General features: G+C 43.8%; 8 protein-coding genes, 1 long non-coding RNA gene and 1 other non-coding gene across 25 annotated transcripts; 1 reads left to right on the top strand and 9 right to left on the bottom strand.

Moving 5' to 3' along the window:
- Window positions 1-2,867: 2,867 nt before the first annotated feature.
- trnae-cuc (transfer RNA glutamic acid (anticodon CUC)) lies at window positions 2,868-2,939 on the bottom strand. Its single transcript has one exon. It is a non-coding gene; the product is annotated as a tRNA-Glu (tRNA).
- A 12,787-nt stretch (window positions 2,940-15,726) lies between these two features.
- ipo8 (importin 8) lies at window positions 15,727-40,379 on the bottom strand. 3 transcript variants are annotated; one of them, XM_071502153.1, is made up of 25 exons: window positions 40,151-40,379; window positions 38,378-38,459; window positions 35,094-35,250; window positions 34,767-34,925; window positions 34,237-34,393; window positions 34,072-34,161; window positions 31,842-31,936; window positions 31,677-31,761; window positions 31,461-31,595; window positions 30,772-30,871; window positions 30,403-30,479; window positions 28,266-28,382; window positions 28,089-28,178; window positions 27,251-27,416; window positions 26,225-26,385; window positions 25,962-26,087; window positions 25,802-25,868; window positions 24,277-24,402; window positions 23,708-23,805; window positions 23,493-23,588; window positions 22,146-22,366; window positions 21,355-21,560; window positions 18,968-19,189; window positions 16,750-16,879; window positions 15,727-16,394 (listed from the first exon to the last, which is right to left on the bottom strand). In XM_071502153.1, coding segments are annotated over exons 1-25 (3,048 nt in total). In that variant the 5' UTR covers window positions 40,235-40,379; the 3' UTR covers window positions 15,727-16,393. The 3 variants fall into 3 exon arrangements, with proteins under 3 accessions (XP_071358254.1, XP_071358253.1, XP_071358255.1); XM_071502152.1 differs by having other exon boundaries at window positions 16,253-16,394; window positions 25,793-25,868; XM_071502154.1 differs by lacking the exon at window positions 18,968-19,189 and having other exon boundaries at window positions 16,253-16,394; window positions 25,793-25,868.
- A 2,751-nt stretch (window positions 40,380-43,130) lies between these two features.
- Window positions 43,131-57,502, bottom strand: caprin2 (caprin family member 2). 7 transcript variants are annotated; one of them, XM_071502157.1, is made up of 21 exons: window positions 57,310-57,502; window positions 56,478-56,733; window positions 56,322-56,384; window positions 56,143-56,229; window positions 54,492-54,730; window positions 52,142-52,224; window positions 51,491-51,595; window positions 51,270-51,310; window positions 50,968-51,192; window positions 50,595-50,639; window positions 50,397-50,525; window positions 50,189-50,264; window positions 49,392-49,441; window positions 49,190-49,297; window positions 48,999-49,100; window positions 48,753-48,893; window positions 46,560-46,704; window positions 46,292-46,468; window positions 46,029-46,090; window positions 44,980-45,034; window positions 43,131-44,396 (listed from the first exon to the last, which is right to left on the bottom strand). In XM_071502157.1, exons 2-21 carry the CDS (start codon window positions 56,718-56,720, stop codon window positions 43,822-43,824), a joined length of 2,751 nt encoding a protein of 916 aa, XP_071358258.1. In that variant the 5' UTR covers window positions 56,721-56,733; window positions 57,310-57,502; the 3' UTR covers window positions 43,131-43,821. The 7 variants fall into 7 exon arrangements, with proteins under 7 accessions (XP_071358258.1, XP_071358257.1, XP_071358260.1 ...); XM_071502156.1 differs by lacking the exon at window positions 57,310-57,502 and having other exon boundaries at window positions 43,689-44,396; window positions 56,478-56,878; XM_071502159.1 differs by lacking the exon at window positions 57,310-57,502 and having other exon boundaries at window positions 43,689-44,396; window positions 46,352-46,468; window positions 56,478-56,878.
- Window positions 57,503-59,278: 1,776 nt separating this feature from the next.
- LOC139635560 (SIN3-HDAC complex-associated factor-like) lies at window positions 59,279-67,970 on the bottom strand. The gene is made up of 6 exons (XM_071503015.1): window positions 67,721-67,970; window positions 65,813-65,940; window positions 63,739-63,838; window positions 63,523-63,637; window positions 62,590-62,740; window positions 59,279-61,917 (listed from the first exon to the last, which is right to left on the bottom strand). Exons 2-6 carry the CDS (start codon window positions 65,938-65,940, stop codon window positions 61,692-61,694), a joined length of 720 nt encoding a protein of 239 aa, XP_071359116.1. The 5' UTR covers window positions 67,721-67,970; the 3' UTR covers window positions 59,279-61,691.
- A 3,680-nt stretch (window positions 67,971-71,650) lies between these two features.
- dennd5b (DENN/MADD domain containing 5B) lies at window positions 71,651-113,520 on the bottom strand. Of its 6 annotated transcripts, XM_071503014.1 has the most exons (23): window positions 112,851-113,518; window positions 96,795-96,854; window positions 95,502-95,611; window positions 91,784-92,480; window positions 87,893-88,080; window positions 85,015-85,593; window positions 83,748-83,979; window positions 82,632-82,779; window positions 82,407-82,500; window positions 82,083-82,193; window positions 80,020-80,151; window positions 79,363-79,515; window positions 79,091-79,169; window positions 78,921-79,002; window positions 78,652-78,780; window positions 78,356-78,477; window positions 77,762-77,907; window positions 75,992-76,110; window positions 75,644-75,831; window positions 75,337-75,419; window positions 74,676-74,802; window positions 74,353-74,527; window positions 71,651-73,985 (listed from the first exon to the last, which is right to left on the bottom strand). In XM_071503014.1, exons 1-23 carry the CDS (start codon window positions 113,266-113,268, stop codon window positions 73,802-73,804), a joined length of 4,356 nt encoding a protein of 1,451 aa, XP_071359115.1. In that variant the 5' UTR covers window positions 113,269-113,518; the 3' UTR covers window positions 71,651-73,801. The 6 variants fall into 6 exon arrangements, with proteins under 6 accessions (XP_071359115.1, XP_071359109.1, XP_071359111.1 ...); XM_071503008.1 differs by lacking the exon at window positions 82,083-82,193 and having other exon boundaries at window positions 112,851-113,517; XM_071503010.1 differs by lacking the exons at window positions 82,083-82,193; window positions 96,795-96,854 and having other exon boundaries at window positions 112,851-113,517.
- A 1,451-nt stretch (window positions 113,521-114,971) lies between these two features.
- On the bottom strand, window positions 114,972-129,046 carry LOC139635561 (uncharacterized). Its single transcript, XR_011694251.1, has 5 exons — window positions 128,607-129,046; window positions 119,906-121,143; window positions 116,097-119,519; window positions 115,928-115,990; window positions 114,972-115,787 (listed from the first exon to the last, which is right to left on the bottom strand). It is a non-coding gene; the product is annotated as an uncharacterized lncRNA (long non-coding RNA).
- Window positions 129,047-142,205: 13,159 nt separating this feature from the next.
- Window positions 142,206-156,989, bottom strand: ttll12 (tubulin tyrosine ligase-like family, member 12). Of its 2 annotated transcripts, none has more exons than XM_071501604.1 (14): window positions 156,796-156,989; window positions 156,063-156,229; window positions 155,384-155,582; window positions 154,776-154,935; window positions 154,381-154,514; window positions 153,016-153,092; window positions 150,327-150,443; window positions 149,579-149,773; window positions 149,356-149,467; window positions 146,324-146,475; window positions 145,198-145,279; window positions 144,976-145,044; window positions 144,662-144,800; window positions 142,206-142,490 (listed from the first exon to the last, which is right to left on the bottom strand). In XM_071501604.1, the coding sequence occupies exons 1-14, from the start codon at window positions 156,931-156,933 to the stop codon at window positions 142,339-142,341; spliced, it is 1,893 nt and encodes a 630-aa protein (XP_071357705.1). In that variant the 5' UTR covers window positions 156,934-156,989; the 3' UTR covers window positions 142,206-142,338. The 2 variants fall into 2 exon arrangements, with proteins under 2 accessions (XP_071357705.1, XP_071357707.1); XM_071501606.1 differs by lacking the exon at window positions 156,796-156,989 and adding an exon at window positions 156,313-156,435.
- Window positions 156,990-157,894: 905 nt separating this feature from the next.
- LOC139634891 (sorting nexin-4-like) lies at window positions 157,895-165,739 on the bottom strand. Its single transcript, XM_071501608.1, has 14 exons — window positions 165,603-165,739; window positions 165,166-165,293; window positions 164,928-165,066; window positions 164,124-164,273; window positions 163,993-164,040; window positions 163,851-163,906; window positions 162,632-162,704; window positions 162,468-162,529; window positions 162,084-162,149; window positions 161,906-161,995; window positions 160,143-160,242; window positions 159,853-159,998; window positions 159,649-159,763; window positions 157,895-159,573 (listed from the first exon to the last, which is right to left on the bottom strand). Exons 1-14 carry the CDS (start codon window positions 165,720-165,722, stop codon window positions 159,526-159,528), a joined length of 1,341 nt encoding a protein of 446 aa, XP_071357709.1. The 5' UTR covers window positions 165,723-165,739; the 3' UTR covers window positions 157,895-159,525.
- A 4,091-nt stretch (window positions 165,740-169,830) lies between these two features.
- pnpla3 (patatin-like phospholipase domain containing 3) lies at window positions 169,831-179,694 on the bottom strand. The gene is made up of 9 exons (XM_071501607.1): window positions 179,400-179,694; window positions 178,312-178,544; window positions 178,162-178,227; window positions 174,903-175,112; window positions 173,036-173,096; window positions 172,741-172,917; window positions 172,431-172,563; window positions 172,233-172,334; window positions 169,831-171,291 (listed from the first exon to the last, which is right to left on the bottom strand). Exons 1-9 carry the CDS (start codon window positions 179,584-179,586, stop codon window positions 171,036-171,038), a joined length of 1,425 nt encoding a protein of 474 aa, XP_071357708.1. The 5' UTR covers window positions 179,587-179,694; the 3' UTR covers window positions 169,831-171,035.
- Window positions 179,695-181,688: 1,994 nt separating this feature from the next.
- On the top strand, window positions 181,689-199,405 carry sult4a1 (sulfotransferase family 4A, member 1). Of its 2 annotated transcripts, XM_071501610.1 has the most exons (8): window positions 181,757-182,080; window positions 186,576-186,706; window positions 187,184-187,264; window positions 189,472-189,598; window positions 189,705-189,799; window positions 194,633-194,771; window positions 196,798-196,864; window positions 197,479-197,607. In XM_071501610.1, the coding sequence occupies exons 1-7, from the start codon at window positions 181,912-181,914 to the stop codon at window positions 196,827-196,829; spliced, it is 774 nt and encodes a 257-aa protein (XP_071357711.1). In that variant the 5' UTR covers window positions 181,757-181,911; the 3' UTR covers window positions 196,830-196,864; window positions 197,479-197,607. The 2 variants fall into 2 exon arrangements, with proteins under 2 accessions (XP_071357710.1, XP_071357711.1); XM_071501609.1 differs by lacking the exon at window positions 196,798-196,864 and having other exon boundaries at window positions 181,689-182,080; window positions 197,479-199,405.
- Window positions 199,406-219,377: the final 19,972 nt, after the last annotated feature.

Below are 219,377 nucleotides of genomic sequence, written 5' to 3'. Positions count from 1 at the left end.
CCCGAGGAAGGAACACGGGTCTCTTTATAGACAGTAGAGCTAAGGCTGCAGGGAGGGAAGGGCGGTAAAAGTAATGAGTCCTGGGTTTGGGTGTAACAGAAATAATTGACAGTAAATATTACAGAAAATGTTTAAATTGATAAATAGAAAAATATGATGTATTTACAATCCTCCTCTGAAGCCAGTGCAGCTGGTGCAGACAGTGTAGCACATGGTGCTGCAACTGAAAAAGTCTTGTCAGTCATTTATATTTTGGCAATATACAAAAACTGGTGTTAGTAAAAACAAAGGTCACCCATTAGTTAGTTCACCTGCTTATCTCAGTCTTATACAGTAAAATAATACATAATGTAGTGTTTACAACAATGTGCATTGTAGTGTTTCTTAGATTTACATTTTAATCAATCAATATTCAATTGTCACAGTAATTACAGTTTGGCCTGAGCAGGGGAATCAACATGGCACTCAACAACAACTCATAAACGCATGCATTCAAGTGTTAGTAACCAGCAGTTTTTCCCCATTTCAACCATATAAGAAAATAAAGTTTGATACTTACCCTCATGATGAGTGGTATCAATTCACAGTCACTAGGACATCAAGCAGAACACTAGAACACAAACACGACCAGAACGTGGTCAACATGAGAACAAAAGATTGAAGTCATTTTGGTCGGTCAAGTCGGTTTGGGAAAACAGTTCATGGTCCCAGAGTCGTCAACTGATGCAGGACAGTTTGACAATCACGGTGTTGTAGCAGCAGCTATAACACACATAAAAAATAAAAAAGATCAATTATATTTAATGGAATATGCATTTCGTAGCATTTTTTTAAATGAATTAAAGAACAAAACTTAAAGTCACAGCCACATTGTTTGGTAGGAGAAATACTCAGCATTGGTCTCTCCAGCTCTCCAGACCCACCCATGGCTTCAGCAGGATCATGTGATGTGTCATCAGAGAGGAGTTCTGCTTCTTTTGCAGGTATTGTTGCAGCTTGTGCATCTTCGTGCCTGGAGTGCAGCTTTTCCTCAGTATAAAGGCTGCAAAGGTGCAGTTTACACAAGAGCCAAAACCAACCAGTTGGTCATCCTCTGATACTGCTGCTGTTGTTGCAACTGGCTTTTTTGAGTCAAACTGCATAAGAGATTAGATCTCTTTAAAGCTGAGGGCGTAACTCACAAAGGACAGAAGGCTTTCCTTGCTGTTCCCCTCTGCCACGAAGACTCCTGTAGCCTCTTCTTTCTGCTGGTTCTTGATTTGGTAAATGGTATACCCCATGTCATTCTCAAGAAGCCAGTGAAACGACTTCCCCTTATATTTTCCAAACTGTGAGGGCGCTCTGTCGGACCAGCTCCTCCTTTACAGGTGCAGACCTGTCCTGTAGAGATGGGTTGCTCTTTATCAGTCTGGTTGCATCGGTCAGATCTTGGTGGAGATATCCAAGTGGTCTCTTGCAAAACACAGCACTGATTCTCCCAGGGAAAAAGTCTTGCTTGTACATTTTGCCTGCCATGAAAAAAAAGTTTTGAGTCCTGTATATTTGTCCATCATAGACATGGAGTAGGAAGTTTAAATAAATATCAGCAATTTTTACTGTCAGCATATTCACAGAATCAGAAATATACACAAACTTGTTTATTTATAATTATACTAAAACAAAAATAAAAAAATATAAATAAGAAGTATATAAAATAGATGTGCATTATATCGGCATAGGAATATGTAAAAATATATAAAGATATGTATACATTTGTCTAACAGTATATACAACAGCTGGAACAGTGGTCTAAAAAGTAATGTACAGTATATGTACAGTGTTTACTGAATCTATCTGTTTCCTCCTCCACAATCAGAGAAATGTTCCATTTAAACCATTATTCTGTTTCAAACTCATACAAAATATAATTTATTTGTCGGTCACTTGGTTCTTTTTTACATTCTTCAAACATGACGTACCAATTCTAAATTCAATTCAATTCAATTCAATTTTATTTGTATAGCGCCAAATCATAATATACATTATCTCAAGGCACTTTACAGGGTAAGGTCAAGACCTTACTTTGTTACAGAATAAACCCAACAGTTCCCACAAAGAGCAAGCGCTTGGCGACAGGGGGGAGGAAAAACTCCCTTTTAACAGGAAGAAACCTCCAACAGAACCGGGCTCAGGGTGGGCGGCCGTCTGCCTCGACCGGTTGGGTTTAGGAGAAGATAGAAAGAGGGGGAGGGGGAGGAGAGGGGAGAGAAGAGAGAGAGAGAGAGAGACCAGGAACAGCTGTGTCGGTAATGGTGTTATCAATAACAAATGTCCACAACAGAAGATCAAGCTGGCATTAGTTAATTTGTCGCTGCAAGAATGAAAGGCGGAGACAACAGACAGCTCCCAGAAACGCCATCACGGCACAAGCTAGTGGCCAAAAATATATTACATCCGTAGTGGTTTAGCACTACTATAGAGAATGAATGGGAAACAGTTTAAACAGCCAGCTTATCTCATCTGAGCATTCCCTGACCAGGAACCTTGCCAGTAAACCATCACGGAGACACATGTTGAGAGTCAGAGGAAAATAAAAAAACACAATTGCATAATTTGGAATGTTGTGTCATAAGTACTCCCTACATGTCAGAACATGTACTTTGCCAATGACCATAACAGGATTCAGCGTCCGAGCTGTCATACGAGGGATTCTCACCATATGCTTGTTACCTGTGGTCCATTTTGTATGGGGGCACTGGTCCATCTTGTGTATATGTCCAATTAAGCCTTTTCGTGGAGACTGGGTGAGATTAGTGCCCCGTATTGAATCGTGAAGGAAGAGAAAAGCATTTGGGAGCTCATTCATGTATCACAGTAGAAATTTTGCATTCCCTGACCAGGAATCAAACCTGGGCCGCAGCGGTGAGAGCGCCGAATCCTAGCCACTAGACCATCAGGGAGAGATACCACAGGGGATGATCACAAAGTAGTCAATTGAACAGTTATCATCCTGTTCCGTAATCACCCTTTTTCATTGAATGACTTGCACCTTCCCATAAACAGCCAGCTTATCTCATCTGAGCATTCCCTGACTGGGAATCGGCATTCAAAATCCTTGTCAGTAAACCATCACCGTGACACATGTTGAGAGTCACAGGAAAAGAATAAAAAAACACAATTGCATAATTTGGAATGTTGTGTCATAAGTACTTCCTACATGTCAGAACATGTACTTTGCCAATGACCATAACAGGATTCAACCTTCGAGGCAGCATACTAGAGATTCTCACCATATGCTTGTCACCTGTGGTCCATTTTGTATGGGGGCACTGGTCCATCTTGTGTATATGTTCAGTTAAGCATTTTCGTGGAGACTGGGTGAGATTAGTGCCCTGTATTGAATCAGGAAGGAAGAAAAAAACATTTGGGAGCTCATTCATCTATCACAGTAGAAACTTTGCATTCCCTGACCAGGAATCGAACCCAGGCTGCAGCAGCGAGTGCACCAAATCCTAGCCATTAGACCATCAGGGAGAGATACCATGGTGGACAGTGACAAAGTAGTCAATTGTTTGTTTAGCTGAACAATTCCCAGTGGCTGCGATGGTTGACCCAGGTTTGATTCCCAGCCAATGCACTCTTTGAGAGAGGTTGTCAGAAGTTGCACTTTCCCATAAACAGCCAGTTTATCTCTTTATTTTTTATCTCACATTCCAAACTTGATCTGTTGAATACAAACGTAAAGGAGGCTTACACTACTTAAGCTCTACCAACATTTGGCAGATCAGACCATAATCAGATTTTTCCTCAGCCTTTCTACAAACCGTGTGTACTGAGGCAGGCTGCAACCACCTGCTCCTTCAGGAACTGGACCCCAGAGGCCATTCTCTAATGTACTGTTTCGAGGGCACAGATTGGAATGTAGTGTTGGAGTCACAGGAAAAATGATAATAGCAAGGACGCTGATCCTGATAGAATGGTAGACCACAGCACAGATTACATTAAGCTCTGTATGGAAACTGTAATACCAACAAGGACTGTACACTGCTTTCCAAACAACAAACCCTGGATTACCAGTAACATCAAGACCCTCTTCAACCAAAAAAAGGAGGCCTTCAGGGTCGGAGACAGGGAGAAGTGTAAGTGTGTGCAACATGAGCTAATGAGGAGAGTTAAGCAGGTGAAGGAGGACTATAAAAGTAAAGTAGAGAGGAAGCTGCAGCACAGCAACACTAGAGAGGTGTGAATGGGATGAGGAACATCACTGGCTATAAAGAGAAGAACAGCCAGGTAACATCAGGTGATGTGGACAGGGCCAATGATTTCAACCTGTTCTACAACAGGTTTGACAGAGCCTCGCCTGTTCTCTCTCCCACCACTTCAGCTGCAGCTTCTGCTATGTCTTCTGGCAGGAGACAGGAGTCTCCTGTCCTTTACAGTGGATAAGCAGAGCTCAAGAGGCTATGTCCTGGAGAGGCAAACTGCCCAGATGGTGTGTGCCTGAAGCTGCTTACGGACTGCTCAGCAGCAGCTTGTTAAGTGAGGAATATGTTCTTTGATTTTTCAAGTGCATTTAACACCATCTGACCCCCCATTCTCAAAGATAAGCCAGAAGGGATTGGGTGGATCCCTCCTTCACATCCTGGATTGTGGATTATCTCACAAGACAACCACAGTACAGGCTGTGTCTCAGGGACAGTGGTCAGCAGCACTGGGGCTCCACAGGGGACGGTCCTGGCTCTGGTTTTGTTCACCCTGTATACAGCAGACTTTAAATACAACTCTGAGTCTCCACATCCAGAAATACTTGGATGACACAGCTATTGTGGCATGTATCAGGGATGGGCAGAAAGGAGAGTACAATGATCTGACGATGGCCTTCAGTGAATGGAGTGACAAGAACTGCCTCACTTCACCCAATCAATGTTCAAGGGAAAGACATGGAGGTGGTGCACACTGATAAATACCAGGGTGTGCACCTGGAAAGTAAACTGGACTTGTCTCTGAACACAGATGCCATCTACAGGAAGGGGCAGAGCCGGCTCTTTTTCCTCAGGAAGCTCAGGTGCTTTGACATCTGCAGTGAAATGCTGCAAATGTTTTATCAGTCAGTGGTGGAGAGTGTCGTCCACTCTGCTGTGGTGTGCTGGGGCAGAAGCATGTCAGACCAGAATGCATGGAGACTGGACCAGCTGGTTCAAAACACTGAGTTGGTGACTCTAGGGGTCTGGACTCACTCAGAACTGTTGTGGAGAGACACATGCTCTGTAAGATGCAGACATCTTGGAAAATACCAATTACCCTCTCTATAACATCCTTCAGACCAGAGAGGCAGCTACAGCAGCAGCCAGTGTCTCATCTCTCTTCACTGCAGAACTGAGAGGTTCAGGAAATCCTCTGTTCCCTGTGCAATCAGACTGTTTAACATCTCAGCCAAAGGCAGTGGTCATGACATGGACTTCAGCTATCAGGCTCCTCTCCTGTGGAACCAGCTCCCAGTGTGGGTTCGGGAGGCAGACACCCTCTCTACCTTTAAGATCAGGCTTAAAACTGTCTTGTTTAGTAAAGCTTATAGTTAGGGCTGGCTCGGGTATGTCCTGACCCATCCCTTAGTTATGCTGCTATAGAGCTAGACTGCTGGGGGATTCCCATGATTCACTGGGCGCTCTCTCTCTATTTCTGTCTCTCTCCCTCTCTCTCTCTCAATGACTTCATGCCATTAACTTTGTTTTTTTTTTTCTCTCCCGTAGTTTTGTGCTTCTCCTCTCTCTCCCTCTCTCTGTCCTCATTCTGCAGGTATCTCTGCCTCGGGAGCAGCAGGATCCAGATCCACCACTACTCATCTTTACTATTACTATTACCTGTCTTTATTATTAATAACGCCATTACCGACACAGCTGTTCCTGGTCTCTCTCTCTTCTCTCCCCTCTCCTCCCCCTCCCCCTCTTTCTATCTTCCCCTAAACCCAACCGGTCGAGGCAGACGGCCGCCCACCCTGAGCCCGGTTCTGTTGGAGGTTTCTTCCTGTTAAAAGGGAGTTTTTCCTCCCCCCTGTCGCCAAGCGCTTGCTCGTTGTGGGAACTGTTGGGTTTTTCTCTGTAACAAAGTAAGGTCTTGACCTTACCCTGTAAAGTGCCTTGAGATAATGTATATTATGATTTGGCGCTATACAAATAAATTGAATTGAAATTGAATTGAATTGAATCTTAGCTGAATACAGTAGTGAGCTACTGGAGAATCTGAATTTCCCCAAGGGATTAAAAAAGTATTTTATTTATCTATCTATCTATCTATCTATCTATCTATCTATCTATCTATCTATCTATCTATCTATCTATCTATCTATCTATCTATCTATCAAAATCTTTGACTCATTAGTCAATAACCAATTGAAGTGTTACATAACCAAGTACTCCACTCTAAATCGCTATCAATCTGGGTTTAGAACAGAGCATAGCACAATCTCTGTTGCTAACCTTGTCTTAAATGATATTGGGACCTCTGTAAACAATAAGATGCATTGTGCAGCTCTTTTTGCTGATCTATCAAAAGCCTTTGATAATTTTACACTCTTAGACAGCCTATGAGACCATGAGGCACGGACTCAACCATTTTCAGATGGTTCAGTAATTATCTCTCAGACAGCAGTGTATAAAAGTGGGCAATGTTAAATCTTTCTCTTCCAGTGACTAAGGGCATTCCACAGAGTTTCATCTTAGGTCCTGTATTGTTTACTATCTACATTAATAACATTGGCAGGTCCCTTAACAAGTCATTTTCATTTTTATGCAGATGACACAGTTTATACAGTTCTGCAACATCCATCCAGTCAGCCATTGATAATCTGCAACATTCATGTAATTCAGTATGCAATCCTCAACCTTAAACTCACTTTAAATGCAGATAAAACAAAGTTTATAGTACACTGATTGAGAAAGTTTCTCATTATAAATATCTAGGCATCTGCATTGATGTATTGACATTATATTAACTCACATAGACAACTTGACTCACAAATTAAGGATGTAACTTAGCTTTTTGTTTAGGAATAGGTTCTGTCTCCCACTGTGTCAAAGGAAAAAGATTGTGGAGGCGACCTTTCTCTCTACACTAGATTATGGAGATGTTATTTATTGACATGCTCCCATTTCCAACCATAAACATCTGGATGTTGACTATCAATCAGCTCCAGAAGATCAAATGTCCTACACTTCAACTTAAAAATAATACTGTACAGAGGTGTATTCAGATTTGTTGTATACTGTAGGTCAAAAAATGATATCTGTAGCTGATCAGATTTTTAATCTTCTTTTGTTATTCTTTCATCAGGTAACTAGTGGAGATAATAACAGTGGGTTTAGTCTGCGCACTAGTTTGCTGTTTTGTCACTAGGTCCACCCGTGTGTGTTGGCCAGAACACCACTTAAGGCAGTGTTTTCCAGAGTATTGATAAATAAAGGGCTTAAAGAGGTAGAGATGCTGTTAGCTTGTTTTTTTACTTATTTGTAGCAAAGGTATACATTCCACTACACATGCAGTACAGCTGACTAATGTTGTAGTTGTGGTTTTCTCTAAAAAATGAATAACAGATACACAGCTGAATAAAGGACAAAAAATATGTGTATGCATTAATTTAACTAAATGCCATTAAATTACATTAGTCTTTCCTTGGTCATAAACAAAGCCCAGATCGCTCATTACACAGGTTTCTCAGTCACATTACCACTGTATAAAATTACTGGTGATGTTGGAATAACACACCTGCTATCTATCATCAGAATCAGAATCAGAATCAGAATCAGAATCAGAATCAGTTTTATTGCCAAGTATGTTTTCACATACGAGGAATTTTTTCTGGTGATTGGTGCAATTGAGGATCAGGGGGATCAGCAACAGTGGGGCTCTTTAGCCTTGTTGATGAGGCTAATAGCAGATGGGAAGAAGCTATTTTTGTGGCGAGAGGTTTTGGTCCTGAAGGACAGCAGCCTCCTGCCAGAGGGGAGTGACTCAAAGAGTTTGTGTCCAGGGTGGGAGGAGTCAGCTACAATCTTCCTTGCACGCCTCAAAGTCCTTGAGGCGTACAGGTCCTGGAGGGATGGTAGATTGCAGCCAATCACCTTTTCCGCAGAGTGGATGATACGCTGCAGTCTGTTATTGTCCCTCTCCGTGGCAGCAGCGTACCAGATGGTGATGGAGGAGGTGAGGATGGACTCAATGATGGAGGTGTAGAAGTTCACCATCATAGTCCTTGGCAGGTTGAACTTCTTCAACTGCCTCAGGAACAGAGATGGACAGAGTACTCGACCCCAGTACTTGAGTAAGAGTACAAATACTACCGGTCAGAATTTACTCCGTTACAAGTAAAAGTAGCTCAGTCTAAATGTTACTCGAGTAAGAGTAAAAAAGTACTTGCTTTTAAAGGTACTTAAGTATCCAAAAGTACATGCTTTTAAATTTACTTTAAGTAAAAGTAAGAGTAAGAGTAAACTTCTTATTTTTCACATCAATGAATTACTATAATTTTTTCTAAATGAATTTAAGGACCTTTTAAGTCTTGTTTCTGAGAATTAACTCTTTGAAACCACCTGCACTGATGTGCTTGCTTTTAGAACCACAATGTTTTATAAAGCCTGCAGAAACACCTATAAGAACAAATAAAATGAATGGGAGCGTAAGAGGACAGCAGATGTTGCAGATGCAGTGTTTATTAACAATCATTAAAACTGTAACCAAATGAACCTGCACCGTCCAACTAACTCTCTATCATTTAGCTAAGTTGGGAACTGGAACCCCCTCAAAGACCAATGTTGTCCCCAGACCACTGGTTGAGAACCACTGCTTTACAAAAAACTACATCTCTGCTTTCAATAACTCAATGTTGAAGTCACTTGACTTTCCAGGAAGGACATGTGCAAGTACAATATAGGAGCACAACAAACTCTGGCTCCCCATGTCTGTCTTGTCTTGTCTCTTGTCTCTATTATCTGCTTTTCCGTAGATCCCAGTGGAGAGCGTGCACTGTGATAGGTTTCATTCTTTGACAAACACAGCTTCTGTCCAATAGTATTTTAGAATAAAAAAAAAAAAAAAAAAAGAGCAGACCTGAAAGTAACGAGTACTTTTCAGCCTTCCTAGAAATTTACTCGAGTAAAAGTAAAAATATTTGTCTTGGAAATGTATTCAAGTAAGAGTAATAAGTACCAAAGAAATCTAATACTCAAGTAAAGTACAAATCCTCTGGATATGTACTTAAGTACAGTACTTAAGTAAATTTACTCCGTTACTGTCCACCACTGCTCAGGAAATACATCCTCTGCTGAGCTTTTTTGATGAGGGAGCTGATGTTTAGCTCCCATTTGAGATCCTCTGTGATGGTGGTACCCAAGAAGCGGAAATGCTCCACGGTAGCCACGGCGGAGTCGCACAGGGTGATGGGGGTGGGTGGGGCTGGGCTCTTCCTGAAGTCCACTATCATTTCCACTGTCTTCAGAGCGTTAAGCTCTAGGTTGTTCTGCCTGCACCAGGTCACCAGACGGTCAGTCTCCCACCTGTAGGCAGACTCATCGCCATCAGAGATGAGTCCAATGAGAGTGGTGTCATCTGCAAACTTCAGGAGCTTGACAGACTGATGGCTGGAGGTGTTGGTGTACAGGGAGAAGAGCAGAGGAGAAAGAACGCAGCCTTGCGGGGATCCAGTGCTGATGGTCTGGGAGTCAGACACATGCTTTCCTAGCTTCACGTGCTGCCTCCTGTCAGACAGGAAGTCGGTGATCCACCTGCAGGTGGAGTCAGGCACGCTCAGCTGGGAGAGCTTGTCCTGCAGCAGAGCTGGGATGATGGTGTTGAAGGCAGAGCTGAAGTCCACAAACAGGATCCTGGCATAGGTCCCTGAGGAGTCCAGGTGCTGGAGGATGAAGTGGAGAGCCATGTTGACGGCGTCATCTACAGACCTGTTGGCTCTGTAGGCGAACTGCAGGGGGTCCAGGAGTGGGTCAGTGATGGATTTGAGGTGGGACAGGACAAGGCGCTCAAATGATTTCATGACCACAGAGGTCAGGGCAATGGGTCTGTAGTCATTTAGACCTGTGGGCCTTGGTTTTTTGGGGACAGGGATGATGGTGGAGGATTTGAAGCAGGCTGGCACGTGGCAGGTCTCCAGTGAAGTGTTGAAGTGTTGAAGTGTGAAGATGTCCGTGAACACTGGAGACAGCTGATCAGCACAGTGCTTAAGGGATGATGGAGAGACAGAGTCAGGACCGGCTGCTTTGCGGGGGTTCTGCTTCTTAAAAAGCCTGTTGACATGAGGAGGAGGGGGGTTCTGATGTGGCTCTGATGTGGAGGTTAGTGTCAGGCTTGTCCCATTGTCTTTCAAAGCGGCAGTAGAACTCATTCAGATCGTTGGCCAGACGGAAGTCGTTAATGGAGTGGGGGGGTTTAGGTTTGTAGTTTGTGATCTTTCTGAGCCCTTTCCAGACAGAAGCAGAGTCATTGGCTGAGAACTGGAGCTGAAGTTTCTCAGAGTACAGTCGTTTAGCTTCTCTCACCGCCTTGCTAAACCTGTACTTGGACTCTTTAAACTTGTCCCTGTCCCCACTCCTGAAAGCTTCCTCCTTTTGCCTCCTGAGCTGACTGAGCTTAGCTGTTTGTATATATTATTATATATCATTTGTATAAAAATCCTCATGCTGACAATTTGCTTTTATTTTGAAACCTGCTACATCCATTCACAGAGTTAGTGTAACTTCAACATCAGCACAGATATCAACACTTCATCTGAACTACTTCGTACCTTAATCAAATTATAAAACACCCTTAACAGTATTAACAATAGGTTACAATTGAACACAGCTTCAACTGGAGCTTTAACTTCGCAGACATGAGACTGGCTCGCATTAGCATAGTCATCACACAGCAAGCACATAGACTGACTTGTTCACATGGACTAACAGAAGTTAATCCTCAGCAACAGCTGCATCAACATAAAGTCATTCAAACCAAAATAATGCAATAAGTACTACTCACTCTTTCACTGATACAATGTTAAAGGAGTTACTGCACTGCACAACTAACCGTAAGATATAACTTATTCTTCTGTATGAGGTCATTTACAATATAATGATCACTTGGGCTGGCTCATGCTATACCTTTGGGACTTTTTCTACCTAACTGTTGATTTATATAAAAACATATTGCCCATTTTAGACTTAATTTTATCATTAAAAGTTGTTGTATGGCTGCTTGTGGTAAAAGAACATTTAGCATTTGACATATTTCAAAGATAGGTAGAGATAAGTAAAGCCTAGTGTCAGCTGTTTTCAGTCTAGTGTCAGTCTAATGTCAGCTGGTTTGGATCGAGAGTCAGCTGGTTTTAGTCTGGTGTCTGCTGGTTTCAGTCTAGTGTCAGCTGGTTTCAGACGTGTGTCAGCTGGTTTCAGTCTAGTGTTAGTATAGGGTCAGCTGGTTTCAGTCTGGTATCCGCTGGTTTCAGTCAAGCGTCAGCTGGTTTCAGTCTAGTATCAGCTAGTTTCAGTTGAGTGTCAGCTGGTTTCAGTCTGGTTTCAGCTCTTTATCTGTCCTCTCCTCTCTGTGCTCATATATACAGAATTATCATTCAGCTGAATTCACAATATAGCTGTTTTTCTGTTGTCATAACAACAAAACTGTGATTGAAACATGCCCCATTAAGACATATATAGACATCTTTATGTAAGACATACATAAAGATAAGATAAAGATAAAGATGAAGGTGTTCAGTGGCTTATTCATGTATTCAGTTAAGATTCAAGTCCATGTCATGATCCTCTGTCTTTGGCTGAGGTTAAACAGTCTGATGACAGTGGAACAAAGGATTTCCTGAATCTTTCAGTCATGCAGTGAAGAGAGATGAGATATTGGCTGCTGCTGTAGCTGCCTCTCTGGTCTGAAGGATGTTGTGGAGAGGGTGGTTGGTATTGTCCAAGAAAACTGCATCTCACAGACCATGTGTCTCCACAACAGTTCTGAGTGAGTCCAGACGCCTACAGTCACCAACCCAGCATTTTGAACCAGCTGGTCCAGTCTCCATGCGTTCTGGTCTGACATGCTTCTGCCCCAGCACACCACAGCAGAGTGGACGACACTCTCCACCACTGACTGATAAAACATTTGCAGCATTTCACTGCAGATGTCAAAGCACCTGAGCTTCCTGAGGAAAAAGAGCCGGCTCTGCCCCTTCTTGTAGATGGCATCTGTGTTCAGAGACAAGTACAGTTTACTGTCCAGGTGCACACCAAGGTATTAATAGGTGTGCACCACCTCAATGTCTTTCCCTCTAACTCTGACTGGCTGAAGAGTGGGTCTAGACCTGTGAAAGTCAAAGACCATCACCTTGGTCTTTGAGGTTCAGAAGGAGGGAGTTCTTGTTGCTCCATTCACTGAAGGCCATTGTCAGACCCCTGTTACTCTCCTTCCTGCCCCTTCCTGATACACACTATAATAACTGTTAACCAGCAGTTATTTCAAAACTGCTGCTAAAATCTTGATTTGATGACCACAACCTGGTCTGACAAAATCACCAAACACATCAGTTAAAAACAAAGACTGACCTGTGATTTCAGCTGGCTTCACTTTACAATGATCACTCACAGAGAAAGACAGAAGAGACACAATATCTTTTTTTATTGTGTCTCTCACATAGAGCACAGTGTCTGTCTGGGTAACAAACTGCTGCTCCACCTCTCTCACACTCACTGAATGGAGTAGACAAGGAAAGACAGGGCAGGGCTGGTGACTTTCTTCTATGGAAAGTAGCTAAGGTTTTGTTCAAAAAGTCACCAGGTTTCTTTTGAAAATTGAATGACAAATGCACCAAGTCTGAAACACTGCAGACTTTGAAAGCTCACTAAAGGAAGTCTTGTTGTGCCAGTTCAGTTTGAAAAGAGCAAGAGCCACTGGGGAATTCCAATACTCAGCCTGCCAAATAATGGTATATCTTGATCACTCAGTCATGGACATTCACAGCCAAAATAAAAAGTAATTAGCATTGAAATCTTTCAAATGGTACCCAGTAATAATTATTTGATTTCCCTGAATTTCAATGCTGTATTTTACAGTTCAGCATTGTAAAAAGGGTCTTTCGCAGTTAGGTTAATAGTACTTCACCACTAATGTGGGAAAAAGTGTTACTAGGCAGTGAAAACACTCAGTGAGCATGTAATTAGAAACACCACACTAACACTGGGCATGTCCTCAGTTCTTCGGGTCCTATATCTAGATGTTAAACTTTCCTCTGAGACTCTGCCCCATGTTGACATGACTGCATCACATTCATGCTGCAGCTCTCCTGTTCTACGACAACCCAAAGGGGGTCTACTGGATCAAGGTCTGGAGACTGAACTGAACTCACTGTGATGCTGATGAAACCAGTTTGTGACATGGAGCATTATACTGCAGGAAGTAGCTGTTAGAAGATGGTGAACTGTGGTCATGAAGGATGAACATGGTCAGCAACAAGACTCAGACAGAAAATGTTGTGAGTGAAAATCCAGGAGATCGGCAGTTTGAGAAACACTCAGAACAGCTACCATCGTGTCACAGTCAGAGTCACTGAGTCAACGACTGTATGCGGAGTGTGAAGGACTAATTTTGGTAGTTCTACTTCCACATGCACATCTCATTATCAAACATGAATGACAACTGTGTGTTAGGTTACCTGACTCGGTGGAATTTCTTTCCCTTTTCTTTTTTTTGTTGCAGTGTACAGGAGGCCCTCTGCTCTATCAATATCCCTGTTCACACTTGAATACAGCAGATTTGAACTGAGGGTGAATCCTACTTTTTACAAGTCCACATATCACTCAAACCAATGTGTCAAGAGGCTGGAGTTGAGGCTGTAAATCAATTCAGCCTTTACAGTGATTGCAGTATATGTGCTGATTTTTCCAATTCAGTTAAATTTTATTTGTATAGTGCCAAATCATAATATACATTATCTCAAGGCACTTTACAGGGTCAGGTCAAGACCTTACTTTGTTACAGAGAAAAACCCAACAGTTCCCATAAAGAGCAAGCGCTTGGTGACAGGGGGGAGGAAAAACTCCCTTTTAACAGGAAGAAACCTCCAACAGAACCGGGCTCAGGGTGGGCGGCCGTCTGCCTCAACCAGTTGGGTTTAGGAGAAAAAAGAGGGGGGGTGGGGGAGGATAGAGGAGAAAAGAGAGAGACCAGGAACAGCTGTGTAGGTAATGGTGTCAATATGGTCAATAATAATGACAGATAACAGTGGTTAATATAAAAATAAAGACCAGTGGAATATTTTATTCCACTGGTCTTTATTTTCCCCTCTACAACGCTCTACTTGCAGAGAGAGACACAGTGAGGCAGAGATGGAAAACCAGGAATGGAGCAATAGATTCTACCAGTGCAGAGTGAAAATTGTTGAAGCGAATACAAAAACCAGTGAAGAAACCTGTTAACAACCCAAATCATTTATCATACTGAATGTTAAGTCTGCATTTTTTTTTTTCAATCAAACTTACATTGTTGTGGCATGGTAATAGAAATTCAACAGCAGATTGATATGAAAACTCTACATGTGCATTACCTTGTGACAGAAATCAGGAAAGTTTCTCCTGATCCGCTGCCAGTGTTTAAGATTTGGTCAGGTCAAAACTACTTTGCTGAGTTTGGGGAAAGTGGTGTCATCACCTACCTCCTCCATTACTGTGTATGAGATAAGTTGTGATGGCTTTGCTTGGATTAGGAGGGCTGCCGAAAAATCCAAATTTGTTTAACTTTAACCTGTGCTGCAGCCAATCGCTGCTGACCACTGCTTGAACTGAGAGATGGACTAAAAAATAATTACTCATGTGTCTCAATTTCAGAATAAGGAAAATAAGGAAAGTGGCCTAATATCAGACCAGACAAAAAAGATGTAGAAATGTAGTGATATACTACTAGCAACATTAGCACTGTAGCTAAGGTGGCACTGCACCAGCCACTGATGCCTTTAGATGTTAGCCACATGGCTCCAGGAGTGATAGTATCAGTTGTCCATTTTGAAGACCAGTGTTTATAAAAATGGACAACATGTCTCCACCTCCATCCTCTAAACCGAAATGAAGCCAAAAAGTCTGGGATATGAGCGCTGCCCTCTATCGGTACTGACGTCATCTGGAGCCAGGCTGCTCAGCAGTGATCGGCTGGAGGAACTGTGGTATTGAGGTTTCATTCATCCACTGACCCAATCGAGAGTCAATCATAGCTGTCAATCATGACATCATACCCACTATTTATAGTATCAAATAATTAATAGCAAACTAAATGGAAAAATTAACACTTGAACAAACACCAGCTTGATAAGAACCATCTAAAATGTCTGTAACAAATTATTTGACATATTTTTATTTTTTTTTGTGGTCCATGTACCATCCACTAACATGGAATATAGGTTTATGACCAATACTGCAGCCAGCCACCAGGGGGTGATCCAGATGTTTTGTAGAACTGTCATGTCTTCCATCTTTTTATATATTGTTGGAGATTGAAGTATCTCCACAACTACTGTAAGGATTGTTATGAAATTCTGTACAGACATTAATGTTCCACAGGATGAGTTTCCATCTCAAGCTTCATCAGGTTAAAATATGACATTGGTTGTTTATGATGTATACCTGCAACTAATGATAACCCATCAGTCTCAGCTGTTCTTAATGTTCAGTGGACAGTGAAGGTCAAAGCAGGAAAGAAGGAATAGCAAGAACAACTCTGGAAAATGTTACATGAACTTTTATGATTTTCTTAAATTAGTTCTGAAAACTGTTACAAAAACAATAGCCAGGGACAAACAGAAAGACAAAAAGCTGCTTCTCCCAAGACCCCCTCCCATTTTACATTTCATATGTGTGACGTCATAGTTAGAGGCCACAATTCTGTGACCTCAATGTTCTTGTCCAGTCTGTATACAAGGCACCCTGACAGAAATGGGCTCTTCTTGCTCTGTCGGCCCTCACTTAATGAGATGATAAAAAGTGTTCAGCTATAGAGATGAAGACAAGAGCTTACAGTACGTACAAACACACACTTTGATGTGTTTCTATTTTTACAGTTTCTCTCTCTCTCTCACACACACACACACACACACACACACACACACACACACACACACACACACACACACACACACACACACACAGTCCTGTCCTGGTGATAGTAATATTCCAGTAGGGGCTGTGGATCTATACAGTGCACTAGGTCCCAAACTGATGTAATCCAGCCCCTGCTGCTCCATCCAGTTCTGATGGCACCCTGGGACCTGGTTTTGGTGGGATCCATTAAGATATGGTCTGATCTGGACTGAGATCATTCAGAATAGACTGAAATTCACTTCAGGTCAGACCAGCAGCTCTTCTTCATCCCCCTCCTCAGACTCCATAGCTCTGAAAACACAACCAGATTCATTTTGACTTGACACTGAACAAAAGTGTTTTTCAAGGCTTCTCTGCTCATTCTGGTTCTGCTGCTCATTCTACATGTCTGCTATGGAGATCCAGGAGGGCAAAAAGACTTTAGAGGTGAAGAAACCAGTTTTTCATGATCTCACCAGATATTATATAGTTGTGTTAACTGTCTCATACACAGGACGTTACTAATTACAAACAAGTGTCGGAAAAATATTTAAGGTAATAGATAATGTGAGAATAGGTAATGTTTTGGGGAACACACATATTAGTTCTCTGTATGAGATTGAGCTGTCTGTGTGTTCAGTGCAGTGTGGCTCCGGTGTGTCCTCACCATTGGCCCTTGCCGGCAGTGCTCCTCCTCTGCTGTGAGATGCTGTAGATCTCCTGCAGCTGTTTCTTCTGGTCCTCACTGAGCGGAGCTGTCAGACTCTGGTACCAGGCTGCATCAGTGTTCTGGACCCCTAACACACACACAACACACACAAACACACACACAAACACACACACAGACACACACACACAGACACATGTCTTATGTTAGTTGTGAGGATACTTGTTAACATAATGCCCCTTAAACAACAAAACACACCCTAACAATGATAGAAGTACAAGTACACACACATACAAACACTCACAGGGACAAGGTTATAATGTGAAGGTGACCACTTTGATCCCTCATCCGATTATCATATTTACAGTGGGAGACTGGATCATCAAGGTGGGTCTTAGTCTTTGTAACTGTTGCCTTCTTGACTTTGGATCCTGCAGACTTTACACTCACCACCTCTGCTGTGAATCAAGGCTGGATGATATTTTATCTCCATTATTCTTATCAAATCAGGATTCACAACCATACAAGTGACTGAGAACTGTGTGAGCTGCAAAAGGAAACTCCTCAGTCCTGTCTGAATTCTTAAAAATCTTAAAACTAAACAGTAGCATAAATGATTTATAAACAAGGGAGTCAAATACTGGATTTGATTTTGCACTGGGTGGACAGACCATTAACACCTGCTCCTTCACCAAAACACCTGGGGAGATGCAAACTGCTGCCAGATAACAAGTACAAAGTACTTGTAGTTCTGAAGTTTGGAGTGTATGGAGGTCACCTGAGGGCTGGACTCTGTTGGTTCTGTCGTGGGAGGGGGTCATTAGTACATTTATATTCCCACCCCTGTTGTGGAGATTTGAGAAACACAACTCCTGGGCCCATGGTTCTAAACCAGGATCATGTGGGAGGAAGGAGAGAAGACGTTAGCATAGCTGCTAGAGATGGTCTGGACCAGAGGCATCAGCAGAGGACTCAGAAGGGAAGATGTGTGATTTAATATCCAATAAATTTGTTTTGAGTATTTCTGGGCTTCAAGAAGCAAGAGAGGCTCAGGAAAGGAGAGCAGGGGCTGATGAAGAGAGTGATGTGGAGGAGGAGGAGGAGGAGGAGGAGGTGGGATAGCCAGGTAGGCCAGAGGCAACAGGTGAGACTGACAGCAAACACAGAGACAAAGCTGTAGATATAATTTATCTATCACCAAGTAGCTGGCAACTCAAATATTTGCAGCAGAGCACCTTTACAATATTATTATATAATATTGTTTAATAATCAATCTGATTTTGCTGATGAACCCAAAGAAACAATGAAGGATGGAGGACAGTTACAGCTGGTTCTCCACCCATAGTTCATAAAGACCCTTTTATTTGTGTTTACTCATGTAGCAGAGTCTGTCCAACTAAAACTGAACCCTGAACCCAGCACAGGCTGCATCCTCATCAGCCTCCACTCTGCTCCACCCATCCCTGGGTGAGACAGCCAACAACCGCCAATCACTGCATCTCAGACCAGTTAGACCGGCACCATCTCAACCAGGTTAAACCAGGCTAAACCAGGCTAAACAAGGCTAAACCAGACTAAACCAGATTAAACCCAGCAAAACTTTACTTAAATCCGGGATTAGAGTTGATATCAGCAGTGATTAGATTTCCTGTTTGAAGTCTGATAACTGAATCTCACTCTTTCACCCTTGTCAAACTACACAATCAGTTCATATTCAAATACCAACTTTATTCATCGCTTTGATGATGAATAAAGTTGTAATCTGCTTATTATTAATGTTTCATTTAGTCATCAATGAATCCTCCTCTAACACCAGGTCATGGTCCTGTGAGAGCGTACTAATCCTGGTTATAAAACTGATTGAGGAGTAGGGACTGAGGTGGGAGTAGGAGGTGTTGTAGGGTGCAGTTCTGCTACATCAGCACCATGATTCAATGGATGTGCAGCCTCAGTTGAAACCACAGACATTGCTGTCATTGTGAAGATCTACAGTATGTGTGTGTCCTCTGTTGTCATCTTATCAACACTCAGGATCTCTCTGTTTTATATCGTTGTAATGGATTAATCAAGTCAAGGTTTGATTCTAGGTCTGTTGTTGTCTTGGGGAACCAGAGCTGAGGTGAATCCGTCTTCCTGTCACTTTAACTCCATCTCTTCTGCCTTTGTGCACTTCAGGCTTTTATTTTGAAGGCCATGAGATGTTTGAATGTTGACTTACTGAGCAGGGCGGAGGTGAAGAACTGATACTCGTCTTCTCCATTGTCGTAGTCCAGAGGTGTGCTGTACTCCTCCAGGGGCGTTCCCTCAAAGCCATCATCATCCCAGTAGTCATCTTCATCTTCATCATCATCCTCGCCACCCTGGCCCGTCGGTGTGCTGGTCTGCTGTTGCATGGCATTTCGGTTCTCATTAACCTCATCTTCATCACTGGGAATCTCCTCTGCCAACAGATATCAACAGGTTAGATTAAGTAATGATCACCTGTAACTGGACCAGCACAGAGTCAAAACCTGTACCTGGACCAGCAGAGAGAGCCAGAACCTGTACCTGGACCAGCCAAGAGAGTCAGAATCTGAACCTGGACCAGCACAGAGTCATAACCTGAACCTGGACCAGCAGGGAGAGTCATAACCTGTTCCTGGACCAGCAGGGAGAGCCAGAACCTGTACCTGGACTGGCACACAGAATCAGAACCTGTATCTGAACCAGCAGAGAGAGCCAAAACCTGTACCTGGACCAGCATAGAGAGTCAGAACCTGTACCTGGACCAGCATAGAGAGTCAGAACTTGAAACTGGACCAGCACAGAGTCATAACCTGTTCCTGGACCAGCAGAGAGAGCCAGAACCTGTTCCATGGACCAGCACACTGAGTCAGAATCTGTACCTGGACCGGCACACAGAATCAGAACCTATACCTGGACCAGCAGAGAGAGTCAGAACCTGTACCTGGAACGGCAGAGAGAGCCAGAACCTGTCCTGGGACCAGCACGCAGAGTCAAAACCTGTACCTGGACCAGCAGACAGAGTCAGAACCTGTACCTGTACCAGGATGCAGTGTCAGAACCTGTACCTGAATCAGCACAGAGAGTCAAAACCTGTAACTGGACCAGCACAGAATCAGAGCCTGTACCTGGACCAGCAGAGAGAGCCAGAACCTGTACCTGGACCGGGACGCAGTGTCAGAATCTGTACCTGAACCAGCACAGAGAGCCAGAACCTGTACCTAGACCAGCCAAAAGAGTCAGAACCTGAACCAGCACAGAGTCATAACCTGTACCTGGACCAGAGAGACGACCTCCATCCTTCCAGGAAGACTCACATCTCTTATCAACACTGAGCTGACTCTGGACTCCTGTGAGACTTTCTTATCCTGAGCTGCAGTGAGTCCATCTAACTGTATCCTGGGTTCATACAGTATTCACCTCTATGCCTCAGTATGGTAGTCACCATATGCCTGCTGTCCCTGTGACCAGTGGCCTGCAAGATTGAGATCTAAAGAATTTTGTTGGTGAGAATAAACTTGACCCCAGTTTCTTAAAGCTTGTAGTCAACGTATATTTTAACCTTTCAGTCTGAACTGTTTCAGGTCATATACCTGCTACACATAAAGGTGCTGGAACAGCCGACCCTCACCACTACAGACCATTTCTACATCCTCATGCCCAGCAACACCATTAGTGTCTCGAGTAAACAATCAGCTTTAATCATTTCCCTTAGCACGTCCTTCTGTTTGAAGCTTGACGTACTGTTTGACACCATCATGGCAGCATGTGGAGCTAGTTAGGGGGTGGGATGTGGTAACCACCCCAGATGACTGTGATAGGTTCACAGCCCCTAAAACTTCCTTCTCCCTCAGCCATGAATCTTCTTAACAGAACACTAGGCCACTCCTCAAGAACAGGTGATTTAAGAGAACCTGTTGTACCAGTCAGGTACAGTCTGAGTTTCTTCACACTTCTACTAAACAGAATTATAATTCCTGATCAAATCACAGCTGCTAGCAAGTAAAAAGTTCTAACAAGTAAGTAGGGGAAAGCAGCACCACAACAAAGTTAGACCTTAGTCTAACAATCAATGACGAGATTACAAGAGGAACAACTAGAAGAACAATGGGAATTATACAAGAGTCAAAATGGTGAATCTGAAGTGTGCTGTGAACTGACCTGTCAACAGGAGAGTAAAACATGAATGACTTCCCCAAACAGTTTGGTTTTATATGTTTGTGTTGCTGTGGTTGCCATTTAATGTTGCCATCTTTTGCCAAGAAAGATTTCAGTGAATATTTTTTTAATTGATGATTTGTAATCAAAATAAAAAATAAATGACTAAAATAAACTTATTACCTATATCATCTGCGGACTGACCAGATTACTGATGACAGCACTTTTAAATTTTAGGATTTTTAGTGGGTGAGAAAGTAAATGTGCTGCAGCTGATTTCAGCTTCAGGCTGAAGCAAGATTCAACCAGAGGAAGATCAGATGCAAAAATGGATAAACTCATTTCATTCTTGTCACAAAGCTGATTTCTCTCCTCCTCTCTGCTTCCTCTGTCCTCAATTCCTTCCTAACCTTCTGCATTTTCTCTTTGCTGATCTTTTCTCACCATTCTGGTCTTCATCCTGAGGCCCTGCACGGGCCAGCAGGTCAGGCTTGTTGATGAGACGGGAGGCGTAGAGGTGTTTGAGGCCCAGGAAAAGGAGCAGGATGGAGGGGACAATCTGGGCAGCAATCCCCTCCAGCACTGCCGGTCGGTTGGGCAGCTCCATCAGCACGCTCAGGCCGATGATACACATCTTACGGTCATGGAGCCTGAGGAGAGGAAGGAGGAGGAGACTGGGAATGAGGAAGAATCCACAAAACACTGACTATTTAGTTCAAGGTACAGTATATACTGACAGTAAAAAAGCCAAATTAATCTTCGTAAAGAAACAAAACTGTAAAAGATTCCTACTTCCAAACACCACAGTCTAATACCTTCAGTTTTTAGGAAATGTGATGATCTGCTCCCTGTCTCAGAGTGAGTTGAGAAGACTGTAGATGTGCAGACTGTAGATGTACAGTTTGTAGATATACAGACTGTAGATGTGCAGACATCTCTCACTGGACAACACTGATCCTGAAAGATCTCTTTTTTTTTCTCATTGCATTTCTGGGTGTTTATTCATGATGGACATCAGAGATACTGAGGTTTAAGTCAGATTCAGATCTGACAGATCTGTGCCTGTTGATAAGTGGGACAAACTACATTCTCTAACTTGCTGCTGTTTTTACAACATCAGCTCCTATCTCTTTCACCTCGTGCAGCATCTATTTCTAACATCTCTCCCTCTGTGTCCTCAGTACCTCACCCACCCATTCTGATGATCTACCCTGACCAGTTAAAAACCTCCTCACCCCAAGAAGAACTCTGTGTCATTCATCCACTGGTTGATGAAGTGGGCGGTAATGGGCTGTGGGTTGTGTGGGAAGTGCATGTTGTCCAGAGTATGGATGAGCAGGGCTGGATTGTAGTACAGAGCAGCGATGGCCACCTGCAGGCACATGGTCCTCAGCTCGCTGGACTTCACCCCCCTCATCAAACGCTCCAGCACTGCCTCCACAAACAGAGGGATGCACTGCAGCAGGGAAACACAGAGAAATCAGGCTGCTGTTAGTCCTGCACTGGAAACACTTATCCTCCAGTTTCATCTCTGGTTTTTTCAGGTTCACACTGTTCAGTCACAGGATGGATCACTCCTGCGGGATCGATGCTACGATACTCAGAAGTTACTGGTTTGGTATCGATTCCTCAAAAAAAATAACAATACAAAAATTATATGTGCAGTATTTTTGACAAGAAAGTGCCCATAGAGCCCAAAATATCACAAGGAACCTTGCCATGATTATTGTTGCTGACTTGCAACTGTTTCAGTGGTTGAGGATACAGGTTTCCATCATTTAATGAAGGTGGGCTGTATGATTAACTTAGCCGGAGGCATCCAGAACAGTCCAGAGGAGAGGTGAGTGGTGGCATAGGTGAAAAAACTACAGGGTTAGCAGTAGCCAGTCTGTTACAAAACAAGCTAAAAGTAGAGTGCGATCCGTTGATTGAGTTTTACCTTTTTAAAACATGTAAGTGAAACAACTAGGATCTAAGAGTGTAGTGTAAAAATTAGTCTTAAAAGCAGGATAAAATCAGTTCAGGCGGTTTTCTGAAGGACGTGCAGAACGGCGATGCATGCGCAGTATGCCGATGAATTCTTAAGAAAAAGAAACAAAACCAGTCGCCTTTGCCATATGTGAGAAAAATGTAGAGAGGAGCCCAGGATTTTTTTCAGTTCAGCTGCTTGTAGTTCTTCTTTCCTGTATGCTAAGAGAATGCACCATGTTTCTGTCCAGAGATGAAGACAAAGAGATAGAATGATTCTAATGGCCGCAGCAAAGGCCACATGGCATGTTCATCAGAGCTTATTCAGAGAGGTGATTCCATTTCTCATTAGAGTAACTACTACTAATAATAATAATAATAATAATGTAGGCAAACAATAGTTTCCTTGCACATTCAGTGTCAGGGACTGTTCTGGCCCTGACCCCCTCAGTGCTCGGGCCCTGATAAGTTTAAATGAACACATCTGCAACACGATGGTGATGTCATCAGACAGAAAAGAATGGGAACCATCATGTTAAATGTATGATGATGTTTTCAAACTGGGTGAGGGTCACTCTGGACACTGATGACATGGAAATGAAGGTGTGTCTGACCTGGTCAATGCCTCTGCCTCTGCACTGCAGGATGATGACCTCCAACAGTTTGGCAGCATGACACTCTGCGTCCTCACCTGCATCTATGGTCAGCACCTGCAACAGGTCAAAGGTCAGAAAATAGTGGACAAGTCAAGGCTCAGCAGCAATGAACAGAAACTCTGTTCAGGTCTTATGTAACTATGAGCAGCAGCTGACGACATTTATCGTCTGACCTTTTTGCACATGCTGTAGATGACCTCCAGGTGCTTTGGGTTGGACAAGAGCATGTCTGTATCCACTGTAACGTAGTTGTGCAGAAGGGGCATCATATCTGTATCACAAACACAGACCATCATTAACATTGCTAACATTTTCTTGTTAGCAATGTTAAGTTTGACTGCCTTTATCTTTGGTAAAGGTTTTCATCAGTGATTACAGCTTTAATTCTATCAAGATCGTCACTGTTAAGATATCGGTGAAAATGAGGACCTGTTTGGATTTTACAACTAAAGCTTTGAAAGATGCAGGTAGCTCAGTACTTTTTACAGAATTTACTTCCAGATGATAAACAGTGTCTACAGTCTTCTTTCATAAATAGGACTCATCATTATCCTATTATGGTTATCAAGAAAACAACAAACAATGTTGTCTGACATGTCATTGTTTAGGGGAAGAAACAGAACATTTTGATGGAGTTTACCAAGTTATCAGTAACATAAGTATGAAAAGCAGAAGAGCCAGTGTGGCAGCAGCTGAGTGTTTCTGATGCTGACTAAGGATCAGAACTTGGTGTGTGAGGTACCTGTGAAATAGTCAAAGCAGTCGTGCTGGAAGACCTCGTACAGGACGCCCAGCAGCTGCCACATCTGTGGGGAGATGGTCTGACAGGTGAGGCCGAACGCCAGCGACAGGATCTCCTCATAAAATTCTGCAGAGGATGCGAAAGAACTGTTAGACATATTCTGAAAGACTTCCACTCAAAGGGGATAAGGTTACAGAAAACAGGTAAAGGACTGAATTATGACAGATGAACTAATCTGATTTTGTCTCTTCAATACTGATTCCTGAGTACTGATCCTTTTTCTTTCGCCAATTCACAGTTTGCAGTCATCAGCGTCTGAAACTGTTTGGGATCATTCTTCTGTGTGTAAGGAAACAAGTATACATCACTTCTGAACATAAGCTATGAGTTAGTCTTCAGTCTTCGTCCTTGCTAATACACAGTCCTCTCAATAAGGCCAGCTTCAGCACGGACTCTGATACTCATGAAAACAGACATAATCCAGCTGAAATCAAGAATCACTGAGACACACACACACACACACACACACACACACACACACACACACACACACACACACACACACACACACACACACACACACACACACACACACACACACACACACACTTGTACTTCTATCTTTGTGAGGACACTCATTGACATAATGCATTCCCTAGCCCCTTACCCTAACCTTAACCATCACAACTGAGAGCCTAACCCTAACCCTGACCCTAACCTTAAACTAAACCTAATTCTAACCATAACTCTAAAACCAAGTCTTAACCCTCTACATGTGATTTTAAGGTGTCTCAAAAAGTGAGGACCGGCCAAAATGTCCTCACTTTCCCAAAATGTCCTCACTCTGTTAGTAAAATACTTTTTTTGGTCCTTACTAAGTAGCAAGTACAAGTACACACACACACACACACACACACACACACACACACACTTAACCCTGACCTTTAACCCTGACCTAAATGGGTAGACAAATAATTTTTTAAGTCTGTCTGAAAATAATAGTGAAAACTGAAACAGGTTTAGCTGTTATCACCTCCTATTCATGCTGACCATCTAGAGACAACATTGCAATGTAACATCATCAGTTCATCATCATCAGTTCATTACACAGTTGGTCCACTGTTACAGGCTGTAGAACAATGAGTGTGCTCTAATCCTTTTTGTCCTCTGCAGTCTGCCATCCTTACTCAGGTGCACACTGCTGTGACTGACCTCACACCTGAATCACACGCTGAAGAGAATCAAAGAACACACACACAGCAGGTTGATCCCTGGAGAGTCTCAGACTTCATGTCAGAGAGCTGTGGTACCTTTAGGGAGCACCACAGAATCACAGCTGTTTGTTTTATAAACACACAACAAGGTGAATGTTTTTGTATTTACACAGTGTGAGGAGGCAGAAGGGACGGGGCAGCATGACAAGTGTGTGTGTGTGTGTGTGTGTGTGTGTGTGTGTGTGTGTATGTGAGTGTGAGGGTGTTCATGTAAAAACACTGGAAGGCCTGCGCACACACACCTGCCATACCTATGATGGGCTTCTGTAAGACCAGGCCGATCACCTGCAGACAGATGCCCTCCAGCTGCTGAGTGATCTGAAACCAATAAAGTAAATATTACAAACAATGTGGAGACAGATGTGTGGGTGTGCGCACATGTGTGCGTGTGTGTGTGTGTGTGAGACACACCTCCTTATGGTCCTCCATAACAGTGAGAATGGTGTCGATGGTGCTGAGGATGCCAAGAGCCATGACAGTCTTGTCCTCGTTCTCCTCGTACTCCTCACTCTGCAGGACCCTGGTGAAGATCTCCGCCTGTCTCACACACACACATACACTCAGAGGTTACACATGCTGTGTCTTCTGCAGTAAGTGACACAGAGATACATCCAGATTCAGGCTGAAGGCCCTGTCATCCATGAAAGCATCAAAAACCTGTGTTGTGTTCCTACCAGGTTCTGTGTCATGTCCACGGCAATGGCAGCCACTTCCTGGTTGTACTCGCAGATCATCTTCTGAATGACGTTGGTCAAGTCGTCGTTCTCCGTCTCTTTCACCACATGCAGCAGCTCCTGCATGACCGGCCGGATGTATGGCCGAATGTACAGCTTGGCTGCACAAACACCAACACAGGGCACACATGTAAAATTCTCTATCACAGCACATGTAAAATATATATAACATATACACATTCGATAAATTGCACTCTGGGATGACCCCTGACCCCATAAGGGATGTGGACATTTCTGTGCAGGTCCTGCGTCAGTCCGTACTCTCATTCTCGCTGGAGAGTTGACTTGCCTTTAAATGTTAAACACAACAGCAGGAAGTATAAACTCTGCTCAGATGCAGCTGCAGCACCACAGACTTCATGTTTACATCTGGACATTTATTATTTGGTGCACGATGTTACATAAATATTTATATATGCCATTAATTTAGATTCATTCACACTAGCATGTATATAGGTAATAAGTAAAGGTACCATTGTGATTGTGGAAAAAATGGCATCAGAGCTAAGTGAAAGTGTCAAAGTCAAATTGTTATTAAAGTAAAGGGGGACTCTAAAACGCTTTATCAGAGCAACAGTGACCGCACCATCAGAAGATCAATACACCCACCAGACCTTTAATGACTTCATGCTCAAATAATTAAATAATTAAATACCACTGAATTCATTCCCTACTTCAGATTAACAAAGTGACTTATAGAATATTTATCAGTCAAACTGAATTTGTTCAGCTCAAAGAAAAATAATCAGGTCGCTCTGTTGTTGAATATAAACTGCAAAATTCAACATGAGAAACTGTTTCTGAATTGAACAAGGCAGCTACCAAGAACATGTAACTGAGCCTGAATAGAGTCAATGAGACCTCAGTGTTATGAGATAATGAACTGTCAGTCAAGTGATTAAATGTCTCATCTGCTCAAAATACAACAGACAGAATCCTTCATAGCTGACTTAAATGTTTACAGACCTTGTTCCTGGTTGCTGACCAGCGTCTGCAGAGCGATGGCGGCCTCTACCTTGACGGGCATCTCTTTGTCATCGATCAGATCCTGTTTGACCAACTCGACGGCGTTCCTCAGCACCAGCTCGTCATGGAAACGCAAAGGGCTGAAGCAGTGGAGCACCCAGCAGGACTGCCGAACACAGCAGAGAGCAGCAGGTCACTACAGCAGGTCTCAGTCAGTCCAGTGCCCTACATCTGAGACCAGCATCACAGTGCCCCCTGCTGCACGTCACTACAGCAGGCCTCAGTCTGTCCACAGTGTCCTACATCTGATGTAGGGACCTGCTGTAGTGACCTCCTGCAGCAGCAGGAAGCACTGTGGTGGTGGTCTCTTAAACACCTTCTCTCTGTTGTACCCCCCCACTGCCCCACTAAGGCTCCCTCTGGGTCTCAGACCGTCTGCTGGTCACACGGCTCTTTAATCAAAGTCTTAATTAAGTCAAGTTTATAGAATCCAGGTGAACTTCCTGAGAGAAGTTCCTGGTAAACAGTGAAGCTGTAGAGACAGCTCAAGGTTAAACGTCTGTTTCCCTCATGTCTCACTTTACTATGATCACAATTACTTAATTCCCCAATTAATTAAAACATGGAACAAAGTCCAACTGAACCGAAATCTTTTTTAAAAAGTCAAATCCGCTCCCACAACATGTAATTACAGAATAATTAATTATCATTATTATATATAATTTTATATTATTATATATAATTCTTTAATATTTCACTGCCTCATGTTTAGACAATGATGAACTTGTATTTGTTTTTATTCCACTCAGCTGAGATAGTTTCCACACTGGTCACTCACTCGGGCTCGCAGGTAACCCACAGGAGAGTTGAGCAGAGGGAAGACGTAGTTCTGCAACATTAGCTCCATCTGTTCTCTGTACATTCGCTTCTGTGGAGTCATACACACAGGGTTCAGTACAACAGGCTTCCTCTGATCACCTCTACAGGAAAACTGAACTATCTGTGGACATGTCACCTTCAGCAGGAGCTCGGCCAGAGCACCGATGCAGTGCAGCGCTCCGTCCTTCCTGCGGGGGTCAGCAGAGGGGTCCATCAGTATCTGGTGGCAGAACTCCATCATCTGAGGAAGAACCTGAGTGAAGCCCAGAGGAGACAAGTCGAGAAGACATGAAGCTCAGCATACAGATGTATGTAAGAGACAGTTTAAAGAACTACAGGACAGTGAAGGAAACAGGCCTCAGAAACATATAGTGTTGGTACGATTTTATCAGAGCAGCCCGGTTACCAGTGAACATTCAAACACTATGTCTTCATATGGACCACAATGATGTGTGTTATCAGTTAAGATAGACTGTTTGTTCATAGTTGTAACTTCAGTGAAGATCTGATCATATTTACTAATTTAACTTCAGCTGATCCCAAACCCTTTTCTTTGTGGGATTAATAAAGGACTTTCTTATCTGAACATGAGCTCAGGATGATGAAGGCAGACGAACACGTCAAAGAAACAGTAGATGAGCTAATGTTTACAGAAGCTTGGCCTGGAGTTGGTGTGGTCACATAAATCATAATTTGTAATATCTGGGCTGGTGGAGGATCTGGAGTCAGTCCACGTCAGAGGGCTGAGGTCACCAGTCTCGTAACTGGAGTAGGCTTCCAGTCCAAGTCCACATGTCTACAGTATGAAGTTGGCTAACATGTTAATAAACAGTGACACATCCAGCAGACACAGAGCAACATTTTCATATTCATATGAGTCCAACAGTCATTATGTCTTTATCTGTTAATGTTCACCAGCTGGTCCCATCATGAACTCTGTTCAGCGTGACTGTGTGGAGGTGAGAGGACCTCTGAGGCTTCACCACAGCAGTGACACTGTACAAGGGTCATTGACAAATAAAGCTTTTAAAAATGTTTTTTTAAAAAGTCTTTTTGAAATGGATATCATGCATATTTTTGAAATTAGAATAATGTGTTTCAATAGGCCTTATTTGTGTTACAACATTTCAAAGTTTTAAATTCATTTTTTTACTGTATTTTTAACTTCATCACCTGAAAAATGTCAGGTGGCGCAACCAAATTTATATACTTTCCTTCTATTTATTCTAAGTGAAGCTTTTGGCAAGTATACCTGAGTGTGTCTATAGTGGCTAACACATTGTTACTTTGTGGTTGAGTTTTTTGTTAACTATAATTTAAGATTCTTGCATTTCAGTGGCCAGGTATTTAATATTTTTAATATCCAATTTTACATTTAAATACAGAAAAACTTGTATATAAATATACAAATGAATCTATTTAATACAATAGCTATATACCTTATAGTCTTCAACCATTTGTTCACTTTAACCTATCATTTATTGGTTTAAATAAATATTTTACCTGGTTGCACCACCTGACGATTCAGTTGTGTCACCTGACTTTTGTAGCTAATTTCAAATTAAACAGGCTTCTACTTAGACACCTGTTTAACCTTTAGCCTTTGCTAGCAAGTTCATACATATAGTTTTTTAATAAAATTAAGAGTTTTACCTTGATTGTACCACCTGACATGAAAAGTGTACCAACCCAACTATGAGTTGAAAGTAGCTATTTTTTATCAATATTTGAGAGAGCTCTACAAACCTTCTCACTCATCAATAAAGATCACCTGGGGTCCTCTGGCTGATGGAATATCCTGTTTGATGTTGTAACCATTCACTTCAGAATAAAAGATGCATGTATACAGTTGCAGCACCCTGACATTTGACAATACACAAATTCCCGGACAAAAGTTTTTGAATTATCTTAACACTTTTAAAACTATTAATATTTGTGAATTTAGTTTATTTGAAATGTCTCAAACATGAAATCATGCCACAGTATTTATTTTGATTTTATTATTTTTAAAATGTCATATTTAATACTTTTCTCAGGCTGTTCATTAACTCGGACGGTTGCGCCACCTGACATTTTGGTGGTTTGAGATGCCAAAATATAAAATATATACATTATTATAATGTACTGAAAACATGGTCAAACTACAGCAGTGTTATAGAATAAAATGATGCATGTCATGAATTAATTAAAATTATTTTAAAGGAAAGTAATACACTCGGACACAAAAATATGCACGTCATGTCACTGACCCACAAACAGACTCAGCTCCTCACCTCCTTCCTTTTGCGAGCAGCTTTACACAGGAGGCTCTGAGCCGCCGTGGCCGGGAGGGCATGGTCATCATAGAGGTCTGTGACAGAGACAACATGTTCAAAGACACGGTGGACATCCTCCCTGCAGCACTGAACATAGTGCAATGATGGAGCTGAGGGTCAGTACTACAGACTGTAGATCAGGAACAAGCCGGCTTCCTGTGAGTGAGTTTTTCTCTAACAAGAGACCGTACATGATCCATGGTCTCTGCAGTGAAATACAGTGGTGGTCATGAGATGCTACAAAGACATGGAGAAGATATGATGGGGGTCGGTGAGGTCAGTTAAAAGGTACAGTACATTATTACACCAGGGACTTTGAATACTCACTGAACTTCATGCGGATGTACTCGTAGGGGTCTTCCTGCCACAGCTTCTCATCCTCATCTTTGTAACACATGAGGGGAAAGATGACCTCCTGGCATATGGTCTGAAAGAGAGGAAGGTCCCCGTGACAACGTCAGGAGGAGGATCAACAACAGTCAGTAACAGTGAGAAGAGGACAACAGGCCGGATGGAGGCACCTGCCTCCACCTTTCAGAGAGTATGATGAGGAAACAGGTCTGATCAGGTCTGGGTCTGTGGGTACCACTTAGATGTGAATCTTGTGCATATGTTTGTGAGCCCTGTGGTAGACTGGTGGTGGTTTAGAGAATACTGGGTTTTGTTTTCAGAGTCAGAACAGTTGTATGAGCTTATGTTGCTGCAGATTTTAGTCCCAGGAATTGTAGGACCAGAAAACTGAACTAAACTATGAACTAGTCCACTTTCCTGTTTGTGCTTTCACCACAGAAGAAGAACGGCAAAGATTTGGTAAAATAGACAGAGGATGATGTTGAGGATTAGAACTGTACCTAACCTGAAACCATCAGGTCTGGTCTAACCAGGTCTGGAGTAAGACTCAGAGCTATAGTCATCTCTCTGACTGTGGCCACAGCTGATGGGAAAAGTCTTGTCATGTGACCTTTGAAGTAGAGAAAAGATAAGTGATCTCTGTGACTCCTCTTTGCCCGTCCAACCTGCATGTGAGGCTTCATCTGTTTCCAGGTCAGGGAGTGTGACAGGCCCTGGTTGAGGTAGTTGAGGCACTGCTGCAGGACACGAGGAGTCACGTACTGCTTCTGTCGGTGTTGGTCCACCACCTTCAGCAGGACCTGGGTGTACGACAGAGAGAGAGAGCAACAGTCAAACAGGTATACCTGAAGCAACAGCCTCTGGTCTCAGTGGCTCTTTACCTGCTGTATGCCCACTGCGTACGTCTTCAGGAAAAAGTCTGCAAACTCAAAGTACTCCTTTGTCACATTGCCAGGACTTCCATACCTGTAACTCAAGAGCAGAGGCGTGTGAACAGCTGGTCCCTCTGAAAACTACACATCTGGTTTCTGGTTATCTGGACTCACCGCTCAAACAGTCTGGTGATGATGCGCAGGGACCACTTCTTACACTTCCACCATGCCAGCTCAGGACGGTCGTCCTCATCCACCTCCAGCGTCTCCTGACAGACACACTTTGCGGTCAGTTCAGGAGCTTGTATTACCAGTGTTATGACCACCATGTGTTCATCATGTGTTCATCATAAGTTTATCGCGTGTTCATCATGTAAACAACAGCTGATTCATTAACTCAGGTTATTACCTATTGATCAGATGAGATCATTTTATCAATGTTAAAAGGTCAAATCAAGTTCATATCACTGACTCAAAGCTCAGAGAACATTTACTTTCTGTTAACAGTGTTTCCTCATAATCTACAGTACAGGCCAAAAGTTTGGACACACCTTCTCATTCAATGCGTTTTCTTTATTTTCATGACTATTTACATTGTAGATTCTCACTGAAGGCATCAAAACTATGAATGAACACATATGGAATTATGTACTCAACAAAAAAGTGTGAAATAACTCTTAACTCTTAAATAGGTCTTATATTTTAGATTCCTCAAAGTAGCCACCCTTTGCTTTTTTGATAGCGCTGCAAACCCTTGGTGTTCTGTCAATGAGCTTCATGAGGTAGTCACCTGAAATGGTTTTCACTTTACAGGTGTGCCTTGTCAGGGTTAATTAGTGGAATTTCTTGCCTTATTAATGGGGTTGGGACCATCAGTTGTGTTGTGCAGAAGTCAGGTTGATACACAGCCAACAGCCCTATTGGACAACGGTTAGAATTCATATTATGGCAAGAACCAATGAGCTAAGTAAAGAGAAACAAGTGGCCATCATTACTTTAAGAAATGAAGGTCAGTCAGTCCGGAAAATTGCGAAAACTTTGAATGTGTCCCCAAGTGCAGTCGCAAAAACCATCAAGCGCTACAACGAAACTGGCTCACATGAGGACCGCCCCAGAAAAGGAAGACCAAGAGTCACCTCTGCTGCTGAGGATAAGTTCATCCCAGTCACCAGCCTCAGAAATCGCAAGTTAACAGCAGCTCAGATTAGAGACCAGATGAATGCCACACAGAGTTCTAGCAGCAGACACATCTCGAGAACAACTGTTAAGAGGAGACAGCGTGAATCAGGCCTTCATGGTCAAATAGCTGCTAGAAAACCACTGCTAAGGAGAGGCAACAAGCAAAAGGGATTTGTTTGGGCCAAGAAACACAAGGAATGGACATTAGACCAGTGGAAATCTGTGCTTTGGTCTGATGAGTCCAAATTTGAGATCTTTGGTTCCAACCGCCATGTCTTTGTGAGACGCAGAAAAGGTGAACGGATGGATTCTACATGCCTGGTTCCTACCGTGAAGCATGGAGGAGGAGGTGTGATCATGTGGGGGTGCTTTGCTGCTGACACTGTTGGGGATTTATTCAAAATTGAAGGCATACTGAACCAGCATGGCTACCACAGCATCCTGCAGCGACATGCCATCCCATCCGGTTTGCGTTTAGTTGGACCATCACTTATTTTTCAACAGGACAATGACCCCAAACACACCTCCAGGCTGTGTCAGGGCTATTTGACCAAGAAGGAGAGTGATGGAGTGCTGCGCCAGATGACCTGGCATCCACAGTCACCGGACCTGAACCCAATCGAGATGGTTTGGGGTGAGCTGGACCGCAGAGTGAAGGCAAAAGGGCCAACAAGTGCTAAGCATCTCTGGGAACTCCTTCAAGACTGTTGGAAAACCATTTCAGGTGACTACCTCTTGAAGCTCATCAAGAGAATGCCAAGAGTGTGCAAAGCAGTAATCAGAGCAAAGGGTGGCTACTTTGAAGAAACTAGAATATAAGACATGTTTTCAGTTATTTCACACTTTTTTGTTGAGTACAACACATTCCACATGTGTTCATTCATAGTTTTGATGCCTTCAGTGAGAATCTACAATGTAAATAGTCATGAAAATAAAGGAAACGCATTGAATGAGAAGGTGTGTCCAAACTTTAGGCCTGTACTGTATTTCTATCTGTTTTACACACACACACACATACATCACTGTCACAGTCACGACCCACAAACTGCATGCCAAACATGTATATGAAAAAAATGTATCAACTCATTGTGGAACACTTCTGTCAGCTATTAGACTGGGAAAGTGTGTGTGTGTGTGTGTGTGTGTGTGTGTGTGTGTGTGTGTGTGTGTGTGTGTGTGTGTGTGTGTGTGTGTGTGTGTGTGTGTGTGTGTGTGTGTGTCTTACAGCAGGGACATCTCGGTCCATGATGGCTCGGAGGATTTCCATCCACTGAGTCATTACTGTGTTGTTGATCAGCTGAAGAGGCAGTGAGTACTGCAGGCAACAAGAGGTTAATGCTGTTATCATCATCATCTTCATCATCATCATCATAGTGAAACACACACACACCTGCACGAGAGCATGGAAGATCTTGAGGATCTGTTTCTGGATGAGGACAGAGAAGATGGTGCCATCAGCCAGAAGTTGGCTGATCAGCTGCTGGATCCTCGGCAGGAAGATCTGCATGGCTGCCAGCAACGGCTCCCTCTCATCTGCCTTCCTGTACCTGACACACACACACACACACACAAACAACATGAGTCTCATGAGCCATGAAAAATAAAACACTGTGGTCAAGTCCTGATCAGTCACATCACTGACAGCAGGAAAACACACATTAAGAGATCAGTGAGCCCCTCCTCTCATAATTACAGGGTTTGTTAGTGGAGACTGAAGCTTGATTTTACTGAAATTCATTATTTCTCTAATCCCAGTGATGAAAACTTTCTGTGAAACACTGCAGCTACGTGTTTCTCTTTTTGTTTGTCTAGTTTTTCTTCACTTCTCTCTGACAAACAGTGTCTGTGATTGTTCCAGGTGTACTGAAGGGGACGTCTCCAGGAGGATGTTCAGGAACAGCACAGGAACAGGTTACTCACTCGTAGGTTTTGACCAGCTGGTAGAGAGCCAGCAGGCTGCCGTACCAGCTGCCGCTGCTCTGAGACTGCAGGTACATGCCGATCTTGTCCACAATGGCAGTCCAGCGGCCAGGGAAGTCGTGTTTGATGATGGCTCGCAGACACATGGTCAGCTGGGCGCTGTGGACAGTACAGAGACACATGAAGTCAGCAGCTGCATCAGGAACAAACTTCAGCATGATTCAGTGAGTGTTCATTGTTCAGTAGTCACTAAGGCATGATGCTTTCTATAAAACAAGCATGATAAAGAGAGCGTGTGTGTGTGTGTGTGTGTGTGTGTGTGTGTACCGTATGGACTCTGGACAGCGGATGATCCCCTCCACAATGTGGTCTCTGATCTGCTGTCGGTCATTCTCATGGATGTTAAAGGGAAACACAACTTCACCCAGAGACGGCTCCCGGTCCTGCCAGTACTGACTCACCATGTTCTTCAGGTAGATGGCCGCTACACACACACACACACACACACACACACACACACACACACACACACGTCTGGTAAACACTGATCCATTTAACTGATCTCTTGAAAGTCTCCCACTAACAAGTGTTCTGTGTATCTGAGCCTCAGAGCTCCACTATTCATGAAACTATTAAAACACATCAGTGAGTCTCACTGTTACACACACATTTTCCCTCATCACACGCACACACAGACATGTGCCCTCGTCACACACACACTGACACACACTGACATGTTCCCTCGTCACACACACACACAGACATGTTCCCTCATCACACACACACACAGACATGTTCCCTCGTCACACACACACTGACACACACTGACATGTTCCCTCATCACACACACACAGACATGTTCCCTCGTCACACACACACTGACACACACTGACATGTTCCCTCATCACACACACACAGACATGTTCCCTCGTCACACACACACAGACATGTTCCCTCGTCACACACACACAAACATGTTCTCTCGTCACACACACACAGACATGTTCCCTCATCCCACACACACTGACACACATTGACATTTTCCCTCATCACACGCACACACAGACATGTGCCCTCGTCACACACACACTGACACACACTGACATGTTCCCTTGTCACACACACACAGACATGTTCCCTCATCACACACACACACAGACATGTTCCCTCGTCACACACACACACACACACACACACACACACACACACACACACACACACACACACACGTCTGGTAAACACTCATCCATTTAACTGATCTCTTGAAAGTCTCCCACTAACAAGTGTTCTGTGTATCTGAGCCTCAGAGCTCCACTATTCATTAAACTATTAAAACACATCAGTGAGTCTCACTGTTACACACACATTTTCCCTCATCACACGCACACACAGACATGTGCCCTCGTCACACACACACTGACACACACTGACATGTTCCCTCGTCACACACACACAGACATGTTCCCTCATCACACACACACACAGACATGTTCCCTCGTCACACACACACTGACACACACTGACATGTTCCCTCATCACACACACACAGACATGTTCCCTCGTCACACACACACAGACATGTTCCCTCGTCACACACACACAAACATGTTCTCTCGTCACACACACACAGACATGTTCCCTCATCCCACACACACTGACACACATTGACATTTTCCCTCATCACACGCACACACAGACATGTGCCCTCGTCACACACACACTGACACACACTGACATGTTCCCTCGTCACACACACACAGACATGTTCCCTCATCACACACACACACAGACATGTTCCCTCGTCACACACACACAGACATGTTCCCTCGTCACACACACACAAACATGTTCTCTCGTCACACACACACAGACATGTTCCCTCATCCCACACACACTGACACACATTGACATGTTCCCTCATCACACACACACTGAAAAGTTCCCTCGTCACACACACACTGACACACACTGACACACACTGACATGTTCCCTCATCACACACACACACAGACATGTTCCCTCGTCACACACACACAGACATGTTCCCTCATCCCACACACACTGACACACATTGACATGTTCCCTCATCACACACACACTGACATGTTCCCTTGTCACACACACACTGACACACACTGACACACACTGACATGTTCCCTCATCACACACACACACAGACATGTTCCCTCGTCACACACACACAGACATGTTCCCTCATCCCACACACACTGACACACATTGACATGTTCCCTCATCACACACACACTGACATGTTCCCTCGTCACACACACACTGACACACACTGACACACACTGACATGTTCCCTCATCACACACACACACACAGACATGTTCCCTCGTCACACACACACTGACATGTTCCCTCATCACACACACACTGACATGTTCCCTCGTCACACACACACTGACATGTTCCCTCGTCACACACACACAGACATGTTCTCTCATCACACACACACAGACATGTTCCCTCGTCACACACACACAGACATGTTCTCTCGTCACACACACACAGACATGTTCCCTCATCCCACACACACTGACACACATTGACATGTTCCCTCATCACACACACACATCTTCCCTCATCACACACACAGATGCACACTGACATGTTCCCTCATCACACACAGACTGACATGTTCCCTCACACACACACACACACACTTGTACTTCTATCTTTGTGAGGACACTCATTGACATAATGCATTCCCTAGCCCCTTACCCTAACCTTAACCATCACAACTGAGTGCCTAACCCTTACCCTGACCCTAACCTTAACCTAAACCTAATTCTAACCATAACTCTAAAACCAAGTCTTAACCCTCAACATGTAATTTGAAGGTGTCTCAAAAAGTGAGGACCGGCCAAAATGTCCTCACTTTCCCAAAATGCCCTCACTCTGTTAGTAAAATACTTTTTTTGGTACACACACACACACATATATACACATACACACACAGACATGTTCCCTCACACACACAGACACACACTTACATGTTTCCTAACACACATATAGACACACACTAACATGTGTTTTGGTATAAAGTAAACTAGCTGTGGAAAAACTCCAGTTTTGTAACATCCCAGTAAGCAGGGAGCGGTTCCCTCAGCTAGCTACTGTCATCTTAGCAGCTGTGCGTGTAACCAGAGACGCCTGTCGTTTGTAGTCAGATGTGAGGAAGAGGGATCATTCAGTAATAACACTGTGAGTGAGGGAACTGTAGTTTGTTTTGACTCAGTCCCACACACACCGTCCTGCTGCCCCAAACACTCAATATAAATAAATATATATATATATATATATATGCCTGTGTGACTTTCTCCAGTTCTGCAGATTTATTTATGTATAGTATGTCTGGGGTTTACGCTGAGGTGTACTGTTGATCTCATTTCCCTCAGTTTGTTGACATGCATAAAAAAGTTGAGCTTTATAAAAACCTTATGAGGAGTGAGACATTTCTCAATATGAAAACTACACAGCAGAATGATCTTTTATTTTCATTATTACAACTAACTCAAGGTGGAAATTGTCAAACAGAATTAAAATATAAAGACCAAGAAAAGTAGATTGTCTGGACTGTCTCTTACCTGCCTGGCGAACAGGAAACTCCACTTGCTCCGACACAATGATCTGAAGCAGGGTCGGAGCAAAGTTGATGATCTTGTAGGACTGAAACACACGGAGCAGACTCAGTGAGACACGGCCAGAGGAGGACAGAGGACAGGTGGTTCACTTTTAAATGGAGACATGTAACTAAACTGAAATTCAGACTGTTTAAAGCCTTTAAATGCACAGAATTTAACCGAACACCTGTTTCACCTGTTTCATGGTTTTTCTGCCAAAGTATGAAAATATGATGAAATCAGCAGCTGCTACACAGACCTCACAGTGGTGTATTACAATAATTCCTGATGATGTAATTAAACAAATTTGTCAGAGCAGATCGATGGATTAACTACAACTTCAATGACATTTTTTAATTTTCACTTTTTTATGTATGTTATATTAAACTTGTGAGGCTGCTGGATTTCTTTTTTACTGGCTCTTTGGTTTTCAGTTTGGTTAAATCAAGTAACAAAACTAGCTGGTTAGGTCTGGGTTAAAATAGATTCTTTCATTGTTAACCACGTGTTAAGACAAATTTTTGTTTCGTCTTTGTTGCTCTCTTACTACATCATATAATAGACAGATGGTTCATCCAATCACCTGCCAAGCAGTTTTTGTTTTTAACAGGTGGTTCTGTGTAGCAAACATCTGGTAACATCTGGTGTGTCAGGTGAACAAACAACATAATGATACATTACCATGTGTGCACAAGATAATGACATGTTCAGTCATTCCTTAGTTACAACACCTGGAAAACTGCCTATAATATATTCTGCAACCTGTGATACTAATAATTAATCTACAGAACTACAAACAGGAGATGACAGAGAGATTGACTATCTGTATATAGACTGTCTGTATATACACCGTCAGTATACTCTGTCAGTATATAGATTGTATATAGGCTGTCTGTACAGAGATTGTATATAGACTGTCAGTATATATACTGACAGTATATAAATTGTATACAGATTGTCTGTATAGAGACTGTATAGACTGTCAGTATATACACTGTCAGTATATTGACTGTATATAGACTGACTGCATAGTGACTGTCTGTATAAAGACTGTCTGTATGTACACTGACTGTATAGAGACTGTATATAGACTGTCAGTATATTGACTGTATATAGACTGTGTGTATATACACTGTATAGACTGTATAGACTGTCAGTACAGAGACTGTCAATATATAGACGGCATATATGTGCTTCTGCTTGGACCATTTCAGTTCATGTGTCACTGTACTAGGAATTAGACCTTTCCTTGTATTTGGGGTTTATCTCCCTACTGTTTTATTTACTGACCACTGGCATACAACATCAGGGTGAAGTTTACTGTCAGGTATGAGGAACACTGAACATAAATATGATTCTGACTCACTCACAGTTTTATTAATCAAATATTCAGGAGCCTGATCTGGTTTATTGTATCACAGCAGTAAAGTTCGGGTCCTGGTGGTTCATGATGGCTGTCAGACCTGACTCCCATTGTTCTCCGTCGCAGCTGCCTGAGTCAGTGTTGGGGGGCGGGGGGCGGGGGTCTGTTCAGTCAAACTGCTGATCACAGGCCTGATATAAACTGACAAACTGGGGCTGAAGATTCACCAGGCCGGAGCCGAGCCCGATCACCAAAACACGGCCCGCTCTCCTCCACAAACACCGGCATCATTTCTGGGCCAAAAATCGGTCCTTGATGCTCCCTCTGAAAAAAACAAACAAACAAAAAACAGCCGACTACTTTATCTCACCCACCTGATTGAGCTCATTCTCCGCCGCGACCCTCAGATTCGGGTCGATGGTCCCTTTCAGAGCCTGGATAATCCGGTTGGGATCCATGTGTGTTCAGTTCCACGGTTCCTTCTGTGTTGTTTATAACATACATGTAGCGATAGCTAGCGTTGGAGCCTGAAATCAGGATCTACATCCACTGTGGCTCGGACAGGGTCAAACCTCAGACGCTTACTAACACGGCTTCCGGTCACTGCATTCAAAATAAAAGCCTCATTAGCGGAAGACTAGTTATAAACGTGTTTCGCGCTGTGTTGGCGCGTTTATCTTGATGACAGAATCGCTGTTATTTCTGTGAAACTTCGACTGGCTTTACTGAGAAGGGTGGCCCCGCCCCGCTCTGCCGGAAACCAGCTGTCGGTGGACGTAAAGCAAAGTAAACAGACAACTTACGGTTGTCCGCCTCTTCTTCGTCGTCACAGAGGTACGTTGAAGTGTTGCTGCCACCATGAGTGCTTGTAGTGTTATTGCAACTGGTTTGTCTTTACTAGCTGCCTCTGGTCCCTGTTGTTGAGCTGGTCTCAGCTCAGTGATAAGAAGAGCTACCTCTCGGTGAGGAGGTCTGGGTTCAGACTGACCCAAGTCCAGTCAACGCCCTGGGCCTTCACATGTGGAGCTCTCTTACAACTACACCACTTTACCTTTTACAGTTTTTCAATGTTATTGATTTTGTAAATAGTTGTGAGATAAAGTTACTCCTATGTCCAGTATGAATTTTATGTGCACTGGCGTATACACAGTTTAATAACACAGTTTAGCAATGACAGTGGCATTGCCATGAAATTTGCAAACAGGTCATTTTTATATATAGTCAATGGTGCAGACATTCATGATCCCCAGAGGATGAATTCTATTGACTTGGTGATCTCCCAACCTTTCCTCTAACACAGCAGAACATCCATGGGTTGCCAAAAAAAACTGGTAGAGACAATCATGGTTCCCTTGATGACATTTATCTATTGGAAGGAGGAGAGCGACCGCGGGGACAGAAGGTGTGACCGCCCTGCTGAGCCACATTTTGGCTGGACCACAGTTTGTCCCTGGCTGACACTGAGTAATGAAATGACAACATCCAACATAGCAAAATGAAACCTCTGGCCCAACATACGCTTGGGTCCTCATCCTGAGACTGGCACATGGACTATCCAACCTCACTTTGCTGTGTGTTGAGTGGGACAATGACAAAGTGGTTGGCAGGTTTGCCACCACAAAGGAGAGGAGGAGGAAGGAGGAAGTTTTAAATTAACCTCTGTGTTTGAATAGGCCTTGTAGTGATGTAGCATACTGTTTCATTTTATGTTATTTTTCCAAACTAAGAGGGACATGGTACAGAGACAGTGAACCTTCTCATGGTTTTCTATCAGCAGTGCTGCTAAACCAGTTGCCGTTGATGCACATAGCGTGCCATTTTAATTTGTGAATTTAAAAATGCACCTGATAAGTGATTGAGTGCCAGAGGTTGTCAGGGCTCAAAAAGTTATGATAAGGAATGGGACAGCACTTTGTGATATAATCACCTGGTTACCATGACAACACCAAAACATGTTGAGTGCAACTGTGGCTTAGAGACTTTTGATTTTTAAATTTTTTTATTTCCTCACTTCACTTCCTGTTTCTGAACAAAATAGTAATATTGGATCAGATCTGATGAAATCAGATTTTGAATTTATCATGACATCACAGGACAAATTACTATACACATTTCCGGCTAAACTCTGTGTTTATACATGTAAACTGATTTTTTCTTGTAACGTTAACGTTTGGGTTCCTTCCTTTCACACTTGTTTTCCTTCTACCTCATTGTTTTTTCCGTTTTATGGCGGTTGTTAACCGTTTTTTTCTGCTTCCCTTTGTCCCCTGGTAACCACTGTTACGTATGGTTTAATGTCACAATGCTTTGAACTTTGGGTAATTCTCTCAGGCAAAGTCTGCAGACACGCAGACTTATGGATGGTGTGCATAAAGGGCTCAAAATGTCTGTGAGGGAGCCCCTGATGGTTTTACTATGGGACCGCCCAAAGCCGTCATGGCCTCACTGGGAACGCACCTCAAAGTCTGGGAGGGTGGACATTGGGATTGGGCCTAATCGTTCAAGAGTCCACACGTTATCATCTAGCATCATCAGGTCAAAGTTGAAATTTGTCCAATACAACAATAATCCTGAAATGTCATCAGCGCTAATTAGCATAAACATGCTAAACAGCTCCACTGATTTCCACTACACATGTGAAAAAGGACTATGAAGCCTTTTGTTTGTCTGTGATGTCACTGGAATCATCAGTTGGGTCTAAAGAATACAAGTTGAAAAGTAAAACTTTGAAAAACGTGAGATTACGAGACCTCTGTTATCCACTCCATCTCAGACTGAACTGTCAGTGGTCCAGTTGCATTTTTTTTTTTTTTTTTAAAGATACTTGTCCATCATGAGTTTGACAATATTATAGGAGTGCAACGCTAAATCAGTGCAATACTCTTTACAGAGTCAAAGTGGCCATGTTAGCACTTTACATAAGCATTTAGCTGAAAGCACCCATGTGCCCAACAGCCCCACAGAGCTGCTAGCATGGCTGTGGACCTATGTCTTGTTTCTTGTGACTGGGGAAATGCTAGTCAAAGCTCTATGAGCATTATTGGAGTCTTTTAGGTTGGGGCGAGAAGCTAGGCTAAACCCCAGATCCTGTTCCACAGTGATTCCTCAGAATTGCTTTTCCTATTAAATTGGAGTAGTCATCACAGTTTTAGCTTGTTTCCGTTTAGCTGTGCAGCCCTGTCACAAAAGGGTGAACAAACAAGAGGCCTACAACCGAGTGCCTTGAAAAATTCTAGCCAAATACACTGTGCTAGACTCAGATGAAAGTAACAGATGAATGTCAATGTAAAACCATCATTAGTTACGTCTGTACCTGTAAAAGCAGCACAAATAAAGATGAAGCACCCAAACTTCACTGCTCATCTTTTATTCAATGTTAGGCACATCAAGGGACCACCTCCACGTCTTCACAGTAGTCTGTTAGTGCAACAATTAGGCCTCAAGTGTTTGACACCATACCCACCACCCAGAACACCATCTTTCCTTCCTCAGATTCACATACACATACAGAAAAGTGAGACTGAATGCATAGGAGCCCAGCATCAAGCAAAGTGCTGATAGTCAATTATAATTCATCCAGTAAGTCAGCCATTCGTTCAGTTCGTTAGCCGTTTAACATCGGTCAGACATCCAAAGCCATTCAGAAAACAAAGGCACAAATTCATGACATTGCATCAGAGTTCTCACTGAAATCAGTGACCTGTGGGCTGAACAGCTGATGTGCTACAGGATGATTTACAGCAAGATAATGTGATCGTAGCCCAGTTATACTAGTATCTCACACTGAGCACCACCATCATGAACTACACATTGATGGGGAATCGGGTACATTAGGTTGATGTCAAGTAATCACAATCCCCATTTCAAATAAAGATGATGGCTGTGAATACAGATCACATCCAAGTATGTTATGAATGGGCTTTATGGTGAAAATGACACTTGCATGCAGCCTGACCACAATACTGAAATGTCAGTTTAATCACCATTCAGTGCAAAGCAAACAGTTCACACATTAGGAGAAGAGGGCCACTTGGCTGACAGCAGTTCAGTCCTGGTACAGCAGGAAGCCCGAGAAGGTGCTGTACTTCCAGGTGCTGCCATAGATGGCCCCACGATGCAACCGGAGCCAAACCTGGTCACCTTGAAAGAGAGGCAGGATGGCGTGGTTGCTGGCCGTCTCGTGATCCGGGGCTCCGTCATTGGCATATGCTGAAACCATCACATCTTCATTGCGCATGAGGTTGATGTAAAGTGGGACGTTGATGGCGAGCTTCAGGATGTGGAAGATGAAGACATAGGTTCCATTGACAGGGCAAGTGAAGCGGCCGATATGGGTGTCGTACATCTCCCCCAGGTTGCTGTGCAGCTGGTCAAACACAATGGGCTGGTCCAGATTACCTGGGGCGAAGTTGGCAGTGCGAGAGGCCGTGAAGGCCACTCGCAGAGGCTGGGAGAGCGGGTAGAGCTGCATGGGAAGCAGGGCAGTGTGGTGGTGCCCATGGGGGGTGAGTGGGACCTCCAAGGTGGAGACAGACAGCGAATCGCCATGCCCCGAGTCCACAATTGTGAAGGCTCCCTCCCGGTCTGGGCTACTCACCTGGGAAGAATCACTCCAGCCTGCTGAAGAGTCAAGAGAAAACAAATGTGGGTTGCAGGGTGCAATGATAACTATGGTGCACTATAGGAACCTGTGTCCTTTTGTCCAGTTGAAGCTGACTCTGGTTCATTAGACTTCATGTACTTTCTTAAAAGCTCTTGTTGATAAATGTCAGTACAGTAAAATATCATTTACACACACTCAAGTTCATTCCTACAAACCAGATTTCCACCCCCTGAAATGCAGTCACTCCATTTCCCCAGGCCTTCCACACCCATGTAAATTTTGCAAACGCTTGAATCATGCAACACTGTCCATTTTTACTTTACTTGATAGTACACCAGCCCACTCTCAGAGAGGAAATCTCTTCTCCAACAGATGGCAGGGCTGGGTACTGAAATTCAGACAGATATGCTGAGGTACTACTGAGTATTGAAAAGAACCTATGAGTAGTATCAAACTACCACTCAGGTTAACGGGACTAATAATAGTATCAATATTCTAGCGACAACCATCCCCTCCAGCTTCCGTCCTTTAGTACAGAAAAGGATCTTCTCAGAGGGAGAGATCTCTGTAAGGAACCTTGAGTTAGAGCTGTGTTCTTACCACTGGAGTTGTGTCTTCCTCCTCCACGTCTGTAGCTGTGTTGGTATCCAGAGTCCTGAGAAAACACCAGAGGGACTAATGTGTGCAGACACAGCAGCAAGACAGACTTCACACAGGGCTGCCTTCAAGCATTCTAGTTCGTTGACTTGTGCTTATGCTGCATGGCCTGTTGAGTTGATAGTCATTAGTCATCACTAGCATGCTATGATACACGATACACTAATATCTTAGTCATTAATTACAGTTATGGTAACCTTGTTCTGACCTAAATAACTGCTCAGGTTTAGGGTAAAGGCAACATTCTCATAATGAAGTCCAATGGGTCAACAGAGACAAGTAGTAAACAAACCAGGTTGTAAAACTGAATGCAAGTGTACCACAAATGTCACTGACAATCACTCACAGCACAAGAAAAGTGCAAAAGGTGGATGTTTGTAATAATTTAACTGTTCACCTTATTTTTATATTCAAACAAACCTTTGACTAACCTAGGACTCATCTCATCTTTCATCCTCTACTTCTGTTGGTGACTAGGAGCGCTGCCATATCATACACTCTCAGTACAAGGTCATCATTACTGATGGGAATGTTAATGGTGTTGAAATGTTAAACTACCAAAATGGTTGTTGTAATTCACCAGGATTATCCTTTGATGTGTGAAATATAGAATTATGACCATCTGATGGTTAAACAGGAGTTGGACACCTGCATGACAGACTATAATGATACACTCAGCTCTTGGTGTTTTTTCTTCTGATATGGTTTGGAACTAGGTCTGCACAAAATACCACTTCAAATTGATAATTACTTCAAACCTTCACCTCAATTATGTTTAATAAACAATCACGTTGGTGTTATTGTTAGTGAACAACTTTCACTGGAGTGAATAGGGCACCTTGGAACATGATCTCAATACATCCATATACACTCTAGAAAATTGTCCCATTTGCTTGGCCAGGTCCATTGGTTTACTGAACTGACACAATATGTGTGACAGGATTCTAGTCAGTTAAAACCAGTATAAGACCACTACAAAACGATTTACTTACTCTAGCAGCAAAGAGGAGAGGACCAGAGTCCCTGAGATGAGTCTGGGGGATATAGGATCCTCCTGAAGAACAGAAATCAGTGTTAAGCCTCAGACCAACCTCAACGTGATTAATTTCAGCCCAAGATGCTGCACTAAACTTCAGCCAGGACATGAGAGACTGCCCTGCAACACCTGATCCTGAACAGATATCTACCAAAAAGAGGAGGGAAACACAGGAGTGGTGAAAACCCAAAAAGAAACAGGAAAGCTAAAGATAGATACCTCGATGCCAACCAGTAGAGCGAAAGGTTTGTGCCAGTCCCTTGCCGCCACGTGCCATACCTCTCACAGATCCTCTGGTGTAGTACGAGTGGCCGGGTCGACTCATGCTTCCACCTGACTGGCCAGGGGAAAGGAAGATCTGCCCACCATTTCCCACCGTATAGTCTGACTGGTACACTAGAGAGACGATGCAGTACAAAGTTGGTCTCTGCTGACCATTCAGCCCACCAGGGATGAGAGTTTAAGAACAAAAATTTGTCCAACATACCAGGCTGCGGTTCGTCTTCTGAGGGAGCAAACTCAGGTGGTGTTTGGGTACTGGCAGTACTGTACCTGGGCTCAGAGAAAACTGGGGAGTCTGGCTTGTAGTTCAGTTCCCCGTTCTGGGGTAAGGATGCATTCACCTTGAAGACCTAAGGTGAGAAAAAAAAAAAAAATGGACGTTCTTGGTCAGTATCTTTATTGGATTTTCACACATAAAAATACAAAAAAGCAGGCAGCATCAAAAGGGAAGGGTATGCCATATACCAGAGAAATAGGAGAATATCACATCGCCAATCAAGGTCAAGCAAAAGAAAACATGGGGGAAATCTCCCTCTAGAGACATCCAATTCTTGTATTCCCAAACAGTACAGCATCATTAACACCTAAGCATTTATCCATTATAGTCTGTGACCCCATATCAAATTAATTATGCATTAGTACATTGATTTCTTAGACATGGTTCACCAGACCCCTTAACACAATGGCTGCACATCTCGTGCCAATATAATCTTATAGAATGCCTTAATCATACACTTGGACCTATATATCAAATATTCCACAGGTATCAAAAGTAACCTCACGTCATCTGGCTATTGGCGGCAGATGTCTACAGTCTATCCATTTAAGCAATATAATTTCTTGCACAGAAAGTAAGGAATGTGCATTTTGAAGTTGTGAGTCTGGCAACTCAAACAGTAGACACAGAGTCCTGTCTTGGTTTGATGTCAAGGATTAGATATATTTTTCCAGTATTCATCGATATATTGTCAAGTCCAAACACAATGAATGAAACTCCTAGCTTGTGTTTGTTTTACAAACTGAGATATTATTTGCTGATTTCCATATTTGTATCCAGGTTTCTTCATCAACATCTATATTTAGGTCGTTACTCCAGTCTCTGGTCATGAAAGCAGGTTTGACTTTACCATATTTAGAAAGTGCTCAATATCCAAGCCCCAGAATACCTTTCTTCTAGCCCATAGAGACCATGTTCTCCAGTGGAGAAGGCTGGTGATAAATCTCAGTGTCTCTTTGGTTATTTAAAAACTTTGTATCTGGAGATATCTAAAAAACTCATTTTTTGATATGTCATATTTCTTACGTATTCAATCAAATGAAAGTAGTACATCCTTTTCATATAATATGCCCAATAGTAGAAGTGCCTTTACTATCCCACAACTCAAAGCCCCCATCTGTGGTACCAGAGAGAAATCCATGTTGCGTTGTACTGAAAGAACAGTTGTCCCTCCAGTCCGTCCAGTTTTCTTATATCCCACCAGGCTTAAATAGTTTTATTTATAATCATAGAGTAGTATTAGAGTATCATCAGGGCACTAGTAGTGGATTTAGAGTAGTATTAGAGTATTATCAGGGATTTAGAGTAGTACTAGAGTAATATTAGTGGATTTAGAATATTATTAGAGTACCACCACCACCACTCTGATACTATCAAATTTGTTCCTGGACCAGCAGAGACTCAGGACGTGGCTGAGGTAACAACCTGTTCAACAAGGTTTTAAACCACACCTGGATCTAAATGACAGGTAGGGTTACTGTGCTCTGGAGAGCAATCTCACAAATGTTATTGAGAAGCAAACAGTTCACAATCCAACCAAACAGTAGACCTGCAGCGCTGCACCAGAGGACCCCATTTCTACCAGGTAGCAAACGGTTTCTGATGAAGCAAAAATTGATTAATGAACCACAACTAGTTTCCAGTGACCACCTTCACTTCACTTCCCGCTTCATTTGAAAATAAACAGGTATGTGGTGTTGTTTTTGGCCAATCTGTGAAATCATGATTTATCCATTAGAGACAGTAAAATTTTCAGTTCATTATAAAGCGTGTTGGGACTAATTAGACTGTGTCAGAGGGCATCAGTGGAGGAGGTGGTCCTTCATTGTGGCCAGGTTGCATTCACGTTCACCATGCTTAAAGAACTCAGTCTCTGAATGTGGTCTGAGTGATCGGATCTCAAATGCATCCTCAATGTCCCCTGGGTGTGTTCACACCTGTACTTCGAGCTGAACACTTGTGATCGGATCACCTGGGACAGCTGTTGATACCAGGTCTGAACAGGTCTGAATAGGTCTGAACAGTGACAGACTGCTATAGTGGGAGTCAAGCCTGAAGACTTTTGGGCCTAAATGGCAAAGAACCAAAGAGAGAATGATGCATAGTTCTGGTAGAACTTACTGACTGGATGTTCTGAAACTGTGCAGAGGTCAGAGTTCTCCTGGTGGGGGGTGTAGTGAAAGACTGTCCCTGAGGGGGGGTAGAGGTGCAGGATCCCACCCCGTTACATGGGGACTGTTTCCCTGACTCGGTTACTGGCGTCTGTGGAATACAGAGATGGGTTAAAGGTATTGTCAGTAAACAAATCTATGACATTTGACGGAAGCTGATGTGCGTCATATGTCGTGGTGAAGAATGCCAAATTACACGAGGACGGCTCTTCTCCTCCAGGCTCACAGAGATGGTCGACTCCCTGCGGTACAGTGGCGGCGAGGGAAAGGCCTTTGTTTCAGCCAACTGAAGAGGCTCCTGCAGAGAGGACGCAACTTAAACAGCCACTTGAAGCTGTGGGACTTTTAAAATATGTTGCATCTCATGGTCAGTGTGCTGCATCTTACATGAGGTAGATCCTTTGAGGAAAGCTCCAGGTCGCATGACTCCAGGCACTGATCCCCACTGGTCAGACTGGCTTTACGCTCCATAAGCCTGGTAGGCAGTGGGGTGGACTGAGGGGGGGGGGCGTGGATGAAGTCATGACAAGTCAAGTGATTTCCAGTCAAACTTCAACTGACTTAACACAGATAGAAAAAAAATTCTTACATGCATTGCTTTGGGCAGGACATCGACTGGGCTCCTCAACTCAGTCTGAGCTGAAAAAAAATAAAATAAAATAAAATAAACTTAAAAAATCTGAGAACAAACTAAAAGTAAACACTAAATCAAACAACATTATACAATTTATAAAATTATAAAAATGGCTGAATGTGGAAGTGTGGTTCAGACCTGAGCGGAGTTAAAACTAACTCCAGACGGTGGGTATGATCAGTCAGGGTCAACGTTTCTGACAAACCAGACATCAGTGAGATGAGATGAGGTTATTTCAGTCTTTTCATTTCTGCTGCTGGGATCAGGAAAATTTTCCAGGAGTGCATCTTGTGATTTAATTTATGTTCGTGCTACATTTACACTGATGTAAAGTTTAATCTGTAGCCTCATTTTTCTGATCTTGCTTCACTTGGCTGAAACAAACTGATCAGTTTAAACCACTGACTGATGGTGTGTGACTGAGTTCAGGAACCTGTGCTGTTTGGACAGGGTGTCAGGTCCAGTTTAGCACAGCTGCTTTTTAAACCCTCATGTAGTCCGGTTCAGCTGGACCTGTTCTAAACCAGACCAGTCCGGTGCTCAGCAACAGCAGAATCAATTTTTTAATTTTTTGGAAACTGGTTTGTTTCTATCAGTGTTCATTTCTGACCCGACTCCTTCCTCTGTTGTCATGGAGATTAATCTTAACCACCATTTCACTGAGGAAGACCATGAGTTAAAGCTACAGAAAAAGCTAGTAAGTGGCCCTGGAGTTGGGATGGTTTTGTTTTGCTTGTTGACTTCCACGTTACCCAGAGGAGAGGGAGATCCAGACGACCGTCTCCTCAGTCCTTTAGTGGGGGAGGTCTCACCATCAAGAAGAGAGTCCTGAACAGAATATGGTCACTTTAAAACCACAGCAGATTAAGGACTCAACACCAGACTGGCCCTGAACCGGGTGTCAAGAACAAAAGTTAGCTACTACATCTGATCTTTGGTTTGCAAACAGCCAAATTCCACCTGCATGAAACTGAAGGAGCCGTGGATCTTTGTCATCAGGTCCTCCAGGTGCTGCTTCCTCAGGACTGGGTCTTTGGGTAAGGCTGACAGAGAGTCGAAAACCTCCACAGGCATGTCCATGTCTACTGGCTGGAGAGTCAGAGGATGAACGTGCAGCTCAAACACAGACATTGTTTGATTGAAAGGATCTGCTCTCACCTTGGCGCTTTTGCTCTGCTCTCCTCTGGCTCTCCTCTCTTTCCTCTGGGGAGAAAATCAGGGGTGAGTTATTGTGGAGAGAAATCACAGTTGTGTGAACCTGATCCAGTGAACAGGCCACTGTACAGACTGTGTCCACAAACCTCTGTAAAGTCCTTACACACATCATCACATGTATGTGACATTTAACACATTTCAGACCTGAGGCCTGAGGCAAACTGATGTACAAGTTCAGATCAGCGTCAATTAAACCTTCGAGATGTGAACAGACCCGATAAATAAATATTTGAATCTGGTTCTCGTGAAAACAGAGTCTGTGCAGCTCAGATCTCGACGACAACGACGACAGCTGGTCACCGTGACGACTCCTCACCTGTTTACAGTCGGACTGTTTCTTGGTGGCGACTGGGACTTTGGGGATGAAGGTGGCAGCTCCTCTCCATGGTTTGTGGACTGCAGTGCGGGGTGAGGCAGGTCCATCTGGGAACTCCATGTCCCAGCAGTCAGGAGGCTCCCGCTCCCTCAGGCCCTGGAAGTCCTCCTTCCAGTTCTGAGTGGGAGGAGTCTCCGTGTCAGTCAGGTACAGTCTGTTGAAAAACTGCCAGATCACCACAGAGCATGAGTGGATCCTGCGGCACGCTCACAGTCACACACACACACACACTGTGGACTCACCTCCTCCTGAGGAGCTTCACTGGGTCTGGACTTCGACACATCTGACATGAGACACAGACAGATGTTTAAAGATGTTTTTTTATTTTTTTGGGGGGGGCTTTTTATGCCTTTATTATAGCTTAGTGGAGAATGACAGGAAAGGGGGTAGAGAGAGGGGAATGACATGAATGAAAGAGTCGGACCGGTCGGGAGTCAACCTGAGCTGTGAGTGATGTTCTTACTGAGGCTGGAGGAGGGGAGGAGCTCCGACCTGCTGCATGGAGCCGTAACACAACTGAAGTACTGCGACGACAACAGCCTGGTCAGCTGCTCCTTCAACAACTTAACTGAGGACACACAACAACACAGAGAGGTCACTGTACAGACACACAACTACACAAGGAGAGGTCACTATACAGACACACAACTACACACAGAGAGGTCACTATACAGACACACAACTACACACAGAGAGGTCACTGTACAGACACAACTACACACCGTCATCTCTCAGTAACAGTCAGTTTAAATGCTCTGAACCTGGTACAGTGACATCACTAACATCAAAGGCTTCTGCAGGTTTCTACCTGAAGGTGTTTGTTTCTCAGTCAGCTGCAGTAAACGAGTTTGTCTCTGAACCACAGTCACTGTCAAATTTTAAACTCTGGAGCAGGTATTTCCTGCTCAGAGGAGGGACATGTCCCCAATGAAACATGTTGGTCCAACAGATAAGTTTTGTATTGTTCCCATGCTTTCATCTCCACATGAACATTCACTTTTACCTCTGAACAAAATAAGAGAGACATCTAGAGATGACCACAATGAACAACTCAGTCCACCATCTTCTTTTTAATGCGGTCATCTGAACTGCTGAAAACATTAGACCCACTCACATGTGGATCCAGCCACGGGCTTGTCTTTCCCCTCCAACAGGTCCAAGTAGACAAGAGCCGCCTGCTCCATCTGCTCCGCTAAACTACAAGAGAGGAGAGAGGAGACGTCACCGAGGAGACAAGCAGCTCTGAAGTAGACACCAGGAAACCTGAGTCAGCTGATGTTTTAGTTCAACTAACATTTGTATTCACTGTGGTATTAAAGAGCCTCTGATGAAGATCAGCTGTTTCACCTCGTTAACGTCCACATGATGTTTTTCTATAATAAAGACACATGATGAGTGAAATAATAAGTCAGCACCATGACTGACTGCAGTGAACCAATGACAGTCTCATAAAACAGATTCAGACAGTCAGGGATTCATACGTCATAGAACCTGAGGAACCAATCCTGTCAACTTGTGGGGACGGGGGGCGGGGCTAAACACACCTGAAATCTTGTCAGTACAGAGAGCCAGAGTTAGCATTAGCACAACATCTAACACTGCGTCAGCCACTGCCAGTTACAAGCTAACAAACGACATAAACTAATAAAAGATGCTAACTTTGCTAACTGTTCTGATCCGTCTGCTAGTCTCTGATTCTGGTCTCAACAGACTCCTCATCTGAGTCTGGGTCTGACTGAGGCTCCAACATGAGGCTGAGTCTCTCTGATGTTTCCTCCTCTAACATCTTCATCCTCTCTGCTCTTTCACCTGGACACCTGGAGCCAGCAGGTGGTGGGCGGGGCCAAGGCCTGATCCAGGTGTCTCAGTCAGGACGTCAGAGTAGATGACCTTCAGACCAGTTTCTATGAAAACATGTTCAACTAAATATGAATCAGAGCAGAGGATTCTACTGAGTTTAACACACGTCTGGAGGAAGTTTATGGACTCAGTTCTTATACAAAAACATGTTAAGTCGCATTATAGGGAAACCGCTTGTCATGCTTTTCTGTCGTGTGTCTCTCGAACATCTAACAGGACAGATACACCTTTTAAAATCAGTCCATCTGCTGACACGGGCTATAATTACTCGCACTATACACAGGAAGGAGGAAACACAGGTGACCTACTACTGACTGTACCTGAATGCTTCCTGTGTAGACTGACAGAGAACTGGAGCTGCTGCTGCTGCTGCTGCTGCTGCTGCTGCTCACTGCACACCCTCTGTACGCAGTGCTACACTGCTTTCATTTTTTCACACTATTTTTGGGATGTTTGCTTGGATGACACGCACGCACGCATGCACGCGTACTGTACTTCATTCAGACAAATAACAGTTTGCTCGAATGTAGCAAAGCACACTGATGGAGAAATTAAATGATGGTAACTGGCTCCACCCTCCTCTCCTCTGTGCTGATATGATGAGTTAATGTCAGTAATGTGACAGTAATGAGACATCAGTGCAGAACTGATGTTTACTTTGTCCTGAGATTGAGACTTTTTAGCCTTCACTACTGAAACATGTTGGTTTGATCGTTTACAGCATCAACCTCATTACTGAAGAAATAAAGGGTGGACGGTGTGTGGGTGCTGTTGGTTGATAACAGTGTTAGAGTGGCCCAGAGGAGTAAGAGGGTGTCCACAAAATGCTGAGTCACTGTTCTCATCAATAACCTCATCAACTCACCAAAGATATCATGGACATCGTCCAACAAGGCAAAACCAAACCTCCTGTTTGAGGTCACCACCACTGGTAGCTCATCTTCAAAGACCATGTGACGACGCTACTGAGTGCTGTTGTAATAACTACTGAGTACTAATGTAATAACTACTGAGTACTAATGTAATAACTACTGAGTACTGATTTAATAACTACAGAGTATTAATGTAATAACTGAGTACTAATGTAACAACTACTGAGTGCTGATGTAATAAATACAGAGTACTGATGTAACAACTCCTGAGTGCTAATGTAATAAATACAGAGTACTGATGTAACAACTCCTGAGTGCTAATGTAATAAATACTGAGTACATATATTATAACTGCAGAGTACTAATGTAATAACTACTGAGTACTGATGTAATAACTGCAGAGTACAGATGTAATAACTACTGAGTACAGATGTTATAACTACAGAGTACTGATTTAATGACTACAGAGTATTAATGTAATAACTGAGTACTAATGTAAGAACTATTGAGTACTGATGTAATAACTACAGAGTACTGATGTAATAAATATTGAGTACTGGTGTAATAAATACTGAGTCCTAATGTAATAACTACAGAGTGCTGATGTAATAACTACTCAGTGCTGATGTAATAACTACTGAGTACCAGTGGGTCATGACATCAATGTTGATGGACGTTGAGGCTATTGTCATCCCATCACGAGACAGTCTCTACGCCCCCGATGACACCCACCTCAGTCGGTTGTCCCTCTTGACCCCCAGCAGAGTGGCAAGCTGACTCAGGCTGTGCAGCTGTTGGGCTGGGATGTGGGGTGCCTGGTTGTGTCCGGCCAGCAGGTCTCTCCTAACATGCTCCTGCTGCAGGCTGTGAAGGAGATGCTGTACCTGGAGCACTGTGCTCAGACGCCTCCTCTCCACCTCCACCTTCGCCATCTGTTCCTTTTTCACCACCTTCTTCTGGGCTCTCAACAACTGAGGGATGAAAAAAATGGTCTATCAGGGTGAAGACCAACAACGAGGTTCAGACTATAACTTGTCATTGCAGCATTTGAAGAGGTCAGTATCAACTGAGCAAGTTTCCAAGTCTGTACAGGTTCATTTGTTAATTTGTTAGTATCATTATTTTAATTAAAGAGTACATAAAAAGTATCAATTTAAACCTTTTTTTAGATGAGAAATTTGATTTACGTTCATGTCTCTCTCATGTCTGTTTAGTTTGGAGATTTCAGCTTGTGGTAGCTCATGGCAACATTTTGGATTCCACACAGTCAATGTGATTATACCAGAAAATTATTCTTGAAAAACTAACAAGTTAAACACTGACAGGCAAACTCACTGACTACTTTTTAATCTACAGAAAAAAATCGTCATTTAAAATGACCAGCTGCAAACGTCAGTAGCTCTGACTATGTTGAATGCACCATGTTGAACTGCTATTTGAACAAAACACTACAGAAAACGACACCATGTTATAAAATCAATGGTAAGTAGGTTCAACACTACATTAAATGTGGCTCTGACTTCAGTCTTTCAGTGTTAAATGTAGGATGGTTGTTCCCCATGCACAGAACTATTACTGAGTTATTTCATTAAATTAATATGATCAAAATAATGATGAATTAATGACTGCTCCCAGGACGTCCCTCTTATGGTAAGTTTTAGGAAATTGTTAGTAATAATGTAAAATGCTGTTTAAAAAAAAAAAAAAAAACAAACATTCTACAACAACATTCTGATTTTTTTCAAGCTTACTTTAAAAAAAAAAAAAAAAAAAATTCACTCGCCACGAGTACATGATGAGGTACTGGTCACCAATCACTTCTGCCCATACATGCTGACACAGTAAATGCTCCACTGTCCTCTATGCATTCCAGTTTAGCAGAAGCCAATGAGACCTCTGTTCCCCACTGTTTCCTGCTGAGCCCTGGCACAGGAGCACAGGACACCTGTACATTCTGGTCACTGGGCACCAGAATACAGCTCTTTAAAATCTTAGACCGTGTCTGTCTCTAATGGTTGCCAAAAATTTCAAAATATACAGTTCACCTCCACATACATCAAAGAAAGACCAGCTGATCCTGCCAATCAAGGAGAATTAAGTCCTACACCAACTCTACACAAACTGTTGGAACAGATAATAAACGGCTCACTGCCTCCAAAAACGCTGGATTACAGGTGTGAGACATGAAGTGTTTCCTGTTGGAGACAAATCCAGGTTCATGTTGAGCTTGTTGCCAATTGAGCTAAAGGTCAGATATCTGCTGCTGCTCAGAGGCCTGTTGTGGGAAATAAAAATACCACAGAAGCTCCCAGCTACACCTGACCTGTCATTACAGCCCAGGTACTCTGACTCCATCCAGGACACAGAAACCAAACAGTCTTACATTCTCAGTCAGACCATCCAGGGTTTTGTGTAGCTCTCGAGCAAATTCCAGGTTATGTAACACCTCTTCATACTTCTCCACAGCCGCCTAGAAGACAGAAATATGGACACAGACCTTCAGTGCCGACCCCAAACATATGACAATATTTATGAGGGCATATCTCTATCACCAGGTCTCACCATTTGATCCTTGTTCAGTGCCTCGCCCTGGTTCAGCCTCTTCTTGTAGTCTTCCAGTTTCAGCTGTGGACACACAAGAAATGTCACAAAGCGTCAGGTGCCTCCACCTGTCCAGGTTTCACACCAGTCATTCACTCTGCCCTGCACCCATCCCACCTTCTTTTTCTCCAAGTTGCGGACTTTGTGCTTGAGGCAGATGAGGCCATCTTCTATGTAGGTGTCGTAGCCATGGTAGGCGGTGGAGACCTCCAGGCTGAGCTGCAGGGCACTCAGCCCACCGGGCGAGCCCACCTTCAGGCCACCAGCCGTCACCAGGTCCTCCTGCCTTTTACTGCCCTCTTCTGAGCGCTCGAATGGGGGGGTGACATCCAGGGTAGGGGAAGGAGACAGCTGCACCATGTTGAGCTCCACACTAGAAGGAGAGAGACACATTTCAGAAATGAAAGCAGCAAGCCACGCTGTTCCTGTGCCCTGCAGCTGATGCTGCTGGTGCCAAGCTGAGCTTGAATAGAGATGGAGGTGGACTCAGCCCAGTTTGGGCAGCCGCCAACCCCGTGACACTGCATTTATGCCGGCCACTGACCAGCGTGCTGTCTCTGGATGAATCATGAAAGCAGCAGATGAAAGATCAGCTCACAACACGCACACAACACAAAACCACGAAGGAAGAGAGCAGGTTTTTGTGCACGTTTAGCTCTGGATTAAAGATCCCTGCGTGCATGCCGAGTCCGCTTTATCCTGAGGGCTGGGTGGGGACTGACACCAGCTCACGGCTCGGCTCGGCTCGGGATCATGCTGGCACCAGGTCCTGGAGTCCTGCGGTCCATTAAAACCAAACTTGGCTTCAAACATCCTGCTACAACACAAGACGCTCGGTCACGGAGGCTCCGTCCAAACTTCCGGTCCAGATTTTACAGATTTGAAGTTTAATCAGCAGTTTATTAAAAAAAAAAAAAAATCACACGCCGACAAAAAACAGCTGACCCACCTCGTGTCTTTGGCTCGTGCGCGTTAGGTCCTCACAGAACAGCCGCTGGAGATCCGAAAGCCCCGGAACAAACCGAGCCCTTCCGACCGTGATGTTTCGCTCGCAGAGGCCACGCCGGTGTCAGCCCATACCTTTATATACCCTGTCGGTCACACAGCAGCTCCGCCGGGGGCGACAACAAGCCACCACATCCGGTTCTGGCACCTGTCTCTCTCTCTCCCACACACACACACACACACACACACACACACGCTATAACAATCACTGTGACGTTCCTGTAACAGTCCAGCAGTGATTAAACGTCTGTGTCTCTGAACAGTGATCTTAAATTCATTTGAATGTGTCACTGAGTTTGAAGCTTCATCAACGGGTTTTATTGACTTGTTTATTGTATGAAGATGAGATGCTTGTAAACAATCATGGCTCTCCTTTCAGCTCAGGTCTGGTCTCCACCATCTTCTGAGGGACATGTGGCTCCAGATGCTAAATGCTCCAGTTTTCATTAGCTGCTGTTTTTCCCTCTGTTGTTTGGTTCTCGGTGTGTGGCTCACATTTGGGTTTACAGGAGCTTTTTTTCCTGATACAGGTGGAGATGAGCATTTGTAGGTTCAGAACCAAAACAATGAGCTGAAAGGAGGTAGAAAGCTCCATGGAGCTGCAGAGCTGGTTGTCAGCTCTCTGGCAATGTGAGCAACACCTTTGACATTAAATATGGTCATTATCAGCTGTAATCAGGAGCCAATCATCAATGGAGGATAGAAGTTTCTGTATGTGGTGGTCCAGTAGTAAAGTCATAGTGGAACTTGCCAGGCTTTACCCCAACCCTGGATTTGGAGCTGCAGTGGTTTCAGATAGAACAGTTCCTGTATGTTACCACAGCTGTTCAGTAGTTTCACTACAACCATTGGCAGCACAACTCACTGCACATGACTCTTGTCACAGCCAATCAAAGTTAAGGTTATTATATCAGATCAAATGTACATTTCTATACATCCCTTCAGAGTACAGCCCCCAACACAGAGACGGTCCAGATGAAATCTCCTCAGCTCCTCAGTCCTTACCTTGTATAAGTTACATCCAGGATTTTACAGCAAAGCAAAAGAGTCCACTTTCCAGAGCGGGTCAGAGTCAAGCAGCATCAGAGTATTTTTCCTCAGTGATTACTCTGTGATGTTCCTCTGGTCTCTTCTGGTTTCTTGGGTTTTTTTCCTCTTAAAAGTCATGTTTTGTTTGATCCAACAACAGGACAGTGTCAGAGAACTTATGCATCCACCTGCTGCAACACTTCACTAATCTGATTTGCCAAACCTGAACCAGTGCACAAAAGCTCCATCAGGACAGTGTTTAAAACTCCAGGTCCACTGTGTCAGCTGTTTGACCAGTCTGTGGAAACGTGGCTTTGATGCTGAAGGCCACAGAAATCTGACACACACACACACACACACACACACACACACACACACACACACAGTACCCCAGTCTTTGTAAAGACACTCATTTACAGACCCCTAACCCTAACATCACCATTTCAATTTTCCCACTGAATTTAAATGTAATGAAATAAACAGTTATTATAATAATACTGAACTCCTGACACTGCTATGCCCACAGTTTTCTGTGCTACTGACACAGAGTTTGGCTCACTGTGTCTAAACTCCACAGAACAGAAAAAACAGAACACTGAACATCTCACAACCTGTTCAGGAGTAAATGACCCCACCCTGAGGGCCGTGACCTCTGGCTCCACTCTGTCAGGGGCATCAAATCATTTCCAGTCAATAAAGAGCCCACACAGCTAACACATCACTAATTATGATTATAGAGGCCTCTGCATTTGCTATGATTGGACTAATTTATTCAGGTTTTACCTCTGTCACTGTCTGGTTTACACTGTTTGTACTGATAAACGTATTGAAGCATAAAGGTCAGTGTGAGCTCAGTACATACAAGTACAGATCCTGAACACAGCTGCTGAATCACAGTCAGTAAAGACCGGCATTTATTCAACCAGTAGAAATTACAAGTGTGTGTACAAATACAGACTTTCCCTTTAGAAATGAAAAGTAGAGCATCTGTCTGAAAAATAATCAGAGCAAAAATATCTGCTAGATTCACTGCACATCTACATCACATGCTAACGACAGAAAAAAATTACATCCATGTTGCACCTCAACATTTCAGGAGTCGAGAGTTTTAATAATGAGTCTGAGGCAGCATGAACAACCTGACAGTTCATTCAGATTTTCACACAAACTGACTCCACACCAGACATTTACTTCCTGTAATTAATTTAATAATCACACAGTTGAGTTAACTCTGAGTTAACTCTGAACAATAAGGTGCACCGGCAGCTCACCTGCTACAGCAGTGGTTCCCAAGGTGCGGGCCAGGGCCCACCGGTGGGCTGACAAAACATACAATTTTGGTGGAAAAATATAATTGTAAAAAAGGTTTTTAAATGTTTTTAAATTAAATTATCTTTAAAAACACCCTTTCATTTTTTTCCCCCTTGTATTAAACTAATTACAGGAACTGTTATGTGGCCGGACCACATTTTATACTTGTTAAGAGAAGACATTCTTTGGCCTGTGTACTGTTATGGGCTGGATGCGGGCCAGATGTGGGCCAACATTTTTAAGATTTTGAAGTGGGTCATGAGTTGGATGTAGACCACTGATGTAGACCACGTACTGTTGCTAAGGCTAAGTCCTTACCGCAGCGGCCCGGGGTCAAGTCCAGCCCGGGTCCTGCCCTGCACATCATCCCCTCTGTCTCCTGACTGTACAGGAAACCAAAAATAAAACAGTGAACGATGAGACACAGTTCAGACTTCTCTGGGCAGTTGAGAAGTGCTGTCAGTTTCGCTGAAGATGAACAAAGAAAACATCACATTTATCTGAATGTGTCCAGTATCCCTTAAACCTGATGGGACACACCTGTAAGGTATCACTCTACCTGAAATTATCACATCTGTCACTGGACAGACGCTTGTTTTCATTAATTAATTAATGTACAGAAATATATAATTAACCTCAACATTATAACAATAACAATAAAACACGTTGTGGACAGATGATGAAGTCACTCAGAGCTGAAACAACCAAAAACAGGTTGTTGATGATGAAGGTCAGATCCACCATGATGAATCATTCAACTCATCAGGTTCATTAAACAGTTTCAAACTGCTGCATGTGACCGGAGCTGAGAGCTGGAGGCTGTCTACATACACACAAAATGAATCTCTGTGCAACAATGTGAACACAATGTACAACAGAGAACCATCTGAATGACTGTCTTTACCGACATTACCTGAGGACAGGTGTGAATGAGAGACTTGAAGCCTGGTCACACCTGATAAGGACAGTATCACTTACCTGAATCCCTGCTGTCACTTTCAGAGTGAGAGAGTGAGAGAGTGAGTGAGTGAGTGAGTGAGTGAGTGAGTGAGTGAGTGAGTGAGTGAGTGAGTGAGTGAGTGAGTGAGTGAGTGAGTGAGTGAATGTGAATTGTAGTGTAAAGACTAGAAAAGCTCTGTATGTAAATTCAGTCCGTTTACCTTTGACTAATTAAACTTACATTAACTGAGTTTCACTGTGCAGGTTCATGTAACCCTCCTACTCCTCTTCTTCTTCCTCTTCTACTGTTATCTTATCCACTACAGTGATGAGGTTTGAGTTGTAGAAGATGACACAGTTCATTTATTATCTGATCGTCTGTCACTTTAAATAATATTAAATATTCAGATGTAATAATGTTTAAATGATAAATTCACAGTTTGTCTACAGTTCAACAGACCAGGCCTTGAACTCACACTGTCACTGTTGTCATCTGTCAGTGTCAGACTGTGAGTGAGTTCATGTTGAAGTCACAGCCCTGTACTGACATCATACCTGAGTATTGTACTGGGTTATTGTGGCTGACTGGGGTTAGCGTGTTCACAACAGCAGCCTGCAGAGTTTCCTGCACAAGAGATGTACAAATGAATTGTGCTGTACCACTTCCTGGTCTGACCAGGCTCTTTACCTGCTGAACACCTGAGCCCTACCTCTACTGTACACTGGTGTGGGTCAACATGGTGTGGACATGTGTTAATTATTGAGTGACATATAGTAAACATACTGATCAGATCCCGTCTGCAGGACAAACATCCTCAGAGGTCTCCTGGTCTCTGTGCAGCTGTCACTGATCCAGCATTTCAAATATTTACAGTCATCTCATAGAAAAACCCTGAAACCAGAACCAGTCTAAGGACCAGGTCCCGGTGGTTCTCAGACATATAGAGAGTCCTGGAGGCTGCAGCAGCTTGTAAAACAGTGAGGTCTGGTTTGTGTTAGTGTGTCTGGTGTCACACACATCAGTGTCTCCCAGTGTTTGTGCTGCCATCACCGTGCTCCCTCCTCTTCTTCTTCCTCCTCCTCCTCTTGTTTGGATATGAGGGTTGGTGACCTGCTCAGAGCATCGTTTCCTGTTACCTGCACGTCCACCCCCCCACTTTGCTGTTGCTGGTGCAGTGGTGGTTTCCTCTGACAGCAGGGCTTGTAAAGGTGGGGGTGGATGATGACCTCTCCGTAGCGTCCTCTGTACACAACCCCACAGCACACCTTCTGCCTGACACATCAAACATACTTCAGTCAGTGTGAATCAAGCACAGCAGAGAGCAGTAGTGCAGAGTGACGAGCTCAGTCACATGACACATGACGCACTCTCAGATGACAGTTTGTCAGCTCCACCTGGCTCAAAATGATGTAGTCTAATACAACAGCCCTGCAGTAAATCCTCCTTCATGAAACTCCTAATGTTCAGTTTGTGTTGATTCAGCTTCACGGTTGTTGTGGAGGCTGCAGGTTGTGGTGGCGTGGAACAGGATTGATCTACAGTTCAGCCCAAATATCCCCACGTACGATATTATTAGGATAAATGTATTATTGTATTTACTGTTTCAGGTCTGACACAGGTTTCAGAGTTTGATTTGTCACAGGTCAGAGTTCAATGAACAGGAAGCAGTGCAGTGAAATGAGGCTCAGACTGCAGCAAAAAAAATCAATACAATGAAAGATATTACATATTGTGGAAAATATTTCAATATTACTGTATATCGGCCCAATTATTTTGTCCACCACATCAAGAAGATCAGCTAAAACCAGGTACACCTGACTGTGAAAACCAGAACAGTTCAATAACAGCAGCTTCCCTCACAGACACATTCAGTTCATTCATCAAACCACCAGAGGGAGCTTCACTCTGACATCATCACTGAGGCCAAGGCTGACAGACACTCACCTCCTCCAGTATTTCAGGTCCAAGAAGGAGAAGGCTGGGGAGGGGGCGGAGCCCGGTGAGAGCTCTGTGTCCGAGCCCTCGTCTGATTGGTTGCTGTAGCAGGGAGACTGAGCAGGTGAGGCACTGGAGGTGGTGCTGTGGGCATCTGAGTCTGAGTGACATAGAGCAGAGACTCAGACTGACATCAAGACAAATGTTCACAATAACAGTGAAGCATATGGTTGGACCAGCTGACTGACTGTCTGACTGGTGACTGACTGACGACTGACTGGTGACTGACTGATACTTTTTAACCATTACTCCTCACACAGACATTCTGACAAATTTCATTTGAATTAATATTTTAATCAATATTTATAGGAGGTGATTCTAGTTGTATCATGATATTTTCCTTATTAACTGTTGTACAGGTTTTATCTACAGCCACATCTGGACTGTAGTTAAACACATCTGCTCAGGTAACTCTGAGGTACTTGATTATTTCTCCTGCTCTACATTTTAAAAGGAAGTCTTTCTACAGCACTGCATTAATTAAACAGGTATGATTGACTAGTTGACTATGACTAGTTACTTCACATAACAAAATCTTATAAAACATGATGCATTGTTAAAGATTAATCCTGTGGTTCCTAATCTTTATAATTTGTGACCTCTGACATAAAAACATGTCTATGAGTTCAATAACTGAGACACAAAGAATCAAATCATCCAACATCTATACAAGAACTTTTCTTGTCTGTGTGGTTGGAGCTGCTGGACTAAACTATGGAAAAACAGAACTCACATATAAACTGTGTGAAGTTACATCTGGCTCCACCACCAGACTTTTATTTCTGATCCTTTCAGCACATTCAGCTGATACACCACTACCTGTCATGTATTAAATGTATTGAACACTACAGGTCTACATGTCACACTGAAGAGGCTGCTTACTGTTTCTCTGCTGCTCGCTCTTTACCCGACTCATCTCTCTTGGCCTGAACTTCTCTCTCATCTTCTTCATCCTCACTGTGGCCTTCATGCTCCTCCCAGCTTTTGCATCGACCACCTGAGATCACACAGGAGACAAGGCTTCACAGAGTTACCACAGGATCTCAACAATGTGAATCAGGAGTGTGAGGACTACATAAAGCACCAATGTTTCCTCACATGATTCCAGTTCTTCTTCGATCCAACAGGAAGTTTTTTCCATCTCTTGACCAGGAGGACGCAGGCGTTACAGATGTCCCCACAACGTACCTCAGCCAGCCTGCAGGGAAAGGAGCAGTCAGACCATCAGACCATCACCATGTGCGTTACTACAGAGGAATTATCTAATACCTCAGCATGTTTCAGCCTGACACATCGTGGAGTGTTCACTGTCCACTGGAAATGAAGATAAATGTAATAAACATGGTTGAAGAGCATCTTCTTCAGTAATTTGGATCTGGATCTGTTTGTCTCTTTCCTGTCCAACAGATCCTTCTTTGTTATGTTCTGAGATGCCTCCTCCACCCCCCTCTCTTCTGTGGGGTACCCCAGAGGTCTGATCCAGGTCCCATTTATACCCTACATGCTACCCCTGGGGCAAATCATGTGTAGACATAGTGCTGATTTTCATTGTGGGGTGGATGTATGTCCTATAAAAACCTGGTACAACTGAGGAGACCTTTGTTAGAACAGGAAACCTAAAACGTCTATCACTGAACTCAGATCAGAAATAATCAGAAGCCCATCATGGCCCATTCACAGTGTTATCAAAACTCTCATCTGGCTGAAAAATCAATAATTAAAAAACGAAGCAGCAGCCTCTGTGAAACTCACGACTCATCTTTTGACGACAGACTTGACCGCTGCAACACCAAACATCCATGGACTGCTGATACACAACGCTGCTGTCAGCGACCGCCCCACACTCCTCTGTCACCTGAACTTTTAGATTTTATTATGGGCTGCAGTCCTGACCTTGTCCTGACCCTTTGCCGTTTGAACCCTTGGCTGTCTGGGCCCCTCAGCTGTGCTTGAACCTTGAACTTGATCTCAGGCAAACTCAGAGTCCTGTTTTAAATCCCTTCTCAAAACTGTTTTTTATCTTTCAGCTTTTCTTAACTGATGTTATTTTAATTGTTTTGATCTTTTATGTTTAGGATTTATGTTTAGGATGCACTTTTATTCTTTGTTTTTACTCTAAAATTTAACTTTGGCTTAATTAACTCTTTCTTCTTATTCAAATCTTTTTGGGTGATAATCATGCTCTAAATGTTAGAACTGCAGTTCCCATAATACTTTGGGGGATTTAGATGTATAATGTTGCCGTGGATTCATTGAGTTGTGCTGTATTTCTTATCCTATATTTGTTTGGTGCCACACTCATCCATTCACACCCTCTTCTATCACTCACCCATTCACACACTGCTGTCACATCAGGTTTAGCAGGGAATCGAACCTCTGACCTCCTGATTGGTGGATGACCCCCTTTATAAAAGTAGCTGACTCAGCTCCTGTTTGACAGATCAGTGGATGACTGTGACCCTGAACGTCCTCCTCTGAGGTTAACATTTGGATCTAAACACATCTGTATCACCTCTGTCTGAGTTAGTGTCTCATTGTCTCCATGGGCTGTGTCACGGTTGGAGACCATCCCTTGTCTGTGCTGTGTGTGTGTGTGTGTGTGTGTGTGTGACAGAACACATTGAGCAGTCCTGGTTTCCTGGCAACTGTTGACTCCACCCTAATTACTTCATTCCATGCACCTGCTGTTCTACTCACCTCCCTGTATATATTCCAGGTCTCCTCACCTCTTGTCTCCGCACCATCATCTCGGTGACATTGGTAAAACTAATCTCAGCCTCTGAAGTAACTCGTGTTTGTTTTCCTGTCTGTGATCTTCTCAGTTTTAATTCTGCTCTGGATCTGTCTCAGGTCCAAACTCACTCACCTTGTTGTTCCTGGTTTGCCTGCGTGCTCACCTGAACGCCTTCTCTCCGGTCTCACCTGCCTCGTACACCACCTGGACACGCGGCTGGGCTCTGAAACTCACTCGCCCTCAGTTGGATCAGTTTGGACTCTTCTCAGTATCTTTCCCTGCACCTTTTCTGTCTGTTTTTCTGTATTTGGGTCCAGTGAAAACACATGTTATCCGTCACAGTGTGTACTCTGACTGAATGACAACATGGTGCATCCTGAGCTTCTCCAACGGCAGATCCCTGAGTCACTGCACCTGTGGACAGTGAGGCTGACTCACCCAAAGCAGCTCTTGAAGTCCGTCTCGTAGCGTTTGCTGTCAGTGAAGCGGGAGCTGGACGACTTGGCTCTGCAGATGCAGCAACCGTCTACGCTGCGGTACATCTTCGGCTTGTGGAAACCGAACATCTGCAGCAACACAGACGGAGAAACAGACAAACCATCAGTGTTGGCTCGTAGAGAAAAGGAGGCTACCGCCTCTGATGGGGGGTGGGGCAGTTCAGAGGGAGAATGTAGGACCCTAATGACCCCAGTGCTGGGCCTGACCAAACCCATATGGAAAGGAGAGGCAGGGGCCTGATGGCATCTCATGCATGTTGGATTGACTTTGAACTGTAGCTGCCAGATACACATAGAGGATGAAGACCTATCAGACCTCTCTCCTCCACCTTCTACCTGAGAAGAGGATGCGTTTGTGGAGCATCATCTGTCTCTCCATCTTCCTCTGGTTAACTTTGTGAAAAGTGGTGACTGAGTGATTACACTTTGCTCTTCATCTCCTCATCTCTGAGTTGACCTGCTCCAGCTGATTTCATCTGGTTCCACAGTTTTCATGCTTGCTTGTCAAGTTTCATCAACAGTTCTTGTTTTTAGATCGTGACTGCTGTTGTGCAGGGTCACCATTAGAGAGTGTTGGTGAGGCGGCCCAAGTGCTACAGAGTTAGCATCTGCCGCCATTTTGCTTTGTGCTTGTGGTCTGGGCCTGTCGTGGAAAAACCAGCGACCAACTGAACTGAACTGGTCATTAAAATAATGATGATGAGTAAACTTATTCACAGGATGAACTCACATTAGGTGGTTGAAGGAGCAAAAAAAAGAGAGATCTGTTGTAAGTGATTAATCTCTAATTGATTGCTTTTTCAACTAATTGTTTTGCCCATAAAATGGTGAAATTTGTTCATCACAGGTTCCAGAAGCTCACGGTGATGCTTTGTCTAAAACTCAATATATTCAGTTACCAACTGCAAATCCTGCAAAAGATTTTTCAATTATTATTCAATTATTTTCAATGATCATGAGATGTCAAAACAATTACCGATTATTTCTCTGTTGGTTGATTAATCGTTTCATCTGTGGACAAAATAATAATGCAAGAAGACAGTTCTAGAGAAGGAGGAGGAGGAGAGTGTGTGTGTGTGTGTGTGTGTGTGTGTGTGTGTGTGTGTGTGTGTGTGTGTGTGTGTGTGTGTGTGTGTGCGCGCGCGCGCATCAGAGAGGATCGGCGCTGCCTCTGACGCAGCCGTGGTGCTGATGCAGGGAGGCCTGCCCTGAGTGAGGATGCTGAGCACAGCTGATGAGACCTGTCTCTTTCTGTCTCTTTGATGAGCAGCTGTCACCAGCGCATGTTGCACGAGACAAATGTCGTGTCTGCTTCACGTTTTAAACGTCACGTGCGGTGGTTGCGTAACTCTTCTCTGACGTAAGCCCGGCACATGGCGGGGGGCGGGTGAGGCAGTGACGCAGAAACACACCCACCACTCCGACAACAGAGCTGAGCTCGGCAGCCTTCAGCTGCTCCACTTGTTTCACTAACTTCAGACGTGTCGACGTGACGTAATCACATAACTTTGTGTTTTGAGCGGAAGAATGAGCCGCCGCTGAGACTGAGCTGCAACAGAGAACCCTGTTCAACATGGACGAGGAACACGGAGAACACCGTGAAGTCAGATTGGGACTGAAGTAACCGAGCGACCAGTTAAACATGAACCAGCTAAACAGACCAGCGCATCGACACTGGGAGAGACTTTGAACAAATGGCGGGAAAAGAAACACCAGTGTTCCCAGTGAGATGTTTCCAGCGGTTTGGTTCTGATGAACCAGTCGTATGATTCCTCAGGTCAGAGCTGCAGTTAGTTGGACCGTGGTTACACCACACTAACTTTACGGAAACACAAAAACGCACACTTACCTTGTTTCACCGTGAAAACAGGAGCCTCGCACCTGTGTCCCACGCACTAACACACCTCTCTGGAGAGTGGCTCATCTCTAACAACCATGCAGCTGCGGACCTTCAGTTGGAACGTCGTCAATAAGCGCTAATAACAAAAGCCACTTCCCGCTGGCAATTTCAAATTAAAGCTACCGCCGCCAGCACGCCTTCCCGTCTCGTATTGGTGTAACTACTATTCACTTATTGTGAAAGGGAGGTCAGTGTACTTCCGGCCGTGGAGTGGCTGTGTGCGGGCAGCTTGATGCAGCCACGGTTCCTGTAGTAGAAACGGTCAGGCAGGCGCGGTACGCGGCTCTCGGCTTTCTGATTTTCTTGAATTAGCATTATTTGCATACAGCTGTGACGTCTGCAGGTTGTTGCCATGGAGACGTTGGAGTACAGAGAGGTGGGTCTGTTAGGTCTTTCACTTTAGTTTTATTATTTTCACTCACTATAATGTACTGTACAGACTGTAATTGCTTTGATGGGCTTTTAATCATCTTGTACAGCACTTTTTCAATAACAATGAAAATATCGTAGTATAATGTTTTAAATATTATTTATGTTTATTTAGTTCTTTCCTATCTGTTTTCAGTATTTTCACAGGGTTAAAAATGACAATACACTGACATTTGGGATCCCAGTGAAGCTGGTTGTTAATGTATGATAAACACAACTACAAATATAAACTCATAAGAGTCATATGAGTATGACTGCTACCATGCTTCACTGTGGGATCCAGGTGTGTTATCCAGGTGATGAGCAGTACCTGGTGTTCAGCAGTGTCTCTGTCCAGTCTGTCTACCGTACAGACCTGACTAATGGAGAGCTGCTGAGATGGTCATCCTTCCAGCAGGATCTCCACCCATGCAGAGGACTTCTGAAGTTCTGTTACATGGCTCTCCTCCCTGACCCAGGTCCTTCTTACCTGGCCCCTCAGTTTGTCTGGATACCAACTTGAATGCTCACCAACAAAGATGCATTGCTCAGAACAAAGATCAGGTTGAGCAAAAGCATTGCTGCTTAGCTATAAATAAACACAAACAATCTTACACTGGGAGCGGCAGCAAGAGCAATGTCCTCACTAACAGAATCCTACCAAACACATGCTATAGTTGGCCCGCCATGAGCAACCATTTACCAAAGTCAACTTCTCTGGCTGAGAGTAACAGTGAAAGGACTGACTTCTACACTACCACTGAGCACATTCCCAGAGGGACAGCTCATTGCAGCCTCTTGGAGGGCAAGTGTTCTGCAGCTCAGACCGATGTGGTCACAAGGCTACCTGCGATGAGCTTACTGCAAGGCCCAATTCCAATCCAGTCCCTGCACCCTGGCCCTTAGAGACGGAGTGCAACTCTGTGTAAGTCTTACTCACTGCTGTGGAGGGTCTCTTCAGTAAGGAGGAGTGTACAAATACACCAACCAGCTTTGGAATGCCCTCACCTTTCTCTGATGAAAGCAGGTAATTAATTGTTACCCAAAATATTTCAGAAGGGATATAGTAATAAAATATTTTAATATTTTTTTAATAATATATTTAATAATATTTACACACAGCACTGACAAAGGTGTAGGTTAATTTGCAGTGACATTACATTATATTCATTACATTCACGGCACAGTGAGCTTGTGAAAGGAAAATTAATTAGATAAATAAAAACTCACTCCCATGCTTCTTCGGTTGAACATTTCATTTGCCATCTTAATCTGATTTTAATCTGAATCTTAGTCTGTTTTAAAACTGAAACTTTATCAGATTACATCCCTTATTTTGTCATAGTCCTTGAAATTATCAAGTTAAAAAAAATTCTCAGGTACACAGCAACATTATGAATGCAAACTGATTGAGAGTGGGTATGGTGTAGGGGCTAGATTGGAATTTTGGAATTCAAGATTTAGAGAAGTAGCTTCAGTTGATGCTACCACAGTAGTGAACCTGCAAAGTGAGAAGATAAAAAGGAACAGATTCTTCTCTTCTGTCGTGCTTAATGGTGGCTGGCATCCAAGAAGTTGCATTACTGCCATCTTTCGGTCATTCGACTCCTATATTGTCTAGTTTACTAGATCTTTCCCATCAGACCTGCTTCCCACAAGAAGTTGAAAAAAAATCTTCCTCCCTGTTTACTTGTGACCATCTCCAATATATTCCTCAGCTCTCTTCCTGTCATCCCTGGTCTTTCCATCTCCACCATCCTGTCCTCCCTTTCTGAACTGTACCTATTGCAGTTGGGGATGACATGTTCTACCGTTTCTGGTTCCTGACAGTGCTCACAAAAACCGGTTGGATGTTTCCCTGTCATATGAAGTTTGCTGTGTCATATTCTTCATCCTGATATTATGACACCCTCTCTCCTGTTTCCTACCCTGCATCTTACAGTTCCTACTTTATTTTGAATGTGTGAATTGAATGTAAAGCTACTTTCACGCAGGTTGTGGCAACGGCACCACTGTTTTCTCAAACCCATTATATCCAATAGCTTGCGACGTGCCACGACGGGCACCACAGCGTTCATGCTTGCTGTGGGCTGTGGCGAACACCTGTGCGGCCAATATAAATGAGGCATTCAGACAGGCATGGAAAGAAGACTCTTTGTATATTTTTCTGTCTGATACCCATTTTAGTTGGTGGTTATCCTCTTGACCTTTCAGGTTTATCCAGTAGTTAACCAATATCTGTTTCCTTCATTGGCACAAAGGGGTTTCTCCAGTCTGTTCTTGGAGGGCATACACAGGGGAGGGTTTTACCACACCTTTACAAACTCTAAGGGCTCTGGCTTGAATGACATCCAGTCCTCTCTTCCCCCACATTTCAACTTGCTTTATCCCTTCTCACAGTTTTTTAAGTACATCTTCCACATTTCTTCCTGTTTTCCTATATCCTGGTGACAGATTGAAGATATCATTCATCATGATTGTGAATAATATAGAGTTTATCACACTCCTTCAAACTGCTGTTTTTACTTGAATAGTCCATTAACCAATAAAACATCTTTCCCTTAATTCCCATTGAATGCATGTTAATCAGAAGTCCTTCTTCCACATCATAGGCTTTTTCCACACTGATGTGTTCAAAGAACACTGATGCCACTGATTCCTTATTAATTTGTAATTTCCTTACCTCATCTTCTAGACATAATACTCAATCCTTCTTCACTTGTTTTAACTTAATATAACATATTTCATCCTTTCCTGGAGCAGTTATTCTAGTTTCACCAAGTGTTCTTATTAATCCTCTTACTTTAAATGAGACACTCAGTTCATCTTCAGTATTCTTCTTCTTCCTTAAAAGCATCCATTTTTTTCAGATTTTGTCTCGTCTTCCTCTTCCCCTTCTACCTCCTCTTCCCTCATCAGATAAATTATTAGAACTGTGTATCTTAACAAAAGTGTTAGTCAAAAGCTCAGCTTTCTTTTTGTTAGTTACTGTTGAAAAAGTTCTAAAAGCATGTTATTGATTGTAGAATGATCAGCAGAATCTGCAATTTTATCCATTTAAAATTGAGTTTACACCAAAGTGAAGGGGTCGGAATACTTTCTGAAACTGCTGTAATGAAACTGCTCTTTTAATAAATCATGTGATTAAGTCACATGATTTATTACATTCAGTCATACATGACCATCCTTCACATTTGTCATGTAAAACATCACATGTGAGAATAATAGTTTCACATGATTAATTCAGTGTGTGCAGTTTTTACCTCCAATGATTTACTGTGTTACTGTGTTACAGTCTGATCAGTGGGCTTCAGATTTTAACTTAAAATATGTTTACAATATTTACAATACATAAAAGATAGAAGTTGACTGGATTAAACTCCTCTGTATTTACAGAGTGGTCTCATCAATGCTTCCCTGTAAGATATACAAACAGTACAAACATGAAGTGTAATTGATGGACGCACAACCTTAACACACTGGGTGCTTTTATTGAGACAGTCATAATAAATATCAGAAAAGAGTTGTCAGTCCAACACAGATATGAAACTCTGTCTGTCTGATGATGTCATTTCCTGTTTGAGCAGATTCACTCGACACACTACATGTTCTCGTTACAGTGAGCAAACTGCGTCAGTCCAGAATCTCAGGAGTCCACATCGCACGTCCTCAGTCTGTACAGAGACTAGTCCAGTGAGAGATGGAGGACTCTGTCGTGCTGCAGGAGCAGCCGGAGCACAAAGGGTTAAACAGCTGAATGTGTCCAGTTATCCCACATATCAAACTCTAATCTACCAGAGCTGCTCTCAGCCTATGGTGGACTAATATTAAATTAATAAATACATGAAAGAAAACGAAGACACACCACGTCCTCCCCAGGAAACAGGTGAAACGCCACAAAGAACTGGGGTTATAAAGACGACCACTCACAGCCGAGTCACAATAAACACAGGCCACAAGCACTGAGGACAATATTTACACTGTTCTCAGGGAGGGGCTCATTACATAACGAGCAATAGTGGTTACATCTATGAAGCCCCCCCCCCCCCCCCCCCCCCCCCAAAAAAAAAAACCAGTGGTTAAATCTGTCATGAAGCCCCCCCCCTTTACAAAAAAAAAAAAAAAAAAAAAAAATAGATCTGTTGTTAAATCTACATAAAGCCCCTTCCCCCCCAAAAAACAGTGGTTACTTCTGTCATGAAGTTTGGAGAAGGTGGGGGCTGAAGTCTATAAGGAATAAAAATACCCCTTTCCTTCTAAGGTCATGCTGCATTCATGTACTGTGGGAATTAGCAGCTTTCTTAACAGTATTATTAATATTATTAATAAAAATACTTTTTATTGTCAACATATCTCAAATATAAAGACCAACAATGAAGTGATCCTGCACACTAGTAAAACCACATCATGTCTTTAGTACAGTAAATGCCCTCAGTTAATCACCTGTGTATTAATCCCTTGCTGAAAATAGTCCCAGCAACATGTCCACACTCTGCTGATTGTTCATCCTCCTGACAGCAGCAGAAACATTTCACTGTGCAGCTTTAACAAACTGATGACGTGAGTGAAACAGGAAGATCAATATGAACATGGTGAGGTTAACTGAAGCAACAGTGAGTGAGTGAATGAACCATGATGACTGTCACATACAGTGTTTGATATGAACACTTGTCTAAATCAGCCTCTGCTCAGAATCAAGAGCTGATGTTTCATGTTGCTCTGAAGCTCTGAGTTACATTCACTCAGTGTGTTCCATAAACACACCACCATTCAGCTGTTTCCTGTTTGTGCTGCGAGGTGAGGGTCAAAGGTTGTCCTCAGGGATAATAGTTGACAAAATGATCTTCAGTAAGGTACATTTAGTAGCTTTTTCCAGAGCTTTCAACAGCAAACTCAGTCCCCTGATGAAGAGCAGGAGATGTGGCTGAAAGCTCTGGAAAAAGCTAGTGAGTGGACTTTGAGTTTAGATTATTCAGCTGTTATTGAAATGACAATATTGGCATAGTGACATTATAAATGTATGTGTGAGGCATACAGGAATCTCACACACACACACACACACACACACACACACACACACACACACACACACACACAGTGTTCACTACAGAAACCAGTAGGTAACTTTAAAAACTTTAAGCTGGAAGATATAAAAATAAATGGTGGGCAAACACGCACGCACGCACGCACGCACGCACGCACGCACAGCAGATTTTAAACAGCCAGGTCGATGCCTGTGCTCTGGTAGGAATGTCCTTGCAGCCGCAGGTCGTTGACCTCCTGACACCGAGAGGACAGAGGAGAAGCTCCATCACCATCAGTCACCTTCATCACCCTCCTTCCAGTGCATCAGTGATCACTCAGTCTTTTCCTGAGGTCATCTTGCGAATGCTAATGCTAATGCTACTAATGCTAACAAGCGTGTGAGGACAGTGATAGTTTATCTGCAGTAGGAGAGTGAGGCTACACAGACAAAACCTCATCCCAAACCTCCGGTTGATCCAAAGTGAATTCTCACATGATGCAGTAGAAACATTTTGCTTGGGTATCCAAGTGACAAATATGTTGCCTCACTTCCTCCTCCACTGTTAATCTGTCCAACCAGCTGTCTCCCTCCTGGGGTTAAAGGTCAATGCCTTTGACCAGCGAGGACTCCAGTGTGATGGGGAAGTCATGCAGCGTCTCCAGGACTTCAATGAGGGCATTGACAGTGGTGCGGTCTCTGAGAAGGGCTGTGTCCTCATACATCCGCAGGATCACCGGGCACTCCACCAGCAGGGGGAGCCACTGGGGCAGCAGGCGGTCTCTGCAGGACAAACGGTGGATATGAACTATGACGACAAGACTTCCTGTCAGCTAATCACCACGTAACAGTACGATGGATGAAAAGTACGAACAGCAGCAATTATTATGTACGGTGTAAAAGAAATGGGATCTACAGCTGAAGGAGGTCAGAGTTGAACTGTGGTGGACCCACTGAGGGACTTAAAGACCAGGGTTCACCAGGGTCAAGATTCATTTTCTAAAATGATTATTACAAACAGTTTCTATCCTCTCGTCTTAAAAAATATTTTTCCTCGGTTTTTTCTGGTGCCTGGTATTAAGTCATGTGGTACTTCCACCAGTGGGAGGCAGTAAACCAACATCAGACTGGTACAGAGAAGTCAGCTCACCTGGCTCCGAGGCAGACCAGCAGCTGGAACTTCCCGTCCTTGCCGATGCTCCTAGGGGTGGAGTTGATGGAGTTGATGTAGTGACAGAGTGAATGACAGGTCATCCCCAGGGGCTGCGCAGTCTCCTGAAGGTCCCCCATCTGATCAGCTGACTCCATGTAGGCTACGGCCTTCTCTGCAGGGGGCGGAGTGGAAAGTTACAGAGTGGACATTGGTCTCTGAAAGTCTCAGACTGTAGTTCAACACCCACACTGTTACACTTACAATGGACCAAATGAAACAGTTCTTTATAGCTGCAGATGGCGCTGCAGCTCCACACTCACCCACAAAGTCCCACACAAACACCGTCTTCTGGAAGAGCCGGGCGGACTTGAAACCATGATGGAAGAACTGTTCCAGAGCAGCTACCAGGCTGTTCTCTCCACACAGCAGCACCGTCAGGCTGCCCCTCTGCACAACCAGGGACAAGACAGCAACGCGTCAAAGGCACGGAGAGGAGAGACACAACTGAAAAATACAGACATCTTCCAAAATACATCATCCAAATGTATTTTTAAAAATCAACAAGCTGTGGATTATTTAATGAACTAAATCAGCCGCCGAACAAACTGGAATCTTTGGTTTGATAATTTGTCTGAGATGTTCGTCATCGTCATTGTTGGAGGCAGCAAACATTCATGAATTATTCTCAGACTTGTGTTCACTTAAACTGAGGAGCTGCTTCAGGAACATGATCCAGTTTGAGCTGGTTCACACAGAAAGTCTAAGGAGGTTAAACTGTAGAGACCAGTGTAGTCTGGTTCACGGCCTCCTTCAGGACTCCAGTCTTTATTCTCTTTCCATCACTCCTCTGACAGATGAAGTGTTCAGCCATTAGTACACCATCTCTTTCCTCTGACATTAGAGTCAGAGACCAAAAACTGCTGCACTGAACCATGACGAGCAGAGAACAGCAGTGATTCTTCATGAAGACCAGTCACTGACCTCTTTCTCTGGCTTGTGGAAGTGTTTGACGATGTTGTTCACCGCCTCCCCTACAGCCTCCTGGATCTGGGCCGAAGTTGGTTCTGGAAAGAGAAAAACATGATGACCGTCACCACACAGCGTTTCACTGCTGAGCTGTTTATCATACTGTTAACAGGGCTCAGGTCATGTCTTTGGGACATGGGGGCAGTTAAAACTCTAACACAGCTACCTCAGAGAACTAAAAACCCCAGATGATTAAAACATTTCAGTTCTTCTGTGTGTGTGTGTGTGTGTGTGTGTTTTTTTTTGGGGGGGTGGTACTGACTGGATCCTCGTCCAGACATTGATGTGATGCTGATGCGTCTGGTCTGGGACGGTGAACCCTGCAGTGGGGGCGTCCCGCAGCCTCTCCCAGAGTCCTCCTCACCACAGGGCACCACCAGTTCACCAATCAGAACCCTCTCCAGGCTGCCGTCGTCCACGCCCTTACCAAGCCACCGACCACATGGAAACCTGGACGGGACAGAGATGAGTGGAGTTCTTCTCATCATGTTGGAAAACTTCACATTGAGATCACAGTTGATCACTATGTGTGAATGGATACCTGTGAGGAATGATTACAGGTGAGACACACTGAACTAAAGAGCCAATGAGAGAAGCAGCTTCCGCTCACCTGTACATGTGTCCTGTGATCTCATTCCGCACCATGACACAGTCCACCAGCCACTTAGCCAGGAGACCAGCATTATCATGACCCAGCTGCACTGTGGTCAGCTTCCCCAGGTTCTGACACTACACACACACACGCCCACAAACACACACATAACAGAGAGAAAAGTATTTTAAACTAAATTCCTCCTGCAGCATTAAATCCTGCTTTACAGCACTGTTACTGCTCAGTGTTGAACTGCTGCAGTCCAGCTATAGACTAAACTGTCAAGACTGTATAGACCTGTCTTTACTGGAGTTAATAAAGTTCACTGATTTTTCAGTTAGGTTAATAATTTTATTATTTATTATTTTTATTATTATATTATATTATATTATTGTCCTGCTGAATTAATGGACACAGAAATGAGAATGAGCTGAATTAAGTCATTTTCAAGAAGGCTATCCCAGCATGCACTGCACTGTTCAGATAGTAACTCATAACACTGAGCTACATGAAAGCTATGTCTCTAAAATATAACACAAATGAGTATTTAGAGTCAGGGTGGGGCTGAAGGCGGGGGTCTAACAACTCCTCAAACATCTTTGACCTCAACCAAGCTAAACAAGCTCGACCTCAGGATGACGTGACCTACAGGAGGATGAGGGATGGGGGGGGGTTTCCTCTGACCTTGAACAAAGCAGAGATGTGTGTTTGAGGTCTGAATGCAGACTAGGGGAGATGGAGACACTTGTTAAGACACAATGGATGAACAGTAAAAAAACAAAGAACCAAAACAAGAACATCAACCATCATGCAGACAGAGAAACATCACCAGTGCAAACTCACACTCACACAGGTGTACAGGTACAGGTACAGGTACAGGTACAGGTACGAGAGGACAGGGTGAACACAGACTGTCGTCTATTGTATTGTGTCTCCCTGCTGCTCATGTATTCACCATTAGAACAGTCCTGCAGCTGTTCACTGATGATCCACACAGTCCTGGTACAACTGGATCTGTGTCAGAGAAAAGTGGAACCACAGAAGCCGGAGCACTGATCTGTGGGTCTTTAAGAGCTGCAGTGTGTGGTGATAACTGTTAGTGTGCTGGGTGAACATGTGATGAACAGTGATATGAGGGAAGTCTTATTGTGAAATGTTCTTTTTTTTTGGTTTTTATTATGAGAGCTGCAGGGAGAGAGGAAGAGAGAGAGAGGGGCCTTGAGTCAGACCCAGCCTGGACTGCTGTGACCAGGACCAGGCCACAGTGGTATGTGCTCCACCAGGTGAACCACCGGGTCTTATATCATCATCGCTATCAGAGCTAATGACCACGTCATCACCACAACTACTCCAGTAACATCACTGATTCTCTGTCTGACCAGGGCACCTCATCGTCAACCTGTGTTCCCTCGTTGATGTGTAAAAGCTTGATTTAAAATATTTTCTGTCAAGGATGAAACATTGGACTTTATTATGAGGGCAATCCACAACCATGATCCACATATTTCATCACAAACATAAGATACACATAATTTACTCTGCACAATAAGTTACAAATGTGTGTATCTCTTCCTGACCTCCTGTGTTTGTGATGTCCCTCCTGTTCATGCATTTTTCTTCTGGTCACACCTCAGCTGATCTGAACAATGCAGGTAGGAGCTACACCAGCAGGTGGGTGACACTCCCTTACATGATGAACCACAGTCTGTACTCCACCTGTTCACTGTGCTGTTGTGTACTGAGTCCACATCATTTAGTAAAATAAAAAACACTGAAGTGTCTACTCACATCAAAGGTCATTTCCAGGACGTTCTTGGGGATCTGCATGATCCCTGAGTCTCCCAGCTCTCCTGACACACACACCCAGGGGTTGGAGGTGGTCATGGCGTTGCTCAGCTTCTTGATGGGGATGATGACGACTCGGTACGGGATCACTGCAGGGACAAACAAGTCAGAGCAGAGAGACACACACTGATGATCAGCTGTGTTGAGTTCATGTCTGTGTTCATCGACAGAGCGAGGCTCAGCTGCTGCATCTCACAACAAGACACTACACGACACAACACAACATGACAACACAACTGTCTCTGTTAGTTTGAGACGACACACTTGTCATTTTCCCGCCCTCGTTGTTTTAATAAGAAACACACTATCGACCATCTGAGTGTGTTGGTCTTAAACTGAGGGGTGACAATAGAGACCTGGTCTGAGGTCAGAGGTCAGACCTGGTCTGAGGTCAGGCCATTCCGATCAATATTTTCATTCAGATCCAAACTGAAGATCTCAGGTTCACACCACAGTGTGTGATGTCACTAACATTCAGCCTGTGAGCTGTGATGTCATCACAGTGTGGTGTGAGGTCAGAGGTGAAGCTGGACTCACTGATGGTGGTGAAGACGCTGGTGAAGCAGAAGTAGTCGACGGCGTTGAGTGACAGCAGGTGGAAGAGGAACTGCTCCTTCTCCTCCTCGCAGCGCAGAAAGGCGTAACGCTTGTACAGGTTCCTGTGGGCGGAGCCACAGCTCAGGTCACGTCACAGACAGACACACATTCTCATTTAAATGGAGGGGGGGCAAGAAAAAGGTAGGGGAAACACTGGTGTAGTACCTGGTCATTGGCTCTGGTAACCCCTCCCCCTTTGTGTGTGTGTGTGTATGTGTGTGTGTGTCCACTCTCACTTGGTTAAGGCTTGTCGGGACAACAGCTGTTTAAGGTGCTGGGACAGCAGCTTCTTCTCCAGGGACAGACGGATCCAGGCCCTGGCTCGGCCCACGTCCGTCTTGATCTCAGACATGCTCTGGATGTGCCTGAAGAGACAGAGGACAGTGATGAAGGTCATTCTCCTCATCAGAGGCTTCTTCTCCACAGACATTCATCAGCCAACTTCCTGAGGAGGAGGAGGAGGAGGAGGAGGAGGAGGATTTGTCATGACAACAGCAGCATGTACCTCATGTCCTGTATGAGAGACACACGGAGAGACGGCATCGATATGGAGCTGTCAGACTTCCTCCTCTCAGCAACATGTGGCGCTGTTCAGGAGAACGAAGGGTGTTTTAGAGACACTATGTGTGTGTGTGTGTGTGTGTGTGTGTGTGTGTGTGTGTGTGTGTGCTTTACATGGTGACTCAGGCTGCTGCTCCAGCTTCTCCTCCCGGGCCTGGTAGTGTAGCAAGTGGGACCACAGGGCAGACTTCCCCTGGAGGTCAGAGGTCACAGTAAACACGCAACAACATGACATATTCACTGAACACAGTAACCAGGAAGTGATTTCAGCATGTTCATAAATACCTGATTAACCACAGTGTGTTTATATAACAATACAACAGATTATCATAACTGTGGTGTGTGTGTGTGTGTGTGTGTGTGTGTGTGTGTGTTTGTGTGCTGACCCGTTTGACCTGCAGCCCATGGCTCCAGATCCTCTCCAGCAGGTCACACAGACTGGCGATCAGAGTGTTCTCCTCCAGTCCTGTGATGTTGGCCTCCCCATGACCCAGCTCCACCGCCTCCCGGCCCATCTTCTCCACCAGCATTCGCTTGGTCTGTCTCACACACACACACACACACACACACACACACACACACACACACACACACACACACACACACACACACACACACACACACAGTTCATGGTCTAAAGAGAAGCCTGGGGCTGATATGATCACTGTAACTTATAATTATAATTTATATAATAATAATAATAATAATAATAATAATAATAATAATAATAATAATAATAATAATAATAATAATAATAATCAATAAATATAATTTATATGATGAGCATTAGAATGATAGATTCTGGCTCCAATTAATAATCAACATGTTTTGTATGTTGGTCTGATGAGTCCAGAAAAAAGAACAAAGACCGTCTGAGCCCTGATCAGGGATCAGGTCACGAAGAGTCCCTGACTGATGAAGGTCGGCTCACTGCTGCATTATGTACTTCACCTTCATGTGGTTGTGTACTTCACCTTCATGTGGTTGTGTACTTCACCTTCATGTGGTTGTGTACTTTACCTTCATGTGGTTGTGTACTTTACCTTCATGCGACACTCCTTGAGCAGCCCCTCCACAAACTTCCAGTTGGTCTGTGCGATGACGGCTGGAGACAGATCAGACAGTTTGGGCTGTCTCAGGTTCTTCCCCAGGCTGCGGGCCTCCTGCATGTACTTCTGAACAACACAACACACACTCTGATCAGGCATGAACAACACAACACACACTCTGGTGTTAACCTCAGTGACACACAGAACAACCAGCTGTGTGTTTCCCTGCTGTCACTATAGGCAACACAAATGAAGCTGAGTGATCAAACTGTGACGAGGAAGATTAACCCTCAGTGACCTCATTAACCTTTTAACCTGATTTTTTATTTAAACTGAATTCTCTTCATTTAGGAACAAAACTTCACATCACTGTTCATTTTGAATTAACCAATTAACAGAGCAAACATTCAGAATTCGTAATAGTAATAATAATATTATTAATAATGATGTAATAGTAAAGGTGATAATATTATTAATGATGCAATATGAATTGTGATATTATTATTAATTATGTAAAAAACAACAACGATAATATTACTAATGAGATAATAATAATGGTGTCTTAAGTAATGGTTAAAAAGTGTTTTGAGAAGTAACCATGACCACGACCTTTGACCTTTAGCCACCAAAACCTAATTAGTTTGTCGAAGTGAACGTTTTTACTAAATGTGAAGAAGCTCCATCAAGGCGTTTACTGGAATATCATCTCCATGAGAATATGGCTCTGGACCTGTCTGTCGCTGTTATAAAAAACAACTGTGTTGTAATTGGCTGTAATACAACACAGCCAATCACAGCACTGTGCAGGTGTTCACAGAGAGCAGCTAATAACTCAGTGTAATAATTCAGTAAAACTGCTCTGAATGTGTGAAGAATTATTAAATCAGCTGGGGGCGGCCCGGTAGTCGAGTGTGTGAGTGCAAGACGCTTTTAGCAGGCAGTCACTGGTTCGACTCCCAATCAGTCTGACTCTTTCCTGCATGTCATTCCCCTCTCTCTACCCCCTTCCCTGTCAGTCTCCACTGATCTATCATAAAGGCACAAAAAGCCCCCCCCCAAAAAAAAGATGAAATCTGCTGTTGTCTCTGCTGACTAAAAACATAAACACATTTGTTTTTGCTCCCATGAGTTGAAATTAAAGGGGGGGTGGGGGTGGATCAGAAATCGAGTCAGTACTCTGTGTGACCACCATCGGACTCCTGCAGTGTGACAGAGTTGATATGGTTGTTGATTGTTGGTCTGCTCCTCTTCGGTGTGAAGCTGCAGGATATTGGCAGGAAGTGGTTCGCGCTGCCCTACGCACAGATCCAGATCATCTCACACATGCTCAGTGGATCACATGTCAGGTGACGACACGGGTCATCAAACAACTGGGATGTTTTCAGCTTCCAGGAACTGTGAACATGATGCTGCAACATCAGGCAATGGCAGCAGGTGTGTGTGTGTGTGTGTGTGTGTATCTTTTGTGCTTATATAAAAAGTCTTAGATCTTTTATTTCAACTCATGAGAACGTGGGACAAAAACTAAAGTGTCTTTGTTTGTGTTTGTGCCACCATCTCTGATTCACAGGAAACAGCAGTAGCAGTAGCAGTTTATCTCCTTGTTCACTGCTCATTCCCTTTCCACCATATCAGAGCTGGGTTTGTATCCAAGTTACTGTTAATACAAACATAACACTTCCTACAGCTGCCTTTCACATTAAGTGTATAACTGGTGAAACATGGGGTGGCTTTTATTGTGAAGCAGCCACAGGAAACACGACAAACTTTTCACAATAAGGCATTTTTTCCATCAGCAGCTCAGTTTTAAATTTGCACAGGTGTAACACAACAGACACACACACACACACACACACACACACACACACACACACTGCAGTGACACACTTGCTGCACAGGGAATACACTGCACAGACCCGTTCAGTGAACCAGGTTAGGGACAGGTGGGAACCCCGGCTAAGAGTGTGAGGAGTGGATTTGGGGGTGGAATTGGGGGTCAAGCTGGGGGTTGAGGGGGTCTGTGAGGGGGAGTCCACACTTGCAGTTCCTCCACATACCAGGCAGGACGCAGAGGCAGATTTTTTAGGCGGTTTGAGAGGTGGAGGGGAAGCATTGTCCCACTCCCAAAAAGCCATGGAGTTCTGCAGGACCACACAGCCCTCCACCTGCTGAGGGGGAGGAGGGGCACGACCGGCACGGGGCGCACGAGCAGACGGCAGATGAGAGAAACAAAAGGAAAGAACGGAAAAGAAAGCAGAGAAGGCAGCATGCACATGAAGAAAGAAGAACTGAAATCAACAGGAGTTCAGGGGCAGAACAAAGACAAACAGAAATATGATGAATACACAGAACCGGAGGGGGTGGGGGGTGGGGTGGGCTACCTCTTTCAGACCGTTGTCCAGGTTCAGATGCTCTGTCTGCTGTCTGTGGCGGTCTTTCCTTCGCTGAGCTGTCGCCGTTCTGTGATGAGACCACCTGCAGATCAAGAATCAGATGACTGTAAAACCTCCACAAAAAGCTGCATCACTGCATCGCTGGATCACTGCATCACTGCATCGCTGGATCACTGGATCACTGGATCACTTGTTTGACAGAAGACGACTCACTTGTTGGTCGGCCCTGCGTTGAGCACGTCGGCCTGCAGTTTGGGGAAGAATCCCTGCTCGTATTTGCCCTGACCGATCTTCATGTCCAGCAGATGAGGATGGATAGCCGTGTGGTCGATCTTCATCAGCCGCTGCTCGATGGCCTGAGCTGCAGGACGACAAAACATGAAACCACTCAGACTAGAAAACTTCAACTGAAATGTGGTCATAGAATAAACACAAGTCAATTTAGAGTTATAGTGTTGGAGGTAATATAAAATATATAAATATAAATATGAAAATATCAATATAAAGAGAGAATACAAACCAAATACATGAATAAAAGACATATAAATATAAAAATACAAAGAGAGACTATAAACTAAATATAAAAACATAAGAATATAAATGTAAAGAAGGACTATAGCCCAAACATATAAATAGAAAATAAAAATGGCAATTTAAACAAAATATAATTTTTATATTTATTTATATAAAAATCTCTCTCTCTCTCTCTCTCCCCCCCCCCCACAGAGAGAACACATAGACTGACTCCTCCCTCTGTATCCTTCACATGTCTTATCTTCTCTCATGACAGCAAACGCACCACATCCTCATCTGTGTTTGATTGTTGTTGGACTGTCTGTGTGTCAGACTGGAGTTGTGTGACAGCAGCTGCAGTGTTACTGTGTTGTGTTGTGAGCAGTGAGAGGGCAGGTGGAGGGAAAGGTTGTCTGTACCCGCACACACCATCAACCCCAACATGACCTCACCTTTAGCAGTCTGACCTCACTCTCACCTCAGTCTGACCTCACTCTTACCTCACTTTGACCTCACTCTGACCTCACTCTGACCTCACTGACCTCACTGACCTCAGTCTGACCAAAGAGAGAGAGAAAAACAGTCTGAACAAACACTCCTGCTGCAGGACGGTGTCAGGAGTGTGTGTGTGTGTGTCACTGAGCTGATCTGTGGAGGGAGTGACGGAGGAGGATGCTGATGATTTAAACTCTGATAACAGCTGATGACTGATGCTGTGAAGGTCGGGCTGACTTATAACCACGACCTTACGTCTCCCCCTCCCCCGTGGACAAACCTCTCCTCTGACATGAACTGCTCACACCCTGCTGAGCTCACCAGACTCCTTGAGGATGGAGCACCTCTGGTAGCTGGAGGACCGGAGGCTGGGGGCACGGACGTTGTAGAGGCGGGCCTTGTCGATGCGAGCATCAAAGACGCGGAGCAGCGGCTCCTTCTCCTCCCACTGAGACATGATTTTGTTATCGATGAAGGTGGCAAACATCTGCGTCTCGATGAAGTGTGAGAGGAAGGGCAGGTAGGGCTCCGGCTGGTCCGACAGGAACGAGGCCTGGGAGATGCACAAACACACATTCTGTCAAACATGCGACAAAACGTGGGTGAAGAAGAGCTGCTCCACCTGTCATCAGCTCCTTACTGCTCCTTCATTAACACAGAAGAACATCAGTTACCTCCACTGAACCACAACCTCCACAGTGACACAGAAAGTCACACACATATTCATCCATGATGGACAATTCTAAAAGCAGCAGTGAAGATGTAAACGTTGTTCACCACAGACGACAGTGTCCACAGTGAGCAGGAGGACAGGCAGTGTGACACTGAGCGCAGCTCATGGTTCATCACAACAGACACACAACACAAGTCAAACAACGCACATAATTCACTTATACCCAGAATATTTATGTTTTAATTTTATATTAGGGCTGTCAGCATTAAGAGATTAAGGACCGAGCATAACGTTTTGGTTTTTTTTATCGTGTTAATCACATGCAGCCAAAGATTCTTTATTTTACACCATCACTGTTGCTGTTAACAAAGATTCTAGAGTGCTATGTTCTATAATCAATAGCTGCTACTATTTTGACCCTTTGACCAACCCTTACTTGTTGTCAAGCTGCCACAGACACTTCCCACAAAGATTTTACATGGCGGAGCAACATACTTCATGGTAAGTCACGTTTACGGGAGCAAAAGGGGACGGTCCTGTCTGCATAAAGGGGCGTGCCGGGAGTCCATAAGTGTTTAAATCCAATGTCTGAATTGTCATTGGTGAAGATCAAATGAGTTGGAAAATAAAAATATAACTTACCCAGAGCTTGTCTACGGATAAATAAATGATCAGACATCTTCATAATTACACATCAGACAATGTTAGCTTCTAGCTCAGACAGAGTGACGGTTATGTGTTGTCAAGAAAGAGAAAACAGTTCTGAAAAAAATCAATTCATTCATTTGACAGCTCGATTTTATATATTATAACATTTGTATTTTAATATTTCCTCTCTGTGCAGTCAGAAGACACACACACACACACACACACACACACACACACATTTCCTGTGTTTGTATTTGAGTTCATCACCTTGTCGAAGTTGTGCATCTGCTCCCTGTTGGTGAGCCAGGACTCCAGGTCTGGGGCACTCTGGATCACAAAAGCTTCATAGTCAGCAAACATGGTGGTGAAGCGGCTGGCGAACACCTCCCTCAGCTGGACGTTCAGCTTGGCGTTCCTTAGCTCCTCCTCCTCAGTTGCTGTCCTGCCCCCCTGCCTGTCAGTCACCTGAGCTTTGACTCCAGCCCTCAGGGCGTCCACGCGGGCCACGGTCACGCCGGTGCGTTTGGTCAGCGCCTGCAGTCTCTCCAGGGTGGCATTTCTCTGCAACAGCTCCAGCACAGCGAGCTCCTCTCCAGCCAGGTTGCCATTACGCCCGTCGTCCTCCAGCTGCTGGAGGGCGGCAGCCTTACGCTCTCTGCTTGGTGTGGAGGGGTTGCTGCCGGGACTGCTGCGGGTCCGTGGCGGGGCCCCCGTGTTGGCAGGAATGCCGAAGCTGACCAGTACCTCGCTGAGCTCCTGGATGAACTCAGTCCTGTTGGGGAACTGGGGGAAGTCCTCTGGAAGCTCAATGCAGTGGTTGTCGATATCCACAAAACACAGGTTGGCCTGGGGCAAGGGAACACTTTAATGTTACAACAATACAGCTCAGGAACAGACAATAACAATAATCTAAAAAAAAAAAAAAAACACATCACAAACAGAAGATAAAAACCTGTTGGAGGTAAAAACAGGAGCTGGGTCAGGGAGCTAGGACCAGTACTAACAGGAGACATGAAGAGGACAGATGGTTTCAGGAGGAACGAAGACGGTGTGATGACAGAGATCAACCTCAATCTGACATGATGGAGTTAGCATCACACCCTCACAGGGAATTAAAGCCAAACCTCTGATCTGCAGGGCCTCACTGAACCATGCAGACGGGACTGACTGTGCACATGACAGACATACTGCAAATTCTAGTGGACTGAGGTCAGACACCGGTGTGTGGTGTGTTCACGCTCTGGAGAGGAGTTCGACATCCGACTGTCGGCTCCCAAACACACTGCGAAGCACCAGCTGTGAAGATCAGAGCTAGGATCAAATGATGATCAAATGTGGAACAGATAAAGGACCAGATGAAGCAGGAAGCTCCCACAGGACAGGAAACACCTCAACACAACGACAGGTTTCAGCTGGTGGACATTATCAGACAGGACAGTCTGAAGAGGAGCAGTTCAGTCTGGAGACACAGGTCAAGACAGCAGGATCATCTATCAGATGCCTGGAAGAAATCAACCACTGGGTGGCAGCAGAACATCTTTAAAATGTTGAAATGTGGTGATGGGTTCTAAGGCCCAGAGGAGCTGGTCTGTGAGTACCTGGAGTCCAGATCACTATAAACTAGTGAATAGATTTAAAGCCTAGTAATGGTGAACTTTAGCATTGTGGTAATAAACTGACAACTGCACATACAGGTAGAAAAGTGGTAACAGTGCCATGTTATCTTGTCTGCAGTGCAAACATGACTGATGTTATCTGACATCAAATGTAGAAGAAGGCCAGGGTTCATAAGGACAAACCTTGTCCCACATTAATTCACCAGTTACATTCATAGTTCTCTGATTCACTCCACTTTCATCATCAGCTGATTTCTAGGCCACCATCACTTCAAAGGATCAAAGCCGGGGGGGGGGGGGCAGCAGCTTCCTGAGCTGGAGGGGACAATTACAGTCCATATGTAATGTGCTGGATTAACAAGCACTGGGAGTCGGGGATGTCAGCAAAGCCGGACGCCAGAAAGCCTGATGTTCTGCTTTGTTAGGGCCTTATCTCACCTTAACACATGAATACACACCCACACCCACACACACCCACACCCACACACACACACACACACACACAATGCTGAATACTGACTGAAATCCTCACTGTCTGACTGCTGGAGCTGAAATAAAAAGAAAATCCACCTCAGAGTCTGATTCCAGGTGAAAAATAAGTGATTCCCTGTCCAATTGCATGGTCTGTGTGTGTGTGTGTGTGTGTGTGTGTGTGTGTGTGTGTGTGTGTGTGTGTGTGTGTGTGTGCTACTTTCATACTTTTATCCAAGGTGCTTGGAGGCTGCACTACTGTTGCACCTGCTGTTACTAAGCAACCAAAACCTTTCAACTGGATGTTGAAAGTCACTGGATGGAAAGAGTGAAACAAGTCCTGTGGAGGTGATTAGTTAATTCTGGTAACGCGACCTGCTGCGTTTAAAAGTTACGATTTTTCCATCATGTGCACATGGACAGGTGCATCGCACACTGGTCGTGAGTGCGCCGTATCTCCTGCTCTTCCTTCGGTGTTGGTCTTGAACAGGTTGTGTTGTCAGCAGCTCTGAGTCCTGACTGTGCTGAACACAACCACAGGACTTAAACACTGCATTTCCACACTGCAGCACTAATTAAGTCTCATCTTCTCTTATGTTGTTTCACTATAGTTGTGGGAACCCTCTGAACCTTCTCCTAACTCAGCACACCTTGACCATCAAATCCAGAGTCTCAGCTCAGGGACCTGGTCTGTGGTCTGACCTGGACACCAGAGAAAGTCCGGGGCTACCGTCCCTTGTTCACAGAATATGTTTAGCTTAGCTTAGCATAAAGACATTTAGCAGGAGGAAAAACCTTTAAACCTCATGTGTTTCCCGCCTTTATGCTAATGTTATGAATTTTTTCATGTAAAGAAAGCAAATTAGCTGTGAGGCCCGAGCTAACAGCAGTTTGAACCCAGGAGACAAGTTCAGATACGACTTCTATCCCAGGTTAAATAAAAATTTTAAAAATCTCCTTATACTTTCATTAGGGTAAAAATAACTTTAAATATCTGTGGACCAGATACTCGTGTTAAACATTTATAACTACCAACAACAAGTCGGGTGGCTGCGTACCTCCTGAGGAAGCTCTAGCTTGGAGCGGTCAGTGCCCTCCTTGGACTGCAGGCCCATGAGGTAGGGAACAGGAGCATCCAGGAAGTGGAGGAGGGAGGCTGGCAGGATGGGAACATAGACGTGCTGCCACTGAAAGGGGAAGAGCAGGGTGGTGATGCCCTCTGCCACCGTCATCAACCGTTGGTAGTCTGAGAGTGAGAGAGAAATGATGAGGACACAGATCTGAAGTGTCTCTCTAGGTTCAGGAAGAAGAAACACTTTTTTTTTTATCTGATGAACCTGATGAAGAGGAGCCTGAGGAGCTCTTTTCCACGGGTGTCTGACATCAGTCTGACTTCATCACAGTCAAAGAGGAAACAGTTCAGATTAAAGGTCACAACAGCTACATTTGATCACACAGGTGAGTAAGAACCTGCTCTGAATGAGCCTGATGATAAAGGTCAGACTTATTTCATCATCAACAGTCATTGGACCAAGTTTCATGTCTCTGACTCATTGCAGCAAATTGAGCATAGACATAAGATGGCAGATAATGATGAACAGGCCACGCCCACATGCGTCAGTTAATATGTCACTTCAGATTTTGGTAAGTACCCGCCCCCAGGCCATCTTCACCTAAGGTACCAGGGTTTGAGGTACACGTTCTTGGTATTTGTGGCGTCCCCTACGGGTCAGGCTCAAAATGTTTTGTTTACCAAGAGAATATCTACCAAGATTTAGGATGATTGGACAAATCGTTAATGAGTTATGGCCAATCTCCTGCTAAGCCCTGCCCCCTTGTGAAGTTTATTGGTTGATAGCTTGAAAACTTTGTGTAGTTCATGTGCAAAAGCTGACAACTTTTTCTCAGTAGCTTCAGAACTACACCGGTTCTCAGCTTCTCCCACTGTGAAGAAACCACTGTGAAGAAACTGGCAGCGGATGAAGCTGTTTTCATGGCAGCTGATGTTAGCATAGCAGGCTGCCTTTAGCACTGAGCTCAGAGTGTCAGATGAGTTAGTGTTAGAGCCTCACAGATCTGTAGCTGTTCATCCATCAGGTCTGAACAGGCTGAGGCTTCACACACACACACACACACACACACACACACACACACACACACACACACACACACACACACACACACAGAAAGTCTGACTCAAACACTCCTGTTTTCATGTCGCAGCACATCCCTCCAAACCTGTTCCCTTCACACTCACCCACCAGGATCAGTCTCAGTGTCTCAGCTTGGCTCAAACAGACACACACACACACCCCTCTCCTCACACAGTGTGGCCTCATGGGTAATCGTAACCACGATGAGAGGTTTTATCTTTTCTCCAACTAATTCATCAGTTTCATGACAGACAGATGAAAACAGGACTGACTCATCTTGATCTTTGACATTTGCTGCGTTGTCAAACAAACATGACAAGTACAAACGCCTGTGATCAGTGAGCAGGAACTCCTTTAAACCCTGATCTGATATGGTAAAGCCTGGCGCTGCTGAGCGCTGCTGCACGCTGCAGCAGCAGGATGGGACGCGTCGAGTCATTGTGAAACTGTAACAGTTCATCAGGTACTGATAAAGACTGCAGCTCCCATTCAGAGGGGAAGAGCAGCTGACATCAGCTGATCTTCAGATGCAAAGACGGCAGAGAGCCGCTCCGTGATAATGTTGTAGCATCACAGATCAGATACTGAGTCTGAATATTACTGTGGAAGGAAGATTAAAAAACACACAATGACTTAAAGGAAACCAACCAGGACATGAGGCTGGACCTGGCAGCCTCCACCTGCTCCCTCTACTGATAAAACCCTGGTCTGGTCTCAGGTACTCCAATGATGCTAGACCTGGCCTTCTGCATGTTTCCTTGTTCTTCTTTATAATACAAGGTTCTGTGTTTTTACAGAGGTGGGTTCTGGGCGTTGCCCAGACCATGAAAAACATATACACATCATGGTGGAGTGACCCAGTGGTAACAGGTAAGTGTTTCCAACACGTGAAGTGAAAGGTGTTGATGAAAAAACCTCTTCCTGTTCACTGAACCTCAGTATGTGACAAATAATCAGTCACAGCTTCATTTACACTGTAACATAATATACAACAATATATACTGATATCAGACCCCCCCATGATGATATCATATATGGTGGTATTTGGGCTGGACTGTACCAGGTTAATAAATTTGGGTATTACCCAGGCTCAGAGCCAGGGCTGAAAGAACTGCACTGAAGCCTCATGTTCTCCTACATGTTGACAGCCCATCAGGTGTGAGGAGAACACGTAGGAGTGGGGTAGGGGGTGGGGGTGTGGATGACTGCATGTTGACTGATCATGAGGAGCGTGGGAATAAGTGGCAGCTCAGCATCTCAGCACCTCCATCAGCAATAATCAGTCACCACATCACAGCAGCTTTTTATTTCATGCTCAAAGTGTCACTGAGAAGAGACACACATGACACCACACTGAGGACGACACCACACTGAGGACGACACCACACTGAGGACGACACCACACTGAGGACGACACCACACAGAGGACGACACCACACATAGACAATAATTCAGGGGAACCCACTAACACAGCAGAACCCACTTGTACAGGTGAACCCAGTAATATAGGAAAACCCACTAATACAGCAGAACCCAGTGATATAGGAGAACCCACTAATACACGTTCACTGTCCAGATGTTGTTCCTGTGTCCCTCACACCACAGCCTGTCTCTAAATTTGATGTGACAAGTTAAACACTGAGCCTTTATGCTAACCATGTTCTCACTCCACCCACTAATAAAGGAGAACCCAGTAATACAGGAGAACCCACTACAGTCAAACAGTGTCACCTTTGGCCGACTGACAGCCCAGAATCACTCCCTCTACAGAGTAGCCAATAAGATTACAGCATCTAATCTACAAAGCCGCGGGTCCAGAGACACACAAGCTCACAATGTGTTGTGAGGACACAACACAGAAAACACAACATGAATGTGTAACCTGGACACCCAGAATCTGCTCAGACCTGGCAGCACCTTGTGAGTCTGTGTGTGTGTCTCAGATGTGAGCGTGACGACACACAGACACACACCATGTGCTACAGTGAACATGTTGGTTCAGTATCAGCCAGGAGCTCAGTGAGGAGGGAGCAGCGTTCTCTGGTTCTCTCCAGGAGCAGCACCTCTTACACAACATGCTGCAGACACAGGGTTTTATTTTGGGGTTGTGGGTCTGTGTGGGTCTCTGTGCGTCTGTGTGTGAACATGACTCATCCTGCTCAGAAGATAAACAGGCTGCAGAGAGAGTGTGTGTGTGTGACAGAGGCAGAGGAAGGTGATCTCAGTCCATACAGTGGTTCAAAGGTAACACAACCAACACACACACACACACACACAGACTGCAACAGTCTCACTGCAGCTGTGAATAATGGATGAAGGGAAACAGAAGGAGGAAGATCTGATCACATGGAGCTGAGGCTTCAGAGTCTTCATCATCATTTGACACCATGTCTCCATTTTTAGAGGGAAGAACAAAACAAGTACAAAACCTTTAATCTGAAGAAACAACAATGACAACACCATATTTAATATATATTAAAATCAACTGTGGAGGAAGACTGCTCTGAAGGTGGAGGTACTGTGACTAACAGGTGTCATTGGCTGATATATTGTGTCATCAGAGGTTTGTGTTGTGGTCTGACTGAAATAAAGGTCTGTACAGATGTTCAGACACTCCTGTCAGTCTGCGTGACTTCATGTTTGCACCAGATGTGAGTTTTGTTTTACTCTCTCGGTCCAGATCAAAATAGAAAATAGTTTGAAAGCAACTCTGAACTAATTTAAATACCATTTAAACTTTTGAGAAGCTGCAGCGCCATCAACTGGAAACAACCCATCATGTGGAGGTGGACTTACCCTGCGAGTACAGGAGGATCTGCATCTCCAGCAGGGTGCAGGTGAACACCTGGACCAGGTTTTCCACTCCCAACAGACTGAAGGCCTCAGCCAGGGGGAAGTCGGCCAGGGGCAGCTCCCCCAGCCCGGGCCTCTGGGTCACGATGGGCTCGTACACACCATGGAACTTGAGCGTGCGGCCCGGGGCGGGCAGCGGCACCTCGTACAGGATGTTGTAAATGTAGCTCTCCAGTGGCAGCGGGGGGGCAGTGGCTACTGTGACAGCTCTGTGCACCTGTGACAGGAAGTGGCGGCAGGCGTGCATGAACGGCATGGGGGTGATCAGACACAGTGCTTTGGACACGTAGAGGGTGTCCCGCGATGAGTCGTAGCCGCCCGCCGCACGGGATGAAGCTGAGGCAGATGAGGAGGTGGGGGAGTCGGCCTCGTCTAAACTGCTGGCCAGAGAGTCCATGCTGGAGGAGGAGGAGGAGGAGGAGGAGGAGGAAGGGGGGTTGGGGGAGGCGTGCTCTGCATTGTGCATCTGGTAGAGGGTCTGCATGGCAGAGCAGATCTGTGGGCTGGTCACCTCCTCGTAGAAGGTGTGCACGAAACCGTAGGTCCGAGAGCCGTCCTCCTTGGTGATGATGAAGGAGTGAAACCGAGGAAGACGCTGGTCCGCCTGCGTCCGGAAAGACAGGCCTTTCGGCATACACAGCTGCAGGGAGAGGAGCAGAGACAGGTTTCAGCTCGTCCTCAGTGTCACTGGTCTGTGGGGCGGGTCGCAGCGCGCACTTTCTGATTCTGCCATTGGGAGGCGCAACAGCTGGACATATTCTAACGCTACACACACACTGGCTTTAAACTACAAACAAGGGAAACAAGTGAAAAGACAAAGAGAAAAATCTAAACTGGTTTATTTTTCCTCAGGATCATCCACTGATTCTTCTTCTAATTTCTCACCACATGGTGGCGCTGTTGCTAACACTTCTGAGTAAATGAGGCAGTGACGTATGGAGAAGCTGTTCACCTTTGTAGTTTTTGAGATATTGATGTTTTGTCATGTTCAGCTCATTCCTCAGCTGTGACAGATATCTGAACACCTCACCTGCTCAGCATCCAGCTCTGCAACCAGGTTTCACTCTGCAGGTGAGAAGTGACCGGTCAAGGAACATTATTGTGTGACTGCTGTCAACAATCGCACAATAAACTCATTGAATAAGAAACATGTTGACTTGTGATGGGGACTGGCACATTGTTTACCGTTTCCTGACATGGTTCAGACCAAGGGACTGATTATTAAAAAATGATCGGAACAGATTAAAGGTTCTGTCTGTGAGTTTTCTCTGCTGCTGGTTGTGGTTTCTGGTCTGTTAGCATGCTAACTTCAGTAGAACAACAGACGTGACAGAGACAAGAGTTAACGTTGGTGTTTGTCTCCACCTCTGGAGACAGATGTTAATGAGTAAAGAATGAAGTTTTCTTCTAGACTGGTGAGTAAACCGCTGCTAATGCTAACGTTAGCTATGTAGCTGTAGAAAAAATAGCTATATGTGGGGAAACACACACACACACACACACACACACACACACACACAATGTTGATGTAAACACACAGTCAGCAGCAGTCTGCAATAAATCTCACTGCTTAGCCTCATTATGTTGATCAGGCCGCTGAACAGGAAGTGAGCCGCTCTGTGCCAACAACACACACAAACAAGTGTGTCAGGGCGCACTCTTCCACAGACACATACTCAGCAAACAGGATACACATGTATGAGAGTGAAAGTCAGACACACACACACACACACACACACACACAGGCCTGAGGACCTGATTGTATTATGAGTCATGTATCTCACTGATCAGCACTGACAGATCCTCTCTCCTCCTCAGCCCCCATCTGACATCAGTCATCAACACCACATCTTTTATTTTTTATCTGTTGTAGGAGCCGGGGCGCATTCAGGATCGTTGAGCAACATTAATGTGACAGAGAAGAAGACATGATGTTCCTGTGTGAACAAACACACATCTGACCTCTAGAGTCACAGCCTAAAGTGATTCAGCTGTTTAATGAGGAGCAGAGGAGGAGCGCATGGTTTATAGTTTATAGAGCAGGGAAACATACAGAAGACAGAAGAGATTTTATCTGTTGGTTAACTGGAGGTTAACTTGATGTTAACTGCTGGTTAACTGGAGTCAACTGGAGCTCTCAGTAGACATATGGTTCAACTGGACACAGTAAGAAAAACTGACATTCAGCTTTTCATCAATGCACACGGTGGTGGTGATGGAGACCTGAGTGAAGTGATTCTCAGTGAGGTGTCTCAGGTGTAACAGCACCTGAACAGGTGACAGGTGTGTTTACAGTGTGTGTGTAAAGACATCAAAGGTGCAGAACAGAGCCGGAGCTGATAAATCTTCTACAGAGTCATGTGACCTGAGATTGAATGCTGATTGGACCCTTTTCCATTGCTGACAAAAGTCTGATGTTGGTGTTTTTGAGCAGTGGAAGAGGAGCTTCAGGTGTCAGGTGTCACTGCTGTCTGTCTCCATCCTGACGAAGACGAGAACCAGCTGAATTATTGAACAGAGCTGACACCAGGGCAGGAGGAAGAGGAGGCAGTGACCTTCAACACACACACACAAACACTGTACATACATATATTATTATTATATTCTTATCTATTATTTATGCTTTTCTTAAGTATCTGTTACTGACATTTGCAGTTTTTTTTCTCTTGCACTGTCACTTTACTGCTGTAACACTGCACATTTCCCCACTGTGGGATTAATAAAGGCTCTCTTTGTCTTTGTCTTAATCTTAATCTTACATCGACATGGATGTTGTTCCTGTCACTGCACTGACAGAGCCTCATTAAACAATCACACTTTCTAAAAACAAATTCAAGGATTTTTCAATAACTCTCAAGGTCATATTTTGGGAAATAGAAGGACTGAACTTTGACTTGAGGTAAAAAAAATAAATAAATAATCCCTGTCATTTCTGTAATGTCATCTTCATCGTCCTCCTCTTCATCATGTGAGACAGTGATGGATCCAGACAGATCTTTGATTTTTCACCACTTCTTAAAACATGAAGCTCGTTCTTTCATCTCAGTCGGCTCCAGAGGTTTTGTTCATGTTCCTGTCTTTTATATGAAGCTGTTCACAGGCCCATAACCCATAATCCACCAGGGTGTGTGAGTAACTGTGTTGGATTCTTGTTCTGTTGATATAAATATGACACTGGGAGCAGGAACAGTTCAGACGGCATTGTTCTGTCTATTTTACACTAATCAGCTATACTCAATTAATCAAGAACTGAAGTCTGACCTGATTTAACCCCCACCTCAAAAAAACAAACAGGTCAAAGTCTAAATTAAACTTAATGATCCTGATGAGTTTATGGACGACGTTTCCTCACTGACTGATCTGTGTAGGGGAGTAGGGAGGGGCTTCATCACCTTACCCATGATCCCTTTAAAAGTCCTTAATCCAGGGCCTTGTAGCAGACACAGCAGCTCGTCATTAACGAGCTGACATAGGGACAGTCTGGTGTTTATGGAGACAGGACATTTAAAGGAGCCTGGTGGGAGGGGCTGACTGCTGACAGGTGGGGGGGCTGACAGCTCAGGCTCACCCTGGCTGCGTGGCAGTGTTACAGAAGAGTAGCCTGATGGTTTGCGGTTGTGTGATTATTGTGCGACCCATCATCTCTACAGGGGACACCTACCATGTTGACAGCATCCTGGTCGAAAGGGTTCCACTCCACGTTCTCAGGGTAACGCGCCAGAACTTTGGACTTAAACGTCCTCTTCAGGGGACTCTGCTCAAAGTTTTCACCTGGAGAGACGAGAACACAGAGGAGTCAGTGGCTGATGATGATGACGATGATGATGATGATGATGATGATGATGAATCTGTGTGGTGAGATGATCAGGGAGGTGTCAGACAGAAAATATATTAATGTGAAGCATGAGAGTCTGAATCTGAGTGAGGAAGACAGGTCCTCATCACCCAACCAGTCCTGGTCTGGTGTCACAGTCTGAGTATCAACCACCTTCATCCTCTGTCTTCTGAAGACTTCCCGCAGGCTAATGATCCACGTCACAAAGCTGGAGATCACACAGGAGGTAGTGTCTCAACCTGAGGACACTACTGAACCAAAGCAAGCAGAACCACAGACCAGGATCAGGACCATAAGGACGTTTTCAGGACAGAGGACAGACACCAGCATTCAGACTGAAGACTAAAGCACTGACAGCACCTCATCATCAGAGGAGCACTCTGTCTCTGTTTCCTGTTTCCTGTCTCCTGTCTGTCTCGGTCTCCGTTTCCTGTCACCTCTCTCCTGTCTCTGACTCTCTCTCTCTGTCCCTGTCTCCTCTCTCTGACCCCAATTTACAAAACTATTTTCAGTTTTTAATTCATTTGTAAAAACAAGTTTTCACTGTCGTTATTGAATACTGAGTTTATACTGAGTGAAACAGTGATTTTATCCATTTAAAATGAAATCTACAACACAAAGTGACTGAGGTAAAACACAAGCTGTGAGGTTTTCATATGTTCAGTGTATCAGTTCCTCATTAGCACAGTCTCTTCACTAAGTTTTCACACCCACTTCACTTCTAATGATGACGTCACGCCTGGATCATCAGCTGATTATTGATTTGATTAACCAATTAATCAATTGATTAAATGTCTAATGTAACTGATCACATGAGCTGAGTCACTTATATTTGATGCTGTTCTAACAGGTTCTGTCACTAAACCCTCTGAGAACAGATGAAGTTCCTCTTAACATTCCTTACAGCTGTTGAGCCTCAGTGAGGATCAGACTGGATAAACTGAGATCAAAACCAGTTCATTTCACTGGTCTGATGCAGCTGTCAGTGACCTGTGGAGGTGAGAGGCAATGCCACCTGGGCGACTCTGAACTGGAGCACAGGTGAGTTTCTCAGGTGTGTGGAGCAGCTGACAGAGTCAAAGCAGACAGACAGACAGTGTGAGGTGTAGCGCTCTTTACCTGTGGCTGCAGCACCTGGATCCCTGCCCTGGCGGTCTGCTTCCAGCCACTGGTACAGAGCTACGGACGAGCAGCATGCAGAGAAACATGGAGCACAAAACAAAGAACAAGGCAGTGTCAAACTGATGCACAGAGAAGCACATTAACAAATGACTGACACACACGACTAAACTGTGGAGAGACAGAGCAGTGATGGAGGTCACATGACCTGAGACATGAGCACCTGATGAGACTGTTGGTGAGTGACAGGTGTGTCAGTGATGGAGTGATGAGGTGGAGGTGGAGCTGATGGTTCAGAGTTAGTGAGCAGCTCTTCATAGTCAAACCAAGCAGAGCGTTTACACAGCAACAAACAGACCACATTTACATCACAGCTCCAGACGGTTTCTAGCCAATCAGAGACCACGTTATGACAGTTCACCTCCAGGTGGAGGTAGTTCTATTACTGACTGTTCATCGATCTGGTTCTTTACTCTGATTGGTTCTTTTTATTACCTTAAGACAAACAGGAAACATTGCTTTGTTCTCAGATATATTCCGTACATAAATGAACCCTGTTCAAACTACTAGTTACTTTTAAGCATGTTGGTGAAGGTTAGTTCACTCTGTGGCTCCAGCTGTGAGCACACTACACACAGCTGGAGCAACGACAGATGAGGTAGATGAGGTAAGATAAGATTCTTTATTGTCAGTGTACAAAAAACATACAACAAAACTCAGGTGCACTCGAGTACTGGACTCATAATATAAAGTACAAGCTAGGTGGTCGAAAGATGTTCATATCTCCACCTCTACGTGATCGACTTTCAGCAGATGTTTCAGGAGATGTTTCCACGGACATTTCAGCAGATGCTTCCAGATGCTTGTGTTTCTGCCTCACATACAAGTCTTGTTGCATTTGTGGTAACCAGCGTTGTGTAGCAATAACAAAGAGGAAATCTGTTTTCTCAATTTCTTCAGGCCCAGGAACATTGGTGTTTAACGGTGCTATGATCTTCAATGATTCAGCTGCAGGGTCCGTTTAATACCAGTTTTCAGTTTCAGGTTTCAGAAACATCTGAACTTGGTGTAAAAGATCCAGGAGATGTCTCAGATGTTCTGATTTGATGGAGCGATGCGGCCGGATAGAGACTGAGGAGACTCAACAGGCTTCTCTAATGCTGGACTAATAAGAACTGAACCAGCAGAGGCCAGAAACCATGTGGGTCTACACTGAGCTCCGCTTCCTCTGCCTTCCTCTGTCTGCTCTGACATCCAGGTGCTGTGGTCTGTTCCTCCACCTGAACCTGCAGCCGTCGGCACTCAGACACCACCCACCTTAACCTTCAGTTTGATTGGACATTTAAGAGCAGCAGAATCTGCTCTTCACCAATCAGTGAACAGGAAGTTATCAGCGTGTAGGACTTTGATGGACTCATGTATTATCAAATGTATGTGAATGTGAACCAGGCTAGATTTCCACAACTTAATATCTTGATACGGCCCGGACCAAAAATCACAAAATAAGATATTATCGAATATCGGCCCAAACCTAATGTTAACATAATATATAATTATTATTTATATATGACTTTTTTCAAATAGAACTTCCTGCCATAGAAATTAAGTCATTGGTTTTATTTCTTGAAGTGTAAACATCTTCATTCATCATGTGGCTTCATGGTGCTGCAGGTCAAACTGCACTGCGACTGTTCTGACAAGAAAAAAGACGTTTGGATGAAGTTATTAGATCTGAGCAGTCAGTGTGTGAACTGAGGTGTCACAGAGTCTGAGGAGAGGGAACAGGAAAACCACACACACACGGTGCTGCTGGCAATATCTGTTCATCAGTGTCATCTCACAGCTCACATCACACACAGACACACACTGGACAAACTGTTTTCCTCTGACTGTGGAGGAGTCACTCATCCTCCTGCTTCAGATGAGTCTGAACACACACACTCGACACTGAGATCATCAGAAATGACAGATCAGTGGTGTTAGTAATAACCTGATCAGGCACTGATCAAACACTTCAGATGATTGATTCACTATTGATGAATTCTGATGACATTGACCTGACAGTTCAACCCTGATGATTAAATGTAATTTCAGTCATAATATTATTATTATCATGTGTAGCCACTGTTACACACCTGTTCCTTCACCACCATCAACAACACACACTGGAGTTCACTCTGACTCTGTCCCACATCAACGTCCCACCAAGTGTGGATTCATCCACCACTGAAAATAGTCCCCATCACATGCACTTTTTCTTCTTGTTTGAGTAATGAGTGTTAAAAACAGAACGAGCAGCTGTTTCACAAAATTAATGAACCTTTGTTTCAATTAAATTATTTATTTACATCCTCAGTAGAAACCAATGGGTTTGAGCTGAGAGCCACAGGCCAAGGGGGGGTGGTCAACACACTGATGGGTTTATAACTACAGAACACTACCAGTTCATTCTTTGACTTCAGGTTAGTGTTTGGTTAATTTAGATTCACACCACCAGACTACGACTAAATTCTTCTGAACCAAAGTCACACTAACAAGTTTCTGTTGTGACTCTGACTCGTATGATGAAAGTATGATGACTTTCTTACCTGTCTCATACCCATAAACCCTTGTGTTTTGGGGTCATGGCAGACACAGTTATCTAAAGCTAAGAGCAGCCACAGGGTTTCATACACCCACATCCAAACAGCATCAGAACGCAGACGACTCCATGTGTGATGAACAGGCTGATGAATAACACAGACAGTGATGAATGAACTAAACCTCCACCGAGGCCAAACACTGTCTTACAGATTATTTTCTGGATCTGGACCAAAGTGTACAAACACATGATCAACACCATGAATGTGTGAGATTTTTACATCAAGATCCAAATATTACAATGTTGAAGAAACTTCTGTTTCACAGTGTTTAATAAAGTGATAATAAATCCCTGTATCAGCTCCTTTAACCAGATCAGCATCTCTGGAGCTCTAGTAACAATCAGGCTCAGAGCCTCTCTTCTGATTGGCTCACTGTTTTCTGAGTGATCCAATAAAAATATAGCAGATTTCAGGTAAACACTCAGAGAAACCAAATCCTGCAAGGTTGGATGGTGGGTCCAGGTGGGTGGGGCATGGCTGAGGGCTGTGACTGCTTTGTTGTGACATCACAAAGTCCTGATGGCTGGTTTTAAGGCTCAGTTTCTGAATACAGGCTGTGTGCATTTCTCTGTGGACTGAGGCTTTGATACTTTCACAGTATTAATATAGAACCTAGACCTGCTTTATAATCAAAACACATCATGGATATCTACCTTTAGACTGGATGGACCTTTAATCTGAGAAGATAAAAACATGATAGAATTAAACCAGCATTTGGCTACAGTACTTCAATAATCCTTCCACTCTCCTCCTCTGTGCTCCAGTGATGATCATTGAAATAATGAGGTCATTTCCATCAATAGAAAACCACAGCTCTGCAGGGGGGTGTCCCACCCCGACTCTCAGGGGTGTGGTATCATGTGACACACACTGCATCATTAGAGCCACAAATCACTTAATGCACCTCTAATTACACTCAATCGGCCCCAGGAGATGTTCAGACACACACACACACACACACACACACACACACACACACACACACACACACAAATTTATGTAAAAACAATGATGACAGGGTGAGGCAGCTTCTCATTAGATTCACACCACAGGAAAAATGCCCAATTACAGCGCTCACGCACACACACACACACACGCACACACACACAGAGATAAATGCATGAAACTCAGAGGAACTAATCATATGCTGTCCCCAGACACTAATGCATAATGCATGTAGAGCCTGTTGCCCTGCTTGACTGATCAGACGCCCTGCTCGCTCTCCCTCTCTCTCTCTGTGTGTGTGTGTGTGGATTCCGCAGTCAGGGAACATGACTGACTGACAGGCTTGGTTGCCTCACTTCAAGGCTGCAGATTCACATCATTGTGTGTGTAGATGCAGACTAAGCAGACGAACAGAAAAGCAGACTTGTAGACATCCAGCCGACTGTGGGCCGACAGCGTCAGAGCTTCACCTGCAGTGTGAAGGTACAGACTGAGGTCGTGACTCCGTGCTCATCCTGAACATCTGCCGAGGACCCTCAATGTGAGTCAGTCTTGTAAAAACAACAATGACAACTGGGCACAAAGAGGACACCATGTAGTGGACACACACACACACACACACACACACACACTAGAGGAGATATGAGCTCACAACAAACTAACAGCCACAACTTTAGTTGGAAACTTAGAGGAAGAATCACATCTGTCAGAGGAAAGAAACCTGTCTGTCACACATCTGTATCATCATCATCATCATCATCATCATCATCATCATCATCATCATCATCACCTTTAATTCACTGTACACATTACTGATCATCACGACCTCAAGTCCCCCAGTCTGATGGAGAGGGACTCAGTGAGGTTGTTTTGTATCTCAATGAGGTTGTTGTGTGTCTCAGTGAGGTTGTTGTGTGTCTCAGTGAGGTTGTTAAAGCTCCCAAAACTCACAAATAAAATGTGAAACATCTGAAAGAGGTTTGATCTGAAACCACTCAGCACAGTGGTTGAAACCACATGATCCAGTTGATGGGAAAAGGTGCAGAACAGCATCTTGCACTCGTAATTTAAAGGCAGGATGTCCACACAGGTCAGCTGTTTCACCAGTACATTCCACCACCCAGTGCCACACCAGTAGCACCTGCTACAACTGGGCACTGAGCCTGACCCCCCCCCCACACACACACACACACACACACACACCCTTCTCACTCTCCCTAAATGGAGCCAGCACCTGCTGCGCTGAACTCTACTGACACTGGCTGTGGGAGAGCAGCACCCCATCTGTCTCCTTGGCAACAAGACAACTGGAGTTGAAGGCTGTTGTTACTGGGGGGTGGGGGTGGGGGTAGGGGGGGTTGCCAACACTTTCTAATCTTTTAATCTTTATGAATTATCCTTACATGATAAGGATCGAAGCTGCAGGGAGCCAGGCTCAGTCAGTGTGTGTGTGTGTGCGTGTGCGCATGGGTGCGTGTGTTACAATGGTCCAGTGTCCCAGAGCTGAGCTGTTCTAGCTGTTCAAACTGGGCTCTCTATTGGCCAGTCACTGGAAGCTACTGTGGTGATGTCATCACTCTGTCATCCTGTCAAGGCTGCTTTGTTCTTTTATTCACTTTAAGATGGTGAGGAGAGAGGATGGAGAGAGGAGGAGGGAGGATAGGATGGAGAGAGGAGGAGGGAGGAGGAGGAGGGAGGCCAACTTGTTTTCATTCAGGCTCGTGCTCTGGCTGCTCCCTGAGGGTTTCTATCATTGGAGGCTTTTGTGTCTCAGGTGACTCAGTGTCACCTGACTCAGTGTCACCTGACTCAGTGTCACCTGAGTGCATCATCAGATCAGCAACTGCTGCTCAGCTGCAGCTTGACTGATGAAACTTCACAACGTGTTTTCATGTGCGGTGACACAGGACGAAAACGCAGCATCACGTCTGTGCACAGGGACTCTGGAGGGAAAATGCATCCCCACAAGTCCTTTTGTCCCCATTAAACCGCAGTTGCCACAGTGGCACAAGTCCAGCATTCTTTACCCATGATACAACAGTGTCAGCAGCTGCCAATGGAGTGGCGCTCTGCTGCAGCTGAAGCACTGTGTCACCTGGTGAGGCTCTGAGTAACTCCAGACACATCTCCTCAGTCTACCATCACATCCATACAAGGGTGACAACAACACAACTGACCATCCAGACTCGTCAGTAGACAACATGTGGTGTGTGGGCCTTGTGCTCAGCAGTGCAGCCTCTGTGGATGAAGCTAATTAATAAACTTTCACTTGTGTTGATCCTTGATGTGTTTCAGTGAATGAGTTCATCTGCTCAGACACCTGATCCTGTAGAAACACAGGTTCAACACTGTGGTTTAATGAAGCAGCAGCTGCTTCAGAAAATAGACACAGTGAACACACACAATTCATCTTATTGTGAAGAATAACAACGTCAAACAGACAGGAAGCAGCTGTCTGAGCTGTGTGCGCGTGCGCGTGTTCTCACAGCAGCTGCAGGACTATGAAGAGGTGTTGAAGGTAATGAGGGAGGAGCATGTACATGATCTGTATGAAGGCAGGTGTGTGTGTGTGTGTGTGTGTGTGTGTGTGTGTGTGTGTTGGCTCAGGTCTCTGGCTCCACTGCATCATCCACATATTGACAGAGGACAGTGGAGACAGACTGAGACTAAACTGCTCCCTCATTGTTTTCTTGTTTGTCTGTAAACTGTAAAATACTGGAAATATACATCACTACACTGCCCCTGTCCACAGGGTTCAGTTCCCCTTCAGTCCTGGTTCGGATCTCATTCAATTCTGGTTCAGTCCTCCTTCAGTGTTGGTTCAGTTCTCCTTCAGTCCTGGTTCAGGTCTCCTTCAGTCCTGGTTCAGTTCTCATTAACTCCTGGTTCAGCCCTGGTTCAGTTCTCCTTCAGGTCTGGTTCATAATCTGCAGTGTTTCCACTGTCATTATCCTGGGGGGCAGCTTGCTCCCTACATGTTAACCTGTGTAATATAATTCAGTTTAAACCTGCAGCTGTGAATCCAGGACAGTCACATCACTCTCATAACTGCACTTCTAGTTCGACGTTTTTTTCTATCAGTGTTAAACTGCTCGTCAGTGAAACTCAACACTTCCTGCAGATGTTTCATATTAAAAGCACCCACCCTTTCCCAGGAGGTTTTAAACCCAACACATCTGCAGGACGTGTTGAGTTTCACTCTGAAATGTGTTGAGTTTCATTAACAGCAGTCTGACAGACTCTCACATGATGTATCATTACTGGATTACTGCCTTTTATTGGACAATTAAGGAATTCTGACATGTTGGACTTTCCTAATGGTACATGAATGTTGCATTATGGCTAAAATTTAGTAATATCTAGATCCTCAATAACTTTCTGAGACATGTAGTGAACAGAGACAGGGATGAAAAACATGATCTTCGTTGGCAGCATGAACCCAGCTCATGGTCGTCTGAGTGGGGGGTGGGATAGCCTCGCCATGATGCTGAAAAACAACAAGATGGGCAACAGCGAGGTGTGGAAGACGAGCACGAAGGACAGGGCACCACAGAAATGGGTGTGAGAGAGAGAGAGAGAGAGAACAAGAGACAGGAAGCAAACAGCTGCAGTCGGCCAAGCCAACGCTTCAGGACAGGAACAATGCTGCTCTTCAAAGCTCACATGACAACACAACAACACAACTCTACAGAGTGAACCTACAGTCACAGAATTCACACACCATCTGCACAATTCATCAAATATAACTGAAATCACAGCATGGCCAACTGCAACATCCAAACCACAGGAGCTGAGATTTTAACAACATTGTCGGCACCGTCAGCATCATAAGTGTGTCGGCCTGCAAATCATTTTTAGGGAACATGTTTGGTACAAGTCCCAACAAAAACCACCTCATCATCACTTCTACAAACCTCCAGTGAAAAGATCAACTGAAATCATGACTCATACCAGAACATCATATGAGGGAGAGAGAGAGAGAGAGAGAGAGAGAGAGAGAGAGAGAGAGAGAGAGAGAGAGAGAGAGAGAGAGAGAGGAGAAGAGGAGAAGAGGAGAAAGGGGGGGTGGAGGTGACAGAATGAGGCCCAGAGCAGGAGAGAGAGAGAGGGACTAGTTTATCTGAGAGCAGTGATATTTTATTTACTCTACCTTATCACAGGGAGCAGAGGTCAGGATGAGCTGGAACTCAATCAGAGGGAGGTCAAAGTCCAGATACACACACACACACACACACACACACACACACATCAGTGGTGAGGTTTTTGTGGTCTCTGGTTGTTAACATCTTGACAACTGAGCTGTCGTGTGCAGACATAATCATCATCATCATCATCATCATCGTCATCGTCATGGTCTACTGAAGTAACAAGTCCATGCTGACCAATGCTGTCATTTGATTGGTTAATTCAAGTGTGAGCAGTGATGACATCAGAGTGTTAAATCAGGTGGACAAACAAAGATGAGCTCAAAGAAAATGAAATCACACTTTACAGTTTTACCTCCTGTACTATATAAACTGATCAGATGATCAGGAACTGGTCACTCTGATCAAACTGATCACTGCTGATCACTGATCAACTGTTGTGACATTCAGACTGTTGTGATGCTCAGACTGTTGTGACATTCAGACTGTTGTTATGCTCAGACTGTTGTGACATTCAGACTGTTGTTATGCTCAGACTGTTGTGACATTCAGACTGTTGTGATGCTCAGACTGTTATGAAGTATAATCCAGTCTGTGTCCACCACGTCTCACTCTGAGGACACAGTCTCTCAGTGGACAGCTGGGCCCCTACAGCACGCAGGCTCTAATCTGCATAATGGGTCTTAGTTACCACTGTGTGTCCTGTCAGTTATATAAGGAGGTTTATGGTCTGTCTGACATAACACCGCACTGAGTCTGAGCTATCCTATTATTATTATTATTATTATTACTACATTGAGCTCAGTGAGAAGTGAATTCAGGCTCATTAATGACAGAGGTTTGATCTGTGGTCAGACAGTCAGTCCAGTCCAGATATCACATGCCATTTTATTTTATAACATTATATTGTTGTATTTTACGTTTCCACTGTAAGTGAAGCTGCCACTAAACAGCAGCTCAAAGTTTTATTTGAAAATTTTTTTTAGACATTATGAAAAATATCATATGTGGGAAACATGATGATGAAACATATGATATTTGTTATTTGTATACACTCAAAAAACATTTGATATTATCATTACCCAAGTCAGTGTCTACCTGTGTCTCTATTTGACCTGCATCTCTCTCTACCTCACATTCAAATTCAGAAGTGCTTTACTGACCTGAACGTTTCAAAGACAACGCAGCCAAAGCATCAAAATACAATTGAGCCAGGTAGGCTACACAATATCACAACACAAAGATCCTTATACATATATACAGAACACCACTTTCCCACTCAAGTGAACTGCCCTTACCACTCATTCCTAACTTTATCCAGACATGTTTGAAGTAGCCCTTTTTTTTGGCTTTGTTAGAGGTTATAACATGTCCTCTGAGCAGCTACGTCTTCAGGACAGAGGAGGCTACAGTGAGTTGTTATCAGAAAGTGACAAGACAGTCAGACTGGGCCAGAGCTAGCTGTTTAGCATGCCAACTCCAGTCAAAGAAAAGACGTGATAGAGACAACAGTTAACACTGGTGTTTGTCTCCACCTCTGGAGACAGATGTTGGTGAGTAAATGATGAAATTTGATGCTGATCTCACAACGTTTCTTTTAGATCGGTGAGCTGCTAATGCTAACGTTAGCTATGCAGGAATATCTTACATATACATTGATGTAACTCGTACAAAATGTTAGCACCAGCTGATGACCTGTCACACTTCACAGCATGAGCACAGGATCAGATTCTGATCAGGTTTATTGTGACAGTATTGATCCACTGAAATTCACATCCATTGGCCCCAGTTCTGATGGTCCAGGACAAACATATTCTATTTTATATCATGTGAGGGTTAGAGGAGGAGCTGGAACAAGTGGATGTTTGATAGTTTTGACTGAGGAATTAATCGATTATCAAAACAGTGAAAGTTTATTTTCTTGTTAATCCTGTTTAATCATTTCAGCCTCATTGCCCACAATAAACAAGTGTATTAGTGGTCTCAGGTAGACCAGATGCTGACTGAGTATAACACAGGGCCTGAGACTGATGTACAAACACTGGAACAGTACAGTCTGAGACTGAGGACTGTGTCCTCACAGAGCAGTGTGTTGCTTTCTCTCAGAGGAAACACATGAATCTTTGTTGTGTGTCCTGGTTACAGAAAGTTACGGAGCTGATTTCTCTGTTTCAGCTGAGAAACAAACAGGAAAAGACATTTACACATGAACCTGGAGGACATGATGTGACATTCACCACAGACTGATCTAAGATTGAACAACTTGCAGCTTAGAGCCCTGCACACAACAGAACACCAGGACAGATGTGCATGCGGTTCTATACATGCACACTGAGTATCTGCAGCTGACAGAACCGACATTATCCAGACTCCATTGGAGACCTGCAGGTTCTGATCCTACATGACTAGATGAAGGGCAGCTCGATCCACCCTGCCCCACGCTGTTCTGAATAAACACTTTTCTTTTAACTTCCTGAAACCAACCATTAAAATAGCCCAGCCCACTTCACGTGATTGGCCAGGTGTGCAGGGGGGAGATAGTCCAACTGTGACAAGAAGCTAAAACATCAGCCCCCAGCCTCCCTCTGGTCCCTTTGTCCTCCCTTTCCCACAGAGACAGAACATATGGAGCTCAAGGTCAGAGGTCAGTCTGAGGGAGGGGTGTGAAACGTCTGAACACACCTCCCAAGATCAACAGCTGTCTTTGCTGTTGGACACAGAGTCATCTGCAAAGAGATGTGACCAGTCAGCAACAGCTTGCAGCACCCTGAGGTCACAGACCGACCATCCATCATCATCATCATCATCATCATCATCATAACTGCCCCCTCACCCCTGTTGGAGCAGACTGCATCTCGACAGACAGATGACTTTTGTCAGGTCAGTCACTGTTGTTAGTTCGACCCTCAAAAAAACAGAACCGCTCCAGACTGTGGGCAACTGCTGCTGTGATGACAGAAATCTATTTCAGCACCAGGCTGTGCACTGACTGCAGAGACTGTTAGGGTCTGTGATTCAATGTCAACATCATTAAAGTCCAATAATCATCCTCAGGTGGAGGAGGATGTTATAACTGAGTGTGAGACTGTCAGTCTGATTCTGGGAGATTAAAAAAAGAAAACCAGATTATCTAAATAATCTGTCTGCCCAGATATTACTGCTGATGGGCTACCAGTTGCCAGTCCCTGCATTAAGTGTAAGGATTAGATGTAATGACCCTGAAGTGGTCCAGGTTCGGGTCAGGAATGTGTAGAAGTGGTTAATGTTAGGGTGAGATGATCGACAGGTGCTCCTTCTTCCTACTGGGAGCCAAGTCACACTTGTCTTAAAGGAACATAACCAAATGACAAGAACATTCATAAATACTAATACATAGGAAAAATGTACATGAGAGAGTGAGTAGTGTAATAAAAGGAAAAAGCCTCCTCCTGTCAGATCCAGCTGGGGGGGAGGGTCAGGGTCAGGTGTTCAGTGGGAATGCATTATCTCAACGATGGGTCCCACAGAGACAGTAAGACGAGGATGTGTGTGTGTGTGTGTGTGTGCAGTGTGTGACATTACGGCAGTATGTTCAGTGTAGCTTGGAGGAACTGTCCACATGGATTACACTAACAGGCTTAACAGCAGCCTGGTTGGACTAACAGGACACAGAGAGATGGATGAAACCACTTCAGGGAGGAGAGGAGGACGGGAAAGAGTGAAGGAGAAAAAAGCAAACAGGAAAAAAAGCAAACAGGACAACAGTGAGCGCATCGTCTCGAAAAACAACAAGAAACCAGATGTTACAGACAGAGGTGCTGATGTCATCAGTATCATCACAGTTCATCCTTCACAGTAAAACACTTGTACAGAGGTTTGCTCTGTGTCTCACTGAGCTGTTAGCTGCGTCCTCATTACCCAGGCACTCTGTTGTTCGCTGAGTCAACAGGGGCATGTGTCAGTGCTGGTAGCCTCTACATCACTGGGCAGTGTCAGCATGCTGCCTTTGTGCTGCCTGACTCCAGGCTGGTCTGTGTGCAGACAGATGGTCCAGGCCAGAGGGAGCTTTAGCTGCTCCAATCCCTTTGTGTCCTGCTGCAGCCTGAAGCCACTCCCACACACCTCCAAGCTCCACCCACATTGACAGCCACATTGAGAAACTTCCCGCCTCCCAGCAGCAGCAATGGAGCACACATAGTCACAAATATACAATAATCACTTATGTATAATAATGGCCAATAATGACCAATGTACAATAACTACTAATAAGGACCAATATAACACAAGCCACAGCAGTTAACAGCCAAACAAACAGGTGCAAAATGACAGCAGAAAAAGGCTGCGTCCACATGACCATTCAGGTGTAAACAGGAAGCAGACTGCCTACTCTAAAGTTGGGCAGATGTAGAAAATACTACAAACGAGGAACAGCAGTGGTGAAAAGTCAGACCTGCGAGTTCTTCACTTGGACTCACAAAACAAAGGCAACAACTCGTGTGAGGAGTGGGAGGTGTGAAAGGTGGACATGAGAGGACAAGAGAGGGAAGGAAGAGGAGGAAGATGGTGAAGAGGAGGATGGGAGGTGTGTGAAGTCCCAGGAGAAGTCAGTTTGTGCTGATTGTACGTCTGTGATGACATAAACGCACACAAGCATGAACACTAAGCTCCACACCACACAATGTGTGTTGTCACTGGAGACTCCACAGTGTGTCTGAGTGAAGACAGATCACCAGGTGGATACTCTGTAACGTTGTGTATCACAGCTCTATAATGTTGTGTATCACAGCTCTGTGACGTTGTGTATCACAGCTCTATAATGTTGTGTATCACAGCTCTGTGACGTTGTGTGTCACAGCTCTGGGATGTTGTGTATCACAGCTCTGTGACGTTGTGTATCACAGCTCTGGGACGTTGTGTATCACAGCTCTATAGTGTTGTGTATCAGAGTTCTGGGACTTGCAACAGACCAGTTACTAAAAACATGCTCACATGGTATCCTGAGTTTGGTCAGTTTCCAAAAAGACTGGAACTACACTTCCCATAATTCAATGGGATAATTTCTTTATGATTCAAACACCTCAAGACAGTTGTGTTACAGAGTTGGTTGTGTATTAGTGTGTAGTGACAACAATAGGTTAGACCATATTCATTAAATTAGAGCTGTGACAATTTGTTGATTAATCAATTATTAACTGAAAGAAAATTAATCAGAAACGATTATGATAATTGATCAATTGTTTAGAGTCATTCTTGGAGACAAGCTGACTTCATGTTGCTTTCTGAATGGAAGCTCCAGGATCCAGGTAGTAGTACACCTGTCGTACCTGTTAAACCTGGATCCTGGAGCTTCCATTCAGAAAGCAACATATATCCAGACATTTACAGTAGCTTGTACAAAAAAAAACATTTCTGCTACTACTATTTATTTGTAATCATTGTTGGCTGACTAATTGATTAGCTGACTGACTGATAATTAGCGATCAACCTTTGGGTTTGGACTGTAGATAAAAGACAATGTGAAGATGTGTGACGAGTGTTTTTCACTACTCTGAAATAATCAATAAACAATAGATAATCAACAATCAGTGGTTTAATTAATACATAAGACATGTTTTAGCTGTGGCCCAACAAAATGTAGAAGTCCAGACAACAGTAGTGAGCTGATGCTAACATCATTAGTACTGACTGACATCATGCTAACATCATGAGTATTGACTGACATCATGCTGGCATCATTAGTATTGACTGATATTATGCTAACATCATTAGTATTGACTAACATCATGCTAACATCATCATCACCTCTGCAGCATAGATAGAGGATGGAAAACTAGTACATGTCATATTGTAGTAGCACTGACCTCATGTCTCCATCACTGACATGCCAACCCCCCCCCCCCCCCAATATTAGCTCTTCACTCCTCTCATCTTTCAGCTCCACAATGCTGCTGACCCAGAATACATGTGGTGTTAGAATGCAGGGGGTATTTCAGGCTCTGCCTGTGAGCCAGGGGGTATTTATATCTCTGAGGGCATCATATGGGCTGAGTGCCTGACTGACAAAGTGGCTATTTATGGGGGAATTAAACCAGCTAATTAGCATTCCAGTCTGGACCTGAGAGCTGAGGATGTAGACCGAGCGAGCACTTTATTAGGAACCCCATACTAACACTGGGCAGGGTCTCAGTTCTTTGTGAAGTAAATTCTACAACATGTTGGAAACGTTCAGCTCCGTGCTAACAGTGCTGGGCCATGAAGTGAAGCAGGACACTGTAGTGTGTTTCAAGGGTGAATCAAGAGCGGGGGGGGGGGGCTCGCAGCCTTAAAGGTTGAGAACAGACAGACAAAGACACAACACTGTAAACCCTGATGGAGCCCAGGTCTACAGGAAGTCTGGCCCTCTGAGTAGAACAATGGGCTGAGGGAAGGGAAGGGATGGGGGGGGGGGGCACAGCCTACAATAAGAAAAGGCAGAGAACACTGCTTAATGTGGGTCACTGCAATAACTACCCACCTCAGGGTACTAAGATATATGTGTATGTTCAGTGTAGCTTGGATATATGTGTATATATACAAAGAAAAAACCCAACTCTCTTCTGATTGGCTGACTGTTTTCTGAGTGGTCCAATAAAAGTAAAGCAGCATTTTTGGGGCGGCCTGATGGCGGAGTGGTTAGGGCGTGTACCACATGAGCTGATGCTCTCAGCAGGCGAGTTTGACTCCCAATCGGCCCGACTCTTTCCTGCGTGTCATTCCCCCTCTCTCTCTGCCCCTTTCCTCTCTACAGTCCCTCTCTACTGACCTGTCAAATAAAGGCCAAAAAATATCTTTAAAAAAAATAAATAAATAAAGCAGATTTTAGGTAAACACTCAGAGAAACCAAATTCTGCAAGGTTGGATGGTGGGTCCAGGTGGGCAGGGCGTTGGGCGTGGCTGAGGGCGGTGACTACTTTGTTGTGACATCACAAAGTTACAGAAGTTCTGACGGCTGGTTTCAAGGCTCAGTTTCTGAATACAGGCTGTGTGCATTCCTCTGTGGACTGAGGCTTTGATACTTTCACAGTATTAATATAGAACCTAGACCTGCTTTATAATCACAAACACATGGACATCTACCTTTAGACTGTTGCATCTCTAATTTCCTGTTAACCACTCTGCTCTTGTTAATTGCCAAGAACCTCCAGAACAATAATTCTGATCATTTCTCTTCAAACTCCTGCAAAACTTCACATCATGAAGGTATGTGGTCTCAAATGTATTTATCTCTGGATTCATTCAATCAAAAGCTCCAGGACAAACACACTGACCTCCTTCTAGTTTCACCACCAAAAGCAGCAAGGATACTGTGAGTTGAGCAAACAATCAAAAACACTGAGGACACGTCAGGATGCAGGAACTATGTGGATGACCGGTTTATTGTCGAGTCACTTTGTCAGAGAAAATTCTCTGGTCCCTGTTTCTCCAGTGTGAAGAGGTCACCTTTACCTGAGGTTGTTTTAAACATTACAAAGATCAATGAAGGAAATAATTAAGATTAATAGTTAATGAAACACACACAATAACCAACTCTCACAAACTCGCAAATGTGTCATTAACAGAAACAAGCCTCACGTGTTTTCAGCTCTGTCGCAGCTCAACACACACATGGACTTTACTGTGGTGAACTTTGGTCCAGAGCCTCAGTTACACACACAGAGCTACCAGTACCTCTGTGATGTAACACCCCAGCAACACAAGGTGCATGCCACATACAACCCCCCCCCCCCCCCCCCCGCAACACTGCAACACCATAGCTGACATCAGGAGTGAGGAGGATCAACAACAACAGCCCTTCGAACAAATACACAGGTTTTAAGGTCCAAGCAGAGGAGGAGCAACACACTGCTCTGAGTGAGGCAGCCACCCTCCTGTGAGCCTTGGGGCTGTACACCCTGACCCCACAGACTCTGTACACCCTGACCCTACAGACTCTGTACACCCTGACCCCACAGACTCTGTACACCCTGACCCTACAGACTCTGTACACCCTGACCCTGTGGATCCGACCCCTCCATGCTGCTGCAGCCCTGTATTCTGGTTATTAACCGTAAAGCTGACTCTGTGAATGAGACTATGATCTATTCGTTGTGTTTATGGGTTTAAATTAAGGGTCACTGTGCTGTCTGACCTGCTGTGACTTGTGGTTTCATCTTCATCTGAACTCACTGAGCTTCATGACGGTGGAGGGTTAGTGGGTCCAGCTCACTGCTGCGGGCTTCATTTTAAACAGTTTCAGACCCGGAGAGTCAGGCGCAGCGTTAGACCTAGACCCAGAGAGACATCAGAGAATCAAAGAAAGCTCCTACCTGCCAGTTCGTCCGGTTCCAGTCCAGTTTCTGTGTCTATCCCACAAATAACGAAGTAGTGGGCGAAGCGGCAGGGCGCCGCGCAGGACGCCGCGGAGCTCCCACTCATCCCGGCTTGGTGTGCAGCGCAGTCCGCTCCTACTCCTCCCAGCGACACATCTCCAGGGAAAACGCAGGAAAGTGGATGAAACGCTCGACTCAGCGAAACTTCGTCGACTCCTGCTGTAATAGAAAAAGGCTGCGTGATGAACCGAAGTTTCCTCGGGCCGTTGTTCCGGAGAGAGTTGTCTTCTGGTGGGACCCTGTCCACGGAGCTTCCCGACACTCTGCTGACGGAGCTGCAGCGGAGACGAGTCCCCGCCTCGGCGCAGCTCAGAGGAGCCGCCTGGCGGGGCGGGATATTCAAATCCAGCGTCATCTCTTCAGTCCGACACAGCGGACCACAGGTCGTTTGTGTCCGTGATGACTCAGTTCAACAAAGGGTTGTTTCCCTCCCTAAGTGTCTGACCGAGTCACGTGTTTGTAAGAGCCGCTGCAGCCACAGTTTAATGACGTAGATACGACCAGGTGCTGCCTCCCAGGTCGGGCCGTGAACACAACCTGCAGCAGTAGCTGCCTACAAAAGTGCAAATGATCAGGGACCATGTTGTGTTGACATCTGTTTCTCCTACACCCCCCGAACCCCAAACCCACCAACAACCCCCACCTCCTCTGTGATGTCACAGGCAGCTATCAGATATAAATCCAGATTGGCTCCAGCTGTGCTCCATTAAAACACTGCTGCCTATGGCACATCACAGTGAACGAGGCAGGTGTGCTTCAATACGAACATGTGAAAGTGACAGACTGTGATGTGGAGGCATCAGAATCACACACATAAATAACCAGGTTATGTTCTGTATCATATCCTGAATATGGTTAAAACCTCAGACATCAGAGAGTAGATAGAGTAGACAGTAGTGTTGTGGAGGTCAGTGATGCAGCGGCTTCCTCTGTGGTCTCCATGGCAACAGGACTCCATGATGTGTGTGGTGGACTCATGAACAGAGATATGAACCAGTCCCAATGAGCTTTAAGCCAGTGGTTCTCAACCCTTCTCAACTTGTGGCCTACCTGATAATCTTAAAAACGCTGGCAGCCAACGTCTGACCCTGCAACAACACGAAGGCCAAATAAGGCTAATACAGTGACAGGCCGTAATAATAGAAAAAAAAAACAATGAAAGGCGTTTTTAAATGTTTTTAAAGATAATTTCTCCTTAAAACTTTTATAACTTCTATTTATGTTTTTTTTTGTTTTTTTGTTTTTTTAACATCCTCTCACCAAAATTGAATTGTTTTGCAAATGATTTGGCAGCCCACATGTAATACCTTTGTGGCCCACCAGTGGGCCCCAGCCCACAGGTTGGGAACCACTGCTTTAAGCCTTCAGTTGTGACTCTAAGCTCTGACCCTTTCAGCTTCATCAGCTCTTCTTCGTCTCTGAGATCTTTGTTGTGAGGCCTGGTTCACATCAGCTGATGTTTCTATTCATGAGTCAAAGTGTCTTTGACCCACAACCTCCAGTCTCTCAGTCTGGTCTCGCTGAGTCCAGGTCTGATAATGACTCCTGAGTCCAGGTCTGACGACTCCTGAGTCCAGTCAGCTTCTGCTCATGTCATTAGTGGAGGATTAACAGTCTCAGACACACTGTGAATGGTTGAACCAGAACAGTGATGTGTTGTTGATTAAAACATTGTGTTTATAGCTGTAAGTTAGATGAAGATACAAATGAAAGCAGCAAAGCATACTTTTAAATCACTATATTTACCTTAATTTTCCTATTACACTTATAACCTTTTTAACCACATTATTAATTTACCAGTAATAATGATGGTATATTAAGGGGACAGCTAAGGGCTTAACATATTAAAGTGCCTTTAATAGGTTTTCTATTGACATACATACACATAATCAATTTATCCATGATTTACAGATTCTGTGACAAAGCCACCCTCAGATTTACACTTTAAAGGAAACAACAGAGCACTTTTGAGGGACTCATTCAAGGATATTTCATGGTATTAGGTACATTTCAAGTGTTTACCCTTTAATCCAGATAAAAACATCCCATTAATAACCATTGATAGGTGAGGTTTCAGTGCTTTATTGATAAGAGACTTTCAAGAACATGGAGCCACAGTTTATTTTCCAGCTGCCATTTAACATGGAAACATGGTGAAGGCAGCAATGAAGCTAGTCACTTTTGTTTCTACTCAGATGACAGATAACAATACACAGTGTGGTTTCATACATGCACTGGAGGGTACCATCTGCAATGGAGAACATCAGAAGTGCAATCTGTACCACAATGTCTCCCTCTAGTGGTGAAATAGAAGAACACACAAACCAAACAAACGGCCATTGAAGTTTTTTATGACATTAACATTTTATAGAGACAACTCTGTTAAATTCTGATTACTGTGAATCACAGCTTAGAACAAAAACAAACATTTTAAAAGTGATGAAAAGTGATTGCATACTCTGTATCATAAACTGTGGATCTAGCTCTGGTTTTTTTTATATAAAGGACAGAAACATTTAAAATATCTGACACATTTCAATTTCAGTATTCAGAGCATGTGAGTGAAAAATCTGTTTTCATTCTGAGGTAGCTGGTTTAAAAAAAAAAAATAAAATAAATAAATAAATAAAAAAAAATTAAAAAAAAAAAACACAGCTCACACACTCTCAGACACACACACAGTTAAGATACAAAATACAGGTTATGAAGTTTTATAATATTGGTATAACACAACCATACAGAAATGCTTTGGAAAATGAGACGGAATCTGATACAACAACAAATCTTCCGTTGGAACATGTAGGCTCTGGCACTTCCTTCCTCACCAGTGGGATCTTTGAGGGGATCTCCACCTCCTCCTCTTCCAGATGGAACCTGTTATGAAGAACAGCAGTGAACAAGAGAAAAGGTTGCACCTCTATGTCAAAAACACAGAACATTTGGTGACACTGCACAGTGCATCAGGCAGCTGTAAATAGTAAGAAAACCTTGTCAGGGGAAATGGAGAGTGTCACCTTGAGCAGGCTGTGATGCTCTTGGCTTCTCTGACCACTTGTAACCTTCACTTGTGAAGTGTCCTATGGTAAGAATGAGGGTTGGGAAAATGTGTTCAGAACACACTGTCAAATAAAAACTTATTTTCAATCAACAGAAACACATATTAAAGACTTGAAAAGAACACACTTTGTTCCCTTATGACATCTCGATTTCTCGCCTTCGTCATCTCTCTGGCTTCAAACCTGCACCTTTTGAGCAGGGGAAGTGCAGACTGATGGGAGTTGTGCTTTTGCCTGTCAGAGAGACTAGGTCCGGGCCTCACTTCGCTCAATGATTCATGATTTGTGGATCTCAAAGCCTTCTCTGTCCCCATGCTAGTTCTTCTGGCTGCGAAATTGCGCTTGTTCCAGTCTTTGCGCACTCGCTCCCTTGCTGACATGGGTGCACGGGATGACGGGCCTTTTGTGCATGTGCTAGGATGACCTAACATTGAGGGGCTGCTATAAGAGTGAGAAAGCTTTAGTTTGGATGCAGACAGACCGTGCCTTGGATCAGATGTGTTCTGCATAGTCTTAGAAGGACTAGAGAAGGTAGAGGTCTCTCCAGACTGTGACGGCTCTGAGATTCGTCTGGCTTCAGGACGTTGTCCACTTGTGGAAATTGAGCTGCTAGTGGAGGTGGATGGGCCCTCCAGGCAAGGTAACAACATTTGTCTTGAAACAAGTCTGGGTTTGGCTTGAACCTTAGTCTTTGCTGCACAGTGTCTATCATTTGCAGGTTTTGGTTTGTGCATAAATTTTCCTTGTTCATCTCTGTGTAAAAGCTGCATGTTCTTTTCACAGGAGTCTGTCTTTTTGCTGGCTGCTGTGGAGATCTTTGGAGACCTTTGGGAGTTTTTGGTCCTTGGAGTTTCATCTGCATCACGCCTGTGGACATAAGGTTCCTTTAGAATTTTCAAGTCATTGCTGGATTGATATGACTTCTTAACAAAGAAGTGAGAAATCACAGGTTTAGGACCTGGAGTGGAGTGTGCCTCTTCGTCCACAGACTGCGGCTGCTTCTCTGGTGAGTCATCAGATGAAAACACCCTTTTTTGAAGCTTTTTCTTGGCAGGTTGACAAAGACTGTTCACAGTTTCAATTGAAGGTCTTTTCTTCTTTTGTACAACAAATAAGGCATCACCACTGTGTTTTGAAACTGGTGAGAATGTTCTCTCTGTTGTTTTCTTCTTTTTGCTGATCTGACTATCTTTTCTGACCATGTCAGGATCATGGAGAACTGTCTTTTGTGAGGTTGGTTGTCTGTTGGACTGATGCTGACCACGCTCAGAGGCACCTTTAGCTTTGATCTTTTTTATACTGAGAGACAGGTCACATGTATCCTGCCTCACCTCTTTAAACTGTGCAGCATGAGGTTTGGACTGGTGCTGCAGAGCTGATGAGTCTGCAGGAGACAATCTGGTTTCTTGGAGCTTTTCTTTAGCAGTTCCTAGCTCACTGTCAACAGTCTCAGGTGAATGTCCGTTTTGTTGAACACATGGCGTTCTGTCACTGTCCACTACACCTGGAGAGAATGACCTCCCTATGCTTGCCTGTGTGTAGTTTTGGGCACTGTCATCCTCTGTGTCAGAATCAAGGATTATTATATCTTCTGTTTTTGTTATAGTCTCATGTTGCACATGCTCAGAGCAGGCTTTGGTTTCACTCAGCTGCCCACTGGTTTCTGTACTGTTCGACAGGGCAGGTCCATCATGTACCACTTCTTCATGATGCTGTGATGCTGGTGAGGCTGCAGATGGTAGTCTGTTTTTGTGAAATAACCTCTTCCCTTTTACTTCTGTGTAGTTTTGGTCACTTTCATCCTCTGTGTCAGAATCAAGAATTATTACATCTTCCTTTTCTGAGGTCTTTTGTCTGTTGGTCTCTGGTTTGACGTGCTTTGAGCCAGCTTTGGCTTCCATCAACTCTCTCAGTTTTTGCTTATAGCCCGACTTGTCCGAGCTCCTGGTTTGACCTTTTTGCATGTTCGTCGCCTCATCATGTTCACTCTCTTTTTCAGATTTAGATTCAGACTCATCAGTCTCTGGAGGTGCTAACCTCTTTTTTAACAGTTGTGCAGACACCGTCATGTAGTTGTGTTCTAAAGCAGATGAGTAATCACAACTGTCTTCGGTTTCACAGCTGTCTTCAGAATCAGAGATGGACTCTCTAATGTTCTGAGGTGTATGAGGTTCTCTCTCAGAGTCCATTTCATGTCCAGGTATGCCTGTGCCTGATAACGCCAAACTTGTCCCATACTGTTCAGCTTTTCTTTGTAGAAAGATCTGAATTGTGGGAAACTCCTCCAGTACAGAAGACGGAGAAGCTGGTACTGGTTCGGGAACTGGACAATGCAACTCAAGGTGTGTTGCATTTGTGTCACTGTGTCGGTATTTGTCTCCAGTTTCACCATCATCTAGGACAACTGTTTCTGGTACATCCTGGGCATCTGGTACAAATTTAATGTCTGACATTTTAACAGGTATGACTATGTAGTCATCTTCTACCTCATCGTCAGTCTCATCTCCCTCTTTCAGAAGAGATGAGGGACTACATGAAACAGAGTGGTTTGTTTCCCATCCCAGATGTCTCTCACTGTCACATTCAGGACATAACAAATCATCAGTTTCACCAGAACATGGACAAGAGCATCGTTGTGCTGTATCAAGTTGTCCCGTCTCCATCTGAGCCTGACCCTGCACACGTCCATAGTCTTCATTTTTAAATGTAGGGTCAGGTACTTGTGTAAGTGAGGATGTCTCTACAGCCAAACTCTCAACCTGTGGATTGTCATCCTCACTTATATCTTCATACTGGGGCTCTTCAAAACATGGTGGTAAGCTTAATTCCTCATGCTCTGTCTTTGGGAAGGATGCCAATGGCTGTGATGTGTCTTCATCATCTGAAATGTCTTCGAATCGTGGATCTTTCAAAATCTGTGCCCCCTCCCTCTTGCTTTCAGGTAACAGGGGTGATTGATGGAATTTGTTTTCAGAGAGTATTAGGTTTAAATCAGTTTGGGAACATACAGAACCTGCATCCTTCATCACACCTCCACCACTTGTTTGGTTCCAGAGCCATTCACTTTGGTCTGTAGGAAGTGATATTACGCTATCAATCTGAATTTGATTTGGCTTGGAGTGTGTAATTACCTCCTGACAGGTGACATGATGATGTTGATCTTCAGTGTTTTTCTTTTTGTTTGTATATTTGTCCTGATTCTTGTTGGGCGATATGAGTACAAATGTTTCGTTTCCAAGTACTACTGAACCCTGCACAGGGTCCAACCCTATTGCCCCTATTGGTTTTAGGCCTGTATCTTCTTTCTCCTTTTCCATCGTGTGTTTGAGAGTCAGAGAAACACTGGGCATTTTGTCCATTTCATCCAAGTTCTTGTTGCTATTAAACCAAAGGGACTTATCTTCTTTTGATGAGCTGCAGTTGAGCAGTAAACTGGGGTCCTTCTCAGTCAGCCCATCCAAAGTCATTTCAGACACCACCAGGACCAGCGGGCTTTTATCTCCATTCTTTGTGCAAGTGGCAGCAACTTTGGCCATAATCTGTGGATATTCTGTGGATGTAAAGAGACGAATGTTATCTATATCCCCATTTCAATACTGTTGCAAAATGACATTAGAAAAGATGTCCATCTCTTCAATGGCCTATACTTTCCCAAGACTAGCAACCAGTTCATTCAGTACAGTTAAAGAACAATGAAGAGTGGCCATGCCATTCTTGCAAGTATTTATCACACAATTTGCTCTGCAGTCTTTCATCATTGTTTTCCATTACCATTTGTAGGCATAATTACATCCAAGTGCATTTTTACTCGGTTATCAAATTCTACAGAAGCACCATTATCAACAGATTCATATTTAGGAGCGTGTTTTGAGTTTCCTTTAGCAGAGACTTGTGTACCTGTTGAGTATTTCTCTGATGCAACTGTAATACAATCACCTGTGTCTTTAGACTTGGCAGCATTTGCTTTCCCGCCCTTTAAACTGTCTTGAAGTGCTCGTCCAACTGCAGCAGTGTACTGCTCAGCACAGCTGGCTCTTGGTCTCTCTTCTTCGTCAGAGGCAGAGGTTGTGGAGTGGTGGCTGCTGGACTTTGGAGTGTTGCCGTCAGACTGGAGAGTGGAGGTCCTGTCAGTTGTGTAAAAACTTGTCTGTCCAACTTTTCCTTCTTCCTGAGATGAAACCATTGTAAAATATTTGACCTTTTCTCTAAACATGAACTTTATTTGGTCATCCGGAGGTGGTTCTGTTTCTCCAACTTCCAATAAGTTTTGCATTCTAGTCCGTCCATAGTTTACAGTATATGGTGAACTTTTCACCTGCTGACTCTTGTAGTATCTTTCACATGAAAAACTAGCACTAGTATTTAGTTCAACATTGGTATTGCTTTGCTCTGAAAAAAAATATGGGGTGGTATTGAAATGTCCATAACTTCCTGTCAGTGAGGCATGTAGCAGCAGGCTAGATGTCTGCTGTTTGTTGTTAGGTGCCGAAGAACGATGATCTTGAACAGGAAATGTCTGTGCTGTGTCTCTCATAAGTGCTACAGAACTGGTACCAGCTGAAAAGGCACTATTTAAATGTTGTCTTTGCTGCAGATTAGTATTATCGTTCAGATTTGACCCTTTCAGGACATGTCCAGAAAAATGTTCCTTTTGTTGTCCACTATTATAATCAGTATATTGTCTCATTGAGTTTTCATTAGCAGATGGGTCAAAATAACTGCTGCGTTGCGCAGCGGTATGTGGCGCTGAATGAAAGTCAGCATTAGCTTTTCGGCTTGGATGGTGGCCTCTATTGTGAGGAGTATGTGCACTGTCACAGGACCTTGGGTGCTGGAATCCAGTCCTTGCTATGCTTGCCTGTGACTTCTGCTGGTGGTGGAGTCCTTGGAAGTTTTGATATGGCTGTGCGTTGCCTCGCTGCCTCTGAGCTGGACTATGAACCACCCTAATCCCCTCAGGGTACTCAGAAGCTACCTGGTTGATTTGCACTCCATTTGCAGGGTGACCCACTGGTGCAGGTGTAACATTGTTGTCCCAGTGTGATGTAGGAGCATAAACATTACTCTTGTGTTGGACTGCAGGGTAGGCTCCTCCTTGGCTGTGTGGATATCCACAGTACATTGCATGAAGAACAGTCTTTCAAGGGATAATTTCAGTCAAGGGTTCCTCAGGTCTAAGAGAAAAAAAAGAAAAAATTAGGAGGTGGACAAGAATGTCATGCAGTCCTTTACCAATTAATCTTGTGAATCCATGTTGAGAGCAAATGGCTTGTTCAATGTGACATGTAAGGCCCTCTCAACCACATGAGCTGTGAATTAAATGTCTGTATTATAAAACACACACAGGCACACACACACACACACACAACTGAAACATAAAAAACTACAATACAATTGTATTAAGACTCCCCACGCAATAACATCATGAACCACAATATTTGGGCTGGACTGTATTCCACTAGCAGATAAAAAGCCAGATATTTAGATATTTTCCTCAGAGGTTGGTGGAGACCAGCGGAGATGAACAGCTCCAGGGCAGATCGCTGATGGATGATTTTTCAGGCTGGTGGAGGAGCAGTTCTCTGCACAGCCTACACCAGAATCCTGAACTGATGTGAGAGCATTATCCATTCTATTTAGGAATTCTAGGAATTCAGGAATTTCAGGAACAGGAATTCTAAAGGCCCTGTTCAGACCACAAGTGGACAGCTTACAGCACATAGGTGTAAACGCACCCAAGATGCATTGACAACTCGTGAGATCTGATCACTCAGACCACAACCAAAGGTGGTCACATTCTGTTAGCAGTGTGAAGGCAAATGTGTGCCCTGCCACAGAGGGACCACCTACACTACTGACATCCTCTGCTATAGTCAACTTTGGTCCGCCACACTTTCACGAACTTACATATTTCACTATTTCAAATGGCTAAAACCTTATTTCATCGTAGAGCTGTGAGTAGCACCATGATTCACTCAACTCTGTCTCTTTCTTTCTCTGTAGCCCCTTTTCCACTGGTCCAAAAACCCAATAACATTGGGCTTTTGTTGGCAATGGAAAAGGGAACATCTACATTCACACTCGTGACTCTGCAGTGGACATGGGTATTTATCAGCTCCAGCTCAAAACACATAACACCCAGGTGAACCCGCTATTTTTCACCCACTTGTTGCTGTAACGTCTTTCAGAGCACAGTCACTGTAGACACACCTGTCACCTGTCTAGCACAGTGCTTTTACATCAGAAACACCACAACTACTCCGCACACAGGGATGAAAGACTGAGCACAGCTTCAAAATAAGTTTTAAAAACACATGATCACCAACTGGTGTGTCTCACACAGAGGCCCTGACATTTTTACAGGAACAACCCAAAGATGAGATGTGACAGATCTTTCTAAAGTCTAAATACCATCATACCAACTCCATTTTATATGACTGGAGGAATTCAAAACTTCTATCTTTACAGAAATCCATACATGGTAAACCTTTTTCAGTTCAAAACACAGAGGCAACAGTTTTTAATTTAAAAATGTTTCCTTCATATATTTTGTTAGCTTCAGCAGAAAGTAACATTCAGCACACACTGGGATGGTTTGCAGCTGAGTGTGAAGCGACCGGCTTGAGCGTTGGTGCCTCCAAGCTTTAGGCCATGGTTCTCTGCTAGAAAACAGTGGATTACTCCCTCTTGGTTGGGGGTGAGTTGTTGCCCCAAGTGAAGGAGTTCCAGTATCTCACAGTGTTGTTCATGAGTGAGCGTAGGATGGAGCAGGAATATGGACATTGCCCCGGACCATTACAGTGAAGAGGGAGGTGAGCTGGAAGGAAGAGCTCTCGATTCACCAATCGATGTACGTTCCAACCTCACCTATCGTCACGAGCTCTGGCTAGTGACTGAAAGAATGAGATAACAGTTACAAGTAACTGAAATGGATTTCCTCCATAGTGTGTGTGGGCTCAGCCTTAAAGATAGGGTGAGGACCTTGGATATCTGGTGGAGGCTTGGAGTAGAGTCCCTGCTTCATCGAGGTGGTTCGGACATCTGATGAGAATGCCTCTTGGACACCTTCCTTTGGAGGTTTTCCAGGAATGTCCAACTGTGAGGAGACCCCAGGGTAGACCCTGAAGTCACTGGAAGGATTACATATCCCCTCTCAACTGGGAATGGCTTGGGTTCCCCCAGGAAGACCTGGAAAGCATTGCTGAGGAGAGGGAACTCTGGAGTACCCTGCTGCAACCTAACCTAACCCCTGGGTGGGTGGGGTGGGGGCAATGATGTCTGTCCCATCTCTCACATGCAACAATTTCAACAACTCTCAATGGTCCCTTCAGTTTATGGGGTAAAGCAGTTTTCCTTCCTTTCTTTTGCTCTCCTTGCACCTTATCTTGGGGATGGAGCATGGATAGAATTCACCCTCGACCTGTGCTCTCTCTTACCAATATGAAATGACCTACATTGGGATATGAGATTTTAGTCATATTGCACAGCCCTATCTCCAGCACACTCTTAAATAATTGTAATGGATTCTAATGCAAAGTTGGGCTCTGCCTAGGAGCCTAGGTCACTGTCCAATGAAGTCCTGTTCCTATCGGTTTGGTGCTATTTCACCTTTCACAAGTACAGCGGTACTGCTTGACCTACTCAGAGCACCCCGCTACCTCCTGCCTATCAGTTAGGTTGTCAGGTTTTGTCAAGCTACTCCTAACCCTCTGTGGTATACATTTCGACTTCAAGACCTCAGTGCTCCAAAGCACCTAACTGGTTGTACTGACAGCATCTATGCATCATAAAGCTTGTCATTAGATTCTATAAAGGGCTGTTTGTGGAAAAGGGTGCCAAAAATTTTGCACAACAGGGCTAGACACTTTTCCCCAGAGAGTACATGTACTCCTGAGCTGAAAAATGTAGGAATGCATTAAACAACTTTAGGGATGCAATGAAAATGTATCAAATCATGCGTTTTTCCTTAACAATGGAATATGATGAGTACATCAAGCATTTGAAATTATTTAATTTATTTGATTTATTTATTTAAAATGCTTTAAATTAAACAGTATGAATGATGTGAACTATGCGTGAGCAATTAATTTTATTTTCGATTATGATTTTGGATTCCAACACTTATGAAAACAAGATGTGCCACAGGGCTTGAGCTTAATGCCATCCCGTCGTCCCGGGAACGATAGAAAATGCGTTCGGGAAGAACAGAGATCTGAGCCAGGATATAGCCTATGATTTGTCATTAACTTACTTAGCAAATAAAGAGCCAAGCTCTGAGCTGAAGAGCGTGTTCCCATTATTATAAAAGCTCGGCATGAGAGCTGAAATGTTCCGGTGCTGAACTCCTCACACTGGTCCACCTAACCCCTCAGTCATAGCTCGTTAGCAGGACCTCACTTACATGTTGTGCCGGTTCAACAGAACACAGAGTGAGCACCGAGAGGTCCTCAAACCTGAGTCCGAGCTAACTGATGGACACATTTTAATGGATGTATTTTTTATTAGCCATTGACTTACAGTCAATGTCAAGTCACCAGCTGCTTGGTAACATTACTTCTTGGCAAACTTTACAGCGGGTAAAGGTGGTGCACACCTCACTGGTGTTACAAGCAAACAGAAATCTCAACTGAAGGATCCACCGTCAGTAGTTTAGCATTTAGTCTTTACCCAGACCAAGCATCCACTTGTTGGTCACACAATGTGACAGGTGTGTTTGATTTAGACTAGAATCTAATCTAAAAATAAGACAGCTCACTCTGCATGAACTGAAGATAAACTGAGTTCATTTGAAGTTGTTCAATGGTGTTTCAGAGTGGAGCTTCTTCCCTCACAAATTATCTTTGACAAGTACAGACAACAGTGTGCAGAGTGTGCACAAAGCCCTGCCCTTAAGTTATTGACTGAACCACATTGATTAGTGACTCTACACAAGTGATACAACATACCGCCGGTAATGGTTGTTATTGCAACTCAACAGTGACACTCAGCACCGGCTAAAATGAAGCTGAGGATGAATGTCTTCTATTCTTCATAACGACAATTGGGGTCAGAGTTTAGAGAACCTCAATGTCTAAACTCACCACCACTTAATTAATATGCAGAAATCCCACAAAAGCATCAGTCTGCAGTCTAAAATACAAAGTCACACCCACTCCCTGTTATGTTGAACTGCTACACCAGTTAAGCATGGCACATCTAAAGTAAGCTGCTGCGCAGGCCCACTGAATATATTTTTTTTTTTAAATTTTTAAAAACACATTTACCAACCAAAGCATCTCACATGGAGGCTCGGACACAACAGGAGCACCAACACATTTTCATCTAAAAAGGCTTCAGACAAATAAAGATGAGACCAGAGCACACACTGCCTGCTCAGATCCTGGACCGTCAAAACATAGATGAAGTTTTGACCAGCTCTGTCAGTGCCTCCTCCATCCACTCTCCTCCAGAGTCTTCAGCTACTAAAACAGAGACTTTCAGAGACAATGTTGGACCCGTTTTAGTCTAAAACTCCAGAGTTGCGTTGTAGTCTGGACCGGTGGTGAAAGTGCTCACAGCTGCTCACAGCTTTACAGTGAAATAAGGTTTATCCATTGGAAATAATAAAATATTTCCAGTCCATTATGACAATGTTGGGACTAATCAGAATGTGTCAGAGGACATCAGTAGAGTAGGTGGTCTATCAGAGGACGTCAGTAGAGGAGGCGGTCTACCAGATGACATCAGTTGAGGAGGCGGTCCTTCAGATGACATCAGTTGAGGAGGCGGTCCTTCAGAGGACATCAGTAGAGGAGGCGCTCCTTCAATGTGACCAGGATGTATTCATATTCACACTGCTAAAAGATCCACATGTGGACTAGATCACTTCTGAAAGTGGTCTGAGTGATCAGATTTCAAATGTGTCCTGGGTGCTGCACCTGGTGTAGGCCTACAGGGCGTTCACACCTAAAGCTGTCCACTGGTCTGATACTGATTGTATCACTCATGATGGATGATAGTACCAGCACAGTTTAACCATGACAATATTTTACTATTTCTAATGGTTAAATCTGATTTCACTCTGTGGGCAAAGCAATGTTCACTCAACCCCTCCGTATATCTCTCTCTCTCTCTCCATCACCACCCACTCCAGCAACAGCATCATCAAGTTCGCTGATGATACTACCATGGTGGGGCTCATCTCTGTGGGGGATGAGTCAGCATACCGGGATGAGGTGGAACAGCTGTCAGCTGTACAGAAATAAATCCAGGTCTTTAACACTACTAAGACTAAAGAGCTGATCCTAGACTTCAGGAGGAAGGAAACGGACATTCAGCCCCTGTTCATCAGAGGGGATTTTGTCTTTGAACTGCTGCCCAAAGGCAGATGTTTCAGGACACTGAAAGCTATGAAAACCAGATTAAAGAACAGATTTTATGCCAGTGCCATAAACGCAATAAAAAAAAAAGCACACAAAAAATCCTGAACATTCTGTAATTTCACTGTGCATTACCAACTTGATCGTGCAACATCCACCAACTGCAGAATGTGAATGTTTGTGGGTGGCGTGTGTTTTATAAGCTTGATTATTTATTGTTTATTTATTCTTTTTTTCTCTTCGCACCAAGGACTGCATTCCAATTTCGTTGTATTTATACAATGACAATAAAGATATATTCTATTCTAGACCTGCTCACACAGCGGGAGCAGGTCGTCTCTTAGCTTAGTCAGCGGTCCACAGCAGGACTGTGTTTACGAGTAGATCATGATCGCAGGCCCTGTTCAGACTTGGTATTAACATCCATTAACATCCAATAAGTTTGTCTGTTCACACCTGGCTTTACACCTGGTTTCCAGTGACCACTTGTGATTAGATCTCACTTCCTGGTTTCGTATGCAAATAAACATGTATGTGGTGTTGTTTTTAGGGAGTCTGACAGATGTCTGACAGATATCAATGTGCTTCTGTGTGTGTGTGTGTGTGTGTGTGAGCGAGAGAGCAAGTGGTTATGAGGGGTTGAGCAAATCAATGCACTGTGCACAGCTCTACAGTGTAATAAAGGTTTATCCATTAAAAATAGTAAAGTATTTTTGGTTCATGATGAAACTGTGTTGGGACGAATTAGACTGTGTCAGAGGACGTCAGTAGAGGAGGCGGTTCTTCAGAGGACATCAGTGGAGGAGGCCGTTATTCACAGAACGTCAGTAGAGTAGGTGGTTATTCAGAGGACGTCAGTAGAGGAGGCGGTTCTTCAGAGGACATCAGTGGAGGAGGCCGTTATTCACAGAACGTCAGTAGAGTAGGTGGTTATTCAGAGGACGTCAGTAGAGGAGGTGGTCCTTCAATGTGGCTAGGACACATTTGTGTTCACACTGCTAAAAGAATGTGGCCACAAGAACATGACCATCTCCAAATGTGGTCTGAGTGATCGGATCTCGGATGTGTCCTGGGTGAGTTCACACCTGAACTTAGAGCTGAACACTGGTGATTGGATCACTCAGGACAGATGTTAATACCAGGTCTGAACAGGGCCAAAGTAACCGCCTCGTCGCCATTGCTGCTGTTTTACGAGCTGCTCGTTGAAAATAAAAACAGAGACTTCTATAACACGTGTTATTCCCACACATGCTCCTGAACACATTTTACAGTTCAGACTAATGATGCGCGGACCGGCTCTGATGTATTATCATCCCCCTCAACTGCTTATTTCCAACCTGATCACACATCATCATTATTTCTCATTACATGTGATGATATCACACTGAAGGAAGCTGGTTTTAAATAAACGTTTATACAAACTTCAAGTTCTCCTTTTTAGTTTAAATGAAGCTGAACACAGGCTGACATTTACATTCAGTCTTTGGTGCTTCCTGAACAGTGTCAAAGCTCTCCATAACGTTTGGCTTCTTCCCAAAGTTAATAAATCATAACGCAGCCCAAACACTGTCCAATTCACGTCTCAAATGAAGCTCAAGTACATTCACATTTTAGAGAATGCAATTAATATTATTTTTATTATCGTTATTGGCGTTAACGATGATCGGATATAACTGTGATTCGCGCCTCACTAATTCAGGAAGCGTTTGTTTCCTAGGAGATGATGACGTCATGAACAACCCAGGTTAAACTGCAGTATTTCTACAGTTCCGCCGCTGTCTGTCATCTCTAAAGTTAGACAGGTAGTTAAATTTGAACATGTCTTAACAACCCTCCAGCCAGAAGAAACAGGACAAACTGTCCCAAAACGACTTTCATCACGTCCAGATGTCAATGTTAAACCTCCGTCCACTGCCTGGTCCCTGTCAGCTTAGGATGCTGGACAGGTGAGTTCGATCTATCAAGTCCTCACTGGCCACACGACGGGAGCACGCAGATCACGGCCTGCCTGTGTGCGCCCGGCCCGCTCTCAGCTGTGCACTCACGGTGAAATCAACTATCACGAACCGTGGCCACCGCGAACACAACACGCAGGAAACTTCTCTGTAACTGGAACTCTGGAACTCTGTAACGTCTTCTGAAACTTCTCTGAACTCTTTGAAGTAAATGAAAGTGAAACTGCCCCCCCCCCCCCCCCCCCCGTGATCCACTGTTTGGCACATTTGAATAAAAGTTCATCAAAAATAAAGGAAGTGTCGACGCCCACCAACATTACTTACCAACTCTCCGCATTTCACCGTCACGTATTTAACTCATCCCTTCTACATTTTCCTCAAAACCGTTGTTTTGAGGAAAGTGATTTCCCTACGGTGAGTTTTCAGCGCGAAAAACTTCACCCCGGACGACTGAAAGAATCCCGAGAATCAGAGCGGCTGCTCTCCGTTAACGTCAGTAGCTGCTCTCCGTTAACGTCAGTAGCTGCTCTCCGTTAACGTCAGTAGCTGCTCTCCGTTAACGTTCCCGTGTCCGAAGCTGAAGCTCCTCACTGATGTTCCCAGTGTGCTGGCGCGTCCAGTTGGCTCAGGATGAAGCTTCAGAGTTCGCTGAGGAGGGCGGGACACACCGGTTTATAGACGCTCAGCGTGAGCTCTGATTGGTTGGGTTTTTGTTTTTTTTTTTGGAAGGGGTGTATATGATTGGATAAGGCGCAGAAAGCTAATTAGCTGGGTATATTCCACGTTAAGAAAACATCTCTGGTCATTTCTGACAAAACGAGAGTAAACTCTTTTCCCGCCCTTGGCCTGGTCCACCACTGATGTGAATTCCGACTGGTTATAGTGAGCCAGGTGATCTGGGATTAGCTCAGCCAAACACTCTTCATTCAGTACTTTTGCTTCTGTAATTCAGTCAAATGTATTCATGTTTGGCCTCTGGTATGTGTCTGTGAATATATAAGCTGAATGATTAAATTAGACATCATAATTTACAGAATACAATTATGTTTGATGATGCTTTGTGTAGAAATATTAATGTAGAAACATCAAACCCTGTAACATATGAAATGGTATGACCCTTAGTTGCACAGCACACACACCAACACAACATTCAGCCAGTGAATCCAGTTATTGTTATCATTATTATCATTATGTATGATGAGAAGTGCATGTTCAGAAGTCACGATGTGTCATGTACAGAGGAAGGTGTGGTATATTTCTAGATGTTAAAGGATTTAAGATGTGTGTTATGTACTCACTGGTGTGTGTAGTAAATGAAAGGATGTAGTTACCCACATCATGATATGTGCATCCTTATTTGGGTCACAGCAGCAGGAGTTGTTGCTGTGAGTGAATGAAATAACATTTGAATGAGACTGATTTCACTGCCAAAATGGTGTTGACTGGACAGATAACATCAGAGTGTTACAGGAATTTAATACCATCCAGAGCTCAACCCTGACTTTTAAGCTTTGCTTTCTTTGACCCCCACCCAAAAAAAAAAAAAAAAAAAGTTGAATTGGAGACTTGATGTCATCATCTCAAATCCCTGTAAATTGACTTTGTTAAGACTTCACAGGGTGGCCCTCAAGCCACCTCAGAGTCATTTCTGACAGCCCTCTCATGCATGTCCGAACAAAATCAATTATATTCACAGGAAGGAAACTTATACTTCAATAATAAATGAATGGATAACATTGGTAAATGACAACAATGATTAATAATGATAACGAGGAACAGATTAAGTCATTGTATGATTAAACAATCAAGGTTCAATGATAATAAAATGAATGAATTAGTAAAATATAAATGATTAAAATGATTATATGATTTGACATTTCCAACATTCTTATGACCATATTATACTAAAACCTAAACTTCTTAAACCTTCCGATGGAGACCCACATCCTATCATAAATAATAAAAGAAGAAATATATTTAAAAAAAATATAAAAAACATAAAGAATTAATGAGGGGTATGATGTATATGCAAGTTGACCCTGCTGTTCTGTATGACAGTATTCTTGTCAGTACTTCTCTTATGGAGGAGTCCTCCTTACATTTTTGTTTTTGGTCTTTTTGTCATTTTTTTTTCTAATACAGCAGCTCAAGACTTCCCTTGTTCATATCACACAGTTATAATGTTTCACCGCCGTCCCTCCAGCTATCAGGGACCATAGTAAGTAACCTGTGATAAGTAACTACTGACAAAAAATAAACTTCCATTCCTTCAACACCTCAAAAGGGGCAGCATCTACGATTCCACATACATCTGTAGGAATAATGGTCAGATACTGTTGTGTAAAATGAAGATCCAGGTCTGGGCCAGATATGACTCTGGACTTCTACACCAACATGTAACAAAGTCTCTCAAAAGTACTTAAAGCAGTCAAAAATATATATAATAAAAAGGCACTGACTAACTGTTCTGCACATCCTTTTATGCCCTAAAACATCCGGCCCACTTTGCCTCCAAAAAGGCAACTTTGCCTGCCTTCATGACAGCTCTTTATGTCTTACCTTGCATGTTCATTCTATTGATGTCACATAACCTTAGTTTGAACCCCTCAGCTGCCATTCACTGACTCCCTTATCTTTGGAAGGGGCTCCACTGCACTTTATTAAAAAGAACTGCAATGTCCTTGAGAATACATTTATCATGCTTAATTACATCTGTGTGTCAACAGTTGCCCAACCATAGCTATACCACCGCTCTAATGAGTATCATCAAGCATTATGTTGGTGTTGTTTATTAAATAGCGATGATGTGAAGATGATGAAGGAAACTCCGCTGACACCGTCTTGCTTGTATATAAAGAGGTTTATTACAAAGAAGTCCAGCATCAAATCAAGCACTCTAGATTGCCAGAGAGAGGAGTCGAAGCCAATATGAATCTCCTCTCAGTAACAGCTCTAACTCCCCGTCTATATAGGCTGGTTGTCTTCATGAACCTAAGACAAAGTATATAGTCCATACCAAAAAAGGCCTCATTTTCAGAGAGACACTCTTCTCACAAGGCAACTAGACCTGGGACCAAACAAGGCCTTATTTTCAGAGAAGCATCCATCTCCCATGGCACCTAGACCTGGGGCCCCTAACTAAACATTCCAAACTCACGAGGTCACATACCCTATGGAACTTCAGATACTACATTGTAGGGTTGTGAACGATAAACCGATGCGACCGGATATTCGGTTCAACAAGTGAGAGATACGGCTGCATCGGTAGCAGCCTCCTCAATCGATACGAATTATCAATGAATTCCTAGATGAATCGGTTATAGAGTCATGGATCGGGTATCGCGAGACTTTGAATCGGTTGGCGGCATTACACACGCACCAGGTCTCTAAAACAACGCGAGAGCTGAGGCTGCCCGCGAAACGCCGTAGCTGCCTAGCTGGTATTAGCATGAGTGATAAACAAGGGATGACACGGAAAATGGAGGAGGTGGAGAACGAAAGCGTCAGCCTGACCGAGGGTGATAATGCACCGAGAAAGATTTTCAACGCATCGGGGAAACAAAAATCCAAGGTGTGGACTGTTTTTGGGTTTTATAAGAAAGAGGGGAAGCTCGAACAAAGTTTGTTGTTACTACTCTGTGCTACTTTTACCTCTGGCGTTCCCATCCAACGATTCAGCCAGACTTTTTTTTGGTCCATGTCTAAAAATAAATACATTGACATGTGATTTTGTTGATCTATTTTTTTTTGTTTTTTTTTTGCCAGTGCCAGTCTTTTACATATTTAAAAAGAAACTATTGTACTGTCACTTTCATAGACTTGGCTTCTTTATTATATAAAATATCTACAACAAATATTAACCATAGAATCGAATCGTATTGTTCTTACACTGTATGGAATCGATTCGTATCGAATCGGTCTGTAATAAAAGGATATCGTTTTTGAATCGAATCGTAACCTGTGTATCTAGATGCATATCGAATCGTTTATCACAGAGAGATGTGCAACCCTACTACATTGGCATGCTCAGCTGACAAGCCATCGTTTGTGTGCCTTGCCAAAAAGTCATTAGCGTTGGTATCCCCTTCATTACAGCGGTGGTTAGCCAATGGTTAACCCATGCTCCAGCCACGCTGAGTATATCATAGCTTGGTGTAGGATAGCTAACCACACTGAATACACTCTGCAACAGGTGCTGAGTTCATTTTGCAACAGGTGTGAGTTTATCTCCAAATTTAACTCCATGAACACAATATATGGTATGATATGATATCATAACGATCATAAGTGAACATAACATATGGCATAATATCATAACAAACATAAATAATTATTGTTTCAACTCCTACAATACGCACCAAATTTGGACTGTATGTCCACAGGCAGTTCATTGTTACAGACACAAATATACGTGACTATTCTGAAAATATTAAACCTTAAACATACATTGAATATAGGTGGAAATCGAATAGATGATTAAAAACATAAAATAAAACATAAAAAAAGTAATTACATGCCTCTGATTTTAAGAATAAGGTCAACAATCACCATAAAATGTAATTTACAATTACTAGAAGCTGTAATCTTCACATAGAAACAAGTTGTTTGATTATTCATTTGACTCTCTGGTGTCACTAGCCCCAAATAGACACCCTGTACCACCAGTTAAGAGACGGACAAAAAACATCTAAAATAAAAATAATATATATACATTTAATTCAAAGGGTTGAACATTCATCATTTCCAACATTTGTTTTCTTTATAGTCACATGACTATCTGAGGTAGGATACCACTTAATGTGCGCACTGGGCTATTCTGAAGGAACATGATGTTATCTCTTTCTGCACTTTGTCAGACATTGAACACTAAGCAACAAAGACCATCTTCAAGATGAAAAAGATCAAATCTTCTTGTTAAGCATCAAACACTCTTCTTAATGTTGTAGCATGTTGGGATAAGAGGGTGGAATTTCCTAGCCTGCTCTGAGGCGATGTGTTTACAGACGTCAGTTGAGTAGATTGTGTTCTAAATGTTATCCATGCATGGTGACTAGTGTTACTGACAAATGCTCTTAATACATCATAAATATGTAACTTTTTCACTAATGTGAAAAACATATCTAAAGTAAAATGTCTAAAAATGACCAGAACTATGTTATATATTTCTATGTTATATATTTTTGAGTTATGTACTTACAGAATCCTAAATGTTTCTATCAATTCTCGAACCAGAGAAACAGTGATTTTAATCATGGTAATGGTCCATTTCATTTGGTCGCTTGTAAGTGATGTCATATCCCCTATGCCCTGGAAGTTTTTCAATGAAGATTGAGGAAAAAAAAGACTTTTATCCTGTTTTCAGCCACATTTAAAGATTCACATTCGACACCTTGGTTGTTTACAACTATATGTTTTAACCAGATCAAGGATTTTAGTCATTGGACATCTGGATTTAAGTTCTTAGAGAAAACAAGCTAATGGCAGGTCAGGGCCCATCACTCATGGATGTCCATGCACCAACTCTGAGATGCTCTGTGTCCACTGATGAGCGTTGGCACATCAGTATTCACTGTTTCTTTTAATGCCCTGGTCTGTAGTATCTGAAGTTCTATGTTATGTGACCTTATGGGTTTGGTATGTTTAGCTAGGGTCAGCTAAAATTTAAGGGCCTTAGCTAGGAGGCTCTAGGTCAAAAGGTCTAGGTGTCATTGGGAGATGGGTGACTCCCTCATCTTATGTAATGAAACTCTATTTTTATTATGAGTGCTTGATTTGATGCTGGACTTCTTTGTAATAAACCTCTTTATATACAAGCAAGATGGTGTCAGTGGAGTTTTCCTCATCATCTTCACATCATCGCTGTTTAATAAACAACAGGTCCATTTGTTATGAAGAAGAGGCCTCTGGCACAGAAAACCTCTTCAGACTGGCCGGTGGATCTTCAGAAGTCTCTACAACACTTTTCTATAACTTCCTATACTGTATTTGTCTCTAACACTCAACAAGGGTCAAAGGTTAATGTAAGACACTGAGACAAAGAGACAGAGAGAGTCTGGTGTCATCACAGAGACTGACTGTAAAATACAAGATCATACAGTAAACTGAGGCTGATTCATGAACACAGACACTGAATACAGCTCAGACATGCTCTGCCTCATAGACCCTGTTGACCCCTCCTCATATGGGGGTAGAAGGTCACATTTTCCCTCTTCACCCACTGAGATTTGAACTAACACTGTATTTTTATTTTACACAGAAGCAGCTCTTGTGGAAACGATGGTGTCCCAGCCTCGCTCTGTCCCAAAAAGATGACGTGAAGGAACTGAGGCCCTGCTGCCTTCATCATGTTCCTCTTCTCATTGGCTCATTGTGTAGGAGCCTCTCCCCAGCTGCAGCAGCCACATGGGACTCCTCTCTTATCAGGCTGTTGATGGAGTCCTGCACATGAGACCCTCGAGTCTCAAGGTCCACAGCAACTCTGCCCCCCCAGCCCCCTGTTCCTCCTGCTAAACGCTCCTTATACCTGGCACTGTGCTTCAGGCTCGGTCACAGCCGGGGGAAATGAGCTGATGCAGACTGGTAACAAATCCACCACAACCCCTCCTGATGAGGAGGATGTGTCGTGTTATTCCACTTATCACTTGATGATGATGTGGGTCCACTCATGGACCAGATTCTAAGTCTTAAGTCTTATCAGTTGTTCAAAAATCTTTAAAGTCTTCAAAAATCATTGGGAGGCAGAGTTCAGTGCAGCAGAGATTTATTGTCAACAACAAAGCCCAAGAACAACAGAAGTTGATCTAAAAATCTGATACGTGACATCTTCTTTTATATTCCAAAAAGTGCCTAGTCATTCCCCCGCCCATATCAGATTACAACATTACATTGTTATTCACTAGAACACCTGGGCTGGGGGCACAACTCCTTATCTCTTGAAACTGGTGCTGAAAATAGTTTGAATCATTTTGTGTTCTACTGAAACTGGTGCATCCACCTGTGCATTATTCACACATTTTTCATGCTCAGGTCACAGTGACCTGAGGGCACCATGGCCCAGAGCACATTGACATGCCTCGCCATGCCCAGGCATGTCTATTTTTTTTAGTCAAAGCCTCCTCCAGTGGACACCATTATATTCTAATTCTCTTCTATTACATTTTTTTAAACATGTTCTCATCCTGGAATACACCATTATGTTCTAACTTTTTCATACCGCATTTTTAAAGAATAATATATTTGCTTGAGTTCAACACATGTGCACATAATCCGTGATACACACAGTTTACATATATTGTGACATTATTCTTCACACTTCAATCATGTTTATGATGAGTATAGTAATCAAAGTAATCATAAATGCAGATACATTTAGCTAATAGACATAGCACATTAGCCCTTAATATTACACCACAATGCCACAAAGATACACAACAGAGGGAAAAGAACTGGGTTCTGTTTAGAACCACAGACTTTCTCCTTTTTTCCAATACATCCCCTTCAAGGTCACACACCTGTTTATCCACATGTTAGAGTGTAGTCAGAGTGTAGTCAGAGTGTGGTCAGAGTGTAGTCAGAGTGTGGTTAGAGTGTAGTCAGAGTGTAGTCAGAGTGTAGTCAGAGTGTGGTCAGAGTGTAGTCAGAGTGTGGTTAGAGTGTAGTCAGAGTGTAGTCAGAGTGTAGTCAGAGTGTGGTCAGAGTGTGGTTAGAGTGTAGTCAGAGTGTGGTCAGAGTGTAGTCAGAGTGTGGTCAGAGTGTGGTCAGAGTGTGGTCAGAGTGTGGTCAGAGTGTAGTCAGAGTGTAGTCAGAGTGTGGTCAGAGTGTAGTCAGAGTGTAGTCAGAGTGTGGTCAGAGTGTGGTCAGAGTGTGGTCAGAGTGTAGTCAGAGTGTAGTCAGAGTGTGGTCAGAGTGTGGTCAGAGTGTAGTCAGAGTGTGGTCAGAGTGTAGTCAGAGTGTAGTCAGAGTGTGGTCAGAGTGTAGTCAGAGTGTAGTCAGAGTGTGGTCAGAGTGTGGTCAGAGTGTAGTCAGAGTGTAGTCAGAGTGTGGTCAGAGTGTGGTCAGAGTGTGGTCAGAGTGTGCTCAGAGTGTGGTCAGAGTGTGGTCAGAGTGTGGTCAGAGTGTGGTCAGAGTGTAGTCAGAGTGTGGTCAGAGTGTGGTCAGAGTGTAGTCAGAGTGTGGTCAGAGTGTGGTCAGAGTGTGGTCAGAGTGTAGTCAGAGTGTGGTCAGAGTGTGGTCAGAGTGTGGTCAGAGTGTAGTCAGTGTGACTGTTGCCACTGAGGTAAAACCCTTGCCATGGTCATCCCTCACTTATCAGCACAACACAGTTATTACTCAGCCATGGTTTAACATCACATGACATCACAGTGTGAGGTTATCATGGATACATGAGTGAGATTATATTTGTAGCAAAACTGGCTGAGTCTACAGAACATAACACACTTGATTAGACAGGAGTACATCACATCTCTACACTTAAATCAGAGTTGCGTGCATGGCATTACAATTGTCTCCACTATAATTAAGAGATGATTACATTTGCAAAGCCTGTGGGGTGAGCAGTCCTTTAAACACAGTGAATTACTACACCTTAGGGGAGTATGTATTTCAAAATATAATGTCTTTGTGGCCCATGTGATATATGCAAGCCTCAAACCTTAATGCTAAATGAGTAACTAGTTACTTAACACAGGAGTTCCCAAACTTTCCTATGCCAAGGCCCCCTGAAAAGGGTTAACTTATGGCTGGGGACCCCTTTTGCAAATCCACCAACAATGGTATGGCAAATGTAATGAAAAAACAACTTTAGAGTACACTTTTACTCTTACTTTTATTAATGCAACCATACAGCAACAGAACAAACCTCACTCAGCTGTATGTGTGTGTGGGAGTGAGAGACAGAAAGCACAGTAGTGGGAGGAGTGGGCTTGGTGGCTCCTACACAGTTTGTAAAGCCTGAATTAATGTCAGTTAGTACCCATGTAATTTTGCATATGCAGACATGTTGTGTTTTGTTTTGAGTACTGTAGTATCTGAAGTTCCATAGGGTATGTGACTTCATGGGTTTGGTATGTTTAGTTAGGGGCCCCAGGTCAAAAGGTGCCATGGGAGATGGGTGTTTCTCTGTCTAAGGAAAATAAGGCCTTGTTTGGTCCCAGGTCTAGTTGCCTTGGGAGAAGAGTGTCTCTCTGAAAATGAGGCCTTTTTTGGTATGGACTATATACTTTGTCTAAGGTTCATGAAGACAACCAGCCTATATGGACGGGGAGTTAGAGCTGTTACTGAGAGGAGATTCATATTGGCTTCGACTCCTCTCTCTGGCAATCTAGAGTGCTTGATTTGATGCTGGACTTCTTTGTAATAAACCTCTTTATATACAAGCAAGACGGTGTCAGCAGAGTTTCCTTCATCATCTTCACATCATCGCTATTTAATAAACAACAGTACTTTTAAAGTTGAAAGTCCAGACCCACTCACACAGGAAGTTTGTTGCAAAAGGGAGAAGGTATTTCAGTGCCCCCTTGGCCAAGGCAGGACAGTCCTTTCTTACAGTGGGCAGCAGGAGAAGATCCTCAAATTTCAGGTTTAAATCCCCTGAGTTTGTCATCTCAATCAGCTCTGTCTGTGACATTTAGTCCAGACTAGAACCTACATCAGGGGCAAAGGGGTCCTTAACCCAGTTTAGATGGGTGTTTTCAAGGTCCGAGAAATATTCTCTGAAATATCTCTGGAGGTGGTCCAGGTGAGACTGGATCAGTGGAGAAATGGAAACCAACTCATCACACAACAGCAGCTCCTGGTGGAGCAGCAGGAACATTTCTGTAACCCCCTCCTGGAGCTTGTTTGACCACAGTGTGGTTTTCTTGGAAAAAGGATGCACTTTGTCTTGCACTTGCAGTATGTACGTATCTCACCCGTACATGTTTTGATTCAGTACATTTAGATGCTGGAAAATGTCTGACACGTGCAAGCTTGTGAATCCAGGCTGCATTTGTGAATCGGGGAATCAGATGTGAGGAACACTGCAACCTCCCTCCACAGTTCATACACATGGTTCAAAACTTCCCCTGTGACAGTCAGCACACACTGGAGTGAAGCAGTGTGGTGGGTTTTAATATACACCGACCTGTACTCTGTCTGCATGCAGCAAAGCTGCAACAGCAGCTGAGGTCAAAGGGAGGGTGTAGGTGATCACACTCAGCAAGGTGAACAGACCACAGCCACGTTTTTTTCTCAATCATTGAAAAACATTCAGGGCAGGGAATGGGGGACACCTGTGGACCCGGACAGGGCATCTGCTGGCCCGAACATGGTGGTCACAACTCAGAGGTAAGAACCCATTTCCAAACTCTCAAAACACATTGTTTCCGGCTTCAGATTGCACCTGTGTGGGTCTGATTCTCTGACCCCTCCGACTATCACACAAAGGGCTAACTGTGTTGAAAATATCTAATTTGAAGAATAGACTCAGACTCCAAAACACAACAGGAGAGAGACAGCATTCAGCAGCAGCCAAGTTTTAGTGTCGTAAGTTCCATATGCTATGTGACTTCCTGGGTATTGTATGTTGTAATGTCTTAATTTCCATATGTTACGTGACTTCCTGGGTCTGGTACATTTAATTAGGGGCCCTAGGTCAAAAGGACATACGAGATGAGCGTTTCTTTGTCTTAGGAAATGAGGTCCATTTAGATATGGACCATATATCTTGTCTCAGCTTCATGACACCAATCTATATAAGCGGGTACTTAGAGCTGATTTCAGAGGAGAATCATGTTGGCTTCGACTCCTCTCTCAGGCAATCCATGGTGCTTGATTTGATGCTGGACTTCTTTGTAATAAACCTCTTTATATGCAAGTAAGACGGTGTCAGCGGAGTTTCCTTCATCATCTTCACATCATCGCTGTTTAAGAAACACCAGTCAGACCTACTTCTTTGTTTACATCCACCTTTTTACCTTCCTTTTCTTACACTTCTGATTTTTACATTTATTTTGTTCTGCTGTGGAGGTCTCAGCCTGTCAGCTGGCCCTGCACACAGCAAGCATCAGTGGAATAAACAGACATCCTATATCTCTGCTCATCTCTTTTTCCTTTAGCTCCTGTTGATGTGTTTCTCTCTGAACGTTCTTCACTCAGAGACTCACACCATGTCCTCCTGTCTGTACCAGGAGGACAAGACACTCCACTCCATCCTGGACTCCCGACAGCAGGAGTACAACTGTGAAGAATATGTCACACTGCTTATTTGATTATTTTTCATTTAATGATCACGAGGACACAGTAAAAGTAACCACATATGCTTTTAATGAATACATATGAGTTCATGCATAATTTAACCCAATTATAATATGAGTGTATTTCACCAGACTACAGGACTCACATTAAACTGTGGTTTTTCACCAAAAGGCTACAAACGTCAATGTCATGAAGAATATGTTTATACAATAGCATTGTGTGTGTGAGTATTGCAAGGTTATGAGGAACATGTGGGGACAGGATGCTTGCTTATATATTTAGATAACTATATGCTGGGGAGTTGCTGAATTCTCAACCGGGAGCAGGGTGTTCCAGATAGTGAAGTCAAGGATGTGGGAAGGGGTTGTTCTCTAGGTGCGGTGCGGACGGGCAGACTGCATAGGTAAAGACGAGGACAGAAGTGTGCAAGGGCACGGTTAACTGATAGAGGGGAGACAGCCCTGAGGATGTGGGAGTATTGTGTCTCTGTCTGTCTCTGTTTCAGGCACTTGTTCTACTAGATCTTAGTGCCGCATTTGACACCATCGATCATAAGATTTTATTACAGAGACTAGAACATATGGTCGGCATTAAAGGAACCGCACTAAGCTGGTTTAAGTCATATCTGTCAGATAGACTCCAGTTTGTTCATGTTAATAATGACTCCTCTATCATCACAAAAGTCAGTCATGGAGTTCCACAAGGTTCTGTGCTAGGACCAATGCTCTTCAGTCTATATATGCTTCCTCTGGGAAACATTATTAGGAGGCACCAGATAAATTTCCATTGTTACGCAGATGACACCCAGCTGTACTTATCCATGAAGCCAGGTGAGACTAACCAGGTGGCCAAGCTTCAGGTGTGTCTTAAGGACATAAAAACCTGGATGACCAGTAATTTCTTACTCTTAAACTCAGACAAAACTGAAGTTATTGTAATTGGCCCAAAACACCTCAGAGATACACTATGTGATAATATACTGACTTTGGATGACATCACCTTGGCCTCCAGTGCTACAGTCAGAAACCTTGGTGTCATTTTTGACCAGGACTTGTCCTTTACTTCACATATAAAGCAAGTCTCTAGGACAGCCTTCTTCCACCTGCGCAATATTGCTAAAATCAGACCCATTCTGTGTCTAAAGGATGCTGAAAAACTAGTTCATGCATTTGTTCCCTCAAGACTGGACTACTGTAACTCTTTATTGTCAGGATGTCCCAAAAATTCAGTAAAAAGCCTCCAACTGATCCAGAATGCGGCAGCACGAGTACTGACAGGAACTAGGAAACGAGATCACATCTCTCCTGTGTTAGCCTCTCTGCATTGGCTCCCTGTAAACTCTAGAATTTGAAATCCTCCTCCTCACCTACAAAGCCATTAACGGTCAGGCACCATCGTACCTTGGAGAGCTCATAGTTCCCTATTTTCCCAATAGGACACTTCGCTCTCTAAATGCAGGTCAACTTGTGGTTCCCAGAGTTTGTAAGAGTAGAATGGGGGGCAGAGCCTTCAGCTATCAGGCTCCTCTCCTGTGGAACCAGCTCCCAGTGTGGGTTCGGGAGGCAGACACCCTCTCTACCTTTAAGATCAGGCTTAAAACTGTCCTGTTTAGTAAAGCTTATAGTTAGGGCTGGCTCGGGTATGTCCTGACCCATCCCTTAGTTATGCTGCTATAGAGCTAGACTGCTGGGGGATTCCCATGATGCACTGGGCGCTCTCTCTCTATTTCTGTCTCTCTCCCTCTCTCTCTCTCGATGACTTCATGCCATTAACTTTGTATTTTTTCTCTCCCGTAGTTTGTGCTTCTCCTCTCTCTCCCTCTCTCTGTCCTCATTCTGCAGGTCTCTCTGCCTCTGGAGCAGCAGGATCCAGATCCACCACTACTCATCTTTACTATTAACCACTGTTACCTGTCATTATTATTGATAACACCATTAACTATACAGCTGTTCCTGGTCTCTCTCTCTCTCTCTCTTCTCTCCTCTCTCCTCCCCCCACCCCCTCTTTTTATCTCCTCCTAAACCCAACCGGTCGAGGCAGACGGCCGCCCACCCCGAGCCCGGTTCTGTTGGAGGTTTCTTCCTGTTAAAAGGGAGTTTTTCCTCCCCCCTGTCGCCAAGCGCTTGCTCTTTGTGGGAACTGTTGGGTTTTTTCTCTGTAACAATGTAAGGTCTTGACCTTACCCTGTAAAGTGCCTTGAGATAATGTATATTATGATTTGGCGCTATACAAATAAAATTGAATTGAATTGAATTGAAGTGAAGGAGGTCAAAGGGAGTCAGATAACCGCGAAGGTGTGAGGGCAGGACGGGCAACAGCCAGTGAAGAAGAGCTCAACCCACATTCTCTATTTTCTTTGTGTAACAGTAATAAAAACACCGGGCAAAGGGAAGTTAGGAGGTCAGACTTCTTGAACTGGCACAGCTGCATGTTGTTGTCAGGGAAAGGTAGTTTGGACCCAGAGCTCTGTAACAATCCTCTTTTAATTTTGTGAAAGCGTGTTTAATAAATTAGTGAAAAGAATTCTGAATTTGTCTCCTGCATTAACTTCAAACGAACGTGCAAGTTTACTTGAAACGAGAAAGGACAGTAAACTCAACAACTGACATGATGCAGTGAGAAAGGAAAGAGAGAACGGATGGGATGGGATGGGATGTTTGAGTGAAAAGAAGTTTCAAACAAGTAGAATCATTAGATAAAATTCTAGTTTATTCAGCAGCATTTTTATTGCTTCTCATTTGTACAGAAGTGTTTGGTTTTGTAACGTTTATGAAGAACCGAGTTCAAAGGCTCTGACAAACACTGGTCTGGGAGCTGGTCTTGATCATATGATCCGCGTGACCGGGCAGTGCTCAGGCTGATCCAGGAACAGCGTCTGGAACATGTGGTTGTAGAAGGATGGGTGGTACAGGCAGGCCCGGGCGCAGTCAGGGCTGAAGTTCACCTCCAGGATCTGAGGCTGCATGGTCCGCTCACCTGAGCCAGAGTCAGAGCACAAACCAATCAGAAACAAGTTGCGATGGTAGAACACAAACCAGTCAGACAACAGGTGTCGGTGAACTGCGACACTCACAGGTGACAGGTGACAGGTGACAGGACAGGTGTGTGTATAAATACTACAGACAGTGAATGTATGTGTGTGTGTTTGTGCAAAAATACTATAGACAGTGAACATGTCCATCACCTATTTAAGGTTAAGGACCTGAGTCATAGCCCTGAGATAAGTTTCAAAAACACAATCAGTGATCGAAGCAGCTCTCACAGAGACTCTGATACTGACAGGAGCAACATGAATGTGATGACATTGCTCCTGCAGTTGTGTGTGTCCCCTCTGAACAGAAGGGCAAACTCGTCTTGTTGTGTTAGAGGGGTTAATCACCTGTTTCAGCAGCTTTACCTGAGTTTAAAAACCTGCTTCTTCCTGCTAACGTTGCTGTAAAAAAGGATGAAGGGTTGGTGGAGTTATGCTCCTTCAAAACGTGTTAAAGGATTCATTGCAGCACTGTTGTAGTTGACTGCACTAGCTTCATCTAGGTGTACCTCATAAACTGCCAACTGAGTGTTTACTCATGACATTATAATGATATAATGGTTGAACGCTCCCGCCAGACGACCCCACTGTCTGTGTGAGGATCTGACATAGACACATGATGAAGGAACCTTCAACTACACCTATCTGAGACTGAACTCCTGGTCATCCCAGCTGATCAGTCTCTTCATCACCATATCAATATGAAAATCACCTCTTCATCCTTCACCCCAACAAAGCTCATGAAAAACCTCTCATGTTTGATGAGCAGCTGACCTTCTCTGTTGTATCCAGTTATGCCTCGTTTCTAGAGCAGGGGCGTCCCTCTCTATCCTCAAGACCCTGATGAAGACTCCTCTCTTCAGACAGCACCTCCTCTCCTCACACCTCTAACTAACTAACATGTCTAACTAGCTCTGACTCTGACTCCCATTTCACTTCTTTACCTGATCTCCTTCACTGATTAAACAGATGTAGAACTGAGTCCTGACACCGAGGTCTCTACCAATAAATACCTGTGACTACTGCAGTCATGTGACACGGGAGTGATTGCTGATTGAACCCTTTCACATTGTTGACAATGACAAGAGACAGAAAAGAGGAAGAACATGTCATGTTTGTGCTGCACCTGCAGAGAAAGGGTAAGTCCTACAGAGGCAGAGAGGAAACAGATGGTTGTGGTGGAGGGGAGAAGCCCCGCTGACGTCATCAAAACTCTTGGCTGATGAGGGTGCATGTCATGACATGTCCCCTCTTCAGAGGAACAAAGAGACTGACAACAGCTTGTCTTTCCGTCTGTTGCTTCACTCACCATCATCAGCTCACACCTAAAGAAGGTGTTAGTGCCTCAAACAAACTGCTTGTTCGATCCTTTGACACTGTGTGAGCAGTATCAGAGGATGAGTGCTGGTTGGCTGAACGCCAGGTACATCAACTCTCTATCGCCAACAGTCCCGCCAACTTTAGAAACTTAAGCATTTTAGGTTGTGGGTTGGTATGAACTCAGACTGGGACTAAAATACAGAAGCCCACAGGCCAAAGAGACAAGTGTGAGGAGGAGGACTGGTCAAAAAACCAGTATAGAAGGTCTTTACTCAACCCGACCAATTATACCTGATCCAAAATGTCTGAACAGACCCGACTAGGGTCTCAGATACTGAATGGACTGGATCGGTGAAGACCTCTAGGCTGGAGCAATGAGGGTAGTAGAAACATCCCTACCCCACAGCTTCCATACGTCTAGACCAGTAACCCTGAGGAGTCAGATCAGAGCTAATTTTGCTGGACCAGGACTAGTCCAAGATCTGGAGTATGGGCCAGCTTCAGTAAAAAAGTCATGCATGACTCCTGTATCTGCTGGTCTTTAAATGTCCAGGCTCCAGTCACCAGAGGTCACTGTCCATCTTTGTGACTTAAGGTCACAGCAGGGCCCCTTCATGTCAGCAGGTCTAGGGGGAAATGTAAACATCCAGGGAAGACCTTAGAGTCCAGGGACAGACGGGCTGTCCCCATTAACACAAGTCAAGGAAGATCCTCAATGAGGTGAGAATCTAGATCTGAAACATTTGTGGATCTTTTTACACCCTGCTGATATGTTTGTTTCAGAACAAGTACTCACCATTATCCCCAGAGCTCCACTTCAGCATGAGGTCTACAGCATATATGGCGCGGGACGATGGATAGGGACAGATTCCGTAGGGAGCAGGTCGGGATGAGGCTGCCTGGAACAGCTCCCCGAATGCTTTAAACAGCTTCTCCTACAGGAAGCAAGGAAAGGAAGTCAGGGATGAGAAAGGACAGGAGGAGAAAAAGGACACGAGGAACACCAGACATAAGACCTGGTCCACAATCTGGGTGAGGCTGGGGACAGACTGTGTGATAAGGTGAGTTAAAGGAGGCTAATACTGGACCAGCAGAAATGTGAGCACTGACCTCCACCTCCTTCCATGGATGCTGCGGGTACTGCTCCTCAAACATGGGGACGAACTCGTCATAGTGAACCTAGAAACAGGAGCAGTGATTCAACCTGTTACCAGACCAACAACAGTTAACACCTTCACCAACCTCCACTGAGCCTTTATTTATCTGACCACTGATGACGATGATGAGGAAGTACATGGTTGAGCCATGTGGCAGCAGAAGAATAAAACCTACCTGCTTCAGCTCCACCCCCTCTGCGTAGTTCATGACGGTGAAGTGCTTCTGGTAATCATCATAGTGGCTCAGGGAGAACGGTCTGGACAGGAACAGAGACTAGGGTGAGTAGACAGACGATTTTGGGTGGGGGGGGGGGATCATATTTCACACTGTATCAAACACATCTACAGCAGTGTGGGGAAAACCAGTCTCTGGTCCAGACTCCTGGGTCAGAGAGGCTGAACTTCGTAATGAATTATGGTCGTCACATTTAATAAACCAATCAGAGCTCCTGTTACCTGCAGACAGGTTAGCTGCCCCTTGGTGGATGTTATTACAATGGTCCAGAGATTGGTGTTAGTTTCTGTTCGTGACTGACCTGTGAGTACAACCTGACCAGAGAGTCCAGTCCAGTCCTGACCAGAGAGTCTAGACCTGACCACTGAGTCCAGTCCTGCCCAGACACTAAGGAGGTAACACTGTGCCCGACCTTGCCTCATTTTAGGACCAGTACACTCGTGGGAGCTTAGATGGGTGAAAGTGTATTTACACTGGTCTACGAGGGGGTTTTGAGCCTGATCAGGGGTCACACAGCAGCTTCTGAACACTTACAGGTCACAAGTTACCTGATCAGTCACCTGACAAGTTACCTGTCGTTCGTGTGACAGTTACTGAATATCTTTATTGACACTCAGTTGTCTTCCGGTTGTGTTCCTGTGAAGACTGGTGGTCCACTGAACTGAGACGTCACTGCTTCTGATATTATACTGATCATATCAGAATCAGAATCAGAATCAGTTTTATTGCCAAGTATGTTTCCACATACAAGGAATTTGTTCTGGTTATTGGTGCAGTTGGAGGTTCTTGTAAACAACAGGTTTACACAGTTTTAGTTTCTGCCTGTATGTGGGAATCAGGTGGACCATCACATGGTCAGAGTGGCCCAGTGCAGCCCGGGGGACGGCGTGACAAGCACCACTGATTGTGGTTATATTAATCAATACAGTCATCTAACTTCCTCTCAGGTGAGAGGTGGACTCTTGATCACACCATTGTCTTGATACGTTACAGTCCCGTGTGTGTGTGTGTGTGTGTGTGTGTGTGTGTGTGTGTGTGTGTGTGTGTGTGTGTGTGTGTTTTGTACCTGTTAGCAAAGCGTAGCCAGAAGACATTGTAGGCGTAAAGACGCAGAGGCTGCACAGAGCGCAACATCAGCATGTAGCGAATGTCAAACTTGACCATCCCCACCTCCTCCCTGCTGAACAGCACCGGGTCCTCCAGGTACTTACACACCACCTGGAAACAGAGGCACACAGGTAGAAGCAACAACACAATGTCACCTGCTGAAGAAAAACGGGCCTAATACAACACTGGAATCAAGTGTGGCGTGGGTTGGTAGGAACAGGTTTATGGTGGACTGCTGAGAACCAACAGGGCAGAATACAGACTCCAGCTCTGGACTCATCTGTCTGAACTGACGACAGGTTTCAGCCACGACTGTCATCAGCAGAGGCCACAGAGGTAGACATTAAACATGAACAGGTAGACAGTTCATTTCCACACTGTGATGTGTTTATTCAGTGGTGACCTCAGTGTATCACGACATCACAGACAGGAAGCAGCTGAAGAGGGGAGACAACATTACCACTGAATCTGAAATGCATTAGAGGGCTGACAAATATGACTCTGAGGTGGCTTGAAATGGTTGATAGGAACAACTCCTGCTGCTGTGACCCAAATAAGGAAAGTAAACCACAAGACCTAGTTCAACCTATCAGGTGAGAGTTGGTTCGTGCCATCCAACTGCAGGTGTTTCCTGTGTGAGTGCATGATACACGTACACGTACACGTACATAAGGCTCAGTGAAGAGGAGTATATAAGCAGGCGTTTCCTGCCGCTCGACAGTCTCTCTCGGAGACTCAGACCACAGGGCGCGTGGATCGACAAACTGTTTGTACTCTTGCTAAAGCGTAAACCTGGTGAGAGTCAGTCATTTACGAAAGCAAATGCTGAAGCTCAAGATCCTGTGTTTGAGGTGTTCGAGACGAGATATCCTGTGGTAAGAATGAAGCGTTCCCTTCGTGAGTGATTGACGTCAGTCAGCTAAAATGCACATTTGGACAACAAATTAAATAAATTAAACTTTATTTTTATATTTAAATTCAATTGAATGAAATTAAATTTACAGCGCAAATGTATGTGACAAACAAAGCTGGTTCAATTCTTTAATTTTCCTTTTATTGTATTCACTTGAGGTATTGTAAAATAACTACAATACAGTCACTGGGGAAAATAAAAATTACTTAAAACTTTAATAGCCCTTGAAAGTCAGTTTCATTCTGAGAGAGAACACGTAAGTCTATGAAAGGAGGTTTTCTCTTCAGGGGACATCGCACAGCCCCCGAGAGGTAAGCTCCAGCAAATCCACACTACAGCAACACCACTGACGACCTTAGGGCACACACACGCACACACCACACACCGTAGGGTAGAGAATCTGTGTAGGGAGCCCTCCCTGGGTCGACCAGGTGTTAGGTCCCGGTAAAGGCCTCATAACTGTTCGATTTCTTCTGGTTAGGGGTTATAAATCCTGATAGGGTCCTTGAGACAGAGGTACAGAGGCAGGTCTGCGGGCAGAGTACTCCCCCACCAGCAGAGGCCCGTGATGGCGAATAAGTATCGCTATGGCACGCCTTTGGGAGTCTCAGTGACGTCCATATAGGACCACCAGTGGGTAGAATCACATAAGAGGGCCCTCCTCCGCCCCTCTCCCCTTTCCACATCCACATGCCTCAGTGCTCATACGTCGCCTCAGGTCAGGGATGAGGCCAGTGAGCCAGGGTGGCTGTGTAGGGGCCCACGATGGCAACCGGACCAGGACAGAGAAATTAGAAGGATTTTCCCTGAGGGCTACAGGCATAGTCCAAGCGAACCTCGATACTTAGACCTGGGAAGACGCTCAATGTCTCTTCTGGACTTACAGAAAGCACCAGAGCACCACCACCAGTCCACCAGTTCACCAGTAAAATCACAGGCCCCTCAAACCCCCTATTAAGGAGGAAGAGATCGATGAAGTTACTGGAGGCTAGAAGACCAGGGTGCTACAGTGGGCCCCCCACCAAACAGAGACAGAGGTGGACCAAGAAGGAGGAGGAGAAAACTCCTCCAGACTAAATAACGGACAATGCTGGGGATGATCTCACTGACTGACCCGTATTCCACACCCATAAACTCATTAGGAAGAGATGCTGTGTACAATGTGGGTCACAAGCTAACTCTGTAGTCCAGGTGGGACACAGGTGGATGTGTCCCAGATGCCAACAAGAGTCTATGGTCTTTTGGTTTAGACAAATTGTTGATGTATGCAAGACCACCTAACAATGGGACAGCTTCACCCCAGACACCAGACCCTGTCTGTCCATCAAGTCAAAGGGATTTACTGTAAAATACAAGATGATACAGTAAACTGGCTGGTGCATGAACCCAGACACTGAATACAACTCAAACTCCCAGCCTGATGAAATGCCGTGCAGTCTATTTACCTTGCTGAGTGTGATCACCTAGACCCTCCCTGCAGTGTTCATGCAGACAGAGTACAGGTCAGTGTACAGTAAAACCCAACAGGCCAATGGTCCTGGAGGCAAGTGAGCAGAAGTGGATCCTGTCCCTTCTCAGTCAGTCTCACAGCCAAGACAAAAATTCAGACTCTCAAATCAGCTGCAGAAGACCATGATGTCTGGGAAAGAAGTAAAAACTGAAATGCTGAGCCAGGTACCACTGCAGTTATGGTCCCAGCATGACACTGATATTGAGCTGAAGAAGTCGGCCCAGACCGTTGAATTTTCACTCAAGGTCTCCCTATATATGTTTCCTTTAGGCAACATTATCAGGAAGCACCAGATAAATGTCCATTATTACGCAGATGACACCCAGCTGTACTTATCTGCGAAGCCAAGTGAGACTAACCAGGTGCTCAAACTTCAGGTGAGTCTTAAGGACATAAAAACCTGGATGAGCAGCATTTTTTTACTTTTACATTCAAACAAAACTGAAGTTATTGTACTTGGCCCAAACACTTCAGAAATACATTATCTGATAATATACTGACTCTGGATTCTTCCTTCTTCTTCTGCTCTGAGAACAGCTGGTCTCATGTTGTCTGTGTGTGCTGGTACCTTTGGTGTGCTCTCTCTCTGCCTGATGATGTAGTCCAGGTTGTTGGTGATGTGTGTGTCCAGACCACGGGCCAAGTTCCAGGGTTTACAGATCCAGTGGTTGTCCTCTCCACTGAAACACACACACACACACACACACACACACACGTCATGGAGCCATGTTTCCCTGTGTTCCCTGTGTGTTCTGTACTGTAGCTTCATACAAACACCCTGAGGTCCTGACCGCTCTTGTCTCAGCTGATAGTGCCTGACGAACTGTGGCAGCTCTGTCTGAAGGTTGAAGGTCTCTGGTAGCCAATCAGGAGTGGCGCCGCCTCTCAGTCTGCGGGCCACCGCGGCCAGGCAGTCTTTCACCGTGACGATGCTCTCACAGGGAAACTGGTTCAGCATCACATGAGGTCGCTCCTCGCTCAGCTTCCTGTCAGAGAGACGGTTCATTAGAACAACTTTGACCTTTGACCCTACACACACTGCACAAGGTCAACTGGGAAAAAGACAACCACTTCCACTGTAGTCTCTGTGTCCAGGCTGAATCTGAATGAATGATGAAAATATGAAGACGTTTGAACCACGTCAGCAGCTGCAGTGGGAGACAGAGCAACTGTGAACTCTGAGGACAGACAGATCTGCAGGAGCAGAGACACAATAGACACACAACATATCAGCAACAGCAGCTGCGACGCACACACCACACATCCAGTGTGCCTGCTGCGTTACACATTGGAGGAGAGCTGCTGTTAACCACAGGGTTTCATTAACTGTCCTCACTGACCGACCTATGGAGAGTAGTTAATTGTCCTAACTGATCACAGACAAGATAAACCGTCTCATCCTCTGGTCTCAGACTGTGACTCACACACTGATACAAAACACTGACACACACTCAGCTGTGCTGCTTACACACAGCCTCGACTGAGTGTGTGTGTGTGCATTTGAGTGAGAGTGTGTGTGTGAGTGTGTGTGTTGCTGACCTGTAGTCTTTGATATGGTCATAGCCCCAGATGATGTCGGCCTCCTCCTCTTCCTCAGTCAGCTGGAACTGGGGGTGAGTCAGGTTGTTTGTCACTTGTGACATTTGAGAGTAAACCCTGAAACAAAGAACAACAACAGTACGACAACAGTCACACAACAACACTTCACACTGATGTGGTGGGTTAATGACAACACGAAGGAGAGTGTCACAGAAAACCTCTTCAGACTGGCCGGTGGATCTTCAGAAGTCTCTACAACACTTTTCTATAACTTCCTATACTGTATTTGTCTCTAACACTCAACAAGGGTCAAAGGTTAATGTAAGACACTGAGACAAAGAGACAGAGAGAGTCTGGTGTCATCACAGAGACTGACTGTAAAATACAAGATCATACAGTAAACTGAGGCTGATTCATGAACACAGACACTGAATACAGCTCAGACATGCTCTGCCTCATAGACCCTGTTGACCCCTCCTCATATGGGGGTAGAAGGTCACATTTTCCCTCTTCACCCACTGAGATTTGAACTAACACTGTATTTTTATTTTACACAGAAGCAGCTCTTGTGGAAACGATGGTGTCCCAGCCTCGCTCTGTCCCAAAAAGATGACGTGAAGGAACTGAGGCCCTGCTGCCTTCATCATGTTCCTCTTCTCATTGGCTCATTGTGTAGGAGCCTCTCCCCAGCTGCAGCAGCCACATGGGACTCCTCTCTTATCAGGCTGTTGATGGAGTCCTGCACATGAGACCCTCGAGTCTCAAGGTCCACAGCAACTCTGCCCCCCCAGCCCCCTGTTCCTCCTGCTAAACGCTCCTTATACCTGGCACTGTGCTTCAGGCTCGGTCACAGCCGGGGGAAATGAGCTGATGCAGACTGGTAACAAATCCACCACAACCCCTCCTGATGAGGAGGATGTGTCGTGTTATTCCACTTATCACTTGATGCCACAAAGATACTGTAGGAGTTGGAACAATATTTACATTATGTTCATTATGATATTATATCACATATTATGGTCATTGAGTTAAGTTAGCCAATACCTAGGAGATAAACTCACACCTATTGCAAAATGTACTCAGTGTGGGATGTTATCATGTATCAAGCTATCAGAGCATTGGCCAACCATACCAATGTAATGATTTCTTGGCAGAGCACACCAAAGTTAATGGCTTAGAGCTAAAAATGTGCAGTGAATCTCCTTCGGAAATAAGGGAGTCAGCTGATGGCAGCTGAGGGGTTCAAACTAAGGTTAGGTGATCAGATAGAACGCACATGCAAGATGATTGAGGATGTAGCTGGACATCATTAGTTACTGTCACAAAAGGTAAAGAGCTGCCAAGGAGGCAGATTGTGACTCCATTATTTTCAAGGCACTTGGGACATCTTTTTTTTTTTTTAGAAGGCAGGCAAAGTTGCCTCTTTGGAGGCAAAGTGGGCAGGATGTTTATGGTATAAAAGAATGTGCAGAACGCTTTGGAAATCAGTCTGGACCGGGACAGGCTCGGGTTTATGACTTGTTACAAGGAATAAACTCTGCATCAAACCCTTCAGTGCCTTTTTAAACATCTTTTTGATTCCTTTAAGTACTTTTGAGAGACTTTGTTACAGGTTGGTGTAGAAGTCCAGAGTCATATCTGGCCCAGACCTGGATCTTCATTTTACACAACAATACACAACAGAGGAAAAAGAACTGGGTTCTGTTTAGAACCACAGACTTTCTCCTTTTGTCCAATGGCATCCCCTTCAAGGTCACACACCTGTTTATCCACATGTCAGTGTGTAGTCAGAGTGTAGTCAGAGTGTAGTCAGAGTGTAGTCAGGGTGTAGTCAGGGTGTAGTCAGGGTGTAGTCAGGGTGTAGTCAGGGTGTAGTGATGAAAGTCACTGACAGATTAAAGTCTGATGATACTGTATGACCCACTAGACTTGGCTGATATGTGATAATTAGTATATATTGATCATGATATTGATCATGATAAATATACCTCACACCTCGCTATATAAATATAGCGAGGTGTGAGGTATGTTGTTGCTGTATATCTGAGTTTATATATCTTCAGTCTTGTCCTCTGCAGAGACAAACTCAGGTCTTCTGTGTGAATAAAGGATCTTTAAATGTGGGCCCTCTTCTCCCGAGGACAGCGTGATTGTATTGGTCAGTGTGTGTCCAGAGGAAATGTCCAACAGGAGGAGGTTGGACAGACAGACGGCTCACAGAGGCTGAGAGGTCACAAATGTCTCTGCCCTGTGAAGCTGAATTAGCTGTGGATCCTCAGTCTGAGGGACAGCAGCCTCTGAGCTATTCACCTCTCCCACTCTACACATGAATGGAGACCCAATCTAGTCAATAGTTCCTAAGAGATTTTATTCTGGACCAAAGTCACGGATCAACCACCCGATACTACCATCATTAGAGCTACTGTTACAACAACAATTCTGACAGCAAACACATACGAGCAGTGTTATTACTCTTTACACATCACTACATCATCACACCTGTACTGTGCAGGTCAGTGGGTCAGACCACACCCATCTTCTCAGCTACACCTGTAAAGTTCAATGACTCTATCTTACAGGTTGTGATGTTATCACAGTAACAAAATCTGTCCACAGACAGAGACACACCTCACATACACAGATACACACCTGTAATAACCTGACAGTCATGTGGTGCTGTGAGTCTTACTTGAGGATTTTATCCTGGGGCACAGTGAAGGGCTGGGTCTCCACAGGAAGCTGCTCCTTGTTCTCCTGCGCGATGGTCTGCAGAGATACAACCAGGTTTCAATTTCGCCATCACTTTAACCAAGTACACACACACACACACACACACACACACACACACACACACACACACACACACACACACACACACACACACACACACACACACACACACACACACACAGCCTGTAGTTCAGACAACACAGCAGCCTGAGACACACTCTGAGCTCCACCCATTACACTGCTGCTGGACTGCGTCTCACAGGTGTGTGCTCAGGTAAGCGCTCAGGTAAGCTACAGGTATATGTAATGACCTTAGTTAACCCCAGAGACAGAAATGTGTGTGTCCTACCCTGTGTCCTCACAAGACACAGACCCTGTGTGTCCTTGTACCAGACAAGATTACAGAGTCCAGAGGTAGTAAATCTGTCTGATGAGAACATCCTGTCTATGTTATGAGGAACATGTAGAACCAAGAACATTACTCTGCACACACAAACTCTGATCTTTTACGTGAATAAAGGATCTTAAAACCTGGATCCTCTTCTCCAGGTGATTTTTCCACCATGCTCTCTCAACAGGCTCCACCCCCCTCAGGTATTTCTGAGGTACCACTACTTTTCCCTGAAACCACAGACCAGTGCTTGTCTGACACCTGGCTCGTAGGGAAGCAGACCACGTCTCCAGGTCATGGATGTGGTGGTGGGTGCAGAGGTCATCACTGTTCTCTCACAGCAGAAGGTTCTGGGTTAGAACCAGTGTGGTTCCCTCAGGTCCGCCAGGATCAGTTCAGTCCAAATACACACAGGTCAACTGGTTGTTTGTCTTTCTGTGCCAGCCCTGTGATGGACTGGAGACCTGTCCAGGTCCAGGTGCAGGTCCAGGTCCAGGTCCAGGATAAACGTCACTGTTAAAGGTTGTTCATGAACCTCTGATGTACACACACCAGGTTGGTGACCTGATGTGAGGACTTCCTGAGACCAGCAGGTCTCACACAGAACCAGTTTCTGAGGCTCTGTGTGAGGCCCCCCAGCTCTGAAGGTTGTCTCCCCATGAAGGGACATTTAAACCAGAGAGGGGCCACAGCAGAGTCACACCTGTGGAGATCACACTGAGAGAGTCCTACAACACATCACCTTCACCTGTGGTGCTACTGTTCATGTGATCCAGCAGCAGAGGGTCTGTACCAGGACCATGTTTACTATGGCAACTGTCACTAGGGACTGGTCCAGTTTGACTCCGTGTCAGTGTCTTCACAGCTGCTTGAGACAATAAACCAGTGTGTGTGTGTGTGTGTGTGTGTGTGTGTGTGTGTGTGTGTCCTCACCTCATAGTATAGGTCTGGGGGTTCAGCAGTGACACTGCTGACCCCTTCTAGATCAGCAGGTATCCATGGTAACAAGCGACACTTCCTCACCAGGGGGTCGGTCTCTCCATATGTGTAATCTCTGGTGACTTCGTCTGTGGAGACGACAATTAGTGAGTCTGTGTTGTGTGTCAGTGTTGTGTGTCAGTGTTGTCCTCAAGCATCTGTAGTTTAATCAAACTTGTTGGGGACTATTTTCAGCAGTGGATGAATTCACATTTGGTGCTATAGTATCTGTGGCAGCAGGCTGCTGTGTGTGTGTGTGTGTGTGTGTGTGTCAAACTGAACTACAGTGCATATTGGTGGTGAGGGAACATGTGACCCAGGGTGTAGTTGTGGTGTGGATGTGCCCTCACCTCCTTCCTGCAGGTCGTGCAGAGGCCAGAGGACGGTGTAGGCCAGCTGACCCTGTAAGTAGAAGAAGGGGGCCATGCCACAGGTGGGCTGGTCGGAGTGCTGCACCTGGGAGCCAAACTCATCCATGATGTACCACACAGGGACCTTCTCCTCCGCTGACTGAAACAACAACAGGACAGACACACACTGTGGATGGTACACCTGCACCAGGTCACATCTCTGAACTGTATCATCTATAAACAGGCTCCATGATTTCACTCACTGATTTTCCTCTGCACCAAAAGATATGATCCAAGAAACATTAAGACACACACAGACACACTCTCTCTCTCCCAAACACATCACTTTGTTACTGTTGTTCTCATCAGGTAAAGAGCCTTTGATGAAGATCAGCTGTTTCACCTGGTTAATGTGTCTGTCTGCTAGTCTCTGATTCTGGTCTCAACAGACTCCTCATCTGAGTCTGGGTCTGACTGAGGCTCCAACATGAGGCTGAGTCTCTGATGTTTCCTCCTCTAACCATCTTCATCCTCTCTGCTCTTTCACCTGGACACCTGGAGCAATGTTCAACTAAATATGAATCATAGGCTCATGTTTCCTGGCTTACCCCCTGAGAGAGGTGATAAGTCTGGTTGTACTTCCACATGTGCTCCATCACCAGCTCCACCGTGTCCGGGTCAGGGGCCTCACCGTGGAAGTCCACCCCCATGAGAGCAGCCATTCTGGGCAGCAGACCTGGGATCTGCTCCAGCTGCTGACGGGCATGATCCACACGGTAGGTCCAGGCATGATCCACCAGGAAAACACTGCAGGAAGACAGAAGAGACAATAATACACCCCCACTCATTTTCTAACATTACACATGTACCTGAGGATTAAAGGATCATCAAGATTAAAGGAAGTGTGTCCCAGGAAACACGAGCCCAATAGGCCACATGGTGGTTTCTGCTCTAAATGAGCAGGACTGATCCAAAACATGGCTGCCATCAACTAAACTAAACAATTGGCTATAACTCATTAACTTTAGATAGATAGATAGATAGATAGATAGATAGATAGATAGATAGATAGATAGATAGATAGATAAAATACTTTATAAATCCCTCGGGGAAAATTCAAAAAAAGATGGCAAACGGAAAAAAAATTATATATACTATATAAGATTAATTATTTTTCTCGTTTTCTTGCTTTCTATATTTTTAAATGTAATGTTTTACACTTTTGAAGCTCCATAAAATGATGCTAAGGCCATACGTCCGGGGTGTTTGCGCCTCTGCCGCCCTCACCTGGTCGGCCCCGAGGCTTGCAGCCCACTGTCGCGGGTCACAACCACTTTGCAGCGGGTCACTGCTCCAGGATTGTCCTTCTTCTTCTTCTCCTCATTCTCTCCAGTGTCCTCCTCGTCTTCTTCTTGAAACTGCATTACTCCGAAAACTTCCCCAGCATCGTAAATCTATGATGTATAAAAACAATGAGACTATTCTTAGAACATCAGCAGACTCCATTGAAGAATTGGTCAATTTAAAGTGTGCTTGCCTGTTATCTTCAGCACAGGCCACTAATGAAGCTGCTTTAACTCGTTTGGCATGTTGTTAGCGCCACTCTTTAACCCGGGTTACAACAAATACCACAGAAAAACACAATTGCTTCTGTGGTATTTGCTGAAGTAATATTTCAAACGTCAGTGTTCCTCAGCCTGTGATTCTCGCAGTTCACCCACCAGAAATGTCTAGAACTAAATGAGTTGTGAACCAGCTACAGATCGAAAAGCGCTCAGACTTCAACTACAAGCCGAGAGAACCAGAGGAGAACCTGAGTCACGCTCTGAACACCGTGTACATCTGTAAACAATGACAGGAAAATGAAATCGTTACATTTATCATGCCAGTTTTGAACGAGGAAACTGTGACTGCGGATTTAGCGATGACCCGCAGTTTATCCCACGACAGAACTGCGGTTACAGCGAGCGTTTCGTCCGCAGCCTGCGGTGGATGTGCAGCGCTTCAGCCGGACACGGACCTCGCTGGTGATTTTGTGATGCAGACTCCTCCAGTAGATCTGAGGTATTCCTGAGGACCGCAGGGCCCCGGTGTGGAGGGCCAAGAAGGCACCAAACTCCTCATCCTCGTCCCCATTCATAACGATCTGCCCTGACATTATTCACGTGCAGGCGGTCTGGACAGACCAAACCCGGAAGAAGGGGTGTAACAGCTGAACCAGCAATGCATTGTGGGAGATTCTTTTAAAGCACTCCATCCAGCTTTAAAACCAAAACTTCACCTGGGCTCAGGAGGCAGGAACAGTTCCTCCACAGTTCTTACAAATGTATTTTTAATCAAACGTTTTCCACCAGTTCATTCACCAGTTCATCCTCCAGTCTCTCTGCCACTGACTGAAGCAGACACTGCGATTGAGACCTTTTCTAAAACATCAGTCAGGTCATTTTAAGCAGTTCTAACAGACACTGACTGGTTTTATGAAATTCATGACAATAATTTTTCATTCATGTTTTGATTGATTTTTTTTCAATGATCTTCTGAGATTCTCATATTCACCACTAAAGCCTCATTGTAACATGTTGACTGAAAGCACTACAACTCCAGTATTACAGTATTTTTCTAATACTTTATTTTGCTCATTACAGCTCTGTAGTTAAATTCACATCAAACCTTTACTTCAGGACTGTCATTAGTGAAGGACCAATAGATAAAGGACTCAGAGGATTTGTATTTCCACAGTGAAAAGATGATTTCTTGTGACTGAAAAGTTGAACACAATCAGACCAACAAGGCGATACTTTGATTTATCTGGTGGAGAGTCAGAATGGATCCTCTGTACATCTATGTGAACACAAACATATCAGATTAACAAACTGTGGTACAAGTCCTGCGTGGAAGACCCTCAGTCTCTACTGTCCCAAATACCAGAGACAGCATCAGTACCAGCTCCCTCTACCCCACATTCAGAGGTGATGACGGGAGGGTGTGTGTGTCTGCAGACTTGGATCTGCAGACCATAAGACTGTTTCTAATTACAAAATACAAGAGTCCAGGACTCAGTGTGATCCTGCTCACAAACACAGACCAACTGCAGGAGAAGGAAGCAACAGAAAACAGAGTCAGAGGTGAGACACATTTTATTTAAAGAACAAAGAAGAACTGCGTCAAACTGAGTTCAGATTATAAATGTGACTCTTCAATAATTCACTCACAGCTGATCAAACAGGAAATAAAGTTAAACACAGTAAGTGACTGAAGGTTAGAATTAAACTGTAATGAAATCATCTCAGACTGAGTCTAATGTGCAGCTCACTACAACACAACCTGGACGTGAACACATCATCAACATCTCTTCACTCTGATCGGTTAATTTAAAGCAGCTGCCTCACAGAACAGGAAGTGGAGGAAATGATGTCACTGATGTTTTAAAACACACCCCAGCACCGTTACTTGTATTTATCAGATCACTGTCACACCTGTGCTTCAGACCAGGGACCAACATGACACATGGATCCTGTTCCAGGAAGAGGGTCCAACAAAGTCTGGATCTGACCCTGAACCAACATCTGATCCCTGACAGCAGCTCATCACTGACACCTTTAACCCTTTTAAAACCACGGGGATCACCGGTGACACCGTGGCGCATGTGTATTTCAAATTACTGTAGCTAGTTTGAATTAGACTTTTTGCAATCTCAGAAATGTTCAATCTGCACTTTTCAAGAATTTATAAAAAGAAAGTTGAAGAAAATTCAATTCCGTTTTTGTCCTTTTCTTCATATAACACACAGTTTTAGGTATTGAATTACATAAGAATGGTAAATACTTGACAGATTATGAAAGTTCTTCTCCTGGAAACTTCTCCTGGAAAAAGGGTGTAAATTATTTACACATAGGGCATTTTTTGACACAATTATTGACAAAAATAGACAAAAAAGACCAGGCGTTTTAATAAATATCTATTATTATGGTGCTAAAAGGGTTAACAAGCTGCTGCACTTTGTATACAACATGTTCACAAAACAAATACACAACATGGTTCTGATTCATCATCCAGACACAAATAAAACAGGTCTCACAACAAATGTATCATGTAACCTGTCTGTGTTTACTGTGCTGAGGAGTCACTGACTGTAACCTGACTCACTGCTCACTGTGGCAGTGACTGTGGCAGTGACGGTGACAGTGACAGTGACAGTGACTGTAAAGGTGACAGTGGTCACTCAGTTCTGCTCAGAGGTTTTTAAGTCATCTGTCTTTTAGATCAGCATCCAGAGGGCGGTCTGCTTCACACCACACACCCTCCTCTGGTTGTCTGATGAGCAGGTTTCACACCAGCCAAACAAACCCCATCAAACCAACAGGTGACAGAGGTGTGACAGGTAATCACACCTTCAGTCCCTTGTATGAGTGTAAACAACCTGATGGTGTCTCAATCAGAGTTAATGTACTGACCCCACAATGTGCTCACTGACTTTAACACGTAGAACAGGTGAGGTGTGTGTTTAAGGTGATAGGAGTGTTAAATAATGTTAAACCTGTAAACCCTGTGATCCACCTCCTCTACAGCCAATCACTGTTTTTCTCTTAGTACCTGAAATTAATTTATATTGATGATCCACACTGTGTTACATTAGTCAGGTTGTTTTCAAACCTCAACAAGACAACACTAGCATCATTCCCCAGGTGAGCATTGCTCCCCAGGTGACCTTTGTTCCCCAGGTGAGGGTGGACCTCCTGATGCGGCAGCGTCACATCTTGAGGAAACATTCTTTGGCGTTGCTCCACACCTGAATTCCCTGCACAGAGAGGAAGTTAAATACTGTCATCATGATGTCTCATCCCCTTCAAAGGCCTCTCATTCTCTCCTTTACCTTCTTGCACATGCTGATTTGCATCACAGCGTAGTTGATGAGCGCCTCCCGCAGGTCTTTGTCTTTCTGCTCCTCAAAGCGCTCCATGTCCACCCAGGCCCGTTCAACATGCTCTCTGCAGGGACACACATCAGACAAACACACTGTGAAGAACTGTTCTTTAAACCAGCACACGTCATTTCATGGGCAACATCCCCAACTCACTCGCACTCAGCCGTTTTTTCCCTGACGGCGTCTTCACCCTCTGCGATCAGCTCCTCCAGCAGCTTCAGCCGGGCCTCCCTCTGCTCAGGGGCCTCCTGTCCAAACAGCTTGTTGGTCATCCCTTTGAGGGAGAACGTCCGCACTATCTGAGGACGTACACAGACACATACTATAGTCAGGCTGAAGTAGTTTCTGAGACCTACATCCTCCTCACAGATCTGAACTCAGTATGACATGTATCTCAGTAAACGGTACAGACTGGGGCTGTGGAGGTTATACAGTATGTGTACCCCTGTGGCCAGCTCCTCACGCTGATGTTTCTTGGAGATGAGGTCCTGGGAGGCCACCTCCAGCTCAAACTGGGTCAGCTCGTGTTTCCTGCACACTGCCCTGCAGAAGCGAAGGGTCCAACATTACATTATGCTCTAATTATTGCTGGGGTCTATGTATGATATAACTATGTCATAATTCAATATATATATGGATATTTTGAAATCTCCTCTGGAGCAGTTTATAAATGCTCAATTTAACCCTTTGATGCATAAAATCACATCAGTGTGTGGGTTCCTGAAACATGTGTCTGCATTAAAACACTCCAATGTTCATTAGTGGAACAATTTTAAACAAGCATGAAGAAAGGTTTAGTTCAATTTAACAAAAGAGTATTTACTCAAACCAGGAAACTGCACAAGAACCCTTCAACGACTGTTCATGAAAGTAAATGACATGATGTGCAACTATAGACAGGTTAACATGGTTTGCAGTGATGTACAGTGGTGCACACTTGTATACAGTGGTAAACAGTGTTGTACACTGGTATACAGTGATATACAGCGGTGTACACTGGTTTATACAGTTGTGTTCACTGGTATATACAGTGTTGTACACTGGTATACAGTGATAAACGGTGGTGTACACAGGTGGACAGTGGATGGTATGAGGAGGTTTTGACTGAAAAAGAATTAAGAAAACAGAAGAAATGAACATGAACTAGTTCACTTGTTTAGAATTTTGAGCTGCAGCCCTTGTGACAGTCTTGTGGAGTGTGAACTTGCACAACACTGCTGGTGCACGGTCCAGCACTGTTATGTGCACAGTCAGCAGCACCAACTCTAAACAGGTGAAGCTAATTAAAAACAATGAGCTACTCTGATCATCATTTGACAAACCCTTATCAGCAACTTTCAGTTGACCACTGTGATCCATCCACCTCCACACAAACATTTACCCACAACCCGACAGACACCCAAGCAAACACAGTGAAGAATATTTTTATACAATAGCATTGTGAGTATTGCAAGGTTATGAGAAACATGTTGGGGCAGTACGCTTGCTTTGATACTTTGATAACTATATGTTGGGGAGTTGCTGAAGTCTCGACAGGGAACAGGGTGTTACAGATAGTGAAGTCAAGGATGTGTGCAGGGGTTGTTCTCCAGGTGTGGGGCGGACGTGCCACGGGCAGACTGCATAGGTAAAGACGAGGACAGAAGTATGCAAAGGCACGGTTAACTGATAGATGTGAGACAGCCTTGAGGATGTGGGAATGTTGTGTCTCTGTCTTCTTTTCTCTGTTTCAAACAGGAAAAATCAGCTGTTCCCAGGCACAAGTGAAGGAGGTTAAATGGAGTCAGATAACCGCGAAGGAGGCGCCTGGGCGAAGGCAGGACGGGCAACAGCCACCGAAGAAGAGCTCAACCCACATTCTCTACTTCCTTTGTGTAATTGTAAAAAAAGACCGGGCAAGGGGAAGTAGTGTGTCAGACTTCATGAACTGGCACAGCTGCATGTTGTTGTCAGGGAGAGAAGAGTTTGGACCCGGAGCTCTGTAACAATCCTCTTTTAATTTTGTGAAAGCTTGTTCAATAGATTGGTGAAAAGAATTCTGAGTTCGCCTCCTGCATTAACTTCATCAAACGGACGTGCGAGTTTACTTGGAATGAGAAAGGACAGTAAACTCAACAACAGGTAGCTTTAAAATATGAGGAAACCCATTTCTTTTTAAGTGGAAAATATATAAAACAACAAGTCTGATCATGTGAGAACATCTTACCTCAGAGCCTCAGCGTAGAACAGATATTCCTTCAGCTGGTCTGCATAATGTTCTTCTTCCTCTAAGATATCGTCTATTGAGGCAGCGTATCTGTGGGTGTGTGACCAACTTCTTATACACTGTGTGTGTTAAACACAGACATTATATCTGATGAGAAGCTGCACACTCAAATACTCACGCATCCATATGATGACCAGCACTCTGCAGTCCATCTCCCATCTCTCTCTCTATGGCGCTCCACTCACTGCAGTGAACACATGGATTTACACACAAATTAGTAAGGAGAGCCTGTTACTCACACACACACACACAAACACACACACACACACACGCGCACACACACACTTTTAAAGATAAAAAACAAAAATGACAGTAGACATTTCTTCTCTTAGCTTTCTTCATCTGGACTGAGGGTTTGAGGACTGAGGACTGAGGGGGTCTGAACAGTCTGTAAAACTGTGATTTATGATTTTGGGCTACATCAATACGACTGTTGACAATGGAAACAACAAACACTCATCATCAGTCCGTGCTTAAGTCGTGCACAGATACACAGTCTGACCTGAAGACTCTTCCATAGTTCCCATGGACCTTGAAAACACCATAGAGACGATCAGCAACTCTCTAGAAGAGACAGAGACCGAGTTCAGATACAAAGAGACAGGATTTAAAAAAGTGATGTGAGGCAAACATGAACTCAGCCTGAGACAGACGGGAGAGACTCACTGCTCTGGCGCGGAGCAGCTGAGAGATGTGAGACTGCAGCTCATCACTGTAGTGTTTCATATCCATGAAGCGTCTGGGTAAGAGAACAACAATGTATTTATTTATCCATTCATCTTTCATACTTTCATTTTTGAACTTTTCCTTTTAATCTGATGGATCAAGAGCTGCAATGAATCATAAAAGATTCTTTTATTTTATGTTATTTTCCTAATAATTGATTATGTCACTTTTCACACTTGGTGTTTCCTGGTTTTCAAATGTGATCATATTGTTTTGTGTCGTTTTGTCGTGTGTGTTTTCTGTTTATTCAAAAGTAGCCCTCAGAATTCTGTTGTGTATTTTGTACAGTGACAATAAAGACTCTCTGTCTCTGTTCTATTTTCATTTGCTTCTTTCTTGTTTTGGAATGAGAGTGAGCTGGGTCATTTTGGACGGATGATGTTGTCCTGCACCCTGGGACACTGTGACTGACTGATGGTGGCTCTGGTACTGAGCCTGACCACAGGTCACAGCTCCATGTCCTCCACAAACGGCCTCATGGACCAGAAAGTCCACCATGTCCTCATCCAGCTCAATCAAGATTTGTCCAGTCATCATAAGTCTGGTTCAGATCTTCAGTCCCTGTTTTGGAGCAGGTCTGCTCATTTTGAGCCCAACCATTAGGAGGCACCACAAATACCAAAATCCTGTAGCTCAAGACCTGGTGAACAGAATCTCACCAGTTTAGGTGAAAATGCTCAGAGGGTAAAAATTAACCAGAACCTGAAGTGCCATAGTGATTGGTGGCAGTGGGCTTGGCTTCATATATGCCTCTGATCAACCCTGATTAAAGTCAGTGGGGACGTCCTGTGTTGTCTCCTGAACACACACTGAGATTCAGTCACATCAGATGAAGGGGGCACACATGGCTGAACATTGACTTAGTACTGTGATGATGTCACAGCGTGTGATCGGTCCCATTTAAAGCAGCTGATTTGACTCTGCTCAGATTAATCAAACCTGAAACCTGCTGACTGCTGCTCATGGTTTAATGTCAGCAGACTGATCACGCAGATGAAACCACAGTATAAAACACATCTACCTCTTACTACATCTTGGTCATTACATCAAGTTAGCAGCTGAGGAGAACATACAGCTTTAACATATAACTCCAATTAAGTAGGATAATTATGAGGCAGCACCTCAAATACAAGTGTGTGATGTGGAAACAGTAACTTACTTATCTGTATTTCTCACCCTGAAGGTGGCACTGAGAGCTCTCAGCCTGGAATCGGCCTGCAACAAGAGGAAGAGGAGGAGGTCAAACTTTGTGAACTCTGACACCACTGTATGAATCCAGGAGCTGCACAGAGGTCCAGTACCTTGGCCTGAAAACCGGTCTCATACACCACCTCCTTCCAGTCACGTTCCTGCCACACACAGGGGTGATGGGGGTCAGTTACAGATCAGCTGCTGATTGATAAACCATCACCTGACCTGCTGCACCGTGTACCTCAGAGAGGAAGTGGTAGAGGATCTTGTCATTGGAGAGCACTGGATGAGACGCCACACGAAGCAGGAAGTTCTCCAGCCCGACCCTGCGGCGCTCCACAAAGTCTGGGTCCATGTTGTCGGCCGAGAGCTTGTGCCACACAAACTCTGCCTGCAGGAGAACACGACTGTGAACTTCATCAGTCATACGGTTTGGTGCACCTGGTTTCTCCACTGCACTTTGCTGCCATTTAGATGAAGGACATGTGCCTGAATTATCTGACAACAGGATGTGACAATAAGCCACAACACAAAACCACTCCAAACACATTCTCATCAGTCTGTATCAGTCAGTCATCTTTTAATCACCATAATGTTCCAACTTATCAAATAACATCATCTGTTGAAGTCTTAGTTCAGTTCATTCTCTACAAGCTGTAACAAGTTCACAGAGATGATGCTACCATCTAGAAAAGATCCACTCCACCTCAGCTGACTGTCAAACATCAGTTGACTGCCAAACATCAGCTGACTGTCAGAGCAGGCATGTCTCAGTGTAGCATTAGTGTGAACTTAGTGTGAGAGTTGAATTATAACATGGTAAAAATGGGTTGTAAATGTGAAGATAGTGAAGCTCCAGGTCCTGAGTCCAGACCAAAAGAACCTAAATATATTCAGTTTACACTCATACAAGACAAATAACAGCAGCACACCCTACATATCTGAGACTTCCCCGGAAAAAGAAGAGGCATGTTTGACATTAATAAGAGAAACATATATGTAAACTGTCCAAACCCCTGTATGTCTGAACGGGGTTTACACTCACCCTCTTCTCAGGCAGGGGGGGCACCACGATGTACGGATAGGTGACCACCAAGTAGCTCCGCAGCAGCTCAAACTCACTGTACCGCCTCCACAGGGAGTCGGGGGCGGGGTTACGACCCTCTGCCACCGCGTCCAGCGGCCTTTAAAGATGGAGGACAGTTTGGTCATGTTCCTCAGCACTGAGACAGAGGACAGAAGCACCAGGACAAAGAGACATCAGGGCAGTGGGCTGCTCTCACCTCGTCTCGATGAGGTACACGGTGAACGTCTCCTGCATGTTCACCGCATTCTTCCCGCTCCTCTTCTCCGCCTCAGCCACACAGATCTCCATCCTCCTCAGCAGAAAGCAGCCGCCCTCCTCCTCCACCTGCGCCGCCACACGGTGTCGTTAACAAACAGCTCCCTGTTTTCCTGTTGAGCTGCTCGCTAACAGCTGTCACTTACGTATGACGTAAACTAATGTTACCATGACGACAACAGTCATACATCACCTCTGCGTCCACCTGACCAAAACACTTTATTACCTGAACTGTCTCACTGACGTGTCTTCTCTAAAGTGAACTGTCAGCAGTTAACGTCAAACACTGTGTGACGTGGACGCAGCGTTTTCCCGCCGCTGCAAAAGAAAACACATCAGATCAGATGTAAAGTGAAAGAGGAGAAGCTGGTGTCTCACCGCCGCGTTCAGGCTCCCGTCCTCCGCCAGGAGCTCCGAGTCATCGTCAGCAGCCACCGACTCTTCCTTCACATCCTCCGCCATCTTCCTCTCTCCTGATGTTGGTGAGTCAGGGCGCATGCGCAGAGCACCACCTCTCCTAGCCGATGCTAAGGATAAAAATCTGTATTTATAAATAGAATATATGTACATTCATTGAATTTGAATACACATAATATACAGATATACACTCATAAAATAAAAACATGGAGGAAGAGGCTTATATATGCAGTATATAAAACCTATTACAAATTGGAACAATTTCGTGTGTGTGTGTGTCTCAAAAAATGTGTATGTTTATACTGTAGACATATAACATATATCTGTCCCAAAGTCTGTCAGTATATGTGGATATTATAAACGGTAGAGTTCTAAAGCCTGAAACCATTTTACCAGGAGCTCGACATATTTAGGATTAATGAGAAAAACAAATTTGAACATATGTTGTTTCAATAAACTCATTATATAAATTAAATATATAGTGTTAGCGTATATGGTGAGAATATTTTATAGGCTACTATATGAAAATTAATAAGATATTTTTGAAATATGTACACATACATATGTTGCTATGGATATTTCCTATATGTCATAAACTTATATCTGAGAATGTGATACAGTATGTGGTAATAATATATCCCCTTATAGGTGACATATATTACATTTCTGTATGGGATGTTATATGTATAGCTACAGAGTATTTGTAATCAGAAGTATGACCACAGGTGGAGATTATACGACTGCTCACAGTTACATAGCATCATTCAGTAGAGTCAGTGAACTATGAGGCATGTGTTCAGACTGATGGTGGCAGAGAACAGGAAACAGCACAGACAAAGTTCTGATTATCTCCACAAACAGCAGGATGAGAATGTGTCCCACTGCCTCACAGCCATAACCAGGCCTGTCATGGAGGGATGGACGGTGCTGGTCTGGATGGAATCAGAATCAGAATCGCCTTTATTGTCATTATACATAGTACAACGAAATTTGAGCGCTGCTCCCTTGGTGCAAAACAATGCTAATTAAATAAAATAAATAAGAACCTAAAGAGAACACAAGAATTTAAAAAAATAGAGGAGGTGTAAAAAGGCAAGTGATATGTACAGATATATTTACACGTGGTGTGAATGAAACCCGATAATTGCACATTAGGCCCAGTTTTATTGCACAGGTAATTGGAAGTTATGCAGTGTGAACGACCGGTCATCCGGATTACTTTTTGTCTTTGTTGACTGCAGTGATAGCCCTCGGGAAGAAGCTATCCCTGAGTCTGTTTGTCCTAGTTTTGTGTGACCTGTACCTTCGGCCCGACGGTAACAGGTCAAACAGGTGGTTACCGGGGTGGGAGGGGTCCTTGATGATGTTACCAGCTCTGCTCAGATAGCGAGAGTTGACAATGTCCTCCAGGCTGGGCAGAGAGCAGCCAGTGATCTTCTGGGCTGTGCAGACGACCCTCTGTAGTGCTCTCCTGTCAGCTGCTGAGCACCCCGCGTACCACGCTGTGATGCAGTACGCCAGGATGCTCTCTATGGTGGCTCTGTAGAAGGTCACCAGCAGCCTCTCCTCCAGGTTGTTTCTCCTGAGCACTCTCAGGAAGTGGAGACGCTGCTGGGCCTTCCTCACCACCGCCAAGGTGTTCGCAGTCCAGGAGAGGTCGTCCGATATCTGCACACCCAGGAATCTCATGGTGTGGACTCTTTCCACACAGTCCCCGTGGATGTAAAGTGGGGCCGGGTCCCCTCCGCCCTTCCTGAAGTCCAAGATGAGTTCTTTGGTTTTTGTGGTGTTCAGTTGGAGGTTGTTTGCCGAACACCACGCAGTCAGTCTTTTGACCTCATCTCTGTAGTTGGACTCATCCCCTCCTGAGATGAGTCCAACTACGGTTGTGTCGTCTGCAAACTTTATGAGGGTATTTGAGAGTTGTGTCGGGGAGCAGTCGGATGTGTAGAGTGTGAACAGTAAGGGGCTCAGAACACATCCTTGTGGGGAGCCGGTGTTGAGTGTGATGGTGCTGGACAGGTGGGGGCCAAATCTGACAGTCTGTGAGCGGTTTGTCAGGAAGTCCTTAATCCAGAAGCAGATGGGGGTGGAGAGGCCCAGGTGGGACAGTTTCTGGATCAGGATCTCCGGGATGATGTTGTTGAAAGCCGAGCTGAAGTCCAGGAAGAGCATCCTCACGTAGCTGCCTGGGTGCTCCAGATGACTCAGTGCGGTGTGGAGCGCTATGGTAATAGCGTCCTCGGTGGATCGGTTTGCCCTGTAGGCAAACTGGTGGGGGTCCAGAGTGGGAGGCAGACAAGTCCAGATGTGCTGAGAGACCAGTTTCTCGAAGCACTTCATGACCACAGGCGTAAGAGCCATGAGCCTGATCTGAGGGAGCGCTCTCTCTGCCACAGGAGATAAACAGGGAACAGAAGGCCTGGAGGGAAGAGGAGATGCTCCGGGATACATGGAAAAAAGCTTGGACACATTTTACAAAGTGGTGCAGGATAGAACTGCTGAGCTGCTACACCATGGGGCTCAAGATGGAGGGAAAGGACGGGTCCAATAGAGGAGGTTCATAATGGAGGGGGTTCCGAAAATTGTCCATAAAGACAAAGACCAGAGGGAGGAGGAGGAGGAGGTTTTTGGGAAGAACAATGAATCTCTCCAACACAATTCTGAGCTTCAGAAAATGCTCCTATTGAAAAATGACAAAAACAAAGAGATGCTTTTAAAAATTGCTTGAGTGGGAGAATTATTTCTTCACCAACTGTCAACAAAAGGAAGACGTGAGATGGAGGAGGAAGAGGAGAAGGAGGAAGAGGAGGGGGAGGAGGAAGGTGTGCATCTTAAAGCCTGTGAGATTGAAAAAGCTCTTTCCCATGAGGAGAGGGAGAAGGAGAAGATTCAGTAAAACAACAAAGTTTCTAGAAGTTCCTTAGAAATAAACACAGAATGAAGACACAAAAGAGGAGAAGAAGAGCTGTTGTCATGGGTGTGGGAGGTACTGTCTGCGTGGCTTTACTGCTGTAAAGTTTAAATCATCGTTTGAAGAAACATGTTTGTATGAAATAATTTATGAAGTGTAGTGTTGGTGGAAAACTTTCTTATTGTGTCTGGTACAACAGAAGAACAAGAAGGTACTTATCCTCTGCTGGCTGAACTACGGTGGCCCTGAGAGCTCAACACACTGCAACTTAGAAAAACAGACAAAACACACATTTAGAAAACATCAGTTTGACAACACATGAGCTGCAAATACACACAACACAACACAACACAAAACTGAACAGTGATGAACCTCCTGGACACAGCTGTTGTTCTGTGATTCATGACTTTTGAAGTTAAAATCATCAAACATCAAATGTACATGGATGTGTCATAATACATGTGTTATGATACATCCATGATCCATGGATGATATGATATGATGATATGATACATCACTCTTTATTGGAAACACATGCTGTGAGTGTTTGTTGCTCATGCTGTCAAACTGATAAAGCTGAGGACTTGTGGCCACTAGATGTCACTGTACTGTAATGAACACTTCATTGTACTAACACACATCAGTGATGTTACACTGTGTGAGTCTGTGCAGCTGCCCCCCCTACAGTAAACACAGGCTACACCTGAAGAAGAAGAACTCCTCCAGGCCAGCTCAGATGGTGGAGGATACACCATCTTTTTATTTATTCATGTATTTTTCAACATGCATTTTGTCCCTTGTTGCAGCTTGTAGTTTGTGACTGCTCAGCGTCTTCATTGTGTTACTTCATGATCCATTCAAACAGTGAGGCAGCTGAACCAAACCAAACAGCTGTGATGAAGATCCTCCATCTGTCTTCATCAGGTTTTCAGTGGGCTGTTGACCTCAGAGTCACTTCTCTGCTCTTAGTGGAGAACAAGGTTCTGCTGGCTTCATTAGAACCAGCAGAACCTGGTTTATATGAAGGTGTCTGTGGTGACCTCAGGAGGGAATCATCCAGGAGTGTTTCCTGTGAAGCAGCGACATACAATTCTCTCTTGGCCCTTCATGTCAGTGACAGGATGGTCTGAGCTTATTGGTTGATGATAATATGATTGGCTGATAACAGTGAAAGAACACAGGTGATATGTTTTAGAGAGTGATGTAAAGAGACACAGACGATCATCAGGTTCTGGTTCTACACAAAGAGCAAAGTGAAACTACATAACTCATTCATTCAGTCCAGGTTATTTATTTAACAGTGGAAAACTGCATTATGTACAGTACAGTGCCAAAAAAAGCAAAGGAAGGAGAAAAATAATAGAATACAAGAAAAAAAACAAAAAGAAAAAGGATTAAATGTAAAAACTACGTAATGCTCCTTTACCTCTGCTCATATCTGTTCAAAGGTTCAATCACACCCGAACAACACCCCCCCCCCCACCGGAACTCAGCTGGCTCATTGATTAGTTTAGATAATCAATATTCAAACAGGAGATTAACACCTGGTCCACACAGTATCCAGACATTTACAACTGAATCACACAACACACTAAAAAACTCTTTAACCCAGTTCTCATTAAAACAGCATCTCATTATGAATCAAATCAACACCCCTCGAACTTCACCACACTTGGTACCTTCCTCCAGGAACCCCTGTTCATCAGACAGTGGTACCTCCTGAAGGGAGCACAGGTACAGCAGAGAGGAGACAGGTTACAAACTATTAAGCTTCCTAATTAAACACTTTAATAATAAATAAAAAGTTCAGCTCCAACAGTCGTCTGAGTCATATCTTAAAATACATCATGTGCTGAGTCACACTCGCGAACACAACACTGACACCTGTCAGGTCAGTTCTCATTATGAATGACAGAGGCTATGCAGCGTGTGTGCATCTATATCTATATCTATATATAGATGTAGATATATATGTAGGAGCTTCAGGTTAAATGTCAATGACTGCATTTAGAGGGAAAGTGACAGAGCACCTGAACCTGTAATGTTGGCAATAATCCCTGAAAGCTGAACGAAAGAGGTTGGACCATACCACTCTGATATGGGATGGGGGACATTTACTTCCTTGCATAAGTTGGTCTGTGCACACATCAGAGGACAGTAACAGGTGAACAGGTGGACAGGTGAATACTGTCTGAAATGACTTGTGCACAGATCAGACACCTGTGGCGGCAGACCTCCATCATGGCTGCCACACACAGCGTGACGTCACACACCTGTAAACTCAACAGAGACTGAGAGGAAGGAGCCTCTACTCTATGCTGTGCATCTCAACAGGACAGTAAACACACTGCTGATCCCTCACACACTGTGGAGTGTTCAGAGTCAGTGTGACAAACATTCACACACGGTTCTGATTGGTCCAGACCTCTCAGGACTCATCAGTCGCTCCTCACAGAGACCCTGAGGAGGTCCTGAACCTGCTACTGCTCTGCAGGGCTGTGAGCTTCATCCTGCGAGCCCACAAAGAAGCAGACCTGCTGTGGGGAGGAAGGGGGGGTGCAAGGACTGTGGTGGTCGGGGGCCGAGGAACAGGAGGAGGAGGTAGACTTGTGGATCTCCCAATAGTTGCCATGGAGGTCAAGGGAGGAGAGAGCAGGCAGGTTGTCTCTGTGTGAGGGTTTGTCGTACTCTGTAGGTAGAGGCGGCACGCTCAGACACTTCCTCAGGCACGGATCACTGTGGAGTCAGGTACACACACGTCACTCATTTCAAATAACACAGCATCATGTGATGACATCACAGCGGCTGCCACACCTCCCCAACACGTTCAGACCACCGAGGACTCAGTGGTTATTACTCCAGTTTTTAATTCATTAGCGAAGGAGGACAGACATACAAACATAACTGACAGCTTTTCTTTAGACAGATGCGACCAGCTCCTCCTTCTCTGCTGGTCAAAACACCTGCTAAGACCTGCTCACATCTGGCTACTGTCACCAGTGGTAAAGGTCCAATCAGCACTCACACCTGGGTTACATGAGGCTCCACCCACATGACTACGTTTTAGTTTTAAACTTATCTCTTCTTCTGCGTTTTAGTTTTAAATTCGTCTCTTCTTCTATGTTTTAGTTTTAAACTCGTCTCAGCTACACTCAGCTCAGAGATAAAGAGTGAGCTGCAGCCCTGAGATAAGTTTCAAAAACACAATCACTGATCAAAACGTCTCTTACAGAGACTCTGACACTGTCAGGAGCAACAACCTGAGGATGAGACGAGACAGCAGCTAACAGCTCACTGTGTGTGTGTGTGTGTGTGGTGACATTGCTCCTGTTGTTTACACCTGCTAATGTTGATGTAAACAGGGTGTAAGACTCCACTTATCAGACGCTACAGTCTGGAGATCACTCCCCACTCAGGTGAACACCCATCCACACCAGGACTCAGGTGACCCTACTATGTCACATGATGTGATGGTCAGGTGAGTCAACAACTCTAAAGATGTTAATGTGATGAGCGGTGAACCTCCAGACACCATAACTGTACCTCCTGTACCTGGCTCATGTTCCACGCTCACTAAATGAACCTTTGACAGTCTGGAAATGACTCTGGGACAAATTGAGTGTGTGACTGAAGCTCAGGACTTTGTTTGAAAGACACTTTGCAGAATCATCCCTCACCTGTTGGCTGCTTGTCCTTTCCAGGTGTGTCGGTACACCTCACCAGCCACCCCAAACAGCCAGCGCACATCAGCCGGCACCTCCGGGATCCACTCCACAAACCTGCAGCGCGGCAGGAATCATTACACACATGAAGCTTGTTCACGGATGTGACAAGATGAAGGGAGATGAGTCTGAACTCCTGTGGTTATACCTCACCTCTGGGCCACTGAGTAGGCTGACTGTACAGGAAGTGTGCATGGCATCAGCATGTAGGAGGCCACCCTCACTGGCAGCATCTCAGACACCTTGGCATACAGACCAGGTTTGTCCTGGCAGGCCTCGCAGAACACTGACAGACACACACAGGACCAGTCAACACATGGCATGGTTACACCATTACTGACACAGCATGGTGACACAATTACTGACATGGCATGGTGACACAATTACTGACACGGCATGGTGACGCCATTATTTACAGAGCACTTTAAAGAGCCATGTTGTAACTTGTGACCTGACACTGCACCTTTCTTGATTGGCGTAGGCAGAGCGAGCTGCTCGTCCAGCCACCAGTGCTGTTCACGCAGTAGGCGGAGTCTCCGCAGCACCCACTCCCTGGTTGTTTCGGTGTGCTTACAGCAGCAGGTGGGGGTGCTCTCTGGCGGGGTGGGGCTGGAGGTCGGTCGCTCCAGCATCAGCAGGTCTGTAACCACAAAACAAGACAACATGACATCAGTGTCACAGTCCAAAGGTTAAGCCAGAGGCTGAGAGGGATGCATCATAACGAGGTTACCATGGTAACATGACTGTACAGTACTCACTGTTCTCTTCAAGGAAGCGGAGAGCGTCCTTATAACCGCTCTGACACATCTCAGCCAGCACCTGAGGACAGACAGGACCTGTTACACACACCTGACACTGTGCTGAATTCACATCACTGACCCATCACATGAATCATCTGTGTAATGATTATCACTTCAAGTTCCTGTTTTAAGTGAAGTTTTTGTCCTGTTGTGAGACTTTTTTGTCAAACGTAACCTCCGGTTAATTTCAAAGCTTTATTTATAAAGAGAACTCTTTAGTGACTGATAATGTCCCAGAAAACACATACAACCTCTGAAATAATGTACAGTAATAATAATGTGCCTTAAGTACAGACTGGAGTCAGGATGCTGTTAGCCTAGCTTAGCATTAAGACTGGAAATAGGACAACAGCAACCTGGTTCTGTCCACAGTTATACAACCTCTACAGCTGATTAATATGATGACATCATCTTCATTAGAACCATAAACAAACAGACACAACGAGCGGTTTAATGTCGCCATTTTTTCTTTTGATGCTAACTGTCTCTCAGCTCTGGGTTCATTCTGTGGAGGATTTAAAAAGCACAAATAAAAAAAAATCAATCATGAAATAAAGTGAAATACATGTGTGTTTGATTTTTTTATATATACTACTATGTCATAATAAATGAAAAGCATTAATGGACAATGATGTATTTTATCAGACCTATGGAAGATTTGAAATAATGTAATAAAACCTCTAATAAAACTGTTTGGTTTAAATGTGGCATTGAAAATGATGTCACAATGAAAAACTATTCAGCCATAAAAATCAAAAAGCTAAATTATTCTCCTTTTCAAATGTTATGTATTTGACTTTATTTCTTTGATTTGTTTCATGTCAGATCTTCCTTATTAAACTGAACACACACATGAGCTGCATCAAACCTTATTTCCTGAATATCAACCTGTTTATTTAAAAAAGACTTATGTGCTCTGACTGGTGTTTATTATATTCAATAAAACTTTTGAACCCACCATGTTTGACACATTAATGCTGTGTATCTTGTAATATGAAGGATGTTTGTAAGTTGTGGTTCTATATTGACACAGACCTGTCATAGGACAGCTTCTGTCTGATGACTAATCACTGCTGGTTCAGCCCCGTCACAACGGTCAGTTCGTTAGAATCGTTATATATCTCAATCTGAATATTTCATAAGAGACCGTCTTCAGTGAGAAGCAGCTCTGACATCAGCAGAGCTGCTTCCAGCCAATCCTCTGCCTGCAATGGTCAGACCACAGTCATGGGTCAAAATACACTCTGCCTTATTTGATTTTCAGCCTCTGTTTTCTGTGTCAATACGGCGTCTGCCGTGTGTGTGTGTGTGTATGTGTGTGTGTGTTTGTAGTGATCAGGCCTGTATCGGCAGATTTAAGGGGTAATTCCTCCCTCTAGGAATGTGGTAAGAACACTAATGCCCCTGTCACAGAGACCTGTGGACTCAGTTACATAATGGTAGGGCGGGAAAGTGAACCATGCACACACACGTGAGGGAGCCATGTAACAACAACACAGCAAACAGCTCCACCACAACGAGGCCAAAGCTCACCTCACCCTAAAGGTGAGCAAACAATCATCGCAGCGACAGCAACAACAACTGGAAACATGAAGAAGAACAACAGCAGGTGAAACCGAGGGAGAACATACAGCCAGACCCCACTTCCTGTCAGCGATGTGTACACAGAGCGGAGCAGGCTGAAGCAGGAAGAGGAGCTCATCATGTCTCAGCTCTAAGTGAATATGAAGGAGCTCATATGTAGGAAAACACACACATTTTAAAGGACATGAGGACAAGGACACTTCCTGCTCTGTTCCTGTCCAACATCATTGCCTGCCCTCACCTTGGGTTCTGGTGGGAACAGGGCCCTACTGAGCCGGTACATGTTGCCCATGTTCATCTGGATGCTGGTGTTGGTGAAACGCAGCTCGTGGAAGCTCGTCGAGTTGTCGCGGGGACAGATGTCGCTCTCACCAGAGAACGGAGAGATAGTGATGGTATTCTTCAGCTCTGACTGTGGCAGGTTGTCGCTGATCCCCCCGTCCACATAACGCTAACGACAGACACAGTTAAAGACAAAGACACAGGTAAAAACACAGACACAGGTAAAGACACAGGTAAAGACAGAACAGGTTTTAGTGAAACACATGAGACAGTGTTCCTTACAGCTGAACAATGATAACAAGGCCACGCTCCACACAGAGCTGTGATTGGTCAGAGGACTCTGTACAAACTGAACTACAGTCACATCTCTCTGACACTAATGTCTTCATGTATGACACAGTTTTAAAATGTGACATGGAGGAATCCACCAGTTACAAAATGAGCCTGTGTTGGACTGAGAGAGGAATGAGGTCAGGATCACTCCGCGGGCACGGAGCAGACACTGAACTCCCTGATCTGATATCTGACTTCTTAAATCAAACTGTGATGATTCTATTCTTGTATTATTTTATTTTTCTAAAATATTTTTGCACCTCCTACAGTCGGGCCGTCCACAGAGAAGACATCATCACATCTACAGAGATGTCTTCAGTTTGTCCCTGTTGTTATTGTAGGCCTGTAAAGACCTGAGACACTATGTACTGGTTGGCTGCTCTGACACAGTTTACAACATTAGCCTATGATGGGTTTGATCTGTTGGTACTTGCTGTATGTCTAAATAATAAGAATCTGCAGTGAAGAAATGTCTTGGTGGTTTAGGAACAGGGACACGATGACATGACCACCAGAGGGCACTGTTAACATGGCTGGAGCTGTGGCTCCATGGTCATGGATGATGGTGTCAGTCTGTCGGTCCATCACTCCAGTCTCAACAACAGTTGGATGGATTGTCATTACAACAGATTCATGGTCCCTGCAGGATGAATCCCAGTGACTCTGATCACTTTTCATCCAGCATCATGATATTTTTGGTTTTTAGTGAAATATCTCAACAACTACTGGATAGATCAGAAGTTTGGTTCATTCATATCCCAGGATCAGGACTTTGGAGTAATCTGGACGTGTTTCTAGGTTTTCCTTTTGCTACATAGCCAATGTTAGCATTCACAGCTGTTTACTTCCCAGTCTAGAAGAAATGTTGTGAGTTCAGCATCAAACTTCATTCTTTACTCACCAACACCTGTCTCCAAAGGTGGAGACAAACACCAATGTTAATCTTGTCTCTATCACGTCTGTTTTTCTACTCTAATTAGCATGCTAACAAGCTAGCTCCGGACTGTATCGTCAGTTTCACTGTATAGTCCAGTCTGAAGATGTAGCTGCTCAGAGGATGTGTTATAACCTCTTGTATTGTAAACACAACAAGGCTGAAGTTTTTGGCTAGACTGGTAAGTAAACAGCCGCTAATGCTAATGTTAGCAATCGCAAAACTTACAAACACTTCCTGAAAAAAACTACAACATGGTTGTATCAAAAAGAAACTCACATGTTGAGACAGTGGATGAAACCAATTAGTGTGAGCTTTGGAGACAGATCCAGAGAGTTAAAGTTGTTTAATAGATCAGTGATTAAAAGCAAATGTTCATTTCTTCCATATTTGTTTGACTGCATGTTTGGATGTAATAATTACAATAACATTATCTATAGCTGTGACCGACACGCTCACAGAGTGAATGAATTTGAAGCACACCAGCTGAACACTGTCTCCACTCTCTGTTAGCTCCACATTAACATGATCTGTACAGGAATTCAAGGGAAGTTTCTGTTACACATCAGCTCCTTTCTTGGGGGGAGGGGTGGGGGGGTATGGGGTTTGCACACAAATCATAGGGTCTATACTATTGGGCTGGTCTCTACTGCCCCGAGGTAAAACACACTCAGTGAGCAAGCAGCCAGTCTGAGAAGCAGAAAGTACACAATGTACAGAGTCCACAGCTGAGGCACACAGTCAGAGACACATATACACACATGTCAACACTGCAGCTGGATGTAGCATATATCCAGCATAGCGTATATATATATATATATATATATATATATATATATATATATATATGTGTGTGTGTGTGTGTGTGTGTGTGTATATATATATATGTATGTATCATTGCATATACTATAATAATTATACCATTATATGTACTATAATAATCATTGTTGGAACCTGTGTTACACTTCATGTTTAAATGTAATCTGATTATTTTTATCTGTCTTTAATTTTTTGTAATTGACCTTTGTATTTAATAACTGATACATCACTGGATATGAATCTCATGATTCTCAGAATCACAAGAAGTAGGTCTGATAACATCACTGCCAAAGTTCATCTGCAGCTGATAAGTCAACATGACACAGATCAGAAACTAGGACTTGCAGCTACAATGAGATTATTCTCCTGAACATACAGATGACTAATGTGATCATTATTACTATTATTGATTATTGATCATATATTAGTGATATGGTTCGTGATCATCTATTAGTGACCTGGTTAGTGATTGTGTAATAACTTGATTTTCCTGATACAATCTTTAAAGTGTTTTTCTCCACAGCTGATCCTTCAGACCACAGACCATGACCAACTTTAATAAGCACTCACACATTCAGACCTCAGTGCTTAATACTGTCATACCCTCCTCCTCTGCCTAGCCTGCAGCCTGTGTGTGTGTGTGTGTGTGTGTGTGTGTGTTCTGTTTGTATTATTGTTTGTCACATGTAGTGATGTTGTCCCTCAGTTTGTGACATGCAGTCACATATTGTGTAGCTAAGTTTGATGTATGTCCATTTATGGAGATCTTGTCGCTTTTCACAAACAAACAAACATGAAATGATTCCATACTTTTCACATTTTAACAGGAAGTGCATCTCTGCAGTGAACACACACTCTTTTGTTGCCCTTTCTCTGCCTGTTGATTAACCTCCTCTCCTCTTCCTGCAGACCTGCCTCTCTGCTCCGGCCCTTGTCTCTCTGCTCTGGCCCCTGTCTCTTTGCTCGGCCCCTGTCTCTCTGCTACGGCCCCTGTCTCTCTGTGAGTGCAGTGATTAAAGTCTGCACTCTAACCTGTAGATGATGAGATGTAACATGATGAACTAAACTAAACCCTAACATGGACTAATGTGGACTGATGTGGACTAACGTGGACAGCAGAAAGTGGACATACCACTCCTCTGAAGGATGGAGGGATCAGGCCGCAGTAGATGGGGATGAAACAGCTACAGATCAGCGCCTGTGGATGGAGGCAGAGTTAAACCAGAACAAAACCTTGTCTTGAGGTTTGCATCACAGATTTGTCAGATGACATCAGCAGCACCTGAATGAGCTCCTCCTTGGAGCTGAACTCCGACACCAGCACGTTCTCCCCGTCCGACACTCTGGTCAGGGACACACACAGCCGCCCCGAGGCCAGGACGTGTGCATCAGACGGCAGGTCACAATTCAGGCCTGACTTTATCACCTTGACCAGGTTGAAGCTGGGGTGGAGGGGGCCCAGGTTCCTCTTCCTGGCCTCCTTTGCCACCCTGATCACATCTTCACAGCATTTCGCTAAGACACAGAAAGAAGAGGGAGGAGTTAATGTGGAGAGGCGCTACAATCAAAAACACCTTGCTTCAAGTGTTAGCCTGGGCCGGATCAATACTGAAGCTATCAGGAATCAGTGGCCTAAAGTGACCTGGGTAAGCTGACCACCCTGCAGGCTGACCTGCACACACGTGTCCCCTGATATCAGCCCTGATGATAACTGAAGGGAGGGAAAGTGAAAGAGTCCCTGTGACTCACACTGACCTGTGTTCTCTTATCATCCAGTGGCTCCACTGTTTTATATCCAAACATGCTAAACATATGAATGACATTATCATCATTATCCTCATCAGTTATGTAAGGTTCAAGTGTCCTCTGATAGGGAACTTATCTACAGCGCTGAACAAAGAATAACTACAGAAAAATACTTAACAATCAATTTATATTAACCTGAACAAATTCATATTGTAAGAACACATATATTAACGTGTTATTCATAATGATGAAGCTCCACATTTGTATGTGTTAGTCTGCATGTTAATGACAGTCAGATGGAGGGTGTGTTAGACAGTGGGAAACCGAGCCTCTCTGTGTTTCACATGTGAAAATATCTAAAAGTACATTTATCTAATATGTGATGTGTCTATATGTAAAAACAGAAATCGGTCAGTTTGGTCAAAAACGCAAATCTACTGAAATCAACTACAGTTCAACCTGTTTCCTCTCAACAACAACCGAACTGAAACAAGCTGAAAAGTTTGTGTAACGTTAAAACCAAAGACTATTGATACCACTACTACTACAAACAACAACAATACAGGACTTCCGGTTTCCTGTGCATTAAGCTCCAGGCTGCCGGCCCACAGCGGTAAGTCTTACTTATCGATGCCTGGCTGGCGAGCATCGACGCGGTCAGGGCACCGGCAGAGGCGCCGTACAGCTTGGTGGCCCCTTTGATGAGGTAGGGCGCTTTCTCCAGCAGACAGCTGGCCACTCCGATGTGGTAAATCCCCAGAAATCCGCAACCGGCGAAAGACAGATTCCAGCCGCCGTTTAGGTCGAACATGGCGGGACATGCCACGGCGGGGAGCCCAGAGAGCGGACTGAACACCGGGAGCTGTGCGGAGCGTCACCGCTGTCACAGCTGCTCGATGGAGAGAAGCGGACCAGCTGACTTTAAAGAGGGAGGTGCGGGGAGGGCCAGCTGCTGCTGATGCATTCAGGTGCAGTCGGAACTATCACAACACTGATATGAGCGGTCTGAATATATATATATATATATATATATATATATATATATATATATATATATATATATATATATATATATATATATATATATATATGTAGGTCACACCTATCTTAGTTCTTACTTGACTCATAGTTTGTTAACCTGAGAAGATTTGTACAAATCATTTCATTCACTGTTCATTATTGATGAGGTTTGGTTTAACAGAGTGTCCGGAGCCTGTTCACTGTAAGTGAAGATATAATCTGGTCTTTGATCACATGATTCAGTGTGACGCCACATGAAGCTGAATGTATCTGTGTCGTCGCAGCTTGTTTACAAACCTTTACACGCAGCTTGACGGTGAACGCAACATACATTGATTGGATTAATACACGTCAATCCGCTCCCTATTCTGCAAAAAAACCAATAAACAGCGAGTGGGATGGACAAAATACAGTTACGTTACGACCCACTTAAAAGATAAAGTTATGACCCCCCCCCTTCACCTGTTGAAGGTCTCCGTGATGCTGAGAGACCACTCTGCTTCCTACTGCAATCACCCGAGGACAGAGCAGATGTGATCAGCGGTGGATCAAGCGGGAAATTTAACTTTTAGCTGTCTGATGATGATGATGATGATGAGACCATTTCACCATAAAACCACTGGATCCAGACCAGGAGAAGAAAAGGTGAATAAACAACAGGCTGCATATGAACCTATTGTTTGTTGACCTATTATAAAATATTATAGTGAGATGAGAAAAAAGATCTTGGTCAGATTAAAGTTGGTTAGTGCATCATGTATTAATATATATATACAGTATATATATATATATATATATATATATATATATATATATATATATATATATATATATATTATGGTGACAGTGCATTTAAGGGTTGAAGGGTGTGATAAAGTACTATTGTTAATTATAGGACTATTACAGTGACACAGCTACAGAAGAAGAAGTGTGCACACTGATGCTTGCTGACCTTCATCTACTGGATGAGGTATAGATACAGTGACAATGAATGGGGATCATCATCATCATCATCATCACCATCATCATCACCTTATTCATAGTTGATCACTGTGAAGTAGTGACCATCCTGAATGTTACTGTCCTACAGAGGAGTGAATGGACCTCCACACTTTCATGCATCTTCCACAGCTGAATGAAACACTTGGGTAACTGTTATATTGTGTTGACTTTGACCAGCTCTGCAGCAAACACACAGTTAAACGAACCTTCTTCAAATCATTTTATATTTCAACTTCAAAAAAAGAAAAAAAGAAAAGAAAATGGTGGCGGAAGTCTCCTGACTTCATGTAAAATGCTCAGAGATGAACTCATAGACCTTAACTGGCTGGTTGGGCAGGTGAATAACTGTCATCAAATGTCTGGAAACTGTGAAAAAAACAACAAATGAATGGTTTGTAATTATTTAATAATATTAATAACAATAATAAAATAAATAAAATGCACAGTAATTAATGTAATGTATTACATTAATGAATACATTATGTATTATTATTAATACATTATGTATTTTAGTATTGATGTGTAGCATCCCACTAATCATGATCAGTGGATCTGAAGGCAGCACACAAACACTGTTACTGTTAGAGAGCGTAACACTGAACCTACAGGAGCAGCACATCATTATTGAGTGTTTGATGCTAAATACTTTCATTAACTCAGTATTAAATATCACATCATGCTGTTAATGATACCGTAGGCCCATAAGGTTGGTGTATTGTAACATCACATTAACTGAGTAGTTTCTATGTTGCTATAAAACCATAATAAACCTTAATGTGCTTGTTTGTACCGGAGCGCGTAGGTCGGTGCGCGTCGTTGCCCCGGTAAGAGTGGTCCTGATGCTGGGCCTCGTGTGCGCGCATTACATCACTTACCTCCCTCGTGATTGGCTGTTGGTCAACTCGTCCGCCCGCCGCGCAGCATCCACCGCCAGCCTCCTCCTCACCACCATCCCGAGGCGAGCGACGGCGTTTCAAACCAGTGTCACCACCACCACCACCACCACCATCATCATCCTCCTCCTCCTCTTCATCTCTCTCATTTGACTGGATCGAAGTGTTCGCCCGGGTGTCGCGCTCCTCCCTGTCCCCTGCGCCGGCGGCTCGTCCTGACGATGGCCGAGAGCGAGGCAGACACGCCGAGCACGCCGATCGAGTTTGAGAGCAAGTATTTCGAGTTTGATGGAGTGCGGCTGCCACCCTTCTGCAGAGGCAAGATGGAGGAGATCGCCAACTTCTCGCTCAGGAGTAGCGACATATGGATTGTCACCTACCCGAAGTCAGGTAAACAAGCCTCTGCGTCACAGCTGCGCGGCGCTGGCTGTTCGCTCTCTGCTGTTCCCCGTGTGCTTATCAAAGTTCCTCATTCTGACACAGCGCAGCAGCAGCAGCAGGCTCCATTTTACATCCCTCACAGGTCTCAGGCGGCATTAAAGTGGCACCAGCTGGTGTTTCATATATTCATAACAACACTGGGTGGGTCAGCTCTCTAACATCTCTGCTCAGGTAGGCCCCCTGTGTCCTCATCACACAGTACAGACGCTACGGCTACGTGACTGTGGTGCATCGGCCTCAGCTGGTCCTCATCCCCCGCCACAGTGATGGGAGACGGAAGTTTATGTTTACATCCAGCTCCGAGTGTCTTTGCGCAGCGCTGCTGCAGGCCGGCTGTCGTGCGCGGTGCCCTGCTGTGCGCTGGGTGGGTCCGGTCATGTGACTGTAGTGGGTAGCAGGAGAGCAGGCAGAGGGGCAGAGAGGTATTTGACGGTTGTCATGGGAATCAGCTCTGGTTCAGCATCATCTCAGCAGCAATACGGAGGTCTATTGATCAAGAGGAACACATCAACTCTCTGATCATGTTGACACAACTTCATACATGACACAGCTTCATACATGACACTAGGCTGAAGGCAGCCCCTCTGTTTCCAGTAGAAACACCAGAACTGTGTGTCTCACTGAGCCTCAGAGGAAAAACACATGAAACAGAGCTAAGATGCTCCAGCTGTACCAGGAGCCTAAGAAACACAGGGTGAGTGGGGATATTGTGGAGTGCTGCTGCACCATCCGTCACTGTTACTTGATCCTGTGAGAGGGAGCAGTTGAGAGCAGCTGTGTGTGTAACACACCAGTGTGTAACTTTTCCCCTGAAGCACAGGTTTGTGCTGCATCCTCCAGTTTGGTCCAGAGAGGCCCCATGCTAACTGTCCACAGCCACAGTCACAGGCTGCACCATCCTTTAATGTTCTGCCAAATCCATGTCACACAGAAACACAAATCACTTAATTCACTAGGGGTCTGACTTTTCAATCACCTCTTCATAGCTCCTGCAGTAAAACATCACCACCTCTGCGCTGCAGTTTTTTAATGTCTTTCAGCTCATTGTTTTGATTTTTGCAGCAGTCAGACTCAGACTCAGTCAGAGAGCAGCTAACAGATTGTTTGCTGACAGATTTGTCAGTTTATAAGGTGATAAAACAGCAGCTGCTGGATTGTGACGGTCTCGTCAGTCTGATGACCCTCAGACCCTCTGAATGTTGATACAGGACATAAACCATACACTGTAAAATAATCCAGTATGAGCATAGCTCTAGGAGCTGGGTTAAGGTTTTATACTATCGTCTGGATTAAGGTCTGGTGATATTTGTTCATAATCAGGATGACCTCCCACATCTCAGCGATGTGAGGTCCAGCCCTAGACGTCAGACATGATCCCAGCTGATCCAGCTGAGAGATGTGGTTTTGTGCACACTGAAACCCAAAATCTGTGCACGTGTAAAACACAACAGCCATGTGAGACAAATGTGATGAAGTCATTAACATCAGGACCTGTTTCAGAGCCACATGATGGAATTGTCACACACAATCCCAAATATGAATGACCTCAGACATCTCCAGGGAGCGAGGGTCTGAGACCCAGACTGGTTTTCAGCATCACTGAGGTCTGCTTAGGTCTGCAGGACTGAGAGCACTCAACACATCAGTCTGGGTTGAGGAACCAAGAACACGCAGCAAGGAGGGGCTGAGTCAGCTGAGGAGGTGGTCCAGGACACATCAATGTTCACACTGCTTAAAGAAGACCAGCTCAGAATGTGGTCGAGTGATTGTATCACAAATCAGTCCTCAGTGTGTCTTGGGTGTGTTCACACCTGAACTTAGAACTGAGGTCTGAACAGATCTGAACAGGTCTGAACAGGTCTGATTGATTGAAGACCTGATGTGAACTTGATGTCGTGTCTGCCTCTGCTCTGTTCTCTGTAGCTATGTGTGATACTGCTGATTTCCTTTCTGATCTGATACCAAGTGATAGCCAGGCTGGTATCACCGATACTGATACGATGCCAATACTTTGTACAAAAGCTTAATATGTTCAGAGAAGGGAAATAATAAGTAGACTATAACCATTTCAAATAAGACATCAGACTACTCTTTCTTATTCTTTAATAATAAAGAAAAATACATTCAGTTCACCATTTAGCACTTTCAAAAGATCAAAAGAAGATGTCCCACACTCCAAGAAACTTAGAAGTTACATGTTAATTGATTCTTCAGCATCTGAATAAGGCTCCCTTGAAAAGGCTTAATAACTGTGGCAAGCATGCTCTCCTGTTAGCATCGTTAGCACAACTGAGCGTCTGGGTATGTTGCTTAAAGGCTAACCCAAGACTAATTTATTTGCTGCATAATTTGCTAGTTAACAAACTTAGTAACAAGCCATATATGGTGAGCACAATCACTGATATGTGGTAGCTAAAAAGACACCAGAATTTCTAACACCTCAATAAGCAGAAGCACAGATGTCCTCACACTTTGTTAATCAGTTGGCCACAAGTCATATTAATTGTTTGATATTTGCATTAAAAAATCCTCCCAAAGGCACAAACACCACAAACACGGCTGTGAGGTCACGTTCAGTAACTCTGAGGTGGTACTGTGTCCTGAGATCACACCTCAGGTGTTTGACAGGGTTGGCCGGCGGCCACAGCACCTCACAGTCTTCACACACACATCACAATCTACGTCATTGTTGTTGTCAGAACTGAAGAAGTTCCACACACGACTTTGTTTGTGTTTGGCAATTATCAGTGTCAACACTCTGTTCAGTGGCTCATGTGTTTATAGAGCTGTAGTTCATATGACTATGACAGGCGGAGGGAGAAGTAGTTCCCATCAGCCAGGTATTATTTAGACTAGATCCAGGTGATAGCGTTCTTACTTTCTACTGTGTCCCTGTTGATGGTAAACCCCAAATTATTGAGTTAAGGTATCGATCTTTTAATGTGAGAATTGATCCTAGAACAGAAACATTTGGAATCAGAAGTACTGATATTTCAGTATTGATCCGCACACCACTAGTTATCTGTTCATGATGTTTGTGAAGGAGACATGTGTCCTCTGCTGGACAGAAGACACAGAGACACAGAGACATCTCCACAAGGTCTCCACAGCTGGTTGTCCTCATTCCACATGATGAAGTGTGGAGTAAACACCCCCCCCCATGTTGGTGTATCTCTTGGTTTAGACAAGTCCTGCACTCAGTGTCCTCTGATATTGTTTTTGTGCTCGTTTTTTGGCTTTAATTTAAGTTTATAAGACACAGCTGATGTTCTTTCATGTGTCCAACACAACTGAACTCTTTCATCAATATCATCATAACTGGTACTAATGAGAAGTCAAAGTTTCTGAACAAGGAAAGTTTTTCAGCAAATCTTCATTACATGATTAATTTGGCTTAACAGTCATCACTGAGGCTCCTCTGAGCAGAAACATTCAGACCTTATCAGATCAGCTCTCAGCAGAGCGCTTCTGAGCTCCAGGACGGCCTGGTGACTGAAGGAAGTGTAGCCCTGAGCAGAAGTCCATGGTTCAACACCAACCAGTTCATGTTTCAAACACATTTTCCACAGCCACGGGAACATCAGCTCTGATTAATGGCAGCTCTATTTTGAGAAATGTGAAGTTAGCCACACCCATGACTGTAGTCATGTGTTCCTGAGGCCAGAGCGGGTGATGTAGAGTCATAATTAAAACTGCTCAATAAGCATGAGATAACCTGTACAAAAATAGGAAAACTAGAGAAAAAATATTTCTAAACTAAAGCCCTTCAACTTAGACTAAGGTTGACTTATTTCCACTTACCTTGTGTACCCACGGATGTTTTACTTCCTGTCCTTGTCCAGTTGCCCCCCCCCCCCCCCCCCCCCCCCCCCCCACACCATTTTTCACCTGTGTCTGATCATCCCTGTGTATTTACCTCTGTGTTTGTCCATCCGTTTGTCTGTCTGTCAGTTTCCTCAGTGTTTCTTGTGTGGTTCCTGTGTGTTTCCTCAGCATTTCCTCATGTTTCCTCTGTCTTTTCCCTGTGTTTCCTCAAACACTGAGGAAACACTGAGGAAGCATCCACTGTGTCTGTTCCCTTCCTGCCACATTTTCCTTAATGTCCTCAGACTGTCTCTTCTCTCCTCTCTCCTCTCCTCTCTCCCCTCCTCCTGTTGCCTCTCTCCTCTCTCCTCTCTCCTCTTCTCCTCTCTCTTGTCTCCTCTCCTCCTGTCTCTCCTCTCTTCTGTCTCCTCTCTCCCCTCCTCCTGTTGCCTCTCTCCTCTCTCCTCTCTCCTCTTCTCCTCTCTCTTGTCTCCTCTCCTCCTGTCTCTCCTCTCTTCTGTCTCCTCTCTCCCCTCCTCCTGTTGCCTCTCTCCTCTCTCCTCTCTCCTCTTCTCCTCTCTCTTGTCTCCTCTCCTCCTCTCCTCCTCTCCTCCTCTCTCCTCTCTCCTGTCCTCTCCAGGTACCAGTCTACTCCAGGAGGTTGTGTATTTAGTGAGCCAGGGAGCTGACCCAGATGAAATCGGCCTGATGAACATTGATGAACAGCTGCCTGTGTTAGAGTACCCCCAGCCTGGTCTGGACATCATACAGGTACAGTTGTGAGATCATATAGGTACAGGACTGAGACCAGGCCACAGTCCACTGACTGAACCATTGTGGGTCTGATCTGCTCTCTGACAAAACACACACACACACACACACACACACACACACACATATATATATATATATATATATATATATAGCGAGAGAGAGAGAGACAACATAAATAAATCCTCAAACTTGAACCTCTTAATCATCACTGAAAACATATTGTGTGGGTCAGATCAGTGTTTGTAGTATACACTGAATGTGGTTTGTTGGTACCATGGAAACTCACCTGTCATATACTTCTCTGCTGACAGACACAGAAACAGGACAAACATGTTCACTGAGAGAAAAACTTTATCTAATTTTCCAGCAAATGTTGGTTCACATGATGTGAAGAGCAGAGGAGATAAGACACACCTCTGCAGCACTGATAACACGCTGACTGAATTCACATGAAAGTGCTGACTTTCCCCACAGGAGCTCACATCCCCTCGTCTGATCAAAAGCCATCTTCCCTACCGATTCCTGCCGACCGCCATGCACAACGGAGAGGCCAAGGTCAGCCGCCGCCCCCACCTTCATGAAATATAACTGCATTGTATTAGTTCAGACAGAACAGTGACATCACACACGCTCAACTGGAGTCAGTTAACCCCCCCCTGCTGGTGGTTTGAACTATCCATCAGTTCAGCTGTTATCATTCAGATCAGATATTGATCGTTGCTAAGTGGATATTATATATAGAGAGATAAGCACAGCCATGTATGTTTAAAAATAATAAGAAACCAGAGAATTCTTATATGTATGCTGTTTTAATAAACTTGCATATATTAGTGAAATATATATCGTTAACATATAGTGGTTGATAAAGTGGCCTCTGACTGTTGTACCTCACTGTATGGTCACTTGTTATATCATGTAAAAATATATCACATAGATATTTTTGACATATGTAATATACAGATGTGACTGTGTGTTTCATATGTTATACACTTCTCTCCTCATATATCCAGAGGATGTAAATATGTTATAATAGTATAGGTCACATACAGGACTGTCTCAGAAAATTAGAATATTGTGATAAAGTTCTTTATTTTCTGTAATGCAATTAAAAAAACAAAAATGTCATACATTCTGGATTCATTACAAATCAACTGAAATATTGCAAGCCTTTTATTATTTTAATATTGCTGATTATGGCATACAGCTTAAGAAAACTCAAATATCCTATCTCAAAATATTAGAATATCATGAAAAAGTATACTAGTAGGGTATTCAACTAATCACTTGAATCGTCTAATTAACTCGGAACACCTGCAAGGGTTTCCTGAGCCTTGAAAAACACTCAGCTTGGTTCAGTAAACTAAATCACAAGTATGGGGAAGACTGCTGATCTGACTGCTGTCCAGAGGACCATCATTGACACCCTCCATCAGGAGGGTAAGACACAAAAAGAAATTTCTCAAAGAGCAAGCTGTTCACAGAGTGCAGTTTCAAAGCACATCCACAAAAAGTCTGTTGGAAGGGGGAAATGTGGCAGGAAACGCTGCACAACCAAGAGAGATGACCGCAGCCTTAACAGCATTGTGAAGAAGAGTCGCTTCCAGAATTTGGGGGAGCTTCAAAGACAGTGGACTGAAGCTGGAGTCCAGGTATCAAAAGCCACTGTTCACAGACGTGTCCGGGAAATGGGCTACAATAGCCGTATTCCCATGGTCAAGCTACTTCTGAACTCAAGACAACGGAAGAAGCGTCTGACTTGGGCTATGGAAAAGAAGCACTGGACAGTTGCAGAGTGGTCCAAAGTCCTCTTTTCAGACGAAAGCAAGTTTTGTATGTCATTTGGAAGTCAAGGCGCTAGAGTCTGGAGAAAGGCTGGAGAGGAGCAAAATCCAAGTTGCTTGAAATCCAGTGTGAAGTTCCCACAGTCAGCGATGGTTTGGGGAGCCATGTCAGCTGCTGGTGTTGGTCCACTGTGTTTCATCAAGTCCAGAGTAAATGCAGCTGTGTACCAAGAGATTTTAGAGCACTACATGCTTCCGTCTGCTGAAAAGCTCTATGGAGATGATGATTTCATTTTCCAGCATGATCTGGCACCTGCCCACAGTGCCAAAACCACCAGTAGATGGTGTACTGACCATGGCATTACTGTCCTCGATTGGCCTGCCAATTCCCCTGACCTGAACCCCATAGAGAATTTGTGGGGTATTGTGAAGAAGGAGCAGAAAGACACCAGACCCAACAATGCAAATGAGCTAAAGGCCGCTATTGAAGCATCCTGGGCATCCCTAACACCTCAGCAATGCCACAGGCTGATTGCCTCCATGCCACGCCGCATTGATGCAGTAATCCGTGCAAAAGGATTCCCAACCAAGTACTGAGTGCATTAATGGACATTTTCAAATGTTTGATTTTGTTTTGCTGTTATAAATCTTTTTTTTTTTACTTGGTCTGAGGAAATATTCTAATTTTTTGAGATAGGATATTTGAGTTTTCTTAAGCTGTATGCCATAATCAGCAATATTAAAATAATAAAAGGCTTGCAATATTTCAGTTGATTTGTAATGAATCCAGAATGTATGACATTTTTGTTTTTTTAATTGCATTACAGAAAATAAAGAACTTTATCACAATATTCTAATTTTCTGAGACAGTCCTGTATATGACAACATCAGTCTTGACAGGGACATATATGTGATATATGACGTCCTGTAAGGGGACTGGACTAATGTGTCTGACCATGGTGAGAACTGATGTGGTTCTAGGTGATCTACATGGCTCGGAACCCGAAGGACCTGGTGGTCTCCTACTACCAGTTCCACCGCTCTCTCAGGACCATGAGCTACAGAGGAACCTTCCAGGAGTTCTGTCGGCGCTTCATGAATGACAAGTGTAAGTTAGGTCCAGTTCACTCACTCAGTCCAGTTTACTGACTCTGGTCCAGTTTACTGACTCAACACCCCCCCCCCCCCCCCCCCCCCCCCCCCTCTCCCCCCAGTGGGATATGGTTCCTGGTTCGAACACGTTCAGGAGTTCTGGGAGCATCGTATGGACTCTAATGTCCTCTTCCTGAAATATGAAGACATGTACAAGGTAAACTAACCCCTGACTCTTTGGAGATGTGACTCACTCAGTTTGGTGTCACGTAGATAAGAGCAGTGGAGCTGATACTGATGTACAGAGCTGCTGTCTGAAGTTAGTCTTTAACCTCTGTCCTCTGAGGAGACGTCCTTCAATAATTAAAAACTTTAGACAGCACCTTTCACAACAAAAAGTGTCTCCACTGAGTCTGAGCTGAGATGTAAAACTGATCGGATTGTTTGTTTCCTGACTTTTCTCTTTGTCCTCCTAACTTCTCTGTTTGGACTAGAATTGCACAAAGTGATGCTGCATTTCTGTTCTCCATGTGCGGGCCGGTCCAGTTTCTGTACAGTGTGAGAACCAAAGTCACAGGCTCTGACCAAACACACAGGCAGACTGAGGCGTGTAGCACGAGTCAACACACTGTATGAGATGAAGGACTGCAGCCCTGGGACCTCATGTATAAACGTTGCGTACGCACAAAAATGTTGCGCATGCCATCTTTCCTGCTCACAGTGGGATGTATCAAGAGTGAAATGAACATGAGAATCTTCCTGGCTGCTCCATGCCAGCTTCCTGTCTGACGTACGCACAGTTCTAATGGTCTCAGTCAGTTGGCGACTCTTGATGAAGTGAAACTACTGACATCAGAGACTGGTTCATGAGTCTGACTGACACATGTCAAAGAGCTACTGCTCAGACTACAGCACAGACACATGGACCTCACTGTAAACAGTAACACATCTACATGTAGCCTATGCAATTAAATAAGTGGACATAAACACACATGAGCAGCAGGATGAAATTCATCACAGCAGCAGCTGTGGACTCATCAGAGGTCAGAGAATCACAGGATTACAGAACAGGTTTATAAAGTTTTCATACAACGCTATTGACAAGGCTGATATTACAGCGCAACAGCAGCTAGAGCCAGTTTCCCTGATGTTACTGGAGCGATCCACACACACACACACACACACACACACACTCTGCTATAAAGGCACCATCACTACAGACTGCAGCTGACGACAGGTGATGACAGGTGCTTCTTGAGAAGTAATGCATTTAAATTAAAGTTAAATTAATTTAAAATCGATACATCGATGCATACATTATTACTCCTCAGTGTTAAATAAACCAAATACTACGGTAAACAGTTTTGACTAATTTCAATCAGGAGAACGTGAATAATGTAAAAGAAGAAAACTCCACTCTGCTGTGAGTGATGCAAATAAACGGCCTCTCCCACTCTCCTACTCCGTTTGTTTTCCGCTATTATTGATGTCAGAGGACTGAGATCAGAATAAAATATTTTTTTCCCTCTGAAAACATAATCTCCACCTTGAACTCGGTGAAATCTTTCCGCTTGATTTTGCCTTTTTCCTGGTTTTAAAGAGAGAGGCAGTCCAGGCATTTAGACTCATTATCATATTACATTTGTGGCCGAGAGAGGGTTGAGTGTGGTATTTGTGCGTGTGCCCTCGGTTCCACATCAACTGGGATGTACAAAGCAAATGTGCGTGGAATCCTGTGTGCGCACGGTTTCATACATCTGAATTATTTGGTGCATACGCAGTTTTACGTTTCACGTTTCATTATGAATTCTACACAAGGCTTTGTGCATGAGGCCCCTGGTCCTCAGGTCCACTCACCTGTTCATCTGTCTCTCACTGAAGTTTGAGAAATATCTCAACAACTACTGGATCAATAATATGATGCTTGATGATGACATGATGAATTTAGACTTTATAATATGTCGTAATCATCATGATCTTATTATTTTCTATAACTGGCAGATTGACTTTACATTTTCCCATAAACCCTTGTGCTCTGAGGCTGTAGAGATATACTAATGGTCTCTATGTTTCTTGTTCTGAAGCACTTGTACACTTCTGTTCTCTTGTCACATGGTCATGAAGAAGTTGTTTTTACGAAGAGCAATTGTTCTAGAAATCAAAATCTACTGTTGTTACTGTGAGAAACAGTTTAACCTGTCTCACATGATCTTCTTGACATGTCTGCAGTGAAGTGCAAGTCTCTGCTGCTCCTCTATAAAAGTCAGACAGTAAAAAGAAACAGGGTCTGTGTTTCTCAGGGTGCTGCAGTGCATACATGCTAACTTCATACCCTCTGCCCTCACAGCTGTAGCCTACTTTAACCTTCGGTTCGATCCTCTCAACCTCGTTTTGCAGGACGTGGCAGACACATTGACCCTCCCTGTCACCTGTACAGAAAGTTCCTGAGTAAAACTCTCCAGTCAAAGAAAGAGAGCAGATCAATATTTGCTCTTTGCTTTGTCAAAGGTCTCCTTCTTAATTATCTGTTCTTACTGTGTTTACGAGGTTCACACATCCTCTCTTCTGCAGATAGGCTTTTCTAAGAATGGATTTCTTAGAACTGAATGGAGACAACGCAATCAGTCTCAGACAAAGTCAAACAACAAATGTTTTTTATTTAAAGGAAAGAAAGGAAATGCCCCAGAAATCCTTCTTTTTTTCTTATTTGAACCAGACCAGGTCTAAACCAGGTCTAAACCAGGTCTGGAATGCCTCTGGTCAAATCCTGGTTTTATAACTACGACGTCGTCTGACAGAGTCACCAAACACATCAGTTAAAGTCAAAGACTCAGCTGATGGAGGCTGTTGTTATGTGTCTGTTCATATGTGTGTACCTCACACACATCCTGCACCTTTCTTTGGTAAAGTACTTAAATCACTGCCATAGAGGCTGTGATGAGGGACAAAGAGACGTCACACACAAAAGATGAAAGATTCCACGCTCTTATAAAATCCAGAGTGGGTACAGCACAAAGAGTCTGTCAGTGTGTATGGAACATAGACTGTATATAAAAATGGACGTCGACACTGGCTCCGGGAAATGAAGCCAATGCGGAAGTGCCTTAAACCTGCATTCTATCTACTGACCATCAGGGGGCGACTCCACTGGTTGCAAAAAGAGAAAGTCCGATTGTATGGAAGTCTATGAGAAAATGACCCTACTTCTCACTTGGTTTATGACCCCAGGAAACGTTTTCATAACGAGTTTATGGTCTCAATCGCTAGTTTCAAGTCTTCTTCAATACAACATGATGTTCATTTTTGAAATTATAGTCCCATTTAATTTAAAATAGACGATAAAGTAGGGTATGCATTGGGGCGTGGCTAACGTATGATTGACACATTTTGGCTTGTCACTCAAGAGCAGCCCCTTTTAACTATTAACTATTAAAAGTACTTTAACACTTCGTAATAAAGTTTACCTCGACTTTGTCAGGTCGACAGTTTAGGTGGGTGTGCATAGTGACCTCAGCTCTCAGGTCAGCCCCACCCCTCGCTCCTCCTCAGCTCCACCCTCTTCTCCAAATATGGTTTCTTCTGGTTTCAAAAAATCAAGATGGCAGCGGCCAAATTGCAAACTCGAGGCTTCAAAACGGCAGTTCGCAAACCAATGGGTGACGTCACGGTGGGTTGCCACTTGGTATGGAAAGGAACATGTTAGATACTAGCGTGGTGGTGGTCATCCCTCATACACACTAAAAACCCCTCAAATTAAACAAACACATAATGGATCTGAATAAGGAAGCAAAATGAAACTTCTGCCTCAACATATACCAGGGTTCTCGGCCTGAGTCTGGCCCACATACTTCTGGCCAGAAGATTTCCTGTGTGTGCCCCAGAACTGGTCCAGATGAGGAAGTAGCACCAGATGGTCATGTTGTATATGGGCCAGAGTCAGGCCGTGGAACCAGGCCTATACTGGGCCACAAGAAAACAAGCATGAGGCCCAAGTATGGGCCGGATTTATTTTGGTATCGCACAAATCACTTACGTTTATATTAACAATGTGTTAGCGACCAGGTGGCGAACATATGGAGCAGCTAAAGAGACAGATGTTTCTCTCAGTAGTTGGTGGAGACCAAACTAGAGCTAAAACAGAGGGAAGCCATCACTGTTTGCTAACACGTTAGCCACAACAACGTCATGTGGTGATGATATGTTTGTGTTTTGTTGTGTGTGTTGTGTGTAAAAGGCGCTTACTGCTACTTTAACATAAAAGTGTGTAATTTTGGAAAATATTAGCTTTCTTGCTAAGAGTATTAGCTTAGCATAAAAGCAGGAAACAGGAAACAGCTAGCCTGACTCTGTTCAAAGCATTTTGGTTTAATTAATATGTTTAAAAAAACAAAAGTGTAAAAAACTGAGAACATTCAGTCTCAACTTTGTATTGCTGATTAGTAAATGTTAGCATCACAGTACACTGGATCAAGATGATGAACATGGTAAATTTATACTTGATAGGCATCTGAATGTTAGCATTGTCATTGTGATTGTGTTAACATACTGACATTAGCATTTAGCTAAAAAGCATTTGTGTGTCTAAACGCAGTCTCACAGTTAAGCCTGGACATGTTAACACCCCACTGCAGAGAGAGTTCACCTTCCTCTGTGTAACACTTCATCTTATCTCCCGCCTAGCCCACTTAGGACATACACAGACACACACAGACACACAAACACACAAACCCTTATGCAATGCAAACATGATGTGCCTATAACCCAGGGCTGTAAACTGGTATGTTTCTGTTCCTACAGAACATGTTGTCCTCACAGAGCTGTACATGTACATGATGTCAAACTGTCATCTACCTGTACGACACATGTTGTGTAACCACAGGGAGTGTGTTCTCTACATCTGTGTTCTCCACAGTTGTTTGTAGAAGGTTTGGAGAAACAGACTCACTGACTCATGGTTCTTAAAGGAACAAGAGGGAGGAAGTGATTATTTGATCTCCTATTATCAACCCCCACCCCCCCCCACCCCCCCCCCCCACCCCTCCCCCTCCAGGACCCTGGGACCCTGGTCGAGCAGTTAGCCCGGTTCCTGGGTGTGTCCTGTGACAAGGCTCAGCTGGAGGCCCTGGTGGAGAGCTGCAACCAGCTGATCGAGCAGTGCTGTAACTCGGAGGCGCTGTCCATCTGCAGAGGTGAGTGAGTGGGAGGAGCCTGAAGGTGGTCTGATACCTGGGTTAGAGGTTCTAGGTCTGAGCATCAGGTCCAGCTGATGTGTTTAAAACTCACTGCCTCTGATCTGATCTTCTCTTTGTTAAAGCTGTGTTATCATCCACAGTTCGGATTAGGCCCGTTTATATAAAACACCAGTCATCAGTCATCACAGTGATATGTTGTCAGATCATATTTCTTAATGCTTTTCAAAATCCCAAAGTTTGTGACAAAACAGTGAATAATTTTACACTGGTTTAATTATCTGTTCTTCTAAAATAGAAGCAGAGAGATATCCTGACTTTTAGACTCAACCCGGTTATCTTCATCTGACCAGTATCTTAACATTAGTTATTTTACAAAACTCCACTCATTTATACATTCACAGACATCCACAGACATCCACAGACATCCACAGACATCTCTTTGCACTCTTCTTCTTGTTAAAACCTGGAGCTCTGCAGACAGTTTGGTTTGGTGGGTTATGCTGGTTGCTCTAATGCAACCTGGGCCTGTGACCCTCCAGGAGTGGAGCTCTGTGGGGCTGTTGAGGAGCTATAACACACAAACACACACACAAACGGAGACAGACAGACAACACAGGAAACACAAGGGGAGGATAAAAGCAATGGGGACAAATGGAAAAAGGGAACACACCTGGACCTGGACCTAGACCTGGACCTAGACCTGGACCTGGACCTGGACACAGTAAAAACAAAATACCCATTTTAAGTTTTTTTGAAAATCAAGTCGACTTTTCTTGACTTCAGAAAATTTGTTTTTTAGTCTGTGTGCATTTGACAAATAAAAGACAGAACCAGTCCTCTGTCAAACAAACAGGGAAACAGGAAACAGTTCAAGGAAACAGGAAGCTTCTGTAGACACAGTGTTGGTAGAGGATTGGACGAAAACATCAGAGAGAGAGAACATGAAAGTAATGAACTTATTTCACTTTTAGAGCCATTTGATCAGCCCTGACTCCAATCAGTGATCAGGAGACGTTTTAATGTGAGTGGTCATGAAAAATGACATTATGAAATAAAACTTGATATGAAACAAAAAAATTACATAAGGACCTGTTATACACTGAGTTAGTTACACTGGGGAAAATTACTTTATGAAATAAAAATGAAATTAAGATGATATTCAGTCAAATTCAGTCATTAATTTATTTAGCATGAAAATAAAAATGTCATGAAATAACATTTCATAAGAATGACTTGAGGTTTGAATGAGTGTTCTTCAATGATGTCACAAACTGTTTGTTAATTTTTTATTTTACGTAATTTATTCATATAATTATTTATTTTATTGTGTCTCTTTAAAATGTGCTTACTGTTGGACACTTCAGGTTTCCTTAATTATCTATCAGGCTTGGGTGATATCCAAAATGTATATCTCGATACAGTCCAGTGATATACCATATTATCATAGTGCTGTATTTTATGTTGTGTGTTTGTATTGTGTTTTATGTTTCAGGTGTTTTTTGTATTTCATTATATTATAGTATTTTATGTTTCACATTTTTTATAAGACACAATTATATTGTAGTATTCTATGTTCCAGGTACAAGCGGTGCTGCCACTAAACAGCAGTGCAAAGTTTTTTTTGTCACATGTCAAGGCTCAATGTACAGTAAGCAGTGACAGAGGGTTGGACTCATCAGCAGGGCAGATGGCAAAACTGAAAAAAAAAATTAAAAAATGAAAAATGTTGCGATATTCAAAGTTACTGAATATCAGCCCAAGACAATTATCTTCACCACTGGGGGCTCAGTACATGGAGTGTTTTCTCCTACTCAGTGTAAGATGATTATAGCACCACCGTGTGGTTTCATTTCAACCTGCAGGTCTAGTTTGTTTTTAAGTTTCATCCTTTTACATTCATTCCCTGATTTGTTGCAATCTCTCAGTTTGGTTTATGTTCTCACTCATGATTTGATTTGAATGTTTTCTTATGGTTTCTGTCATGTGTCTTTTTCTTTTTTCCCAACCTGTTTTTTTTGTTTAGTGCATGGCAGTCTGGTGTCTGCTGTGCTGTAGGCAGTCAGTCTGACCTGTCTCACACACCTCAGCAGGTGAGTCACTGTCTCGTCAGGCTGCAGCCACTCTGCAGCAGAAACACATCAAATGAGATCTGATGACTTCAGTGCAGAGGAAAAAATCATCCACCAGAATCTGTCAGAGGAATGATCATAATTTAACTGAGTTTAACAGCTATGTTATCATAACAACATAAGTAGTTTTTAAATGAAGACAGTGCTGCAGTGGTCAGCAGTAAACTCATGAAGATTCTGAACAATCACTGAATGATGACATAATCTTTGAATACATTTGAATTAAATGTCTGTGGCTCAGAGTTTAGTTTAGTTTTAGTTTATGTTCCTGTTTGTACTTTCAGACGATATTTTACTGATTCTCTCAGTGCAGTGTCAGCTTTGTTAAGTAGGACCCAACATTTCTGTCCAAAGCAGGACTCTGTTAGTAGGACTCCGGTAGCAGGACTCTGTATACAGGACTCTGTTAGCAGGACTCTGTTAGCGGGGCTTTGTTTGCAAGATTTTATTAGCAGGGCTCTGTCAGCAGGACTCTGTCTCATCCTGGTTTTTAGCATGTTCAGAAGTGTGTCTGGATCCTGTGCAGAGGTGTGAGTAAATCAAAAGGTGACACTGTTTTTTGCCCCACCCCCCAGGTCGTGTGGGTCTGTGGAAGGACGTCTTCACAGTGTCCATGAACGACAAGTTTGACACGGTGTACAGACAGAAGATGGGCAAGTCCGACCTGACCTTTGACTTCTGCCTGTGAAGAGCCTCACCTCACCCTCCCTCAGTCCGCCTTCCCCCTCCCACTTCAGTGCTGTTGACAGGTGCACACCTGCTGCCAAAACCCATGCTCCCACATCTCCAATCAATCAATCAATCAATCAATTGATCAGTCTGAAGTTTGGGATGACAGGACTTTGTCAGGATGCAGTGTGTCATAAATATCACTGATCAACATGAATGCAGAGTTATTAGGAGTCATTGACGAGTCCCAGTCAATAGTAAAACCAAACGTCCCTCAGCCCTACCTCCACTGTGTGTATGTGTGTGTGTGTGTGTGTTTGTGTGTGTTTGTATGTATGTGTGTGTGTGTGTGTGTGTGTGTGTGTGTGTGTGTGTGTGTGCGTGTGTGTGTGTACACTGACCAGGGTTCCTGATAAAGGTCTCTGAAGTACTGGTCCACATGTACATTCACAATCCTCTGACATGGCTACGTTCAAAGTGCAGGTATGTGACTGACACACACTGAGGGTTATGTTAATGTGACTGTTCCTCAGCTGCTCGGTCCCTCACAGTACGACAGAGGTGACGCAGTCAGGAGGAGGTGTTGTCTGACTTCCTCTACATGGTGGGTTGACTCCAGCTCACTCTGTGGTGTCGTACTGTGACAGATGGAGCTGTGTGAAGATGTTGAGATCCGTTCAGGTTCAGGGTTCTCAGCAAGAAGCTGTTGGTGAGAAGGTCTCTGACGCAGTTTGATGATCCAACAAGAACTTTGTTTGAATCACACTGATGTTCTTGGTCTGACTGCTCACCAGAGACCACTTTGCTGTGGGGGACACCCCTCTGACAACACAGGTACCAGGGTTAGAGGCTGGCCCTTAGGAACAGTGTGAGGACTATGGAAGAACTTCTTCCATTGTACCTTTACTCTGACAGGACCAGATTGGTCCAGACTCCTGACTATGATGCCCCATAAAAGACTCTTTGAGTCCGGGAGGAGACCCTGAACTTCCTGTTTGTCCTGGGACCTGGAGCAGGAGGAAGTATCCTGGGCAGGTGGGATATGAGCTCAGCCTGCAGACCATGGTGATGTGCATGTCTCAGGACTGATGAAGATCTTGAGGGTTTAAAGCTTTATCATCCATCAACATCTCCTTCCACTCAGCTTCTCTTGGACTCCTTAAGGTTTGTTTTGATCTTGGAAAAACTTCTAACAGTGTTGAGGAGCTGGTTGTTGAGTGTGTGTCTGTTGTTTGGTGCAGGTTGTGTAGAGAGGGCCAGTCATTGACAGTGAGGTGGTGCTGATGTCAGACTACACACACCTACTCTAGGTGTGTGTAGTCTGACATGGAACACAACGTCTGGTGTCAACGGGCACAACCACAGGAGAAAACAAAATGCTGACAGACAGCACCGGTGTCAATCTGTGGTCAGTCTGATGCTGATACTGAGGAGGTCAGCATCAGCATCAGCATCAGCACCAGCATCAGCATCAGCATCAGCATCAGCATCAGCACCAGCATCAGCAGTGGCTCCCAGTCAGGTAGACATGTTAGAGGTGTAGAGAAGAAACTCATCACACCTACATCCACCTTCATCCACCTCTACATCCTTCATCCACCCAGCAGCTCAGTGTCACAGCTGGAGACTGAACAGTTGGATGGTCTTTGGCTCAGTGTTGTTGGATTTCCAGCCTCCATCACTGGAGGCATCTTACAGAATGTATGATGTTCATGTAGTGTGTGTGTGTGTGTGTGTGTGTGTGTGTGTGTGTGTGTGTGTGTGTGTGTGTGTGTGTGTGTGTGTGTGTGAGTGTATGTGTGTGTAGAGAAGGTCCCCAGAGTTTCTCAGAAATCAAGTTCAACACCTCATCAGAGACTTTTAAAGTCACCATGTGTAGAATACAACTCTGATGCCCCCAAGTGGCACAACAACAAAACACACAATCAAACACACAATCAGACAGACACACTGAGCTGAACGGGCTGATAGTAACACACACGCACCGCAGCAGTGGACCTGAATGAAAATTATTAATATTGATTAATCACATTAAAAGTCCACATGCAGCAGCTTTAGGGAGACACATGTCTGTCCTGATGTAAACAAACATGGTGGTTGAAGCTGCTGAATTGAGCAGCTGATGATCAGGTGATAAACTGTTATTGCCTCAGTCCAGGTGTGATGACAGATGTTAGACCCTGGTCATGTGAGCTCTCTGTGGATGAAAGTCAACACCAAGGGCCTGGAGATGATTTATTATCTGTTGGCTCCTGCAATGTACAGTAACTATAAAAGATATGAGATGAACACCAAACCTTCTCATATATGTGGATTTAAAGCAAACAAAAACCTCTGCAGGTACGAAGCTACAAACCCACAGGATTCATTCAGTTAATCCCACATGAAAAAATCCTTTTTAAAGAATCAGTATGAGTGAAACAGCAGCATCACTCAGATCCAACATAACCACAGTGTGTGTCTGTGCTCACCGGTGTTATCACTGCTGTCACTGACCACACAAACCTCACTCACTGTAAACACACCAACACTAGACACCTGACAGGTGATGGCCACCATGTGTCCATCCTCAACCAGGAGGTAAACACCTCTGGTCACATGACAGTTCACACTAATCATGTGACACTGCACATGATTCATTGAGATGCTTTATTATTTCAATCCTTGCTGGAAAAGCACAGATAGAAGATGAGTTAGTGACATCACTCTGACATCACTGACATGAAGGACTCAGGTTTCCTCTGATGAACTGACAGGTGGAGTCCAGGTTCAGTCCAGGTTCAGTCCTGGTCCAGGTTCAGTCCAGGTTTAGTCCAGGTTCAGTCCAGGTTCAGTCCTGCTCCAGGTTCAGTTCAGGTTCAGTCCTTGTTAAGTCCTGTTTCAGGTTCATTCCAGATCCAGGTTCAGTCCAGGTTCAGTCCTGGTTCAGTCCTGGTCCAGGTTCATTCCAGGTTCATTCCAGGTTCAATCCAGGTTCAGTCGTGGTTCAATCCTGGTCCAGGTTCAGTCCAGGCTTCATCAGCAGACTCTTTGATCAACTTTGTTATTTTAGATTTAGAATTAATTAAAGGTCCACACAACAGCTGATCCAGCACACACTATGTGTCAGTGGTTCATCTCAGTCAGCTCCATGTTTAGAAGACATGAAAAGAAGTTAACACCCCCCCATCATTAAACTGAGCCTTTCTTCAGATGGTCAGACGTGTTGGGACTGAGGCAGGTGAAGATCTGTCATCAGCTGATGATGACCCCTGTGACTCTAATCAGCTGACTGAGGATCTGAATGTGAACAGCCTGCCATGAAGAAGTGACGGAGCATCACTGTCTGAAGGAGGGCTCCTGTTTCATGTGTTTACTTCTCTTCAGAAATCAAACAGCTCATAAAACAGGTGCGCAGCTAAAAGTCATCACCTTTGTCTCTTACTCTTCGTTGAGACTCTTTGTCACTCAGGTGCACCGATCGGGGATCAGATGAACTCGCAGCAGCTCGTTTCTCTCGGTGGGACCAGTGAGTTAAATCCCCGCAGACATGTTGCTCTGCAGAGTCAGGTGACCTGCTGATCCCAGTGTAAAGTCAGTCACTTCAGCTGCTGGTATCATGTGATCCCACCTGCACAGGTGATGTCCACAGATGTTTACTGATGACCATGCATCTGTCCACCTGTGAGTCATGTGACCAGAGTGTGACTCTCACAGAGGCTGCTCAGCTGTCAGATCTCAGTCTCTGAAGCCTCTTTGATGCTCTTCACTTCTTATTTTAGCCACCATCAACAGCTGCTCAGTCCACCACCATGAGATCAGTGCACCTTGGGCCCACTTTACCTGGTTGGTAATCCCGCCCTCTTTCCCCAGCACCTGTGTGCACCAGGCTTCACATGACCACTGATTGGTAAAGAATATGGTTTCCTTCTCAGTCCTCTCAGAAATGTCAGGGTTGGTCTGCCAAAGAGGAGACGGCAGAGAACAACCAGCAGTCTGACTCACTGAGGAGTCACAACAGCAGCAGGAGTCACACCGGTCCTCCTCCTCCTCCTCCTCCTCCACCTCCTCCTCACAGTAGCTTTCAGTCCAGCAGACCAGTCTGTGCTCTACCAGACACTTGTGAATGTCTTTATCATGTGGATGTAAACAACAACCTCAGCTCACACTTGTCACGCCGGCTCTTTTATGGCTGCTCCGTCTCTCTGTTGGTCCCTCTCTCTCCTCTCTGGTCGCTTCAGCTGCCTCATCCACTGGTTTGGGTTTTTATACATTTCCCGCCTCTTTTTTCCTGAGTGTCTTGCATTGTATTTTAAATGCTTTGCTTGCTGATTTATTAATAAAGTTGTGTCTTCAGGCAACATCTGATGACTCCGTTAACTCCTCTGTCCTAAAAGTGCTGCAGTCAGTGGAAATGGAAAATAAGAGTCAGTGGAATTTACTGCCATGAAATTCAGCTAAAGAGAAAACACCTCCAGGTTCTGTTATTCTACATGGAAATGACAGTGTTTACCCACCAGTGGTCTTCATCAGTTAGAGGTGAGGGTACAGTACAGATGAGCTGTGACAACATCATCACTGAACTGAATAATTGATAACTGATACTAAGTTCAAGTTATCAGGACAATAAGTGGGCAGATGATGTATCAGACGTCTTATTAAGTCTTCATGACAAGAGCTTTGAAAATGTCATCAAAAACAAAATCAGACACATTCTCTTAATGTTAGAAAACATTAAAGGTCCATACAATCTAAAGGTTTTTAAAGTACCACATAGTCTAAAGGTTGATGTCCATTTGTTTTTGATTATGAAGCAGGTCTAGGTTCTATATTAATACTGTGAAAGTATCAAAGCCTCAGTCCACAGAGAAATGCACACAGCCTGTATTCAGAAACTGAGCCTTAAAACCAGCTGTCAGGACTTCTGGAACTTTGTGATGTCACAACAAAGCAGTCACCGCCCTCTGCCACGCCCAAGCCCCGCCCACCTGGAACCACCATCCAACCTTGAATGATTTGGTTTCTCTGAGTATTTACCTGAAATCTGCTATATTTTAGAAGAGAGAGTCAAAGCCTCTCTTCTGATTGGCTAACTGACCTGATGTTGCTAGAGAGAGGAGATGTAAAACTACACTGAGATGGTTTTTGGTTCTTAAAACCACAAATATATCTTCTGATGGAGATCAACACTTCAGATAAAACGATGGAGAAGTTCAAATATGGACCTTTAAATAAATATTACTATATAAGTGACATGACTGACTTAGCTATATAAACTTTAGCTACACAACAATGTAAATTTCCTCAGTTACATGAAGTCCTTAAAAATGCTGTGTAAACCTAATAAAACAAGCTGTAAACTGTTATTTTAGTTGATATTTTAAGTTTGTTTAATAAGACACGCAGTTGCATTATCAATGTTTGTGGTGTATCTGGCTCTTCAGCTGCCAAATGCTTCGATCAGTCAGAACAGTCAAGTAGGACAATGATGCTAAGATGCTAATAAGCTAAAATGAAGGGAACTTCATAATCAGGTGATAAATCTCAGTTAGTTCATCACTGAATGACATATTTCACATAACACATCCTGTCATTGATCCATTGTTGTCATGGCATTTTGGGAACTAGCGGTAGATGACTGATAACCACTCTCATGGATGGTAAATGAGGCTACAGCAAGCAGCCAGTTAGCTTAGCTTAGCATAAAGTGAGCCTCTGTCTGTAAATAAGTAAACCTGCCTATCAGCACTGGAAACCTCTCCACAGAGTTCAAAATGTATTCAGTCACTTGACAGTATTTCTGTCTGAATTAAAGATCCGTACTGACAGTGAACACACACCATCTGCTGGTTTTGACTTGAAAGAAGATGGGGGGTGGGGGGGTGGCAGACACACATGGATCCACTCTGACAGAGAGAAGACGTTCTTCAACCTTCAGGTTCTTCAGGTTCTTCAGAATACTAAACAGGTGAACTAATATTAGCAGTAATATTATTAATTGTACTGGTGTTATTGATTCTGCACAAATGACTAATTACTGATTCAGCTGTTTTTGATGTCAGTCGCTCAAAAACCTTTAACTATTGGTTTCATTAGCAGTAATCCATTAATGAGGGAGTGTCAGGCTGTGACAAAGTCTTGTGGCTGGGCTTTGTTAATTATACTTGGTAATAATGTTGTTATAAATGTTAGTATCAGTTCACACATGTTTAACAAGTTGTCAATAGGTCACACAGTCCAATCACCCATGTTGTTCTCATTAATGGAGTGATGTATGACACAACCCAAATAATAATCACCTTTATGAAGCCTTAATAACTCTTTATAAAGAACGTCATCTGAACCTATGGTCTCAGTCACCTCCCTCCAGACCTCATCCTGGAGGAGGTGGAGCCCTGATCCACATCAAACTTCATGGACCCTGATGGACCAGGCCTGCAGAGGTAGGGGGGTTCGGACAAGTCCTGAACCAGTTCGAGAGGTAAGATTAGGTGAGACTGACTTTCCTCACAGGAAGGTCAGAGGTGAGAGGTCAGACGTCAGCTGCAGCACTGCATCACTTGACAGTTGAAGGTCCTGCACCGGAGCATCAGCTCCTCTCTGTCTGTGGCCCCTCTGAGGTGAGAAAGAGAGGCCCCATGCTGTGAGGTCTTTATAATATAAATAGATATAGAATATATATTTTAATATAAAACTGAAACTAATTGAACCCTAAAACAATGTGTGGGGGGATTTCATATGTTTTACTGTTTGTTACACCACAGAAAAGAAAGAGACACTGACCTCATCTCTCTCTGAGCAGGATCAAAGAAGCATCATTTGTGATCAGTGAGGACCGATCTCTGAGAGGCTCGATAATCACAGGTGTGTTTCCTCCAGCTTTAACACAGGTGAAAGTCTTCCTCCAGCAGATGGCAGTAGAGGCTTGTTTGCGCCCCTGCAGACGGCTGACGTTGACAAATGGAGCGGCGTGGCCGTGGAGACCGGTCGGAGGAGAAGTGAATCTGGCAGCTGTTAAAACAGACGTTATTTGTGTGCACTTCTGTTGGAGTGGCTGGCATCAGTGTTCCTCTGATCCAGCACACCGATTTATTCTCTGCTATGTTTTATTTCCTCCGCTCCTTAGCAGCCTGCAGATGTTTACCAAAAAATGAAGGAATAAATTAAAGCCCCCCGCCCCTGGGCTGAGAGCTGAAGCTCTCATAGTTCTTGGGGGATGTTGGAGGAGGAAGTCATTACCCTGCATCCATGAGGCCTAATGAGAGGCCTTGTAATCATGATACTGTCTGCTGCTGATCAATCCAGTGTGTGTGTGTGTGTGTGTGTGTGTGTGTGTGTGTGTGTGTGTGTGTGTGTGTGTGTGTTTGTGTGTCTGTGTGTGTGTGTGTGGTGCATTTCCCCCTCCCTTCATCTTCGACGGTGCTCGCTGCCTCTGTCACTCCACCACAGTAATCGTCTCCTCTTTGTTCCATCTCAGTGCTCACACCTGACAGTTTGACTGTCTCCCTCCCATAACATCACCACTTTGTGCCCCCCCCAACACAAACCCATTTCCCTCCATCCTCATGCCCACCCCTCCCACTTACTCTCTTATTCATTAAAGACATAGGGTGTGTGTGTGTTTGTGTGTGTATGTGTGTGCTCTCAGGAGAGTTGTTGAAAGTTTACTTTAAAGGACCGTGGTACCAGCTGTTTTTCTAGTGACATTTTGATGTGGAATTATGTTCAGATGCAGGTGAATAAATGAAGCGCTGCAGTTATTAACAGGAGGTAGTGAGGACGTAGTGTGTCAAACTAGAGACCAGGACCAGGACCAGGACCACAGTCCTGTCTGTGGTTTAGACAATTAAAGGTTAGAGAAACATGGTGGTTTTGGTTCAATGTCTGTGAAAGACTAAACATAACCTTAAAAAAGTTTAATGAATTTAAAGGTCCATATTTTAACTTCTCCAGTGTTTTATCTGCAGATATATTTTTGGTTTTGAGAACCAAAAACCATCTCAGTGTAGTTTTACATCTCCTCTCTCTAGCAACATCAGGTCAGTTAGCCAATCAGAAGAGAGGCTTTGACTCTCTCTTCTGGTTGGCGGATTGTTTTCTGAGTGATCCAATAAAGATATAGCAGATTTCAGGTAAACACTCAGAGAAACCAAATCCTTCAAGGTTGGATGGTGGGTCCAGGTGGGCAGGGCTTGGGGTGTAGCTGAGAGCAGTGACTGCTTTGTTGTGACATCACAAAGTTCCAGAAGTCCTGACAGCTGGTTTTAAGGCTCAGTGTCTGAATACAGGCTGTGTGCATTTCTCTGTGGACTGAGGCTTTGATACTTTCACAGTATTAATATAGAACCTAGACCTGCTTTATAATCACAAACACATGGACATCTGCCTTTAGACTGGATGGACCTTTGACAGTGATCTGGCGTCTTGCTGATAAAAGAGAAGTGGCTCCAGGAGAGGGGGTCAGTGGACAAAAAGATGAAGCTGGTGACAGACAGACAAAGAAAAGCCATTGCATCATGGGAGCTGAAACTGGTCTCCTCCCTTGATTAAATGTATTTTTCTCTGTTTATTCAGTGGGATTAGAATTGATTTTGAATGTTGCAGCATCCTACCTTCCTGTCTGGAAACACTCTGCAGTTTAAAGCCTAATTTCAGATCCCGGGGAGTCAGCTCTGTCGCTGTGCTGTGTGCTATCTGAGGATTTAGGATTCAAATCTCTCATCTAACACACTGAGTCTCAGTCAGTCACAATCACATGTTTATTGTTGCACTGGAATCAAATGTAAAAGTGATAATTGGCTACTGAGTAATTAAATGAACTGCATGGCCAAACAGGCCGACCAAGCAGAGGGTGAGGTGGTCTGAGCAGTCCAGATCATCTGAGCTCCTGATGTCATCCAGGTGCTTTAAAGTCTGGAGATTTTCTGTGTGTCTTCTCGTCAACAAATCCCTAATAAAACCTGATGGACCTGAGTCCTCTGGTCACAAAGCTCCACTGTTTCCAACACTGTCACCTCCTCCTTCATCACCATCAACACACACACACACACACGTTATTTGTTCTGGGTTGATAATAAATCGATGTGACAGACTACATTAAGGTTCCCCTTCAGTACGCTCTGGGGTGAAGGTAACTAACTAGGGCTTAGTTAAAAAAGAACAGAGTAGCACTCAAATCAAGTCAGTAACCAGACTTAAAACTGAATGTTATAAGGTGTTAGATGAGCTTGACTGTAGTCCAGCAGGTTGATCCACAGACACCATCAGCACCACCAAGTCCTAGTGTCCATTACAGTAAGTACAGTACAGTAAGTTTCCATTACCATATTCAGGTTATAAACAGTTATTGCGATAATGGAAGTGAACTGCACCGGGGTCCAGTATCTGTCCAGGGCCCATCATGCTCATAGTTTTAATTAATAGTTTTTTACATTTTTATTGTCCTTTTTGAAATTTTCCAAAACTGCTTGTTTTATCAAAAACAAATATTATTTCGTTATGAAATAAGGCCTGCTGGGAAATCCTAATATAACCAATGAGCTCGCTTCCTGTCATTTCTGATAACTTAACTGAGTGAACATCAGTTTTTTCTCAAGCCTTCAGCACGGAGCTAATGCTCTTCAGCTAATGGATGATTCAGTTAACAACATAATGTTGAACGACTGTGTAGACCTGCAATGAGCTGTTGTGGTTTTCTGAATGGCTCTTTGTCGTCTGCTCACTGATTCACCGTCACACTGTTTGTTTTGGTGTGTTAGTGTTGGCTGGAGGAAGTTACGGCAGATGTTTGATAGTTCTGTTGTCTGAGTCCAGGACAGACCGAGCCTGGTCAGGAGAGCTGATAAAGTCCCCACTGATCTGCTGATCAAAGGCTGGTTTGCAGAATGAGAGTAACATGTGGACATAATAATAATAATTAAAAAAACAAACAAAAACAAAACAAAACAAAACAAAACAAAACAAAACAAAACAAAACAAAACAAAACAAAACAAAACAAAACAAAACAAAACAAAACAAAACAAAACAAAACAAAACAAAACAAAACAAAACAGAACAAAACAAAACAAAAAATGTAATAATAATAAATATTCTTTATTGTTTATTCTTCTGTCTCCACAGCATCTTTACTGACCTCCATCACAACCTCTGCACCTCAGACACAAACTGTACTGTCAGATATATGGAGCATGGACCACCACACATACACACACACACACACACAGGCAGAGAGCTGCTGATAAAGGTGATAATTGGACAGTGTGTATAATAAGACTCAATGTCAGGAGTTCCTCTGGGACAGCTGCACTGGATTACACCACTGAAGGATGTAGGGCAGGACAACAGGGACTCTACTTTGATTATGAGCCACCAAAATAGGTATCTGTGTGTGTGTGTATGTGTGTGTGTGTTTGTGTGTGCATGCGCATGTGCCAAGTATTTGTCTGCTTGATTGAATGTATATGTGTATTTGTGTGTGTATTTTGTGGAAACTAGTCCTCTGATTTTGTGTGTCTGGGCACGTGCCAACTGTGTGGGGGTGTATGTGTGCGTGTGTGCATGTGTGTGTGTGTGTTGAAGAAGCACAAGGTCAGAACACAAGCATGTGTTCCAGAGAACCTGGTGTATCCCCCTGAAGGTTCCTGCTCAGTCCACCTGACGCCAGCCACATCACCACGCTGCTCCGCTCGTCTCCATGGAGACGCCATTATATGTGCCATCATCACAGACACTGCTGCTGCTGGGATCTTTGAAAAGTTTGGAGTGGGCTTCAATGCAGGATGGTTGGAGTAATGTTTCCCACCACTCTTCCATCTTCATCCTCCTCTGGCTTTTCATCATCAGTCTCACAGTTGTGTTGATTTGTGCGTGTGGCTCCATTTATTTACATGTCTTTGTGTTTGTGGCGGTGGCAGCAGCAGCAGTGTGCGGCTCACACAGACTTCTGCTGAACAAAGAAATGCTCAGATTACATCTCCAGGCAGCTGAATGTACTGTAACTCTGTGTGTGTGTGTGTGTGTGTGTGTGTCTCTACTTAGTGTGTCAACATTAAACCACAGTTGAATTTAATGTTCAGCACCAAAAACTGTTTATATTAAAGGGGCCTGTGCAGTAGATGTGAATATGCTAACAAAGACACTGGTGTATGCTCATGTGCTGCAGGGGACGCAGGACACGTTCCTGCCATCCCACTGATCAACAGCTGGTGGCAGCATAGCACTAAGGAACAATATGGACAAACAATGCAGATTTAAAAACAAAGCAAATAAAACAGCTCTTTGAAAATGTTTTGTGAGGAATGAAAAGCATGTGATGTGTTCGTTAGGCCCCAGCGATACACACGGTGTGTTTCTCTCCTTAATGTTGCTGAAATCACCACTGAGTCACAGCAGCATTTAAAAGCTGACATTTTGATTTGGGGAATCAGCAGATTCAGGTCAAAAATAAATCGAAAGTAAATCAGCATGAATCTTTGTGTTGGAGTTTAACTTTGGTTGGTTCCATTACGACATGAGCATTTTTGACCAACATCAAGCTGTACAGTGCAAATCTTAGAGGGGATGGAGCCACAGCTGGTTTGCTGTGTTGTACCATTAATTGTATTAAAGATCCTCTGTCAGAGTATATGAGGCACAGATTTACAGCAGCCGTCACCACATTCAGCTGCAAACAATATTAAAACAGAAGTGGTGGGAATTTTATAAAATCACTTTTTACCAGATTTGTAGCAATAGTCGTGAATTTGTCATATTTACTTTACTTAAAAAATATATTTAATGTTCTGTCAAATCTAAATATCAAATCTAAATATAAACATAATATAAATTTAAGTGTTAAATCTAAACAGAAACATTAATATAAATCTAACTGTTAAATCAAAATCAAAATTTTAATATAAATCTGACTGTTAAATCTAAATATAAATATTAACTCTAAATATAAACATCAACATAAATCTAACTGTTAAATCTAAATCTAAATATTAAATCTAAATGTAAACATTAATATAAATCTAAATTTTAAATCTAAGTGCTGGTGAATAAATATAAATATTTAGCTACAATATTTTATTTATATTTTGATTTAAATGTAACATTAACATTATATTATTCATTTGTTTTTGGTTTTTTAAAGAAAAGTAAATATGACAGTTCACAAATTGGTGTAAATGGTGACTCAAAAAAATTCACATCTCTTCTTCCTAAACATTATTTGCAGTAAATATAGTAAATGTTGCTGTTAACTCCAGGATGTGGTACTTTACAGTTGGCGCTCCAATTGTACAAATACAGGTGTGTGGTCTTGTGACGACTGTGGTAGCTGACAGCCTGACACAGTGTGGAAGAAACCAGTCACCTCAGTGGTCGGTCAGTCAGCCTCCAGTTTGTATCCAAATACACACAAAGCACAAAGTCTGTAACAGCTTGTTTTGAGGCGTTCTCTGTATGTTCAGTGTTAACTCTTTAATAACCATGGACCAGAGATAACGAGGCCTGCTCCAATGCTGTGTGTTTACGCTGGGACCAACAACACAATGATAACAGACAAATCAATTAGACTGAGTGAAAGTCTGATCAAATCCTCCTGCAGACCTGAACAGATGTGTTCATCGTCAACAACAACAACAGCTTCATATTAACATCAGTGTCTCACACTGATTTAGCATGTGAGCGATCAGCCTGTGCAAACCAGGAGGTGTGTGAGGATCCAGAATGGAGCGCACACACGAAGCCTAAGGAGGTCAAGTGAACGCCACACAGACAGCAGGGAAAACTTGTCTTTGTACACTCACTTGTTAAACGAGGCTCTGCGCAGACCCCCACGTTGGTGAATGCTGCAGCTCAGTGAGTGAATCCTCCTGAACACAGAGCATCTGTGTGAATGTGTGAAGGTGGATTCTTGTTTTAACATCCATTAATGCTGCAGAGTCAGAGTTTCACACACTGAGGTCTGAATGAAATCCTCTTAAGATGACTCAGAGTGTCCTCTGTGTGTGTGTGTGTGTGTGCGTGTGTGTGTGGGGCCAGCTCTGGCAGGATTCCGGCTCTACGTAGGAACCTTGACAGAACTGACTCTGATTTGTGCTGCTTGTGTTCCACAGATTATCTCAGGCTGTTGATGTTGTGAAACGCAGCAAATTCACCAAATCCAATCAGTGCATGAATGAAGGCCGCAGGGCCAACAGGGCCGCCTTGATCCGCACAACACACAGACGTGCGTCTGTGTGTGTGTGCTGAACAGTATATTTCTTTGTGTGCTGTATTCAGGAACAACATCTCACAGCCCATGTCCCGCAGTCAAACACACTTGGCCTGGTGTTTCTACATCACGCCTTACATTCTGTTCATATGTCTTCACAGCTGATCACATGTTTGACTTCACAGTGACATGATGTCATCAGGTTGTCTAAAACAGGACAGAGAACCACACTAAGAAACAGATCAACATCAGAAACTCTGGCTGTAGGTCCTGTTTTAATCCCTGTGGCTGGTGACATGTATCATGGTCCTTAACAGAGCTTTTAACCAGGTTACTAACCAGGTTACTAACTAGTCCACCTGTGAAAAAGTTTAGTTTATTTAATAGGGACGATGCAGTTTAACATCGCTCTGAGACGGAGCATGAGATTGACGTGTGAGAGAGCTGTTGTTAATTTTCAGGTCTTGTCCCTGGTTGTTCTTCTGCAGTGTCATTAGAACATCATCATTTGACAGTACAGTGAAATACTGTGTTGAAATGCATTGATTGTGACGTGCAGTCTAAGAAGAGACAACAACAACAACGACAGAAACAGCAAAAACACAACTAAACAAAACTAAACAGTTAATAATATGATACAGTTATAATATAATAGTTATTAATATGAAACAGTTAATAATATGATGACGTTAATAATATGATAGAGTTACAATATGATACAGTTAATAACATAATACAGTTAACAATATGATGCAGTAACAATATGATACGGTTATTCATATGATACATTTAATATTATACAGTTATTAATATGAAACAGTTAATAATATGATGACGTTAATAATATGATACAGTTAATAATATAATACAGTTAATAATATGATACAGTTAATAATATCATACAGTTAATAATATAATACAGTTAATAATATCATACAGTTAATAATATCATACAGTTAATAATATGATACAGTTAATAATATGATACAGTTAATAATATAATACAGTTAATAATATGATACAGTTAATAATATCATACAGTTAATAATATCATACAGTTAATAATATGATACAGTTAATAATATAATACAGTTAATAATATGATACAGTTAATAATACCATACAGTTAATAATATCATACAGTTAATAATATGATACAGTTAATAATATAATACAGTTAATAATACGATACAGTTAATAATATCATACAGTTAATAATATGATACAGTTAATAATATCATACAGTTAATAATATGATACAGTTAGCTAGGACTGTCTACAGCGCTGGTTTATTTGAGCTCTGAACCTTTGTGGTAAAATAATTTATACCTGGAATTAATTTGTTTTCAGTTGGTGTTGGGATCACTGTGTCACTACTGTGTTGCCTTTCAGTGTATACACTGTATGTGTATGAGGCTACAGGCGCTCTCTAACCTGTAGTTTGGTTTAGCTGTTGAGGACCCAGGTAAAGGTATCAGTATTAATTACACTGCAGATGGAGCACATGTTGTGTGTTTATTGTAGGATCACTGTGTCACTCACTTTAACACACACACACACACACACACACACACACACACACACTGCTGCTGTTCATCCACAGCTGCTGTCTCTGTCATCAGCACTGTGTATATACACATCCAGTCCACATCAGCAGCTGACTGAACGCCACTGACTGTGTGATGGTGACCTCGCAGTCATCCTGAGGTGAAGCTCTTCACACAGGTGGAACAGGTGCTTCAGCTCTGTTCAGGTGCTTTACTGTTGTCATTACTTGCATGGACAGACAGGCTATTTGCACAGTGGCCCAGAAAGTTCACAACACAACTAAATACATAAACACACCACAAATACTCTCAACAGAACAGAAAAGTTTCCAGGGGACAGTAAAAAGTGATAAACAAAGTTGTTGTTCAATGATTTATGGCTTTTGAAGTTAACATCATTGAGCTTTGAGCTCTCAGGGCCACCGTAGATTAAATGAATGGTAAATGCACTGCTTATATAACACTGACAACTCAAAGAGCTTCACAATGGAAGCCCCATTCACACACTCACACACACCCACTCACACGATGATGAACAGCCATCAGAGCCAACGTGGGGTTACTACCTTGCCCAAGGACACGATACATGGACTGGAGGAGCCGTGGAGATCGAACCACTGACTGACGACCCACTCTACCGAGTCTTTGAACACCAGCAGTGACTAACGATGGACAGGTTCTGCTTGTCCCTGTTGAATGAGGATTAAATATCTGTTAGTTTTAAACAGGGAAAAACAAAGAGGTGATCTTTTCATAGGTTGAAGAAGAAGAAGTAAAAACTGACTCCTCCCATTTTTGGTGTATTTAATCTGTTGATGTATTTTTAACATATTTTTAACACATATTTTGACTGTATCACACTTTCTCTTTTTTAACTGTATTTCAATTTTTCTTTTGGGGACAAGACAGAAACAATCGGTGAGAATAACTGAAGAATCAGAAATAAAGACAGATTTAAAGTTTGGTGTATAAAGTCCACCTCAGGAGTGTGATCTCTCTGACCTCAGTGTGGTCTGAGATGGTTCATAATCAGAGTAAGTCTCAGTCACTCTCACCTCTGTTTCTCCCTGTTTGTTCTCATGTTGACTGCTTTGTCTCTCTCCATATTGTAGCTGATATTCATGTACAGCCAATTCTCCAATGGACCTCTACCATGGCACTGATTGTGGTTGCTAGGAGACTCCTGACGCAAATGTAAAGCTGCTTCATACGACGCTTCCTTCAACCCAAACAAATGCAGTCGTTTCTCCATCTCCATAAATGCTCTGCCTGTGACTTCTGTTACTAAGGCGATGGGTTCTGTTGTCACGGCAACGGAATGAAGATGTCAGCCTATCCAGGTAGGGACCCCTGTGAGGGACAAAACGAAGGTTCTGTGCTGGAGGAAGTTGTGATGAATAAATCTGATATTCAGACGTGTGTTTACTGAAGAAACAACTAAGCCACCGGGGATTCAGTCTGCTCATTGTGGTGACTCTGATCTCTGTCAAAATGTTTGTCACTTTAACTGTGTGTGTGTGTGTGTGTGTGTGTTTGTGTGCGGTCACTGTCTGATGACTCGTCTCACAGGAGCAGCTGGGCCTGATAATGAGTGATACACACACACATATGATGAAGTACCAGTCACAGCTGTTTACCCTGTGAGCTCGCCTCACTTATCAATATTCAGCTAAGATTACTACAACACACACATGCACACGCACACACACACACACACACAAACACACAGGATTGACAGGATGTTTATTAACTCCATCTGTCTCTTCATCTTCAATGGGTTTTTGCGTTTTGAGTCATTGTTAAGTTAAATCTGACAAAATCCAGTGTTTATACCGACAGAGCTAAAAGTACACTTCAACTGTTGATCTCCATCAGAAGATATATTTGTAGTTTTAAGAACCAAAAAACATCTCAGTGTAGTTTTACATCTCCTCTCTCAGGCTTCTCTCTGGAGCTCTAGTAACAACAGGTCAGTCAGCCAATCAGAAGACAGGATCTGAGCCTCTCCTCTGATTGGCTGACTGTTTTCTGAGTGATCCAATAAAAATATAGCAGATTTCACTCAGAGAAACCAAATCCTTCAAGGTTTTGATGGTGGGTCCAGGTGGGCGGGGCTTTGGCATGGCTGAGGGCGGTGACTGCTTTGTTGTGACATCACAAAGTTCCAGAAGTCCTGACGGCTGGTTTTAAGGCTCAATTTCTGAATACAGGCTGTGTGCATTTCTCTGTGGACTGAGGCTTTAATACTTTCACAGTATTAATATAGAACCTAGATCTGCTTTATAATCACAAACACATGGACATCTACCTTTAGACTGGATGGAGCTTTAAAATTACTTCCTGTTTCACAGGGTTGCACTGAGATGACTGCCGCTCTCATCTTCACAAATTTCCAACTGTAGATTGTTTGGATAAACACACCACGTATTTGAGATCTGAATGGTTTTAGAAATTAATAAAGGGTTAGGTTAGGAACATAAAGCCTGATGGACATGCAGAACAATCCAAACCCCATGTTTCTGATAATGGTGGTTCTTTCTCTCTTATGTGTGGTTTTTCCTTAGGGGCCACTGTAAATATCTGGTTCTGTTTCATCAAAGTGTGCTAGAGATATAGAGGAGGAGGCAGCAGGTGAATGCCTGCTATTTGCTAATATTTTAGATTAAAAATGACAAATTATTTGCTTTGTTCTGGAGAACTGAAGTGTCAGTTTTGGTGAAATTCAGTCCTGGAGAAATTAAACTTTTTGAAAGTGACTGGTCATCAATTTATCTGTTACAGCAGCAGCTTTTATCCATGAAATGTGTCAGTATGAATCAAACTCAACTTCTTTCTGATTAAACATTGTGCTGCTTCTGTCATTTTAATCCCATTTTGAGATGTTGCCACTAATCTCTGTGGTTGTCTAACTGAGTCTGCCATTCTGCAAAGTTGTAACTGAGTGGAAAACAAAAAGGCTGCGCTCTTTTATCTTCTGTGCTTTGATGAGATCCTACAAATCAGCTCTCATGGGGAGGAGCTACATACCGTAATACTAACATGCGTATTAATTCAATTCAATTCAATTAAATTTTATTTGTATAGCGCCAAATCATAATATACACCATCCCAAGGCACTTTACAGGGTCAGGTCAAGACCTTACTTTCAATTTGTTACAGAGAAAAACCCAACAGTTCCCACAACGAGCAAGTGCTTGGCAACAGGGGGGAGGAAAAACTCCCTTTTAACAGGAAGAAACCTCCAACAGAACCGGGCTCAGGGTGGGCGGCCGTCTGCCTCGACCGGTTGGGTTTAGGAGAAGATAGAAAGAGGGGGAGGGGAAGGAGAGGGGAGAGAAGAGAGAGAGAGAGAGACCAGGAACAGCTGTGTCGGTAATGGTGTTATCAATAATAATGACAGGTAACAGTGGTTAATAGTAAAGATGAGTAGTGGTGGATCTGGATCCTGCTGCTCCCGAGGCAGAGATACCTGCAGAATGAGGACAGAGAGAGGGAGAGACAGGAGAAGCACAAACTACGGGAGAGAAAAAATACAAAGTTAATGGCATGAAGTCATCGAGAGAGAGAGGGGAGAGAGACAGAAATAGAGAGAGAGCGGCCAGTGAATCATGGGAATCCCCCAGCAGTCTAGCTCTATAGCAGCATAACTAAGGGATGGGTCAGGACATACCCGAGCCAGCCCTAACTATAAGCTTTACTAAACAAGACAGTTTTAAGCCTGATCTTAAAGGTAGAGAGGGGGTCTGCCTCCCGAACCCACACTGGGAGCTGGTTCCACAGGAGAGGAGCCTGATAGCTGAAGGCTCTGCCCCCCATTCTACTCTTACAAACTCTGGGAACCACAAGTTGACCTGCATTTAGAGAGCGAAGTGTCCTATTGGGAAAATAGGGAACTATGAGCTCTCCAAGGTACGATGGTGCCTGACCGTTAATGGCTTTGTAGGTGAGGAGGAGGATTTCAAATTCTATCCTGGATTTTACAGGGAGCCAATGCAGAGAGGCTAACACAGGAGATGTGATCTCATTTCCTAGTTCCTGTCAGTACTTGTGCTGCCGCATTTTGGATCAATTGGAGGCTTTTTACTGAATTTTTGGGACATCCTGACAATAAAGAGTTACAGTAGTCCAGTCTTGAGGGAACAAATGCATGAACTAGTTTTTCAGCATCCTTTAGACACAGAATGGGTCTGATTTTAGCAATATTGCGCAGGTGGAAGAAGGCTGTCCTAGAGACTTGCTTTATATGTGAAGTAAAGGACAAGTCCTGGTCAAAAATGACACCAAGGTTTCTGACTGGAGCACTGGGGGCCAAGGTGATGTCATCCAGAGTCAGTATATTATCACATAGTGTATCTCTGAGGTGTTTTGGGCCAATTACAATAACTTCAGTTTTGTCTGAATTTAAGAGTAAGAAATTACTGGTCATCCAGGTTTTTATGTCCTTAAGACACACCTGAAGCTTGGCTACCTGGTTAGTCTCACCTGGCTTCATGGATAAGTACAGCTGGGTGTCATCTGCGTAACAATGGAAATTTATCTGGTGCCTCCTAATAATTTTTCCTAGAGGAAGCATATATAGAGTGAAAAGTATTGGTCCTAGCACAGAACCTTGTGGAACTCCATGACTGACTTTAGTGTTGATAGAAGAGTCATTATTAACATGAACAAACTGGAGTCTATCTGACAGATATGACTTAAACCAGCTTAGTGTGGTTCCTTTGATGCCGACCATATGTTCTAGTCTGTGTAATAAAATCTTATGATCGATGGTGTCAAATGCGGCACTAAGATCTAGTAGGACAAGTATAGAGACAAGTCCATTGTCTGAAGCTATGAGGAGATCATTGGTAACCTTAAACAGAGCTGTTTCTGTGCTATGATGGACTCTAAAACCTGACTGAAAATCTTCAAACAAACCATTTCTGTGCAAATAATCACATAACTGGTTTGCAACAACCTTCTCAAGGATTTTGGGAATAAAGGGGAGGTTGGATATTGGCTAAAACATCTGGATCAAGAGTAGGCTTTTTAAGTAGAAGTTTAACTTTACTTTAAAAGCCTGCGGTACATAGTCAGTTGATAAAGATAAGTTAATCAGACTTGATATAGAGTTGTCGATTAAAGGAAAAACTTCTTTGAACAGCCTTGTTGGAACGGGGTCTAGAAGACAAGTTGATGGTTTAGATCAGGGGTCAGCAACCCAAAATGTTCAAAGAGCCATATTGGCCCAAAAAAACAGAAACCATACCTGTCTGGAGTCGCAAAAAATTTAATGTCTTATATAAGCCTAATATGAAGGCAACATAGGCTGTCAGTATATTAGCTATATAAGCCTACTATTAAAATGACTAAGTAGGGTACAAATACAAAATGAGCATTAATGATTAAATGTTTATTTTCCCTGCAGCGCATCCTGGAGAGAATGACGCACCACGTGACTGTATGATATTTGGTGCTTCAAGTTTAACTTCCATTACAATATTAATGTTTTATGTTTTGTTGCATTGATTAAATTATAGAAATACAAGTAATAGAAATACAGATTTTTGGTGTCATTTTTTTATTTTGAGGATTCGAGAAAAAAAACACAATGGGATGTGCATAATAGGCCTCCTGTAATTTCAGACCTTAGTATGGAAATGAAATGCAGTCCTCTTCGAACCTCAATAACAATACAACTCTTCTCTTTCCCCCTTATCTGGGCAACAGAGTGCAATAACACGCAGCCTGCAGTTAAAACGTAGCCTGCAATTATAAAAATAAAACAGCAGCCTTTTGAAAAGGTAAGTAGGCTATATAAAATGAAAATAAGCCAGTTTAATTTCAATTTCTGTGCATTCTCCTATTCTTTAGTTTTCCGCAAATGCCAAGTTAAGTAGCCTAAGTCAGTGCAAATGAGTAAAATAAAACAATCCTTTTTAATTCTCCCCCTTACGCAGCGTCAGACACAAATAAATAGGCTACAATCGCAAACGAGTAATAAAATAGCCTGCAATTAAAAGGCAGCTTGCTTAAAAAATACAACATAGTAGAACAGCCGAAATTAATAAAATGAAAATAAGACAGTTAAAGTTTGATTTCTGTGCATTATCCTCTTCTCTTTAGTTTTCTGCAAATGCCAAGTAGCCTAAGTCAGTGCAAAGGTCAAACGCAGCAAAATCCTCTTCTCTTTTCCCCCTCTTATCTCAGCAACAGACACGCACAATACATCCTCGGACCTGAGTGATAAAACACAATAATTGTGTCATTCCAAATATATACTGACAAAAATCAGAAATCCATTCATAAAAACAGCCACTTTGTTACTAAATATGCGCCTATGACGGGATTGTGTTCTCACCTGTTCAATGTGACTTCTGTTTTCGGACATCACTGGACAGCTTCTCAACATCAGGCATGTAAGATGTAACTTTAATCTTCACGCAGGACTGCAAGCTCTCATCTGTGAGGTATTTGGATTTGATGTAGTTCGTGTTTGAGAATATCTGCTCGCACAGGTATGTTGATCCAAAGATGGATAATACTCCAAATGCGTATTTCTTCATGTTCCTATAAGTGTCGGGAAGAGCCTTCCATGTTTCAAACACAAGTTTCTCTGGTGTTGGGAGGCTTTCAATTTCGCTCCATTTGTGGCTTTGGGCAGCGTGGGCTTTCTGGCGGCTGACGTCTTCAAGCTCTGCTGTCAGACTTTTGAATTTGGACACCCACAAATCTTTGTCAGCTATATCGGCCATTTCCATTTCGAGGTCAGCTTGATTTACTCCTGGGAATGCATTCAACAAGGAAGGGTCAATTTCCAGGGGTGTGACAGGGAAAGACAGTGTCATTTTTTCCTTTCGGAACTCACTAAATCTGCTCCCAAATGCAGCTTGCATATCAATGATTGCACCTTGCAAATAATCACCGTTGAGTGTATGATCGTGATGGGCGTCTTTGAACTCTCTCCCTAGGGCCATTTTGATACCCTTTCAGCCCAAAAAAATTCATTCTTTTTCCATTTTCACACATTTTTGAAAAATCTCCAGGGAGCCACTAGGGGAGTGCTAAAGAGCCGCATGCGGCTCTGGAGCCGCGGGTTGC

Source organism: Trachinotus anak, unplaced genomic scaffold (assembly GCF_046630095.1).
Source record: "Trachinotus anak isolate AG129_WGS33_773 ecotype Australia unplaced genomic scaffold, CSIRO_AGI_Tana_v1 ptg000018l, whole genome shotgun sequence".
NCBI classification, from domain to species: domain Eukaryota; kingdom Metazoa; phylum Chordata; class Actinopteri; order Carangiformes; family Carangidae; genus Trachinotus; species Trachinotus anak.
Note: the sequence above shows the minus strand (reverse complement) of the source record. Positions and strands in the feature narration are given on the sequence as shown.

What these genes read in the sequence shown, in the direction of transcription:
- ipo8 (XM_071502152.1), bottom strand. Translation starts at nt 40,234, where the DNA reads ATGGATCCCAACCGGATTATCCAGGCTCTGAAAGGGACCATCGACCCG. An exon ending in CTGCTTTGACTATTTCACAG is followed by an intron (nt 23,806 to 24,276) that starts GTACCTCACACA and finishes TTTGTGATACAG; the next exon opens with ATATGATGCCCCTTCTGCAC. An exon ending in GAGGCAGAGGCATTGACCAG is followed by an intron (nt 22,367 to 23,492) that starts GTCAGACACACC and finishes TCCCTGCTGCAG; the next exon opens with TGCATCCCTCTGTTTGTGGA.
- caprin2 (XM_071502156.1), bottom strand. Translation starts at nt 56,753, where the DNA reads ATGTGTCTCTCTCCTTCTAGTGTGGAGCTCAACATGGTGCAGCTGTCT. An exon ending in AGGAGAAGAGCCGTCCTCGT is followed by an intron (nt 48,894 to 48,998) that starts GTAATTTGGCAT and finishes TGTATTCCACAG; the next exon opens with ACGCCAGTAACCGAGTCAGG. An exon ending in AGGAAGACACAACTCCAGTG is followed by an intron (nt 44,397 to 44,979) that starts GTAAGAACACAG and finishes TTGACTCTTCAG; the next exon opens with CAGGCTGGAGTGATTCTTCC.
- LOC139635560 (XM_071503015.1), bottom strand. Translation starts at nt 65,940, where the DNA reads ATGTTCGGTTTCCACAAGCCGAAGATGTACCGCAGCGTAGACGGTTGC. An exon ending in CGAAGAAGAACTGGAATCAT is followed by an intron (nt 63,638 to 63,738) that starts GTGAGGAAACAT and finishes GTGTGATCTCAG; the next exon opens with GTGGTCGATGCAAAAGCTGG. An exon ending in GACCTGAAATACTGGAGGAG is followed by an intron (nt 61,918 to 62,589) that starts GTGAGTGTCTGT and finishes TTGATGTGTCAG; the next exon opens with GCAGAAGGTGTGCTGTGGGG.
- dennd5b (XM_071503014.1), bottom strand. Translation starts at nt 113,268, where the DNA reads ATGACGCTGGATTTGAATATCCCGCCCCGCCAGGCGGCTCCTCTGAGC. An exon ending in TGGACAACGGTCTGAAAGAG is followed by an intron (nt 82,194 to 82,406) that starts GTAGCCCACCCC and finishes CCTCCCCCTCAG; the next exon opens with CAGGTGGAGGGCTGTGTGGT. An exon ending in CTGCCTCTGCGTCCTGCCTG is followed by an intron (nt 80,152 to 82,082) that starts GTATGTGGAGGA and finishes TGTGTTGTTCAG; the next exon opens with AAGTACATGCAGGAGGCCCG.
- ttll12 (XM_071501604.1), bottom strand. Translation starts at nt 156,933, where the DNA reads ATGTCAGGGCAGATCGTTATGAATGGGGACGAGGATGAGGAGTTTGGT. An exon ending in AGAGAGAGAGCACACCAAAG is followed by an intron (nt 146,476 to 149,355) that starts GTACCAGCACAC and finishes CTCTGTTTCCAG; the next exon opens with GTGGTGTGTAAGTACCTGGA. An exon ending in ATCCATGGAAGGAGGTGGAG is followed by an intron (nt 144,801 to 144,975) that starts GTCAGTGCTCAC and finishes TGCTTCCTGTAG; the next exon opens with GAGAAGCTGTTTAAAGCATT.
- LOC139634891 (XM_071501608.1), bottom strand. Translation starts at nt 165,722, where the DNA reads ATGCGCCCTGACTCACCAACATCAGGAGAGAGGAAGATGGCGGAGGAT. An exon ending in CCCCCCTGCCTGAGAAGAGG is followed by an intron (nt 164,274 to 164,927) that starts GTGAGTGTAAAC and finishes GTTCTCCTGCAG; the next exon opens with GCAGAGTTTGTGTGGCACAA. An exon ending in AACTATGGAAGAGTCTTCAG is followed by an intron (nt 162,150 to 162,467) that starts GTCAGACTGTGT and finishes TGTTCACTGCAG; the next exon opens with TGAGTGGAGCGCCATAGAGA.
- pnpla3 (XM_071501607.1), bottom strand. Translation starts at nt 179,586, where the DNA reads ATGTTCGACCTAAACGGCGGCTGGAATCTGTCTTTCGCCGGTTGCGGA. An exon ending in CCAAGGAGGAGCTCATTCAG is followed by an intron (nt 178,228 to 178,311) that starts GTGCTGCTGATG and finishes CTCCATCCACAG; the next exon opens with GCGCTGATCTGTAGCTGTTT. An exon ending in GCCTACTCAGTGGCCCAGAG is followed by an intron (nt 172,335 to 172,430) that starts GTGAGGTATAAC and finishes GCCGCGCTGCAG; the next exon opens with GTTTGTGGAGTGGATCCCGG.
- sult4a1 (XM_071501609.1), top strand. Translation starts at nt 181,912, where the DNA reads ATGGCCGAGAGCGAGGCAGACACGCCGAGCACGCCGATCGAGTTTGAG. An exon ending in TGCACAACGGAGAGGCCAAG is followed by an intron (nt 187,265 to 189,471) that starts GTCAGCCGCCGC and finishes ATGTGGTTCTAG; the next exon opens with GTGATCTACATGGCTCGGAA. An exon ending in GGCGCTGTCCATCTGCAGAG is followed by an intron (nt 194,772 to 197,478) that starts GTGAGTGAGTGG and finishes CCCACCCCCCAG; the next exon opens with GTCGTGTGGGTCTGTGGAAG.